At 45.4% G+C, this 278,210-nt stretch overlaps 6 protein-coding genes and 2 pseudogenes across 8 annotated transcripts; 5 read left to right on the forward strand and 3 right to left on the reverse strand.

The window, feature by feature from the left end:
- Positions 1 to 143: 143 nt before the first annotated feature.
- Positions 144 to 5,137, forward strand: LOC128406784 (DNA ligase 1-like). Its single transcript, XM_053374463.1, has 3 exons — positions 144 to 416; positions 707 to 2,610; positions 3,744 to 5,137. Exons 2-3 carry the CDS (start codon positions 1,599 to 1,601, stop codon positions 3,917 to 3,919), a joined length of 1,188 nt encoding a protein of 395 aa, XP_053230438.1. The 5' UTR covers positions 144 to 416; positions 707 to 1,598; the 3' UTR covers positions 3,920 to 5,137.
- A 42,863-nt stretch (positions 5,138 to 48,000) lies between these two features.
- On the forward strand, positions 48,001 to 50,241 carry LOC128406550 (uncharacterized protein K02A2.6-like; annotated as a pseudogene).
- Positions 50,242 to 117,279: 67,038 nt separating this feature from the next.
- LOC128406487 (uncharacterized) lies at positions 117,280 to 200,199 on the reverse strand. The gene is made up of 9 exons (XM_053373913.1): positions 199,998 to 200,199; positions 120,911 to 120,993; positions 120,056 to 120,096; positions 119,738 to 119,854; positions 119,417 to 119,496; positions 118,751 to 118,853; positions 118,256 to 118,339; positions 117,789 to 117,893; positions 117,280 to 117,473 (listed from the first exon to the last, which is right to left on the reverse strand). The coding sequence occupies exons 1-9, from the start codon at positions 200,000 to 200,002 to the stop codon at positions 117,321 to 117,323; spliced, it is 771 nt and encodes a 256-aa protein (XP_053229888.1). The 5' UTR covers positions 200,003 to 200,199; the 3' UTR covers positions 117,280 to 117,320.
- Positions 153,782 to 157,087, forward strand: LOC128406486 (uncharacterized). Its single transcript, XM_053373912.1, has 8 exons — positions 153,782 to 153,819; positions 154,027 to 154,143; positions 154,385 to 154,464; positions 154,949 to 155,051; positions 155,439 to 155,522; positions 155,895 to 155,999; positions 156,296 to 156,359; positions 156,757 to 157,087. The coding sequence occupies exons 1-8, from the start codon at positions 153,787 to 153,789 to the stop codon at positions 156,810 to 156,812; spliced, it is 642 nt and encodes a 213-aa protein (XP_053229887.1). The 5' UTR covers positions 153,782 to 153,786; the 3' UTR covers positions 156,813 to 157,087.
- Positions 200,200 to 200,337: 138 nt separating the features above from the next.
- LOC128406961 (uncharacterized protein K02A2.6-like) lies at positions 200,338 to 202,732 on the forward strand. The gene is made up of 3 exons (XM_053374859.1): positions 200,338 to 200,344; positions 200,416 to 201,220; positions 202,495 to 202,732. The coding sequence occupies exons 1-3, from the start codon at positions 200,338 to 200,340 to the stop codon at positions 202,730 to 202,732; spliced, it is 1,050 nt and encodes a 349-aa protein (XP_053230834.1).
- On the forward strand, positions 202,721 to 237,280 carry ZDHHC15 (zinc finger DHHC-type palmitoyltransferase 15). 2 transcript variants are annotated; one of them, XM_053373907.1, is made up of 12 exons: positions 202,722 to 202,905; positions 222,062 to 222,088; positions 222,412 to 222,506; positions 223,837 to 223,957; positions 225,241 to 225,310; positions 226,041 to 226,073; positions 227,144 to 227,264; positions 228,035 to 228,167; positions 228,817 to 228,943; positions 229,216 to 229,325; positions 233,137 to 233,220; positions 236,136 to 237,280. In XM_053373907.1, the coding sequence occupies exons 1-11, from the start codon at positions 202,788 to 202,790 to the stop codon at positions 233,178 to 233,180; spliced, it is 999 nt and encodes a 332-aa protein (XP_053229882.1). In that variant the 5' UTR covers positions 202,722 to 202,787; the 3' UTR covers positions 233,181 to 233,220; positions 236,136 to 237,280. The 2 variants fall into 2 exon arrangements, with proteins under 2 accessions (XP_053229884.1, XP_053229882.1); XM_053373909.1 differs by lacking the exon at positions 233,137 to 233,220 and having other exon boundaries at positions 202,721 to 202,905.
- Positions 237,281 to 246,671: 9,391 nt separating this feature from the next.
- UPRT (uracil phosphoribosyltransferase homolog) lies at positions 246,672 to 261,583 on the reverse strand. 2 transcript variants are annotated; one of them, XM_053373910.1, is made up of 7 exons: positions 261,091 to 261,583; positions 251,626 to 251,668; positions 250,460 to 250,529; positions 249,504 to 249,566; positions 248,820 to 248,981; positions 247,756 to 247,854; positions 246,672 to 247,118 (listed from the first exon to the last, which is right to left on the reverse strand). In XM_053373910.1, the coding sequence occupies exons 1-7, from the start codon at positions 261,468 to 261,470 to the stop codon at positions 247,012 to 247,014; spliced, it is 924 nt and encodes a 307-aa protein (XP_053229885.1). In that variant the 5' UTR covers positions 261,471 to 261,583; the 3' UTR covers positions 246,672 to 247,011. The 2 variants fall into 2 exon arrangements, with proteins under 2 accessions (XP_053229885.1, XP_053229886.1); XM_053373911.1 differs by lacking the exon at positions 261,091 to 261,583 and adding an exon at positions 260,790 to 260,869.
- Positions 261,584 to 264,636: 3,053 nt separating this feature from the next.
- LOC128406962 (uncharacterized protein K02A2.6-like) lies at positions 264,637 to 266,906 on the reverse strand (annotated as a pseudogene).
- Positions 266,907 to 278,210: the final 11,304 nt, after the last annotated feature.

Raw genomic sequence — 278,210 nt, forward strand, 5'->3', positions numbered from 1 at the left:
AATATTCGGGGTGCCCAGGTAAGGTTTGCCTCATATAATCTGTGCACGCACACCATTTGAAGGCAATCCCCATCACCTTGCGGGTGTGTGTGTGTGTGTGTCACGCTTAAATGTTTTATTGGGCAGACTGATGACCCCTTGGCCCCTAAGAGTTGCCTCCTATGGCAGTGATATGGCAGAATGAGTTGCCCTCAGAGGAGTGTGTCTGATGTATCTTGGTATGAGTCACTGCTCTGATCAGGTCTCCATTTAATTTTGAGAAACCTAGAACAGTGATTCATACAAAGACATGGGGGGGGCATCCCATAAGAATAAGCCATTCCTACTTTTTCCCTTTCTAAAACTGAATCTTTTTTGCAGGGCAACATTGGAACATGCCTCCTGTTTTAACCCAGACATCTGTTGAGCTCCTCAGGGTGAGAAAAATACTCAAAATAGTCTCCCATGATGTCAAATAGTTTCTTTAATAACATGAGGGCATTTACAGCTTTTCATAGTCTACATTATTAGGGTGTTCCCTTTATTTCCCTTTTACAAATATATTTGACCATAAATGTGCATTTATTGAAAAGAGGCACTTGACATCACCTGCAGCTTTGAAGTTTATTTGTTTTTGTAACTTTAATTTTTTGTTCCTTGCCATGATGAACAAGATCTCCCACCTCCCCCTGCCCTTTGATCACCCAACTTTTTTTTTCACTGGCAGAGCATGGGGCTCTAGATTTGAATACTGAGCCATTCTGCATTAAGGAACAGAAGACCCAATACACTGAAGAATTCTCTTCCATAAGTTCCACTAAAATTAAAAGGAGCCCCCAGAAGATCAATTGTTCACTTCTTTTCCAGCACCGTCCAAAAAGAAACAATAAGGCAAAGTGGAAAGTTATTATTTTTACAAGGTTAGCTTTTCTGCCCTTTGGAAAGTCCCGTTTATCCACCCTCCCACGCTCAACCTTGGTACTCAGGTGATGCAGCATCTAAGCTACCCAATGCCTCCGGTGTTGCCAGCTGTTGGATATCTGGTTCTAAGAGATGTTGACTTTGTCATTAAGGGAGGTGGTTGCTGAACCAATCAGACAATCTTCTTTGCAAATCAGCGACCTTGGCTAGTGGATTAAATGTCCTCAGCAGCATCTCAAAAATATTAGCTAGGTTGCTACAATTAGGCAATGGTGACTTCAAGGCTACTGGGTGGGCCTTTCCTCCATCCCTTTTCTAGCTGCTGGATAAGAGAGCAAAAGCCAGTGCGTGTGTGAGAGACAGACAGAGAGAAAGATAGAGAGAGCTGAGCTGGAAGCAAACCAAAGACAGAGACATACTTGCTTTATGCTCAGTCCAAAACTATAGGAGAAGCAGGATCTTTAGGGCTGTTAATGTTGTGAGCCATTCTATCCTATGCTCATGTTGTTTATATGTGTAAATAAAACCATATAGCCTAAAGACACCACGTTCTCTGCCGACCATCATTCCAAGGAAACTGAACTCCGGAAAAGTGCCTGGAACCCCTGGACTCGCTCACTGCTGGGAGATTGAGCTGGTGTGCAGCACTGGTGTTTTTCCTGCAGGAACAACTGTGAGTGAGTTGTGCCTGAGTCGAAATGGAGGGAGAAATAGCAACACTCCAGGATCAAATGAAGTTGCTATTCCAGCAGAAGCAGCAGCAAATGGAAGACCAGCAACAAATGCTGAGGCAGCTTAAAAGCAGTCTTGAAGAGAAAATGGATGCCTCTTATCAGGGTATCAAAGACTTCATGGATAAACAGCTGCAAGAGGTGAAAGGTGACCTAGAAGCCCAGGCAAAGGACTCCAGGAGGAGAATTGAGGAAGTAGATGACAGACTGGTCACCCTGGACTATAAGGCATTTAAGGCAATATCCAGAACCCAAAATGCTTTGGCTGACTTGGAAGTAGCCAACAGATATGAAAATGAAGATATTTATAAAGGATTACAGGCACTGGAAATGAAACTGCAAATTGTGAAGGAAGAGTGCCAACACACCCATGGAGCAAGTGACTTGGTGAGAAACCAGCAACCAGCAAGTGTGCGCAAGAAGACCACCCCTAAGGGGCAGGCAGGTATAGCTGATGAATTCAAGAAGCTCTCTCTGTATGATGGCAAGACTTCCTTGGAAGCTTATCTTTCAGAGTTTGAAACAATCTCCCAAGTAAATGGCTGGGATGAAAAACAAAGGGGGGAATTCCTAGCAGTCAGTCTTAGTGGGCCAGCTCAGGAAATCCTGCAGCATCTCCCATCAGAGAAAAGGCAGAGCTATCCTGATCTGGTGAAAGCCTTAAGTCGGCAATTTAGACCAGGGCATCGTGCTGAGCTAGCCAGGGCCCATTTCAGGAGTAACAGGAAGCAGAAACTAGTGATCCCTCCAGACTTTGTTGAGGACTTGAAGACTCTTGCAGAAATAGCATACCAGGAAGGCAAAAAGGAAACAGAGGATGCACTGGCAAAGGAAGGGCAGAGTGATATGGAGGGCAGCTGGAAGGTGCCGCGCCCAAAGAACCTGCAGGAAGCCATAGAATTCACCAAAGAGATAGAAACATTTCTTGCCGAGACCAGAAAAGGAAGAGGAGAAGCTTTCTTGCAGGAAGCCTTTGAGGGTAAGTACACATCCTTTTCTACTGCAAATGGGAATGTGGGACAGCCTGACTGTGCAGCTAATGTTTTAGATTGGTTAGAGGAGTTCCTAAACTTGGTTGAAAAATCCAGGTAATTGGCAATGGCAAAGGGTTGAGGGATAATGTGCCATTGAGGTGCTGGCACTGTAACAAAATTGGCCGCAAAAAGAGAACTGCTATCTTGCCAAGGGAAGTCATGCGAGAGGTTCACAAGTGCCAAAAGATGATGAATGAACCGGTGTTCGAAAATGGGGTGCCAGCAAGCCGAACGGGCAAAGCTTGGAGGGAATAAGGGAAGTCTCGCAGTGTGTGCCCAAATCTGGGTAATTAGACTGTAATAATAGTAGCCTGGAAATTAGCTGTGAGGTTGGTGGTGTGAAATGCACAGAGATATTTCATATGGAATCAAGCATCACTGTTCTTTAATCTGACATACCAGGCTTATTCAGAAAAGAAATGGCTCTTGTAAGAAGGGCTGCCTGGTCTCAGATAGAGACCACCAGTAGTAATATTAGTATATTAGTTATATAATATTATTATATTAGTATATAATATTAATAGTAATATTAATTAATATAAACAAATTAATACTATTAATTTAATTTCTTACCTTTCTACCCACCATAAAGTCCCAGGTGTGTTACTACAACTTAAAAATTTCAATATTAAAAACACTTAAAAAAAAATTGCAGTCACATGTATAGGGCAGCTCCTATATAGATGTAGATATGATGTTATCAATCAATTATAAAACTATTACAGACAACAGCAGCATTTCAGCAAATCTGCAGACTCTGAATAGCCTACATTTCATTCACCAAACGCCTGGGAGAAGAGAGAGGTTTAACCTGGTGCTAGAATCATATCAGATTTGGGGCATTCTGCATCTCCGGTGGAGAGAATCCCACAATCAAGATGTCATTATAGAAATGGCCTGATTCCAAGCCAACACCCAGCATGCTGGATTAGCAAATGCTACCTGATCACATAGCGGCATTTCCAGAGAAATCCATCTGGCCCAGTTTTCAAAGAACCAAACAGGCGACAGAGTTTCTTAGCCTCTGAAAGAGACTTTTACTTTTAATGAAATTTTGTTTGTTTGTTTGTTTCTGAAGGGATAGAAGAGGAAGATGAAGACGAATACGAAGATGAATACGAATACGAATACGAAGAGGAAGAGGAAGAGGAAGAGGAAGGAGAAGAAAAGCCAGATCCATACCTCCCCCCCTTCTCCACTGACAAGAAAGATCCACCAGAAGAGGAGGAGCTGGGGGCCTGTGCCAAGCCTTAGTTTGTTTCTCTTAGATGCTTTAATAATTTGCAATATAAGGGTTTGTCCACACTTCTGCTTATCCAGTGCTTTCTATTCACTGGCCCAAGAGGTTTTCCTTTTGCCCTGCTATTTCCACTGGGAAAACCCACTGTTTAACACTGAATTGGAACAAATGCCAGACCACAGAAAACCTAAAAGATGTTTGTTCCGATTTAGTGGTTTTCCTGGGGGGAAATGGTGGGATAAACAGAAGAAAACATGGGACAAGTGGAAGTGTGGATAAGCCTTGAGTGGTGGGGGGCGGGGGGCGGGTGCTGCACATTGGAAATGAAATTTCCACTCTGCTGTTTCAACTGATGACGTTTAATTTTGTCATTTGCTTTCTTTCTTTTATTTTATTTTTATTATCTGTCTTGTGGTGGTTGTTGCATATTGAGGCCCCATAACCAGCTTGTTCCCTAAGGTATGATTGCAATATTTCAAAAAGTGAAAATCCAGACACAAAAGTTGCTGAGCTTCTTTTTATTTCCCGGACATTTCAGCAATTTCCACCTGGATTCCCTCGCACTTGAGCCGGAAGCTGCACTTAGTGCAGAATGCTGCAACATGATTGCTGACAGGAGGCCCTGTCAACACAACAAGGAGGGTGGTGATAAAATAGCGAAATGCAGTGTAACCATTATACAGTTAGAAATCTAAACAACCATGAAAATAACAGGAGTGATCTTTTTCTTAATGAACATACATATATTTGAATCTTGATAGAAGAAGAATCCACCCATAAATCAACAGTTGGTAAACATTCGGACATAGTTCCAGTATACATCACATTTCCTCCCCCAGGGGGGCTTAATCACTGAGCTAACAAAATTAAATAAAACAAGATTCCACTCAACATCTATTTCCATATAAGGTAAATATAATGTGAAGAGAATGCATACATGCAGCAATACCTTGTGTAGTAAAATGTAGACAGTGAGCAATTATTAGTTTAGAACAAGGTTAAATCTATAAAGGTAAAAAATGACAAAATAACTCATCTATATGCCTTGTTAGCATATAACACTCAGTGCTCAGAGGTCTGCGCTGGTTGCCAATCTGCTACAGTGCCAAGATACACACATACAGGTTTGTATGCTGCCCTTCTACAGTTTAAAACCATGCTCAAGGCAGCTTACTACTTGAAAAAAAATGCATAATTAAAAGTATAACAAAATTAGTCATAAACAATGAAAAAATAAAAATAAACAACCAAATTGAAACAATTTCCACATAAAACAATTGAAACAATTTCCACATAAATAATAACATCTAAAATAAAATACAAAAAACATAAATAACAGCATTAACCACCCCAACAACCCCCTGCTAAACAATACCTGAGCGCAAGAGTCTGTTCAGCAGCCTCCCAGACAACGTGGGAAAAGGCTTGCAAAGCAGGGAGCAGGTCTTCTAGGACTCATAGCCATGCTGGTTCAAGGTGTTACTGTTAGTATACAAAGCCGTTAACTCAATCATTTAGTAACTCAGCACCTTTGATACCCAGCAGGTATTTGTTGTATTCTTTTTAACACCTGCTAAAAACATCCTTGTTTAGACAAGCCTATGTTGATGCTTAGAAATGCTGGTGTGAATTCATTTTAGTGTTGTAACTTTTTATTGTGTGTTTCTTGTGTGTGTTTCTTGTGAGTGTTTCTTGTGTGTGTTTGTTAATTGTGTGTGTGTTTATTGTGTGTTTAGTGTGTGTGCGTATTTATTGTGTGTTTTAATGTAATTTCCCCTTGATTCTATTGCTTTGTCTTTTTGTAAACTGCTTTGAAATTTTTGCAGCCAAGTAGTGTATTGAGTATTATGAAATAAATGTATCAAATAAGCTATCTCCTAGGGGCAGAGCTGGGAAGCAGGGCTCACTCCATCAGCTCCTCTCTGACAGGCCAGCTCCATCAGACCTCCTCTCCCCTAAACTGCCACCTGGGGGCAGCCTTTCCATCAGGCTGCCTCAGTGGGAGAGATAGAAAGCAGGAGGCTCGCTCTGTCAGCTTTGTTGGAGGTAGATTTAAGGGAGTGCTGCCATTTTGGTTGCACTGTGCGTGGAGCCAAGGGGGTGCCACAATTATGTTGTAGAATGGAAGGCAAGAGATGGAGGGGGCACCAAATTTTGGTGTCGCACAGGGCACCGCTGAAATTTGAGACCTCAGGGTCTGCCACTGCTGGAGGCCCATCTGTACCCGGGACCTCTTGGCACTCAGCTGTGCCAGATGGGCATTGTAGGAATAACTGTTTAGAAATCAGTGCTTGGATTTGATTATGATGTTCCTCTTACCTCCCTGTCACTTTTCTCTTGTGTGTCATGTTTTATTTTAGATTGTATACCTGTGGGTATTAAGTATCATGTTTTGATTGTATGTAAGCTGCTTTTAGAACTGCTTTGGCTCCAAATAAATAAAATAAAACAAGTTTTGGTCCGCCATTTTGCCTTTTTTTTTGGCAACACTGTTTCTCCTAGTATATTGTTTTCAATAACATATGCACTTTACAAATCCTTTGCCCCATTAAATGTATTTTTGCAGATATGATTTCGCTGAAAAACTGCTTCGCAAAATTCAGGGAAGTGCAAATTTCAAAGAATGGTTGTGTTTTGGTTTTTCGTCTTATGAACCGAATCAGATTTCTCCCCTATCCTTAGGAATGCGTGTGGATTGCTTAATTCCCCTCACTCACATCCCTCTCTTGATGTAAAAAGGACTCCTTTCACCCCCCCACCCCGCTTCATGAGTGAATAACGCAGGCATGTGAACATATACTGTATACAGTCTCTGCCAAGTCATCTTTGATCACCACAGCGCAGTCAGAATCTATTGCGAAGTCATAATGAGGATCATGGGACACGATTGGCCCAGTGGACCAGAGGCTTTTCTGGCAGATTTCAAGGCTAGGCCACACATTCCATGTGTCAGTGCTGGGGAGGGGAGAGCGAATGCTGCTGAAAAGGGGTTGACCCCCAGACAGTGTCAGTGGTTAACAACATACCATATTGAATTCTGAATTCTTATGATTTTCCTGTCTGCATAACTAGGCAGTTTTTCAATATGTTAGGAGGGATTTTTTAAAAAAAGATTTCCCTGAAGTATGGATTCCCATAACAAGGCTGCAATTTCTTCCCGTTTGGCAAACTTGCACCTGTTTTGCCTTTGGCAGTAAAGACAGGGTAATGAGGTAGACTAATGATGCAAGCTCTGGTTCAAAACCATCTCTCAGTAGGATGCCTTTCCTGTGTTTGTGCTCCCCCTTCAACCACCCTTCCCCCTACATACCCACCTTGGGCGAGGAGCTGGGTTGCTGCACTAAGATCTTTGACACGCTGACCCTTTTTTTTGGGGGGGTGAACATTCAGAGTCCTTATTTGTGGCACAGTGTCCTTTATGTAATGTCTCAATATGACATAATCCAAAATAAATTAGATGGTGAAACAGTATATCATCATCATTCATGTATCAATGGGGGATTCCCACACCTTAAGTACTGTATCTAAAACTCTTCACATAAATCTCGTTTCCCTTGCCTTGTTGTAACGTAGTTTGGTGAACAAGAGACCACATGAAAATAAGTTTATAAAATTATGCATGACAAGGAGAAAGTGTACAGTGGTACCTCGGGTTACATATGCTTCAGGTTACATACGCTTCAGGTTACAGACTCCGCTAACTCAGAAATATTACCTTGCGTTAAAAACTTTGCTTCAGGACAAGAACAGAAATCGTGCTCCGGCGGCGCGGCAGCAGCAGGAGGCCTCATTAGCTAAAGCGGTGCTTCAGGTTAAGAACAGTTTCAGGTTAAGAACAGACCTCCGGAACGGATTAAGTACTTAACCCGAGGTACCACTGTATAGAGAAAAGTCCCCCTTCTCCCCCTTCTTTCATAGCACCTCAACTTATGAACATCCAATGAAGATCAATGTTGGAAGATTCAGGACAGGCAAAATGAAGTACTTATTCATTCAGTCCATGGTTAAACTGTGGAACTCCCTCCCACAGGAGGCAGTGATGGTCACCAGCTTTGCTGGCTTTCAATGAGGATTGGACAAATTCATGAAGGAGGAGAAGGCTAAAAATGCATACCATAAAATAGAAATATGGTGAACATGTCCAAGTGGATGCCAGCAAGGTTAAATAGCAGTGTCAAGGAAGCTATAAAAGGCAAGAAGCCTTAAAAATAATAAAATGCAAGCCTTGCTAAAAGTATGTTTGATAAAAAGCAAGCCAAAGAGACTGGGGTGTGTGTGTGGATTTGGCAGACAAATTGCCAAAGGAATAAAAACAGCCAACCAACATTTCTGTATACAGTGGTACCTCGGGTTAAAAACTTAATTTGTTCCGGAAGTCCGTTCTTAACCTGAAACTGTTGCGTGTCGAGGTCCCCAACACCCCCCCCCATAAAACACAGTTGACACAAGATTTTAGTTTTAAGGTTTTTGGCATAATTTTGGCCACAACTTTATTAAAATTATAAGTGATGTGAGTGGTTGCTTAGGCATTGGCTGTGACTATCTGACCCCGCATGGGGACAGACTGACATTTGCACGCCCGCGAAGTCAGAAAGGGTAAACAATTTGGAGAGAGAGATGGGACTGGGAACCATGCCTCACTTATCCCCAAATGCTCCCAGGGGCTCTTGCATGGCCCTAGCCACTTGACAGGGGTTCGGACAAAAGCATGGCGAGCTCCTGGGTTCCTTTAACAGAAAACCCTTGCAGCAGCAGCATTAGAGGGGCAGGCACAGCCAATCCATACCCCTCCACCAACCAATTCCAAAACCAATGCCTAACCACAACCTTACAAGTTGTGACGATTTGCTACGCAGTAGGCAAAAACCAAATGGCACCAACCAATCAGCCAAATGGACAAAATTCCTACCGGGCCCCTGCCCCAAAGCAGACGACCCCATGACAGGCATAGTAAGGTCAAGCGAACAACCTGAAAATAGGGAGGGAGGGCATGTGATCCGATGCGCACAGCGAAAAGAGAAAGCTCAAAGCTGTGCACAGGGTATTTAAAAGCTATGGCTGTCAATCATGAAAAGGCAACATTTAAATCTCCCCAGCAACAGTAAGCTCAATAGTAATGGTGGCCAACTCCTTCCCTGCCCAGCAACAGTGGGTGTCTTGCTAGCCCCCACCGCAACACGTGCTCTCCATGAAGGAGAACATGCTTTCTTAACCTGAAACACCACTTTAGCTAATGGGGCCTCCCGCTGCTGCCACGCCACCAAAGCATGATTTCTGTTCTCATCCTGAAGCAAAGTTCTTAACCCGAGGTACTATTTCTGGGTTAGTGGAGTCTGTAACCTGAAGCGTCTGTAACCTGAGGTACCACTATATACAGTAGGAGGCAGAAACCAACTTATACAAATTCTTGTGGGAGAGCTGGGGAGCAGAGTTGACTCCATTAGCTCCATCAGACCACCCCTCCCCTTTTCCCAGGCATCAACTGGGAGCAGCCATTCCATTGGTCTGCCTCAGTGGGAGAGACAGGAAGAAGAAGGCTCCCTCCATCATCTTTGCTGGAGGCACAGTTCCATCCAGCACCTCCTGCCCAAGAACTATGCCAGCTGGTCAATATAGAAACAACAGTTTAGAAATTTGTGCCCAAATTTTTGTTTTTGTTTTCCTCTTCCCTCCCTGTACATATTCCTCGTGTGTGTGTGTGTTTAGATCATAAGTATATAGGTAGGGGACTGATTTTGTTTTGATTGTGTGCAGTGCTTTTTTCTGGGGGGAACACAGGGGTACGCATACCTCTAAACATTTTGTGAATCTTTATACTTTTGTCCATTTACTGTATTTATTTTCCCTGATTTGAACTATAAAATGGTGATTTTATTGAGTCAAAATGAGAGTAGCCCTAAACAGTTTTTTTTAAAAGAAAAAAAAGCACTGATTGTGTGTAAGCCTTTCTACAGAGCAGGGTACAAATGCTCTAAATAAACAAGCAAATTAAAAAATGCAGTATAGGCTCTCTGCCACTGTAAGCCATGACAACTAAATGGAGCCTCAATATTCAGGGGCAGTATACCTTTGGCTACCTAGTTTCTAGGGGCATTGAATGTTGGAGGGTCACCTTCTTCTGTGCCCAGCTTTTAGGCTTCCTTTTGGAGACAGGAAAATGCTGGGCTAACTGAGCCTTTGGTTTGATTAAGCAGGACCGTCCTTATGGGCTGGGCTATGTGATACTGTATTATGGGCTATGGTGTTTCATCTTCAAAACAAAGTATATTCATAATGAATATCAACAGCAATGCTTACCTGTTTCAACCTTTTCATTTTCCAAATTTGTAACTGTTTTGTATCTGGAGGCCCTAAGGTAAAGATTACCTTAACTCTTTATTCTACTTAAAAACAAACCCTAAACTTAAATGTGGTATTACTTTAACAAGAAAAAAAGTGGTTTATGAAAATCAGGAGCTTAACTTAACTAGATGGGGACTGTTTTACCGCAGGGAGAGCATACGGGTTTCATTTCCCTCATATTTACAGCAGTAATATTAAGTTATAGGGTGGCACAAACTCACGCAATGCCCAAAGGCAGCAGGATTTTTGAGCTGGTCTCTACAGCGAGAGAAATTCACACACTGAAACTCACAGTGGCATTAAATTTTTAATACATTTGATTCCTTTCTTTTTTTAAAAAAAGGAAAAAAAGACTGTAATCAGTAGAGTCTTGAAGCAATTAAAGCTTCCATGTTTCAAACATATAGCTGTTTAGGAAAAAGAAACCCAGTTCAGACATTAGGCTGTGTGGAGGTTGGAGGCTGGAGTGTACACACACAGCATGTGTCATGATGCTGGGTAGTTATGTGCACTTTATTCTCTCTAACCACATGGTCCCTCTCTGTTCCAAAAGATATGGGTAAATTGCACATACAGGACGAATCACACATTCTTTCATGTGTGTGATTGTCTAGCTCCATGTCAGCTCTCAGCTGGGGGAGTCCTAGACAGAGGAGGACCCAGGGCAAGGCTGGTCCAAGACGGGGTGAGCTCCCGTTGCTCGGTCCCTGCTCCTGCCAACCTAGCAGTTCGAAAGCACGTCAAAGTGCAGGTAGATAAATAGGTACCACTCCAGCGGGAAGGTAAATGGCGTTTCCGTGTGCTGCTCTGGTTCATCAGAAGCACCTTAGTCATGCTGGCCACATGACCTGGAAGCTGTACGCTGGCTCCCTCGGCCAATAAAGCGAGATGAGCACCACAACCCCAGAGTCAGCCACAACTGGACCTAATGGTCAGGAGTCCCTTTACCTTTACCTAGCACATGGCTGTATGAAGAAGCTCAGCCATTCCCCCCAGTGAACAAACTGGAACATTTGTTGGGGAGAGAGAGAAAGCATCCTGAGCTGGTGAGCTGAGTGGGCTTCATGCAGCAAGTAAGGCCCAGTGCACTAGCTCTGGTAGCCAAGGGATGCCCAATGCAGGTCTTACAGGAGCTGGTATGGCCCCATGAGATCTCACGAAAGCATCCTAGAGCAGCTTGCTGAGCAGAACTTGCCACCCACCCAGGAAAGCAGAGAGCCTTAAAGCTCTTTATGCACAAGGCAACCCCAAGCAGACCTGGCACAAAAGTAGACCTGGCACACACACAAAGCACAAAAAGTGGTTTTCAACTCTCAGCCTTGCTTGGATTTAACTTGTGGAACTTCAGTCAGCTGGCCTTCAACCACGTATGGTTGAAATTGCACAAGATAAATACATGCAAGATGTGATCATACTGTAATGCTAAGCCAAACCATGGCTTGGTGCCAGCAAGCATGAGGGTTCCTCGAGACAAGATCACAGCTGCTGCACCTTTCCCCGGGTCCTTCCGCTTCTGCTCTGCTATATGCTAAGCCATGGTGTTGTCAAAACCTGGGCTTGTGGTTTGTCTCTTCCAGGCAAACCAAGAGCTATAAACCCAGGAACAAATCTTGGCTATTGACTGCAGTTTGAGTGTAGCATTATCTGTGAACCAGCTTATAGTCAGGGCATTTAGAAAGTTATTGTTCCTTTTATGCCTCTGTGCCATGCTTGTCTTCCTGCCTGAGAATTCATGAAACTACACCTGCAGCAAGTGCAAGCTGGTAGCCTTGCTGGAAGAGAACATACAGCAACTCAAGACCCACTCATCCACAATTCAAGTTATCAGAGAAGATGAGGAATTTCTTGATGGAGCACAGTGGACTGTCTTGCAACATTAACACAGGTGGGAGGAAGATCACCCAATGCAGGAAACAAACCCCTGGAGGGACATGATAATAATAATAATAATAATAATTTATTATTTATACCCCGCCCATCTGGCTGAGTTTCCCCAGCCACTCTGGGCGGCTCCCAATCAGTGTTAAAAACAGTACAGCGTTACATATTAAAAACTTCCCTGAACAGGGCTGCCTTAAGATGTCTTCTGAATGTCAGGTAATTATTTATCTCTTTGATACACAGAAGCAGGACTGTCAAGAGCCATGCTACGTCACTGGAGCTGCAAAATCAATTCCTATTCTCTGGCCTAGAACTGGTGTCTCAATTCAGACACCAGTACTGGGTCAGAGGAGCAAGAGCAGCAGTTGCAGACCTCAGAACAGACCAAAGTAGTTGTAGAAGGTGCAGTGTACAGAACAATTCCTGAAACACCCCAGAGGAGGAAGAGACATATGGTGGTGGTAGGTGACTCTTTGTTGAGGGGGATAGAGGCAGCAAAGTGCGAAAGTAACAATATGTCCTGGGAGGTGTGCTATCTTCCAGGTGCAAAAATTCACGATGTGACAGAGAACTTGCCAAGTCTTATAAAGCCCACTGACCAATACCCCCTTCCTTCTGATTCATGATACTGCTAGACACACCCTTTGATGTATAGCAAGGGATTACAGTGGTACCTTGGTTGTCAAACTTAATCCGTTCTGGGAATCCATTTGACTCCCAAAACTGTTTGAAAACCAATGTGCAGCTTCCAATTGACTGCAGGAGCTTCCTGCACTCAAGTGGAAGCCATGTTGGACGCTCAGCGCTCTTCCTGTCATTGGTGACCTAAATTTTTGTTCTTTATAAAGGATAGCATTGGTAAATTCCTTTCTGCTTCACAGCTCGAGACAGGCATTGTCAAGTACAGTGGTACCTCGGGTTACAAACTCTTCGAGTTACAAATACTTTGGGTTACAAACTCCGCTAACCTGGAAGTAAGACCTTGGGTTGAGAACGTTGCCCCAGGATAGGAATGGAAATCGCGTGCTGGCGGTGCGGCAGCAGCAGGAGGCCCCATTAGTGAAAGTGCACCTCAGGTTAAGAATGGTTTTGGGTTAAGAATGGACCTCCAGAACGAATTAAGTTCGTAACCAGAGGTACCACTGTACAGCTTAAGCGCACTGGTAATATTGGGGAACACATCAATTAGGTGTGGCTCACCAATAAGTTGGAGAATTTTTGCATATTGCATTTAGATGGCGTGTTTCTTTCTTCTTTCCCAAGGTGCAATTATTATTTTAACTGATAACACTTGTTTACTAATTTGTGGTCAACATCATCTTTGTAATACAATATTTACTACTATTGTCGTCAATTTCAGAATTGTTCACCAATTCTGAGAGGAACCTGAATTTTATTGAAATCTGCTCATGCAATCCTCTTGCATAGCTGGATTATGAGGCTCAACAATTTAAGAAGGATATTGGCAAACTGGAATGTGCGCAGAGGAGGGTGGGTAAGGGTCTGGAAACATGGAGAAGAGGGATGATAGAAAAGCCATCTTAAAATATTTGGTGGGCTGTCACATGGACAGTAGAGCCAGCTTGATTTCTACTGCTCCAGAGGGTAGGACCCAAACCAGTGGCTTCAAGTTACAAGAACAGGAGATTCCTATTAAGCATTAGGAAGAACTTTCTGACAGTGGCACAGACTCCCTCAGAAGGTGGTGGACTCTCCTTTATTGGAGGTTTTGAAACAGAGCTTAGATGACCATCTGATGGAGTTCCTTAGCTGTGATTCTTGCATTGAGGGAGCTTGGACTAGATTACCCTTTGGATCCTTTTCAATTCTATAGTTCTATGATTCTAAGCCTTTGCAGAAAGGTAAAGGTAAAGGTACCCTTGACCATTAGGTCCAGTCGTGACTGACTCTGGGGTTGTGGCACTCATCTCGCTTTATTGGCTCAGGGAGCCGGCGTACAGCTTCCGGGTCATGTGGCCAGCAGGACTAAGCCGCAACTGGCGAACCAGAGCAGCGCACGGAAACGCCGTTTACCTTCCCACTGGAGCGGTACCTATTTATCTACTTGCACTTTGACGTGCTTTCGAACTGCTAGGTTGGCAGGAGCAGAGACCAAGCAATGGGAGCTCACCCCGTAGCAGGGATTCGAACTGCCAACCTTCTGATCAGCAAGTCCTAAGCTCTGTGGTTTAACCCACAGCACCACCCGCGTCCCTAAGCCTTTGCATAGTTCAATATTAAAAGGATTGGAAGAATGTTCTTTGACTTCCCCTCTTTCCCCACCTTTCCTTCCCCAATACCAGTTCATCTCTCAGCAGTTCGTTTCAATTATTTAGACATCCCCCCCAAACAACTTCTAATAATGTGGAGTTGTGACTGCAAGGCTGAATGCCACTGAGCCCTGTTGGTTTATTACACCTGTGTGACCGCTGTGCTTGACTTCATGCCACAAAGAGCCAAGTTCCTTTCCCGTAATTCCAAAATAGCTGTGAAACATACAAATTCCCAGGCTTGACCTCTTTGCACATTCCGTACAGTTTTGGCACTGGAATGTATTTGCCTCCAACCCCAGACGTACATTGCAATGTAACAGATCATGGGACAGGAAATCAATGCAAATGTGCTATGCACTAGCACATTTGGTTCCATTTCTTGGGGGACCATAAAGTGAAATTTAACATGTTAATCCGTGGGTTAATTTTTGTCTTCGGCTGGCAAACTGTAAATGCTTCCAGGCACAGCATGAAGAGTGCATTGCAGAATTCCCCAGGTTTGTTTTTTTATGCAAGAGGCACATTTCTTTTCTAGAATAATATCGGGGGCACACTTCACTCCAACACTCAGAAAAATACAAGGTTAATTTCTCTGTCTGCTGCTAGAGCAGTGGAAAACAATCTTCCTTGCAACTGAGGGATGGAATAGATAATATTCACAGTAGGGCCAAGTGGGTTTTTCCCCTCCATAGACCAACCAAGCTATGTATCATTCAGCAACCTGCTCAAACTTTTGCAGTCAGTCAGGGATGGGAATGTCCTTTACAGACAATGGAACTGCTTCAGGGATTTCCCTCTGCCTGTCAGCTGTAATTAGAGAGGTAAGCTAGCATCATACCTCATATAGAGAGGTATAGCATCATACCCTCCAACATTTCTCCAATGAAAAAAGGAACATCCTGTTCCACCTCAGGAAGCTTCTCCCACGTTTGATCTTGCCAAACAGAGAGACTGGATCTAGACACATCAAAGAAGCGATTCACTTAAACGCATTATGAACTTCGTAAAGGGAAGTTCCGCTGGCAAAAATGGAACTCAATAGCGCCATCTGGTGTCATAGTGCTTTAACACATATAAAGCCCTTTATCTTTACAAATGTAGCCAAGTCCATAGACATCATATACACATCCTACCTTGGTCACCTTGAGCCAATTACCTCCTCTCCACTGAACCTACCTCACAGGATTGTTGTAAAGAAAAAATGTGTGAGGGAAGGGATCGTGTACAACACCTTCCACAGATAAACAGAATGAAATTAAAATTTAGCTGTAAGCTGGCTTGAGTCCCTGTCAGGGAAAAAGGCGGGATAATGGAAACTCAGAATGCACAGGAACATATCGAAGAGTAAATTCTATTGAACTCAGCGGGGCTTACATCTGAGTAAAAATGATCTGGGTTGTAGTGTAAGGCTGCCCGTCTTTACCCAATTATCTGAGAGTAAGCTCCATTGAATGCTGTGGGACTTACTTATGAGTAGACAGCGTAAGGCTCTATTTACAATAAAGGAATCAACACTGTGTTTCCTAAGAAATGGCTGGCTGTTGAAGCAATGCAACTGAAGAATTTGCACTGGATTGGTGACCTTTTCCTTCAAAATCATAGGGAGGACTACATATGCCAGTATCATCATTTCCTTCATTTGGGGTTGGTATTTTATTTTCAGGATACACAGATCTCCGTTCTTGAACCTACACAAACAGGCACACAACTTTTAATTGTACTCCGAGATGGGGAGGGGAGGAAAAAGGAAAACTGGGACATTATGGGATCAGATCAGAAACTGGGGCAGCTTCTGTAGTTCTGGGACTGTCAGAGGGTATGTAGCATGAGGAACTAAGATGGGAAAATTGAGATTCAAATTCCTGATCAGATATGAAATGCACCTTAGGCAGTTGCTATATCTCAGCCTAAATTATCTCATAGGGTGGGTGTGAGGTTAAAATCCATGGATGGAGAGCTGTTTACATCTCCCCAACCAAGCTCCTTGGGAGGAAAGCAGGGATAGCGAAAGTTCATAGGTAGAGAATCTGCTTAAGAACATAAGAAGAGTCTGGCTGGATCAGACCAATATGGCCCATCTAGTCCAGGATCCTGGACTCACAGTTGCCAACCAGATGCCCCCGTGGGATACCTCAGGTGCCAAAATGTCTTGGGCCAGCCCTGCTTAAGGATAAAATGCAGTGGTGAGGAAAGTCATGACAGAAATGAAATTAAATATTGACTCTGCAGCCTGTAGCGGCTCAGGGGCACTTTCATTTATCCTGCCTTCATATATTCCAAAACAAACAAACCCACCACCACCACTGAATATAAGTGGAGCTCTGGCCCAAACTGAGGACTATGCATATGTCTAATTCTGCCACCCCCACCCTGCTCCTTCCATTGTGTTTTCCACTCAGTCCAAAACATGACAGCTTCGTACTCACAGATCTGTTTGAGACTCTCTGGCCTTTTCACTTGTTTTTAATCATGGGAAATAAATGAAAATCACATGTGAGCTGCTGCTTTGGTATTTGCAAAGGACAAAACTATGGCAGCAATTGCTTGCTTAGACACACAAAACCACCACAATTATATCTTTGTTTCTATTCTCTAAAACAACGTGTCCCCCCCCCTTTCTTTTTCTTCTGGAGAGACTAATGAGAGGTACTCACTTCTTTAGCTGTCTTCACTAACATTTTATCTTTCTCTCGGTCTCTCCCCCCACAGCCGATGCTTATACTGGCAAATATATTATTTTTCCCTTTGTTGAATCCCTTCTGTTAGGTTGCTATGGACATAGACTTTTGCTCCCCCTGCTTAATCTCAAATATGTGTCTGTTTTGAATTTGATATGACAATTTATTTATTTGCTTCCTGCCCTCTTTCTCATCCTTGTGTGTGTGTGTTTGTTGTGTTGTGTTGTGTTGTGTGTTTGTGTGTGTATGTGCATCACAGGAAGCATGAGCTCAGCTATTTTGCTGGCCTTGTTCTTTAATAGCATACCTGAATTCTTGGCAAAAAGGTCTCATTCGGGGAATGTTGAGCAGCTCCAGATTTTTTGGGGGGTAGCCAGAGGAAATATAAAATTAATTAGCAACATAATTTAGCCCTTTACCTGACTAGTAAAAAGGGCTTGAGTGTTTGTACTACTAAGAGGCTCTTGGCTGGGATCCCTTTCCCCCTACTTTAAGAGGGCTGGGAGGTCAAAAGTCATATTGCTTACAGTAGTGATTATATTAACACCTTTAAATTGACACGAGTAAGAAGATGCAAAGGGGGAAAAGGAACAGCCCTGGATGCCATCTCTGGGCAACAGCTTAATCAAAGGTTGGTGCAGAGATGGAGTGGGAAGGCAGAGAGTGGTTGATAGTGGGTGTGTCTTTTTCACTGCCTGCCACTAATCCCCCACCCCCTCACATCTGCCCGCCCCCCGTATATGCTTCTAGTTGTATAAATGTTAGTGTGATTTAAAGCATGGTCCCATATGCTGAAATGTTTTTCTCTAACAGATTTTTTTTTATTGTTTCAAAATATAGATAGTTATAACATCAGCCATGGAAGAAAAATTCATCAAAGTATATAGCTAGGTTTAAAATCATAAAACAAAAAAGCTCATTAAAGGTTTGGGTTCTTCCTAAGCATCAGCCCGAGGTGCTTAGCTCCTGCCACAAGTGGTTTGAGGAGCAAAGTTATTTTCTTCTTGGATGGCATGTGTGATCAAGGTATACGACGTGCCCTGGTATACGATGTGCCTTAGTGCAGGGGTAGGCAACCTAAGGCCCTTGGGCCGGATGCGGCCCAATCACCTTCTCAATCCGGCCCGCGGATGGTCCGGGAATCAGCATGTTTTTACATGAGTAGAATGTGTCCTTTTATTTAAAATGCATCTCTGGGTTATTTGTGGGGCATAGGAATTTGTTCATTATTTTTTCCAAAATATAGTCTGGCCCACCACATGGTCTGAGGGACGGTGGACCGGCCCACGGCTGGAAAAGGTTGCTGACCCCTGCCTTAGTGCTTTGAATTTGTGGGTTAATTTTTCCACCTGCGTAAAAACGTCATTGTGCCAATAAGATAAAATATTTGTTGTAGAGGTCTGGGTCAGCCCAAGACATTTTGCCTCCTGAGGTCAACCAGACAATGTTCACTACCAAGCATCATAGGAATTGTAGTTTGTTAAGGGTGCTGGGTTAGAGTATGGGTAGGGAATATCAGACTCAGGGACCAAGTGCAGCCCTCCGAGTCTTTTCGTTGGGGCTCAGGCCGCCCCTCTCCAGTCTTGCTTTGCACCCTCCCTGAGTGTTTTGGACTGACTGCAAATGTGCCTTTATATGGAGAAAAGGTAATGTTTTGGTGGGAGAATACTCATCTCACCCCCCTCTTCCTTTCCCTCTTTCCTCCCCCCACCCCACAAAAACACTCCTCCCCTTTCCATTCCGTTGAGTGGCCTTTGCACCATCGCTCATTGGTTGGAGACTGCAGCTGCTCTCTTGCAAAGCTAGGAGCCAGCCCATCACGAGGCAGCTGCACAAGTAGCACAACTCTGTGGGTTAGTGGTTTGATAGTAAAGGTAAAGGGACCCCTGACCATTAGGTCCAGTCGTGGCTGACTCTGGGGTTGCGGTGCTCATCTCGCTTTATTGGCCGAGGGAGCCGGCATACAGCTTCCGGGTCATGTGGCCAGCATGACTAAGCCGCTTCTGGCGAACCAGAGCAGCGCACAGAAACGCCGTTTACCTTCCTGCTGGAGCGGTACCTATTTATCTACTTGCACTTTGATGTGCTTTCGAACTGCTAGGTTGGCAGGAGCAGGGACCGAGCAACGGGAGCTTACCCCGTTGCAGGGATTCGATCCACCAACCTTCTGATCAGCAAGTTCTAGGATCTGTGGTTTAACCCACAGCGCCACCCGCGTCCCTAGTGGTTTGATAGAGGTGCAGAAAAGAAGAGAAAGGGAGGTGTCATGAAATGGGGGTGAGAAATGCTGTTGTGGAGCAATGGGGACAAAATTTTGTCCCCCTTGTTTCACCACATGGTTTCTCCCTGCCCACCATGGGCATAGCCAGGATTTTATGCTCGGGGGGGAAGGGCACCCACCTGTCATCATCCTCTGTTTGACTCTGTCAAATAGATTCAGAATGAAATGTCCCAACAACAGTTGTTTTAAGTTACTTTCTTTTGACCCGAAGTGCTCAGAAAAATCTGTGAAAATCTTCAGTAATTTTAAAACTAGGAAGTTAAATTAAGCCAGCAAACTACACTATACAGTCATACCTCGTGTCACGTCGGCTTCATGTTACGTTCTTTCAGGATACGTCCCGCGGCGACCCGGAAGTACCAGAAAGGGTTACTTCTGGGTTTCACTACTTGCGCATGCACAGAAGCGCAAAATGACGTCACACACATGCGCAGAAGTGGCGAATCGCAACCTGTGCGTGCACAGACTCGCCACTGCGGGTTGCGCTCTTTTCATGTTGTGAACAGCTCTCCGGAATGGATCCTGTTTGCAACCAGAGGTACCACTGTATTTAAATAGAACAGTGGTTGACAACAAACATTAGCTACAAACCCACACTGATCTGAATTGTGAACTTGAATAAACTGAACTATATCATTGACTGAGGCCTGAGAGGACTTTCTGTGGTATAAATAGCCTGTGGGAAACTTCCAGTCATTTCTAGACTGGCCCTGCAGGTGTGCGCTCTCAGGAGAAAATGGTGGGAAACTATGAGAAGCTTCCAGAACCAAGCTACCTGCAATGTGAATGGTGGGGTTGCCATATTTCATATTTCTGCCTTTCGGAAATTCACACGGGATGTCAATTCTGCTTTTGAAATTCCAGTGATATCTGGTAAAATTCGAACATATGGCAGCCGTAGCGACTGGTCAGTTCACAGAAGCCATGCCTAACACCTAGTCAGGTTGCCAGTTGCATCACTAGAATGTGCCACTCATCCAAGTGACTTCAGTGAGCATTTCAATTTCAAATATTCTGATTATTTCAACTTTTAGTTATTTTTATTTTTTAAACTTGATATTTTCTTCCACTTCGTTCCCCTTGCTTCGCTTTCTGCCACCCAAAGAGTGCTTCTTCATCAAGCTCTGGAAACACCAGTGGGCCATCAGGCATCTTTCTTACATGGCATTCCAATCGCTGAGCGGTGAGAAAACCATTCCAGACACCAGCCCAGGGTTCAGTTTCCTTGGAATTGAGGCCAGCAGAGACCACAGAGTCTTTAGATTTTATTCGCACATATATACAACCTGAGCATAAGATGGGGGAGAGGGAGGCTTACAGCATTAACACCTCAACAGATCTTGCTTTTCCCTTAGTCACAGCTTAGGATCCCGTTCAGAGCAAGCAGGCCCCTGTGTCTCCAACTTCTAGACTACTTCCAGCTCTCACACGCTGCTCAGACTCTTGCCCTCCTACCTAGCAGCTAGGTGAGGGGGATGGAGAAAGCCACTTCCGCCTAAGGAGGAGGTAGGGTTGCAGGCTTCACGGCCCCTCCATATGCGCGACAGGCAGAGCCAGCACCGCACAATTGGGGGGGATTCCTGGCCGTGTCATCCCCTGGCCAGCCAATTGGCTGGCTTGGGGGCGTGGCCTGCCCTATTTAAGGCAGGACACAGCCGGGGATCTCCCTCTTTGCCACCTGCCAGCTGCTCCTGTTTTTTACCACCCTCCCGCCCTGTAAGGTTTTCATTCCTTGACCTTGCTATGGACCTTGGTTGGTCGTCGTTGACGGGCCTGGTAGGCATTTTTCCACTTTGCAAATTGGCACCAGCCACTTGGTTTTCGCCTACCTCATAGCATATCATCACAACTTTCTGGGTATTGGCGGTTAGGCATTGGTATTGTTCTGTAGATGGAAGAGGGGAGGTAGCGCCATCGACTGCCCCACATATCGAAGGGTAGTTCATTAATGGATTCTGGGGGGACGTGGCCCTGTCCAAAGCCTAAGGAGATTAGGGCCCAAGGCACGCCCCCTAGCGCTGACCCCCGGGGGAGTTCCTAGTTGATGTGCATCAGCAGGACTCCCCCTACTGGTAGTTAACCCTTCCTGGACTTCAAGCAAATGGGCTGGAGTCGGATATAGTCGGTTAGGACCAATGCCTAAGCCAATAAACCAATAAAGTTGTGGACTTTTTTTAGCCCATTATTGTGTCATGTGTCATTATTTTCACCCGGGGGGGTCAGGAACTCACCTCACAAAAGGCCCACCCAATAGCCCAGAGGTCACCATCACTTAGTTCTTGCAACCCAACTCATTCTTTTGGGATACTGAGGAGGACCTTTAAGTGGCCTGCTTAATGTCATTATCTTACAAAGAAAATTTTCTGACCAGTTCAGCAACCTTCTTCTCTATTAGATTCTAACACTCACTGGGTACAGAACCCCAAGACTTGGGAGGACTCAGGAAGGTCCCAGACTAATCTCCCAAACACACAACAATACTTTTTCTAGAACTACTGCTGATATACATTGTGGAGCTGGAGCCTCATGAGTGAGTGGGTTGATCCATGCCCCTTGCTTTTTAAATAAAAATCTCATATAAAACCCAAGTTCTTCTCCAATGATTCTCTGAAAAAGTGCTTTGTGGAGCAACCTATGGGGATGCCCACATCTAAAAGGGGGTCACAAAGTGCATTGTGATATGGCATAACATTTGAATGGAGGCATCAACATGACCCACCTCATCCATTTCTTGCATTTGGTGTTGTAAGCTTTCTATTGTTCCCTCCACCGCCACCCACCCCCCAGTGGAAAATATGAAAGAACCGCTGCTTCTCTTGGTATGATGCAAGTAGCCCTATAAAACCATCAAGTATGAACAAGCCCTGTGACTCTGTGCAATAGTCATTCCAGCAGTTGGGTAATAAATTGAGGGTGCCATTAAAGTACTCTGAAGGGTCAAGTGTATTTCCCTAAATTGGAACGGAAGGGATGGCAATTAGCTCTGTTTCCTTGGCGTTCATGGCCTAGAGTGATGCATTGTTTCCTTTCTTTTTAGATATTTCCCCTAATTAATCACTGCTTCAGGAAGGAATAATTCTTTGTTATGCTTTCTTGGCTGCAGGAGAAGTTCGCTGCGGTCCGTCTGTGCATCCAAACAGCACGTTGTAGACTGTCCTCCAGGCAGACACACCCTCCCTCTTGGTTCCCATTTTCCTATGTTGCATGGTAACTGAATGATCAACTCTATTCCCCAACTGGTGGGATTTCAGATGTGAGTCTCCAGCCCTGAGCACTCCTTGTTCATCAAATCCTTCAGGGCCCACTTGTTGCTAGTGCACAGAGATAGGCGTATCTTCAGTTTTCCATGATTCTCACCACACAGCTGGGTGGACGGACATCCTGAAGGCATATTCACTAGAGAAACATCCAAAGCTTCCCTGATAGCTCAGCACATAATGTAACCCACACTCTCAAAGGCTCATTAAATTTCATCCTTGTCATTTCTACACATTTCTCGACATAATTTTGACTCTCTGTGCTGACCTCTGAATTGTTTCCGGTCTCTACCTATTTAGTACCATCGGCAATTTTTTTAAATAAAAAAGTTCATTACCTCTTATTTCACGTCATCATCATCATCATCATCAACAACAACAACAACATTATACTTATACCCCGCCCATCTGGTTGGGTTTCCCCAGCCACTCTGGGCGGCTCCCAACAGAACATTAAAAACACGATAAAACATCAAACTGTAAAAACCTCCTTAAACAGGGCCGCCTTCAGATGTCTTCTAAAAGTCATATAGTTGTTTATTTCCTTGACATCTGATGGGGGGAGCGTTCCACAGGGCGGGCGCCACTACCAAGAAGGCCCTCTGCCTGGTTCCCTGCAACCTCACTTCTCACAGTGAGGGAACCGCCAGAAGGCCCTCGGAGCTGGACCTTAGTGTCTGGGCTGAACAATGGGGGTGGAGACGCTCCTACAGGTACACTGGGCTGAGGTCGTTTAGGGCTTTAAAGGTCAGCACCAGCACTTTGAATTGAATTAGTTCAATACTTTGAATTAATGCACCGTGCCCCCGCCATCCCTTAGGCACTGAAGTTCCCCGCTTGCTTACAAGACAACATAATAAGTTTTAAGTCTACAATGCTAAAGTCATAATAATCTCAGTATACATTTTAAAATTAACATTTCTACCTGAGATTGTTTTAGAGGAAAACTAACTAAAGAAGGCTTGGCAATTCAGAGGCAGTGTATGAGATTCTAGTGAGAAAGAGCAAATAATGTGGATCTTTGTGGGAGTTCAGGTGATTATGATTTTGATAATTATCTCTATATGCAGCCCATCTGACTGGGTTGCCCCAGCCACTCTGGGCGACTTCCAACAAAATATAAAAGCACCATAAAACATTAACCATTAAAAGCTTCCCTGTACAAGGCTGCCTTCAGATGTCTTCTAAATGTTGTGTAGTTCTTCATCTCCTTGACATCTGATGGGAAGGCATTACACAAGGTGGGCACCACTACCAAGAAATCCCTCTGCCTGGTTCCCCATAACTTCACTTTCCACAATGAGGGAACTGCCAGAAGGCCTTCAGAGCTGGACCCCAGTATCCAGGCTGAACGATGGGGGTGGAGACGCTCCTTCAGGTATACAGGGCTTCAAAGGTCAGCACCAGCACTTTGAATTGTGCTTGAAAACATACTGGGAGCAAATTAGATGCTTTAGGTCCCAGCGGCCTCTCCCAGTCACCAGTCTAGCTGTCACATTCTAGATTAGTTGTAGTTTTTGAATCACCTTCAAATGTAGCTTCATGTAGAGGGCATTGCAGTAGTTCAAGTGGGAGATAACCAGTGCATGTACCAGTGTGCAGACAGGTGGAGTCTCAGCCCCTGTACCAGATGGAGCAGGTAGACAGCTGTCCTGGACACAGTATTAACCTTTGGCTCCATAGACAGCTGTTAGTCCAAAATGACCCCCAGGCTGAAGCCCAGGAGAGGGCCTTTTCGATGGCAGCCCCTAAGTTGTGGGACTCCCTCCCTATAGAGGTGCATCTGGTGCATTGTAAACAGTGCTATTTTATTTTATTTTTTTAGAAAAAGAGGTGCCAGACCTCACCATGAACACTTACCTTTTTCTCTTGGAGAGGGGCAGGAACTGAGTTCATGTGAGTTCTGCCTGAAAAAGCCCTGATTGTACAGTTTCTGGAGAATGCTGAAGACATAACTCTTTACCCTGGCATTTCACACTTGGGGTATATGTTTTTAGGACCTGCCTTATTTTTATGGTTGTAAGTTGTTTTAAATTGTTGTTAATATTGTGTTTTAATGCTGTAACTCCCCCATACCCTCCAACATTTGTCTGATGAAAATAGGGACATTCTATGCTACATAAGGAAGCTTCTTCTGCTACATCTGTCATCTTGAGCCAATTGCTACCTCTCCACCAAACCTACCTCACAGGATTGTTGTAAAGAGAAAATGTGTGAGGGAAGGGATCCAACACCTTCCACTGATAAAAGAATGAAATAAAATTTCAAAGATAGGCTGCCCAGTCTTTACCCAGTTACCTGGGCGTAAACTCCATGGAACTACCGTATTTTTCGCCCTATAGGACGCACCATCCCATAAGGCGCACCTAGTTTTTGGGGGGGCGATAAAGGGGGGAAAATTATTTTTCCCCCAGGTGCGGGGCTGGGGCGGGGGAAGCCCGAGCTTCCCCCGACCCCAGCCCCCAGAACAGGCAACTCTCTGCAAGCCCGGCGCCGGGCTCCCACGGCTTGCGGAGAGCTGCGCGAAGCTCGAAGCCTGGGCGTGCTGAGCTCAGCGCACCCAGGCTTCGGCATGCAGGCAATTCTCCACAAGCGGTGAGGGCCCAGCACCGAGCTCCCGTGCCTTGCGGAGAGCTGCGCGAAGCCTGGAGAGCGAGAGGGGTCGGTGCGCACTGACCCCTCTCGCTCTCCAGGCTTCAGCGAAAGCCTGCATTCGCCCCATAGGACGCACACACATTTCCCCTTCATTTTTATCCCTGGAAAATCACCCCAAAAGTCGGGGGTCATCTTATACGCCGGGTATACGCGTTGGGAAGGAGGAGAGGGAGCCGGTGAGCAGAGGTGCCCCTTCTGCCATCACAGGGGCAGAAGGGGATGTGGAAAGTCCATCCGAGCACAGCACTCACCTGCCCGCCAAACGCCTCGCCTCAGGCTGCTGCTGCTGTGACAGCAGAGGCAGCGGAGGGGTGCACGCTCTGCCCCTTCTGCCATCGCTCCTCCTCCCTCCCCACAGAAGGGGACGCGGAAAGCTCCTGGAGGTGCTCAAACTCTAAAACTCTAAAACTGAACAGCAAAAGTTGGGGGTCATCTTATACGCCCACTCGCCTAATACGCTGGAATTTACAGTCTTTTATTTTCAGGATAAACAGGACTCCATTCTTGCACCTACACACACTTAGACACACACACACACACACACACACACACACACCACTTGTAATTGTTCTCCGAGATATGGAAGGAGGGGAGGAAAAGGAAAACCAGGATATTCCAGGATCAAATCAGAAACTGGGGTGGCTTCTGTAATTCTGGGACTGTCCCTGGAAAATTGGGACATACCCACCCTATGTCCTTAATGTGAAGTGCAGGAAATGAAAAAATATAGCAGCAGCAGCAGCAACAACAACAAACTATCATACCCAGCACTTATGATATTTTATGCACACAGAAGAGAAGCCATGATGGATCAAAATGGATGACTAGGCCATGGCTGCGTTTCCTGTAGAAGCTGCTTGGAACTTTGTGTACATATTTGCTGCTTTTGATAAGGGTCACGGAGACCTTGGCGTTAAGATTAGAGTAGAAATGAAAGCAGCCATGGCGTCAAAACAAAAGTGAGAACATAACATGTTTTGGCAAACAAATGTTGGAAGTGTGTCAATGTTCCCTGTGTAGAGTATCGCTGGTACAGCAGGGGTCCCTAGTTGCTAATTTTTCTCCCTGCCAGATGGATTGTGGTTAATTCATAGTCCACATTATGTAGGTCTGGCCATATGATAGAAAATGAAAATGTGAACCCCCCCCCCCCATGTCCTGTTTCTGATTGATATAAAAATTTGTATAAAAAGGCATACTTAGTTTTTTCTAGGTGGTTCTTCTTCCTTGACTTTTTTTTGGGAGGAGTGGGGAGTGCTTGGGGTTTTTGTGGGGGGGGGGAGGGGAGTGGTAGGTTAGGCTGAGGGGCAGTGACTAGCCACCCATGGCCACCCAGTTCATTGTTGTGTGGTATTTGAACCCTCATTTCCCAGGTTTGAGTCTGAAGCTGTGACCACTACAGCACACTGGCTCCCACAACCAAAAGTGAAAAACCTCGCTACTCCTATATTGGTGTCCACTTCTTCAGTGATGAAGCTCTAAAGTAACAGCAGGGTAGCATCCGGGTGGCATCCGGGTAGCAGACCAGATTTTGACTTCCCACCAGGCAGCTTTAATACAGGGGTCAGCAAACTTACCACGCCTCGGGCCGGTGTCTCCAGCGTCGATCATGTGGCGGGCCAGAGGGCGGGGGAGCGTGTGCCCATACGCATGCGCACACGCTGTTTCTGGTGCACTTCCGGGTCGGAGGAGCACCAGAAATATCTTGTGCAAATGTGCATGGGCCTCCTCCGACCTGGATGTGCACCGGAAATAACGCTTGTGCATGTGCACAAGCTACTTCTGGTGCTCCTCCGACCCAGAAGTGGGCAGCCGTGCAGCACAGCACCGGTAAGAGCGGGTGGTGGCAGTGGGCGGCGGGGATTACTGCGGGCCAGATAAATGAGTCCCTCGGGCCTTATTCGGCCCGCGGGCCTTAGTTTGGGGAACCCTGGCTTTAATAGGAGAATGGCTCCACCCACTTGTCAATTAGCTGACATCAACATTCTTTCAAAGAAAAATGTTGTGAGCATACTTAGAGTACATTCCTGATTATTCCTTTCTTCCGTTGAAGGCACTGCTTGATCTTAAGACCTGCAAAAGGAGGTGTTTGGGTTGTTGTTGTTGTTGCTATTGCAGCCAGACTTGAATACAAAGGAGCAATCTTCTGTTTCAGGTGCAGCTTTAAATGTGGCTGCAAAGCAAGGCTGACCCTACTATGAGACAAAGGGAGGCAGTTGCTTCAGGTGGTAAATGATGAAGGGCAGTGAGTGAGCAGAGCTGTGTGTATCCATACCATGGCTGCCCTGCACCCACTAAGTCAGTCTCCTGCCTTCAGGTGCAATGATGTTGAAGCAGAAATCAACTTCCAGCCCAGTCAGTTTTTGTAGATGGGATGGGGGAGATGCCATTGTGTCCTTTGTCTCAGGCAGCATGATGTCTTGGGCCAGTACTGCTGCAAAGGAAGAATCAGAAGTGCATGTTAAGTATGTTCAGAAGCCCCGTTTGCAGCCAATACGGCAATTTTTGAATTTGACAGCTTTTCCTGTTGTTCTGCAATGTGATAGAAAAAGGCACCCTGCTTTAAAAGCACCTTTTGGCTACAGAGGAAGAATCAAGGACACACTCCAGGTCCATACCCAATTCTTCATTTAGCCATGTCTTCAACTTTTCTGTGCCTGACCATCATATATGATGTCACACATGATGTCAGGCTCAGGAAGAGTGGGCATGGGTTTCCCAAAGTTAGGCCAGATGTTCCTTATCCCTGCTAGAAAGTCAGTCTGACTCCAAAACTACATGTTAGATTTCTAAGCATCTGGCCACTTCTTCTCCACTGCAAAGCAGCATCAAGAGGAGGCAGTTTACAGGGTGAAAAATAGTAGGTTAGAGGAGGGAAGATTCCTGCTCACCATCCTCCATTGGAGTCTGAGTTTCAAGTTGTTGGGGTTTTTTTTAATCCTTTATTGCTGTTACTAACAAATCAAAATTGTCACAGTAGAGTATTACAGGACGTTGCCAACACTGGTGACTACATGCTTGAGCTGGTAGACAATCCTGTCTACCTGGGCTCCACCATAACCAGCAACATCTCCATTGACACTGAGCTGGACAAGCATATTGACCCTCTCCAAAAGGGTATGGGAGAATGTGATGCTAACGACCAATACCAAGATGAAGGTCTACCAGGCTTGTTTGCTGAGCATGCTGCTTTAAGGAAGTGAGTCATCAGCAACTTGTGCCCACCAGGAGCAACACCTGAATGCCTTCTATGTGTGCTGCATCAGGAATATTTTGGGAGTCACGTGGCAGGACAGAGTCTCAAACAAAGATGTACTCTTCCAAGCCCACATTCCTGGCATGTTCGCACTTCTTTCTCAGTGATGTCTACACTGGCTTGGTCATGTCTGCCAAGTGGAAGATGGCAAGACATCTTCTCTATGGGCCTGTTGGCAGACCAACTACTTATAAAGATGTCTGCAAACATGACACCCCACAGTGTGTGAATCCCTTGTGGACAACCACAGTACCTGGAGACAGAAAATCAGGTCATGTATCCACAGTCATGACCAGAGGAGAAATGCTAGAAGGGATGCAGAGGGAAGAAACATCATGATGCGTCTGTAATAGCAAACCTGGATGCCTTCATTTGCCCCAGCTGCAACAAAACATGTCTGCCCCATACTCTCCCGCATTCTGAAACTTCCATCGCCTTGGAAATACACACTTTGTGTGAATTTTTTTCAGCAATAGCCAAAATCCAGAAGTTCTTATACTACATAGACATATGTAAACTTTTCAAGGTTTTCCATTGCTGGGCTACTGAAATCCTAGCTGCGGCTGACATCCATGTCACAGGCTCATCACAGAAGTACACAAAATTATTCATGGCATGGAGAAACTCATGGACATCCTGAAGCCAACTGCTGGAAGATTCAGTACAGATAAAAGAAATAATTCCTTCATGCATTGCACAGTTAAACAGCAGAATTAATTCCCACAGGAGGCAGTAATGACCACTAACAGAGGATTAGACAAATTCATGGAGGATAAGGCTATCAATGGCTATTCACCCTGGTGACTGGTTTCTACCTAAAAAGTTAAAGGTGGTATCCTTTTGAAAACCAGTTGCAGGAGGAGAGAAGAATGCACTTGTGCTTGAGTCCTGCTTTGGGGCTTTCCACAGGCATCTGTGACAATAGGATGCTGGACTAGATGGGTCTCTGATGGGTCTGATTCAGCAGTCTATTCTTATGTTCTTAATAAAAGATAAGGCTATAAATGCCTATTGGTCATGAGAGCATTACCTTCAGTTTAAGAGGCAAAGTGTTTCTGAATATCAGCTGCTGGAGGATCAGGAGTAGGAGAAGCTGTTGTGTTCATGTCCAGCTTCTGGGATGGAAAGCCATCTGATTTACCACTGTGAAAACCAAATAGCCCTTTGGTCTGAACCAGTGCAACTCTTCGTATATTTTGCCTGGTTCCTTGAGGGGGGGGGGAGTCTGGGAACAGGGAAATGGTTGACCCCTTCTCTTCTCACCCAATGTTTCCCCCCTGCAAATCCTCCTCGCCTTTGCAGCAATATCTATATCTATCTATCTATCTATCTATCAATCATCTATCTATCTAATCTATCATCTATCTATCTATCATCTATCTCTATCTATCATCTATCTATCATCTATCTCTCTAACATCTATCTACGGTATCTATCTATCATCTATCTATCATCTATCTATCATCTATCTATCTATCTATCATCTATCTATCTAATCTATCTAATCTATCTATCTCTATCTATCATCTATCTATCTATCTATCTATCATCTATCATCTATCATCTATCTATCTATCTATCATCTATCATCTATCATCTATCATCTATCATCTATCATCTATCATCTATCATCTATCTATCTATCTATCATCTATCTATCTATCTATCTATCTATCATCTATCTATCATCTATCTATCATCTATCTATCTATCATTTATCTATCATCTATCATCTATCTATCTATCTATCTATCTATCTATCTATCTATCTAATCTATCTATCATCTATCTATTTATCTCTATCTATCTATCTATCTATCTATCTATCTATCTATCTGTCTATCATCTATCATCTATCTATCCATCTATATCATCTTTCTATCTAGGCCAAATATCTGGAGTTGATCAGTGATGTACAGTTCCAGCCTCGGTGGTGTCAGAAGAGCTGATGGAGGATCACAGTGTCTCACTTCAAAGCAAACACCTGACACTCTGCAGATGTTTTGGACTACATCGCTCATCAGCCCCAGCCAGCTGAATTAAAGCCTGTAGGTTGGAAATCCCAGTGACCAGCCTCACACCAACACATGTTTGACTGGCCAGATGTGCGATTCCTAAGGAGAGATGGTCTTTCAACTTTTCATTTTGTTACAGAACCTTGTAAGAGTTTGGCTTCCCCTTTGTTTTTTATTTGGTCTGAAGGAAATCAGACTTTCAAATACAAGCTTTTAGCCTGGGGGGGGGAGGGGGGGAGGGGACGGTTCCCTCCCTTGCCAAAGCAATGATGATGATTTTTTAATATTAAAAAAATGCTGACAGTTCCCCACTCCCACACTTATGCACAAAAGTAACTGGTTGTTTCAACTTGATCCGTGAAGAAAAGAAAGAGCCATTATTGTCATTGTAATCCAAATAAAGTGGGGAGGGAAAATACTTATGTGACCATCAAAGTTTCCTAGCATTAGATGAAGAGCAATTTGGGGCAAATTCTGGAGCAGAACATGAATGGCTGGGTGGTCCAGATTTATGTTCTGATATTCTGCTGTCTTTCTTTTTCATGAGTCAAATTGCTCCGTTTCCAACTCATTCAGTTTCTTTAATCTATAAAAGGGTGATAGGAACAATAAAATGAATGTGATAATTCTTACTTTGTCTAAATGATCTCAGCAGTAAACTTACAAGACACTTATTTTCCATGCAGCTCTAAATATAATTATCTCCAGCCCTTCAGATGCCATCTGTTGAGTTCAATGATTTAGGAAACATCCAGGGGGAAATCTCAATTAAAGTTTCTGTTCAAAGGAAAGGAAAGGGCAGATGCCAGGAGTGGTCAACATGGCCCCCTTTGGATGCTGTTGGATTTACAGTTTCCATCACTCCTGAGCTGCTGACTAGGGGTCATGTTGCCTGGGGCTGATTGGAGTTGGAGACAGGCAACATCTGGATGGCACCAGGTTGGCTATCCCTAGCAAATATTAAGGAAAATGAATTGGTACTACCTGCCTAGAGTGAGAATGGCAGATGTAGTTGCAGCAAGAACATATGTTAGACTGGGAAGAGCATCTACCCCATGGTACCTCCCAGGAGTCACACTAGTTAGGAAGCAGCCTGCACCCAAAAGACATAAAACTAAAGCACTCACAGTTGCTCACTATAGGAAGCAGGGATGGCCACCAACTTGGATGGCTTTAAAAGAGGACTGGGCAAATTCATGGTGGTAAAGGCTGTCCTTGGCTACTAGCCATGATGGCTATGCTTTGCCTCCTCAGTCAGAAGTAGTACATATTTTTTAATGTTTTAAAAGTGTTTTTACTTTGTTGTACTGTGAACGGTGGTTTTTATTTATATCTTTTTATTTTATTTTTGTTTGGGGTGGGACAAATATTGAGTTGGGGTGGGGATTAGTTTTATTTTAGTATAATTGTTTTTTGCTGTGTTTTTACTTCTACTATCTTGTTAGGCTATTGTATAGTTTGCATTTTGCTTTTTAAGGGGAAAGGGTCAGGGCTGCTTGGGAGTGGGCCTCAGCCAACAGAATGGCTAGGGCAGGTTCCACGGGGCAGAAGCACCGGGACACCTGATCTCAGTGATCACGGGCAGGAGGAGGAGCTACGCTAAGACCAGACCATGTCATTACAGAGGAGACAGGCTTAGTTGTTGTCTGAGGACTATCCCTGCCTCCGAGTCTGGTCCTGACCGGAAGGATACTGGAATCAGCAAGGGAGACATGATCATGACCACATGATCTCAAGGTGCTGCTGTGCAATGCCAGGTCAATGATTCACAAGACAGCTATCATCCACGACTTGATTGTGGATGGAGGACTTGACTTGGCATGTGTGACAGAGACTTGGTTGGATGAAGCAGATGGGCCTGTCCTTGCTGCTGCTTGTCCACCAGGTTTCTCTTACGCACAGCAACCCAGGTCATGTGGGTGGGGAGGGGGTTTGCAGTGATTTTTAGGAAGTCACTGGCTTGCATCAGGCATCCTACTGGGAAGACCCAGTTCTCTGAGTGCATGTTCTGGAAGTTGGGCAATAGGGGCAGTACAGGATTCATTTTGGTGTACCGACCTCACCACTGCACCAAGGATTCCCTGCCCAAACTGCTTCAGGTCGTGGCGGATGTTCTCCTGGAGACACCTAGTTTGGTTGTCCTAGGGGATTTTAACATCCATGCCGACACGACCTTACAAGAGGCTGCTTGGGACTTCGTGGAAAGAATGGCCTCCATGGGGCTGTCCCTGAATAAGTCTGGCCTAATTCATAGCCGCGGACATGCCTTGGACCTGGTGTTCACCTCTATGGATGTTGGTGATCTGACACTAAGTGAAATAAACTCGACAACCCTTCCCCTCTGCAGGGAGGTGGGACCGATTCGGATGGTCCGCCTCCGCCACTTAATGGATCCAAATGGTAGGGGATGTTTTATCCCATGTTGATGGTGTTTTAGCTGATTCCCTGGTGACCCATTGGGATACGGAGTTAACCAGGGCTATTGATTGTCTGGCTCTGAAGCATCCACTCCGATTGCATGGAGCCCAGACAGCCCCATGGTTTTCCCCGGAGCTGAGAGTGATGAAACAATCGCTGAGACTGCTAGAGCGCTGGTGGCGGAAAACTCATTCTGAATTGGCCCAGACATGGGTTAGAGCTCAATGTCGAGCCTACCAAGTGGTGATGGCGCCACCTCTATTGCATCTGCAGAAAACATCAGCAGGAGACTCTTTCAGGTGGTTCTTAATCTATCAGAACCACCTGCATCACCGGGGCCTGGTTGGGACCCCAAGATCTCCTGCAATGCTTTTGCAAAGGTTTTTTTTTGCAGATAAAGTTTCTCAGATTCAGAAGGAGGTAGACTCCACTATGGGAGCAGGGCCAGGGCGGGAGAGTTCCGGAGTCCTGTCTAGTCATGTTACATGGTATCAATTTCAATCTGTTACCCCTGAGGATCTGGACAGGCTGCTTGGATGAGTGAAACTAACCACCTGTCTCCTTGATCCTTGTCCATCCTGGCCGATAAAAGCAAGCCGGGAAGGGCTGGGCGATGGGCTCTGTGGGGTGGTGAATGCTTCTCTCTGTGAGGGAGCCTTCTTAGGCCCACTGAAAGAGGCAGTCATTAAACTGCTTCTTAAAAAAACATCTTTAGACCCGGGCAATATGGCCAACTATCGCCCAGTCTCAAATCTTGCATTCTTGGGCAAGGTCATTGAGCAGGTGGTTGCTGAACAACTCCAAGCATGCCTGGAGGATGCGGACCATTTGGATCCCTTCCAATCAGGATTCAGGCCTCACCACGGGACTGAAACTGCCTTGGTCACGCTGGTCAATGATGTCCAGTGGGCTCGGGACAAAGGTGAGAGCTGTTTCCGAGTTCTATTGGATCTGTCAGCAGCTTTTGATACCATCGACCATAACATCCTTCTGGACTGTCTAGAGGGGCTGGGAAGTGGGGGCACTGTTATACAGTGGTTCCGCTCCTTCCTCCTGGGCCGTGTTCAGAAAGTGGTGATGGGGGATGAGTGTTCAGACCCATGGGCTCTCACTTGTGGGGTGCCTCTGGGTTCTGTCCTCTCCCCCATGCTTTTCAGCATCTATATGCAGCCGCTAGGAGAGATCATCAGAGAGTTTGGGTTGGGTGTTCATCAATATGCGGATGATATCCAGCTCTACCTCTCTTTTAAATCAGAACCAGTGAAGGTGGTGAAGGTCCTGTGTGAGTGTCTGGAGGGATGGATGGTGGCTAACAGATTGAGGTTGAATCCTGATAAGACAGAAGTACTGTTTGGGGGGGACAGGTGGCGGGCAAGTGTGGAGGACTCCCTGGTCCTGAATGGGGTAACTGTGCCCTGAAGGACCAGGGGCGCAGCCTGGAAGTAATTTTGGATTCACAGCTGTCCATGGAGGCGCAGGTTTATTCTGTGTCCAGGGCAGCTGTGTACCAGCTCCATCTGGTACGCAGGCTGAGACCCTACCTGCCCGCAGACTGTCTTGCCAGAGTGGTGCATGCTCTAGTTATCTCCTGCTTGGACTACTGCAATGCACTCTACATGGGGCTACCTTTGAAGCTGACTCGGAAACTGCAATTGATCCAGAATGCGGCAGCTAGACTGGTGACTGGGAGAGGCTGCCGAGACCACCGGTCTTGAAAATATCTTCATTGGCTCCCAGTATGTTTCCGAGCACAATTCAAAGTGCTGGTGCTAACCTTAAAAGCCCTAAACGGCCTCTGTCCTGTATACCTGGAGGAGCATCTCCACCCCCATCATCCAGCCCGGACACTGAGGTCCAGCACCGAGGTCCTTCTGGCAGTTCCAACACTGCAAGAAGTGAGGTTACAGGGAACCAGGCAGAGGGCCTTCTCAGTGGTGGTGCCTGCCCTGTGGAACACCCTCCCCACAGATGTCAAGGCAATAAGCAACTATTTTACTTTTAAAAGACAACTGAAGGCGGCCCTGTTTGGGGAAGTTTTTAATGTTTGATGCTGTATTGTTTTTAATATTTGTTTGGAAGTTGCCCAGAGTGGCTGGGGAAACCCAGCCAGATAGGTGGGGTATGTATGTATGTATAAATAAATTAATATAATAATAATAATAATAATAATAATAATAATAATAATAATAATAAAGCATCCTCCTGATTACCAGCTGCTGGAAACCACAGGAGAGGAGAGTGCTCTCGTGCTTGAATCCTGTTTGTGGGCTTCCCATGGTGGCATCTGTTTGGCCACTGTGAGAACAGGATGCTGGGCTGGATGGGCCATTGGCCTGATCCAGCACAGCTCTTCTTGTGTTCTTACTAAAAACATGTGGTTACCAAATACATGCCTGGTAGCCTGTTTTGAGGGGTCACAGGAATTGTTCCCGCTTCTTAGTGAGAACCATTGTGTGGTACATTGGCCTTGGGACTTAGACCACATAGAATTGGCATCTGGTGCCCACTCAGCCATGAAACTCACCGGGTGATCTCCTGGAAGAAAGATGGGATATAGATGTAATGTAATACATAAAATGTTGTGAATGTCTGGAAACTCAGATATATGCCTATACTTACCAGAGTTCATCGACACCTAAGTGGAGGAGCATTTCTTTGTTTTTAGATACTTGTGAAATTCAGCTGAGTTTCACCTGCATTGAGATGTCCCAGCATTCCTTCTAAAATAGATTCCTAGGAGTTCCACCCTGTTCTCTTGAATGCTCTTCTGTCTCTTAGATGCCTGAGGAACGATTCTCTCTGTGCATGCTTTGAAGGGGTCCCTTCATTATTAATTAATTCCTGTGCCCAGAGGCTGTCCTGGCTTTGAAAACCAGGTTCTGGAAACTGAACCCTGGCTCAAGTTAAAATGCTGCCGCTCAGATTCCCAGAAGAGAGCTGCCACTCCCTGCATCACCAGCAACAACCACCTCCCCAACTTGGAATCTTCCAGACTGTGATTGGGTGGATGGTCTACCCTCAATGCTCCACCCCTCATGATAATGGAAACAACGTCTCCATCATTTCCCCCAGCTGCTTTCCTTACACACACCCTTTTAAAGCTTTAATATTTTACAATCCCAGAGTACATAAACTTTAACATAGCATTTCAGAAGTTAACATAATGAAGTATATGCAACCAATGGTCACATTTAGAAAGCAGGAGAGAACAGAAAAGGAGGTTTAGACCATCACGTTGTTACTGATAGCAACCCAGAAACTTTGCATCCCAGCTTAAGCGAATCACCATCATTTCTATAGTATAGCTCTTCAGGCACAAAATTCTTGCAATTGTTGCTTTGGTTAAGATGCTGAGATCTGTTGGTTTTATGGCTTGCACCCAATTAAACAAATCTTAAGTCATGAAGTTGTATGAAATTTAAGCTGATTAATTTATTTTAAAAATTAATTGATAGTTTTCCTATGGATTAAAACAATTGTTCTGAAGCAAAAAGAGTGATACATGTACAGTGGCACCTCGGGTTACGTACGCTTCAGGTTACATACGCTTCAGGTTACAGACTCCGCTAACCCAGAAATAGTGCTTCAGGTTAAGAACTTTGCTTCAGGACGAGAACAGAAATCGTGCTGCGGTGGCGCGGTGGCAGCCGGAGGCCCCATTAGCTAAAGTGGTGCTTCAGATTAAGAACAGTTTCAGGTTAAGAACGGACCTCCGGAACGAATTCAGTTCTTAACCCGAGGTACCACTGTATGTGCTGTCTTAGACACAGCAAGAAAGAAGGGGAAATATCCCTTTTAGGATGGTGCTTGTCATTTATTGATGGTGATGATGGTTCTGGTCCCCCCCCCCCAATACCAGTTGTCCCGTTAATAGGGAGCACTTCTAATTGATTAAATGTTTGTAACCCAAGTAATCTAGCAAGTTAACCAATCAATAGTGCAATCCTATGCATGTTTATTCATAAATAAGTCCCTTTGAATTTAATGAGACTCCCAGTTATGTGTACTGTATTTAGATTTGCAGCCTTGATTAACAGCCCTGGAGGAGGCTGCAACATTGTCCAGACTTTAAGCTCATCACCATTTCAGTAAATGGATAGTGGAACCAGGCTGGTTAGCCCCGCCCTCTGCAACAGTGCATCCTCTGGACCATTCCCCTTACACACTCAAACATGTGTCAGGGGCTCTCGCATGCATGCAATGGCAACCCTTTTCCCGGGTGCAATCGAACAGAGAGACGTTGGGGGCTTAGACCCAAGGGATGTCTGCTGGGGGGGGGGCATTTCTATTCATGCATTCAATGTTATTCAGTGTTCCCAGTGCATTGAACTCCAGGCAGCTAATGTGGGAGCTTCACCCAGGAAAGGGTGCGGCATAGTACTTTGCTCCTGCCCTCTTAAAGCTGTGCCAAAAGAAAACCTGCACAAACAAAAAACCCAAGTTTATTCCCTGTCACTCACCTAGTTTTACAATTTAGCCATTTAAAATGGTACAGGTTTGAAGCTGTGCTAGGAATAAAATACTACTGCTGCTACTGCAACTGATACTACCACTGCTAATCATCACCACCACTACCCTACGTTGACCTTAAGATAAAATCCTGTGCTGTTGAAGCCCCCAGATGGAGGGACCTGCATCTATTTTAAATGGCCACTGGATACAAAAGAATTAAAATCTGGTTGACACTGAACCATGATAGATTCTGTGTGTCTGTATATCTTATATGAGCTGGTACTGGACATGTTCTCTTCTCCAAATCTGAGATTGGCCCAAGCAGTGGGCAGAAGTAGCTCTGACAGCCTGACATTCCGTTCCACATGCAACTTGGCTTGCTCTGACGCTGGAATGCTAGGCTTGGCTGCGATGTAAACTTCGCTCCCCAGGTTTTGACTCTTTTATGCAAAATGCCCCATTTTCATATTTTTCTTGCAATCCATGTGTCTTCGAATATATATGTGCCAGCTTTCTGGCAGTCTTGGACGTATCTGGGCTATTTTGGGGTACGGTCTGAGACTCCTGTTTACAAGAAGAGGGTTAGGAAACTCTTTCTAGACTTTCTAGACTTGTGTAATAATCACGGGTGGCTATTTGGGGAGGGGGAGGGGGCTATGTGCGTATCACATGCCAGATTCCTAGCTAGTGTAGGAGTAGATTAGCCATTTGGGATTGCACGTCGAGTCTCCTGTTTTGAAAGCAGAGAGAAGCACATGTCTCCATTCCCAGATTTTTCTAGTAATTCTTTCCAGAGGGGTTGCTGTCATTCAGCCAAAACAGCAAAGGGTCTGGTGACACCTTAATGACTAACAAACTTCTTATGGTATAAGTTTTAGTTTGCTAATATTTAAGATGTTGGAGGGGGGCATTTTTTGTTATTCCAGTATTAATTCAGTATCTCTTGGGCTGGGTCTGTGTCGAATTTCAGGACTTCAGTTCACTGGAATGCATACAACTGTTGATATCCCACCAGGGAGAGAGGGATGTAGACTGGCATGCCTGTGTGCAGAAAAACAGAATATTTTTTAAATACTTGGTTGGCATCCTTCTGTCTCAGGAGACGATGGAGGGGTGCACCTTCTGGGGTGAAATCAAATTGTTGGAAGGTTACATCACCTGCTGTGGCTGTAGAGACTGAATCTGGGGATTGCATGTTTTGTTGCAGCTGGGGAAGATGAAGGCGTCCGGTTGTGCTGCTGCAGGTGCACGTTTCTGCTCATGCACCATGGCGTTTCTTCACTCTTTCCTCCTCCCAGTGGTCATTCCTCCTCTGGAGACTGCTGTGGATACACAATCTGACTGCCTGTCTCCAGGCACTGGGCTCATCTGCAAGGGATTCCCACATGGTGGCGTTAATGTTGCCAGCCTTCATGTCACATTTTCAGACATCTTTGTAATACAATAGGCCTGGTGCCTGAAGCCAGCTCATCATAGTGCACATCCTTAGGGATCCTGCCATCTTCCATTTGGTGGACATGACCAAGACAGTGTGGACGTCGCTGAGGCAGAAGTGTGAACATGCTGGGAGTGTGGGCTTGGGAGGGCATATCCTTGTTTGAGACTCTGTCCTACTATGTGATGCCTAAAGCAGCACATGTGGAAGGCATTGAGATGTCACTTCTTGTGGTTGTAAGTTGCCCATTACTCGCTTACATAAAGCAGTGTGCTCAGCACACAAGCCTGGTAGATCTTCATCTTGGTATTGGATGTTAACATCACATTCTCCCATACCCTTTTGAAGAGAGCCATTGCCATAGCTGCCTTGCCAGTACACTTTTCCAGCTCAGCGTTGATGGAGAGGTTGTTGGTTATGGTGCAGCCCAGGCAAACAAAATCATCTACCACCTCAAGCATGGAGTGCTGGCGATGTCCTGACCCAGGATATTGGTCTTTGTCATGCTGGTAGTGAGGTCAAACTTTCTGCAGGCTTGGCCAAAATGGTTGATAAGCCTCTGCAGAGCTTCCTCAGAGTGCACTGTCATAATCTACAAACATATCTCAGATAAAGTCCCACCACACATTTTTCTTGGCATGGACACATGCCAGATTGAACAGACTCCTGCCACTCCTCGAATGAAAGTACACACCGTCTTCAGTTGAGCTGAGCATGCCAAAGAGAGTTGGGGCAAGAAAATAGCCCTTTTCCACACTGCTGTTTATAGGGAAGGCGTCCAAGGATGAGTCGGCGTATTGGACGGTGCCACACATGTTCTCATGGAAGGCCACAATCATCTTGTGAAGCTTAGGTAGGCATCCTATCTCATTGAGCAGCATGAAGAGTCCTTTTCGGCTGATGAAGACAAAGGCCTTCATCTGGTTTATGAAAGCAATGTACAAGGGGCGCCTCTGCTCTCAGCATTTCTCCTGCAAATGGCGCAGTGAGAAAATCATGTTGACTGTTGACCTCTAAAATCTAAAGCAGTGTCTTTCCAGCGTTTCAGGCAGGAGGTATTTCCAGCCCTAGCTGCAATTCCTGGGTGCATTGTGTGTGCACTACCATCGAGTTATGTAGTCCTTCCCCAACCCAATAGCTCCTGAAACCTTTAATATATATTTTTAAAGCACCCATTATGGGAATTACTCAGCTATTACATGTAAGGGTGTTGCTCAAATGCAGGCAATCCCAATTTGTGTGGGGATTGTGTTCTGCATCACACACAATGGTGGAGCATGTATAAGCCCACCCCATTATACCCTGTTATGCCCCCTTTTCCTGCCACTTCCAGGTTTGCAGTGGTGCATGTGTGCACGGTTGTGCGTGCTTTGAATGTGCGCAAAATGGCTGTTTCCAGTAATTAAAGATGTAGTGGTCCGAGGTTTCATATTAGCCTAATCTACAGGTGGCTAACTTTTGGCTCTGCATATGATTCTGAACTACTCCCCTTAGCCCTGACCACTGAGCATGCTTGCTGCGACTGACTTGAGTTGGATTCCCCACCATTTAAACCTTTTCACCTTTCTAAGCAAGATCACCAGAGATAGCATGTTTGTGAAGACTGTCTATATAAATGCCTTGGTGTTAATGGCTCATTTCCCCCTCCTTCTGCACAGCAGGCTGGTTGGAAACAACCAGTCACACATTGGATGAAGCCCCATATTTATGTGCTAAATCCTTTCCCTTGATTCTTTTTCAGCTTTGAAGTGCTGTGTTGGGTCAAATTCCACACACAGTGTATAAAATCAAAACTCATTAAAATTGAAAAAGAACTTGCTTCAATATGTAAGAGATCAATTCCCAGCCCCACCCCTAATATTAAAATGATATCCAGTGAAGAGTTATGAACTGACTGGATGGAGAATTGGCTTCAGTGTGGCTTGGATGTTCTTCAGTGCTTCAGTCTGGACTGACGGTTATCAGCAATTCCTCCTCGAAAAAGAAACTGGGGGTGTATGTAACTGCAGTCACAAATGGTGGCATCAGATTCTTTTAATTTCTAAATACATTATGCAAATATGCAGAAAAGCAATAAAGCAATAGTAGCCCTAATATTATACCAGGAATATTTATTGACCAATAGATGAGGTGGGTTTGGGGGCTCAGTCTAGATGCTGCCCCAAGTACCTTGCAATTCTTCGGATCCTGTATTTGTGGGGGTTAAATGTATGAGAGAGCAAGCTTGCCAATCCAGTCCCTCTGTCTAAGCAATGACTTTGGCTAACTTCTTAAGCACCGCAGTTAGCATAACTAAATACAGTCGAACCTTGGAAGTCGAACGGAATCTGTTCCGGAAGCCCATTCAACTTCCAAAACATTCAGAAACCAAAGCACGGCTTGTGAATGGCTTCAGCCAAAACGTTCAAGAACTAAGCTGTTCGAAAACCAAGGTACGATCGTACCAGCAAAGAACAAATGCTTGGGCCTCCCCCTGCCCTACACTCACCTAGCTGCTAGGTAGGAGAACAGCAGCCAGCATGATGGTGGTGAGCTGAGCTGGAAGCAAGCTGGAAGCTGGATACACAGAGACCTGCTTGCTCTGTGCTGCATCCAAACTGTGACTTAGGGGGCTGGTGCTGTGAGCCCCTCCATCCTATGCTCAGGTTGTATATATGAGTACATAAAACCACACATCCTAAAGATACTGCAGTCTCCATTGACCTTCCTTCCAAGGAAACCGAACCCTGGAACCTACTGCTCACTGATTGGGGTGGCAGCCTGGATAGTTCAGTTGGTTAGAGCATGGTGCTGATAACATCAAGGTTGCAGGTTCAATCCCCATATAGGACATAGTCCTGCATTGCAGGGGTTGGATTAGATGATTCTCAGGGTCCCTTCCAACTCTATGATTCTATGATTCTATGTAATGTGGCTCCCCCCCCCCAGCCAGAACTCACAGGAACTCAGTGGGGCACCATTGCCATTATAAGAGAACAAATGAGGTGTTCATGGTGAGTTCCAGCACCTCTTTCTCGAGAAAAATAGCACTGCATGTAACAATATTCTTGATGGCCCACTGGTGTTTCCAGAGGTAGAGGAAGAAGATGAAGAAGTCACCTTTGTGAATTTGTGTAAGCCACCTTGAGTCTTGGTCTGGGGAAAAGATGGGATATAATTAAATATAAATCTACTACTACTACAATCATACCTCAGGCTGAAGTAGCTTCGGGATAAGTATTTTCGGGTTGCACGCTGCGGCGACCCAGAAGTAATGGAGCTCGTTACTTCCAGGTTCACAGCTCGCACATGCGCAGTCAAAATGATGTCACGCGCATGCGCAGAAGTGGTAAATTGCGACCCGTGCACACGCAGACGCACGGACGCGGGTTGCGTTCACTTCTGGATGTGAACGGGGCTCTGGAATGGATCCCGTTCACATCCAGAGGTACTACTGTACTACTAATACAGCTGGGAGGAGCCAAATGAAGCAGATACAAATGAAACCATATTGATTATCCATGAGACTTTGAATTGCTCTAGCCAAATATTGCTTATTATCTTCTGTTCTTCTCTTTGCTTTCCTCATCCAGATATGAGGTTGGAACTACAACCCAGGGCAAAGAGCAAATGAATATTTGAGTTGGAATAATATGGTCTGCTGGCTATTTCCACCCATTCCTTTCCAGATGCTGTAGCACTTGCGTAGCTCGTGTTGGATATTTTATGCTGTTCTTAGCATCATGAAACCATGCTGCTGGAATGCACTTGAGAGATATCTAATTCAGCCCACAGGCAGTAAGGCAAGATCTTCAATGAAATTCCCATGGCACTGAACAACACCTTCCCCCCCCCCCATGGTCCCAAGGTATAAACTACTTTCTGGAAACAACCACAAAGGCAGGAGTGGAGCAATTGTAATCTGGTGCCCCCAGCGCCCACTTTCCTGAGCTGCTCCAGAAAGATAATGTGGCCAAAGGTACCAAAAGCTATGGAGAGATGAAAGAGAACAAACTTTGTCACACTCCCTCCATCTCTCTCCTATGTCCTCAATATAGGCACCAACTCCTAGAGGCCCAGGTCTCTTCAGCCCCCCTCCATTAAAATATTTGAGGGGGCCAGGTTCCCCAACCCAGTTGTTGGGCATTGCTACCTTCCTCCCCCCCACCCCACATTTGTACTTCATTTCCCAGCAAGCCCTGTAAAAGAACTTGTAAGAGGGTTGCTGGGTGACAAGAGAGCTGGGATTGGCCAAAAACCTCCAACATAGTTTCTTACAACTCTTGTGATTAGAGCAGAGGCAGAGGCGTAGAGAATGCGAACCGCTTGCTCTGCGGGGAGGGTTCACAGAGCTCCTGGTTGCCTATAATTTTAAAAATTAAACTAGGACTCCATTCAATTAAATGCCTCCTACATTTGCAATTTCAACCACTTCAGACATACATTGACAAGAGTTTTGCCATTTACTTTCAACGCTCCTTTCTGCTGTCCTTTTTATCCTCCCCACCCTCCCTCCAACATCACTGTCCTTGTCTGCGCCCCCCTGCGCAATATTTTTTTCAAGATGGCAGCACTGGTCATCAACCAGGGCAACCAAGGTGGTTTCAGGCCTATGTTTCAGCCCTGAAACTAGACTGGAATGGGTCCAGATAACTGCTTTCCCCCCAAGTATGCCTGAAGATGGGCTGCCATCTTTCTCTTCTCCCCGCCCCCCATATTGATATTTAATGCAAATTTATAAAAGAAGAAGAAAAGACTCAAGTGGGAAAGAGGAGAGGGGAAGAAGGTGTATTTAGGCAACGTCCTGGTTTAGAATAGGCAGTGCTTTTTTTAGTGGATACTCAAGTGTATGGAGTACTGGCACCTCTTTTTTGTTGTTAAAAATTGTGGCACTTACTGTAACAACTTCATGGTGAGTACCGGCACCTATTTTTCTAAAAAGAAAGCACTGAGAGTCTTGATGAGGGAAAACTTTAGTTCAGTTAAGTTTGCAATTAAAAGTGCGACTAAATAATTCACACCATCTGGAACAATAACCAATGTGAAAAGCACCTATCTTTTGGAATCTGTGCTTTTCCAGATTTTGCAATGCGGTTCCCCAGCCAAGTAATGTATACAAAAATGCAAATGCCATGGTATTAAGTGTGCATGAAAATACATTAGTGAAAATAACATGCACAAATGCTTAATGATAGGGGGCGCTGCATGCAAAGAGAGTACAGTGGTACCTCGGGTTAAGTACTTAATTCGTTCTGGAGGTCCGTTCTTAACCTGAAACTGTTCTTAACCTGAAGCACCACTTTAGCTAATGGGGCCTCCCACTGCCACTGTGCGATTTCTGTTCTCATCCTGAAGCAAAGTTCTTAACCCGAGGTAATATTTCTGGGTTAGCGAAGTCTGTAACCTGAAGCATATGTAACCCAAGGTACCACTGTATACATGAGGCAAATAATTTAGGCAAATGCCTTAAAAAGTGTACACTGTGTTGTGGGGGTGGGGATGCACTAAGGGGCTGGTGAATTTTCATGAGGACTGATGTGGAAATGTGGAGGACAGGACTAAAGAATGGAAAAAATGTAGAGCAGTGAAAAAGCAAAATTGTTAGGTTTGCCCAACCCTGGTTCACTCCATTCATTTAAAGCACATAAATCCCACAAAGGAATCCTGGGACCTTTAGTTCCTCTTCAACAAGATCCAGTTTCTAGCATCCTTAAACTACAATTCCCAGCACCCTTGAACTACAGTTCCCAGGCTATTTTGGTATGGGTCTTCCCTCTATGCCGCAGTTGGTATAAAAAGTGACAGCAGGAAAGGCCTGTAGTCTATGAGCTTCCCAAAGGCCTCTGATTGGCCACTTCGGGAAAGAGACCTCAATTAGATGGTCTCTGGGTCTGATGCAGGAGAGTTCCTCTCATGTTCTTTAAAACAGCAGGACAAGATCAGTCTTAAACAGGGGTCAGCAATTTTTTTCAGCCACTGTCCCTCAGACCTTGTGGGGGGACAGACTATATTTTGAAGGGAAAAAATGAACAAATTCCTATGCCCCACAAATAACCCAGAGATGCATTTTAAATAAAAGGACACATTCTACCCATGTAAAAACACGTTGATCCCTGGACCGTCCGCGGGCTGGATTGAGAAGGCGATTGGGCCGCATCCAGCCCCCAGGCCTTAGGTTGTCTACCCATGGTCTTAAGGTCAGCAGCTAGGCACATTGCTGACTGCATTAAAAAAAACTTATCCGCTATCCTTTTTTTCCTTTATTTTAAATTTGTGAATCTATCACAGCAAAAGAGGGTAGGGGAAAATGTGTGAGAAAGAGCGGGAGGCTCTACAGAACGAGTCATAAAAATGTGGCATGCTGTGAGCTGTGAAAAATGAATCGGTTAAATATTAAAGGTTCCTGTGTGCCAGAAAACCCTTGCCCACAGAGGAGGTTGGCTACTGCATCTCTGCGTGATTCACTGCTGCAATCTCACCTCCAAGTGAGGTCAGGTCGTTCTGCCATGCCTCGTTGGGTTTGATTAGAAGTTTATTTTTCACCCTCAGAAAAGGCCTGCAGCCACATCTCTGCATAAATCACTGCACTAGGCTTGTTGCATCCTAATCAGCGTTGTGTGCAGAACTCATCTGAGAATGAATTGTTTTTTAAATCCTTTGCACTGTAAAAGGAAATCCTTCCAGGAGCAAAGACTGCCTCCAACCTTAATTTAGACTTTAAAGCACACATTGCAGTCAATTCTCATTGACTGACATAAAAAAGCAGGCCAAATGCATACAGCACTGTCCACCAACCTGACACCGTCCAGATGTTTTGGACTACAAAAGCTCCAGCCAGCATGACCATATGATGCTGGGGCTTATGGGAGTTGCAGTCCAAAATATCCAGAGAGGGCACAAGGTTGTCAAAGGCTAGCAAAGAGAATGCCAGGCCTCTTGTGGGCGAGAAGCAATTTGGCTGTGTTGGGAGAACCCAATGGGATGTCTGTGCCACCTTCCTACTCTGCTCATTCTGCTCATGAACTTCTCAGAAGAGGCTTCTAGCTGGCCACTATTGAGGAGAGTTTACTGGCCCAGATCAACCATGATCCTGCAAGGCAGTCTGTTTGTTCCAAAGCAGGGAGGCAAAACACGCAAGGCTAATGATGCCTGCTCCCTTCCATCTGGCCCTTGAGGAAAAAGAATCACCAGCAGCAGCACCTGTGCTATAGTGGCAAAACTTGTTTTTATCACCATGGATACAGAAAATTATTGGCTACTCCTTTTCCAAAATAATTAAAGTGGGGGGGGGGGTGAATCAAGGATCTTTTCTGCAGTTGCTGGGACACCCATGGACCATCGATGTTAGCTATTATCTGGCTCCATCAAGTGGAAAACAGTAATAAGATTAAAGTCAAGACATGGAAATTATGCTGTTTTCACAAGTCTCAAAACACTTGTAGTGACACCTTTGAGATTCTTTGATCCAGTTTCAAACATGAGGTTCTCCACCCGAAAAAAATATTGTTAGAACAGGAAGAAAATGAAGCGAGACCTGTTTTAACCTTGTTGAAGGCCTGGTTTTAACACAGAAGCAGCCTTGATCACAAAGGCCAGGACAACCATTGGGCAGAGAGAGGCAACTACTTCAGGTGGCAGTTGCTGTGGGGTGGCAGCAGCGCCACCTCCTTGGCTGTTCTCCTTCACTCGACAGCTGTAGTGGCCATGCCCCACACCCCTTAAACTGGCTAGTAGCCCTCAGGGCTGAGGGAATGCTGCTATCCAGTTGTCACTATTTAAGTTTGAGTCAGCACTCAGTCCAGTCACCTTCTGAACATGGAATCATAGAATTGTAGAGTTGGAAGGAACCATAAGAGTCATTTGGTCCAGCCCTCTGCAATGCAGGAATGGGAGACACCATCTCATCCTTTGCCTCAAGCAGCAAAATGTCTTGGGCCTGCTTTGTTAGTCATGCTGACTCTGTTAGTCATGCATCCTTTGTTGTGAGTGTGACAATGGAAGGGTGGCCCTGCTGATTCTCCTTGACATCCTTTGATCCCATTGACCACAATATTATGCTAGAGTGATTTAGTGGATTGGCACAGTGTTATGTACTGAGTTGAATAGGATCCAAACTGCAGCAGTCTGATTGGTCCTAGAACAATAGGATCCAAAAGGCAGCAGTCTGATTGGTCCTAGAACAATAGGATTCAGAATGCAGCAGTCTGATTGGTCCTAGAACAATGCAGCAGTATGATTGGTTGGCAGGAACTACCCAATCATGCCCCAGATAGAAGTGAATCCACAACCTGATTGGCTTACAGTAGAATTCCGGAATTAGCCAATCATGTGCAGCCCATTGTGTAAATAATGTATATAAAGCAGATACTTTGAGGGGACTTTCATTCATTCCTCCTCACCACTATGAGCTGAATAAAGAGCATGAAATCACTTCGCGACTCTGAGTATATTTCACTGGCGACGAAGGTGGGATCCCGCTGAGCTGACTGCCACACACAGCACCGCAGCACCGCCACCTGCCGCACCGCTGCCTCGCACCGTGTATCCAGGCTTCAGCTCCGGGACACAAGGAACTCAGAATGGCAACCGACAACAGCTTCTTGCCATTCAACCCAGCATCTGGAGACTGGGAAGCGTACGCCTCCCGTTTCACCTTCCTCCTAGAAGCCAAAGGGGTCACCGACGAAGAAGACGCCAAGAAGAGGGCGATATTCTTCAGCGTCTGCGGAGAGGAGACGTTTGAAATCGCCCGGGCTCTCCTTGCGCCTGAAGACGTCGCTACTGTTCCATACAAAACAATAATGGAACAGCTGAAGGGGCACTTTTCGCCGCAGCCCTCAGTGGTGGCTCGTCGAAATGCCTTCTACGCAAAGCGGCAAGCAGTGGCACAGACGATTGTGACGCACAGAGGAGCATTCAGGGTAAAGCGGCTGCAATTCGGTGTCAGCGTGGCACCAGGCATATTCCAGAACCTAATGGACTCTCTACTTAAAGGGATTCCTGGCGTCACCCCCTTCTTCGATGATGTGTTGATTGCCGGGCCCACACCAGAGGAGTTTGAGGACCGCCTCCGCACCGTTCTGCACCGTTTCCAGACGGCGGGTCTCAAGGTGAAGCGGGAAAAATGTCTACTAGGAGTGCCTCAGGTGGACTTTCTGGGATTTATGGTGGACGCAGAAGGGGTCCACCCGACTGGGGACAAGGTACGGGCCATTTGTGATGCCCCAGCGCCCAAGAACAAGACTGAACTTCAGGCCTTCTTGGGACTATTGAACTTTTACCATTCCTTCCTTCCCCACAAGGCGGCGGTAGCAGAGCCCCTACACAGACTCCTGGACAAGCGGGCCCCTTGGGTGTGGGGCCAGCGCCAGGAGGCCGCATTCCAGGCAGTCAAGGACTTGCTTGTCTCAAACTCGGTCTTGGCACACTTCGACGAGAGGCTGCCGGTGGTGCTAGCATGCGATGCCTCGCCCTATGGAATTGGCGCTGTCCTGGGACACCAACTCCCGGATGGAAGAGAGGTACCGGTGGCATACTTTTCCCAGACACTCAACGCAACCGAGCGGAACTACTCGCAAATCGACAAGGAGGGTCTGGCAATGGTGAAGGGAGTAAAAAAATTCCATGATTTCTTGTACGGGCGGCCCTTCACCGTGGTGACTGACCACAAGCCGTTGCTTGGCTTATTTGCCCCTGAAAAGCAGACCCCCCCAAGTGCTGTCTCCTCGCGTCCTCAGGTGGTCAATTTTCCTTGCCAGCCACCAGTATGCACTGATTCAGCGTCCGGGGAAGGCGATGGGCCATGCGGACGCCCTCAGCAGGCTACCACTACCGGAAACAGGCCCCGACCCAGCACCTGCACAAGAGGTTATGAGCCTGGAGCTGCTTCCCGACCGCCCCATTCAGGCACAAGAAGTTGCACACCATTCCAAGAAACATAGGGTCATCTCCCGGGTCCTGGACTGGGTGTGGAGGGGATGGCCCAGCAGCAGCCCCGGGCCAGAATTCGCCGGCTACACAACCCGCAAACATGAACTGTCGGCCCACAAGGGGTGCCTGTTATGGGGAAGCAGGGTCGTTGTTCCCCAGCCCCTCCGCAAAAGGGTCCTCACAGCCCTACACGAGACACACCCAGGGGTAGTAAGAATGAAGGCCCTTGCCAGGAGTTATGTGTGGTGGCCGGGGATCGACGGAGAGATAGAGGCCTGGGTCAAACACTGCCAGGCCTGCCAAGAATCCCGCCCAGATCCCCCAAGGGCCCCAGTCCAGTTCTGGGAGTCCGCCCGAGCACCATGGTCACGCCTGCATGTGGACTTCGCTGGCCCTTTTCAGGGGAAGACATTCTTCATAGTGGTGGACTCCTACACCAAATGGCTGGAAGTCGCACTGGTACCGTCCACTTCTACGTCCGCAGCCATCCGGGTACTACGCAGGCTGTTTGCAACCCACGGGCTCCCTGACACTCTCGTCTCAGACAACGGGACTGCATTTACGTCAGGAGAATTCCAAACCTTCACAGCACAGAACGCCATCCGCCACATCCGTTCGGCGCCATTCCATCCTGCCACCAATGGCCAAGCAGAACGCATGGTGCGGACCACCAAGGACACCCTTCGCCGCATGACGCAAGGGGATTGGGAGTACCGCCTTGCCACATTCCTTCTAGCACAGCACAGCACCCCCAGCTCAACGACTGGCCGGAGCCCCGCTGAACTACTAATGGGTCGGCGCCTTGCAATCAGATTGGACCGCCTTCACCCCGATAGAGCTCAGGATGAGGTAGTGGTGGGGGAAGGCAGGAACCCCCGGACCTTCGAGGCCCAGGACCCAGTGTACGCAAAGAATTTTGGGGCAGGCCCAGCATGGGTACCCGCCACAGTCACCAGGGTCACTGGCCCCGTGTCGTACGAGGTGCTAACAGATGGGGGGCAATGCTGGCGCCGCCACTGCGACCAGATACGGCGACGATTCCCGGGAGAAAACCAGGAGGAGGAAAGGTCAGAGGAGTCCCAAGGGAACAGAGGGGCAGTGAGGCCCATAGAGCACGAGGGGCCAGCAGGAGAGGCAGAATCAGTAAATACAGAGAGGACCTGCGAGGCCGAAAGGACACCGGAACCAGAACCACGACTGAGCGAGCCGGTTGCGCCAGACCAAATAGCCCCATCACAGCCAGCATCCTTGGAACATGAGCCAGAACCTGAACCCCGGACCAGGGAACACCCCAGGCCGCAACGCACACGTAGGCCGCCAGCGTACCTCGAGGACTATGAATGCGACCTCCCGGGCAGGACTGGAACTTAGAGGGGAGGGGTGTTATGTACTGAGTTGAATAGGATCCAAACTGCAGCAGTCTGATTGGTCCTAGAACAATAGGATCCAAAAGGCAGCAGTCTGATTGGTCCTAGAACAATAGGATTCAGAATGCAGCAGTCTGATTGGTCCTAGAACAATGCAGCAGTATGATTGGTTGGCAGGAACTATCCAATCATGCCCCAGATAGAAGTGAATCCACAACCTGATTGGCTTACAGTAGAATTCCGGAATTAGCCAATCATGTGCAGCCCATTGTGTAAATAATGTATATAAAGCAGATACTTTGAGGGGACTTTCATTCATTCCTCCTCACCACTATGAGCTGAATAAAGAGCATGAAATCACTTCGCGACTCTGAGTATATTTCACACAGATTACTGAAGCCAGGCTATCCTATTCTAGGAATGACCATAACTGTGGTGATTGGGTTGCCAGACCTCAAGGGTTGACCTGAAGTCTACAGGTATGCCTGGTCTCCTCCAGGTGGCAGGGTGAGAGCTTGAATCTCCAAGTGGGTGGTGAGTGAAAGAAGAGGAGGAGGAGGACTGTGAATGCAGCTCAGGTTCTCAGGTTTGGGTCCTGAAATCTCAAGGTCTGGGTCAAGCAAAGTGCGTCTATGAAGCCTGCTGGTGGTGTCTATTCACATAATCTGATTCCAGATTGTTGAGGCTTTTAATGTTAATATAACAAGGCTTTGAACATGTTTTAGTTGCTAAGCGGTTATATCAAAAGGAGTAGCAAGGCCTTCCTGGAAGAGGATGTTGTGGCTTCCTCATTGCTTCCACAAGGAGAGGAATGCACACAAACTCTGTTTTGAATAAGTGATAAAGATGCTAACTTCCTGAAGTACAGCTTTCAATTCTTGGAGCCTTTTCTTCTTCTTCTTTTCTAAAGCAGAGTTTTGATGGGGAAAAGTTGATATATTTTTGGCAAACCTTATAGGACTTTCTCCTCTACTCCAATCAGAAAAAAGCACCATCCCCAGGGTTTATAATTAAGCAATAATTAATCAGGCACACAAATACTTCAGGAACTGATGCAAGACTCCAATATCATCTGACATTCCTTTTAGCTGTCTCCAAAATATGCCCTAACCCTCTCCCCAATCTTGGAAAACAAGGATATGAAGCCCTGCCAGGCAAACTGAGGGAGGGTGGATCTATCTCTCTCTTTTTGTTTCTTGGTCCAAAAGAACAATGGTCATTAATTGGATGATTGTGGTTGTGATGGAGGACCAAGAGAAAGCTTGAGTGTGGCCCCAGGACTATTTTGTGGCCACCCAACTTCCCATAATTGCCTTGAATATTCAGGAGGAGCAGAGTAGAGCTCAAGAAACATTTGAACTCTAACTTGTGCATTCAGATTTTAGATGTCACTGAACTAGAAATATATTCTTGCCTTGAATATAGATAGGTGAAGATCACAAGGTCAGCCCTTGGGTCCGGTTCAGAAGCTGCAGCTGGTGCAGAATGTGGCAGTCAGATTGCTAATGGGGGGGCAGCTATGGACAACAGCATGTAACACAATTGTTAGGGCACCTGCATTGGCTGTCTAAGCCAGGTTCAAGGTCCTTGTATACAAAGCCATTAGCAATTTAGGTTCAGGGTACCTCAGGGGCCACCTAAACCATTACATCCCAGCTAGATCACAGAGCCAATAACTTGTACGTTTGGCTCAATATTGCTTATACATCTGTGACTGTTAGTGGCTATCCAGTGGCATAAGCAAACACCGCTCTTTAAGCAAAGATGCTTGCAATTGTATCAGGGGTCTTCAAAAGCTACCACTGAGCTACTGTTTCTCCAAAGTTCAGACTGCTTTATACATGTTTGAATTGGAAGGAGGGGGAGACATTGTTTACTGGTGGCTGGAAAATTACAGTGGACGATTGGGTTGGGAACGTGATCCATGTGGGATGCACGTTCCCAACCCGCAGCATTCACAACCTGTGTCTGTGCACGCAATTCGGCGCTTCTGTGCATGCACGACTGCTGAAACCTGGAAGTAACCTGTTCCAGTACTTCCAGGTTTTGGCGGTCCACAAACTGAAAAAACGCAACCTGAAGCAGCTGTAACCAGAGGTATTACTGTAGTGGGAAAAGAGTTGTGTAATATATATTTAAATTTGTTTTGCTTTCTTTTTCCAGAACAACAAATACTGAAACATCAAAAGGAATCTAGGATTTGGATTTGCAGCTATGACTTAGCAACATTTGGATTTGCTAAATCTTTAAAAACACCTATTTTAAAACACTTCTGAAAAGCTGCAACAGGTTTCTCGTCGAGACGTCAGCATGTCACAACTGAATACAGCTACTATGTACAATGTTTGTATTGTATATGCTCCTGCCCACTGTGAAATGTGTAAGCTCTTGAGCAATCAGATCTCCTTATCTTTCATATATTTCTGCCTAGGATGTCTGACTTGCAGATTTGGCAGGCGTAGCTTTCAACGTTTCAGTCTAAAGCTGAACCAAATGTTTCATTTCTAATCCCAGATCAATTCTAATGGAAAGATCTGTGTGCATGTCATAACTTACAGAGCGCACAGTACAACAGGAAGCCTGGACTGTATCCATTGCAATCGTATCACACAGCAGTGACTAAGTTAAGTCGAAACTTGACTCCATATTATTGGCATATCACTGGATAGAATGTCCATCCTGCCCAACATTCAGGAATGCTCAGATATGGAAGGTTTTTTTTTAATCCTGGCTCTTGAGATGAATCATTATTCCATCTATTGAATATTATTGGTATCAGACACACGGCTTCCAAGCCAAGTTCAGCTACTGCGGTTTTGTTTAGACTAGGAGTAGATGAGTGTCTACAGGAGCAGTCAGCCAACTTGAGGGGGGTGGGGAGGGCATTACTCCCTTTTCTCAGTCAGAACTCCTAAAGGACAGTTCTGCTCACTGCAAGGGACTTAGGACAAAACTTGTAGGAACAGGGACAGATTATGGGGGCTGAAGGCTCTTTGTTTTTCTTACAACAAAATGGACATACAGACAATGCTGTCTTCTGCCAGGCTGGCCCTACCATTAGGCAGACTGAAGCAACTGCCTCATGTGGGAGATGTGTGACTGCAGCAGCCCTCCCATCATTTCCACTGAGCTCCCTAAGTTAACCCACTGTGCACCTCCTAAACTCACCTGCAGCCCTCTGGGAGAGTGTGGGGTGCTGCTTCACAGCCCATCTATTCTGGAACCCTCTTTGCACAGTGACCAACTAGATGCATCTTTTGGGAAAACCACAAGCAGGATTTGAGTGCAAGAGCCCCCTCCCCTCCTGCATCTTCCAGCAACTGGTGGAAGATGCATTGCTGCCTACATCTTGTCACCTCTTACTTGCTTTTTTCTAATCTCACAAGTCCAAAACGCTGCAACCTTTCCTCACAGGAGAGTCTCCTCATCCCCTTGATTGTTTTGGTTGCTGTCTTCTGAACTTTTCAATCGATCTCTGATGCTTAGAAGGGAAGACATGCCTGCTGGGAGCCACCACATCAAGACCCATTGAACCTTCAGGAAATAATACTCCTTTAGCACCTCTCAGCGGCTTACATATTCATTGTTTGTATTGGTTGAACGCAGTGTTTGCCAACATGGTGCCCTCCAGGTGTTTTGCACTACTGCAGCTTCTGCTGAGCTGACAGGCTGGTCGGAGTTGGAATCCAAAACATCTTGGGGGCACCAGGTTGGCAAAGGTTCTCAAATGAATTGTATTCTTTAAGAGTAGCTGTTTTGTTTATTTTCTGTGACTGGAAGTATTAAATAAATATAGGAACTACATGTACATATGTATGCACATGCTTGTTAAGCTAAGTAATAAAACAGCAATTTGCTTAAAAGCAACAGATAAAAACGCACAACGTATGATATGTTTGGGATTTTGAAAAATGTTTTTGCCTTGTGCCTTCAGCCCATAGATGGAGCATGACTAACAAAAAAGCTTTCCCCCACCTTACTGATGTTAGCCTTACCTCTTATTGAAAAGGCTGGTGGAGTAGAACTTCCTCAGATGACCTTGAAAACCTTCTCCAGGAAGGCAATCAAGAAAACTTATTATGCACCTATTTGAATGTGAGAGTGACATGTGTTTCCATTTTCATTCCCTGGAGGAATGTATGACCCAGGTGTTCATGGAGAAGAGGGTTATTAATGCATATTAGCCATGATGGTTTTGCTCTGCCTCCAAGGTTGGAAGCAGCAAAGCTTCTGGAAAACAGTTGCTGGAAACCTCAGGAGAGGAGAGTGCTCTTGTGCTCAGGTGCTGCTTGAGGCTTTCCCTTTGGAGCATCTAGCTGACCACTGTGAGGACAGGATGTTGGAAAAGATAGGCCCCCTTTGGCCTGATCCAACAGGGCTCATCTTAGGTTCTTATGTATTAAAAGTGTGGTGGGGGAGCAGTTCTGCAATTCTTTTCCTCTTACATAAAAGGTGCAAGTTGTGGAGGAATGGTACAAATGTCATGCAGCGTTTTCTCCACAGGAGTGTCAGAGACCAGATCTGGAAGGGCCACCTGTTGTGGCTGCTAGCAGAAGCTGAGAAGGTTCATCAGCAGGTGTCAGGAGGAACTCCAGCCAGGCCAGAGCCGCTTACGCTCCTTTTTCAGTGGCTTCACTGGGTAGGATTCAGCTCAAATATCAAATTATAATCAAATCACTTTCCCACAAGTGGTCTCTCCTGCCAGAAGATTTTTATGTTACATGCAAAGTTTTCCACATAAAATATTGGAAACAAATGTTATTACAGGTTTTTTTCCCCCTTCAGAGTCCCCCCCCTTTTTTTACACAGGAAGGGGAGGGGGAATAAAAAGAGGCAAAGGCGGTAAAGGGATTTGTTTTCTACATGTATTTTGTCTCCATTAAATATCATCTTGGCCTCTAATAAAAGAGGCTTTACTTTTTGGAACATAGTAGATCACTTCATGTCCTATTAAATGTTTAAAACACAGACAGAATGGAATGGGTTTATGTTTAATGAGTGGCATTCAGTACTTTCCATTGTCGTTGACCAAAATGAAAGAAGCTTCAATCAAGAAAAGTCACGTGTTTAAAGCATCACTTTTATCACAGGAATAGACAATGTATTGCCCACCAGATGTTCTTGGACTCCAATTCCCATCAGCCCCAGCCAACATGGCCTATGGACAAGGATGATGGAAGTTGTAGTCCAAAACATCGGTTGTCACCATATTAGTGACCTCTGCTTCATTAGGAACAGGAACAAAGAGAGGATTGTGCTGATGACAAAAATTATAGCCTTTTGCAGAGTCTAGCTCGTCTAAGATGCTTTACAAAGCACCATACTAGAGCCTTCATCTAGGTACCAAACATAACAGCTGCAATGGTAGTTGTGACTTCCAAACATTTGTGACATGTGCCACCATGATGAATGCTTGTGTGTATTTGCTTCCTCCTGAACTGTGCTGTTCTTTCTGGGATGTGTCCAATGCTAGTCCTGCTGAGAGAGAGGAGGCACACATCAAAATTAATAGATACCATTAGCTTAGGCACATTAATCTCAATGAGTAGAAGTTGGTTATATACAGTGCTCCCCCCCCTAAAAAATGTTTAGGGGTACTCTCATTTTCTTACTCATATTGAAATACTGTCCCTCAATGAGGCTAAACTTAGATTCACAAAATGTTTAGGGGTATGTGTCCCCCTGCTTCCCCCAGAAAAAAGCATTGGTTATATACAACCCATTGTTCCTAGATCTTGTAGTTACGATACATGGCCAATGCAAGAATGGTGACTACATGACTTCAGAAAGAAAAGGGTAGAGGTTCTCAGCTTTCGCTATGTAGAACTCAGCAGGGAAAAGGGTGGCAAATGGTCAATGTTGTTCAGAGTTGTAGTCCAACAACAGCCGCAGGGTAGGTAGCCTGTTGGCAAACCCTGTATTATTTGCCAGCTAATGACATTTTGCTATGTGCATCACATTCAATGCTGACAAGTATGCATATGTGTCCATGCTTTCATTGCAAGATCCTGAGAAATGAAAACATCCAAAGAGGTTCTCAACATGCCTTCAGAGCAAATTTAAGACAATGAGGACAAATGCAGCAAACTTTACTTATAAATCCATTTGAGTAATGCACTAAAAAACTCACTAGCATGTCTGCACTGCAAGTGTAGTCCTATTTCACTGTCATGGCTTCACTCCAACATACCTCAGAACTACAGTTCCATGTAGTGCAGCGTTCCCCAACCTATTGCGCTCTCTAAGCATTCTGGCTAGGAATGATGGGAGTTGTAGTCCAAAACACATGGTCGGGGAATCCAGTTAGGGGAGACTAATGTAGAGGCTAGCTGGATGTTGCTGTCTGAGAGTTTCCAACACTCTCTTGAAGCTCCAGTTCCCACATTCCTGATAACAAACAAAGGCAACAGCGATAAAAATAATCTGAATTTTTTGATGGAGTAATATGGCCAAGAAACAACTGAACATAGCGCAATATTTAAGGACTAGTTAAATATTCATATAATTGCTGCACATGATTCCCAGTATGGATAGTATGTAAAGAATAAAATAAAAAAGTAGCTAAATATTTCTTGGGAACCCCCAGGCTACTCATTCTGTACTATTGTTTCCTGGCTTCCAATATACTATATCTGCAGTAATTAGATCTACACAGAGTAGCACACTATGTCAGAAGAATATCTTTGGCAGACACAGTATCTCTTGAAGATATCAGATATGCACAGCACTTAAAACCATTACAGTGTCTCTGCTGAGACATCAGACGTCTCCAGTTTCACCAAGTTGCCAAGAAATGCTATTAAAATTTGGCACTACAGAACCATGTCCTGCATTCATGACATTTTATTAACATAACAGGTCTCACACTGACCTACACTATTGATTTAATGCCAGCTGCTGGAGTGGAACTGACCCATGTCTGTATCAACTGAGATCAGAATTGGGCCTAGTGTATCTAACTTAATTTACAGGATTTTTGCACTTAAAGTTTCAGCTGTCTTTTTGAAGTAGTGTCACTGGAAGCTTTAAACGATTTGTAAATCGAAAAGAGCTTTTTCCAGATGAATTGCAGCTGATTGCTTGAGGCTCTTTTTCTTTCTCAGTAAAACAATAAAAAATGCAAACTTTTAAAAAGGTTCTTATTGGCAGAGAGGGCTCAGTCAGTGGGATCAAATTTTAACTGATAAAACTTATATCAGCAGGGCTGAAATTCAAGGGTAGAGATCTGTCTTTTTTTGAAGCCACTTTGGTCCTAAGAATGTCCCTGTTGTAAGACAATGAAAAAGAGGTATTGATGACAACACTTTCTTTTCCACCAGAGGGAGGTTTTGTTTATTAAACTGTCACTTCTCACACTCCTTTAACTTTCTCAAACATTAGATGATATTTTTATCATATGTGAATCATAGCTGTCAACTTTCCCTTTTTTTGTGTGAAATTCCCTTATTCCAGTGCCGTTTCCCGCTGCTTCCCGCTGCTATCCCAGATTGTTAGATATCCCGTAGACTGACCCCGGGACAGGTGAGGCTGCTGATCCCTTATTTTCAAATCTGAAAGTTGACAGCTATGATGTGAATTGATTTAAATTTCTTAAATGAAAGGCAGTAGAATAAGTAGCTTATTTAATTAACTGATAGCTTTAGTCCTTACAAAAACAGGCATTTTTTGATCTGAATTCATTTAAAATATTTTTTTTATTTAGTGTTCAAAATTATACAGGTAAAAAAGTACATTAGCAAATTTGAGTAACATATCCAAATCATCCCTCCCTTCCAAGTAGAATGGGGCAGCATTTTTAATAGCACCTGGGTGTTCAGAGGATGCCACACTGTGGGATTATCTGATGAGAAGGTAATGAAGGAGTACCAAGTTTCTACAATGTCATCTGCATCCTGTTCACTCATCAGGGCATTCAGGTGTTTAGCAAGCTTTTCCATTCATGCTATTGTTCATCCTTTTTGTTTCCACAGGGATAGATGCAGATTGTCCAGATCTGTACCCTTGAAAGTTGTTAATAATAATAATAATTTATTATTTGTACCCCGCCCAGAGTGGCTGGGTTTCCCCAGCCACTCTGGGCGGCTTCCATAGAAACCAAAAATACACTAAAATATCACAAAATACACTAAAATAAAACTTCCCTGAACAGGGCTGCCTTAAGATGTCTTCTGAATGTCAGGTAGTTATTTATCGCTTTGACATCTGATGGGAGGGTGTTCCACAGGGCGGGTGCCACTACCGAGAAGGCCCTCTGCCTGGTTCCCTGTAGCTTTGCTTCTCGCAATGAGGGAACTGCCAGAAGGCCCTCGGCGCTGGACCTCAGCGTCTGGGCAGAACGATGGGGGTAGAGACGCTCCTTCAGGTATACTGGGCTGAGGCCGTTTAGGGCTTTAAAGGTCAACACCAGCACTTTGAACTGTGCTCGGAAATGTACTGGGAGCCAATGTAGGTCTTTCAAGACCGGTGTTATGTGGTCTCGGCGGCTGCCCCAAGTCACCAGTCAAGCTGCCACATTCTGGATTAGTTGTAGTTTCCGAGTCACCTTCAAAGATAGTCCCACGTAGAGCGCATTGCAGTAGTCTAAGCGGGAGATAACTAGAGCATGCACCACTCTGGCAAGACAGTCCGCGGGCAGGTAGGGTCTCAGCCTGCGTACCAGATGGAGTTGGTAGACAGCTGGCCTGGATACAGAATTGACCTGCGCCTCCATGGACAGCTGTGAGTCCAAAATGACTCCCAGGCTGCGCACCTGGTCCTTCAGGGGCAGCGTTACCCTATTCATGACCAGGGAGTCCTCCACACCAGCCCGGCCCCTGTCCCCCAAAAACAGTACTTCTGTCTTGTCAGGATTCAACTTCAATCCATTAGCCACCATCCATCCTCCAACTGGCTCCAGACACTCACACAGGACCTTCACCGCCTTCACTGGTTCTGATTTGAAAGAGAGGTAGAGCTGGGTATCATCTGCATATTGATGGACACCCAGTCCAAACCCCCTGATGATCTCTCCCAGCGGCTTCATATAGATGTTAAAAAGCATGGGGGAGAGGACGGAACCCTGAGGCACCCCACAAGTGAGGGCCCAGGGGTCTGAACACTCATCCCCCACACCACTTTCTGAACACGGCCTAGGAAGAAGGAGCGAAACCACTGTATAACAGTGCCCCCAGCTCCCAGCCCTTCTAGAAGGATGTTATGGTCGGTTGTATCAAAGGCCGCTGAGAGATCCAGCAGAACTAGGAAACAACTCTCACCTTTGTCCCTAGCTCGGCGGAGATCATCAACCAGCGCGACCAAGGCAGTTTCAGTCCCATGATGAGGCCTGAATCCCGATTGGAAGGGATCCAAATGGTCCGCTTCCTCCAGGCGTGCCTGGAGTTGTTCAGCAACCACGCGCTCAATCACCTTGCCCAAGAATGGAAGATTTGAGACTGGGCGATAGTTGGCCATACTGGCCGGGTCTAAAGCTGGTTTTTTAGGAAGCCGTTTAATGACGCCTCTTTCAGCAGATCTGGGAATGTTCCCTCACAGAGGGAAGCATTCACCACCCCACAGAGCCCATCGCCCAGCCCTTCCCGGCTTGCTTTTATTAGCCAGGATGGGCAAGGATCAAGGAGACAGGTGGTTGGTTTCATACGTCTAAGCAGCCTGTCCACATCCTCAGGGGTAACGGATTGAAATTGATTCCATGCAACTTGACCAGACAGAGCTCTAGCACTCTCCCGCCCCAGCCCTGCTCCCACGGTGGTATCTAGCTCCTTCCGAATATGAGTGATTTTGTCTGCAAAAAAACTTTGCAAAATCGTTGCAGGAGATCTTGGGGTCTTTACAAGGCCCCGGTGGTAAAGGTGGTTCCGTTAAATTGCGAACCACCTGAAAGAGTCTCCTGCTACTATTTTCTGCAGATGCAATAGAGGCGGTGAAGAAAGTCTTCTTCGCCGTCGCTATCGCCACTTGGTAGGCTCGACGTTGAGCTCTAACCTGTGTCCGGTCAGATTCGGAGTGAGTTTTCTGCCACCGACGCTCTAGCCGTCTCAGCGATTGTTTCAGTGCCCTCAGCTCCGAAGAAAACCACGGGGCTGTCCGGGCTCCATGCAATCGGAGAGGGCGCTTCGGAGCCAGTCGATAGCCCTGGTTAACTCCGCATTCCAGCGGGCCACCAGGCAATCAGCTGAAAGGCCATCAACATGGAATAAAGCATCTCCTACCACTCTCTGGAAACCATTTGGATCCATTAAGTGGCGGAGGCGGACCATCCGAATTGGTCCCACCTCCCTGCAGAGAGGAAGGGTCACAAAGAAGTCCAGTTGCACCAGGAAGTGATCTGACCATGGCACTTCTTTTGTTTCACTTTTTCTTAGTGTCAGATCACCCACGTCCATAGAGGTGAACACCAGGTCCAAGGCATGTCTGTGACTATGAGTTGGGCCAAACTTATTCAGGGGCAGCCCCATGGAGGCCATGCTTTCCATGAAGTCCCGAGCAGCCCCTTGTAAGGTCGTGTCGGCATGGATGTTAAAATCCCCTAGGACAACCAAGCTAGGTGTCTCCAGGAGAACATCTGCCATGACCTGAAGCAGCTCGGACAGGGAATCCTTGGTGCAGCGGGGAGGTCGGTTACTTTCTAATCTAGGCCCAATACAGATTTTAAAAGGAGACACATCCCAGAGTGAATTTATGTGCAAGTATTCCAACGTCAAATGTTGGGTTAAAGAAGTATTTTGATGGCATTCAGTGTCCAAGTTCAATGTCAGTGTTGAAGGTGGGACAGTTATGTGACAAATGGAAATTTGGCTGCAGATAACAAAGACAAAGAACAGAGCTAGTTAGTAATAGCTGCAAATATTAGCCAGAATTCACATGTGCACACACAGGCAAACAGAGATTTTACAAAGATAAGTGGGTTTTTGTAAAGTGAAAAGCCTGTGCACTTGGCAAGAGAATAAGCTGCTCAGGGGTGGGTGGGGGGTAGGCATGGGGTTACTTTTCCTGTAGAACCACTTCTCAGCACTGCTATAAAAGTTGGGTGCCTCCCCTTCTCTCTGCCAAGTGTGACAAGAGCCAATGGGGTCCAGGCGCTCACCCAGGGTCTGTGTTCCTTTGGAGACTTGAGACATGGCAGAGACTGTCATAGCATTAAGGAATATGGTTTATTCACCTATTAACACAGCAGTGCAGCCAGCCTTCAGCCAACCTGCCCAGAATGGATCCCAGTCTCTCTTCCTACTGCTTCTTCCCAGAGAACCCCTTGCTACGAGGCTCCCTTTTCTTCAAACACCCTGTTTCCTTGCAACCTTCCAAACCCCAAGTCTCTGTTCACACCTCAGGGCAGGGGAGAGGGCAGTTCTCTTGCATTGCCAATGACCCTCAATAGCCTTGTATTGTTTCTTAATGGCCCTATCTTGCCCAGGTTGCTTTGCATAGGCTAGCCCAGGAATTCCTCTGCAATTTGTATTCCTCCTTTCACATCCCAAATCATCAAAATCCTACCATTTATTAATTTCTAGGGATTGGGGGGTCCCCCCAATCTATAACACCACTTTAAATATTCATTTGACCATGGAATATTCTTCTGCTGAAGTGAAAATATATTATTATTTCTAGTAGTATTAGTATTAGTTGTAGTAGTAGTAATAATAGCAAAGAGCTTTTTTAAAAGCGCTTGTACTGAAAGTTACAGACCAGAAATAATGCAGCTTGATCTCCAGCAATTAGCAAGTAATATTGAAGTTTGTTTTCATGCCACAGAGTTTAATTGCTCTAGAGCAAATAATAGTTTGTGGTATGGCTGTAGGGGAAGTTCAAAAGTTGGAAACTCTAGAAGTGAATGATTCATATGGAACTAATTACCTACAATCATTCAGTTAACTGCTTTTATTTACTGATGAATTCACTTAATCTATTGCTTGATTTCCCTGATCACTTATGACAGCCTTCCCCAACCTGGTGCACTCCAGATGTTTTAGACTGCAGTTCCCATCAGCAGATGCTTTACCACTGAGAGTCAGTCCTTCTTTTAAGTTTTATACACTGTGCTCTAATGTTTTGAGACCAACCTCCCCTCCAGATGGTGTCTTCCAGTCAGCAGGGCTGTCTGGGGCTGATGGGAGCTGTGGTCTGAAACATTTGGAGGGCACCAGTTTTAGGGAAGGGGGACTTATGAACAGAGGAGTAATACGGAATCAAAAGTCTGTTATTATTTCTACTGCAGGATTCCAGTCTCCAGCATCCCAGAGCTGCCCAACCAGCATGAAAGGGGAGCTTTCTAGCCATAGAGAAGCCTTCAGACTGGATCCAAACTGATTGAAAGGAGGTGAGTAAACCACAGAGGATTGGCAGCCAGGTTCACTCTGAAGATGGCCCACAGGAAGAACATTGAGGAAGGGGTGGTCTGTATGCTCCAAAGCTAATCATTTAGGGACACTGGAAACACCAGGTACATCATTTTCAATATAATGATGTGCAAGTTCTGTTACGTTCAATGGAACTCTTAGGAAACCTCACCATAAGTAACCACAAAATAAGATATTGGAGCACACCAAATCATTTGCCCACATATGTGCAAACAACAACAACAACAAACCAACAGTGGATCTAGCTGGATATTTGCATTGATTGTTGCAATGCAAATGTCTGCCCTGAATCTTTCAAGAATGAAATAATTATTATTATTGTATATTTATAAGATTATTGTATAATCTTGGAAGGTTGTATAATCTTAGTTTGCAACTACACTACTGCTTATGGACACAGAAGATCCACAAGACATGGGTCATGTTACTAACATTTTACCAACTGTTTACTAACATTCTTATGCTGCTGCCCCACTTTGCATTTAGAAGTGGATTTCCACAAGCCTTACCTTTAAAAATATGCTTGTAGTGAGGCACTGGGAAGAGGAAAGATGGGATGGCAGTTAAGTGGCTCCATGCTTCTGGACGAACCAGCCACACATTCATCAAGGGACCAGCTGGATCAGAACCAAATGGTAGCATCAAACACCAGCTTAGCTGTACCCTGCTAGAAACATTGGAAATGACAATATTTGGAGCAACCCAATCATTTTATGGAATACCAGTTGTACAACTGCAGAGTTGTTGTTGTTTTTTAAAACTTTTGTATACTACTTTGGTAGGTTTGTGAAGCAGTTTATAAATCTGCAAATAAATAATAATGACAATATAGGAACTAGGAAGCTGCCTGATTGAACCTGGGATCTTCTGCATGTGCTGAACTGGGCCATTCCTCAATATGTAGCTGGCGAATATATAACACACAGGAGACACAATTTTTATAAAAACATTTCTATGCAAATAATAATAATATGATAGCAGAGGCACCAGCTTTCAAAGAAAAATGGAGGGCTGGTGGTGCGTGGTGTGTGACGTCGTATGCGCTGTGTCCTGATATTGTGCACATGACCTCAGGACTTGGGAGAAGCAGGGGGCAGGGCCTACATGGCCGTGGCTCTTCCTCCTCCTGCCACCACCACTGGCATGGGGCTGTTTCCTGTCTCCTTCCCTTCTGTGGCAGAAGAAGGAAAAGGAGCCGGCTTGGGGCTTTGCTTGGCTCTGCGCTTGGGCTCCTCTGCCACTTTTGGACATTGTGGGGGCTTGGCCCGATCCCAAAAGTATTCAGGGGGCCCACAAGGGCCCAGTCCCTAGGCGATGGTGCCCCTGTATGAAATAGATTTATTGCAGCTGTAAGGTACCCAGGGGAGGTTTTGAACCAAGGGCTCTGTTGCCTTCCACGCTGCCTTATCATAGTAGGAAGAGCTGCTGGGTGGCTGTTGTTGCCCTCCAGCTGTACCACTGGTGAGCTTTTGAATACCAATTGCTAGAAACTGCAGGAGGGGAGAGCAGATCTTGTGCTTGGGTTCTGCCTGCATTTGGCCAGCCACTGGAGAAAATACTCTCCCCTCCTGCAGTTTCCAGCAGCTGAGACTCAGAAGCATTGCTGTGGAGGCAGAGTATAGCCATCATGGCTAGTAACCATTGTTAGCATTATCCTCCTCCATGAAATTGTCTAATCCTCTTCTAAAGCCATCCAAGCTTGTAGCCATCACTGCCTCCTGTGAGAAGGAGCTCCATAGTTCAACTATGTGCTGTGTGAAGAAGGACTTCCTCTTGTCTGTCCTGAATCTTTCAAGAATCTTCCAACTCCAGCCTCAACATGAGCTCATCTGCCTTTTAACCTTCTTCATTTTCTAGCTCACAATCCCTGCCTGAGTGGATGTTAACTGCACAAACAAGGCAGGTGATTGCATCCAAACTTGATCATAATCTAACCATATAACTGAATAATCTGTAAAATATGTTTGGTGGCTAATACTCAGCATCTGGTATAGCATCTCTCTTCTCCTGCCCGCCAAAAGACCTGTTGCAAATCAGTGAGATGGTTGCAGTAAATTAAAACATTGTTTAAGTTACCTATACTTCTGTGAGTTCTGTTACAATAACAGGGAAGCAGCCCAACCTGGGAGCTGAACCATCTGTTCTAAGGACTCTTAGTAGTGCACATATTTTTTTTAAGAATACTCCCCACCCCCAGCTCGAATAAATGTTTTTCTTCTTCTTAAATGTTTGCTAAAGCAAGTGTTTCTTCTTGCCCACCCTAAACCGTCTTTTGTTCGACTGGTTCTTTTCCAAGTATGACATTATCAACATCCATCTGGTTCATATTAGGCACAGACACTTTGCAAAGCTAAAACAACAAAACACAGAGAAAGGGTTAGTCAACCCCACAACATGATTAGCGTGTTTAGCAAAACCGCAAATCAAGATAGCACTGATGAGAGAAGCTGATAGCAAGAACCAAAGTGTTCCACCAGTAGTTAGAGTTAACAGTTCTGGGGAAACAGACATGGAGACCTCCAAGCTACTTTATCTCATTCCTAAAGAGTCGGCCAGGGTGCTAAGTAAAATCCCTTGGTTGCATGCTTCAGGCTCCCATTCACATCTTTTACAGAGTTTGCAACAGCACTTATTAAGTGAGTGCTGAAGCGTGGAGAAAAAGCACAGATCAGGAATTGTTGTAGCTGGCAAAAAAGGGTGGAGCTAAGCATAAGGGAAGAGACTGTGGGAACCACCTGTGGCACTAGCTATTCCACCTGCCATGCCCCACACTGCTGCCTGGGACCTTTAAAAGGAGGACTTGCTGTTTAAGTATTGTTCTTCCTCTCTCTTAGAGCAATCTCTTAACATTTTTGTTGTTTGTTGCCTTTTTGGCAGGAAAATGAATGTATTTTAATACTTTTGAAATGTTAAGATTTAATTTGATTTTTTATCGTATTGTATCTGCATTGGTATGTTTGCTTTTGCATTTGTGCTGTTTGTGCACTGCCTTGGGATGTCTTTTTTTGGGCAAAGGGCAGCATATACATAAATAATAACATAGTACATAGCATAAGCACTCCTTGCCACTGAAAGCACCTACGTCTTGGTGACGGAATCTAAAAGTGCTCCCAAGTCGTGCACCTGCTTCTTCATGCATGTGCCACTTTTGAAAATGATGCAAGATCAAGAATTCTGAACACTTCCCACAGAATGAACTGAGAAAACTGTTGGTGGGTTTCAGCCACAGCGCAAGCAGCACAGGTCCCCTTTACGCTGCCAGCGAAAGCACTGACGAGCTTTCAAAAGAGGCCAGATCCATGCGCTGGGAAAGAACTTTTATGGCCTGGAATCTCTGCTGCCTTTAGAAGGAAGAACAGGGTGATGAAGTGGGAATAAGTAGAACAGCTCTGTGTCCTGTTTTGCTCCCTAATGGATATAAAATGTGGGTATTTTAGATGAAAGCATGTTGCTTGGAAAAAGTTCAGCTCGGTTTCAAAAGCCAAAAAAAGGTTTGTGGAAGAGTGGAGGGTTTTTTGTGTTTTTGTTTTTAAACTTCTTAGGAAAAATATGTTTACATGTTGTTATTATTTTTGTACAGAATCTATTTAATTGCAATGAAAGCATCTTGTTGATCCATTTAAAGTGGACGAGACTGACATCTGAATGCTGATCTCCTGGTTAGCTACATTGAAGTTTATTGATCAGGACAGCATGGATACATCTTGCAGGGCAAAGTTATTGCAGGGATAGAAAAACACCTTCCCCCAATCCTTGTTTGAAAAACCAACTCTGAATTACTCTCAGAGAGTAATTAAAAAATGGAAAAGTGGTCAGTTTTCAAAGAGGTGTCTCCTAGATTGTAATGTCAACACATACGCCATTGATGGCACATGATTATGATGCTTCCACCTACTACTATCCTGAGTTCAATGTCCTGGTATTAATTTACAAGGTCCTTAGGCACAGGGAACCTCAAAGACTATCTGAGCTCTTATCTTAATCACTGAGATAATCTGCAAGCAGAGTGGAATAGAGTGTTTGCAGGCTTTTTTCAATGTGTTTCAATTATGCACAATTTCACCAATGCACACAGTGCATCAGAATGTAACCCCTGTGCACATGGGAGCTGCATGTATATATAACTTATCAAACACATTCACAAACCTTCACCTACCACAATAACAGTATACTTACTCATTTATAAGAATTCCAATAGCTATTACCAATAATTGGTTATCATGTGACATGTGACAACTCAGAATCGTTAAACACATGACAAGGGGGGGGGGCTCTTACTGTCAGAAAGCTCTTCCTCATGTTTAGTCAGAATCTCCTTTCTTGTAACTTGAATATATTTGTTTGGGTCCTACTTGGGTCCTGACAAGAACTGTTAGACAGTGGAATGGACTCCCTCAGGAAGAAGGTGGTGGACACTCCTTCACTAAAGGTTTTTAAGCTGAGATTCAATGGCCATTTGTCATGGATGCTTGTTGAGATTCCTGTTTTGCAGGGGGTTGGACTACATGACCCTCACAGTCCCTTCCAGTTCTATTATTCTATAATTTATGCAGCTCATAGTTACATTGTAGAACTCACTTCCACAGGAGGCAGTGGTGGCCACCAACCCAGATGGTTTTAAAAGAGAATGGCCAAATTCATCAAGGAGAGGGCTATCAATGACTACTAACCATGGTTGGAGGCAATAATGCAGTTGCTGGAAACCGTAAGAAGGGAGAGGAGAGACTCTGCTTGCAGGTTTCCCATAAGGTACATCTGGTTGGCCACAGGATGCTGGACCAACGTGGCCAGGGGCCCGATCCATAGGCTCTTAGAACATCTGTAGCAGAAGAAAACAAGCTTACTCCATCTTCCATGCAACAGCCCTTCAGATATTTGAAGACAGCTATCTTACCTCCTCTCAGTCTCCTCTTCTCCAGGCTAAATATACCCAACACCCTCAACTGTTTCCAATTTGTTAATATCTTTCTTAAATTGTGGTTCCCAGAACTGGACACAGGATTCCAGGTGTGGTCTGACCAAGTAGTACCCAAAGTGGGTGGGGGACAATGTTCCTAGTGGTATTACCTAGGACAGCTCTAAGAGGCAATGAGTGGGGAGGAGCATTAAAGCTGTAAATGACTGTCAGAATTTGAAAAGCTGGTATCACCAGATCAGGTTCATCAGGTTTGTGGAATTAATTAAACTAAGGAGTTTTAATTAGATTTTTGAATAAATGTGCAATTAATTGTTATGGTTTTGTATTTTATTGTGCTTTTATCTTTCTTAGAGGATTGTGCCAACCACTATTCTGAATAATGCAGGGGGAACTGGGGGTTACTTTCAGGAACCAAGTGGGTTTCATTCAGCCCAATTTCCCCACCACATCATATGCATGAGAAACATATCTACTAATGAGTTACATAGCTCCTAAAATACAGACTGGGACATCTACTCCCCTGAAGCTAGGAGGGCTGTGGAGCTGCAAACATGTTGTATTATCCTTGAGATTTTATCAGGAGCAGTATCTGAAATAACTTGCCTACCTCTACCCTCCCACTACACACAATTTAATCAAAATATATTTCAATGTGATTGAAGAGAGAAGCACTGAGTCAGTGGTACCATATCTGTCCATTGGGGACCTGGCCTGTCTCCATTACACTTCAAAACAGAGGGGAGTCTAAAAACTTGACGTATGAACCAGCAAGTGGCCCTTTCATGATGCTGCGGATTCTGTAATGGACCTGGATTTCATTACAACAATTCCAGGAGCATGAAAGGGGTCAGAGAAGGCCTGTTTCACATGCATGTCATTTTTTTCATTGCTTCACTTCCCATCTCTCTCTCTCTCCCCTCTCCCCCCCCCTCCGTTTTCTTGGAAGCCGCATGGCCATGAGTATCCCCACCCATCCCCCGGTAGCCAAAAGGGCAAAGCATCAACTTTCCCAACCAACACCCTCACATTCCTTGGTATGCAAGTATAAAAATACTTCAAAGACAGACAAATGGGGAAGAGAGAGAGAGAGGCAGAATAATTCTGGCATTCTTTCTCTGTAAACCACACTGGTGTATCTGTAACATCAATCGGGCTATTTGGTGGAATGTTATATTTCACAAATTTTCAAAATTCCTGACTTTATTTTTAAAGGAAGCTGTTATGGAAACTTTTTGCTGTTCTAAAGGCCAGCTACGTAGTGTGAGGCCGAACACCGTTCTCTGCTTTTCACACAGTTCTATAATTGTCACCATATTTGTTTCTAATTCATTGAAAGAAGAAAAATAAAAGGAGTAGAAAAAGAAGAACACTCTTATGTAGGGGAAAATGGGTTGATTTTTTTAAAAAAGATTTTTTTTGTGGAAGGTATTTTTCTCTCCTTAAATTTTCAGTTCAGCCTTTCTGACTTCATTGATCTTTCTGCCAGTCACTTTGCCACCTTTGTTTGAAGATGGGGTTTTATTTTATTTTTTAGTTTGGAGAAGAGGTAAGAGGTGAGATGATAGAAGTTTATAAAATTACACATAGAATGGAGAAAATGGATAGAGAATATATTTTCCCATCTTTCCTAACACTAGAACTCAGGGACATCCAATGATGCTGAATGTTGGAAGAGTCAGGACAGAGAAAAGTAATTACTGCTTCATGCAGCAGGTAGTGAAACTGTGAATCTTGCTCCTGCAGGAGGTAGTGATGGCCAACAACCTAAATGGCTTTAATCTGCAAGCACACCTTGGTCCTTCCCTGAGTTGGTGAGGCTCATCCAACAACAACGAGAACTTTCTGCAACTGGAAATCCAGCAGGTGCCTTCTGTGCCAGCTTCTATTTACTAAAAATATACTAGGTTATAAATACATATTTGTATTTAGATAATAATAACATTTATATAACTATACAGTGGTACCTCAGTTTTCGAACGTCTCCGTTGGCAAAAGTTTCCGTTTTCTAATGCCGATGCTTCAGTTTTTGAACACTTTTCAGAGGTTGAACATGCCACGCGGCTTCCATATTGAATTTTCCACATGGAGCTTTTGATTTTTGAACATTTCAGAACTTGAACGGTCTTCCAGATTGGATTACATTCGAAAACCAAGGTACCACTGTATACTGGATATGCATATGTAGAATTGTAGTTGTTTGCATAGTGACCTAATATACCTTTTATGTATCTTGCGGGTGCCCTGTGTTGTGCACTTGTGGCCACCACAGAACTTTGGGGGAACCTTGCCCCTTCATTTTTGTTGTTGTGGCCCCCCTTCCTCCCCCCCCACCTGGTGCTGGTGCCAGAGAGGTAGAGACCCTGATCATAATCTTAGTTGGCAACCAGGACCTGGTGCAAGATGTAAAGTGTTGTTGAACCAGCTTGGAACAGTGTCCATAGCACTATCAAATTCAGCTATTCGAAGCTCAGCTGGAGTGTATACCATGAATCAGAAAAGGTACAATGAAGGCCAAGAGGACTGGCTGCCAAGCAGAATCAAAGATGTAACTTCCAACATGCCATCTCCAAGGTCCACACCCATGCAAGTCACATGACCTATTGAGATCACCCCCCCAAAGGGTTTGGGGGGGCACAACAGTGCATTTTGGGGTGCTGTGGAAAATCACTGTACCGAAAAGGCACATTTTCAGGGCAGCGATCTTGCGCAGTGCCCCAAAACATGCATTTTTGGGCACCATGCCCACAAAAAGTGCAGCCTAAAATCGTACGAGATCACAGCAGCCATTTTGGACACTGTCCTCTTGCAAGAAAAAAATGGGATGTCCTGTTATGCAAATATGCTATTAGAGGCAAAAAAGCTTCCTTCAAAAAACTTGATTAAAAATGTCTAGATTAAATGAAGAGAAAACAGGGGACAAAAATATTGGCAAAAGAAGTGCAAGCGGGCAGCAAGGAATGCTAAAGAGAATTTGAGGGAGCATCATTAAAAAATTAAATCAAAGCCCCACAACAGCAAAAAATATTTTGCTATATCAGTAGTGGGAGGCTGGCTGAAGAGGCAGCTGAAACTTTTTATGATGAGGGAGTCAGAGGTGTGCTGAAGGAGGATGAGGTGGTTGCAGAAAAGCTGAATGAATTATTTGCATCTGTCCTCACCATGCCTGAAAAAACAGGGACTTATTATGCATATGTACTACTCAGTGGAAGAGGCCAGGTTGATCTCTCCCTTTTTCTAAGTTTTGAAATAGGGCTCTGGTTAGGATTGAGGCTGCAAACATGTGTGTGTGTGTGCATGTACGCGTGCATGTACACAAGTCCACATTAGGGAACAAGTAGGAGAGAGAATGTTCCAGGACACTTGCTCACCCCCAAAGTTCCTATTTGGCATGGAGGGAAACTACCTTAGGGGTCAAATTCAATCATGTGTTACAGCAACGAAACTGCAATTCCCAGAGGCCAGTGCAATAATGCAGAAACATTATGGACCTAGAAAGAACCCCCAGGGGGTGAAAAAAAATGAACTTTCCCTAGTGTTTGCCAATGCTTAGAAAGGCCAAGCCAAATACAAATTGAGCTGGGGAATGTGCCCATCACTAATTATTAGCAAGTGTACAAATTTGGGAAAATCTCTGGAGGACCATAAATTATAGATGTAACTAGTTTTAACACCCATAATCCTTGTGAGAGCTCTGCCCTAACACTTTACTAAGAAGCAGCAAAAGCACCACTGCTTTCCTTTGCTAATATTCCCAATATTGCTTCCATTGTCCTTTCTGGACCTTTCATGACTCTCAACAAGCCCCACAGTGGCTTGAACCTAAACAAACTTTATAATTTAACTTTGCCAGTTATCGCTGCCAGGGCGGAGCATTATAATATTTTCTCACACACATTGACACATTTAGCAGAGGGGTTGTATAAATTGCTTAACATGGACCAAAGTGGAAGAGTGGGTGGTGGCTTGCAATACACCCCTACCCACAAAACACTGATGCATTTAGAAACTTATTTCCCCTTGTCAGGTTCCTTGCAACAAGTGAACACAAAGCCCATCTCCACCTGCTTACTCTGCAGCAGCAAGGAGCATTTGCAGTCTAGGGAAGAATGGGAATGTCTCCTTCCATCCCATAAACCACCCTCTCCCCCTTATTTATTCATTACATCAGGCTGGACTTCACCCTCCATCCTTCCTTTGAAAATCTGCCAGGCTTCAAATGGCTCTCATTAACTTTTAAAACCTATGCTCTGTTTAAGAGGAGTTATTACTTTTTTCCTGGCAGTAGTTTAAATTACAAGGCTCACATGAAGGCACCAGAGCCTAATAGCTACTCAAGACAGGGTGGGAAAACAAATGCTCAACATGACACGTAAAATCAATTCATTGTGTGCAGGAGTGACAGTCTGTGCCCTTTTGGAGCCGAATGGAAAAAGTTGCTGTTGAAAGGAAGCACACCAAAGTTTCCAAAACAAGGCGAAAGGTGGTCAGTCTAGCCTTTGACTTTTTCCACCTCCACTCCTCTCTTCCGAACAAAAGCAGCCTCTCTTTACTAGCTGGAGCAGAGGATGCTATTACATGCTTCCGTTTAACCATGGCTGCTTCCCTGTTTCACAAAGGCATTTGCACTGTTCGTGCAGCACTGGCAGATCCCAAGTGCCCAAGACTCAATGTTTTCATTGGAATTCTGTCTGGCTTTTGCCCAGACCACTGGTTAGTCTGGTTGAATAGTGTCAACATCACAGAAAGGGCTGTAGCTCAGAGGTGGAGCAGCTGCTCTGCAAGCAGAAGTCCCTAGGTTCAATCCCCAACAGCATCTCCATGAAGGGTTGGGAAACACTCATACCTGAAACTCTGAGTTAAATGGACCAATGACCTGATTCAATATAAGGCAGTTTCCTACATTACTAAGGGTGGGGGCAGTTTTGATACTGAGGGCCTCATTTCCTGGTTGCCAACCATGCAAGGACCATGTGCCAGCAGTGGGCAGTGCCCCTTGCAATGCCTCCTCCCCTTAACAATAAGGCTTTTAAAAAGTGGTGTGTGATCTTAGAGGACATTTCCACCCACTGGTCAGCAGTTATCTGGGTCTTCTTTCTCCACCACCTTGTTGAAGATGGGGACAACACTTGCCATGCTTCCAGTCTGCAGGGACCTCACCTCCGAGAATTCTCAAAGATTATAGACAGAGACTCCAAGATTTACAACCTTTGGTACAGCTCATCAGGCCCTGGAGATCTGAATTCATTCAAAGTAGCTAGGTGTTCTCTTACCACCTCTTTTCCTATATTGGGCTTCAGCTCCCTCCTTGCATCATTTATTCTGCATGTTCCAATTTAACAGTTTCTTCTGTTTGTTTGGATTCAGCAGTAAACCACTGGTTTCCCCACGGAAAGCTGCAGGACAAAGAAAACCTTCTTGGACCTGTGCCCAGAAGTCATGGGAGAAGCCAAAGTATGGATGGGCCATAAATCAGGGTCAAGTTGAAGGGAAGAGGCACCAAATGACCAAGGGAGGGGCCCGTGTGAAGCCTTTTTTGATTCCAGGTTAGAGAGCCAGTCATTATTTAGATGTTTGTAGTTTGTTTTAAAGGAGTTTATGAGAGGAAAATAGTTGCAAAGAAAGGGCTTAATATCTATGACCGCATCTTGAAAGAAGGAGAAAAGGTGTTGTTGGCCAACGTCTGTTTCCCAGATCTCTTTGTTCCAGTGGAAGAATCTCTGCCTTCACCCAAATGCACCCATGGCAGGATTTTCCTTTCCCAAGTGCATATTACTGGTGTCAATTGGTTCTAGGCACAAACATCACAGAAATGGTATTCTTTTTAAGATCATGGCTAAGTTGAATATGAGAACAAGGTACACTGGGAGATGATTAATGGTAGTAATATACTCAAGGTGTGCTGGGAATTAGGTTGTTTCCATTACAGAATGTTAGGGAATGTTTTAAGACACTCTCCTTTAGCAGAAGTGAATTCTTTCTTTCCTTTTTTGGTCACACCAACAGGGCAGTAGGCACAAGCATTCTGTGAATGCTGCACCTCTTCAGGAATGTTCTAGAACTCTTTCCTAAAGGTTCTGCTGTCATGCTCCTGGATTCAGTGGCTGAGAGTGTGTCCCCCCCCCCCCCAGCTCCAGATGGTTTGCCACATATGACCCTTTTGGGTAATTTCCAGATTCGATTATTGCAGTGTGCTCTACATGGGGCTACCACTGAAGACAGATGTTCTTCAGTTGTTCAAAAATACAGCACCTAGATTGATAGTTAAAGTTTCATTGAGATCTCATATAACTGCTGTTTTCAAACGGCTGCATTTCTGGGTGCAAATCAAGGTTTGAAAATTAGCATTTAAATCCCTAAATGACTTGGTTCCCAAATACCTGAAAGCCTGTCTCCTTCCTTACTGATCCCCTCTGGTGCTGAGCATGGCGGTAGTCAGGGGGCAGCTGCCCCCACGTCAAGTAAATAAATAAAAATACTTAACTAAACATAGAAATTGTCGAAAGGTTTTGACAGATTTTTCTGAGTACTTGGGGTCAAATGAAAGTGATTTAAAACAACTGTTGTTGAGACATTTCATCCGAATCTGCTAGAGAGAGACAGAGGATGATGACAGGTGAGTGTCTGCCCCCCGAACATAAATCCTGGCAACACTCATGCTGCTGAAATCAGCAGAGAGGATCCTCTTGGTAATTCCTCCACCCACAGAGGCTCAGGGTGTTTGTGTGAAGGCCCAGGCGAGGGCCTTCTCTGTGGTAGCCCGCAAGTTGTGAAACTTCCAACAGAGGTACATCAGGCACCACTACCAAGAAGGCCCTCTGCTTGGTTCCCCATAACTTCACTTCTCACATTGAGGAAACTCTTGGAGCTGGATCTCCGTGTCCAGGCTGAATGATAGTGGTGGAGATGCTCCTTCAGATACACAGGGTTGAGGAAGGACAGAGAAGGAAGTACTGGAGGTGGTGTCACTTGGTATATCAAAGGCAGCATTTAGTCCAGCAAGCTTGAAATCCCCAAAATACTGGGATGTGCTACCAACCCCCTGACCAAAGTATTCAGGGAAATCTTGAGATGAAGAATGAAATTAAGGAAGCATCCAAAAGAGGAGATGTTGTAGTAATCGATGACTTCAATGACCCGCATATAGACTGGCTACATATGTGTTCCATTCATGACAAGGAGGTAAAACTTATGCATGCCCTGAATGCCTGTCACCTAGAACAATTGGTGTGGGGACCAACCAGAGGAGTGGTGGTGGCCCTGGACCTAATCCTGAGTGGTGCCCAAGACCAGGTGCAAGGTGTGGGTGTTGTTGGGAGCAGTTGGGAGTAGTGACCATAGTGCTATTCAATTAAATATACATGTAAACGGACAATTAGCAACAAAATCCAACATGGTCACATTTGATTTTAAAAGAGGAAACTTCCCCCAAATGAGGAGACTGATAAAAATGAAGATGAAAGGCAAAGAAGGTTAAAGCACTCTTAAACACTTGCTTAAAAACACAATATTAGAAATCAACTGAAATGTATACCACAGATCAGGAAACCCTGAGTACCATGAGGACACCATGGTTACCAAGCAGAGACAAAAGAGCTATTAGAGGCAAGAAGGCTTGATGATTTTTTTTTTAACAAGGGAAGTCTTGCATACCTTGCCCTAGAAAAACCGAGATACCCCATTTTTTCCCATGAGAGTATGGCAGTCATTTTAGATGCCTTGCTCTCTCGCAATTTCATGCTGGGATTTTGCCCCCGCCCCCCAAAAGGTGTTTTTTCAGGTCTGCAATCTTGCATGGCACCCCAAAACACGTGTTTTAGACATGCTTCATTTCACAACACAGTAATTTGGTTTTCCTAGCAAATCAGAAGTTAAACTAACTCCTTTCTAGCCCCGGGAAGAGTACGGGGAGCGTTTGCATGACACACCTACACACTGCAGCCGACACACTAACAGTTTGGAAAGCTCTGCTGTAGAGAGGAAGTTTGACCCTTGGATGGCAAATAAATGCTAAAGGAGGATAGCAAGATTGCAGAGAAGCTGAATGAATTCCACCTTCATGACAGAAGACATAGGGCAGATTCCAGCACCTGAATTAAGTTTTGCAGGAGGCAAGTCTGGGGAACTAAGACAGATGGTGATGACAAGAGCTGAAGTTCTAGGCCTAATGGAATAAATAAAAACAGACAAATTGCCAGGTCCAGATGGCACCCATCTAAGCATTCTAAAAAAACCTCAGATGTGAAATTGCTGATCTTCTAACAAAAATATGTAACTTGTCCTTCCAATCAGCCTCCATATTGGAGGACTGGAAAGGAACCAATGTGATGCCAATGTTTAAAAATTGATCGGGGAGGGGATCCTGGAAATTATGGGCCAGTTAGCCATCCCAGAAACTTGATGGGAAATATTGTTAAGATAAAATAACAAAGCACTCAGAAGAACAACCCCCAAGCAGAGCCAGCATGGCTTCTGAAAGGACAAGCTGTGTCTCATAAAACGATTAGAGTTCTTTGAGAGCGTCAACAAACATATCAATACAGGTGATCCAGTTGACATAGTAACTTGGACTTTCCAAAAGCTTTTGACAAAGTACCTCACCAAAGACTCCTACTTAGCAGTCAGGGAATAAGAGGAGAGGCCCTCTTATGGATCAGGAATTGGTTAAGTTGCAGGAAACAAAGAGTAGGAATAAATGGACAATTCTCTGAATCACAGAATCATAAAACAGGAATCACAGCATCATAAAAAGGTAAAGTTGGAAAGGACCCAAAGAATCAGCTAGTCTAGCCCCCACAATGCAGGAATTATAGCATCCATAACAGGTGGCCATCCAACCTCTGTTAAAAAACCTCCTGTGAAGGAGAGGCCTTCATCTTCCGAGGGAATCCATCTCACTGCCGCACAGCTCTTACCATAAGAAAGCTCATCCTGAATCTCCTTCTTTGCCATTTGAATCCATTGGTTCAGGTCCTCCGCTCTGGAGCAGGAGAAAACAAGCTTGCTCCATGTTCTATGTGACAGCCCTTCAGATATCTGAAGATGGCTATCATGTCTCCTCTTCTCCAGGCTCAACATACCCAACTCCCTCAACTGTGCCTAATAGTTTTGTTGCTTTGTTTCATTACTTATGCTGTCACTTGCCTTGTGCTCTTGGTTGGAGGAGGGGTGGGAAATAAAAACAGTGAATGAATAAATGAATGAATGAATGAAGGCTTTCTAAGGAATACACTATCAGCATTTCCCTTCCTAATTCTAATTAGATCTGAAGCGTATGGTTCACATTTTTAAAAAGTTCATATTGTCTCACCACAACATTTGGTGCTAAGCCTTTGGTCTTACTAGCCTGTTCTTAATTATAGCTATTCTCCCAGTTTGCCTAACAGGGATTTCCATGATATAAGAACGAACATCCACATTCTAGATCAGCATCTACGTGGAGCACAGGAACCCCATGCGGCGTACAGCCAGGAATACAAGCCACACACCAGGAATGTGGTGTGAGGACCTGGCAGCACCTCTGAAGATGGAGAGATTCAATGTAGAACAGCTGGAATCCAAGCACATTTAGCAGAATACATTGAAAATTATTCCATTTCATATTAATAAAATAGATAATAAGGAAAATAAGTGCCTACTGGTTGTCAGTTGCCCCAGCAGTTCTAAGTGAGAAAGGGGGTAGGGGACACAATGCAAGCATTTACTTTCCGTCTCTACAAGTAAAGGGACTTGGGATGGGGGGGGGGAGCTAAACTTTAAATAAAATTTCCCACGGGGTCAGACCCGCCCAGACATACCTGTCCATCTTGGTTTCCCTCTGTTCCTTGTTTTGCAAAAGGGAACTTCATTTCACCACATTTTCACATCACTGTTTGATTTATTTATTTTTTATTCACTGCCACTTTTCTTCTACTATACACGTCTTTGTATGCAATTGCTTACAAATATGTGTCTGGCTGGTAAGCTGTATGCAATTTAGCCTACTTATTATGCACATCTTTGCAAGAAATTTCCCTTGATCCAACTCTACAATTCTATGATAGAAAGGATTTCTGTATATTTTCATATATGTATGCAATTTTGTACCCATCTTTTGCACTGCAAAATTTGGAGAAGTGTGAATATTGGGGGTCAGCCGTGTTTTCGTTTGTATATTGTTTCAGGAAGTGTGGATTAGGTAGGTTCATGTTCAAATGAAAACCTAAACCAAATTTCACAGTCACCCCTAGTTTCATTGCTATAGCTTTATTTAATATTTCTTTATGAGAAATCTGTGCAGAAATACATTTTACTGACACACAAATCTAGATCTTAAAAACAGGTTCTAGAAACTTGTTAAGGAGTTATTTGCCTCTGCAAATGTTGGTTTTGTGTGGGTAGCTTTAATTTATTTATTTTTTGCATCATTTTCTGTGTCCTCTTCCTCTCTCTCTCCTCCCACTACAAAGCCCAGAATCCAAAATTAAAAGGCCAAGCACTTCCTCTGGTAGTACTGGCAACTTTCCACCAGTAGTTAAAATGGTTTATAGCCTGCATATGAATGGGACAAAACCCTTTAAAACAAATTAAGTATAAATAGCTCCACACTTTTATTCAAGCTTCCTCCCTTACGGAATTCTTCCTAAAGTAAGCAATAAAGCCATTAACTTTCTGTTGTTGTGGTTTTATTGCCGTCTTCTATTTATAGGTCTGACGAGCAACTGGTTCATGATTTCTACTTTTTGGAATTATATCACATGAAACTATATGCTAGGCATGAGCAAACACTTACCCGGTATTCAGCAAGAAGAGCTGTTAAGAGCCAGCTGCTGGTACAGTGGTTAGAGTCTTGGACTACAACCTAGGAGACCCAGGTTCAGATCCCCAATCAGCCATGAAGCTCACTTTGTGTGACTTTGGGGCTAGTCACTCACTCTCAGCCTAGCTTGCATCACAGGGTTGTTGTGAGGATAAAATGGGGAGGATGAGAACTATGTATTCCACCTTGACCTCCTTTGAGGAAAGGTGGGATATAAATGCAATAAATGAATCACTTTCTGTGCCCCATCCCCACCCCCAACCCCCACCAGCCCAACCAGAGACAGCTGCTTGGGTCCTTCCCACTTTTAGAGCATTAGACTCTCCATATGCACCATGCTCCTATTGCATCTGAAGTACAGGAACTGAATAAATTATAAAAATTATGGGAACCAAGACCCCTCTGCCATGAGATCACTTGTACACCAACTTGTTCCTATCTAGAAAGTGGTACTTTAGGAAAGTGCTTTGTTTACTAGTAGCATCTGTCTGGACTCCAACAGTAAGCAAACCACATTGTATTTTGTGAGAACCAGTCAGATGTAGCACTGGGGTAGCAAACATGGTGCCCTCCAGGCACTGTTAGACTACAATTCCCATGTGCCCCAGCCTGCATGGCCAATGGACAGAGCTGATGGGAGTTGTATTTCAGCAACATTTAGAAGGCGCCACATGGGCTATGCCTGATGGGTAGTAAGTAGAGTTCTGTGCTTGGAAATAGCTGGATAATTAGCTGTCTCTCAGCTCAGCCTTCCTTGCAGAGTTTAATGCAAGGATAAAAATCACGTTCAGCATCCTGAACCCCTCAGAGGGACAAAGGTGTGGTGGTCAAATAACTCTGGAATGCTTAAAAAGGACCAGAGCAAAGAATATTGCTCTTGATCTCTTGAGCCACCGAAAGCATGACTTCGGGATCCCCCTTGCCAAGAAAGGGAGTTGTGATGCCATAACATTTGGTGAAATGAGTCACCCAGCCATATGTTTGGCAAGCACTATGAGGAGTATAATTAAAATCATTCCAGTTAAGCAAAATTAAAAAGCCTAAATCCTTTTTTAACATACTTAGTAGTCATTTTAGGATTTGATTACCTCAAATGACAGAAAGACAATTAGACAGGACCGGGGCCTTGGAATGACAGCCATTTCAAAAGGAGAGCTGGAGCCAGGTGGCTCTATGTGCAGAAACAACTATCCTATTGTTGATGAGACAGCAAGCTTTAATTAAGCAATGAAATTGTGTCAGGTGGAACCTTCCGTCGGTAAGCCTGGTACATATAGGGGTGAAGCTCAAGAGCCGCTTGAGAAAGGCTTGGCAGAAACCACACGGCTTGAGGAGTTGCGATGATACCACTGCTAAGTGGAATTTATATCATCCATAAAGAGAGAGAGAAAATTAGCTGTTCAGACCAATGTTGTCATCACTTCTGCATTTGCAGTGCAGTGAAGACATGCCTACCACCTCTCTGCCAGACAGCGAAAGAAAGGTCTGTTTTCGCTTTGCATTCTGATGCCATGAGGGCATAATCATGTTTGGCTCCAGGGTAAGCTTAGCACAGACTCACCACAGTCCAACTCCTTTCTAGGGGAAAGATCACTAGGGCAGGACTCCCCTCAGCTGTCACCTAGGGGCAACCATTCCCTCAGGCTGCCTCAAGGGAAGAAACAGGAAGCAGAAGGCACAATCCATCACCTTTGATGGAGACCCAGCTCCATCTGCCCACTCCTGCCCCTCAACTGTACCAGTGGGCATTATAGGAACACCTGTTTAGAAATTAGTGCCTGAGTAGTAGTAGTAGTAGTAGCAGTAGCAGTAGTAGTAGTAGTAGTAGTAGTAGTAGTAGTTGTTTTCCTCTTCTCTCCCTGTTCCTTTCCCCTTGTGTGTTGTTGTTGTTAGATTGAAAGTCTGTGGGTAGAGACTGTATTGTTTTGATTGTATGTAAGCTGCTCCTGGTGCCTTTTTGACTGTGTGTGTGTGTAAAAATGCTCTAAATAAATAAACAACAAGTTCACATCTTAGTGGGCATCTGCAAGCCAATCAACACTTGCCTCAAAGCAGTGTCAGAAAATACCCATGGACAGGAGCATGCAAAGGTAAGTGAGGAACAAAGGAAGCCATCTTACATCAAGTGAGGCAAATGAGGCTCTCTAGGGTTTTGGCTGGGGGTTGAACATGGGACCTTTCCTTTCTACATATTTCAATATTTTATTTTATTTTACATATAGAAAGGAGAAAAATGACAAACTAAAGAGCCCCTCCCCACTCCTTTTACCCAACCTGAAAGTATATTTCAGATCTAAATAATAATAGTAATGTTTGTTTATGTAAGCACTGAAATGGAGAGAGTCCAAAAGTTGCTAATACAAAGGAGGATGTTAACACATTACAGAATGCAGCTGGTACAGTTTGTCTTACAGAGTCGTTGTTTGTTTGCTGGATAAATGGCTACCAGCCCGCCATGAAAGTGTCTCAGTTTTTTTGCCCTCTGGCCATGCAAATCTTTTGTGTCGGTTTTTCAGAAAGTGCTATCTCCCAAATTACATCACACCGCTTTTGCACATTTCCAATTTCTGATATTAATATTCTTACTGCCATTATTAAGTAACCAATCAAATGTTTGTTTGAACCTGGGACCTTTCTACTGAGTTAAAGCGTTGGTCCATCTAATCCAACGTTGATGCCCTTGGATTGGGGGTTTGTTTGTTAAAACATTTATTTATTTAGAACATTTATGTGCCTCCCTTCATCATATTTGGGGTCACTCTTTGGGGTGTGGCAGAGGCAAGGGCTCTGGGCAATCAGCTGCAGGTGACTTGCTTAGAGCTGGAAGGATGAAGCAGTTGTGGGATGGGGGTGGCGCAACTTAACCTGGCTTCCAAATGAAGCAGTATCCAATCTGTCTGTGGTGAGAGATTGGATACAACTCCAAAACACATGCCCAATGGGATTGGTGGGTGAAGTTATGGGTTTGGGGGAGTCAGTGATCCCGTTCTTGGTGTCCTGTATCCAGGGAGGGTTAGAATCTAACAAGAGGAATTTGCTGAACTGGTTGGACACATTTCTTTGTGAGGCAATGGCCTTAGCTGGCCACATAAATGTCCTCATCAGCATCCCGAAAAACTGAGCTGTGCTGTAAGAGCTATAACTAAGTGATAGTGTCCTCCAGGGTAATGGGTGGACCTTTCTCTCCCCCCCCCCATCTAGCTGCTAGGTAGGAGAGCAATAGTGTGGGTAAGCTCAGCTGGAAGCAGGCTGGGGACACAGGGATCTCCTTGCTCTGTGCTGGATCCAAAGCTGTGACTAATGGAGAAGCAGGATCTTTGGGAATCTTAATGCTGTGAGCCCCTCCTTCATAGGCTCAGGTTGTATATATGTGTAAACAAAACTATATATCCTAAAGATACCACAGTCTCTGCTGACCTTCATTCCAAGAAAACAGAACCCTGGATAAGCACCTGGAACCCCTGGGGTCTCTCACCACTCAGAGACTGGGGTGGTGTGCAATAGTATATTTGCTGGAACTGCTAGTGCTGCTTGCTTAGAAAATGCTGGGCATACAAGTCATTCTATCCCTGTGCCACATGCTCACACATCCACCCCCATTAAAATCAGTTTTGCAATTAGTTTCTGTGACTTTTGCTGCAGTGCTAATTGAGCAGAATAGAAACTGATGCTGAGGTCCTCCCCCCCCCGCAATGCATCATCGCTCCCTAGCCCCTTCAGTTATCCTGAAATTTTGCAGTTGCTTTCCTAGGAGCAGCTCTATGATGAGTGCCATTTTCACATGAAAATCACTGCCCACAAAACCACAGGGAAGGAAATGGATTCTGTTTAGTTCTTCCCTCAAGTTTGAAGGCACTTAGCAGAAAACAAACAAACAACACCTTGTTTGTCGTTCTAACCGATTTGGGGGCACCCCTGTGCTATTTTCATACAAATCAGCCACAAAACAATAGGTGAGTTAAAATGAATCATTTTTTAAAACCCTGTAAAGTATAGGCTGCCCCTGCAGGAAAAACCACAGCAGTTATGCTTCTGAAATTTGGTGGTGTTCATTATCTCAGGCATGATTACACTTGCGGATTTCATCCAAATGTGCCAATAATAATAATAATTGTAGGATATAAATGACTCTTTTAAAAAAAATCAAAGATGCACAGTTAAACACCCCTCCTCAACAGCTTTTTTGGGGGAGGGGATTCAGCAAAATTTATTAACTCATAAGGGGATAATATTCCTGCAAATTACATCCAGTTCTGTCAAAAAGAAAACAAGTTATAGCTTTTTTTAAAAGAAGAAGAAGAATTTTCCATAATAGTGCAATATAAGGCACAAGTTTCCCCAAATTTGGATTCAGATTCAGACTTGAGCTAAATCTGGCTTTCCCTCCCAAAAGTGCCAAATCCAGGGTCAAACTGAATTTTCTGTTCACACCCTAGCAGCTAGTAATAACAAAGGGTTGTTGTAGGTGGCGACTTTCAGCTGAACTGATTGACTGGAAGCCTAGGTGGGCTATGATAATTCCTTTCCTTAAATGCCCACAGAGCTGTGATCATTAAAAGAAAAGGGCAAGGATTGTTATGGGAAGCAATTATATAGAGTCATTTTTTCCAAAAGGTACAATGTACTTGAGTTCTCAGATTGTTACACTGTGAGATGATTAATAACACTTGGAAGCAGATGTCAGAAGCATTGTCGCACGGTGGAAATACGTTTCTTTTTTCCATTTTTTCCATTTTGCTCCATTGAGAATATATTAAAGGGGGAATTAAAAGCTCAAGATATGTTGAAATAACATTATGGTTGTGAGTGGCTGGAACTAACAAAGCCAGAAGACCTTATGTCAAAGCCTTGGTGGGTGTTTCTACAGTTAGCTGAGGACATAAGCTCAAACCTTACAGTTTCAAGGAGAAGATGCAACACACACACAAAGTATTTGTTGCTTTGATCTTTGTGAAATGTTTAGTACACCTGCACTCGGCACTGAGCTAATTCGCAGCCACTCTGGGCTTGTATATCGGGGTTTCTTTAATCTTAAGTGTTCAGTTCCCCTGAAAGCCCCACCGGAATCGTTCTGATAAATGTGTGTTTATATATAAATATATTTATGAAGGGATGTGGTATTCACACATACACGCACAAAAAGCCTATTAAAATATTTCTCCTACATCTGCTCTTAATAATTGTGAGGGCTATTTTTAAGAAAAGGGACATTAAAAATAAAATTAGTATTTTTTCCGTTTTCAAATATTTTGGGGAAATTTCCGGAGGAGTAGCCATGTTACTCTCTTGCAGCAAAAACAAGACATAGTCCCATGGCACCTTCAAGCTAATGTTGTTTTTTGTGTGTGGACTTTTCAAGCACACTTTGTTAGATGCATGAAATGAAATGCAAGGAAGGAGGTGAATGACAATGAGATGCAAAAGTTAAAGTTAGTGATAATTAGAGCTTCAGTGTGTGTTGAATAGACACATCTTCAGGGCCGTCTTAAGCATATCCGGTGCGGTGGTGCAAAGATCCCTGTGGCGCCCCCCCCCCCCCCGCTTTCCCAGAGTTGGCAACCTTTTTTAAGGGAGGGAATCCCAGAGTTGTTGACCTTTTTGGGGGAGGTGACACCATGCTTACACATTACAGTCGTACCTCGGGTTACATACACTTTAGGTTACATACGCTTCAGGTTACAGACACCGCTAACTCAGAAATAGTACCTCGGGTTAAGAACTTTGCTTCAGGATGAGAACAGAAATTGCATGGCAGCGGGAGGCCCCATTAGCTAAAGTGGTGCTTCAGGTTAAGAGCAGTTTCAGGTTAAGAACAGACCTCCGGAACGAATTAAGTACTTAACCAGAGGTATCACTGTATCTCTAACAAGCCCTTAGAACAAAATAAAATGAAAAGGCAGAAGGAAATCTAATGAAGTCCTCAATTCCAAAGCAAGACTCATTCAAGACTCAGCAGTTCTTCTAATTCATCCTCATGATTCAAATCACCACATATCAAAAAGTTAAAGCAATCACCAGTTTGCTGTTCTTTAAATAAATTAATAAAGACACAGAGAATGAAGTTCCTGGCCAATGAGATGGCCAGTTGCAGCGTAATTAAACGCCCTACGGCCATGTCCCCCTGGCAGCAGATTGGCTGGGGATGTCCCCAGCACTGATGACGCTGCCGGCAGTAACATGAGAGGGAAGTCAAGTGCCTCCTTTTACACCAGAAGGCTGTTGAGGCTCGGCTGACTGGCTGTAACTCTATACACCCGGTAAAAGGTGAACGGTCTTAGAGTGAAAAACAACTCCAGATAAGACACAAGGCAACTCTGCACATACAATAAAGAGAAAGAGCTTTGGCTGGATGAGGAATGGTGGAGTGAAGGGCAGCAGAAGATGGTTGAGGAGAGGATAAAACAGCCAATATGACATATTCCCCCCCCCCCCAGTATACCGTAGTTTGTGTTGTAAAGGAGAGCTCCCAGGACTCTGTGCTGTAATGCTTCACTGAATGAAGTCTGATCAGTTGGGAACTTGGTGTAAGCCTCCATATTGAACCCCCAAAGGGAATTCTTACCACCCCCCACACAAACACACTAGCTCCAAATCACAGTTTGTAATCTTGGCTAGCAGCAAAATTGCAAATGATTAGTTCTATGTACTACTCAACTGTAACAGTCAGCAGGACATTGCTCAACTGCCTTCCAAAAACCGAACGTCACTGCCAGTTCCTGAAAGGTTGTCAGGTTATTTCAGAGAAGAAGCCAGGACAAGAACATTGCTTAACAGAGGATCAGCTTTACTGTAAACATAAAAATACAAAATGAAAGCACAAAACACATAACAAAGCAAAAGCAAAACAACTCAATAATTGGACAATTTGAGTGTGACAGAATGAAATTACCGTACCCTGCTAGCACGAGTCAAGAAAGCATAGATTATTTTAGCCATGCAAGGCCCAGTATTGCTATACTAATATTTATTATAGCAATACTAGTCTAGAAATGATTCTGTGAAACAACAGCATGATTCTCTGCCTCGATTGGACACACCTATAGGTGCCACCAGTGCTTTTTTCCCCTATAAAAAAAGGTGTTGGCATTGTATACCAAGGAGGCAGAGGCACTGCTGCTGCAAGAAAGCAGGCAGGAGACAGGGAGGCAGGCACAGTACCCATATGCAAATCTTCCATCCCTCTTGAGGTGGCTGCCTCCAAAAGGGCTTGTGCTGGTGGTGCAACAGACTGCTGGAGCCCCAATACTTCCTGTTACATAGCCTGTTGCACAACCTGGAATCAGGAACCTCTGGTCCTCCAGTTGTTGCATACCCTCCAACATTTATCTGATGAAAATAGGGACATCCCATTCCATAATGATAATTTTACTATGTATACCCCACACTTCTTACTGGGTTTCCCTAGCCACTCTGGGCAGCTTCCAACATATATTAAAACATAATAAAACATTAAACATAAAAAAATTCCCTATAGAGGGCTGCCTTCAGATGGCTCGGGGGGTTGGATAACTCCAGACCCTCCAACATTTCTCCAGTGAAAATAGGGACATCCTAAGGAAAAGCGGGACATTCTGGCATCAAATCAGAAATCATGATGGTTTCTCTAAATCAGGAACGTCCCTGGAAAATAGGGACACTTGGAGGGTCTGTTGTTGCTGGGCTACAAATCCCATCATTCCTGACTATTGGGCATGCTTGCAGGGCTGATAGCAGTTGGGAGTCCAACAATATCTGGAAGTTCCCAAAGAGGAATTTCCTAGTGAAGTTGAATCCAGCTGTTTGTTGGGGTTTCCACTGTACAGAGCTCTCTTCAAGTTTGCAGAGATCCCTGAGCTGTGCTTTGAAGCCCCAACAATCAGCTGATAGTCGGGACTACAAAGTGCCTTTCAAAGGTTTTGCAGGCACAACCAGTCAGCTGATGGGCAGGGTCTACAATTCCCCTTTTTGGCCCACCTGATACTTTACCTGTCCCACCACTGACATCATATATGATGTAGCGCAGGTGGACATGGCTTGGCCCAAATGGTCTGGCAGGTCTAATTAGTACCTATAGACCAGAGGTTCCACACCTCAGCCAGTAAAGTGAGATGAGCGCCGCAACCCCAGAGTCGGTTACGAGTGGACTAATGGTCAGGGGTCCCTTTACCTTTTTACTATTGAATAAGACGTCCCTATTTTCATTGGAGAAATGTTGGAGGGTATGTAAATGTGATTCTGCAGGCCTCCTTTAACTTCTCATAGGGACTTTCCCTGGGCCACCCATCCTTCACAGACCACCCGCCTTTCCCTAGCAAAGAGCCAAGCTCAAGTGTATTGATATGTGATAATGCCTCCTGCTCACTTGTCTGAAGAGTGTGAAGAAAGGGGAGAGTGGCAGAATCAGCTACCCACTCATGTTTGCCTCTGGCCCTGCCCAACACTGGAATGTATCCCACAAGGTAATGTAAGCTGAAAGGGATTTGCCACACCTGCCTTTGTGGGCATCTCATGAATATCTGGTTGGCCATTGTGGATTTTGGGTGGTTCTTTGGCCTGACCCAGCTACAGGGCTATACTTAGCTTCATTAACCATTCCCACATAAGTCTTCCCAACTATCACAGACCAAAGTCCCCCATGATATTCTCACGAGCAAACTGGTAAAATGTGGGTTGAATGAAGTAACTGTAAGGTGGATTTGTAGCTGGTTGACTAACCGAACCCAAATAGTACTCATTAATTGTTCCTTGTCATCCTTGGGAAAAGTGACAAGTGTGGTGCCGCAGGGTTCTGTCCTGGGCCCGTTGTTGTTCAATGTCTTTATAAATGACTTGGATGAAGGGATTGAGGGGATGCTCATCAAATTTGCAGGTGACACCAAACTGGGAGGGGTAGCTAAGCTGTAGATTAGAAGACAGAATCAGAATTCAAAATGACCTGAACAGATTGGAGAACTGGGTGCAAGCGAACAAAATGAATTTCAGTAGGGACAAATGTAAGGTTCTGCACTTAGGCAGGAAGAACCAGACGCATAAATAGAGGAAGGGGAACACCTGGCTTACTAGCAGTACATGTAAAAAGGATCTAGGGGTCTTGGTAGATTACAAGCTTAACATGAGTCTACAGTGTGATGCAGCCACAACAAAAGCTAACACTGTTTTAGGCTGCATCAACAGAAGTATAGTGTTCAGATCAAGGGAAGTAATAGCACCACTCTTTTATGTCTTGGGACGCGGGTGGCGCTGTGGGTTAAACCACAGAGCCTAGGACTTGCCAATCAGAAGGTTGGCGGTTTGAATCCTTGTGACGGGGTGAGCTCCCGTTGCTCGCTCCCTGCTCTTGCCAACCTAGCAGTTCGAAAGCACGTCAGAGTGCAACTAGATACCGTATTTTTTGCACCATAACACTCACTTTTTTACTCCTAAAAAGTAAGGGGAAATGTCTGTGCGTGTTATGGAGGGAATGCCTACGGGTGGCATGCCTATGGATTTTCCTCCTCTAAAAACTACGTGCGTGTTATGGTCGGGTGCGTGTTATAGAGCGAAAAATACGGTAAATAGGTACCGCTCTGGCGGGAAGGTAAACGGTGTTTCCGTGCGCTGCTCTGGTTCACCAGAAGCGGCTTAGTCATGCTGGCCACAGCTGTACGCCGGCTCCCTCGGCCAATAAAGCGAGATGAGCGCCACATCCCCAGAGTCGGTCACGAGTGGACTAATGGTCAGGGGTCCCTTTACCTTTATTATGCCTTAGTCAGACCACACTTGGAATACTGTGTCTATGTGTAGAGGAAGACAAACAAGATGATCAAGGGTCTGGAAACTAAATCTTATGAGGAGCACTTCAAGGAGCTGGGTATGTTCAGCCTGGAAAAGAGGAGACTAAGAGGAGATATGATAGCCATCTTCAAATCTCTTAAGGGTTGTTACATGGAGGAGAGAGCATGCTTGTTTTCTCCTGATCCGGAGAGTAGAACCAATGGCTTCAAGTTGCAAGAAAGCAGATTCCAGCTAAACATTTGAAAAAATTTCTGACAGTAAAAGCTGACCTCCCACAAAAGGTGGTGGATTCTCCTTCCTTGGAGGTTTTTAAACAGCAGTTGTATGGCCATCTGTCATGGATGCTTTAACTGAGATTCCTGCATTGCAGGGGGTTGGACTAGATGACCCTTAGGTCCCTTCCAACTCTAAGATTCTATGATTCTATGATCTTTGGGAGGCCTGTTTATTTATTTAGATAGCCCCCTAACCTAGCAAGCTGAATGTTAGATCCCTTGGCCCCATTTTGCAAGTTCCACACTGTTTTTCCATAATATACTCTTTAGTTCAATTGAATTAGTTTCTCTTTTCTTCAACAACACTCAATTTAATAATTTTTTTTAAGGTCCATCAATATTTTGTTGTGGATCTCTGCAAAACAAATTTGCCTTTTGGCTCAGAACTCCTACAGGCATTCCAGGACATACATATTTATGGCTGAGTTATAAACCCCTGGAGAAGGGGGCCAAAGAATCGTAGCATCTGAAAGCAAAGTATGTAGCCAAGTTATGATCACCTCCAGGAACATACACCATCAAAGAATGGTGTATGAGAGGCCTCAACCAGGAGGCTGGAACTGAATGTTAGCAAGCTTTGACGATGACCTTAGAAGACCTCTGGGGCCATCACTCCATACCATGGAACATCTGGAGTTATACTTCTATACTGCATTGTGTTTGTTGCTGTGGAGGCTGTTATACTAAGCAGTTGAGTAAGCAGGATGGCATGGAATGTTCAGCAACACTCCAACTTCTCAGAGAACATGTCCATTATATTTGCAATCCCCTCTTCAGCTTCTGTGACAGAAGGAAACTTTATTCCCAGTTTAGCTGCCAATAAAGCCTCACACAGGCCCTGGGGATAGGAGTAGTTTTTCAGGAAAAGCTGATATGTCAATCACAGTGAATTATGAGGGGCTGGAAGCCTGGACGTATACTGTATTGACTTCACCTAACCAGTAAATAGGTTGATTGCAGGCCTGCAGTAGAAAATTAAATTGAGACAATCTATAATCTATTTTCATTAACACATTCCCCTGTAAGGCTTAAGCTTGGACCAGTAACAGAGGAAGCTGAAGACCTTTTAGCTTTAGAATAAGCAGTAAGAGACACGGAGGAAAGGAAGGGCTACCTCATTCAGCAGCTCCAGCCCACAGGTAAAACAGGTTCTAGGGGGGTGGATGCAGGAGCCTTTTCCCTGCCCATGTCAGGTTCACAGATTTTCATTCATAAATTTGTCCCATTCCAGTTCTGCATGAAAATCTGCATGTCAATACATATACTCTCACAAAAAAACATTCGTGTGTCAAGGGATTTATATTCCTTAAAAATGCATTTTAGGCATGCCAAATGCCACCCAACTGTCTTAAGGACTCCACTCCACATTTGTGTTGGGTTTACTCCTTAGGCTCTTCTTATCCTGAAGATGTCCCACAAGGCAGCGCATATGGATTGTTCCTCAGGGATTCATCCCAAAGCCTTTCCCATGAATGAGTACAGCTGCAAAGCAGTGGAGGTTTAGGATCAGAGTTTTCCTCCTAGTTGGGCTACCTTCCCAGGTTGATGTGCCCCATCTGCCCCTCATTTTCCTCTACAGCATGTGCAGAAACTGCCTTATTGACCACTGGACCCACTGTTGGTCTCGTCTGCTCAATCTGCTAGAGCCTGTCTTCACACGCAAAGCACATGATTCTCCCTCTCCTTTTTTTTTCTTTTATCATAACAGCAACCTTGTGTGCAGAGCTGTCTTTCCCATTGGGTTTACTGGCGCGTTGCGCCAGGGTGCCAACCTCTCAGGGGTACCCCAGCAAGTGGGGAAGCTGCGTGGCTTTGCCGGCGGCCTCCCCTTTCCCTCCTGCACACCCGCCAGCTGCGCCCTGTCAACCACATGGCTGGCAGGCATGCAGCTTGCCTCCCAAGCCTCCGCAGGAGGAGAGCGACCCTGCAGAGGCTTAAGATGGAAGCTGCACCCCGCCAACTATATGGCTGGTGGACATGCAGCTTCCTTCCCAAGCCCCTGCGGAGGAGAGCGATCCCCACAAAGGTTTGGGAAAAGGTTGACAGCTCTGGGAAAGAGGGGGTGGGGTGCTGGAGGGATATTTGCACCACGGCCCCGGATATGCTTAAGATGGCCCTGCTTGTGTGGTAGGCTGGGCTGAGCAAGACAGTGACTGGCCCAAGGCCACTCTCTGAACCTGGGAATTTGAACTCTAGTCTCTTTGGGCTCCTGCACTTCAAACACTGAAGTGCACTGTGCTGGCTATTGTTGCCAAGAGGCATGTAATTGTGCCCTTTCTCCATTCTTCTTGAATTTATCTCTAGCTTTCCCCCCAGCCTTTACACTTTTTAACTTTCACTTCTACATTCAGAAGCTACACTGCCTTCAACATTCTGGATCCCTACCAATTCTTCCTCTCTTCTTTTTGCCCAAAACTTAAAAGTGTGTTCAAACATCATGTGTTTGTCCCTCGATACCTCAAATATTTTCCACTTGTATTGCTAGTTTTCCAAGAAGTGGGCCAACATTATGAAAGAGGGAATGAATAATAAGCACTCCTTTTGGTAAAAGAGAGAGAGAGAGAGAGAGAGAGAGAGAGAGAGAGAGAGAAATTGTCTACTGTTAGAAAACAGTGTGCAAAATTGCCTGCTTTAAACTGCTTTATATCACTATACTGTATACCAGACTGAGTGCTCTCCAGATCTTTTGGACTACAACTCCCATCAGCCTGTGCTAACAAGGTCATGCTGGCAGGGGTTGATGGGAGTTGTAGTCCAAAATGTTAGTAGGATGTCAGGTTAGGGAAAGGTTGCTGTCAATTCTTCATGTTTATGATGCCTTGAAGGTAATTTCCCAATCAAATTCAAGGAGCCTGAATACAAATGGTTCACTTCGAATGGACATATCTGTCAACTTTGGTTACTTTCAGTTTCTTGTTTTCCCAGACTGAAGTTCAGTTTGTCATATTTCCACATCAGTTTGTGGATTTCTTTTAAGTCCTCATAAAAATTCATCAGTGCCAATTTCTCTCTCTCTCTCTCCATTGTAATATAATTTTGCCTAAGGAAACACATCTTTGCAATCATTATAACCCCCATTATAGTGGTTTTGTTGGCATCTTATTTTCACATTTTTATGCACACTGCCTTCTAACTTTTGCATTTTTGTACAAATCAGTTTGGTTGGAGAATTACACTGCAAAATTCTGAAGATGTGCAGCTTACAAAAGACAGTGGCATTTAGGTTTATTGTTTTTGGAAATGCAGATCAGGCAGGTTACTGGGACTGAGGCACTCTTAAGAGACCAACATCCAAATACCCAAAGAGCTTCCCCATTCCTCTCAATTATCATTTACAGGGCACCAACCTAAGCTTTCATGAGGGCACCAGAGTTCTGCCACCATTAACCATAGCAGTGACATGCAGATAAATTTTCCATAGGGGAACAGTTAGGGCCAGAGGCACCAGCTTGCGGCGACAATTGCGTGGGGCGACATCACAATGCCACAACCTTGTGCTTGTGAGCATCACACCTCCCTCCCTAAGCCAGGCAGAAGCTTCCCAGGCTTTGGGAAGGAGGCACCAGGCTTTAATACTTTAATACTCTAATTTACCAGGAACATTTAAGGGACTATCCTAGTCCCCCATGTCCACTGACCACACGCCACACATAGCCTTTTCAGGTTTAGCAAAAACTACCGAATTTACTCAAATCTAATGCTCACCTTTTTTGCCCAAATTATGTTGTGAAAGTTAAGGTGTGCATTATATTCAAAGGCGCATTTACATTCGCCAGCAAATACAGTGGTACCTTGGTTCCTGAACAGCTTAGTTGAAGAACAAATCGGGTCCTGAATGCCGCAAACCCGGAAGTAAGTGTTGGAAGTCGAACAGACTTCCAGAACACATTAAGTTTGGGAACCAAGGTACCACTGTACTTTTTGGGGGTTTCAAGGTTCTGAAAACTGAGATGTGCATTAGATTCAATGGCTCATTAGACTCAAGTAAATATGGTATTTGGGGACTAATAATTCAAAACACTGTCAATAGAGTTGTGGAAGTGCTCAGTTGAAAGGGGGGGAGCTTGGGTTTGGAGAGGAGGGGTTATTGGCTTGTTTTTGTTTATATTATGTATTTTGTGTTTTTATGTTGTATTTTTATGTTCTAATCACCCTGAGACCTGGGGGAATATGGTGGTGTAAATAATAATAATAATAATAATAATAATAATAGCAGCAGCAGCTGTATAGCTGGGCCATCAGCTGAAACTGATGGAAGGCACTCTGTGTCACTGAGACCACCTGAGCCTCAAACAACAGTAAAGGATCCAGAAGTATCCTCTAGCTATGTACCTGCCCCTTCAGAGCAGGTGCAGCATCTGGGGGCGATCAGGGGCACCCCCCAAAATTTTCAAGGAAGGGGCCAGGCCCCCTCAAAATTCCCCAGCGGCTGTGTGAGGAAAATTAACAGGGACACATTTTCTCTATCCCTCCTCAACAGAAGTCAACAGAAGTCAGTTTCTGTGCCAAACCCAGGCCTAAACCATGATTGAAATGGATCTAGAAAATCAGTTTCCTCCAAGAACCTTGCCCAAGAAGGGGAGAATGGCAACTGACTGGTAATTACTTAGATTTTCTGAATAAAGAGAGGGTTTCTTGAGGTATGGCTTTACCTATGGTTGCCATATTTAAAAAAGCAATAACCAGGACACCCCAAAAGTTGTTGAACTTTCTGAAGAAGAAGAAAAAGCCAAATAAACACGATTTTTCAAATGACTTGCCTAAGATCCAGGACAAAGTGCAACCTTTTGGAAATTCCCCCTCAACATCAATTCCACCTTTGAAATCCCAGTAATTTCTAGGAAAATCTGGATGTATGGCAGCCCTAGACTTTTACCACTGCCACCTCCTCTTGCAAAGACGCATTAATCGCCTCCCTGGCCCCGACAGCTGTCCACTCGCTGTTAGTTTTGGTTAACCAAAAGGGGCAAAGTTCCAGAGTACAAGCAGTCACCCTGACTGATCCAAGCACTTTGTCCATGCCCTTGAGCCCCGCCAACTGAAACACATCCACACAACATGACTACAGAGTGCTCTGGACTCCACTTGAGATTCATCTGCTGTAATAGAGAAGTCAAGATCCCAGTGGATGAAAGCAATTTTATTCTCAAAATGCTTTGCAAACAAGTCACAGTGAGCTGCTGTCGGTTCTCCCACCTTCTTCAATCCAGACTGTAAGAGGCCCCACACTACCTGGAAAAGCTCTGACAAATGGCGCAACGAGGATGCAATGGAGGCAGCAGAGTATGCCTTCTTTGCTGCCTTCACTTAGGTAGGTTCGATCATGAGCTCTCACAAGTGTTTGATTGCATTTGACCGCAGTTTTCCTCCACTCATATTTGAGCCATCTCCTAGCCTGTTTCCTCACCCTAATCTCTGGAGTATACCAGGGAGCCTAGTGGGCTTAACAAAGTGAGAGAGGGCAATCAGAGGCAATTGTGTCAATGGCACAATACATTCCAATTTATTCATACAGGGTAGATGCAGCCCTGAGGACAGGCTTCTCAGCAAGGTTGCTTCAACCTTACCTGCAGGTTCTGCTTCCCCTACTTGTCCTGACGTACTATCTAAGAGGAATATTTTTCCAGGAAATGAACACAAACTTTTAACATTCAGTCAACAAGCAAGCCTCCCTCCCTCCGTCTTTTTTTTCATTGTTATTCTTTGCAAATAGCGTGGTCAAGATGTTGCCTTGCTTGGAAAGGCCTTTTACAAGGGCTATAAGAGTTTGGGAAAGCTGTCAAACACACCAAGCAGCTGCTGAGCTTAGAGCCGTCCAGTCGGTGTGTGCTTTGGCATGGCCGGGGTGCACAGGAGCGAGCGGAGCAGGAGGGACGGTGCTTTGAAGTCTGCTTGGTGGCGGCGTTATATTATCCTTGGCTCACCGCAGGCTGGAAAATACACTGTAACAAGTTCTCATCATTGCTGAAGTGCACGGTCCTTTTTCCTGGGGCTCTGGAACGGTTGGTTTTAGCATTACATGCAACTACAAAACACCTCAGTCATGTTGTTGCATTATGTTCTTTTATTAAATTCTTCTGTGTCCAACCCCCACCACCACTACCACCACCGCCCCACACCTTCATGGTGTTGGGGTTCTCCTGTTACAGTATAAGCGCATCTTCATCCCCTCCAACAGTGAAAACAGGGACATACGTGGATGTTCAGTTCCAGGGGTTCTGTCTATACACAAAGATCGTATATACCCAAACCCTTGGAGCTGCCTCCACCAGCTAGTGATGACACTCAACTCTATTTCTCCTTTACCTCTGCAGGTGTGGCAGCTGATGTGCTGAACCATTGCCTTGCGTAAGTAATAGACTGAATGAGAGCCAACCAACTGAAACTCAATCCAGATAAGACTGAGGCACTGTTAGTGGGTGGTTCCCTAGACCAGATGGGTGGGAGGTCGACTGCTCTTGATTGGGGTTACACTTCCTCTGAAGGAGCAGGTTCATAGCTTAACAGCCCTCCTGGATCCTTTGCTGTTGCTCAAGGCTCAGGTAGCCTCAGTGGCCCAGAGTGCTTTCCATCAGCTTCGGCTGGTGACCCAGTCCTATCTGGACAGGGATAGCCCAACTACTGTTGTCTATGCTCTGGTAACCTCAAGGTTACTTTACTGCAATGCATTATATGTAGGGCTGTTTCTGAAGATGGTTCAGAAACTTCATCTAGTGCAGAATTCAGTGGCTAAGTTGCTCACCGGAGCAAGACGGTTTGAGCATATTACACCAATCCTGGTCTGACTGCACTGGCTACCAATTAGTTTCTGAGCCCAATTCAAAGTGCTGGTTTAGACCTATAAAGTCATAAACAGCTCAGGACCACAATACCTCATGACCGCCTCTTTCCATTTGAACCTACCGGACCCTGAGATCATCCTCTGAGGCCCTTCTTCATGTGCCTCTTCCATGAGATGTCCGTAAGGTGGCAACACGAGACCAGACCTTTTCTGCAGTGGCTCCCCGTCTGCAGAATGCTCTCCCCAGGGAAGTTTACCTGGCACCTTCATTATACAGCTTTAGGCGCCAGGCGAAAATGTTCCTTTTTAACCAGGCCTTTGGTTGATTTGTTTGACATCCTATGCCCTTTTAAAATGTGTTATTTTATGAGGGCGAGAGGGTTATTGGGCTGTTGTTTTTATTATATATTTTGTGGTTTTATATTTTGATTTTGTTCTGTGAGCTGCCCTGAGACCCCCAGGCATAGGGCAATATATAAATTCGAAGAAGAAGAAGAAGAAGAAGAAGAAGAAGAAGAAGAAGAAGAAGTGGTGGTAGAGAGAGAGATAAACCAGCACCATGTAGGCATTGTCCAGCAAGCAAGGTGGAAAGCTTAAAAGTTATTTTTGTGTCAGGTAGCTCAAGTTGACCCAGATTTGAAACATCTTCTAGGCTTGTTGCCTTGCTTTGGGTTACAAGGGCTGCTCAGCTCTGGGAATCTTGCAGGGCTTTAGGGTATGAGATCTTGCAGGAACTCAGGTGCATCCTGCTCCGCCCCCCAGGCATCAGCATCCCAGAGCTGGCACATTGAGCAGGCCCTGCCCCCCAAGTAAGTCATAGAACTTAAAAGCTCTTTACACACAGGGTAACCCAAACAGACCCAGTGCCAAAATGTATTTTAAGCTGTCTGCCTTGGTTGGATTTAACTTGTGCAATTTAAGCCAGCCTTCTTTGGTTGTATATGGTTGAAATCAAGAAAGTTACATGCGTGTAAGATGTGATCACATGCCATCCAACTTTTGGAGACTCAAAACGAGGATGTGCATCTTCTAAGACATGCTCCCGGGCAAGTCACGTGACCCGCGCATCACTGTCACCCTAGAAAAGTGCTTTTTCGGGGCGACATCACCTGCTGCCCTGAAGGGCTTTTTTCCAGACGAGCAAAGTGTGAGGTGCAAGAGAGCCCAGCACCCAAAATGGCTGCCACGACCTAATGTGAATAAACAGGATGTCTTGTTTTTCCCCAGGGCACTTGGCAGGTATGTGATCGTACTGTATTTAGGATGCTTTAGTTGATTTTCCTGCATTGCAGGGGGTTGGACTAGATGACTTTGGGGTCCTTTTCAAATATACAATTCTATGATTTTATGATTCTATGATTCATACACAAACACACACACACAGAGAGAGAGAGGGGGGGGGGGGAGAGAGATTTTATGAACTCTGCCTGCTTTTCCCTCCGCACTCCTATTCCCTTTTTAGATTGTAAGCTTGAAGGCAGGGGTTGTCTTAGTGATGATCTTCATAAATAGTAGCAAAAGAAATGTGTGGAGAATTCTTACATACTTTAGAAATGTAAATAATAATAATTTATTTGTACCCCGCCCTCCCCTGCCAGAGCTGGGCTCAGAGCGGCTAACATCATATAAATAATACAATATGCATAAAAACAAGCAATCAATCGATTAAAATGCATACCAAAACTAATTCAAATAAATTAAAGTTAAAGTAAAAACTGGACAAATGACAATCCTCAGGTTAAATGTAGAAATCTTAGAACCATAAAGTTGTAGAGCTGAATGTTACCCCAAAAACCATCTAATCACACCCCCTGCAATGCAGGAATCTCAACTAGATTATACATGAGAGATGACCAGCCAACCTCTGCTTAAAAACCTCCAAGGAAAGAGAGTCCGCCACCTTCCAAGGAAGTTTGTTCCACTGTCAAACAGCTCTTACCCTCAGAAAGTTCTTCCTGATGTTTAGTTGGAATCTCCTTTCTTGTAACTTGAATCCATTGGGTCAGTTTCTAACCCCTGGAGCAAGATATAATCATCAATAGGTTATACTTGAGTTTATGACTTACAAATCAGTTTCACTTTTAAAGTTGTCTGTCGCTCTGCCAGAAACCTTGGCTAACTAATCCTTTAGTGTCATAAAAACAACACTTTGCCTATCACTCTCTCCCTTGATCATACCAAAGATTAAAGAGGTTCTTAATTAGCATAATGTTAGGCAAATTCATCATTAAAAAATCCCTCTCTCTTAGCTGATTTACAAAATCTGAAGTCACCTCATGAAATCAACTTTGTCCTTGAAAACAAACATTCACCAGAAGTGAAAATATCAAATTCTACACAAGGCTTTGAATAATGTTTTGTTCCCCGTCCAGATTTTAGTTCTGCTAACACTTTGCAGAAAGTGGAACTTAATTGTTGGTCTGGAAGCCCCAGCTTATGCAGAATGTAGTGGCCAGACTGCTGATGGCGAAATCTGACAGACAACATGTGACTACATTGTTTAAACACCTGCGTTGGCTGCCCACCTGCTACTGAGCCAGGTTCAGGGGCCTTGTATTAACTGGTAAAACTTTGAGCAACTTAGATTGAGCATGACTCAGAGACCACCTGAACCCTTATATCCCAGCTCAGTCACTGAGATGCAGAAGCACTTTTGGTCCTTCCCCAAGTTAGTGGGGCTCATTTGGCAGCAATAAGAAGCCAAATCTTGAGCGCCATCCACCCACTCCTGTGGAACACTCTGCTATTAGAGGTTCAGCAGGTGCCTTCTGTCTTAACCTTTAAATGCCTGCTGAAAACTTTTGTTTATTCAGTTAGGCTTATGCAGGCAGTTAGTAAATCATATTGCTATAATACTTTTTAATGTGGTTTTTATGGTATGGTTTTATGTACATTTGTTGTAAACAGTTCTGTTTTTTAATGAATAAGAGAATATAAATTTGTTGATAAATAATAAATTTATTTTAAGGACAATCCAGGTGGGGCACACAGAGTCTGTGATGGAGGAACAGCCATGTACTAAACCAGACGTGTGAACCTCAGGCCACGAGCTCAGATGTGGCCTCCTAAGCCTCTCTTCTCTGACCCCTAGAACTCTCCCAATGCCGGACCCCTTCCTCAGCCATGCCCCCACTACCCAGGCCATGCCCCTCACTGACTCCTGCTTTACACCCTCCTCTTGGGCTTTTCCCTGGCTGAAACATTTCTTCTTCTTCTTCTTCTTCTTCTTCTTCTTCTTCTTCTTCTTCTTCTTCTTCTTCTGCGATCACTCATAGTTGAGTAAGATTGTCTTCCATGAACATGGTTTTAACATTGAGTCCATAAATGACTGTGGAGGCCAATTCTGGATCCACAGATCCTTCCACAGTGGGGACATTGGTTTCTGGCTGGGAGTTGATCACTGTGAGGGTTTGCCAAACGTGCCTTCCTCTTAGCGCGTTTCTCCCTTTCGTCCTGAGTTTGAGCGTCTTCAGAGCCTATGACACCTTTGTTAATGGCTGTTCTCCAACTGGAGCACTTGCAGGCCAGTGTTTCCCAGTTGTTGGTGTTTATGCTACTTTTTAAAGATTTTCCTTGAGAGAGTCTTTAAACCTATTTTGTTGACCACCAGCATTACGCTTTCCATTTTTAAGTTCAGAATAGAGTATATAGTTGCTTTGGAAGACAATAACCAGGCATCTATACAACACGACCAGTCCAACAAAGCTGATGTTGAAGAATCATTGCTTCAACACTGGTGATGTTTGCTTCTTCCAGTACACTGGCATTAGTTTGCCTGTCTTCCCAAGTGATGTGTAAAAAATTTCAGAGACATGGTTGATAGAATCTTTCGAGGTGTTGGAGATGATGTTTATAAGTGGTCCATGTTTCACAAACATACAGTAAGGTTGCTTCACACCCACATCTAGGGTTTACCCCTGGCTGAAACATTTACTTAAATGCTGATCATGGTTCTTAAATGGAGGATGGAGAAGATGATGTGTAGAAACTAGTCTGCTGTACCAAGGCATTTTTTTTTCTTTTGTTGCCCTGCCCACTTTTGCCTCTGGCTTCACCTGCTACTGGCAAGTGCCCCCCCCCAAAAAAAGCTTGTGCAGAAGAAAATGTGGCCATTAGACTGAAAACCATTGATAGTAGTGAATACACATCTGAATGAAAACCACTGCCTTCTTACTTCACTTCCCCTAACACATCCCTTTCTATCCCCCACCCCCACCACCACGCGAGCAATGCTGAAGAAGTTTTCCACCACCGTAAGAAGGCAGCCTCCAGTGAGAGGCCTTCTTCTCTGCCTTTGGACCTCCCTCTTCTCCAACAGATAATTAAAGGTGCAGCATGCTGGCATCCAATAACCCCCTCATCTGCAGAAGCTTTGGCTTGCTCCCTTATGGACCAATCAACACAGCCTTGTAAACATACCTGCGACAAAGTCTTTCAAGTGCCTTGAGTTCTGCAAGAAAAGTTGCTGACAGTGTTCTGTCACATTTCAACTTGTCTCCCAAGAATGTCCATTACCTACACAAGCCTGCTGTTGTGCTGCAGTCACTGGAAGAAGCCCTGCTATGTGTTCTTCCACCCACAGACTTGGAGAAGAGGGAGACTTGGGATCAGAGGACCTTCCTGGTGGTGGTCCCAGGACTGCAGAATGTGCTGCTCCAAGAGGTCCAGCACCTGCCTCACTGCCTCTATGACCATTGGGTCCCTTCCAACTCTATGATTCTGTGATTAGCCAAGTAATGAAAACAGTTTTGTTGAGGTATACATCCTCATTAGGACATTTTCTTGGATAACCCCTCATTTTCATTATTATTTTGATGGTTCTAAGTTATTAACTGGTAAGATGCTGCTGAAGCACTTTCATTTAATCACTTTATAATGAAGCATCTTGTACCTGCTGGATCAGGGACTGGATTGTGCTGGAAAGTGCAGACATTCTAGATTTAGAAGGACATGATAATATATTTGGATCGCATACATACCTATGGTCCATAAAGCATTTCAGAACCATATAATAAGAAAATCAATCTTTAGGATATGGGAAAAGTATCTTTTATTATTTTGATGGTTCTAAGTTATTAACTGGTAAGATGCTGCTGAATCACTTTTGTTTAAATTTTTTTTAAGTATGGTTTCATAGAATCATAGAATTGAAGATTTAGAAGGAAAACCAAAGGTCAACTAGTCTAACCTCCTGCAATACAGGAACCACAACTAAATGTTTTATGTAAAACATCTATATGTTTTCTTTGCATTGCTTGCCATTCTGAGGGACAAAGATGTCAGATATGAATTCAAAAATAGTGAATGGTCTAAGATCACCAAATGTAGGAAATTGAACCCAGGTTTCCTGACAGAAACCTAATGCGAGAGAGGGAGAGAAGGAAAACAGAACTATTCCATCAATGCCGCTGAGACACTAGTTGCCTTTGTGTCCCCTCATCTGTCCTATATCACTAATTCCATCAGGCTCCCTTAATGTTTCCTTTCCAGCTGCTTATTTGTATAAGTGTTATTTTAAAAACTGGCACCTGAGTTTCCTCTTTTCCTCCTCCCTCCCCACCCCCTTTTCCTTGGACACCATGTCTGTTAAATGATCCTCCACCTCTGTGGCTCTTGCTGCTTCTGTTCCCAACCAGAATGTCAGTTATGTTCACAGTGTGGCCTTTTTACTTTTGGTGCAGGGGGCTAGTGAGAATCTTTAATTGGCTGCATAGTTTCTCATGGACATGAGCCAGAGGGGTTTGGGCTCTAGAAACATGAGGCTCTCCAGGCCAATGGGTAGGCCTTTCTGCCACCCACCTCACCTCCAAGCCAACAAGAGCCAGAGTAGTGCAGGAGGCAGAGAGCACAGTCCCCAGATCAGAAATAAGTTACTCTAGTGTGTTCAGTGCTCACTCTGTTCTGATGACAGGGTCTGGATATGAGAATTAGGTATATACTGTCACCTGAACCGATCCCCTTCGTGGGAGAGCAGCCCCCATATAAAATGGAGGCCCATCACTCTTGAGCGTGTCCCCACAGGAAGGACATGTGCTTGAGCATTGCCGTCTGTGTACAGAACCCACATGGAAGTGCCACATTAAAGGCTTGAGTCCAGACTCATTTGTGGAAGGTACTACACTTGATCTTAGCCAAAAGGCCAAGAAGCTGTTTGTGGAAGGGACCCTGATGCAGCAGAGGCTCCCAGTGGGAGAGGCATGTGGGGAGAGGCGTGAGCTTCCACAATCCCTGCAGCCCCACCCACACCCTCCCCACACTGCCGCAAAGGGGCCCTGTTCTCCTACAACAAAGAGGTGCTGAATGCCAAGTACATATGTTCAGCACCAGGGCAGAGGAAGCAAACTCCATGCTATTTCTGTGATCATAATGGTACTGCGGTTTAAGAGAGTTTTTAATACGCAAAGCTGTGTGTGCTAGGACTGTTTTTCTCTTGGGATTGGCAGGTTTTTGGTCCCCGCCCTCCCATTTTGCTCCAGCAGGTCAGTGATGCAGAAGCAGCAGGAAGGGTGGTTGGGGGGGAGAGAAAGGAGAATTCTCTGCTTCACCACTGAAGTGATATACAGGGTTGTCTGAAGGAGGCTCCTGTAAAAAGACAAAGTCCGGTGTCTGAAGCAAATTCATCCACAGTCTGGAGAACCCACAGTCATTAGCACAACTTCTTTTTGAAAGAAGACCATTAGTAAGCAAGGATGACATTTGTTCTTCTTGGAAGCACTCTTAAACTTTCAAAAGCGGCTTCGCCAATATGGAGCCTTCCAGGTGGTTGAGGCTAAATGATGGGAATTGTAGTCGAAAACATCTGAAAGGCACCAGGTTGCAAAGGCCATTTCAGAGCAGCAGTGTGAGGTGGCATCTATTTATGACTTAGGATTTTTTTTTTGAAATTGTGTTTCAACCACTGGTTAACAGGAGTGATGAGCAAAGTTAGGACAGCCTTGCTTGCTTGCTTAATAGTATTCCTGAACTGCTTAGTATTTCAAAAAATTATCTCCTGGTGCACAACATGTACAATATAAAAAAGCTATGCCCCTTAAAACAGAAAAAAAACCAACAACCTTGTGTATTCCAAGAGCCTCTGATAACAAAACCTAAACAAATGTTACTGCACTGCAAGGAGGTCTAGGTTTGTCCTTCAGTTCTGCAACAGATAATCCACTCAGTGATTCTGCCTCAACCAAAATGAGCAAGGAGATGGAGTGCCTCCCCTGGGAAGAAAGGCTCCAGCATTTGGGACCTTTTAGTTTAGAGAAAAGGAGAGTGACAGGTGACATGATATAAGTTTATACTATTGTGCATGTCAGGACACAAGTGGCGCTGTGGGTTAAACCACAGAGCCTAGGACTTGCCGATCAGAAGGTCGGCGGTTCGAATCCCCGTGACGGGGTGAGCTCCTGTTGCTCGGTCCCAGCTGCTGCCAACCTAGCAGTTCGAAAGCACGTCAAAGTGCAAGTAGATAAATAGGTATCGCTCCGGCGGGAAGGTAAACGGCGTTTCCGTGCGCTGCTCTGGTTCACCAGAAGCGGCTTAGTCATGCTGGCCACATGACCCGGAAGCTGTACGCCGGCTCCCTCGGCCAATAAAGCGAGATGAGCGCTGCAACCCCAGAGTTGATCACGACTGGACCTAATGGTCAGGGGTCCCTTTACCTTTATTGTGCTTGTCTGGAGAAAGTGAAGAGAGAAAGGTTTCTCTCCACCAGGCCTGTGCTCGTGCCCATCCAATGAAGCTGAATGTGGGGAGACATGATGAAACACACAGTTAAACTATGGAACTCACTCCCACAGGAGGCACTGATGGCCACTAACCTAGATACCTTTAAAGGGGCATTACACAAATTCATGGAGCTCTTGATGACTCTTAGCCTTGATGGTTATGTTCTGCCTTCACAGCTGGAGGCAACGACGCTTCTGAATCCCAGTGGCTGGAAGCCACAGAAGGGAAAAGGGCTCTTGTACTCCCATCCTGCTTGGTGGCTTCCCATGGGGGCATCTGTTTGGCCACTGTGAGACCAGGATGCTAGGCAGGGGGGACATGTCGTGATCCAGCAGGCTCTTCTTATGTTCTCATGTGCTGCTGTCAAATACATGTAGTTATTTATTTCAGAAAAATTCTATACCGCTTAACTGTAGATCAGAGCAGTGATCTACAGTTGACTCCCCATGCTCTTGCAGAGTGGAGCATGGAAGGAATATTTTATTCTGCGTGGGTGCCTAAGGGCCCCGTTCCTGCCACTCACCCCCTGGCCCAGGGCAGGGCCTGGCAGGCCTCAAAGGACGGTTGCCGCAGCTGCTGTTGCTGCCCAGGAGGACTCAGAGCAGTGCAGAGTTCTTTTAAAAATGTTTTTAAAATTTATTTTTCCCTTTTAATTCTTTTTTGTGGGGGGTGGGTGGGATGGATGTTTAGTTGGGTTCAGGAATTTGTTTAATTTTGGTGTGTTTGCAATTTTCACTGTTTTTGGATTGTATTGTTTTATTGTGTTTTTGTGTGTGTTTTTTAAAGGTTTTATTTTGTTCTTAAGGGGAGGAGTCAGGGTTGCCTGGGAGTGGGTTCCAGCCAACAGAATGGGTGGGGCAGGTTCCACAGGGGGGGAAGCACTGGGACAACCGATCTCAGTGATCACGGGTAGGAGGAGGAGTTACGCTAAGAGCAGACCATGTCATTACGGAGGAGGCAGGTTTAGTCGTTGTTTGAGGGTCTGGCCCTGACTTGATGGATACTGGAATCAGCAAGGGATACCCACATGACCTGAAGGTGCTGCTGTGCAATGCCAGGTTGATGATTCATAAGACCACTGCCATCCATGACTTGATCATGGATGGAGGACTTGACCTGGCATGTGTAACAGAGACTTGGTTGGATGAAGCAGATGGGCCTGTTCTTGCCGCTGCTTGTCCACCAGGTTTCTCTTATGCACAGCAACCCAGGCCTTCTGGGCAGGGAGTGGGGGTTGCAGTGATTTTTAGGAAGTCATTAGTTTGCTCCAGGCGTCCTATTGGGAAGACCCAGTTCTCTGAGTGCATGTTCTGGAAGTTGGGCAATAGGGGCAGAACAGGATTCCTTTTGGTGTACCAAGGATTCCCAGCCAGAGCTGCTTCAGGTCGTGGCGGATGTTTTCCTGGAGAAACCTAGTTGGGTTGTCCTAGGAGATTTTAACATCCATGCTGACACGACCTTACAAGGGGCCGCTCAGGACTGCGTGGAAAGCATGGCCTCCATGGGGCTGTCCCTGAATATGTCTGGCCCAACCCATAGCCACGGACATGCCTTGGACCTGGTGTTCACCTCTATAGATGTTGGTGATATGACACTAAGTAAAAGCGAAACTAAAGAAGTGCCATGGTCAGATCACTTCCTGGTGCAACTGGACTTCTCCATGACCCTTCCCCTCTGCAGAGAGGTGGGACCAATTCGGATGGTCCGCCCCATCACTTAATGGATTCAAATGGTTTCCAGAGAGTGGTAGGGGATGCTTTATCCCATGTTGATGGCCTTTCAGCTGATTCCCTGGTGGCCCGCTGGAATGTGGAGTTAACCAGGGCTATCGACTATCTGGCTCCGAAGCGCCCTCTCTGATTGCATGGAGCCCAGACAGCCCCGTGGTTTTCCATGGATCTGAGGGCAATGAAACAATAGCTGAGACAACTAGAGCACCGGTGGCGGATAACTCATTCTGAAGCTGACCGGACACGGGTTAGAACTCAATGTCGAGCCTACCAAGTGGCGGTAGCAACGGCGAAGAAGACTTTCTTCAGTGCCTCTATTGCATCTGCAGAAAACAGCAGCAGGAGACTCTTTCAGGTGGTTTGCAATTTAGCGGAACCACCTGCTACATCGGGGCCCAGTACAGGCCACATGATCTCCTGCAATGATTTTGCAAAGTTTTTTGCTGATAAAGTCGCTCAGATTTGGGAAGAGGTAGACTCCACTGTGGGAGCAAGGCTGGGGTTGGAGAGTGCTAGAGTCCTGTCTAGTCAAGTTGAGTGGGATCAATTCCAATCTGTTACCTCCGAGGATGTGGACAGGCTGCTTGGACAAGTGAAACCAACCACCTGTCTCCTTGATTCTTGCCCACCCTGGCTTATAAAAGCTAGCCGGGAAGGGCTGGGTGATGGGCTTCGTGGGGTGGTGAATGCTTCTCTCTGTGAGGGAGCTTTCCCAGACCCACTGAAAGAGGCGGTTATCAAAACACTTCTTTAAAAAAAATTTTTAGATGCGGCCAATATGGCCAACTATCGCCCAGTCTCAAATCTTCCATTCTTGGGCAAGGTGATTGAGTGAGTGGTTGCTGTACAACTCCAGGCACGCCTGGAAGAAGCGGAACATTTTGATCCCTTCCAGGCCTCATCATGGGACTGAAACTGCCTTGGTCACACTGGTCAATGATCTCCAGTGGGCTAGGGACAAAGGTGAGAGCTGTTTCCTAGTTCTGCTGGATCTCTCAACGGCTTTTGACACCATCGACTATAACATCCTTCTGGACCATCTTGAGGGGCTGGGAGCTGGGGGCACTGTTATATGGTGGTTCTGCTCCTTCCTCCTGGGCCGTGTTCAGAAAGTGGTGGGGGGGGATGAGTGTTCAGACCCCTAGGCTCTCACTTGTGGGGTGCCTCAGGGTTCTGTCCTCTCCCCCATTCTTTTCAACATCTACATGCAGCCGCTGGGAGAGAACGTCAGGGGGTTTGGGCTGGGTGTTCATCAGTATGCGGATGACACCCAGCTCTACCTCTCTTTTAAATCAGAACCAGTGAAGGCGGTGAAGGTCCTTTGTGAGTGTCTGGAGGCGGTTGGAGGATGGATGGTGGCTAACGGATTGAGGTTGAATCCTGACAAGACAGAAGTACTGTTTTGGGGGGACAGGAGGCGGGCAGGTGTGGAGGACTCCCTGGTCCTAACTGTGCCCCTGAAGGACCAGGTGCACAGCCGGGGAGTCATTCTGGACTCACAGCTGTCCATGGAGGCGTAGGTCAATTTTGTGTCCAGGGCAGCTGTTTATCAGCTTCATCTGGTACGCAGGCTGCAACCCTACATGTAACCCTACCTGCAACCCTACCTGCCCGCAGTAGGCTGCAAAACTACCTGCCGGCAGTTTGTCTCGCTAGAGTGGTGCATGCTCTAGTCTCGCTTAGACTACTGTAATGCGCTCTATGTGGGGCTACCTTTGAAGGTGACCTGGAAACTACAACTAATTCAGAATGCAGCAGCTAGACTGGTGACTGGGAGCGGCCGCCGAGACCATATAACACTGGTCTTGAAAGACCTACACTGGCTCCCAGTACGTTTCCAAGCACAGTTCAAAGTATTGGTGCTGACCTTTAAAGCCCTAAATGGCCTTGGTCCAGTATACCTGAAGGAGCGTCTCCACCTCCATCGTTCTGCCCGTACACTGAGGTCCAGGGCCAAGGGCCTTCTGGCAGTTCCCTCGCTGTGAGAAGCCAAGTTACATTGAACCAGGCAGAGGACCTTCTCGATAGTGCCACCTGCCCTGTGGAACGCCCTCCCACCAGATGTTAAAGAGAAAAACAACTACCAGATTTTAGAAGACATCTGAAGGCAGCCCTGTTTAGGGAAGCTTTTAATGTTTAATAGACTGTTGTATTTTAATATTCTGTTGGAAGCCACCCACAGTGGCTGGGGAAACCCATCCAGATAATAAATAATAAATATGATGATGATGATGATGATAATGATGATAATGATGATGATGATGATGTCTGGAATCCCCCTTGCTCAGATTTCACACGCAGGGACATACATGGGGGTGGGGGTGGTAAGCCTGTTCAGCAACATTTGAATGAGAATCAATCCAAGCTTCCAAGCCTGTACACAAACTGTACTTTTTCAGCCTGCTTTGGAGAGTAGGACCTGGACCAAGGGATTCAAGTTACAAGAAAGCAGATTCTGACTGAACATTTGGAAGAACTGTCTGATGTTTTGACAGAGGAACAGACTCCCTGAGGAAGTGATAGACCACGGGTAGGCAAACTAAGGCCCGGGGGCCAGATCCAGCCCAATCGCCTTCTAAATCTGGCCCGTGGATGGTCCGGGAATCAGCGTGTCTTTACATGAGTAGAATGTGTGCTTTTATTTAAAATGCATCTCTGGGTTATTTGTGAGGCATAGGAATTCGTTCATTTTTTCCCCTTCAAAATATAGTCCGGCCCCCCACAAGCTCTGAGGGACAGTGGACTGGCCCCCTGCTAATAGACCCTCCTGGAGATTGGATGCTTTCTGCAAAGGATTCTGTAGCTGCGATTCCTGCATCGCACGGGGTGGACTAGATGAGTCTTGGGGCCCTTTCCAAGTCTACAGTTCAATGATTCTAGCATAATGCAGTTCTCCAATTCAAAACTTGATACAAAATGTACATACTAGCAGGAATTATGCACAAAATATGTATTAGTGGAAATAAGAAACAAAAATGAATTATATAGGCCAAAATTGCATATGAAAGAGCACATATTATGTTTAAAGTGCTTCAAAATTCACACACAGATTTTCAAGTGGACTTTAAACAAATAAATAAATGCAAATTGTGCAGAAACCTGGAGAAAAGAGAACAAAGGAAACAAAACCAAGAGAAACTGAAATTGACAGAGCCATCTATCCCTCACTCTCAGACACTCCAATCTGTCAATCCTTTCTGTGTCCGGGACAGGTGAGCTTTCCCGTGCAGCTTCCGGGAAACAAAAGCCTTTGGGTTCTGGGGGGAATATGGTTGCAAAGCTGAAACTTAAAGGAACTGACGGAAGGGCATCACCAGGAGTGAAGCCTGCATCTCAGACACACGTTTGTGATGTCAAAGTATTTTGAAATTGGATAGAAGATGTAGAAGCACTGACTTTTAACAGGTGGCAGCCAAAATGTGCTCTCTATAGCTGACATTTCCCCAGGAAAGCTGAACCACTTTGCCAGTCTGCAGGGCTGATTTTCCCACAGGAGAAATCCTGTGTTTGCAGAGCAGCCAAGGTGCCCTGAAGACCCCTTTCCTGTCTCTTCACCCACACGCTTTGCCTCATCATGTTGGAGCTCCTACGGCAGTGCAGGGCACCTGGTGTGGCAGTTTTCACAGCTTCGACATATTTGCTTACTTAATTCCCACAGAAAGGCCTTATAAATCTATGCCCTGAAAAACCCCTTTCCCCATGCCTCCCGGCCTGCTCTTTGTAAACATCTCTGCATTTGCCCGGGTTCCTTTTAAACTGTTTGAAGCAGATGAAAGAAACAGGCCAATTAATCAAGAGTAGCCATTTTCCTGGCCCAGCAGCCTCTTCCAGAGTTAAAACAAAGACCAACCATTGCTAGATCTTTTTGTTTCGGGGCCTCCCTGAATTTAAGGCTTTTTAACCCCTAAGGACTCCTGAAACATTTGCTTTCCAAAGGCCCATAGCCAAACTTGGCATGCCTCCGATGAAGTAATGCCATACCTGTCCATCTATCTGGCCTCTTGCTTTACAATATTTGGAGTGAAAATGCATGTCGTATAACTTTTTGTGACATTGTTTAGAAAGCGGCCATTTGTATGTGTCAAAATGAAGTGCAAATCACCCCTCCAGTCAGCAGAAATGTGGTTTTCTTCTCAATAGATATTTTGCAATGCGTGCTTGTTATGATTGCTACTCAGTTGCGCATCGTCCTGTTCCTCCGGAAGAAAGTGCAATGTAATGGAAAACATTGCGGGAGCCATTATGTGCAGATGACATCCAACCCATCATTTTGGCTCTCCCCATATATAGCAGTTGTATTTCCGTATCACAACTAGCGTGAATTAAGTCTGAGTTAACTTGAACATGTTGTTTTGCCTTTCTCTCAACAACTAAACTGGGCTGAGCTGTGATTAGTGCGGAAATTTGGCCTCTAGTGCAGACATCTCCAACAGTTGTGGTCCAAACTTGCTCAGCTGCTGAGAAAGAGGCAAGGTGCTGGTGCCTATTTTCTTTTTTTACTTCACAGTGTTGAGAGAGGGATCATACTGGCTTGGGGCCAATGGAGACATTGCATGATATGTGTAGGTGCCGCTGTAAATGTTGCATGTGTCTTTGAGACCTGACTTGGGGAAGTTCTACTGTGAGTTGTGGTAAAGGTAAAGGTACCCCTGCCCGTACGGGCCAGTAGTGTCCGACTCTAGGGTTGTGCGCCCATCTCACTTAAGAGGCCGGGGGCGAGCGCTGTCCGGAGACACTTCCGGGTCACGTGGCCAGCGTGATGAAGCTGCTCTGGCGAGCCAGCACCAGCGCAACACACAGAAACGCCGTTTACCTTCCCGCTATAAAGCGGTACCTAGTTATCTACTTGCACTTAAGGGTGCTTTCGAACTGCTAGGTGGGCAGGAGCTGGGACCGAAGACGGGAGCTCACCCCGCCGCGGGGATTCGAACTGCTGACCATACGATCGGCAAGCCCTAGGCACTGTGGTTTTACCCACAGCGCCACCCGCGTCCCTCCCGTGAGTTGTGGAGGGGGAGTTAAAAATGCCTCTGTGGTTATGAGCAACAGCCATGCAGGGTGCAGTGAATCAATGGGAACCCTAGAAGCCCCCGAAACATATTGTTGCACCTACCCAAATCTCTGAGCATTCCAGTTCAGTCTCCTTGGAATGAGCGTCAATGACGATCTTGAAGTCTTTAGGTTTTATTTACACAGAAATACAACCTGAGTGGGGCTCACAAGATTAAGACTCTAGCAGATATTGCCCCCACTTTTGGTTCCCAGAAAAGCCTAAGGCCACAGCCTTGGGGTCCATCACAAATCCAGACATGCCTCTGTCTCTCCTGCTTCCAGTATCGGCTGAAACTCAAACACAGCTCTCCACCCCTCGCCCATGGATCTCCATCTTAAGATGGCATGAGACCTGGCCAGGTGGCAACAGAGCACATTCTGAGAGCACAGAGGAGACGCCCAGAAAGTGTAGAACAATGCAGCTGCATGAGAACATGGATCATTCCTTCCTCCCTCCCTTCGTTTCTATCCTTTGTATCTCCCCATCTCTCTCACACACACACTTTGGGAAGTCATGTACCATACATAATTTCCTTGGCAGGGCTGTTGTACCTTCAGGGCCACGTAACAGGCCAGGCCTTCTCACCACTCCTCTCAAGAAAAACCCTTCACCTGCTATACTCCTGCCTGTTCTGCAGCTTTTCACAGCTGCATCTTTTCCCCCCAAGTCCAGAGAAGTACTGATGAGGAAGTCTGCACCTGCTGACTTTAAAAAGGGCAGACTCTTCCCATCAAAGCTTCGCAACGTGCCGTGCCACCTGCCCTCTTGACTGTTCTGCTTCCCCAACTCCTTTTTTTTTTTATAATATTTTTTATTACGTTTCTTTCCAAATTTTATACATTACAAACAAGGAGTTTGCAAGAAACCATTTTTTTTTTTTTAACAAAAATCCCAAATTGAACTTCCCCACCCCTTCCGATTCTGCGTTCTTTATATTAACAATGTCAGCAATTTGTTACCTTATGTCATACCTTATTGTAACTTTTACATGTTATGTATCTATATTCAATATATTATGTCAGAATTTTTATACCTTTAAAATAAACATAACATGTTCAATTTCATATTATCTCCTTTTCTCTTTTATCACTTAGTTTACTATTTACTTAATCATAATTGCTAAAGCGTATCATTTTCAAATCATGCACCATCTTAAGATTCATACAGTTTGTAATACTTTTGCAAGTAGTCTTTAAACTTTTTCCAGTCCACCTCAATTGTTTCTACATCCAAATCTCGGATTCTGCCGGTCAGTTCAGCTATCTCCATGTAGTCCATCAACTGCGTCTGCCATTCCTCCAGCGTGGGTAAATCTTGTGTCTTCCAGTTCTTTGCGATGAGTATTCTTGCTGCTGTACTAGCATACATAAACAAAGTTCTGTCCTTCTTTAACACTTTCTGGTCTACCATGCCCAACAGGAAGGCCTCTGGTTTCTTGGGAAAGGTATACCTAAATACCTTTTTCAACTCATTGTAAATCATTTCCCAGAAAGCCTTAACCTTTGGGCATGTCCACCAGAGGTGAAAGAAAGTCCCCTCTGCTTCCTTACACTTCCAACATTTATTGTCAGACAGGTGATGTATCTTAGCTAACTTGACTGGGGTCATGTACCACCGGTATATCATTTTCATAATGTTTTCCTTCAAGGCCGTACTGGCCGTAAATTTCATTCCGGTGTTCCATAACCTTTCCCAGTCTTCAAACATAATGTTGTGTCCAACATCCTGTGCCCATTTAATCATAGCAGATTTAACTGTCTCATCCTGTAAATTCCACATAAGCAGCAAGTTATACATTCTAGATAACAGCTTTGTCTTTGGTTCTAACAATTCTGTCTCTAGTTTCGACTTTTCCACCTGGAAACCAACTTTTTTGTCCATTTTGAAAACCTCTTGAATTTGAGCATAATGTAGCCAGTCTCGCACCTTATTTTTTAGTTTGTCCTGGCTCTGCAACTTCCAATTGTCTCCAATTTTTTCAGTCAATTCCCAATATTTCGGCCAATAGGCCTCCATATTGGGTCTTTTTCGGGCCTTGGCCTCCACTGGTGATAGCCACCTCGGAGTTTTACTCTCTAGTAAGTCTTTATATTTCATCCAGACTGCAAAAATTGCTTTTCTGACGATGTGGCTTTTAAACAATTTATGTGCTTTAACCTTGTCGTACCATAGGTATGCGTGCCATCCAAAAGCATTATTAAAACCTTCCAGATCTAGGACATCGGTGTTTTCCAACAAAAACCAATCTTTCAGCCAGCAGAAGGCTGCAGCTTCATAATACAACCTCAAGTCCGGCAGGGCAAACCCCCCTCTTTCTTTCGAATCTGTTAATATTTTAAACTTTATTCGGGGCTTTTTGCCCTGCCAGATAAATCTAGATATATCCTTCTGCCATTTTCCAAAGCAATCCACTCTGTCCACGATCTGTAAGGTTTGAAACAAAAATAACATTTTCGGCAACACATTCATTTTTATAGCTGCAATTCTTCCCAACAAGGAAAGTTTCAATCTTGACCAAATTTCTAAATCCTTTTTAACTTCCAACCAACATTTCTCATAATTATCCTTAAATAAATTCAAATTCTTGGAGGACAAATAGATCCCAAGGTATTTCACTTTTTTAACCACATTCAGTTCTGTTTCTCTCTGAAACCCCTCTGTTTCTGTAATTGTTAAATTTTTGGTCAGAACCTTAGTTTTTTGTTTATTCAACCTAAATCCCGCCACCCGACCAAATTCAGATATAAGTTCGAGAACTCTTTTTGTACTGGATTCTGGCTCCTGCAGTGTCAAAACTAGGTCATCTGCAAAAGCTTTCAGTTTATATTGTTTCACTCCGACCTCTATCCCTTGTACCAACCGGTCCTCTCTGATCATATTCAATAGCACCTCCAGGACTGAAATAAATAACAGAGGGGATAGAGGGCACCCTTGTCGTGTCCCTTTTTCAATTTTAAATTCCTCCGTCACCACATTGTTCACTATTAATTTAGCTTTTTGTTCTGAATAGATTGCATGTAATCCATTCTCAAACCCCCGTCCCACTCCCATCCCCTCCAAGTTCTTCTTCATAAACATCCAAGATATATTGTCAAATGCTTTCTCCGCATCAATAAAGATTAACACCGCCCTTGTGTTCCTGTTAGTCTGCAAAAGTTCTAAAATGTCAATGATGTTTCTAGTGTTCTCATATAAATGTCTGCCAGGGAGAAAGCCAGCTTGGTCTTTATGAATTACTTCATTTAAGACTTTTTTAAGTCTATTTGCCAAAATGTCTGCAAATATTTTGTAATCCACATTTAGGAGTGAGATGGGACGGTAGTTTTTAAGCTGAGTCTTTTCAGATTCTGACTTAGGTATCAATGTGATGAAGGCTTCTTTCCACGTTTCTGGTGCCCTCTTCCCATCCATAATCTGGTTACATACCTCCAACAAAGGTTGTATCAAATAGTCCTTCAGAACCTTGTAATATTTGGAGGTAAGTCCATCCGGGCCTGGAGATTTGCCTAGTTGCATATTCTGAATGGCACCTTCAATTTCCTGTGTGGTTATTATAGAGTTCAAGATTGATCTTTTATCTTGAGTTATTTTTGATAGTCCATTTATCTTTAAAAATTGATCTATCTCTGATTCTTTCTGGGGCCCCTGTGCATACAGTTCTTTGAAGTATCTGTGGAAGCACCTCCTAATTTCTTCTGGTTTCTGTACGGTCCTTCCATCAATCTCTAGATTTGTTATCGTGTTTAGCTTTTGTCTTTTTTTCAGCTGCCAAGCTAGCAGCTTTCCACATTTATTTGCTGATTCAAAAGATCTTTGCTTCATCTGTTTTATTTTCCATTCAATCTCCTGATTGATCAATTTTGAGTATTCTGCTTGGTGGAATTTAATTTCTCTCAGCACCTCCTTGGACTTTGGTTTGGTTCTCAGTTTTTTTTCTCCTTGGTGTATTTTCTCCAATATTTTGTCCTTCTTTCCGTTCCAGAGTTTTTTCTTGATTGAATTCTGTTGTATCAGAAACCCTCTCATAACAGCTTTACTTGCGTCCCAGATCGTTCTTTTTTCAACTGTAGTATTCAGATTTATCTCAAAATAGTCCTTTAATGTTTTTTGGGCCTTTTTCACAATCTCTTGATCTCTTAGTAGTGTGTCATTCATTCTCCATCTGAAGGAACCGGGTTGAGTTAATCTAAGTTCTATTTTCAAGGCGTTGTGGTCGGAGCATGTTTTTGGGCAGATTTCCACCTTTTTAGTCTTGGGTGCCAGCCCCCTGGAGGTCCAGATTTGGTCGATCCTTGACCAAGACAGGTGGGCCTCAGAGAAAAAAGTTCCTTCTTTACCTAGGGGGTTCTTTGTCCTCCATATGTCGATCAAATCCAGATTGTCAGTCAGTTCGAAAAAAGTTTTGGGCAGTCTGCCATCAGATGTTAAGTTTTGGTTGTAAGACTTATCCATATGTGTAGACACCACTCCATTCATATCTCCCATCATTATGATGTTAGCATAGTCCAGATAGTCCAGCAACGTCTCATGCAGCTTCTTGAAAAATTCTGATTTCCCGTCATTTGGGGCATAAATTCCTAATATCAAAGGCAAATAATGTCCAATTGTTCTTTCTTCAATATGTAAAATAACCTCCTTCTTTTCTCCGGGGAATTTCCGCCATTTATATTCCAACTGAGTAGCCGCAGAGACATCCTGAACTATTCTGCTACACCTAGAGCGGTGTATCTTCTTTCTCCTCTGGTTCCGAAGGTGCAGGTATTGCTCCACCTGGGTTGGGTATAGGCCAATTAGCTGCTGCTTCTTTTTGGAGGTCTTCTCCGTGGTCGTGCTGGAACTTTTGTAAGTCCTCTGGTGATCTTATTTTAACCTTCTTCTGTTTGTAAGTGAATGATAGCCCTTGTGGGAACTCCCACCTATAAGGAATTGTGTTGAGTCTCAGTAACTTAGCCAAATCTGAGTAGGTGGCTCTCAAGTCCAATAACTGTTTAGGAATATCTCGATAAATTTCCACCCTTTTCTCTTGTATCACAATTGAGTTTTTGAAGTGTAGGCCTAGTATTTTGTCTCTCTCCTCCCTTGATCTCAAAGCTATTAAGCAGTCTCTGGATCTATCTTTTCTTACTAATCTTCCCAACCGAAAAGCCGATACAATTTTAAAATCAATTTCTTCTTTTAAGTCCCAGAACTTTGTAAACTCTGTTGTCAAAAGTCCTTTCAAATCTTCTTGTTCAATTTCTGGGACTGCCCTTAGTCTAAGGTTGGTCTCGCGATTTTTCAATTCCACCAACGAGAGATAGGTTTGTTGGTCCCCTATCTGTTTATGAAGAGGCTTGACTTCCGTTTTAACTTCCTCGACTTCTTTTTTAGCTGATGTTGCAATTTGAACGGCTTCCCCTGCCAGTTTACGATTCTCTTCTGTTGCTCCTTTCAATTTTTCAATTGCTTGAGTATGTTGGGAAACCTGATCTGTCAATTTCTGAATCGAGGATGTTGCTTGGTCAATTTTTGTTGATTGGTTATCAATTTTTTGATTTATTGCTGACAGTTGTTCCAAAACTTGTTTCAGTACTGCCTCAGCTCCTCCTGCTGCCATATCTTCCTCTTCAGATTTTTCAGGCTTTTCGGTTTCTACTTTTTGTGTCGCAAGCACAGCTGGAACTGATAATCTACGTCCCTGAGTTAAAGTTGTTTGCAAAAGCTGTGCTTGCTTTTTTGCTTTCTCTTTCTCCTTAGCTTCCTTAGCTTTGGCTGCTCTTGTCTTTCCTGTGCCACTCATCAGTCAACGTTCAAGGTCAAGTGTTGTAATCCCATGGGAAAGGCAAGTCCAGAATTAAAAACAGTCTATTGAGAGAAGGTAAACAAAAAAAAACTTTCCCAGGCCTCTGTATTCCCAATGTCCTCTAGGGGGAGTGCCACCAAAGTTTTAGTAAGAAGAAGGTAACTTTCCACAATTAAAGTCTCTTTGTTCCAACTTTAAAAACAATTTTAAAAGCAAATTAGTTCCAGCACGCTAAAAAAAAAGTCCTGCAGAGCCCTTTTCAACATATAACAAAGTTCCAGCAAGGTGCCTGCAATTGTATTCACTTCAGCTAGATGAGCTCAAAAGTTACAAAAGTATCTGGAAGCTTGCAACAGTTCCGCAGTTTAAACAACTTTACCCGGCCACCCGGGAATTTGGGGTTAGAGTCTTCCCTTGCCCTTGGGGTGTCCGCTCCAGGTCAATTTTATGCTGTATTTATTCTTTAAAAGTGAAATTCAAATGTGCACGAAAGTCCCGATTTAAAGCTTCAAAGCTTCCCTGTTCACAGCGCTTTCCGCTCTTTAGACCGTCTGCTTTGATCTTGAAAGCAGTGTCGGAAGACGGACTTCCTCTTTCTCGTCTCCCGTTTTTAGCCAAATTTTCCGATTTAATTTGTAAAGTCTTAGGTCCTTACTCACGGGTTTGATGTTTCAGCCCGATGTTTCTTGGAAGAAAGGTCAGCGCTCATCCGTGACAGCCGCGCGGCTTCGCCTCCGCAGAAAGAGCGATGAACCCACAGCACCGCTCCCCCTCCTTCACTCCGGAGCCCCTTACGGGGTTCCTTTTGTGATTTCGGGGTCGCTCCAGGTGCCCGCCGGGTCCCACGGCCACGGACTCACTCTGCCCGTGGTTTATCTTGATGGGTTGCCGCTGCGCCGTCGCGAGCAACCCTTTTCTGCGGTGCCCCTCTTCAGAGCTCGAAGAGGTCCGCCATCACGGTTTTGCGCCGCCTCCGGAAGCCCTCTCTGCTTCCCCAACTCCTGTCCAGGTGGCATCACTGTGGAACAGTGTTCTGCTGCTCACACGGAGAGGAAAGACAATCTCTTATTCAAGTAGGCACACATGATGAAGATCAGGATACTCCATGCTTTCTTTTTTATAAAAAGTCAAAGCAGCAACTAGGGAGACAGCTTCAGTGGTGGGAGGGGGCTTTAACCTTTCCCTCCCAAACCTTTTACTTGATCCAAATCGCCCTCAGAAGTTGCCAGCAGTGTCTCTTTCCTCCCCCCACCCCAGAAAGAAACCTCTAAGCCACAGCACAGGGGTGCAAGTAAAGTGATGGAACAGAAATCACAAAGACAAATGTAAGCTCAGAATTGCTCAAAATTCAATTTTTATTTAAAGTGGGAAATACCCTCAGATAATGGCAAATGCCCTCAGATAATAGTAAGTGCCCTCAGATAATGGCAAATGCCTTCAGATAATGGCAAATGCCCTCGGATCATGACAAATGCCCTCAGATCATGGCAAATGCCCTCAGATCATGGCAAGTGCCCTCAGATAATGGTAAGTGCCCTCAGATAATGGCAAATGCCTTCAGATAATGGCAAATGCCCTCAGATAATGACAAATGTCCTCAGATCATGACAAATGCACTCAGATAATAGCAAATTCCCTCAGATAACACCAAATAATGATTCCTCCTTCATCACTGACCACACACATCACTCTGGTTTGGGAAGAGGATTCATGGGAAGTTGTGCATTGGTGGGAACACATCCACATGTTCAATCAGGACGTCCGCTAGATGGAAAAGAAGATAAGAGAAGTGAGTCTTCCTTACAACCAGGCCCAGACTCATCACTGGGCATCCTTAGGCAGCTAATGCCCCCTCCCATGCCCTGGCAAAGCCCAGTGGAGCTGCTACCCACCCCCAACATCACTACCCCCATTGCCAGACCATTGGGCATCCCCATAGCATCTGGGAACAGCTGTTCACTCTCCACCTTGCTTGGGGGCTTTGAGGCAGGGCTGGGATTCCAACCTGAGGCAGGTGTGTTACAGCAAAGAAGTGAGCCCTCCTCAGACCCCAGTTAGGCTGCCAAGGATGGCTTTGGGGTGGAGAGTGAGCCCTGTGGGTTTGTTCTGTGCTTGCAGAATGGACAACTTGCCTTCGTTGATGGTATTGAACAACTCGGACACCGCTGGCGTAAGAATTCCATTTATTGCTATCCCCTGTAGAGACAAAAAAAATTGCCTTAATCAGGTCCTTTATTTAACCCCAAAAGCAAATACAAGAGAACTCCAAAGCAGCTGCTGAACCCCACTCGGGTGGCTCCAAGAACCTCTGTGGGCTCTGCTACCTAGTAGGTGGAGGCCAAAGGGCAGCACCAAAGAAGAGGCAAAAAAAATCCACCTGAATAATCCTGGACACACTGGTAGATCATGTTCCCTCTCTGCTTGATACCAAGCTTGGATATCACTTTTCTTGAGACAGTCTTTTTTAAGCCGCTTTGAGAAACCTTTCTGGACCATAAAACAGATACTTACAGGCATGTTGTTGAATTTTAATGCATATGCCAGCAAATCACGGATGGTGCTGATAGCCAGCTGTCTTTCCTGCTCATCTTCTGCATTGAAGTAAAAGGTCAGCGGCTGTGGGAGGAAAAAGCACCATAGTATCAGGGGGCTGGTTTTGGCTAGAGAGGCAAGCTACCATCCCCACCAAGGAGTCCTCCCCACTATCTGAGGGAGATCCTTTGTTCAATGTTCCAGACAGCTCAAAAAGGCTTTCTCCCAAGTCACCAAGCCCCAAATTTGCTTTGGGGGCCCACTCTGGCTGCTGCACCCAGGTGGAGACTGAAGAAAGGGCCTTAACAAGGGTCTGAGTGGCCTGCCCTTCCCCAGCGTGTCAGGGGACACCCATGCTCTGAGTTTGTGATGATGCCTGATCAAGCTTTTATGCCAGCAGGCTCTGCTGAAATGAATCAATACCCTTGTCCCACCATCGCACTTACTTGCATGATGCATGACAGGGTTGCAAGGGTTGGGGACTCAGCCAGCAGGCGCCTGACCATTCGATGAAACTGCTTCCTAAGCTCCTGGCAGTGAAAACCATTTTCACAAAGATAGATTCACAGATTCATGGGAGGAGATGATGTGGAAAGATATGGGGGGGGGGATAGATAACAGATTTTTAGCACTGGATAATAAGGAGTGTGATACTGAAGCAAACTGACAGAGTAGAGACAAATGCCAGCTTCAAATGAGACTAAGTTTTCACTCACGGACAAATAATGAGGCAAAATTCACTTTCTGAATGGAGATGATGTTTAAAAAATCCTTGTGTGTAATAGCTGGAAACCAGTGAAACCAAAAACATTATTTGTGCAACTAAGCTTACTCTCTCACTAAAAAAAATAGTAAGAAATGGAAAGATGGTGCAAAATTTTCAGAAGATAAATTGAACCAATAGAAGTCAAGAATAATGATCAAAGCTACAAAGAATTTACCTCCTTTTCATCATCGCTCAGTCCATAAGTGTTAGCAATCGGACAGAGCATCCCACCGACAATGTTTGATTTCTTACTTGCCGTAAATGCAGGTTGCAGGAAGCTGTCATGAGGAAGCAAGAAATAAGATAAGACCAGTGGTTGGTTTCCAGGGGTGTTGGGAGCCCCACCCCCACTGATTTGGGACCTCTGGAGACTGTAAATTCAAAGTCTCCATGACCCACTGAGGAGCTAACCCCATCCTTGATTGACCCATCAAGTCCCAGCTTACTTCAAGGAAGAGATGAGATTTTTTTTTGGGGGGGGGGGATACATCTAGCCCTAGGAGCATAACAGCCACCAGCAATTTTTCTTTTATTTTTTAGAGATAGAAGCTTCCATTGCCACAACCTACCTACCCTGTAAACTTGTTGTCAAGCTCAATATGGCACTCTTGGCCCATTTATTCAGTCACTGCTTTTTCCCTGCATTTTGATTCTTCTCACTCAATCTAAATTGCCAGCCACTGGCTGCCCTTTCCTCAAGCAGGTCTCTCTCTCTCTCTCTCTCTCTCTCTCTCTCTCTCTCTCTCACACACACACACACACACACACACACACACACACACACCACTTCTAATTCCCAATCACTGTGAATAAATACACACACACAGTGCCAACAACATACGTCAGGCAGATGATGTTCTCCATTCCCATTTTCAATACTTTGGAGGGGACCGGAAACATGTACCATCTCTCCATGATGTCCTGAGAAGAGTTTAAAGAGCAGAAGAGCAAAGTTAGTTCCCCATGGAATTCAGGGGGGCTGCTCCAGCCCCAGACTCAGGGGTTCACTTCAATTGCAGTTGGAATGCCTGTCCCAAATGCCTGCAAATTCTTCTTCTTTACCAGACCCAGAAACTTGCTTTTCAGAGACCATTACCCAAACCTCACCCCCATCCCTTCCGCCCACCTCCCCACTGGATTTCTCATACTGAACCTCACTTACCATAATAGCCGCGCAGGTGGGTTCTTTATGATACACCACTCTATCGTTGCTCATATGATAGATGTACTCGCTTGAGTAGCGAATACAGAAGAGGAAAAAATAATCCTTGCCGAGATTCTAAAAGTGGAAAAAGTCAGGCTTTTAATCAGGAAAGGACTTCCCTAGGCTGTCCTCGCCCCACCCCTATGGGAAGTTCACCCTGCCCCTGGGCGCCCCGCCCCAGGCACCCAAGCGGCTTCCTCTGCTGCTGGGCAAGGTAACCTTCTGTGCCGAGGGGTCTTATACCTGGTCTATACTCCTGCTCCCACTGATACTAACCTGCAGAACTGGGTCAATGGCAGCCAAATCCATTTCTGCAACTGAAAGAGGAGAAAAGGATGTGAAGGAAGGTTCATCCATCTATTTACACCTCAAGCATCAATTTCTTACTAAACCTCTTGCCACCACTCTTAGGCCTCTTCAGAGGACCCCTTCAGATGACCCTCTCTGCTCCCCGTCTCCACCCCCCCGCTCTCTCACATCTCCCCTTCACTTTGGCCAAGCCCCCACCTCCTTCCCTCTCTCCTGCTTGTCTCTCTTTTCTTTCTTTAATGTGTTGTGGCTTTATTCTGCACTGTAAGGCTAGTGGTGTATAAAATGGCATGTGGAGTAGAGAGACTGGAGAGAGAGAGGCTTCTTGTCATGCCAGTGCCCAATGGGGTCATACAGTGACACTGGTGAGTGGAAGATTACAAGCAGACCAGAGAAAGGACTTTTCCACACATTGCTGAAGGATGGAACTCCCTGCCACTAGATAAGGGGATGGCTGCCATGTGGGACGGATTAGAGAAATTTGTGGCAAATAAGGTCATTGGCAGCTAAATATTTCCTCCAGGAAGAGAGGCAGCATGTCTTTCAATAGCACCAGTTGTTGGGGATCACGGTTCCTGTTGTGGACTTTGCCCTAAATATCTGGTTGGCCACTAGGGGAACAGACTGCTGGACTAGAAGGGCCACTAATTTGCTCTCGCATGGCTCTTACAAAGAAGCCTGAGCACCAGCCACCTTCTTATAAGACTCCTTGCTCTCATCCTGACCTCTCCACAAAACAAGACACCTCCCCAACAGCACCTTCACCTAACCTCCCTTCCTAGGCAGATCTACTACAACAACACATGCACCACTTTCACATATTTGTAGAAGAGATCCTTAAAGGGGTGACCTTAAAGGAGTGACCTCTGCAATCCCAAGACCGTAGGCTTTGCGGGTGGTTAAAGCTAGAAGAGATGGGGGAGAGGTGAGAATGAGACCCAGAGCCAGAAATATTGTGTCGAGAATTGTCCCCTGTGGAGACCACGAAACCACTGCAGAATAGCCCAAACAGAAAAAATGTGCAGCCTTCTCTGTTTCAAACTATTGAATGGCAGTTCAGTGAAATGGCCTCTAGCATTTCCAACACATCAGCATCTCTGGAGAGGGCCTGCTAAAGCCTCCACTCTCCACTGATTCAATGAAGGCACAATGATGGTCCCCCAAATCTTGGCCAAAGCCACATTCATCAACTGCCCATCAGGGTTCAATTTTGCTCAGTAGCCACACAATGAAACCGCTTGCACCATTACAGCTTGCACCATAAAAAATCCCCCAGCAAGGTTTGATTTTACTCAATAGCAACACAGTGAAACAGTTTCCACCATCACAGCTTGCACCAATTTTTTTTTAAAAAAAACAAACCATCCAGAAACAAACCACTCTATGGATATAAGAAACATAATCACCAATATAGAATATATAGAAATTGATACTGCACACACACAAACACACACACACACACACACACACACACAATTATTAGCTATTGAATGTTATTTGCACATGCACTCATAAGTAGCATTATCAAAGCAATGAGGGGCTGCAACAGCCTCCACTCTCCACTGATTCAATGAAGGCACAATGATAGCCCCCCAAATCTTGGCCAAAGCCACATTCATCAACTGCCCATCAAGGTTCAATTTTGCTCAGTAGCAACACAGTGAAACAGCTCAGCAGCAATACAGTGAAACTGCTTGTCCCCTGTGGAGACCATGAAACCACTGCAGACTAGCCCAAACAGAAAAAATGTGTAGCCTTCTCTGTTTCAAACTATTGAATAGCAGTTCAGTGAAATGGCCTCTAGCATTTCCAACACATCAGCATCTCTGGAGAGGGGCTGCTAAAGCCTCCACTCTCCACTGTTTCAGTGAAGGCACAGTGATGGTCCCCCAAATCTTGGCCAAAGCCACATTCATCAACTGCCCCTCAAGGTTCAATTTGCTCAGTAGCAACACAGTGAAACCGCTTGCACCATCACAGCTTTCACCATAACAAATAATCCCCCATCTAGGTTTAATTTTGCTCAATAGCAACACAGTGAAACAGTTTCCACCATCACAGCTTGCACCATTTTTTTTTAAAAAAACCCAAACCACCCAGAAACAAACCACTCTATGGATATAAGAAACATAATGACCAATATACAATTTTCATAGAAAATAATATATATAGAAATTGATACTGTACACACACACACACACACAATTATTAGCAATTGAATGTTATTTGCACATGCACTCATAAGTAGCATTGTCAAAGCAATGAACCAAAATTAATAATTAACTCCCATGTGCCCACCCCTGCACCCCTGCCACAAACCCATCTAACCGGGAAATAAATCTAAGTCCCTAGCATAGCACATGAATTAAAAAAAAACCATTGGTACCTATCTCAAGTCTGTGATCCAAACCTCGTAGCGAGCCAGACAAAGCAAGGCAGATATCAGCAAGCAAGCAAGGAATAAACCAGCCACATGACCACAACACTCACGCCCCCCAAAAGTAAAGGGACCAAGGGTTGGACCTTTCCATTGAAACTTCCAATCAGTTTCACTGTGTGGGCGGACCCACACAAAACGTAGATTATGAATTACCATAATCTATTGGGGTGGAGGGAGAACCATCTCCTATGTGGTGAACTTCAACATAAGATGAGCTCCCCCCTTTGTTTAGATGGAATGGCAGTGTTTACTGCCGCTCTAATCACGATGCCAAGGACACCAGGAGCCTTATCCAAAGCTGGAAATATATGTACAAAGTTCCAAGGAACTTCTGCAGAAGAGAAACTGGCATGGTCTAGTGTTGTCTATTTGGATTCAGTATGGCTCCTTTACTGTACACAGTACATTAGAAAATGCAAACCTCCAAGTTTAGGAGAAGGCCTGAAGCTCAGTGGTGGAGCAATTCCCAGTGGCATCTCCAGGAAGGGTAGGGGGGAAAAGACACTGTCTGAAGTCTTGGAGAGCTGCTGATATAATACAAATCTATGGTGTGACCACACATGCAGTACTGCTTTTAGTTCTGATCTCCTCAGCTTGAAAAAGAGATTGTAGAGTTCAAGAAGGTTCAGAAAAGGGCAACAAAAATGAAAAATAAGATGGAGCAACTCCCTTATGAAGAAAGTGTGAGAGATCCCGTTTCAGATAACCAACATACTTAACTCGATTCAATTCATGAAGCGGGTGAAACTATAGCGTAAACTGTTCTTCCAGGCTTAGCTAGATCACTTCCCCAAGCTTGAGAGGAAGGGCTATCAAGCTCTTTGTTATCCCACTTTCCATCATTTTGCACCATATGTCCCCTACCACTAAGGAGGTCTAAGCTGTATGCTCCAAGCTTAGACTGCATGGCTCAAGCAAGCCATCTTTGTGTTTTATACAAATAATTTAGAAACAATTTGGAAGCTAAGATATACTGCCTGTGTTTTGCGTGGTCAGACCCAGAAACCTCCCCCCTAAATAAATTCACACTTGACTGAAATTTTGGGTTTGGTTTTTGGCAGAATTTAGGCCACAGCGTTATTGATTACAGAAAGTGACTAGTTGCATAGGCCCTGGTTCGACTAGCTCCCTGCCGTGCAGGTAGCGCTGACCCAGGGTTCCAGCATAGGTCAGCCAAGGGTGAACACCTGGATAAGCGGAAAGCCAGTAACAGGCTATCTCCGCCACCCAAATGTCCCCCTGGACTCAGGCACAGGCACAACCCCCTCTCAGGGGTTGACCAAACCACCGAGTCCCTGGATTCCTTTAACGGAATACCCTTCACATAGGGATGGCAAGAGCGTTCTCCCATCCCTATCACCTGAATGAGAGCCTATCTGCAGCCTTACAAATTGTGATGATTTGCTACGCGGCAGGCGAAACCCAAATGGCAACAGCCAATCAGCCAAGTGGGGAAAATTCCTGCTGTGCTCCTGTCCCAACGACAGATGACAGACGACGGCATAGCAAGGTCAAGCACACAGTCCTAAATATAGGGAGAGGTGGGTGGGTGTTCCGAATGCACACACCGAAAGAAGAAGTTCTGGGTCACATGCATGGGCATAAATAAGTCCCTCGAACTGTTTGGACTGCCTCCCATTGGCCAGATTGCACCCAGCTTTGAGGGACCTACCAACTGGGTGTTGTGGCTGACCAATCATACCCACCCACAACACAGGGTGTCGGTTTCCAGGTCTCACCGCAATATGTGTCCTCTTAAAGGAGGACCCGATTTGAGCGCTCAGACCCAGAAACCTTCCCCCTAAATAAATTCACACAAGACACAAATTTTGGTTTGGTTTTTTGGCAGAATTTAGGCCACAACTTTATTGATTACAGCAAGTGAGTGGTTGCATAGGCTCTAATTTGACTAGCTCCCTGCCTTGCAGGTAGCACTGACCCAGGGTTCCAGCATAGGTCAGCCAAGGGTGAACACCTGGATAAGCGGAAAGCCGGACATGGGCTAACTCCGCCACCCAAATGCCCCCCTGGAATCCGGCATGGGCACAACCCCATCACAGGGGTTGACCAAACCATCAAGTCTCTGGATTCCTTTAACGGAATACCCTTCACATAGGGATGGCGAGAGCGTTCTCCCATCCCTATCACCTGAACCAGAGCCTATCCACCACACAAGCCCCGCGCTTGCCGGCAGCCTCTCAGACCTGTAACCAGTCCCTTAATCCCGCTGACACAGAGGTCAGCCATAAATCAATCACATAAACCAATCACAGACAGATGAACCCCATCAAGCCTGTAAAGGGACGCCTCACGAGAGGTAATGCCCTGGTGATGGATCACCATCTCACCCAAGGCCAGAATCTTCTTGGCCACTGCACTATGCACGCGCCTCCTGGCCATCTTGGTGGCAGCTGGGCATTGGCTACCACGCCACAACTGTCACTGCAACAGCTGCAACCAAAAGATTTTGAGTCCAGGAAGAGCTGCCTTCAACTCCTCCAAGTCCTCCTGCATGCGGGTCTGCAGGCTCAAGCTGAGAGCTTCCAGCAAATCATTCTTGCCCAGCTGCACCACCATCGCCACAGGCGTGCCTTCCACAGACACCTTGTTCTGCACCATTGGGAGAAGCTCATCCCAATGCATTCCTCATCTGGACACCCAGGAGACGCTCATGTGGTCGGGGAGCCCGAGACTGCGTCTGAATCCAGACTCCTCCCCCTCTTGCTGGCCCAGTGGACAATGCTATGCCCGACTATCCAGACGTGCAGGGTAGGTGGACCTAGGAATAAACAAAACAACATTAGCAACTGCATCTCAACACCACTTCTGAACATAACCTCGGTATGCTCCAGATTTCCAGTGGCCCAGATTCTGTTGACAGACAGGCCCCAATGCACAGCGGTGGTAGCTGCCCCATTACGGAAGAAATGAGGTGCAATTCACTGGCTGACAGGCTGCATGCTGCCAGCACCTTGTGCATTACTGCATCAAATTGATGCCTCCTTAACAGGGACCCATCCTCGTGGACCAGGAAGGGTCCATCCCCAGGCAGGCGAAGTGGCAAATATTTCTTGGCATCTTTAACTGGACAAGAGCCAAGCTCACCAGTGGCAGGAAGCCTCATCAAGGCACCTCTGCCCAACTGGTCCGTTTTGGAATTACGAATGGTTAGCACCAGCTCAGCATCGGACAGCTGAATATCTTGCAAAAGCAAGCCCTTGGGAGTCCTTCCCTGCACTGACTCCACCACCACTTCGCCCACACGCAGTGCACCGAAAAAGGCAATTGAGAATGCTGCCGAAAAGAGTATCGTCTCAAAATTAGACCAACAAATTGATCTCAGGGTGCAGCGCATAGCACACAAAATGCCAAATGTGACTGGCCTCCTACCTGGCGACTTAGGAGGCTGTAGCCTGGCCTATCCCTCAAGAACCTTTCGCACCACAAATTCTGCACATGGGTCTCTGGAATAAAGGGACTTACAGAAAAAGGTAATGGCAGAAGACTGAATTCGGATGGACTTCACAGCTCAACCCATAAAACGCTGGTGAGCCAAATATGCAACACCTGATGTGTGGATGGTGACTCTGTACTAAAGCTGGTCGTGAGCTGTGCTCTGAAAGCCAAAAAGTCCATCCAGGCCTTTTTATAAGACCTCAGAGTAGAAGGAGAAGCTGATGCTACTGCTCCCTGAAGGACTATCTGTTGCCAAGGTTCCAAAGGTAATCTGGGAAATATTCTCGAAGCTGCTGGGCCTCCAAAGCCAGGGATCTGAAGCGCTCCATCTAAAAATGGGATAGGGCATCCACAATGTCATTATTAGCACCAGGAATAAAGCAGGCAGAAAAAACAATACTAAGCTTGAGGCACTGTAGCACAAACGTGCGTAACAGGGCAGAGAGCCTGGAGCAGGATGACTGCTTTGCCAAAACGCTCACCACGGCCTGGTTATCGGACCAGAAACAGACCCACCAGTCCTTGAACTCCGTGGTCCAGATGTGCATTGCCACTACAGTTGGGAAAAACTCAAGAAAGGTTAAATCACAGGCTGTACCCTGCCAGTGCTCAGGCCACCTCTGAGTGCACCAACAGCCATGGAAATAGAGCCCAAAGCCCAATGAGCCAGCAGCGTCCGAATGGACCTGGAAATCGAAATTGAATTCCTTCAGGAATTCAAGCCACATCTCCAGGTCTGCCCTGACTTCGCTGGACAACCGGACCCAGTGATGGCATGAGCGCAGGCCAGCTGAAAGTCTCTTCAAAATTACTTCTTCATATAGTGGATGATGGAACTCAGTCACACAGGAGGGCCACCTTGGATGGCTTTAAAACAGGATTGAATGAATTCATGGAGAGTATGGCTACCAATGGCTACTATCCATGATGACTATGCTCTACCTCCATTCTAGCCCCTGTTCATGGCTGGCACCAGAGGCTGCCATCATCAAGCTCCTGACAAGGCCCCTCCTGTAGCAGGGGGTTGCAGAAAAGACCTCTGCTGTGCCTGTGGGTTGGGTGGGTGCCCTAATTCACAGTTAACTAGTCTTCAAAGATCCATATATCTGTTAAGTTCCCAGCCAGGAAATCTCCATTAATTGTTCTGTCTGCTAGGAGGAGATAGGATGTATGTACCCTTTACTTCCTCCCCTGAATGCCCATTTCCAAAGTGACACATGCCTATATGTAGGGCAGTGGCTGCCAACCTTTTATGGTCCATGGGCAATTTGGAATTTTGAAAAGGTGAAAAAGGCACCAGTCTAGGATTGCCATATTTTGAAAAAGCGGACACATTTGCCAACTTCTACTTTTAACTAAGGATCGCTTTGATGACTCTCATTTTAAATACCCCTCCTATATGTAGGCTATAGAAGCTGTGATATATTGCTAATAACAATGTTCTTAACTTTCAACAAGAAAATAATAATACATATTGCTCCCTCACTTGCCACATGAATGTATCTGGGCTCATGTTCACATCTTTGTACATATGGAATCTCATTAAAGGCAGGGGTATGTTAACTCTTGCCCTCCTAGATTCCTTCTCCAAGATCTTGTAGCTGAGCCAGCATCCTTTGAGTTCAGCCACAAGAGAAGGGATTTATACGGTATGTAGCTAGTTTAAGATGCTGCTCTATTGTGATTCTCTGCTGCAGACCAGCTTTGCCAGGTGCCTCAGGTATGAGTCTAATACACTAGATTTTTTTCCCTTGGGTTACTGCAGTGCTTTTTTTTCTGGGGGGACAAAGAGGTACCTAAACATTTTGTGAATCTAACAGGAGAAGAAACGAAACATTTTTAAAAAAAATTAGTTTCTTCTCTAGCACAGTAAACCCATCAGTTCCACTGTTACCCCCGATGGCAGTCTCATTTCCTGTCATGGTGTTTCCTGAGTCTCAGACGGAAGTGAACATTTAATGCAGGGGTTGTCAGCTTGGTCCCTACCATCCACTGGTGGGCATTTCAGGATTCTAGGTGGGTGGTAGGGGGTTCTATGACACAAGCTCAATCCTCCTTCCATCGAGCACTCAGGGCCGTCTTTAGCAGATGTGGTGCCAGGGTGCAAATATTTGCCCAGTGCCCCCAAATTACCACAGATAGTGTTGGGGTGGCCATAGCTGTGCACTGCCAGCCATCCGGGGATGTTCAACTCTCTCCCATGCTGCTGTGGAGGAGCGATCCCTGCAGAGGCTTGGGAGTGAATTTGCACGCCTCCCAAGCCTCCACAGGAGGAGAGCGATCCTCACAGTTGCGCCCCTCTCAAGCCCCCACGGGAGGAGAGCGCAGCTTCCTTCCCAAGCCTCCTCGGGAGGAGAGCGATTCCCACCACATCACTAAAGTCTGCCGATCTGCTCCATCTGACACACCCCCTTCACCGCATCGCAAGTCCAAGTCTTCACCCCGGTCCACCAAAGGAAGCTGTTTTGCCCTCACCAACTGCAGCTACGTGTCCGGATTCACGATTGGCCAAACCAAATCACCTACGTGTCGCAAGCTACACATCACCGTGCTCATCGAAGGAGCTCCGTGTGGCATGGAGATTGATACCGGGTCTGCCTTGTCCGTTGTATCCTGGAGCACCATCAAAAGACTCGTGCCCAAGCTGTCCAAGAGGCAACTCAACCCACACCGCATACATTTGAGAGACTACCAGGGAAACGACATCCCCGTGGTAGGCGTCGGCCGGTTCTGGGTCACTTTCAGGAATTTTTCAGGACTGCTCCGACTGGTGGTGGTCGAAGGCCTGCAGTCTAGCCTCCTAGGGCAAGACTAGTTTGATGCCCTCAGCCTGGAAGTCACCGGCATCAACTGCATCTCTGACGCGGAGATTGATGACCTAATCAAAGACTTTGCTGAGGTTTTCAACGGCACTTTGGGCCCAGTATACTGATACGCCCATCTCCTTTAGCCTTGATCGCCAAGTCACCCCCATCAAGCTAAAGCTACACCAGGTTACGTTCACTTTCAAAGCTAAGGTGGATGAACAACTTGACAAGCTGATTGCGCAAGGTGTTTTGGAGCCAATTGACCATGCCAGTTGGGAAACCCCCATTGTCATGTCTGTTAAGCCAGATGGGTCGGTGAGAATATGCGCAGACTACAAGTGCATGATCAACAAGGCGCTTCAGCAGCACATTTATCCAGTTCCCGTTGTCCACCACCTGCTGCATTCCCTGGGTGATGGCAAGGTCTTCGCTAAACTGGACCTTACACAAGCCTATCAACAACTGCCTGTCGACGACGCCACCGCTGAAGCTCAGACGATCGTCACCCAACGAGGGGCATTCTGGTGCCGCCGGCTGCAGTTTGGGGTGAGCGTGGCTCCTTGAATCTTTCAAAGCCTCATGGAGGGTCTCCTGAAGGGGCTTCCGGGCATGGTGCCATATTTCGATGAAGTGTTGGTATCCGCAGACTCAAATCAGCAGCTGTTCGAGCGCATCCGCGCTGTGCTGACCAGGTTCCAGGAGGCTGGGCTCAAGGTGAAAAAAGAAAAGTGCCAGATCGCCTTTCTGCAGGTGGAGTTCCTGGGCTACCTTATCGATGCCTCCAGTCTTCACCCGATGTCATCCAAGATCCGGGCCATTCAGCAGGCCCCGATTCCAAAAAGCAAGGTGGAGTTGCAGGCGTTCCTGGGCCTGCTGAACTTCTATAACACGTTCCCACCCCACAAAGCAACGCTAGCCGAGCCTCTACACGGCCTCCTCAGCACGAAGGTACCATGGTCCTGGGATCATCGGGAAATGGTGACCTTTAACACAGTCAAAGCCCTCCTCTCATCGGACAGTGTGCTGGTACAGTACAGTGAAGCCAGGCTGCTGGTCCTTGCCTGCCTCACCCTTTGGCATCGGCACAGTCTTCAGTCACCAGATAGTAGGGAAGCACCGCTCACCTACTTCTCCCAGACGCTGTCTCCGGCCAAAAGGAATTACAGCCGGCTCGACAAGGAAGCACTGGCACTTGTGGCTGGAGTAAAGAGGTTCCACAAATACCTCTATTGGAGAACCTTCAACCTCATCACTGACCACAAGCCGCTTCTGGACCTCCTCGCCAGTGATCGACCAACTCCACTGGTCCTCTCGCCACGCATGCTGTGATGGACTGTCTTTCTGGCAGCTTACACCTACCAGCTCGTCCATCGCCCTGGAAAAACAATGGGCCAAGCCAACGCTCTCAGTCGTTGCCCTCTTCCAGCGCTTGTGGAAGACCCGGCTCCTGCTTCATCGCTCCTCCCAGCAGCGCCAGTATCAGCTGCCGATGTAGCTTCCGCATCTGCCCAGGACCACACCATCAAACGGGTACTCAACTGGGGGTGGAGGGGGTGACCAGAGGGGTCTTTCGCAACAGAGTTCCAACTGTTTGCAACCAGACAGCACGAGCTCTCGTCTCATCGTGGCTGCCTACTGTGGGGAGACCGAGTCGTGGTTCCCCAAAGACTCCGTCAACATGTCCTCGAGGCTCTGCACATCGGCCACCCGGGGATCGTCAAAATGAAGGCGTTGGCTTGGTGTTACGTCTGGTGGCCTAACATGGACGAAGCCATCACTTCGTGGGTTGCCTCCTGTCAAGCATGCCAAGAGTCGAGACCTGCACTGCCGGCAGCTAAGGGCAACACCTGGGAGATGCCCAAGGCACCCTGGTTGAGGGTACACATCAATCTTGCTGGCCCCTTTCATGGTCGGACCTTCATGGTAGTGGTGGACGCCTATTCCAAATGGCTGGAGGTGGCCCTGATGCCCTCCACCACTACTGAAGCCATCATCTGGGTGCTGTGGGGTCTGTTTGCAATTCATGGGTGTCCTGATGTCCTCGTCTCAGAAACAGACCTCAGTTCACATCACACACCTTTGAAAGGTACGTCTTGGGGCTGGGTATCCACCATGCCCTAATGGCACCATGTCACCAGCAACAGGCAGGCAGAAAGAATGGTGTGCTCAGCAAAAGAGGCACTGGCACGCCTGGAACAGAGGGACTGGCATGAGCGGGTCACTTGTGCAGCACATCACCCCTCATGTAGCCACAGGGCGGAGCCCAGCCGAACTGCCCAGGGGCCACCACCTCCAGTCTCCACTTGACCGGCTGCACCCAAACTTTGGTGTGGCCAAGCCCACGGGCTGTACTAACGCGCCACGGTCCTTTATTCCAGGGGATCAGGTTTTTGCCCGGAACTTTGTGGGAGACATTCCTTGGGTGCCGGCCATGGTAGTGGGAGACACAGGGCCCCGTTCGTACCAGGTGGCACTCAAGAATGGACACTTGTGGTGCTGGCACATAGACCAGCTAAGGCGCAGGGTTGGGGATTTGGACACTACCGCTGTGCCCCCAACTGTGGCCCCAGCTCTGGAGCAGTCACTAATGGAAGGCGAGGCTTCACCTACATCTTCCTCACAAACTGAGGGCATGGAGCCGAGCCAAGCCATTTCAGTGGATCTGCCTGGCTCTCCAAAGACTCGGACCCCTGCCGTGCCTGACCGTCCACTGAGTCCGCTTATGGTGGTTCCTTCGTCAGCAGTGGAGCCAGGGAACTTGGGCTCAATGCCACATTTGGTCGCACCACAGTTGCAGCCAGAATCGGGCAGCCACCCGGACTCTGGTACTGGCCCTTGGAGGTCTGGCAGGGTTTCCAAGCACCCAGCTTATTTAAAAGACTATGTTCACTGGACAAACTGCACATGTAAAGCTGTATGGTGAATGGGGTCAATTAATATGCTTATGTGCATTACTGAAACCAATAAGGGTATTGCTGTATGTAATGGAAGCACTATGACTGTAACTACTGCCTTATCTCGGTGGGGAGTGGTATTGAAGTTCTCACCCTGGCCACCAGGAGTATAGTGTATGTAGTTTTCACTCAGGTCCACGTCAGTTACTTTAGGCGGGAAACCCTGGGCTGTTGTTACAATATTGACAGCCAGCTGCCTATAAAAGCAGGCCGGCTGAGCTGTTTGCTGTTCGGTTCAGTTCCAGCTTACAATAAAGAACCGCTTAGGGAAATCTCTGTGTCATCTGCTTTGTCAACTCACTACTTAATAGATGGGAAGCTAAAATGGGTCAAATGTGGAAAATCTATTCAATCATTTTATTACTAATAATGAAAAATATGAATGAAAATATAAGATGAATGATTCCAGGAATATTTTGCATGAATATACAATATGTGGTCACAAATAAGAATACAGTGGTACCTCAGGTTACAAACACTAACCTAGAAGTAGTACCTCAGCTTAAGAACTTTACCTCAGGATAAGAACAGAAATCGTGCGGCGGTGGCCCAGCGGCAGCAGGAGGCCCCATTAGCTAAAGCGGTACCTCAGGTTAAGAACAGTTTCAGGTTAAGAACGGACCTCCGGAATGAATTAAGTTCTTAACCCGAGGTACCACTGGACATGCTTAAAACTGGCTGGCAAGCATTGTAGTTGATACTGCTGTTGTTATTAATATTATTATTAATACTGCTGTCTTTATAGAATAGAAAATACAGTGGTACCTCGGATTACATACGCTTCAGGTTACATACGCTTCAGGTTACAGACTCTGCTAACCCAGAAATAGTGCTTCAGGTTAAGAAATTTGCTTCAGGATGAGAACAGAAATCGTGCTCCAGCGGCGCGGCAGCAGCAGGAGGCCCCATTAGCTAAAGTGGTGCTTCAGGTTAAGAACAGTTTCAGGTTAAGTACGGACCTCCGGAATGAATTACGGTAAGTACTTGAGGTACCACTGTAATAGAAATACAAGGAAAATACATTCTAAAAACGCTTGTCTGAGTAATACTATTATAGTCAAGGATCTTCACACAAGATGCGACATAAACTACAACAAAGCTTTGTTTGGAGTGAGGAACTTTAGAAGCCACAGAAGCAGGGGACATGGTTTGGGAAGTTGGAAAATAGCCTTGCACTCTGCAGAAAAATCTGCATCTCTCCCCCACCCCCCGGAACGTAATTGCAGAGGAAAGATAAGATATGACTGACTGACTTTGGTAAAACAGAATTGCAAAAAAAAAAAAAAAATCCAGCAACTTATCTTGCTTTTTTCCTTTCAAGAAAAAGAGATAAATCTAACAGGAACTCTGGACAAGGCCAAACTGAAAAAGCATATTTTCCCTAAAACCTGCCAATGAGAAAGAGACATACCCTCCAACATTTCTCTGATGAACGTAGGGGCATCCCTTTCCATAATGATAATTTTACTATTTATACCCCACCCATCTTACTGTGTAGCCCCAGCCACTCTAAAATAAAGGTAAAAAGGTAAAGGACCCCTGGATGGTTAAGCCCAGTCAAAGGTGACTATGGGGTTGTGGTGCTTTCCCTTTCAGGCCAAGGGAGCCGGTGTTTGCCAACAGACAGCTTTCTGGGTCATGAAGAAACTGCTTCTGGTGCAACGGAACACAGTGATGGAAGCCAAAGCACACGGAAACTCCGTTTACCTTCCTGCCGCAGTAGTACCTATTTATCTACTTGCACTGCATGCTTTCAAGCTGCTAAATTGGAAGGAGCTGGGACAGGGCAACGGGAGCTCACCCCGCCGTGTGGATTCGAACCGCCAACCTTCCAGTTTAGACCACAGCGCCACCCGCTCACTCAGCCACTCTATGCAGCTTCCAACATATATAAAAACATAATAAAATATTAAACATTTAAAAAACTTTCCTATACAGGATTGCCTTCAGACGGCTCGGGGGTCACATAACTCCATACCCTCCAACATTTCTCCACTGAAAATAGGGACATCCTGAGGAAAAGTGGGACATTCTGGGATCAAATCAGAAACTGGGACGGCTTTTCTAAATCAGAGACATCCCTGGAAATTAGGGACACTTGGAGAGTCTGAATAGATTGAAAATGACTTAGCTCTCCATAATGAATTTGCATGAATATGAGCGACTTTATCTGCAAAATCATTGCAGGAGATCTTGGGGTCTTTACAAGGCCCCACTGGTAAAGGTGGTTCTGTTAGATTGCGAACCACCTGAAAGAGTCTCCTGCTACTATTGTCTGCAGACGCAATAGAGGCTGTAAAGAAAGTCTTCTTCACTGTCGCTATTGCCACTTGGTAGGCTCAACGTTGAGGTCTAGCCTGTGTCCAGTCTGATTCAGAATGAGTTTTCTGCCACCGGCACTCTAGCCTTCTCAGCAATTGTTTCCTTGCCCTCAGCTCCAAAGAAAACCACGGGGCTGCCCAGGCTCCATGCAATCAGAGAGGGTGCTTCGGAACCAGACAGTTGATAGCACTGGTTAACTCCATATTCCAGTGGGCCACCAGGCAATCAGCTGAAAGGCCATCAACATGGGATAAAGCATCCCCTACCACTCTCTGGAAACCATTTGGATCCATTAAGTGGCGGGGGCGGACCATCCAAATTGATTTCACCTCCCTGCAGAGGGGATGGGTCACAAAGAAGTCCAGTTGCACCAGGAAGTGATCTGACCATGGCACTTCTTTAGTTTTGCTTTTACTTAGTGTCAGATCACCAACATCCATAGTGGTGAACACCAGGTCTAAGGCATGTCTGTGACTATGAGTTGGGCCAAACTTATTCAGGGATAGCCCCATGGAGGCCATGCTTTCCACGAAGTCCCAAGCAGCCCCTTGTAAGGTCGTGTCAGCATGAATGTTAAAATCCCCTAGGACAACCAAACTAGGTATCTCCAGGAGAATATCTGCCACAACCTGAAGCAGCTCGGGAAGGAAATCCTTGGTGCAGTGGGGAGATCGGTACACCAAAAGGAATCCTGTTCTGCCCCTATTGCCCAACTTCCAGAACATGCACTCAGAGAACTGGGTCTTCCCAGTAGGACGCCTAATGCAAGCTAGTGACTTCCTAAAAATCACTGCAACCCCCACTCCCTGCCCAGAAGGCCTGGGTTGCTGTGCGTAAGAGAAACCTGGTGGACAAGCAGCAGCTAGGGCAGGCCCATCTGCTTCATCCAACCAAGTCTCTGTTACACATGCCAGGTCAAGTCCTCCATCCACAATCAAGTCATGGATGGCAGTGGACTTATGAATCATTGACCTAGCATTGCACAGCAGCACCTTCAGGTCAATTGGGTTCCCCTTTTTGAGTGCAAATATAACATTGAATCACAATGATACAAAATACCATAGATTCCTGTGTATTAGGTGACTGGGCGTATAAGACGACCCCCCAAATTGCCATCGCCAATTTTGGGGGTCGTCTTATATGTTTCAGCAGCTTCGCTGGGCAGTAGAAGTGGGCGGCGGGCTCGGCGCCAGGAGGAAGCCGCCCTGCAAAGCCTGCTTAGCATCGCTGGGCGGCTTTCTCCCGGCGTGAAGCAGAGCGCGCCGCCTACTGCTGCGGCGGCGGCAGCTTCAGCAGCTTCCGAGGCAGCAGAGGGCAGTGGGCTCCATGCAGGGAGGAAGCCATACCCAATGTATAAGACGACCCCCGACTTTTTAACCTCTTTTCCGGGGTTTAAAAGTCGTCTTATACACCGGACAAGACAAGATTTCTTCTACTATATCTTCCTTTCTTTATCATATACACACAAAGCTTCTATTTTTAAACAGGAAATATTTTTGTAACCTAAGGTCTATTATACAAATCCATACAGATGTTCATATTGTTACAGTTCTGTTAAGCTGTATACAAATTATAAAGATTCCAAGTTTTTTTCTGTTCCTCCATGAGTCTATTATTTACTAAATTCGCGAGTTTTGCCATTACTGCATATTCTGATAGTTTCTCTTTCCATGCATCTATTTCAAGACATGTCAGATTTTCATATGTTAGCCAACACACTCTGACTGCTGTGGTCATATAACAAATAGTTCCACTGACGATTTCACAATACAGTAGCTGAAGGAGTCATTCCCAATGGCATAGTTTTGGGGTCCAATGCAAATTTTGGGGTTTTTTTTTTACATTTTTTCATTTCAAAATGAACTTTCCTCCAAAACTTTTTGGTCTTTTCACAGATCCACCATAAATGGAAGAAGGTTCCTTAAGGTTTATGACATTTCCAGCAATGTCCATTCATTTCATTATTCATCTTATGTATATCTTTCAAAGTTATATAACATTGAAAGAACACTTTTGTACAGTCATACCTCATGTTACGGCCGCTTCAGGTTACGTGTTTTCAGGTTGCGGACCGTGGGAAACCCAGAAGTACCGGAACGGGTTACTTTCAGGTTTTGCAGTTTGTGCATCCGCAGAAGCGCCAAATTGTGCCGGCACCTGTGCATACGCAGCGCTTCAGGATGCGAACGCTGTGGGTTGTGGACATGTGTCCATCACGGGTTACGTCCGCAACCCGAGGTTCCAGTGTACCAATTTTGTTTTAGGGCTTAACTTGCAGTGAATTTTATTCCTTTATTCATAATTGTTCTCATTGTTCCACTGTAAACTGCTCTTAAATTTTTTGCATCCATTTTGTCATATAAGTTTTTGTTTGTTGGGGCTCGGTGTCATATTTGAGTAATAGTTTATAAATTTTACCCAAAAGGTAGAACTCTGTTATGATGGACTCAAATTCTGTTTTTTCACTGATTTAACAGTTTGTCATACAGTCTTTCTTTTTTTAAAAAATAATAATAATAATTTTTATTAACAGGCCAATCACATCACATTATCCAAATCACATTAGTTCCAAATCATACAGCCAAATTTTAAATTTTGTTGAGGGTACCCATACATCAAGCTCCGCACGAGTTCAAAACTCCGGACAAGTCCAGGCATCACTTATATTACTGCTTTAATTAGACAGTTCTATCCAGTTCGATCCGGATAGTCCTTTATTACAGTCTTTCTTGAATCTGGATATTAGTTGACAGTATGTAAGCAGTGGGAGGCCCCATTAGCTAAAGTGGCGCTTCAGGTTAAGAACAGTTTCAGGTTAAGAGTGGACCACCAGAACAAATTAAGTTCTTAACCCGAGGTACCACTGTAATAATGTTCCAGTGGTGACATTAACAGTGCTGGTAAGGGCATTTTTGTGATTTTTGTAGTGCAACTCATGATTTTTGTGGTGCAGGCTGCACCCCTGGCTATAATGTGTAATTTGATGGTGAGTTTGGGGTAGCTCAATGCATAAAGCACAAGGATCCATGAGGATCCGTGCTTCAGAACCATGTTTTTGGGCCATGGTATGACCAGGAAGCTGTGGATCCTAGATTTTTGTGGTGCAGGCTGTGCCCCTGGATATGATGTATAATTTGACGGTGTGTTTGGAGTGGCCCATGCAAAAAGCGTGAGGATCCATGAGATCTGTGCTTCGAAACCATGTTTTTGGTCCATGAAGTGGCCAGGAAGCCATGGATCCTATATTTTTGTGGTGCAGGCTGTGCCCCTGGATATGCTGTATAATTTGATGGTGTGTTTGGGGTAGCCCATGCAAAAAGTGTGAGGATCCATGAGGATTCGTGCTTCAAAACCACGTTATTGGGCCATGGAGTGGCCGAGAAGCCGTGGATCCTAGATTTTTGCGGTGCAGGCTGTGCCCCTGGCTATGACGTGTTAATTGACGGTGAGATTGGGGTGGGCCAATGCAAAAAGCGTGAGGATCCGTGCTTCGGGGCCATGGAGTGGCCGGGAAGCCGTGGATCATAGTTTTTTGTGTTGCAGACTTTGCCCCTGGCTATGACGTGTGATTTGATGGTGTGTTTGGGGTGTCAGCATCGCCCTTGAGCCAGTGCCATCAACTGGACTCATCCACTTCAGCCCCGACTGGGCTAGGCGAGCTGGGTAGCACTTCCAGAGACCAGAACAGGTCAAAGTGCTGTGGACTCACAGCTTAGAGTTGTGAGCACCGGATTCACTTCCACAAGACAGTCGTCGCACAGCAAAGTATAGCAAAGTATAGCAGAGTATAAATGACTTGGAGAGCAGCTCTGTAGAATATCTTCTTTTATGAGGTCTAAACTAAAATGAATGCTGAACTGCACTGAGTGTCTGCAGCTGCTCTTAGCAGCGATCTTATCTATACACACGATCTCTAACACTCAGTCTCTCTCTCTCCGACACACTGACAGACTCTTTGATGTGGTGCTGGAGCAGAATAAGTAGAGAGCAGAAACCGCCCCCTCCTCTCTGGAGAATCAGCAGAGCACATCAGCAGATTCTTGGATATGGGAGGGGTGAAATCTCCTCATGGGGTGGCCCATGCAAAAATGTGAGTATCCATGAGGTTCCGTGCTTCAGAACCACATTTTTGGGCTATGAAGTGTCCAGGAAGCTGTGGATTCGAGTTTTTAGTGGTGCAGGCTGTGCCCATGGGCATGATATGTGATTTGACACTGACCTTGGGGTGGCCGAATGCAAGAAGCAGGAGGATCCATGCTTCAAAACCACATTTTTTGGTCATGTTGTCGCCAGGAAACCATGGATCCGAGGTTTTTTTGGTGCAGGCTGTGCCCCTGGCTATGATGTGTGATTTGACGATGAGTTTGTGGTGGCCCAATGCGAAAAGTGTATCCATGAGGATTCATGCTTCGAAACTACATTATTGGGCCATGGTATGACCAGGAAGCCGTGAATCCAAGGTTTTTGTGGTGCAGGCTGTGCACCTGGCTATGACTTCTGATTTGATGGTTAATTTGGGGTGGCCCAATGCAAAACGTGTGAGGATCGATGAGGATCTGTACTTTGAGGACCACGTTTTTGTGCCACGGTGTCGCCAGGAAGCTTTGGATCCATGATTTTTGTGGTGCATGCTGTGCCCATGGCCATGATGTTTGACCTGATGGTGACTTTGGGCTGATCTAGTGCAAAAATCATGAGGATCCGTGGGGATCTGTGTTTTTTAAGCATGTTTTTACGCCATTGTGGCCCCATGAAACAGTGGATGCATGGTTTTTTTGATGCTGCCTACAGACTAAGACATGGTCTACAGTATCATGGTGGTTTTATTTAATTTGAATGAAAAAATCATATGAATTCAGGAGGATCCATTTAAAATCAGCTGGATTCGCCTTTTACCTTTTTCCTTAGAAAAGCTTACATGTCAATTATGAGTTGCAAAAAGACAAAGAAAAAGAGATATTTTTTGTGACATGGTCCGATTTTATTAAGTATGTCAATGATGATTCACACAATTTAAATCCACACCCAGCATTTAAAAGAATATGGTTGATCCAGTAAAATACATCTGACTAACCTGTGAATTCTCCCTCCTGCCCTCCTTTTCTCTGTATACCAGTAACTGACTTCAATGTCTGCTGCTCTACTCTTGTCTTCTTAGGAACTGTACAATACGACCTTTATCAGGACCCTTCAGTTTCTCTGTATACAATAACTTTTTGCTTTATTTTTCTTTCCTTATTCCGTATAATTCTCAAAGTTCTATGCATGTAATATAATTATATAATTGATCATTCTTTTAAAAGGAAAAAAAATTATCTGTAGTTTTCTTGTGGGGGAAAGACCTGACCTGCTGTGCCTCCGGTTCTCTCTCCCCAGAGCCTATGCGCTCCGGAGAGGGTCCCTTCGTACACCGGAGGCACAGCTGAGCTTTGCTGAGGCTCTTTAACCTCCCAGCTAGCAACTGATGCGCGGGAAAACTGCAGCTCAGCTTTGCAAGCTACCATGCAGTTCTGGCTCACAGAAAGGTGGGAGGGGCACTCGTTAAGCTGCTCAGCTGAGGCATGGAGGGCTTCCCTCACCTCAGCTGAGCAACCTCAATAAGCCTCTGGCTAGCAAGGAGACCCCCAGCCCAAAGAGATCTTCTTTAGGCTCTGGGGTGGGTCTCCTGAAAGAGGAGCGTTCCGGCACCTTTTTCTCTAGAAAAAGAAGCACTGCACTTACATGGGAGTAACCTCTATTGAACTCAGTGGAATCTCTGAGTAACTTGCATAGGGTTGTGCTGTTAATTTTAAATCCAAGCTGCACAGTAAAGCCTTATTGTGCAGGCTCCGCCACCCTCTGCTGGTGTGCTTGCAATATTGCCTTTCATTTTAGTAGAAATAACACCCTCAAACGTTTGCAGATAATTAGTGGGGGAAGAGATGTTAAGGAATATAATGTTATAAGTAGGTTTGTTTTTTAAGGGGGGTGGAATTAATCCATAGTTTTGATTTCCATATTTGAGGTGTCATAGCCTCAATAGCTATAGTATAGCCTATTGTCCTACTTATAGCCTGCACTGGGCTACTACAATCAACCCATTGTCTAATGCAGTCATGTCCAGCTTTCAAGAGACTGAAATCTACTCCCACTATAAAAAAAACTGACAGTGATCTACCAAAGATCTTGAGCTTTTTTCCTTTCTTTTTTTTGAGTGCAGGGGGGCCCCGAGATCTACCGAGATCTACCATGGTCTCCCCATGATCTACCAGTAGACCATGATCTACCTGTTGGACAACCCCGGTCTAGCTTGATCACTGAGATTGTCTGCAGGAGTATCATTAGCAGTTTCCTTTGTTCATGAGGCTCATATAAAGAAACCGAACTTCTAGTGCCAACAACCCAGTCCTGTGGAACACTCTGCCACTAGAGATTCAGTAGGTGTCTTCAGCTAACACTTTTAAACACCTGCTGAAAAGTTTTATATTCTGCTAGGCTTATGCAGGCATTTAAGAATACATCTTTCCACAATAGTTCATTGATGCCTGATTTTATTTTTATGGCTTTTATTATATGGTTTCATGTATTATTGTAAACCACTTTGATATTTGCTTGTATATAAATATTTGCTTGTTTGAAGAATAATAATAATGACATAAAATAAAATGCTAATGCATTGTTTGCACAGATTTGGCACAGCCCACCCCCACCCCGATTTCAGGCTGAAGCCTCTCACAGGCCCATTTCTACCTGGATATGTCACCAAAGATTGAACCCTGGGACCTTCTACATGCAAAGCAGGGGTTCAGACACTGAGCAGAAATGTTTCTCTCAGCTATATGCATCTTCTGGTGTCCAGATCTCATGAAGTTTCTGAGAGGAAAGGGTTTCTGAATCTCAGCAGAGTGCATTTCAAATAACTAGAAGGCATTCCTTCCCTTTCCATGGATTTCCTCTGCCATATCAGCATCCACTGGTCTCTGCAGCTACCATGAAGTGTCTGAGCTGTGTGTGTGCTTCTCCTCCTCCTCCTCCTCCTCCTTTTGTAAATAATGTTTTTTATAAAAAATTTGGAGGGGAAAAAGTATCAAAAAACCTTGTTTTGTACATGCATAGAAGTGCATCTTTAAATTATACGAAATAAGGAAAGAAAAATAAAGTAAAAAGTTATTGAATACAGAGAAACTGAAGGGTATCAATAAAGGTCGCATTGTACAGTTCCTAAGAAGACAAAGGTAAAGGTAAAGGACCCCTGGATGATTACGTCCAGTCAAATGCGACTATGGGGTTGCAGTGCTCATCTTGCTTTCAGGCTGAGGGAGCCAGCATTTGTCCACAGACAGCTTTCCGGATCATGTGGCCACCATGACTAAGCTGCTTCTGGCACAATGGAACACCATAATGGAAACCAGAGTGCACGGAAACACTGTTTACCTTCCCACCGCAGCGGTATCTATTTATCTACTTGCACTGGCATGCTTTCGAACTGCTAAGTTGGCAGGAGCTGGGACAGAGCAACGGAAGCTCACCCTGTCATGGGGATTCGAACCACCAACCTTCTGATTGGCAAGCCCAAGAGGCTCAGTAGTTTAGACCACAGTGCCACCCGCATCCCTAAGAAGACAAGAGTAGAGCAACAGACATTAAAGTTAATTATTGGTATACAGAGAAAAGGAGGGGGAGGGAAGAAGGACCCACAGGTTAGATATATTTTACTGAATCAATCATATTCTTTTAAATGCTGGGTGTGGGTTTAAACTATGTGAATCATCATTGACATATTTAATAAAATTGTACCATATCACAAAGCCAAAAATCTATTTTGCTTTGTCCCCTTGCAGCTCTTAATTGACATTTAAAGGAAAGTTACCAGACGTCCCCGTTTCCTGGGGACAGTCCCTGGATTTGCAAATCAGTCCCCTGACAAAATCCATCTATGTAGGAAGTTGAAAAGTGTCCCTGGAATCATTGGGAAAAAATCTGGTAACCTTAGTTTAAACTTCTCTAATTTGTTATACCATTATAAAAGATTGGCATCTGCTGTTACCCATGCCTGGCAATAATGGCTCTGGCAGCTGTTTGGAAGAAGAAGAAGAAGAAGAAGAAGAAGAAGAGGAAGAAGAAGAAGAAGAAGAAGAAGAAGAAGAAGAAGAAGAAGAAGAAACAAATGCTTGAAGAATATACTGATTAGACCTCTTAACGTCTCCATTTCTATCATGTAAATCATGTAAGCCATGAACTCTAGCTTTTTGTTTATGTTTTTGACACCTGTTAGCCAATAGGCATGAGCCCTGACCTCTAACCCAAAGTATTTCTGCTTCACATCAAGGTTATTGACCATTGTGCAATTTATTTCTAATAGCACATCTTTTTATTCAAATACCTTATATACTGGTTATCTAGAAGATGCAGTTCATTTACATTTGTGGGTTTTTTTGCACAGATATATCCAGTTCCAACTTTGTTACTTCAGAGTCTGTTTTGCATTTTAGGTTATTATTTTCTATAATGCATGCGTGCCTAATAACATCTTTCATAGCCTTGCAAAAAAATATATATGTAGAGGTCTCTTTTAAATCATTTCCTGCAAAGTAAAAAGTTAGACTTAATGGTCAGGGGTCCCTTTAACATGCTTTCTGCTGAGCTGATTAGTGAGAAGGGTGGGGCTAAATGCCCACAATGGGAAAAGATCAGACTTTTCTTGAACATCAAAGCAGATTTCCAGAGGGCTGTGGTCGATTATTTTAATATTGAGAATAGAAGAAAAGGTTGCACTCAGTATTACTGAACTGGTTGCCTGGAAGAAATCAGAACAGGAAGTCGCATTATGGTAGTTTGAACGAAATGCAAAACTTTTATCTGATGGATTCATTTCACTACAGGCATCAGTTAAACCTTATTCAGTAAACATCTGAAAAAGCTGCATTTGCTTATAGAACTTCCTACAGCCTTCGTAGGGAAGCTTCCTGGGCGGAGAGTCCAAATCAGACAATATACCTGTAATACTACAAACATTTCAAATGAAGTCCACATTCCCCAGTGCCAGATTACAAAATAGGCAGAATAGGCACCAGCCTATGGACCCCATGCCTTTTAAGGGCCCAGTGACAACGGATCAAAGTAATACTGATTTGATCTTGAAAGAAAATTACAAAAACGTATTAGGAGATAATTCGCGATTCCCCCTCCCCAAGATTTTGAATGCCTAGGGGCCTCCCACAGGGTATAATCCAGCACTGCCATTTCCCCCCTCCCTTGAGCAAATGAGTAAAAGGATTAAAACACTGATTTATAAGATTTCTTTGTTGGAAGCCGCCCAGAGTAGCTGGGGAAGCCAGCTGGGTGGGAAATAAATAAATAAATAAATAAATAAATACTACTACTACTACTACTACTACTACTACTACTACTACTACTACTATTTTGTCCATTATTAGGGACATATATATATATCAAATATAGCTGATACAAAAGCACGACCCCTGAGATGGTTAAGTGTTTTCTGTACTTGAAAATTTAAATCTGAACTCAGAATTATAGCTGCCCCCCCAACTTTGCTCTTCCTGATGCAATGCACTGAGTGTCAAACCACTTATGTTTTAATAAAGATATTTGTTGATTTACTTTGTGTACTTTACGCTGGAAGAAAATATGGGGTTGCTTTTCTGTCACATATTTGCAATATCCTGATGCTCTTATCATATCCCCCTCACCTTTCACATTAAGAGTAATAAATTTTAATACTACCTTTAATACTGCTCTAATAAGAAATTTAGTTAGGCCTGGCATTAGTAACCCATGGTTGAAAATAATAATAATTAAAGGAATATAGAAAAAGAAGTGAAAGAGAAAAGAAGTGAAATCTGGATTCCAGAAAAAGGAATTCACAGGGCAATGTAACTGCTCATGCAGTAAGATTGCTGTTTTAGCAACCTCATTTTCAAGCCTCTCCCCTGTCACATCAGAGTGGAAAGGGAAGATGAAAACTACAAACATTGTTACAGGTGTAACCAATAGCAAGGTGTTCTTAAACATTGCTTAGTCGTAACATTTATAATAGCCACATAACATTTATAATTCAAGTAACATGTCAACCAAAAAAGGGGAACCAAGTGAAAACTGAATACAGTGGTGCCTCGCAAGACGAAATTAATTCGTTCCGCGAGTTTTTTCGTCTAGCGAATTTTTCGTCTTGCGAAGCACGAAATCCCATAGGAATGCATTGAAATTCAATTAATGCGTTCCTATGGTCAAAAAAAGTCCAAACAAAGCCAAATCTGGTACAACAAGAGTTTATTAAGTGCTCTTTAAAGTCACACATACTGTAAAGAGCATTTCAAAAATTGAAGGAACAATAATTTAAGTTTCTAAACATGACAGAAAAACATTTAAAAATCAACAAAGTGTACAGTACATTTTCTAAGACTCTGGGGGACAACTCAAAGAAGGTTCCTCTTCCACTCTTTGCTTCTTGCTGAAGAACCTGTCCATGGTCTGCTGCTTCATCCGCCTTTTCAGCACCTCCCTGAAAGGTGACATGACCCTCGTATCAAAAGTGTTCGCAAGGTCATGTACCACGTGCTTGTCAGGGTGGTGCCGCTGTGCAAAAGCCTGCACATCCTTCCACTTCAGGCAAATGTCCCTCAGTTCTTTGGAGGACAGCCATTCCTCAGTTGCTTCCTCCTCTTCCAGCGAGGCCTGCTCCTGCACAGCCTCTGCCTGCAGTTCGACCAGCTCCTGGGTGGTCAGCTCGTGGTCGTGCTCCTACACCAGCTCACTGACGTCCTCCTCTGTGACCTCCAGGCCCATGGTCCTCCCCAAGGAAACAATGTCCTGCACCACTGTTGACTCTGGTGCATCAGAGTCACTTGGTGCCACACAGTCCGGCCACAGGCTGCGCCAAGCGCTATTCAAATTTCTCTGGCTGATCCCATTCCAGGCTGTGGTGATCATCTTCAAGCAGGTGACGATGTCGAAGTGGTCCTTCCAGAATTCCCGCAGGGTGATGTTGGTGCAATCAGTCACCTCGAAGCATCGCCTGAAAAGCTCCTTGGTGTAGAGTTTTTTGAAATTGGCGATGAGCTGCTGATACATCGGCTGGAGCAGTGGCGTGGTGTTAGGCGGCAGGAACATGATGCTGATGAAGCTGAACTCCTCCAACAAGTCCAACTCAAGGCCTTTAGGATGAGCAGGAGCATTGTCCATCAGAAGCAAAGCCTTCAGCGGCAGGTCGTTGTCCAGCAGGTACTGTGTGACAGCAGGGCCAAAAGCAAGATTGACCTAGTCCACAAACAGCACACGTGTGACCCAAGCCTTACTGTTGGATCACCACATGACACTCAGCTGCTCCTTGTCGACCTTGTGTTTCTTGAAGGCCTGTGGGTTCTCCGAGTGGTACACCAGCAGGGGCTTGATCTTCAGGTTGTCGCCTGCGTTGGCACAGAAGAGCAGGGTCATGGGCTTGTGGCCAGGCAACTTGGCCTCCTCCTGTGTGATGAAAGTCCTTTTGGGCATCCTCTTCCAAAACAGCCCGGTCTCGTTGCAGTTGAAGACATGCTGTGGAACGTAGCCCTCTGTCTTCACAACCTCCAGGAACTCCGCTGCAAAGTCTTCAGCCGCAGGAACATCAGAACTGGCAGCCTCTCCATGCCTGACCACGCTGTGGATTCCAGATCTTGTCTTGAACCGGTCAAACCAACCTCTACTTGCCTTGAAGACTTCTGGCTTGCCTGAGGTTCCTGGCTGTTCCCGGACGAGGTCTGCGTGCAAGGCCTTAGCCTTCTCACAAATGACGGCCTCAGTCACTGTGTCCCCTGCACGCTGCTTCTCTTCTAACCAGATGAGCAGCAACTTCTCTACCTCCTCCAGAACAGCTGGACGGTTCTTCACGATCCTGGTGACTCCCTTGGCTGCATCAGTCGCAAAGATCTTCTCCCTCATCTTCAGGATGGTCCCGATGGTCGATGGATTCCTCCCGTACTCCCTGGCGAGGTCTGTCACACGCATTCCACCGTCGTGCTTCCGGATGATCTCCTTCTTCATTTCCAGCGTCACCTTCTCCTTCTTCCTCTCGCCGGCCTCTGCAGCAGCAGTCTTCTTGGGTCCCATGGCAGCACAGCTCCTACCTTCGCAAACTCAAAAAAAAAGAAAAAAAAAGAATCAGTGCTTCACATCCAAAAAATTCAAAAGCACCCAGCCACCCACCACACAGAAATTCAAACCCAGAACCAAGTCCTTGAATTCCAAACACCCAACCCAAAATCCAAAACCCCCCAAAAAAGTTTCAAAAGTTTAACTTACCAAATGGCTGCAAAAGAAGTTTTGGAAAAGCTTCAAAAATCACCAAAGTCTTCAAAAACCTCAACTATTCCCCCAGCCACCCACCACACAGAAATTGCAAACCCCTCCCCAACTGTTCCCCCAGCCCCTCCCCAACTGTTGCAAACCCCTCCCCAACTGTTCCCCCAGCCACCCACCACACAGAAATTCAAACCCAGATTTTTTTTAAAAAAAACAGCAGAGTGGCCCAATGGTCACAGAAAATCATAAAAATGCAGAAAAAAAACACACAAGCTTCCAGATTCTTGCAAACCCCTCCCCAACTGTTCCCCCAGCCACCCACCACACAGAAATTCAAACCCAGAAATTTTTTGAAAAAAACAGCAGAGTGGCCCAATGGTCACAAAAAAATCATAAAAATTCATAAAAATCAAAAAAAAAACACACAAGCTTCCAGATTCTTGCAAACCCCTTCCTAACACCAAGTCCTTGAATTCCAAATACCCCAACCCAAAATCCAAAAACCCCAAAAAAACTTTTAAAAGTTTAACTTACCAAATGGCTGCAAAAGAAGTTTTGGAAAAGCTTCAAAAATCAGCAAAGTCTTCAAAAACCTCAAAAATGGCTACCACACCGCGTGCTATGAGTTGCTCCTCGAAGTCAAGCCGCAACTGCACCTCTTCAAGCAATGCACCCTGGGTATTAACGGTTTTACGAAAAAGGAAACAAACTTGCAAGACGTTTTCGTCTTGCGAAGCAAGCCCATAGGGAAATTTGTCTTGCGAAGCACCTCAAAAAACGAAAAACTTTTTCGTCTTGCGAGTTTTTCGTCCTACGAGGCATTCGTCTTGCGGGGCACCACTGTATATCACATACAAAAAAGAAAACAGCTTAACTACATGTTAGAGGCATTAGGCTAGACTTGTCTTCACACAAAAAGTAGCAGGCATGTGATTCAGCAAAAGCAAGTTGGAGTGAGATTGAAGAGACTGATCTGTCTTTCATACTTCTGGCTGATTAACGTATTTACAATTGTTGTACAGTGGTACCTCGGGTTACAGATGCTTCAGGTTACAGACTCCATTAACCCAGAAATAGTACCTCGGGTTAAGAACTTTACCTCAGGATGAGAACAGAAATCACACAGCAGCAGCAGGAGGCCCCATTAGCTAAAGTGGTACCTCAGGTTAAGAACAGTTTCAGGTTAAGAACAGACCTCCTGAACGAATTAAGTTCTTAACCCGAGGTACCACTGTATAAGACAATGTCTTTTGCTTTCTTGCTTTCTTTATTTAAAGGCAAAAATTGGGGGTTGTCTTAAACATTAGGGCAGGTGAGTGATTGGTGGCAGCGACCTCCCCTCTAAGAAGCTCAACAATTTTGAGCAACCTCTGCAAAAAAAAGCTGAACAACTCAAGAAATGTTTATTTCTTAATTTGGGGTTCAAAAAAAGAGGGTTGTCTTACACACAGAAAAATATGGTAATTTGGTAGGGTTTGCAGTTTCTGTGATGGCAGCCAGGTGTTCCCTAATATCTGTGATCTGTCCCTCCGTTGGAACCAAATTCATTATGGAGAGCAATGTTGTTTTCTATCTCTTTCTCATTAATAGGTTTTAGGGAAGCTACCATGTTGTTTTCAGTTTGGTCTTGTAAAGGGTTCCTGCTGGATTTATCTCTTTTTCTTGTCCAGAAAAAAGGAAGATAAGTTGCTGGATTTCTTTGCAATTCTGCTTCAAGGACATTACCCAAAGTCAGTCAGGCATATCTTATCTTTCCTCTGAAATTACGTTCCGGGGGGTGGGGGAGAGATGCAGGTGTTTCTGCAGAGTTTAGGGCTATTTTCCAACTTCGTAGGCCATGTCGCCTGCTTCTGTGGCTTCTACAGTTCCTCACTGTGGCTTCTAAAGTTCCAAAGCTTTGTTGTAGTTTATGTTGCATATTGTGTGAAGCTTCTTGACTATATAATACTCTCTTGCATTAGTGCTGTCAAATTTCCAGCTCTGAGGATTTTCTCCTGATCTCTGTAGGCTTCTAAGGGTCCACCCCAAACATGAGTGGGTCCCCCCCCCCGCAAGTGTTTGGTGAGTTGTTGCAGGGTGGAGACCCTTCCAGAGGCATCATTGTTAACAGAACCTTTTCCTCCTGCCTGGTCCACAGCAGACCCTCCAGGTGTCCTGAATTAGAGAAGCCGTCCTGGTTTCTGATTTGATCCTAATCCTTAAAGGTACAGGGACCCCCGACCATTAGGTCCAGTCATGACCAACTCTGGGGTTAAGGCGCTCATCTCATTTTATTGGCCGAGGGAGCCGGCGTACAGCTTCCGGGTCATGTATGTCCCTATTCTCATTGGAAAAATGCTGGAGGGTATGTGATCCCTGAGCCGGCCTTTGCATGAAGCAGAGTGGAAGAATCTGCTGTGGATGCTGGATCTGGACCGCCTGGGAGGGGTGGCAGATCTGCCCGCTGCAGCTTGTTCATCGCTGCCTCCTCCATCCATCTGCTCTTCTCCACTGTGCAAGCCCTTTGCTCCCCATCTGACAGCCACCTCTCTTATTACTATGTCTTCAGAGCCTCCAGGTGTCCCTATTTTCCAGGGACAGCCCCAGATTTACAGAGGCCATCCAGGTTTCTGATTTGATCCGGGAATGTCCTGCTTTTCCTTGGGACGTCCCTATTTTCATGAGAGAAACGTTGGAGGATATGGAGGTTTGTGACCCCCAAGCCAAGCAGATAAGCAACCTTTAAAAGACATCTGAAGGCAGCGCTGAATAGGGACGTGTTTTAATGTTTTACAGTGGTACCTCTGGATGCGAACTAGATCTGTTCCAGAGGCCCATTCGCAACATGAAAAGAGCACAACCCGCAGCGGCGCATCTGCGCACGCCCGGGTCGCGATTTGCTGCTTCTGCGCATGCGCGTGACGTCATTTTGTGCTTCTGCACATGCACAAGTGGTGAAACCTGGAAGTAACCCTTTCTGGTACTTCCAGGTCGCCACGGGACGTAACCTGAAAGAACGTAACATGAAGCGGACGTAACATGAGATATGACTGTATTATGTTTTTATATATGTTGGAAGCTACCCAGATTGGCTGGGGTGTAAGTAATAAAACAAGAAAGAAAAACAAGAAAGAAAAGTGGGCAGCATCTAAGAAACTGGTGTGGCTGCAGAAGGAGTCATGCCAGACCAATCTGATTTCTTTTGTTGATGGAATTACAAACTTGGTGGATCAGGGAAATGCTGTGAACATAGTGTATCTTGACTTCAGTAAGGCTTTTGACAAAGTCCCCCATGATATTCTCACGAGGAAGCTGGTAAAATGTGCTTTGAACGAGGTAACTGTAAGGTGGATTTGTAGCTGGTTGACTGACTGAACCCAAAGAGTACTATTAATGGTTCCTCATCATTCTGGAAAATGAACCCGTTGTTGTTCAATGTCTTTATAAATGACTTTGATGAAGGAATTGAGGAGATACTCATCAAATTTGCAGAGGACGTCAAACTGGGAGGGGTAGCTAATTCAGCAGAGGCAGAATCAGAATTCAAAATGACCTTAACAGACTGGAGAACTAGGTACAAGCGAACAAAATGAATTTCAGTAGGGACAAATGTAAGGTTCTGCACTTAGGCAGGAAGAACCAGATGCATAAATAGAGGATGGGGGACACCTGGCTTACTAGCAGTACATGTGAAAAGGATCTAGGGGTTTTGGTGGGTCACAAGCTTAACATGAATCTACAGTGTGATGCAGCAGCAAAAAAAACCTAATGCTATTCTAGGCTGCATCAACAGAAGTATAGCGTTCAGATCAAGGGAAGTAATAGTACCACTATTCTGCCTTAATCAGACCACACATGGAATACTGTGTCCAATTCTGGGCACCACAATTTAAGACAGATGCTGGAATGTGCGCAGAGGAGGACAACCAAGATGATCAAGGGTCTGGAAACTAAGCCTTATGAGGAGCGCTTCAAGGAGCTGGGTATGTTCAGCCTGGAAAAGAAGAGACTGAGAGGAGATATGATAGCCATCTTCAAATCTCTTAAGGGTTATTACATGGAGGAGAGAGCATGCTTGTTTTCTCCTGATCCGGAGAGTAGAACCAATGACTTCAAGTTGCAAGAAAGCAGATTCCGACTAAACATCAGGAAGAACTTTCTGACAGTAACAGCTGTTCAGCAGTGAAACAGACTCCCTTGGGAGGTTGTGGACTCTCCTTCCTTGGAGGTTTTTAAACAGAGGTTGGATGACCATTTTCATGGATGGCTTAGCTGAGATTCCTGCATTTCATGGGGTTGGACTAGATGACCCTTGGGGTCCCTTCCAACTCTAAGATACTATGATTATTATTATCATGGAATAGGACGTCCCTATTTTCAGTGGGGAAATGTTGGAAGGTAGGTGTCTCCCTATCTCGGGGGAGAGGCAGTTGGGTGCACAAACCCCTCAGCCTCCCCTCCCCCACTGTGTGCCTGTGGCAACCATAGAAAAACACACTGATTCCCCCTTTTTTCCTAGGTTGAGTATAGTTTGGTGCACGAAAGTTAAAAAGAAGAAAAGAGAAGAAAAGTCACCTTTTCACTATTGAAATGTCCTTCCTTTTATATTCAGGATTTTTGTACTTGTGTTCTTATATAGAAAGACTCTTCTATACTGTGCATGTCTTGGGAGAAGGTTTATTGTTATTAGGATAAACGATGAAACAGGACTATAAAACTAGAAGCTGTACGGTTTTTTATTTCTTCCCCAGCCCTTCCTGGAGATGCCACAGGGAAGTGAACTTGGGACCTTCTGCATGCCAAGCATGCACAACTGATCTACAGGCCTTCTCCTAAACTTGGAAGGTTTGCTGTACTGTGCACTTTAAAGTAGCCATGATGAATCTAAAAAACACAGCACTGGGGCAAACTGGTGTTTCATCTGCAGATGTTCCTTGGAACTTAGTACACATATTTCTAGTTTTTGATAAGGCTGCTGGAGACCTTGGCTTCTTGATTAGAGGGGCAGTAAACGCTGCCATTCCATCTAAACAAATGAGTGAGCTCATTTTGTTTTGAAAAACAAGTTCAAAGCTGACTGGATGCATGTCAAAGCCCAGGAAATTGTAGATACGGTAGGACCGAAGTTTACTCCTCTGCTTTGCCTGGAAGGACACATGCCTCAGTCACGTCACTGATGTAGGTGGTTCTTTTGGGGGTGTGATTTTCTGGAGGTGTGGTTGGTTGGTTTCTTCCTTCCTTGCTTGCTATATCTGCTTCACTTTGTCTGGTGTGCTGTGAGGCTTGGATCATTGCCTTGAGGTAGGTAAGAATGGGTTGTTGGTTTTCCCCCATTTTTGTTAGGGACTTTAATTCATTTCCCAACTAGATGGGCTTGGGGAGGTGGGGTGGGGAGATGGGAATTATATTTACTTTAATTACTTTGATAGTGCTAGTCGTCTTTGACGGGACTTAACTGGCCAGGGGTCCTTTACCTCTACCTTTTACCTTGCCACTTTTGGTACAAGTCCAAATCATATTCAATTTAATTATATATGTATTACTAAACTTGTATAAATTTCTATAGGCTTAATTTTCTGTTTTCTGTGTAAATCCTATATTGGTCATGATATCATTTCATTTTCCATTTCCACTAAGTTTTGTATATTCTTAAAAAGAGTGATTTGTGTCTGCGTGTTTTTTTAATGGTACAAGCTGTGGTGGTGCAAACTGTTTCACTGTGTTGCTATTGAGTAAAATCAAACCTTGATGGGGGGTTTTCATGGTGCAAGCTGTAATGGTGCAAGCAAACCCGTATTGCTGCTGAGCTGTTTCACTGAGCTGTTTCACTGTGTTGCTACTGAGCAAAATTGAACCTTGATGGGCAGTTGATGAATGTGGCTTTGGCCAAGATTTGGGGGGCTATCATTGTGCCTTCATTGAATCAGTGGAGAGTAGAGGCTGTAGCAGCCCCTCATTGCTTTGATAATGCTACTTATGAGTGCATGTGCAAATAACATTCAATTGCTAATAATTGTGTGTGTGTGTGTGTGTGTGTGTGTGTGTGCAGTATCAATTTCTATATATTCTATATATTCATTATGTTTCTTATATCCATAGAGTGGTTTGTTTCCGGGTGGTTTGTTTTTTTAAAAAAAAATTGGTGCAAGCTGTGATGGTGGAAACTGTTTCACTGTGTAGCTATTGAGTAAAATCAAACCTTGCTGGGGGATTTTTTATGGTGCAAACTGTAATGGTGCAAGCAGTTTCATTGTGTGGCTACTGAGCAAAATTGAACCCTGATGGGCAGTTGATGAATGTGGCTTTGGCCAAGATTTGGGGGACCATCATTGTGCCTTCATTGAATCAGTGGAGAGTGGAGGCTTTAGCAGGCCCTCTCCAGAGATGCTGATGTGTTGGAAATGCTAGAGGCCATTTCACTGAACTGCCATTCAATAGTTTGAAACAGAGAAGGCTGCACATTTTTTCTGTTTGGGCTATTCTGCAGTGGTTTCGTGGTCTCCACAGGGGACAATTCTCGACACATTATTTCTGGCTCTGGGTCTCATTCTCACCTCTCCCCCATCTCTTCTAGCTTTAACCACCCGCAAAGCCTACGGTCTTGGGATTGCAGAGGTCACTCCTTTAAGGTCACCCCTTTAAGGATCTCTTCTACAAATATGTGAAAGTGGTGCATGTGTTGTTGTAGTAGATCTGCCTAGGAAGGGAGGTTAGGTGAAGGTGCTGTTGGGGAGGTGTCTTGTTTTGTGGAGAGGTCAGGATGAGAGCAAGGAGTCTTATAAGAAGGTGGCTGGTGCTCAGGCTTCTTTGTAAGAGCCATGCGAGAGCAAATTAGTGGCCCTTCTAGTCCAGCAGTCTGCTCCCCTAGTGGCCAACCAGATATTTAGGGCAAAGTCCACAACAGGAACCGTGATCCCCAACAACTGGTGCTATTGAAAGACATGCTGCCTCTCTTCCTGGGGGAAATATTTAGCTGCCAATGACCTTATTTGCCACAAATTTCTCTAATCCGTCCCACATGGCAGCCATCCCCTTATCTAGTGGCAGGGAGTTCCATCCTTCAGCAATTTGTGGAAAAGTCCTTTCTCTGGTCTGCTTGTAATCTTCCACTCACCCCATTGGACATGACAAGAAGCCTCTCTCTCTCCAGTCTCTCCACTCCACATGCCATTTTATACACCACCAGCCTTACAGTGCAGAATAAAGCCACAACACATTAAAGAAAGAAAAGAGAGACAAGCAGGAGAGAGGGAAGGAGGTGGGGGCTTGGCCAAAGTGAAGGGGAGATGTGAGAGAACGGGGGGGGGGTGTGGAGACGGGGAGCAGAGAGGGTCATCTGAAGGGGTCCTCTGAAGAGGCCTAAGAGTGGTGGCAAGAGGTTTAGTAAGAAATTGATGCTTGAGATGTAAATAGATGGATGAACCTTCCTTCATATCCTTTTCTCCTCTTTCAGTTGCAGAAATGCTGGAAGAGGCGATTGAAACCGCTCTCCAGGTTAGTATCTGTGGGAGCAGGTACAAGACCCCCCCCTCAGCACAGTCCCCCCCCTGCCTCCCCCCACCCACTAGCCCAGGAAAATGCCGGTTTTGATGTTTGTCTCCTGGGATCCAGGAGCAATCCCTCCCCCCCCCCATGGCTTTCACAGGTGTGAGGTTAAGAAAGTCCATTCCTGATTAAAAACATGACTTTTTCCACTTTCAGGATCTGGCCAGGGATTATTTTTTCCTCTTTTGTGTGCACTTCACATGTGATCAAACCCGTAATGTGGCTCCTAATGCCGTGGTGTATCAGAAAGATCCTGTGACCAAGGTCATTTTGGTAAGTGAGGTTCAGGATGAGAAATCCAGTGGGGAGGTGGGCGGAGGGGATGGGGGTGAGGTTTGGGTAATGGTCTGTGAAAAGCAAGTTTGTGGGTCTGGCAAAGAAGAAGAATTTGCAGGCATTTGGGACAGGCATTCCAACTGCAATTGAAGTCAACCCCTGAATCTGGGGCTGGAGCAGCCCCCCTGAATTCCATGGGGAACTAACTTTGCTCTTCTGCTCTTTGAACTCTTCTCAGGACATCATGGAGAGATGGTACATGTTTCCGGTCCCCTTCAAAGTATTGAAAAGGGGAATGAATGACGTCATCTGCCTCACGTATGTTGTTAGCATTGTTTGGGCAATTGGGAATTAGAAATGGCAAAGTGGGGTGTTTGTGAGCTGCTTGAGGAAAGGGCAGTCAGTAGCTGGCAATTTAGACTGAGGGAAGAATCAAAACACAGGGAAATAGCAGGGACTGAATAAATGGGCCAAGAGTGCCATCTTGAGCTTGACAACAAGCTGATAGGGTAGGCAGGATGGAGCAATGGAAGCTTCTGTCTCTAAAAAAGAAAAGAAAAATCATGGGTGGCTTTTATGCTTCCCTCCCCCAATCTCTCCCCTTCCTTAACGGAAGCTGGGACTTGATGGGTCAATAGGGAGCTGTCTGACATGGGATTAGTTTTTCAGTGGGTTGTGTAGCTTTTAAATGTACATGCTTGAGAGGTCCAAAATTAGAGGCTGTGGGGTTCCCAACAAGCCTGAAAATCATCCATAGGACTTTGGGAAATTCAATCTCATATTTTCTGCTTCATCGTGACAGCTTCGTGAGACCAGCATATGCGGTTGTTAAGAAAAGGGCCATCATCCGTGGGATGCTTCTTCCGATTGCTCACATTCCTGGACTGAGCAATCCTGACAGGGAGGTAAATTCTTTGTAGCTTTGATCATTAATCTTGACTTCTATTGGTTCAATTTATCTCCTGAAAAGTTTGCACATCATTTCATTTCTTACTAATTTTTCAGTGCGACCATAAGCTTAGCTACACAGATAATGCTTTTTGTTTCACTGGGTTTTTTTAACGTCATCTCCATTCAGAAAGTGAATTTTGCCTCATTATTTGTCCATGAGTGAAAACTCTTAGTCTCATTTGAAGCTGGCATTTGTCTCTATTCTGCCAGTTTGCTTTAGTATCATCCTTATCCGATGCTAAAAATCTGTTAACTATTCTCACACACCCCCACGTCTTTCCACATCATCTCCTCCTGTGAATCTGTGAATCCACCTCTGTGAAAATGGTTTTCACCACCAGGTTCTCAAGCAGCTGTTTCATGCAATTGTGAGGCGCCTGCTGACTGAAGACCCAACCGCTCAGTGCCTAAGAACCCTCTTGGAAGTAAGTGTGTTGGTTGGACGAGGGTATTGATTCATTTCAGCAGAGCCTGCTGGCATAAAAGCTTGATCAGGCAGCATCACAAACCCAGAACATGGGTGTCCCCTGACACGCTAGGGAAGGGCAGGCCACTCAGACAGGGGGCCACCCTTGTCAAGGCCCTTTCTTCAGTCTCCACCTGGGTGCAGCAGCCGGGGGGGGGGGCCAAAGCAAATTTGGGGCTCAGTGACTTGGGAGATAGCCTTTTTGAGCTGTCTGGAACATTGAACAAAGGATCTCCCTCAGATAGTGGGGGAGAGTCCTCAGTGGAACTGGTAGCTTGCCTCTGTAGCTCAAACCAGCCCCCTGATACTAAGGTGCTTTTTCTTCCCACAGACGCTGGCCCAGTTTTTCAATTCAGACGATGTGCTTGAAAGAGCGCTGGCTACCAGCAGTATCACCATCCTGCTGGCCAACGCTATGAAATACAATCATCTGACTGTAAGTATCTGTTTTATGGGCCAGAGAGGCTTCTCAAAGTGGCTTACAAAAGACTATCTCAGTGAAAGAGACATCCAAACCTGGTGTTGGGCAGAGAAGTAACATGGTCTCCCAGTGTGTCCAGGATTATTCAGGTGGTAGTTTTTTTGTGCACTTCTTTGGTGCTGCCCTTTGGCCTCCACCTACTAGGCAGCAGAGCCCACAGAGGTGGGCTTCCTTGGAGGCAAGGAAGTGGGGTTTAGTAGATACTTTGGGGTTTAAAAAGGACCTAATTCAGACTTTTCTTCATTCTACAGCCGGGGGTCATAATAAGGGTCCTCCCCGAGGAGCTCACTCCACTGTTCCTAAACATCAGCGAAGGCAAGTACTCCATTCTGCAAGCACAGAACAAACCCACAGGGCTCACTCTCCACCCCAAAGCCATCCTTGGCAGCCTAACTGGGGTCTGAGGAGGGCTCACTTCTTTGCTGTAACACACCTGCCTCAGGTTGAAATCCCAGCCCTGCCTCAAAGCCCCCAAGCAAGGTGGAGAGTGAACAGCTGTTCCCAGATGCCATGGGGATGCTGGATCCAGGTGGTGGAGGCCGGTGACCCCCAATGGTCTGGCAATGGGGGTGGTGATGTTGGGGGTGGGTAGCAGCCCCACTGGGCTTTGCCAGGGCATGGGAGGGGGCATTACCTGTCTAAGAATGCCTGGTGATGAGTCTGGGCCTGGTTGTAAGGAAGACTCACTTTTCTTATCTTCTTTTCCATCCAGCGGACATCCAGGCTGTGATTCAGGATGTGTTCCCACCACTGAATGAGGCGTACTGAATCCTCTTCCCAAACCAGATTGATGTGTGTGGTGAAGAAGGAATCATTGTCTGGTGTTATCTGAAGACATTTGCCATTATCTGAGGGTGTTTGTCATTATCTGAGGGTGTTTGTCATTATCTGAGGGCACTTACTATTATCTGAGGGCATTTGTCATGATCCGAGGGCATTTGCCATTATCTGAGGGCACTTACTATTATCTGAGGGCATTTGCCATTATCTGAGGGTATTTCCCACTTTAAATAAAAATTGAATTTTGAGCAATTCTGAGCTTACATTTGTCTTTGTGATTTCTGTTCCATCACTTTACTTGCACCCCTGTGCTGTGGCTTAGAGGTTTCTTTCTGGGGTGGGGTGAGGAAAGAGACACTGCTGGCAACTTCTGAGGGCGATTTAGATCAAGTAAAAGGTTTGGGAGGGAAGGGTCAACCCCCCGACCACCACTGAAGCTGCCTCCCTAGTTGCTGCTTTGACTTTTTATAAAAAAGAAAGCATGGAGTATCCTGATCTTCATCATGTGTACCTACTTGAATTGTCTTTCCTCTCCGTATGAGCAGCAGAACAGTGTTCCACAATGATGCCACCTGGACTGGAGTTGGGGGCTGAAGCAGAATGGTCAGGAGCCGCAGGAGGGCAGGTGGCACAGCACATTGCGAAGCTTTGATGGGAAGAGTCTGCCCTTTTTAAAGTCAGCAGGTGCAGACTTCCTCATCAGTACTTCTCTGGACTTGGGGGGAAAAGATGCAGCTGTGAAAAGCTGCATAACAGGCAGGAGTATAGCAGGTGAAGGGTTTTTCTTGAGAGGAGTGGTGAGAAGGCCTGGCCTGTTACGTGGCCCTGAAGGTACAACAGCCCTGCCAAGGAAATTATGTATGGTAACATGAGAAAGGGAGGGAGAGATCCAAGGATGTGTTCTGTTGTTGCCTCTGGGATTAGCTTCGCAGAGAAGGATTCCTGGCTGCGTCAGTGTTACCTTTGTGGCACCAACCGAAGGCTTACATTTCCCAGGCTTTTACGATGCCATATGCAACTTTTCAATCTATGGGTGGCAGGCATTGCACACCAGCAATGGCCAGCTTATTTATTTTTTGTGAGGAAACTAAGAGGACTCATAACAACTCTAAGAACTCTGAACAAACTACACTTCTCAGGATCCTTGTCATTCTGGAAGGGTAATGGAGGGGTCTCCTCACAACTCTCAGCACCTTTAACTACATTTCCCAGCATTCTTTGGGGGAAGCCATGGCTTTTTAAAAGTGTTATTGCAATGCTTTAATCAGGCATGGCCAAACCTGGCCCTCTAGCTGTTTGGGGGCTACAATTCCCATCACCCCTGACCACTGGTCCTGCTAGCTAGGGATGATGGGACTTGTAGTCCCAAAACAGCTGGAGGGCCACGTTTGGCCATGCCTGCTTTGAATGCATGGTACGAATTTTGCTCAAGATCAGCAGAAAGGTACCCAGCACACAGCACACATGTTGGGGCCAGGCACTAGAGATCTGGAGCTGGGGGTCTCCAATAGCACCTTCCTCTCTTTTGCTACTGGGGAACCTGCTGGAGGTACTGGCCTGCGTGCAACTTGGCTTTAACAGCACTACTGTGACATACCCTCCAACATCCTGATGATGCCAATTGGGACAGGACCTGGACCCTCAACACACTTGCAATGCCTCCCCACCACCTCTGGAGATGCATCCACCTCCCCTTCTCACTGGACAGCTTCCCTTCTCTTCTTTGGGGCTCACCACTTTCCACATCCAACAACCCCACTGGTGGGCCCTGGCTTACCTTCGCTCTCCGCCATGACTGCTTCACCTCTCCTCCCCAACAGTAGTCACTTGCCTCCTCCACCCTCACCCTGTCCACAACACATACACTTGAGGGTCTTAGGGACTCTTCCGCCTTCCACCCAAAATTCTGAGTGGGGGGCCATGTGATGTGGAGGAGGCGGAAGAGGAGGGGTGGTGCAGCACCAAAAACTGTGCAGCTTTTTTTGGCAGGAGCCAACTGGCGGGAGCCCCAAGGCTGCTCATCAATATGGGCAGATTGATCTTGCCACCTTGGTGCAGTTTTATTCTTGTTCAAAGCAAACACTAACTTTCTCATTCATGAGCAGGGATTGGGGAGAACTTATATTTCATTCACATTTAAAGCCAGATCTATCAAATTCTCACTCTTGGAGACAATATGAGAACCAAAACACAACCATCCTTCAAAACTCACATTTATCCAAATTGCATTATGCAGTTTTACAGCCAAATAATGCTTCCAAAAATGCACATATTGAGGGGTAATGTGCACAAAATGAATATATTAGTGAAAATGACATACAAAGACACATTATATTAAAAAAAACCTATTGCAGAACAGGCAAGTAAAGGCAGGAGGAGCAAACAAATCAATCGGTCAGTTGCCTGTGGTTGCATCTCAAGCAGGCCCTCCCCAAATGTTTCCAATTTCTTAATAGCACTGCGTCAAACCTTACAGCATTACTCAAGCATGCAGAAATTATTTCAAAGAGGAATTTAAGTACAGTGGTACCTCAGGCTAAGTACTTAATTCATTCCGGAGGTCTGTACTTAACCTGAAACTGTTCTTAACCTGAAGCACCACTTTAGCTAATAGGGCCTCCTGCTGCCGCCACGCTGCCAGAGCACGATTTCTGTTCTTATCCTGAAGCAAAGTTCTTAACCTGAAGCACTATTTCTGGGTTAGTGGAGTCTGTAACCTGAAGCTTATGTAACCTGAAGCGTATGTAACCCGAGGTACCACTGTATGTCATGAGACATTGAAAACTAGGTATAAAGCTATTTAAAACATTAATAAGGTTTCTGGTCTGGACAAATAAATCAAACATGTAGTTGGGCAGATGCCTCTTCCATCAGTGCTTGCCATTGTAGTCCAGTAAGTTCCAGGAAAACAAAGCCACAGTACATGCCACTGAAATCCCATCAGGTTATCCATGTAGTTTGGTTCCAGGTCCATAGCTGGGGAAGATTTTTTTATTTTTTTCTAATTATTTGTATTGTCTAGAAAAAGACAATTTTCTAGAAAAAGAGGTGCTGGAAGTCACCATGAGTTCTCTTAGAATGGCAATGGCACCCACCTGAGAGGTGCTGGCAAATGGTTTCTGCATAGTGTACCAGAGCGCCTCAGACCACTCTGACATGCTTTGCAAAGGCCAGGTATTTTTCAATCATATAAAACAATTTCAAACCCCTATACAAATGGTTCCTGAACAACCCTGGAGGTGTGTTGGGGAGGGTTTTTCTTTTGAAGGATCTTAGCCAGAACCTGTTGAATATAGCAGAGCATACGCAGACTGTCCAGAAGCAGTCGGTTGCAGGCAGGATGAAGCAGGAACAAGACGCTGCTACCAGTAACTTGGTTACTTATAGGTTTATTATTTACAGCAGACTCACAAGTTACTATATACAGGATACAGACATGGATCTTAACTTTCTCACTGAACAAACTCCAATAAACTCTCAAACCACACACTGACCAACCAACTAACCAACCAACCAACCAACCAACAAGGAAGGTCATGAGCCATCATGCCTATGTGGTGATCTCTACCTATAGCAGAGTTGTATCCAAGGTCCCATATCTCTAGGTAGAATAACTGTCTCTGCTCAGTATTCTTGGCCTTCGGCCAACTCCTTAATTGCTTCTGTGGTGAGCTGCATCAAATAGCACGTAGTCAAAAATCCCAACAGTGCTTGCCTTTGTAGTCCAGTGAGTTCCAGGAAAATAAAGCCACAGTACATGCCACTGAAATTCCATCAGGTTATCCATGTAATTTGGTTCCAGGTCCATAGTTGGGGAAGAATTTTTTTATTTTTTCTAATTATTTTTATTGTCTTGTATCGATACAACAAACCCAGTGCTATTTTTCTAGAAAAAGAGGTGCTGGAACGCACCATGAGTTCTCTTATAATGGCAATGGCACCCACCTGAGAGGTGCTGGCAAATGGTTTCTGAATAGTGTACCAGAGCGGCTCAGACCACTCTGACATGCTTTGCAAAGGCCAGGTATATTTTCAATCATATAAAACAATTTCAAACCCCTATACAAATGGTTCCTGAACAACCCTGGAGGTGTGTTGGGGAGGGTTTTTCTTTTGAAATATGCACACTAGCTGGGATGAGGAAAGTGTGCCGCTATGAGATGGAACCATCCGTGGCTTTCTTTTAAGCAGCACCTCCCTGGCTGTGAGTTTTGAGAAGGCAGAGCCCTGAGGGGAAAACATTGTCAGGCCTTGCTGCTTCCTCTGAAGGTTAGTGGATAGGAATGGCTCAGTGTTCCCATCCTGCCAATACTTGGGATGGAAGCGCTGCTGCTCTCCTAATTGAGAACATGCATGTTTGGAGGTTTGGGCTTTAGGGATTTCTGCAGAACCTGGAGAACAGAAGATATTGCAAAGGTGCTGGAATTCTCAGTAGGCAACATTAAGATCAGACTGGGTGTGTGTGTGTGTTTTGTTGGGGGGCGGACATCTGCGAACATTTATCCCCGAAGAGAACTGGATACAAACTTCTCACTTTCCCTCTCCTGGGGTTTCTGCGTTGTAGACATAAACTTCTTTAACAGCCATTCCTTCTCCCCAAGGGACCCCTGGGAACTGTATTTCTGTGATGGGGGCTGGGAAGGGTATCTGAAAATGAATTTCCACTTCCATCACCAAAGAATAAGGTTCAGGACAGTAGTTAGGGTGTGGGTGTGTGGCAGTGGGAGGTAATGACAATGTTGGATGGCCAACTGACCAGAAAAAACTGACCTGGCCAGCTGCTGTGTTTTTAATGGCATCTTGGCCAGTAGAAACCAGCCGTTTTTCAGGACGTCAGCATTTTCATCTGTTAATGTCTGCAGGTCAAGCAGCTGTTAAAAGCACAAGAACAGGGGCCAGACCGAAAAGACTGGCCATTCTGTTCGGAGGAAGCCACGTCAATTTATAGTGACATGAAAAGTAATACAGTTCCTAAAATGCACCTCAATGTACATGCAGTGGTGCCCCGCAAGACGAATGCCTCGTAAGACGAAAAACTCGCTAGACGAAAGAGTTTTTCGTTTTTCGATGTGCTTCGCAAGACGAATTTCCCTATGGGCTTGCTTCGCAAGACGAAAACGTCTTGCAAGTTTGTTTCCTTTTTCGTAAAACCGTTAATACCCAGGGTGCATTGCTTGAAGAGGTGCAGTTGCGACTTGACTTCGAGGAGCAACTCATAGCACGCGGTGTGGTAGCCTTTTTTGAGGTTTTTGAAGACTTTGCTGATTTTTGAAGCTTTTCCAAAACTTCTTTTGCAGCCATTTGGTAAGTTAAACTTTTAAAACTTTTTTGGGGGGTTTTGGATTTTGGGTTGGGGTATTTAGAATTCAAGGACTTGGTGTTGGGAAGGGGTTTGCAAGAATCTGGAAGCTTGTGTGGTTTTTTTCTGCATTTTTATGATTTTTTGTGACCATTGGGCCACTCTGCTGTTTTTTTAAAAAAAATTTCTGGGTTTGAATTTCTGTGTGGTGGGTGGCTGGGGGAACAGTTGAGGAGGGGTTTGCAAGAATCTGGGAGTTTGTGTGGGGTTGTTTTTTGGTTTTTTTGAATTTTTATGATTTTTTGTGACCATTGGGCCACTCTGCTGTTGTTTAAAAAAAATTCTGGATTTGGATTTCTGTGTGGTGGCTGGCTGGGGGAACAGTTGGGGAGGGGTTTGCAAGAATCTGGAAGCTTGTGTGGGTTTTTTTTTTTTTGAATTTTTATGATTTTCTGTGACCATTGGGCCATGTGTTTTTTTGAAAAAAATTTCTGGATTTGAATTTCTGTGTGGTGGCTGGCTGGGGGAACAGTTGGGGAGGGGTTTTCAAGAATCTGGAAGCCTGTGTGGGTTTTTTTTGAATTTTTATGATTTTTTGTGACCATTGGGCCATGGTTTTTTTTTAAAAAAATATTCTGGATTTGAATTTCTGTGTGGTGGCTGGCTGGGGGAACAGTTGGGGAGGGGTTTGCAAGAATCTGGGAGCTTGTGTGGTTTTTTCTGCATTTTTATGATTTTCTGTGACCATTGGGCCATGTTGGGTTTTTTTGAAAAAAATTTCTGGATTTGAATTTCTGTGTGGTGGCTGGCTGGGGGAACAGTTGGGGAGGGGTTTGCAAGAATCTGGAAGCTTGTGTGGGTTTTTTTGAATTTTTATGATTTTCTGTGACCATTGGGCCACTCTGCTGTTGTTTAAAAAAATTTCTGGATTTGGATTTCTGTGTGGTGGCTGGCTGGGGGAACAGTTGGGGAGGGGTTTGCAAGAATCTGGAAGCTTGTGTGGTTTTTTTTGAATTTTTATGATTTTCTGTGACCATTGGGCCACTCTGCTGTTGTTTAAAAAAAATTCTGGATTTGGATTTCTGTGTGGTGGCTGGCTGGGGGAACAGTTGGGGAGGGGTTTGCAAGAATCTGGAAGCTTGTGTGGTTTTTTTTTTTTTTTTGAATTTTTATGATTTTCTGTGACCATTGGGCCATTTTGTGTTTTTTTGAAAAAAAATTCTGGATTTGAATTTCTGTGTGGTGGCTGGCTGGGGGAACAGTTGGGGAGGGGTTTTCAAGAATCTGGAAGCTTGTGTAGGGTGTGTTTTTTTTGAATTTTTTTGATTTTCTGTGACCATTGGGCCATTTTTTAATTTTTTTTTGAAAAAAATTTCTGGATTTGAATTTCTGTGTGGTGGCTGGCTGGGGGAACAGTTGAGGAGGGGTTTGCAAGAATCTGGAAGCTTGTGTGGTTTTTTCTGCATTTTTATGATATTCTGTGACCATTGGGCCATGTTGTTGTTTTTTTGAAAAAAAATTATGGGTTTGAATTTCTGTGCGGTGGGTGGCTGGGGGAACAGTTGGGGAGGGGTTTGCAACAGTTGGGAAGGGGTTTGCAACAGTTGGGGAGGGGTTTGCAACAGTTGGGGAGGGGTTTGCAACAGTTGGGGAGGGGCTGGGGGAACAGTTGGGGAGGGGTTTGCAACAGTTGGGGAGGGGTTTGCAATTTCTGTGTGGTGGGTGGGTGCTGGGGGAACAGTTGAGGTTTTTGAAGACTTTGGTGATTTTTGAAGCTTTTCCAAAACTTTTTTTGCAGCTATTTGTTTTAAAAGACTTTGGTGATTTTTGAAGCTTTTCCAAAACTTCTTTTGCAGCCATTTGGTAAGTTAAACTTTTAAAACTTTTTTGGGGGGTTTTGGATTTTGGGTTGGGTGTTTGGAATTCAAGGACTTGGTTCTGGGTTTGAATTTCTGTGTGGTGGGTGGCTGGGTGCTTTTGAATTTTTTGGATGTGAAGCACTGATTTTTTTTATTTTTTATTTTTTTTGAGTTTGCGAAGGTAGGAGCTGTGCTGCCATGGGACCCAAGAAGACTGCTGCTGCAGAGGCCGGCGAGAGGAAGAAGGAGAAGGTGACGCTGGAAATGAAGAAGGAGATCATCCGGAAGCACGACAGTGGAATGCGTGTGACAGACCTCGCCAGGGAGTACGGGAGGAATCCATCGACCATCGGGACCATCCTGAAGATGAGGGAGAAGATCTTTGCGACTGATGCAGCCAAGGGAGTCACCAGGATCGTGAAGAACCGCCCAGCTGTTCTGGAGGAGGTCGAGAAGTTGTTGCTCATCTGGTTAGAAGAGAAGCAGCGTGCAGGGGACACAGTGACTGAGGCCGTCATTTGTGAGAAGGCCAAGGCCTTGCACGCAGACCTCGTCCGGGAACAGCCAGGAACCTCAGGCGAGCCAGAAGTCTTCAAGGCAAGTTTGACCGGTTCAAGGCAAGATCTGGAATCCACAGCGTGGTCAGGCATGGAGAGGCTGCCAGTTCTGATGTTCCTGTGGCTGAAGACTTTGCAGCGGAGTTCCTGGAGGTTGTGAAGACGGAGGGCTATGTTCCACAGCAGGTCTTCAACTGCAACGAGACCGGGCTGTTTTGGAAGAGGATGCCCAAAAGGACTTTCATCACACAGGAGGAGGCCAAGTTGCCTGGCCACAAGCCCATGAAGGACCGTCTGACCCTGCTCTTCTGTGCCAATGCAAGCGGTGACCTGAAGATCAAGCCCCTGCTGGTGTACCACTCGGAGAACCCACGGGCCTTCAAGAAACACAAGGTCGACAAGGAGCAGCTGAGTGTCATGTGGCGATCCAACAGTAAGGCTTGGGTCACATGTGTGCTGTTTGTGGACTAGGTCAATCTTGCTTTTGGCCCTGCTGTCAAACAGTACCTGCTGGACAACGACCTGCCGCTGAAGGCTTTGCTTCTGATGGACAATGCTCCTGCTCATCCTAAAGGCCTTGAGTTGGACTTGTTGGAGGAGTTCAGCTTCATCAGAATCATGTTCCTGCCGCCTAACACCACGCCACTGCTCCAGCCGATGTATCAGCAGCTCATCGCCAATTTCAAAAAACTCTACACCAAGGAGCTTTTCAGGCGATGCTTCGAGGTGACTGATTGCACCAACATCACCCTGCGGGAATTCTGGAAGGACCACTTCGACATCGTCACCTGCTTGAAGATGATCACCACAGCCTGGCACGGGATCAGCCAGAGAAATTTGAATTGCGCTTGGCGCAGCCTGTGGCCAGACTGTGTGGCACCAAGTGAATCTGATGCACCAGAGTCAACAGTGGTGCAGGACATTGTTGCCTTGGGGAGGACTATGGGCCTGGAGGTCACAGAGGAGGACGTCAGCGAGCTGGTGGAGGAGCACAACCACGAGATGACCACCCAGGAGCTGGTCGAACTGCAGGCAGAGGCTGTGCAGGAGCAGGCCTCGCTGGAAGAGGAGGAAGCAACTGAGGGACATTTGCCAGAAGTGGAAGGATGTGCAGGCTTTTGCACAGCGGCACCACCCTGACAAGCACGTGGTACATGACCTTGCAAACACTTTGTCGCCTTTCAGGGAGGTGCTGAAAAGGCGGATGAAGCAGCAGACCATGGACAGGTTCTTCAGCAAGAAGCAAAGAGTGGAAGAGGAACCTTCTTCGAGTTGTCCCCCAGAGTCTTAGAAAATGTACTGTACACTTTGTTGATTTTTAAATGTTTTTCTGTCATGTTTAGAAACTTAATTTATTGTTCCTTCAATTTTTGAAATGCTCTTTACAGTATGTGTGACTTTAAAGAGCAGTTAATAAACTCTTGTTGTACCAAATTTGGCTTTGTTTGGACTTTTTTTGATCATAGGAACGCATTAATTGATTTTCAATGCATTCCTATGGGATTTCGTGCTTCGCAAGACGAAAAATTCGCTAGATGAAAAAACTCGCAGAACGAATTAATTTCCGTCTTGCGAGGCACCACTGTAAATGTACCAACAGCAACCATTTTCAGGTTCTGCAGTCACTGCCTGGAGAGGTGACAGAATCCTGCTCCTCACAACCTGCTTCTCCATACCCCCCAGCATCCCATAAAGGAACACAGTAGTTGCACACAAGAAGGACATGGGGGCAATAGTCCTTTCCGGCTCTTCTTCCCCTGCAACTGTCATCCAGCTGCAGGGATGAAATCATGTCTGTTTTGGCTTCTCTCAGTTTCTCATTAATTCAAGTTCTGAATTTTGTTTTTAATAGTCCATGTGGAAACTCATCAGCATTTTAGTGTGAATTTCTTCCAATACCTGCTCCCATCAGCCCCAGCCAGCCTGACGGTTCTGCTGAAGGGAGTTGCAGTCCAAAGCATCAGGAGAACATCAGACTGGTGAAGGCTGATCTATAGACTGTTGCAGTTATTAATATTGCACAGTTTGAAGTGACTGGTTGCATAAAAAATGACTTCTTTTGAAATGAAGAATTGTCTACCATGGGTAGGCAAACTAAGACTCGGGGGCCGGATCCAGCCCAATTGCCCTCTAAATCCGGCCCATAGATGGTCTGGGAATCAGCGTGTTTTTACATGAGTAGAATGTGTGCTTTTATTTAAAATGCATCTCTGGGTTATTTGTGGGGCATAGGAATTTGTTCTTTTTTTCTTTTTCTTTTTCAAAATATAATCCGGCCCCCCACAAGGTCTGAGGGACAGTATACCGGCCCCCTGCTGAAAAAGTTTGCTGACCCCTGGTCTAGACCCATTAGATCGTTCAGAACTTCCTCAAAACAGAACAGAAACATCAGATGATACATGCAAACAGTTCCATAAGGCATATGTCAGTCCAAGGTACAGACTCAGCATCTTACAAAACATGAAAGATTTATAGCAGACCTAGCAGAAATCTGTCTCTCCTCACAGCCTACATTCCAGCCTACTTCCTGCCTTAAACTATGCAGCTCCAGGAAAGTCATTTAAATCCTTATTCTCAAAGATTCTAAGAACAGAGAACTCCAGCCACCACCCTTCCAAGATGGTGCAATTCAGTAGCTCTCATGAAATCTAGGGTTAAAACACCATGTCAAAGTGACCTGAGAACAGTTAAGTATCAACCCAAGAAGACAGCTCAGAGAGCCCCTTTTTTGCTCTTAATTTAGCTTCAAGGGAATCGTTCAGTTTAACCCTTCCTGGAATACACACAGGCATTCCCATTTCAGTGTAAATTAAAGGAATTATACTTTACATAGACAATAAGCAATTCAAATCAACGAACCAAAAGCAGGAGCACAAAACCCTCTATATTTCAATAGGGGCAAATGTAAAGATCTACAGGTGCACTATATAGGGTGAGGGACAATTGACCTGACAGCTGAACACATGGCTGTGATGAAAAAGGCAAATTCATTGCAGTGGGTTGGTCTAGGTGGCCCTTTGGATCCCCTCCAGCCCTGCAAGCATTCTTTTCCTTCAGAATTAGAAGCAAACAGCTCACTTTTGCATCCGGGGGGGGGTTATTTATAGAAAGTGTAACACTGAAAATGACCCACCCTCAGTTAAGACTTACTGAGTGTGTTTCCGTGTGTTCTAGGAAAGACCAGTTTAATGAGTCCTGCAGAGGCAGAAGCTAATCTCCCTTGGAGGTTGGAACTATGAGCCCACAGGAACTTCCATTAGATCAGCTTTGTGCCACTGGGTGCCCTCTAGATATTTTAGACCACAACTCTCACCCACCTTGACACTGGCTATGGATGCAGCAGCTGGTGGGAATTGGGTAAAGGTAAAGGGACCCCTGACCATTAGGTCCAGTCGTGACCGACTCTGGGGTTGTAGCACTCATCTCGCTTTATTGGCTGAGGGAGCCAGCGTACAGCTTCCGGGTCATGTGGCCAGCATGACTAAGCCGCTTCTGGTGAACCAGAGCAGCGCACGGAAACGCCGTTTACCTTCCCGCCGGAGTGGTACCTAGTTATCTACTAGCACTTCGACGTGCTTTCGAACTGCTAGGTTGGCAGGAGCAGGGACCGAGCAACGGAAGCTCACCCTATCGCAGGGATTCGCGGTGGGAATTGGAGTCCAGTCCAAAAAACCAAGTTGAAGATAATTATGTTAAATGAATGACCCTGTTTATCTTCCAGCCCTCTAGTTTACAGTGGCAAATGGTGTGGGACTTCCTGCATTATGCCATGCCAATAGAGTGGTACCTCCGGTTAAGTACTTAATTCGTTCCGGAGGTTCGTTCTTAACCTGAAACTGTTCTTAACCTGAAGCACCACTTTAGTTAATGGGGCCTCCTGCTGCTGCCACGCCACCAGAGCATGATTTCTGTTCTCATCCTGAAGCAAAGTTCTTAACCTGAAGCACTATTTCTGGGTTAGCGGAGTCTGTAACCTGAAGCGTATGTAACCGGAAGCGTATGTAGCCCGAGGTACCACTGTATTTTAAAAAATCAATTTAAATCTGCAGTTAGGATACGTCAGATGTCATATTCTACCCCATGTGGTTTTCTACTGCTATTTGTATGAATTGGGTGGCAATCTCCACACACACTCCCAACCTGTAACTGAGCTGGTTGGCAAAACAGGCTTAGCAACATCACAGCAATGTGCAGAGACTGAGATGACAGCAAGCAGCTGCTAGGCTCCCCGCTGCTCCTTCCATTGCTGCACGATGGAGCATGGCCATGGCTAGAACTCAGGGAGCTCAGTGTTCCAGTTTAGCTCAGTGTGGTGCAACAGTGAGAAGACCAGGGGTGAATCAAAGTGGCTGCGAGCCCCTTTCTTGGAGCCTGTACATTAGTATGGTCTTACTAAGCCAGGCAACTCTATGGTTTTAAAACACACACACACTTGTAAAAGCTTGCACCCCATTAAACAGGCTCATTTAGAGCTTTTTTAAAAAAGTAAATGAATACTATTGCACCTGTGCACACCACAATGCCTTGATAATTTCACCCACACTTTATTTTTGGAGACATCAAACCTGGCCTTTTCACACCCATGAGCTCAGTCTCAAAGTCCAGTGGCCTTTTCTTGTCCTGTGGTGGCATCAAAACTATTGGTGTGAATGGATGCCCTCCAGTGCCCACTTAACAGCTGCTGATCACTGCAAGACTACCTGTAGAACACTCCTGTTTGCAAAGTTAAATTGGGGCATTTTTGGTGCATGATTAGAACTCCTTAGGTATTCACTAGGGATGGGGAAGATATTTGATTCAGTTTGCATTTATAGGTGAATCTTCCTTAAATCACAGTGTGGTGTAGTGATTAAGAGCGGTAGTCTCATAATCTGGTGAGCCGGGTTCTTGTCTCCGCTCCTCCACATGCAGCTGCTGGGTGACCTTGGGCTAGTCACACTTCTTTGAAGTCTCTCAGCCCCACTTACCTCACAGAGTGTTTGTTGTGGGGGAGGAAGGGAAAGGAGAACGTTAGCTACTTTGAGACTCCTTAGCGTAGTGATAAAGCAGGATATCAAATCCAAACTCTTCTTCTTCTTCTTTACTAAATAATATGTGACCCCAAACACCACTAGACTTCCAATATTCATACTCCTCTGAATTTTGCGGTACAGTTCTCCAACCATGTAATTTCTACAAAAATGCATATATTAATGTAAGCTGTATGTAATATGCAGGTATCGGGGGGGGGGGGACAAACATGAAATATATTACAAGTGTGCTTTGCAAGAATGTGTATACATGCAAGTCCTGATTTCCAAACACAAGGCATTCCCAGCAAATAGTTCATTAGGTGAGCATTCACATAATGAGCTGGCAATTTCCATCATTTCCTATGGAAGCATTTATAATCTGTGATTTGTCTCATCTCCTCTCTCCTTAGTTTCTGCCTGATGTGGCTGCCAGCAACCAGCAAAAGACAAACAAGTAAGGAAGTGGACAAACTCCGGCTATTTGGATATCTGAAACAGCTGTTCGTGTAGCAAGGTTTGGGTATAACGCTTTGTGTTTGGATAACTGAGATTTCCGATAGCAGGACCTGCGTGCAATGGACATAATTGCACATGTGCATATTATGTGTAAATTAGGGGGGGAAATGGACTAAAAGTGTCTTGCCTATCCCACGTAAACATTTAACAAATGCAATGTAAGGTGACCTAAAAATGTGTTGAGGTTTGTGAGAAACTGCAGCTTTGAAGCGGACAATTAGTGAGTTGGCAAGAAGCCAAGTAAAGCAAGGCTACGTGAGAATGTCTGCTTGGAGATAGGGAAGCCTAGGAACAGGTGATGATTGGCTAAAAGTTTTCCCTTACAAGCAGCATGACACAGTAGTTTGGTGTCGGAGTTCAGAGGTTGGTGTGTAGAGTTTGAATAGAGTCTGTGTATATTGTAACTTGTACAAAAGCTGTGCTATATTCTGTATATAATAAAACCAAATACAAATCAAGTTACTGTTCAGCATGTTATGTTCCTGAGTCGTCATCCTGGACTACACGGACTAAGCTGCAGGTAGCAGAGAGTTTTGGTTGAGATCCATCAACAAAATGCTGACCCCATAGATTAAGGCATGACATCCTATGCATGTCTACTTAGAAGAAAGCCCCATTGAGCTCAGTGGGGCTTCCTTCTAAGTAAATCAGTACAGGACTGCAGCCTTCTTGTTGCAATGGCAGGGGTGGGCTATTCCACCTGACCCTTGGGGGACAGGATTCTGTGGGAGTTGGCTAACAAATGAAAAGAGAGACTGGATCCCAGTCTAAAGCACTGAGGTCTAACTTTGAACTTGCCATTCTCAAGAGAAGAGGTAAGGAAGCCTTTGGCTCGGAATCCTCTTTTGTGACTTATTTCCATCTCTAGTTCTCATGAAAACAATGCACACTGAGATTCCCCTGTGGGATTCATTTCTTTTGGTGATAATTTGAAACCATCTGCACTTGATTCCTCAAAATGCTGGACCTTCACCTTTGCTCAGCAGAGTTTAGAAAAAATCAAGGCAACAAATGTGAAATGCTCTAAATGACCCTATCTTTTCATTCTAGCACATTATTGTAAAATTTCCATGCCACTAGGTTTGGAGGAGAGCTAAAACCGCCAAGCGCAATTATATGAAGAGTGAAACTGGTGCATAGCTATCCTTGCAGGATAGTCCAAAAGTGGGGAAACTGGCTAGCTGCAACCAGTGTAATTGTTAAAATAGCCAAAGAGTCCTAGAAGAACAGAGGGGGCGTGGAAATGGCCTGATTTGCTTTTCTGATGAAGAAGGAAGTCACCAACATTCTGACTAGCAGTTAACAGGACAAAATTATTATTCTTCTCAACTCCACTGCCCTGTTCATGGACCATTAGGGAGGGGGGATTCTGGATGTAGAGTCACGAACAGGAGCAAAGTGTGGGAGAATGTATCACCAGTAGTGCTTGTTGGCTCCTATTTGCCCACCCCATTACCCCAGGCTCAAAAATGATTGGCCTCACTCTGATTATTTCACAAGGACCTCACATGCTGATGAAGCATATCCAGCGAAGCCAGATCAGAGTAAGAGCAAGGCTTGGTGCAGTGGTGGAGCATAATGTAAAACCGCCCAGCTGTTCTGTGTGCCAGAAGTGGTTTAGTGATGTTGGCCACATGACGTGGAAAAAGTTGTCTGTCAAATTTGACTGGACTTAACCTTCCAGGGGTCTCTTACGTTTACCTTTACACTGTGGTGAACCCATGTGCTAGATAGGCTGAGCAAAAGGAATTTCAGCTTTCCCATCTCATTCCCCCAAAGTGGTGGACTTACGAGTCACCCTGGAATAATTACTTCTTCCGTGCAGGCATTCAAGGAAAAATGGGGTTCTGTATTGCACGGGAAGCTCCTACGAGGAGAAGGAGGGTCCTCTACTTCAGATAGCCCCCCTTCAACTCACAGAGGCCAACAGGGAGGGAAGAGTCAGAAGATAAGCATGCTTATTGCAGGAGGTTGGACTAGATGACTCTTTGAGTCCCTTCCATTCTACAGTTCTATGATGCCTCGTGGTGCCTTCTCATGTGTTACACCCCCTGCATTTCTCTGGCACAGGCTGAGTAAGGCTATGGTGGGGCCATGAAGATGTCCTGAGATTCTCTGGCCATAGGACAATAGCTGGAACTGGGTTCACTCACTTGTCTTGCAAACAACAACAATGGGAGGCACTTTTTAAAAGTTAGGTGTATATTGTGTTTGAGCTGTTTTAGGGTGGGGTCACCTATGGGTCCTTTCCAAGCCATGATCTTGTATCTGTGAGGTTAGAATATGTAAGAAGAAGCTGCCTGAACCAGCTGAGCTGCTGCTTTTGTTCAGAAAATGGCCCTAGGTCCGTGGTTCTCAAAGGATGTGGTGCACCACACTGGTGTGGCAGGAGAGGGTGGCAAGTATGAAGGAAAGATTCAGGCACAATCAAAGTAACATTTAAACATGTCACTGTAGTATAGTATAGTATAGTATAGTATAGTATAGTATAGTATAGTATAGATTTTTTTTTCCTTTGCAGCATATGGCTAGATAGATATCTTTTCAAAATGAGAGCAAGAACATCAAGTGATACTGAGGACACTCCCAGTTGTGTCATCTACAGTGGTGATCAGGGGTTTTCAACTCTGAAAAATATGAAAGATCAGAGAAGACAAAGGCTTCTTTGTGTTGGTGAGGAGATGAGCATTTGTCTCTTTGTGTGTTTCTTTGTGGCTGATTAACTGCTCTCCCTGTGCAAAGGTCAGAGGGGGCAGGGTTTCTGTTGAGGCAGGGGATTAGCTGTGGGAGGAGCTTATCAGAGCTTGCAGGGCAGCGGCACGCGCCTAGCGATGCGCGCAGTTTGATCCATCTTTTAGATTTAGGGGAGCTTGTCTCAAACCTTTGTTGGGGGAGACCTAGGTTTTTTTCTTCACACTTTTTATGATGGAGGACCGCTGTAGCCACCCCCAACGACACGTTCTCAAGATGGAGGGTGAGGGAACAGCTGCAGTCGCCTGCGGTTCCTGCGCAATGTTTGCCATCTTGCCAAAGGTTGCAGGCAGCTTTACCTGCAGCAATTGCATGTTGATTGCCCTCTTAAAAGACAAAGTCCAGCAACTGGAGGAACGTGTAGCTACGCTCCAAAGAATTAGAGAGCTGGAGCTCTTCTTGGAAGCAACAGAGCACACCGTCTCCACCAAGGAGGAAACAGGGGACTCCCCTGAGAAGGAGGCTAGTTCACCAGCACAGGAGCCAGATATATGGAGAAACGTGACTCAAAGAAGTAGGAGGCCCAGGGTTCGCTCTGATTGTTTAGAAATACACAATCGCTTTGAGGTCCTCTCCCCTAGCGTGGAAGACGAAGAACAGACTCCATTTGAGGATCTCTCCCTCATTACAGTTGATCAGGTATATGAAGGCGAGCAGCAAAGTCAGTCCTCAGGAAATGTGCAGGCGACCTTGGAACGGACAGCTCACGGAAGAACCCCAACCAAACCTAAGAGGAGGCGTGTAGTGGTGATAGGGGATTCCCTACTGAGGGGAACAGAAGCAGTGATCTGTGGGCCTGACAAGATGTCTCGGGAAGTGTGCTGTCTCCCCGGGGCTAAGATCCAAGATGTAACTGAACGACTCCAAGGAATCATAAAACCCACTGACAAATACCCCTTCCTCTTGGTTCATGTGGGAACCAATGACACTGCAAGCAATAGCCTCCAGAAGATCAAAAGAGACTATGAGGCTCTGGGCAGGAAATTGAAGCAATTAAATGCACAAATTGTCATCTCATCTGTCCTCCCAGTTGAACGACGTGGCCCAGGGAGAGAGCGAAAAATAGTGGAAGTGAACAGCTGGCTTCGCAAATGGTGTAAACAGGAACGGTTTGGATTCTTAGATCACGGACTGCAGTTTCTTGAAGATGGACTTCTGGCAAGCGATGGGCTGCACCTCACAACAGTTGGGAGGAATGCTTTTGCCAAAAATCTCAGAAACCTCATCAGGAGGGCTTTAAACTGACTAATGTGGGGGAGGGAGACAGTGCTACTGAAGGTAGGAGTCTATCAATTGATGAAGATGATCATCTAAATGTCATAGACCAAATGGAGCAAACAGCACACAGACCTAGTGGTGGTGGTGGGGGAAATCCTTAAATAAGAGAAACGGGTGAATGATTAATGGACTTCAATGTCTGTACACTAATGCACAAAGCATGGGAAATAAACAAGATGAGCTTGAGCTCTTGGTACAGCAAACTACATATGACATAATAGGCATCACTGTAACCTGGTGGGATAAGTCCCACGATTGGAATGTAATAATGGAGGGATACAATCTATTTCAGAGAAACAGACCAGACAAGAAAGGAGGAGGAGAGGCGTTATATGTCAGGGATGTGTATACCTGTGAAGAGATCCAAGATTTAGAACCTCAAAGCCAAAGTAAGAGCATTTGGGTCAAAATTAAGGGAGAGAAGAATAACAGTGACCTCATTGTGGGAGTTTACTATAGATCCCCAAGCCAAACGGAGGACATAGATGATGCCTTCCTGGAACAGATGGCCAAGCATGCAAAAGGAAGGGAGATAGTAGTAATGGGGGACTTCAATTACCCGGATATTTGTTGGATGTCAAACTCAGCCAAGAGCATAAGGTCAAACAGATTCCTCACTGGCCTTGCAGACAACTTCATTGTCCAGAAAGTGGGAGAAGCAACAAGAGGAACAGCCATTTTAGATCTGGTCCTAACCAATGTTGATGACCTGGTTAGTGGAGTAGAAGTGGAAGGATCATTAGGCGCAAGTGATTATGCTCTTCTGAAGTTTACTATACAGCGGAAAGGAGCAGCCAAGCATACTAGGACTCAATTTCTTGACTTTAAGAAAGCCGACTTCATAAAACTTAGGGAAGTGCTGGGTGAGATCCCATGGACAGTAATACTAAAAGGAAAGGGAGTTCATGATGGCTGGGAGTTTGTTAAGAGGGAGATAGTAAAAGCACAACTTCAGGCAATACCAATGAGGCGGAAACATGGAAGATGCCTAAAGAAGCCAGGGTGGCTATCTAAAGAACTTTTAACTGAGTTAAGATTAAAAAAGGATGTGTACAAAAAATGGAAAAGGGGGGAAACCATCAAAGAGCTATTCAAACAAATAGCCAGCATGTGTAGACACAAAGTCAGAAAAGCTAAAGCACAGAATGAACTCAGGCTTGCTAGAGAGGTTAAAAGCAACAAAAAAGGCTTTTATGGGTATGTTCGTAGCAAAAGGAAGAACAAAGAAACAGTGGGGTCACTCAGAGGAGAAGATGGTGAAATGCAAACATGGGACACAGAAAGGGCTGAACGCCTCAATGCCTTCTTTGCCTCAGTCTTCTCCGATAAGGAAAACAATGCCCGACCTGAAGAATTTGGAGCAAATGATTCAGCAGAGGAAACACGGCCCAGAATAACTAAGGAGATAGCACAAGAATACTTGGCTAGTTTAGATGTATTCAAGTCTCCAGGGCCAGATGAACTGCATCCAAGAGTATTAAAAGAACTGGCAGATGTGATCTCAGAACCACTGGCAGTCATCTTTGAGAATTCCTGGAGAACAGGCGAAGTCCCGGTAGACTGGAGGAGGGCAAATGTTGTCCCTATTTTCAAAAAGGGGAAAAGAGAGGACCCAAATAATTACCGCCCAGTCTGACATCAATACCAGGGAAGATTCTGGAGCAGATAATTAAGCAAACAGTCTGTGAGCACCTAGAAAGGAATGCTGTGATCACCAATAGTCAGCATGGATTTCTGAAAAATAAGTCATGTCAGACTAACCTGATCTCGTTTTTTGACAGAATTACAAGCCTGGTAGATGAAGGGAACGCAGTGGATGTAGCCTACCTTGATTTCAGCAAGGCATTTGACAAGGTGCCCCATGATATTCTTGTAAAGAAGCTGGTAAAATGCGGTCTTGACTATGCTACCACTCAGTGGATTTGTAACTGGCTGACTGACCGAACCCAAAGGGTGCTCATCAATGGTTCCTCTTCATCCTGGAGAAGAGTGACTAGTGGGGTGCCACAGGGATCTGTCTTGGGCCCAGTCTTATTCAACATCTTTATCAACGACTTGGATGATGGACTCAAGGGCATCCTGATCAAATTTGCAGATGACACCAAACTGGGAGGGGTGGCTAACACCCCAGAGGACAGGATCACACTTCAAAACGACCTTGACAGATTGGAGAACTGGGCCAAAACAAACAAGATGAATTTTAACAGGGAGAAATGTAAAGTATTGCACTTGGGCAAAAAAAAATGAGAGGCACAAATACAAGATGGGTGACACCTGGCTTGAGAGCAGTACATGTGAAAAGGATCTAGGAGTCTTGGTTGACCACAAACTTGACATGAGCCAACAGTGTGGTGCGGCAGTTAAAAAAGCCAATGCAATTCTGGGCTGCATCAATAGGAGTATAGCTTCTAGATCAAGGGAAGTAATAGTGCCACTGTATTCTGCTCTGGTCAGACCTCACCTGGAGTTCTGTGTCCAGTTCTGGGCACCACAGTTCAAGAAGGACACTGACAAACTGGAACGTGTCCAGAGGAGGGCAACCAAAATGGTCAAAGGTCTGGAAATGATGCCTTATGAGGAACGGCTAAGGGAGCTGGGCATGTTTAGCCTGGAGAAGAGGAGGTTAAGGGGTGATATGATAGCCATGTTCAAATATATAAAAGGATGTCACATAGAGGAGGGAGAAAGGTTGTTTTCTGCTGCTCCAGAGAAGCGGACACGGAGCAATGGATCCAAACTACAAGAAAGAAGATTCCACCTAAACATTAGGAAGAACTTCCTGACAGTAAGAGCTGTTCGACAGTGGAATTTGCTGCCAAGGAGTGTGGTGGAGTCTCCTTCTTTGGAGGTCTTTAAGCAGAGGCTTGACAACTATATGTCAGGAGTGCTCTGATGGTGTTTCCTGCTTGGTAGGGGGTTGGACTCGATGGCCCTTGTGGTCTCTTCCAACTCTATGATTCTATGATTCTATGATTCAGATCTAATACAAATGAGATTACTTGGCAAAAGCCAGCGCACATTTCTCATGGAGTTTGCATATATACTTAAGGTCCATATGTAAGAGGCTCATTTATCATTCTATTTTGGGAATGATCCATGTTCTCATGCAGCTGCATTGTTCTACACTTTCTGGGTGTGTCGTCTCTGTGCTCTCAGAATCTGCTCTGTTGCCACCTGGCCAGGTCTCATGCCATACTAGGATCGAGATCTATGGGCGAGGGGTGGAGAGCTGTGTTTGAGTTTCAGCCGATACTGGAAGCAGGAGAGACAGAGGCATGTCTGGATTTGTGATGGACCCCAAGGCTGTGGCCTTAGGCTTTTCTGGGAACCAAAAGTGGGGGCAACATCTGCTAGAGTCTTAATCTTGTGAGCCCCACTCAGGTTGTATTTCTGTGTAAATAAAACCTAAAGACTTCAAGATCGTCATTGACGAGCATTCCAAGGAGACTGAACTGGAATGCTCAGAGATTTGGGTAGGTGCAACAATATGTTTCGGGGGCTTCTAGGGTTCCCATTGATTCACTGCACCCTGCGTGGCTGTTGCTCATAACCACAGAGGCATTTTTAACTCCCCCTTCACAACTCACAGTAGAACTTCCCCAAGTCAGGTCTCAAAGGCCTGCCTTTCTCTTGTGTGTAGAAGACACATGCAGCATTTACAGCAGCACCTACACATGTCATGCAATGGCCCCAATCCAGTATGATCCCTCTCTCAACACTGTGAAGTAAAAAAAGAAATTAGGCACCAGCACTTTGCCTCTTTCTCAGCAGCTGAGCAAGTTAGGAAGAAGAAGAAGAAGAAGAAGAAGAAGAAGAAGAAGAAGAAGAAGAAGAAGAAGAAGAAGAAGAAGAAGTAGTTGTTGTTTGGACTTGATATCCTGCCTTTCACTCCCCTTAAGAAGTCGTAAAGTGGCTAACTATCTCCTTTCCCTTCCTCCCCCACAACAGACACCCTGTGAGGTGAGTGGCTCTGAGAGACTTCAAAGAAGTGTGAGTAGACCAAGGTTACCCAGCAGCTGCCTGTGGAGGAGTGGAGACATGAACCCGGCTCTCCAGATTCCACCGCTCTTAACCACTATACCATGCTGGCACATTGGACTATAATTGGTCAAGATGTCTGCACTACAGACAGAGGCACTACAGAGAGGCCAACATTTCCGCACTAATTACAGCTCAACCCAGTTTAGCTGTTGAGAGAAAGGCAAAACGACATGTTCAAGTTAACTCAGACTTAATTCATGCTAGTTGTGATACGGAAATACAACTGCTATATATGGGGAGAGCCAAAATGATGGGTTGGATGCCATCTGCACATAATGGCTCCCGCAATGTTTTCCATTACATTGCACTTTCTTCCAGAGGAACAGGACGATGTGCAACTGAGTAGCAATCATAACAAGCACGCATTGCAAAATATCTATTGAGAAAGAAAACCACATTTCTGCTGACTGGAGGAGTGATTTGCACTTCATTTTGACACATACAAATGGCCGCTTTCTAAACAATGTCACAAAAAGTTATACGACATGCATTTTCACTCCAAATATTGTAAAGCAAGAGGCCAGATAGATGGACAGGTATGGCATTACTTCATCAGAGGCATGCCAAGTTTGGCTATGGGCCTTTGGACAGCAAATGTTTCAGGAGACCTTAGGGGTTAACAAGCCTTAAATTCAGGGAGGCCCCGAAACAAAAAGATCTAGCAATGGTTGGTCTTTGTTTTAACTCTGGAAGAGGCTGCTGGGACAGGAAAATGGCTACTCTTGATTAATTGGCCTGTCTCTTTCATCTGCTTCAAACAATTTAAAAGGAACCCGGGCAAATGCAGAGATGTTTACAAAGAGCAGGCCGGGAGGCATGGGGAAAGGGGTTTTTCAGGGCATAGATTTATAAGGCCTTTCTGTGGGAATTAAGTAAGCAAATATGTCAAAGCTGTGAAAACTGCCACACCAGGTGCCCTGCACTGCAGTAGGAGCTCCAACATGATGAGGCAAAGCGTGTGGGTGAAGAGACAGGAAAGGGGTCTTCAGGGCACCTTGGCTGCTCTGCAAACACAGGATTTCTCCTGTGGGAAAATCAGCCCTGCAGACTGGCAAAGTGGTTCAGCTTTCCTGGGGAAATGTCAGCTATGGAGAGCACATAATGGCTGCCACCTGTTAAAAGTCAGTGCTTCTACATCTTCTATCCAATTTCAAAATACTTTGACATCACAAACGTGTGTCTGAGATGCAGGCTTCACTCCTGGTGATGCCCTTCCGTCAGTTCCTTTAAGTTTCAACTTTGCAACCATATTCCCCCCAGAACCCAAAGGCTTTTGTTTCCCGGAAGCTGCACGGGAAAGCTCACCTGTCCCGGACACGGAAAGGATTGACAGATTGGAGTGTCCGAGAGTGAGGGATAGATGGCTCTGTCAATTTCAGTTTCTCTTGGTTTTGTTTCCTTTGTTCTGTTTTCTCCAGGTTTCTGCACAATTTGCATTTATTTATTTGTTTAAAGTCCACTTGAAAATCTGTGTGTGAATTTTGAAGCACTTTAAACATAATATGTGCTCTTTCTACCCATGGTATATCACTTCCTCATGGAGTCTGTTCCTCTGTCAAAACATCAGACAGCTCTTCCAAATGTACAGTCAGAATTTGCTTTCTTGTAACTTGAATCCCTTGGTCCAGGTCCTACCCTCCAAAGCAAGCTTGCTCCATATGAAAAATTGTGTACATGCTTGGAAGCTTGGATTGATTCTCATTCAAATGTTACTGGACAGGCTTACCCCCCCCCCCATGTATGTCCCTACGTGTGAAATCTCAGGCAATTATTCTGAGCAAGGGGGATTCCAGACATCATCATCATAATCATTTATTATTTATACCCCGCCCATATGGCTGGGTTTTCCCAGCCACTCTGGGCGGCTTCCAACAGAACACCAAAATACAATAACCTATTAAACATTAAAAGCTTCCCTAAACAGGGCTGCCTTCAGATGTCTTCTAAAAGTCTGGTAGTTGTTTTTCTCTTTGACATCTGGTGGGAGGGCATTCCACAGGGCGGGTGCCACTACTGAGAAGGCCCTCTGCCTGGTTCCCTGTAACTTGGCTTCTCGCAGTGAGGGAACAGCCAGAAGGCCCTTAGCACTGGACCTCAGTGTACGGGCAGAGCCCAGGGGTCTGAACACTCATCCCCCCTCCCACTTTCTGAACACAGCCCAGGAGGAAGGAGCGGAACCATTGTATAACAGTGGTACAGAAGGATGTTATGGTCCATGATGTGAAAAGCCGCTGAGAGATTGAGCAAAACTAGGAAACAGCTCTCACGTTTGTCCCAAGCCCACGGGAGATCATCAACCAGTGCGACCAAGGCAGTTTCAGTCCCATGATGAGGCCTGAATCCCGACTGGAAGGGATCCAAATGATCTGCTTCTTCCAGGCGTGCCTGGAATTGTTCAGCAACCACTCTCTCAATCACCTTGCCCAAGAATGGAAGATTTGAGACTGGGTGATAGTTGGCTATATTGGCCGGGTCTAAAGATGTTTTTTTAAGAAGTGGTTTGATAACCGCCTCTTTCAGCAGGTCTGGGAAAGCTCCCTCACAGAGAGAAGCATTCACCACCCCGCGAAGCCCATCGCCCAGCCCTTCCCAGCTAGCTTTTATAAGCCAGGATGGGCAAGGATCAATAAGGCAGATGGTTGGTTTCACTCGTCCAAGCAGCCTGTCCACATCCTCGGAGGTAACAGATTGGAATTGATCCCACTCAACTTGACTAGACAGGACTCTAGCACTCTCCCACCCCAGCCCTGCTTCCACTGTGGAGTCTACCTCTTCCCAAATCTGAGCGACTTTATCTGCAAAAAACTTTGCAAAATCATTGCAGGAGATTGCATTGCATGTGGCCTGTACTGGGCCCCGAAGTAGCAGGTGGTTCCTCTAAATTGTGACCCACCTTTAAAGTGTCTCTGCTGCTGTTTTCTGCAGATGCAATAGAGGCGGTGAAGAAAGCCTTCTTCGCCGTCGCTACCACCACTTGGTAGGCTCAACGTTGAGCTCTAACCTGTTTCCAGTCAGCTTCAGAATGAGTTATCTGCCACCGGCGCTCTAGCCATCTCAGCGATTGTTTCATTGCCCTCAGATCCATGGAAAACCATGGGGCTGTCCGGGCTCCATGAAATCGGAGAGGGCACTTTGGAGCCAAACAGTCAATAGCCCTGGTTAACTCCACATTCAAGCAGGCCACCAGGGAATCTGCTGAAAGGCCATCAACATGGGATAAAACATCCCCTACCACTCTCTGGAAACCATTTGGATCCATTAATTGGGGGGCGGACCATCCGAATCAGTCCTACCTCCCTGCAGAGGGGAAGGGTTGCGGGCAAGTCCAGTTGCACCAGGAAGTGATCTGACCATGGCACTTCTTTTGTTTCACTTTTTCTTAGTGTCAGATCATCCACGTCCATAGAGGTGAACACCAGGTCCAAGGCATGTCCATGACTATGAGTTGGGCCAAACTTATTCAGGGGCAGCCCCATGGAGGCCATGCTTTCCATGAAGTCCCGAGCGGCCCCTTGTAAGGTCGTGTCGGCATGGATGTTAAAATCCCCTAGGACAACCCAACTAGGTTTCTCCAGGAGAACATCCGCCACGACCTGAAGCAGCTCGCACAGGGAATCCTTGGTACACCAAAAGGAATCCTGTACTGCCCCTATTGCCCAACTTCCAGAACATGCACTCAGAGAACTGGGTCTTCCCAATAGGACGCCTGGTGCAAACTAATGACTTCCTAAAAATCACTGCAACCCCCACTCCCTGCCCAGAAGGCCTGGGTTGCTGTGCGTAAGAGAAACCTGGTGGACAAGTAGCAGCAAGAATAGGCCCATCTGCTTCATCCAACCAAGTCTCTGTTACACATGCCAGGTCAAGTCCTCCATCCATGATCAAGTCATGGATGGCAGTGGTCTTATGAATCATCAACCTGGCATTGCACAGCAGCACCTTCAGGTCATGTGGGTATCCCTTGCTGATTCCAGTATCCATCAAGTCAGGACCAGACCCTCAAACAACGACTAAACCTGCCTCCTCCGTAATGACATGGTCTGCTCTTAGCGTAACTCCTCCTCCTAACCCGTGATCACTGAGATCGGTTGTCCCAGTGCTTCCCCCCCTGTGGAACCTGCCCCACCCATTCTGTTGGCTGGAACCCACTCCCAGGCAGCCCTGACTCCTCCCCTTAAGAACAAAAGAAAACCTTTTTTTAAAAAAACACAAAACACAATAAAACAATACAATCCAAAAACAGTGAAAATTACAAACACACCAAAATTAAACAAATTCCTGAACCCAACTAAACATCCATCCCACCCACCCCCCACAAAAAAGAATTAAAAGGGAAAAATAAATTTTAAAAACATTTTTAAAAGAACTCCGCACTGCTCTGAGTCCTCCTGGGCAGCAACAGCAGCTGCGGCAACCAACCTTTGAGGCCTGTCAGGCCCTGCCCTGGGCCAGGGGGTGAGTGGCAGGAACGGGGCCCTTAGGCACCCACGCAGAATAAAATATTCCTTCCATGCTCCACTCTGCAAGAGCATGGGGAGTCAACTGTAGATCACTGCTCTGATCTACAGTTAAGCAGTATAGAATTTTTCTGAAATAAATAACTACCATATTTTTCGCCCCATAGGACGCACCGCCCTATAGGACGCACCTAGTTTTTTGGGGGGGAATAAAGAAAAAAAATTATTTCCCCCCCAGGCACGGGGCTGGCGCGGGGGAAGCCCGAGCTTCCCCCGACACCAGCCCCAAGAACAGCCTGCTATCTGCAAGCCTAGGGAGCCACGCTGGCTCTTCAGCGTGCCCGAGGCTTCAGAATGCAGGCAGCTCTGCACAACCTTTGGGAGCCCAGCGCGGCTTCCCGCCGGGCTCCAGAGGGTTGCGCAGAGCTGTGCGGAGCCCGGGAGTGCAGGCAGCTCTGCGCAACCCTCCCGAGCCTGGCGTGGCTTCATGCCAGGCTCCGGAGGGTTGCGCAAAGCTTCCTGAAGCCTGGAGAGCAAGAGGGGTCGGTGCGCATCTATAGGACGCACTTCAGCGAAAGGCTGTATTCGCCCCATAGGATGCACACACATTTCCCCTTCATTTTTGGAGGGGGGAAAGTGCGTCCTATAGGACGAAAAATACGGTACATGTATTTGACAGCAGCACATGAGAACATAAGAAGAGCCTGCTGGATCACGACATTTCCTCCCTGCCTAGCATCCTGGTCTCACAGTGGCCGAACAGATGTCCCCATGGGAAGCCACCAAGCAGGATGGGAGTACAAGAGCCCTTTTCCCTTCTGCGGCTTCCAGCCACTGGGATTCAGAAGCATCGTAGCCTCCAGGTGTGAAGGCAGAACATAACCATCAAGGCTAAGAGTCATCAATAGCTCCATGAATTTGTGTAATGCCCTTTTAAAAGTATCTAGGTTAGTGGCCATCGCTGCCTCCTGTGGGAGTGAGTTCCATAGTTTAACTGTGTGTTTCATCATGTCTCCCCACATTCAGCTTCATTGGGTGTACACAAGCACAGACGTGGTAGAGAGAAACCTTTCTCTCTTCACTTTCTCCAGACATGCACAATAAAGGTAAAGGGACCCCTGACCATTAGGTCTAGTCGTGATCAACTCTGGGGTTGCAGCGCTCATCTCGCTTTATTGGCCGAGGGAGCCGGCGTACAGCTTCCGGGTCATGTGGCCAGCATGACTAAGCCGCTTCTGGTGAACCAGAGCAGCGCACGGAAACGCCGTTTACCTTCCCGCCGGAGCGATACCTATTTATCTACTTGCACTTTGATGTGCTTTCGAACTGCTAGGTTGGCAGGAGCTGGGACCGAGCAACAGGAGCTCACCCCGTCATGGGGATTCGAACCGCCGACCTTCTGATCGGCAAGTCCTAGGCTCTGTGGTTTAACCCACAGCACCACTCGTGTCCTGACATGCACAATAGTATAAACTTATATCATGTCACCTGTCACTCTCCTTTTCTCTAAACTAAAAGGTCCCAAATGCTGGAGCCTTTCTTCCCAGGGGAGGCACTCCATTTCCTTGCTCATTTTGCTTGAGGCAGAATCACTGAGTGGATTATCTGTTGCAGAACTGAAGGACAAACCTAGACCTCCTTGCCCCGTAGTAACGTTTGTACAGCTTTTGTTATCAGGGCTAGTGCCTCAGAGCGTCAGAGGCTCTTGGGAAACACAAAGTTGGGTTTTTTTCTGTTTTAAGGGGTATAGCTTTTTTATATTGTACATGTTGTGCACCAGGAGATAATTTTTTGAAATACTAAGCAGTCCAGGAATACTATTAAGCAAGCAAGCAAGGCTGTCCTAACTTTGCTCATCACTCCTGTTAACCAGTGGTTGAAACACAATTTCAAAAAAAATTCATAAGTCATAAATAGATGCCACCTCACACTGCTGTTCTGAAATGGCCTTTGCAACCTGGTGCCTTTCAGATGTTTTCAACTACAATTCCCATCATTTAGCCTCAACCACTTGGAAGGCTCCATATTGGCGAAGCCGCTTTTGAAAGTTTAAGAGTGCTTCCAAGAAGAACAAATGTCATCCTTGCTTACTAATGGTCTTCTTTCAAAAAGAAGTTGTGCTAATGACTGTGGGTTCTCCAGACTGTGGATGAATTTGTTTCAGACCCCGGACTTTGTCTTTTTACAGGAGCCTCCTTCTGACAACCCTGTATATCACTTCAGTGGTGAAGCAGAGAATTCTCCTTTCTCTCCCCCCCAACCACCCTTCCTGCTGCTTTTGCATCACTGACCTGCTGGAGCAAAATGGGAGGGCGGGGACCAAAAACCTGCCAATCCCAAGAGAAAAACAGTCCTAGCACACACAGCTTTGAGTATTAAAAACTCTCTTAAACCACAGTACCATTATGATCACAGAAATAGCATGGAGTTTGCTTCCTCTGCCCTGGTGCTGAACATATGTACTTGGCATTCAGCACCTCTTTGTTGTAGGAGAACAGGGCCCCTTTGCGGCAGTGTGGGGAGGGTGTTGGTGGGGCTGCAGGGATTGTGGAAGGTCATGCCTCTCCCCACATGCCTCTCCCACTGGCAGCCTCTGCTGCATCAGGGTCCCTTCCACAAACAGCTTCTTGGCCTTTTGGCTAAGATCAAGTGTAGTACCTTCCACAAATGAGTCTGGACTCAAGCCTTTAATGTGGCACTTCCATGTGGGTTCTGTACACAGATGGCAATGCTCAAGCACATGTCCTTCCTGTAGGGACACGCTCAAGAGTGATAGGCCTCCATTTTATATGGGGGCTGCTCTCCCACGAAGGGGATCGGTTCAGGTGACAGTATATACCATATTTTTTGCTCTTTAGGACGCACTTTTTCCCCTCCAAAACTTGAGGGGAAATGTGTGTGTGTCCTATGGAGCGAATACAGGCTCCTTGGCTTCAGCAATAGCAACGCAAAGCCTCCGAAGCGCAGAGGGAGCGCTCCCTCCGTGCTCTGGAGGCTTCACGTTGCTTTCGCTGAAGCCTGGAGAGCGAGAGGCGCACCGACCCCTCTCGCTCTCCAGGCTTCAGGGATAGCCACGTGCAGCCCCTCCGGCAGGGAGAGGCTGCACAGGGCTATGGCTTCTTTAGCCCTGCACAGCCTCTCCCGGCATGGAGAGCTTGCGCAGGGCTAAAGAGGAAGCCAAAACAGCGAGCGGGATGCCATAGCCGCGCGTAACCCCTCCGGCAGGGAGAGGCTGCACCCCGGGAGAGGTTGCGCGGGGCTAAAGAGGAAGCCAAAACAGCCAGCAGGATGGATCCTGCTCGCTGCCTTGGCTTGTGCCATAGCCACGCGCAACCCCTCCGGCAGGGAGAGGTTGGGCAGCCTGTACGCTGCTCTTTAGGGCTGGGGGGGGGAATAAGATTTTTTTTCTTGATTCCCCCCCCCCAAAAAAAACTAGGTGCGCCCTATTGTCCGGTGCACCCTATGGAGCGAAAAATACGGTAATTCGCATATCCAGACCCTGTCTTCAGAACAGAGTGAGCACTGAAAAGACTAAAGTAACTTACAGTGGTGCCCCGCAAGACGAATGCCTCGCAAAACGAAAAACGCGCAAGACGAAAGGGTTTTTCAGTTTTTGCGTTGCTTTGCTAGACGATTTTCCCTATGGGCTTGCTTCGCAAGACGAAACATCTTGCGAGTTCTTGCGAGTTTGTTTCCTTTTTCTTAAAGCCGCTAAGCCGTTAATAGCTGCTAAGCCGCAAATAGCCGTGCTTCGCAAGACGAAAAAACCGCAAGACGAAGAGACTCGCGGAACGGATTAATTTCGTCTTGCGAGGCACCACTGTATTTCTGATCTGGGGGCTGTGCTCTCTGCCTCCTGCACTACTCTGGCTCTTGTTGACTTGGAGGTGAGGCGGGTGGCAGAAAGGCCTACCCATTAGCCTGGAGAGCACCATCACCTAACTCTTGCAAGTGGAAGGAATTCAGGATGTCATCCAGACTGACCCCACAAACCCACAACATCATGCATAGGTGCCGTGGTGACATGTGGCCTGTTTAGGTCTGCCTCCATCACCTGCCACTCTCTGGCTGGTCATTTGGGGGCTCCCAGGTCTGTGGTCCAGCCTAGCTGCAGCCTTGTCCAAACAGATGTGTCTTTTCACCCCCTTGAAAGGCCAGGTGGAGGGAACTAATGCTCTTGAGAAGCATACGGCAAAACCACTGCAGAAGACTACGACATCAAGCAGTCCAAGGGGGATTTGGCTATTGCGTTACAAGATCCATCTCTTGTTTTGCCTTCCCCCCTTTTCACTTCTGTCAAAGATCTACCCAGTTCCTGCTTGCTCCCTCTCAACTCAAATAAATCGTTGCCCTTTGCAAAATCCAAGCTGCTTGGGGATGCTTTGGCTAGAATGTCTGCAGTTTGATATACAACTTTCAAGATAGGCTTCCGTGAATAGGACATTACAAGAAGCTGACCAGACAAAAACGAGTCATCCTGATATGTTAGTTTGGCCTTGACATTCTTGGTTCAGATCTGAGCGAGCTGCAGCAATGAGGCGAACATGCTGTTCTTCTTCTGGAGCCTCATGTTTCTGGGGCCCAAACTCCTCTGGCTCATGTCCATGAGAAACTATGCAGCCAATTAAAGATTCTCACTAGCCCCCTGCACCAAAAGTAAAAAGGCCACACTGTGAACATAATTGACATTCTGGTTGGGAACAGAAGCAGCAAGAGCCACAGAGGTGGAGGATCATTTAACAGACATGGTGTCCAAGGAAAAGGGGGTGGGGAGGGAGGAGGAAAAGAGGAAACTCAGGTGCCAGTTTTTAAAATAACACTTATACAAATAAGCAGCTGGAAAAGAAACATTAAGGGAGCCTGATGGAACTAGTGCTATAGGACAGATGAGGGGACACAAAGGCAACTAGTGCCTCAGCGGAATTGATGGAATAGTCCTGCTTTCCTTTTCTCCAAGTACAGTGGTACCTCGGGTTAAGTACTTAATTTGTTCCGGAGGTCCGTACTTAACCTGAAACTGTTCTTAACCTGAAGCGCCACTTTAGCTAATGGGGCCTCCTGCTGCCACCGCGCCGCCAGAGCACGATTTCTGTTCTCATCCTGAAGCAAAGTTCTTAACCTGAAGCACTATTTCTGGGTTAGCAGAGTCTGTAACCTGAAGCGTATGTAACCTGAAGCGTATGTAACCCGAGGTACCACTGTATTACATTTCAGCAGTACCCAAGAAGTTGCTGTGGGCCACACAGCAAATGGGTGGGCTTTTTCCTCACTTTTCTCACCTGGTTGCTAGGTAGGAGTTGTTGTGGTTTTCGTTACACTCTATCACCTCACCCTAACGTCCCAGGTGGGGTTACAATAATTAAATCAAAACATTAATTTTAAAGCACAGTATTAGATAATATCAAAAACATTTTAAAACAATATGGTAGGTTGGTTGGCATCTGCCTGTTTCAAGAGACAATGGAGTGCCCCTCTGGGGGTGAAGTCAAGCCGCTGTATTAGCAGCACCAAAGTGACCTCCCCTGTATGCAAGCCATGGCAGTGTGTATGGAGGTCCTGGGTTGCCCATATGACAAGACCTCCCTCTCAGCCTCACTGATCTGCCCCAAAGGAAAGCAGAGCAACACATTTGGAACCACCTTGGCTGCAGAGGTTGGCAGAAGTAGGCCTGCAAGGTGCCATCCAACCATCTTAGGCACTTCACTCCAGATTTGTGTAGGGTTTATTCCTAAGCCATTATTTCTCCCAAATATATCCTGCAAGGCAGCAGAGGTTTAGGATCAAAGTTTTCCTTCCCCTAGATGGACATCCTTCCCAGATTGTTGAGTCCAATCTACCTCACACTTCCCTCTACAGCATGTGCAGGAACCGCCTTCTTGACCATTGGACCCACTATTATTCATGTCCGCTCAATCCACTATAGCCTATTTTCCCATGCAGGGGAAGTCCCTAACTCACCAAGGGTTTGAGACCCATCAGTTACCCTTACCTGGTTTAACTGACCACTTGAAGCCATTTCCCAGGGTGTGGCTGCTGTTGAATACTGACAGCTTCTAGGAGCTACAGGTGAGAGCTGAGTGCAGGGTGGGGACCAAAGGTGGACAAACTACCCCAGAAGGAGCACAATGTGTCCCCCACCAGAGGTACTACCCTCCCCTAACATCCCATATACCCAATTTACATTCACATAAATAAGTGGTTCCTAGAAATACACACCCCAGGTGTCAAAAGCCTAGAGAGCATTCGCCAGAATCTGAATAATGATAGTGACAGGTACTCTATGTGGAAAAGGAGTTCCACAACTCAATGGCTACCACAGAGAAGGCCACTCCCAAGTTTCTGTGGGTGGAGGAACTACCAAGTGGGCTCCCTCTGGCAATCTCAGCACCCAAGAAGGTCTGTAGGGGAAGAGGCAGTCTTTGAGATATTTGATCTGCCTGATCCGTTGCTTTTTACATGACTTAAATCTTCTGTAGTCCACAAACGTAAGTCCTAATTCTGGGGGCTAGCATGTGATAATTTCATACTCTCACTCACTGGATCATCACTTTGTTGTTGTGAGTGGGCTCCCTTTCCATGGAGGCGCAGGTTACAGCAACAGCCAAGGCAACATTTTTCCACCTTCGCCGCATCAAGCAATTGGTCCCTTACCTTTCCCACCCTGACCTGGCCACAGTGATCCATGCGACGGTCACCTCCAGGCTTGACTACTGTAATTTGCTCTACTCAGGGCTGCCCTTGAAGCTGTCCCAGAAACTCCAGTGGGTGCAGAATGCTGCAGCGAGGCTCAACACGGGGTCTCTGCCATGGGAGCTTATTCACCCAGTGCTTTTCCAGCTGCACTGGCTCCCGGTGGAGTACAGGGTCAGGTTTAAGGTGCTGGTTTTGACCTTTAAGGCCCTTCACGGCCTAGGACCCTCGTACCTACGAGACCGCCTCTCCCAGTATGCCCCACGGAGGACCTCAAGGTCCATAAATAGCAACATCCTAGTGGTCCCGGGCCCTAAGGAAGTTAGATTAGCCTCAATCAGAGCCAGGGCCTTTTCAACAGTGGCTCCGGCCTGGTGGAACGCTCTGTCTCATGAGACCAGGGCCCTGCTGGATCTGATTTCTTTCTGCAGGGTCTGTAAGACAGAGTTGTTCCGCCTGGCCTTTGGCTTAGAATCAATTTGATCCCCCCCCCCTTTCTTTTTTCCTTTCTCCTCCTGAGATGAGGCTGCATTTTAACATTTTAATGTTGTATTTTAATCTTGTTTTTTAAGTTGTATTTCAATCAACTTGTTTTTATTATTGGTTGTTAGCTGCCCTGAGCCCAGTCTTGGCTGGGGAGGGCAGGGTATAAATAAAATTTATTATTTATTATTATTATTATGACCCTTGTGAGTGAAGCTGTCAGGAGTCTTGTACTCCCAGCAGGGTCACCCAAGGCAGTAACGTCAATGGGAACTAGCTGGACAAAGAATGATCCAAGAAGTCCTCAACAGCAGAACAGGCAGAAGATAACAAGTGGCATGTTACAATGGCTGTGAAGGCGGATGAAGGTTGCAGCAGATAAGAATCTACCATTCGTTGTGATACTCATGCCATCAGAATAGAGCCTTACTGCAAAGACTGTATCATGGTCAGCACACACTGATCTACAAAGATAAAACAAATTCACACACATGGCAAATCCAAACCCAAAAAAGTCCCATGGCTATCTGCAAATGGTAATGGCGGCAGGACAGTGAAATCTAGAAGCCTCTAGTCATGAACCTGCACATGGGCTGTGGATACAGATTCATTTGCTATGATTCAAGGAATGGGGCAGTTGAGCAGCTTGACAGCTGTATCCATGACTGAGCAGCCCTATTTAGGATCCACTCTGCTCACCCCAAAAAGAGGGAGGGGCAAGAAAAGAATCCCTAAACATAGTCTGCCTCTGTTTTTCCCTAACTGGATTACCGCACCCAGTGGGGTCACCACCCAGTAGTCGTAAAAGACATTTGAACTTTGGAACATGAAATATACAGACTTTGTTGGATAACACAGATAATGGGTATCCCAAATGCAGAACCGCCATCATTGCAAGAGAGCTGTGACGTTTTAACGTGGATATTGCAGTGTTTCAAGAAACTCAAAGAGCAGGAGAAGGACAACTGAAGGAAGTAGACCTTCTGAATAGGTCTACTGGGACAAGAACGTTTAATACACACTATCAAAAATGATCTTGTGAAGCTCTTGTCAGAAGTCCCTACCAGCATTAATGAGCGACTTTCAACCCTTTGAATAAAACTTACCAAAACCCAATGGGCTACTATTCTCAGCACTTATGCACCAACACTGGATGCCAATGAAGACATTAAAGAAATTTTTTACTCTCAGCTGGATGCCATCCTAACAGAGACGCCTAAGGAGGATAAAATTATCCGCCTGAGTGATTTAAATGCAAGAATTAGGCGAGATTTCAATCTGTGGCTGGGACTATTGGGAAAGAAGGAGATGGCAACAGCAACCAGAACGGAATCTTACTTTTGACTACATGTGTAGCACACAACCTTGTTATTACCAACACACTCTTTCGACAAAAAAAAATATTTAAACATCATGGAGGCACCCTTGGTCAAACCACTGGCACCTCTTAGACTATGTAATTGTCCCAGCTGAAGACTGCCATGATGTGCTCCTTACCAGAGCTATGACGAGTTCTGACTGCTGGACAGATCACCAATTAATACACTCCATGGTGGCTATCAAAATTATACCTCAACGCAGCCTTCAAGGAAGGAAACCAAGGCGCAAAATGAACACTCAAGCCCTTCAAGATCCCATTAAGTGAGATTACTTCCAAATGGCTTTTAAGGACCACCTGCTTTCGGAGTTCCCTGATAACATTGAGGAACACTGGACCAAGCTAAAAACATCCATTATTGCAGCCTGTGAACAAACTATTGGATACCAAACCAAGAAACACCAGGACTGGTTTGATGAGTATGAAAGTGAGGTTGAACGCATTATTGACAAGAAAAGGAAGGCCTTTCAGATCTGGCAAAGAGATAGAAACTGCGCAACTAAGAAAAAACCTATACCAATGCTAAGGCTGAGGTTCACAGAGGAACCAGAAAACTAAATTACACCTGGTGGATAAAAAAAGCTCAAGAGATCCAGCACTTAGCCGACACTCATGATGCACAAAGTTTCTTTAAAGCCACAAAGACTATCTATGTGCCAATAAATCATGGCATGTGCCCCCTAACCTCAACGGACAGTACCACACTTCTAAAAGATAAAAAGCTATTGCACTGCTCTGGAAAGAACATTACCAGCATCTCCTTACCTGCAACTCACTCGTAGCTGCTGAGGTCCTTTCACAATTTGTGCAAAAACAAATTAGAGATGAGCTTGCAGAATCTGCAAATCTGGGAGAGTTGTGTGCAGCTACTAACTAACCAAATGAAAAACAACGAAGCCAGCGGACCTGATGGGATACCTGCCAAAGTCTTCAAAGTGGGAGGAATTGAACTTACACAACTTCACAAGCTCATCAAAAAACTCTGAGAGAGAGAGGAGATCCAAGCAGACTTTAGGAATGCCAAAATTACCGATCTCTGTTAACAAGGTGATAGAACGGATTGCAGAAGCTATTGAGGCATCTAATTATTAGCTGCAGCTAGCAAAATTCTTGCAAGGATCTTAGCACTGTCTCCTAACAATATCCAAGGCTGCCCTTCCTGAATCCCAAAATGGTTTTCGACCTTCTAGGGGGACAGTGGACATGATTTTCACCTCTCGACAGCTTCAAGAAAAATGCAAAGAGCAAAACCAGCCCCTGTACTGTATATGGCGTTTATTGACCTAAGGCCTTTGACACTGTAAATTGTAATGCCCTGTGGACTGTCCTTCTGAAAATGGGCTGCCCAGATAAATTTGTGAACATCATTCGACTCCTCTGTGATAATATGACAGCAACAATCGCAGTTAACAATGGCTCTCAAAGTGGAAGAGTAGGATCAGGTGTTAAATAGGGTTGTGTTACTGCCCCAACTCTATTTTTTATTCTCATTGCCATGATCCTATACTTTGTCGAAGGGAAACTCCTCACTGGAGTAGAAATCATATATTGAACACATGGAAAGCTCTTTAATCTGAATAGGCTGAAACCACAGTAAGGTTACCATAACTTCTGTCATAGAGCTTCAGTATGCTGATGAAAACGTAGTGTGTGCGCGCTCAGAGGATGACCTCCAAACCATACTAAATATCTTTGCAGAAGCTTACAAAAAGCTTGGCCCATTGCTCAACATCCAAAAAACCAAAGTGCTTCACCAAAAAGCAAAAAAACAGCCCCTTTGCAGCGCCACAAATCCAACTCAATGGTGTAATGTTGGAAAGTGTCAGTTACTTCTCCTACCTAAGCAGTTGTCTTTCCACAAGGGCAGACATTGATGCTGAAATCCAGCATTGACTGAGCTCTGAGAGTGCAGCTTTCTCTCGATTGAAGTGCAGAGTGTTTGAGGACCAGAACTTTCACAGGGAAACCAAAATGCTTGTTTACAAAGCTAATGAATTACCCTTCTCCTACCTAAGCAGTTGTCTTTCCACAAGGGCAGACATTGATGCTGAAATCCAGCATTGACTGAGCTCTGAGAGTGCAGCTTTCTCTCGATTGAAGTGCAGAGTGTTTGAGGACCAGAACTTTCACAGGGAAACCAAAATGCTTGTTTACAAAGCTAATGAATTACCAACCTTATTGTATGCTTGTGAAACATGGACCACTTATAAACGCCATCTCCAACTCCTTAAAAGATTCCATCAACGGTGTCTCTGAAAATTTTTACACATCACTTGGGAAGGCAGGCAAACTAATGCCATTGTACTGGAAGAAGCAAAGACCACCAGTGTTGAAGCAATGATTCTTCAACATCAACCCTGTTGGACTGGTCATGTTGTTCAGATGCCTGATCATCATCTTCCAAAGCAACTACTCTATTCCGAACTTTAAAATGGAAAGCGTAATGCTGGTGGTCAACCAAAGAGGTTTAAAGACTTTCTCAAGGCAAATCTTAAAAAATGTAAACATTGACAACTGGGAAACACTGGCCTGTGAGCGCTCCAGTTGGAGAACAGCCTTTGCCAAAGGTGTCATGGACTTTGAAGATGCTCGAACTCAGGACAAAAGAGAGAAATGTGCTAGGAGGAAGGAACGCTTGGCAAACCCTCACAGTGATCAGCTACCACCCAGAAACTTATGTCACCACTGTGAAAGGACGTGTGGATCCAGAATTGGCCTCCACAGTCACTTGCAGACTCACTGTTAAAACTGTGTTTATGGAAAAGAATCTTACTCGGCTATGAGTGATCACCAAAGAAGAATTACATACTCTAGAGAAGACAATGAGAGCTTAGGTAGCAATCATGTGTATACTTACCTGGGAGTAACCTCTACTGAACATAATGGGATTTCTGAATAGACTTGTACAGGGGTGTGGTGCTAATTTTAAATCAAGGATCCTTATTTTGCAGGCTCTGCCGCCCTCTTATGGCGCGCTTGCAATATTGCCTTTGTTTCATTTTCCTAGCAAAAATCACCTCTCCCTCAATAATTGCTGTAGACCAACTATCCAGCAGAGGCAGATTTATGCATCCCCGCCCCCCCTTTTTTACATAGCAAGCACTTTTATGTGGGAACTAGCCTTTCCTTTGTGTAGATTTTAACATTTATGCAGCTGCATGCAAGTGAGAAAGAAAATCCCTTGAACTTCTGTCTGGCCCAGAGACTTAGTCTCAGGAACAAAGGTGACGACTGCAGTAATTTCTAAAATGGAACATTTTTAGAGCAGGTTTGGAAACACTATCACTACATTTAGCCCAAATGTATTGTTATGAGCTTTTTGGGAGGTGGGAAACAATCAGTCAGAATGGCATCCTGGGTCCCTTCGAATTCTTGGGACCTGTATCTGTCCGCTCATAATGTTTTTCTTACTACCATATTCTTCCATGTATAACATGCCCCCATGTATAAGACAACCCCTATTTTTCAAACCCCAAATTAAGAAATCAATATTTTGGGGGAGGGGAGGGGAGATCGCCCTGAGTTATGAGGGTTTTTTGGGAGGGGGGAGGTCACCCTTCAGTTGTTGAGGAGGTCACTGCCACCAATCGCTCAAACACCTGCCCGCTCGCTGCCAATTGCCCGTCTGCCTTGCCTCTGCAAATTGCCTGCACACCCACCTGCCTTGCCAAAGCTGCCAATGCACGCCCACACGCCTCGCTGTAGCTGCAAATTGCCTGCCTGCTCACCACAATCACAGCCAATCGCCCGCCCACTACCCCCCCATGCATTCACTATCCATGTATAAGACGACCCCCAATTTTTGCCTCTTTTTATAGTGAAAACCATTGTCTTATACATGGGAAAATACCGTATGTGAAAAACATATTCTATGTATTGAAAATATTTATGTGTCATCACACTAAATAGGACCTTCATACCTACGGGACCGCCTCTCCTGGTATTCCCCACGGAGAGCCTCAAGGTCCATAAATAGCAACACCCTATAGGTCCCAGGCCCTAAGGAAGTTAGATTGGCCTCAACCAGAGCCAGGGCCTTTTCACCTCTGGCTCCGGCCTGGTGGAATGCTCTGCCTCATGAGACCAGGGCCCTGCAGGATCTGATTTCTTTCCGCAGGGCCTGTAAGACAGAGTTGTTCCGCCTGGCCTTTGGCTTGGAGCCAATTTGATTCCCTCCCCCTCTTCCTTTTTTCTTTTTCCTTTCTCCTCCTACGATTAGGCTACATTTTAATATTTTAATGTTTCAATATTTTAATGTTGTATTTTAATTTTGTTTTTAAGTTGTATTCATTCAACTTGTTTTTATTATTGCTTTTTAGCCGCCCTGAGCCCGGCCTTGGCTGGGGAGGGCCGGGTATAAATAAAAATAATAATTATTATTATTATTATTATTATTATTATTATTATTATTATTAAATCTCTCTTGGGCATAGACAGGTGGCGCTGCAAACTGCAGCATGACGGCAGCTTTCAGAGAAATGCCAGGTAACTGCAGCAAGTTCTGAGGTGAGTGGCAGTGGCAGCAGGCAAGCCACAGAGGAAGAATTATGGCAGGCCAAGGAAGCTTCTCAGAACCTGAGGTCATGGCAGGCCTACCCATGAGGCAAGGTGAGGCAACCAGCTCAGGCAGAAGGATTCACAAGGGTAGCAGGGCCTTTGGCCTCCAGGGAATCCATCACCCACTGCTGTTGCCACTGAAAGCTGCTCTTTGAAAGCCATTTCCTCTTTGACAGCCCTCCTACCCCGTGTCACCTCTGTGGTGGCCCCTTGGCAAGTAGGAGATGCTGATGGTCTCCTCCCACCCCTAGGGAGGAAATGGCAGGAGCTGCCCTCTGGGGTCTCCTGGGCTTGACACCCACCCAGAGTGATTCAGAGCAAGCTATTTTTCTGGCTTCCGTCACAGTGTCCCATTCTGCCAGAAGCAGTTTAGTCCTGCTGGTCATATGACCCGGAAGCTGTCTGTGGACAAATGCCACCTCCCTCAGCCAGAAGCAAGATGAGTGCCACAACCCCATAGTCACCTTTGACTGGACTTAACCATCCAGGGGTCCTTTACCTTTTACCTTACTTTCCTTCCCACAATGGCCTTCAATTCCCACTTCAACCATCTTGAATCTTGATTTTATTTCCCTCCTTGTTCCCAATGTAGATCTGCCCACTGGTGGAGGAAGAGGAGTGCGGGGGGAGCGCACCGCCTCTGGCAGTGCGAACCCGGTGGGGTGCCATCGTGGCTGCACCCCTGCCCATGCTGGGTGCCATGCCCCCACAGGTGTCACGCCATGCTCCGAGGATGCACGCCATGCCCCCAGGACGCATGCCACGCCACACTCACGCCTGCTCTCCACCCCCTGGTGCCAGAGTGTGAAGCTCTGCCACTGGATCTGCCTTCCACTTTTTTTCTGGGTGGCGGGAATCACTTTGTGGTTTGCCCCAGGTGCCAAAATACCTTGGGCAAGCCCTGCCTGAGCTGTTGCATAATTGCTATTGCTGTCTATTGGGTTTAACACATTTTATGTTACATGGAGCGTTCTAACCAATTGTATAAGCGTTGGTAGACAAACATTCTAATGGCAAGTAAGCGCATGCACTTTCAACTGTCAACAACGGTCAGTTAATACTCAGCTTTATTATTGTGTTGTCCAGTCAGTTTGGTTCTTGTGTTCCTATGAGTGAGCTGTTGTCACTGACAAATGTTGAATAAACATAGTTGAGGAACTTATACTGCCTTGGGCTTCTGACTTTTTCCAAACATTTAACATTGGCAACAAAGGTGGGATTGATGAGCTCCTGCCGGCTGCCAGAGGCCCAAGACCACACCACAGCACCGCCACCTGCCGCCTCGCACTAAGCGCAACCTCACCGCCACGCTGGACTCAGCAAATAGTCCCAGAAAAGAGACCGCACCTGCCACGTCTTCACAACCACCCACAATCGCACAAGCGACTGCTCCAGGTCTGAGGATGGCCACCAGTCATAGTCAGCCGCCACCAGGCTTCGCTTAATTATTATTTATTATTATTATTATTTATTTATTTATACCCCGCCCATCTGGCTGAGTTTCCCCAGCCACGCTGGGCGGCTCCCAATCGAGTGTTAAAAACAATACAGCATTAAATATTAAAAACTTCCCTAAGCAGGGCTGCCTTCAGATGTCTTTTAAAGATAGGATAGCTGCTTATTTCCTTCACATCTGAAGGGAGAGTGTTCCACAGGGTGGCTGCCACTACCAAGAAGGCCCACTGGATTTCAGTGTCTGGGCTGAACGATGGGGGTGGAGACGCTCGTTCAGGTATACAGGACCGAGGCCGTTTAGGGCTTTAAAGGTCAGCACCAATACTTTGAATTGTGCTCGGAAACGTACTGCGAGCCAATGCAGATCTCTCAGGACCAGTGTTATGTGGCCCCAGCAGCCACTCCCAGTCACCAGTCTAGCTGCCACATTCTGGATTAATTGCAGTTTCCGAGTCACCTTCAAAGGTAGCCCCACGTAGAGCGTATTGCAGTAATCCAAGTGGGAGATAACTAGAGCATGCACCACTCTGGCAAGACAGTCTGCGGGCAGCTGGAGTCTTAGCCTACGTACCAGGTGGAGCTGGTAGACAGCCGCCCTGGACACAGAATTAACCTGCGCCTCCATGGACAGCTGTGAGTCCAAAATGACTCCCAGGCTGCGCACTTGGTCCTTCAGGGACACAGTTACCCCATTCAGGACCAGGGAATTCCCCACACCCGCCCGCCCCTGTCTCCCAAAACAGTACTTCTGTCTTGTCAGGATTCAACCTCAATCTGTTAGCCACCATCCATCCTCCAACCGCCTCCAGACACTCACACAGGACCTTCACCGCCATCACTGGTTCTGATTTGAAAGAGGTAGAGCTGGGTATCATCCGCATACTGATGAAGACCCAGCTCAAACCCCCAATGATCTCTCCCAGCGGCTGCATGTAGATGTTGAAAAGCACAGGGGAGAGGACAGAACCCTGAGGCACCCACAAGTGAGAGCCCAGGGGTCTGAACACTCATCCCCCATCACCACTTTCTGGACACAGCCCAGGAGAAAGGAGCGGAACCACCATATAACAGTGCCCCCAGCTCCCAGCCCCTCAAGATGGTCCAGAAGGATGTTATGGCCAATGGTGTCAAAAGCCGCTGGGAGATCCAGCAGAACTAGGAAACAGCTCTCACCTTTGTCCCTAGCCCACTGGAGATCATTGACCAGTGTGACCAAGGCAGTTTCAGTCCCATGATGAGGCCTGGAAGGGATCCAAATGGTCCGCTTCTTCCAGTCGTGCCTGGAGTTGTACAGCAACCACTCGCTCAATCACCTTGCCCAAGAATGGTAGATTTGAGACTGGGCAATAGTTGGCCATATTGGCCGGATCTAAAGATGTTTTTTTAAGCAGCGGTTTAATGACTGCCTCTTTCAGCGGGTCTGGGAAGGCTCCCTCACAGAGGGAAGCATTCACCACCCCGCAGAGCCCATCACCCAGCCCTTCCCGGCTCGCTTTTATCAGCCAGGATGGGCAAGGATCAAGGAGACAGGTGGTCGGTTTCACTTGTCCAAGCAGCCTGTCCACATCCTCGGAGGTAACAGATTGGAATTGATCCCATGTAACAAAACTAGACACTCTAGCACTCTCCCGCCCCGGCCCTGCTTCCACGGTGGAGTCTACCTCCTTCTGAATCTGAGCGACTTTATCTGCAAAAAACTTTGCAAAAGCTTCGCAAAAGAACCACCTGCATCCCAACCAGGCCCTGGTGATGCAGGTGGTTCCGATAGATTGCGAACCACCTGAAAGTGTCTCCTGCTGCTGTTTTCTGCAGATGCAATAGAAGGCCCTCTTCGCCGTCGCCATTGCCACTTGGCAGGCTCGACGTTGAGCTCCAGCCCGTGTCCGGTCTTATTCAGAATGTGTTTTCTGCCACTGGCGCTCTAGCCGTCTCAACGATTATTTCATCGCCCCCAGCTCCAGGGAAAACCACGGGGCTGTCTGGGCTCCATGCAATTGGAGAGGGCACTTCGGAGCCAGACAGTCAATAACCCTGGTTAACTCCGCATTCCAGCGGGCCACCAGGGAATCACCTGAAAGGCCATCAACTTGGGATAAAACATCCCCTACCACTCTCTGGTAGCCAATTGGATCCATTAAGTGGGGGGGGGGGCGGACCATCCGAATCGGTCCCACCTCCCTGCAGAGGGGAAGGGTCGCGGAGAAGTCCAGTTGTACTAGGAAGTGATCTGACCATGGCACTTCTTTTGTTTTGCTTTTAGTTAGTGTCAGATCACCAACATCCGTAGAGGTAAACACCAGGTCTAAGGCATGTCCGCGGCTATGAGTTGGGCCAAACTTATTCAGGGACAGCCCCATGGAGGCCATGCTTTCCACAAAGTCCCGAGCCATCCTGCAGAATGGCCGCAGTGGCTCCACCAAATAAGGAGCTACGTCCGACTACAAGGCTTCACTAGGGAGGCAGACAAGGCGGATGTGCTACTGATAGTGCTGGGAAGTTCTGCCATCACTCTACTGGAAGGTCTGATGGCACCCGGGGACATAAAGGCATGCACTTTCCATGAGCTGACAAAGGCTATGACAAGACACCTCACGCCTCAGCCAACTAAGAACCACCGCCACTACGACTTTGCGCATAGAGAGCAACAAGCACAAGAGTCAGTGAGTGAATACATCACAGCGCTCTGGGCGATTGCATTGAATTGCCAATTCAATGACATCGAGGGACTTCTCGAAAGGTTCGTCAGACAGCCATCTCTGACAATATCACGATGATGGAAGCAATGAATATGGCCACAGCCTTTGAGAAGGATAATGCCCACGAGGCGGCCCACAACTCACCACATCCAGCGAGACCGGTCGTCTTCCGTAGATTCCCACAATGAGGATGTCCACCAAGCTTTGGACTGATCCGACCGACACCACTGCTCCCAAGCTACGAGAGCATCGTTGAACCAGCGATCATCTGACGCACCGTGAGGAACCTGCGCCAGCTGCGGAGAAAACCAAGAGCATCGGACATGCAGATCCTGCGGCTGAAAGACTTACCGGACCAGCCCTTGCATGTGAAGGACATTGCCAACAGCAAAGGATAGGCTGTTATCCTGCGTCTTGGACTGGGTGGGGAGGGGGTGGCCCAGGAAGCTGGGTCCAGAATTTTCATGCTACACAGCCCGCAAGGATGAGCTGTCTACTCACCAAGGATGTGTGTTATAGGGTAGCCATGTCATAGTCCGTCCGTCCCGTTAAGGAAAAAAAGTCTTAGAAGGGCTGCACGTGTCTCACCCGGGGATCATTCCGATGAAGGCATTGGCCCGTAGCTATGTGTGGTGGCCAGGCATAGATTCAGAAATAGAGGGCTGGGTGAAACGTTGCGAGCCCTGCCAGGTCTCCTGGCCGGATCCACCCAAGGCACCAGTACAGTCCTGGGAGTCCACACAGTCCCCATGGTCTCAGGTGCACGTGGATTTCACGGGGCCCTTTCAGGGCCAACACTTCCTAATAGTAGTCGACTCTCAGTCCAAGGGGCTCGAGGTGGTGCCGACCTCAACCATGTCCGCTAGAGCGACTATAAACACGTTCAGGAAGCTATTTGTGACACATGGCTTGCCAGACATACTGGTGAGTAATAATGGGACCACTTTTACTTCAGCGGAATTCAAAGAATTTGTAACCAATGATGGAATCCACATTCATTCTGCTCCTTTTCACCCGGCCACTAACAGCCAAGCTGAACGCATGGTCCATACTACAAAAGATGCGCTTAGGCGCATGGTGCATGGAGACTGGACTCTCCGGTTAGCGGAGTTCTTATTGGCCCAACACATCCCCCGAAGCACAGTGACTGGCTGGAGCCTGGAGGAGTTGCTTATGGGGAGGAGGCTCACTACCCTCCTTGATCGTATACACCCCGACCGGGCTCTTGAGCAACAGCCATCCACTGTGGTGCAGGGGGCTCCAAGAAGGTTCTCCCCGGGGACACTGTGTACCTCCGAAACTATGGGTCTGGACAGGATTGGCTCCCTGGTATCATTGCCCGCTGTACAGATCCAGTTTCCAACAAGGTAGGGTTGGAGGGGGGACTGGTTTGGAAGAGACACCTCGACCAGATCAGAGCCAGGGCACCTCTGAATACAGAACTTCAAGTGGAACCAGAGCACAGAGAAATGGGTACTTCAGGAGATTCTGTGCCCAGGCCAGGGTGGGAACCAGACGGGTTGCCGGTGACTGAGTTACCCCAGCAGGGCAACTTCAGGCCGGAATCCTCAGTGGCTCCATCGGCAGTGACCCCTTCGGAGCCGGCCTCGCTGACTGCCCCACTCAGACCGCGGGTACCGGAGGAGCCTCCTGGGTCACCCACTCGGGCACAGGAACTGCGACGGTCCCAGCGGGAGCGGAAAAGGCCGCACACCTTGATGACTATGTTTGTGCCTTTTGTTAGGAAGTTGGGGGGAGGAGTGTTATATATTGGGTTTAACACATTTTATGTTACAAGGGGTGTTCTAACCAATCGTAGAAATGTTGGTAGATGAACATTCTAACAGCAAGTAAGCGCATGCTCTTTCAACTGTCAACGGTCAGTTCATGCTTCGCATTAGTATTGCGTTGTCCAGTCAGTTCGGTTCTTGTTTTCCTATGAGTGAGCTGTTGTCACTCCCAATTGTTGAATAAATGTAGTTGAGGAACTTATACTGCCTTGGGTTTCTGACTTTTTCTGAACATTTAACAGCTATCACGTGCTGTTATCTCCTAACCTCAGGCAAGGCGTGATGCCTCTCTGCCCCCTTTCCCAGTATGTTCAACCAGTATAGCAAGTATACTTTCACTGGATGAAGTCTGGAGAGGCTTGCCTGTCTTCTCATGCCTGGTGTTGTAAGGTAAAGGTAAAGGTAATCTCGCTTTCAGGCTGAGGGAGACGGCATTTGTCCACAAACAGCTTTTCGGGTCATGTAAGCAGAGTTCGTCCAATGGGTCACTGGAGCGCCAAGTGGTTTGCTGTTCCTGAAAAAGTCCTCACTAGATGGCGCTGCAGAACAGCTGGATGAAAAGTGCTGCAAGCCCAGCCTTCCCCGCCCCGCCTTACCGCTGACTCTGCCACCAAAGAGATAGAGAAATTAGAATGCCACAAGCAGCACTCCGCTTCAGGTTTCCATTTCACCTCCAATTTAGGTGGGGGAACTGATCGACCCTATGTCCTATGTCCTTTGCGTTGGTGCCCCCCCAGGCTTGGCTCCAGGCTGAGGATGCCAAGGGCCCGTATGGGCTTATTTGGCTGCAGCGGCAGCATTAAATGACCTAATTATTAATTAATACAACAATCCCATTGACCTCTCGGCAGCTTTAATACCGACGAGGGCTCCAAAGCCTCGCGAGGCCAGCCTACATGCTCGAGGCAGCCCCGCGAATGGCGCCTGGTGAGCAAAAGGCGCCTTCGACGGGGAACCCCGAAGTGTGGCTCCAAAGTGTCGCCTCCTCCCTCTCAGGGTCCCGCCCCACCCAGGCGCTGGAGTCGAGTTCCGAGCGGGCTCCTTGCCCGCCCCGCCCCGCGCCCCGCCCCTGCCTTCCAGCCTCGCTAAATGGACCGCCGATGTGCCGCCGCCGCCTCGCCAGGCCGGGCCGGGCGGGGAGAAGATGGCACTGTCCAGGGGCCTGCGGTGCTGCCAGCGGGTCTTCGGCTGGGTTCCCGTCGCCATCATCACCCTGGTGGTGCTCTGGTCCTACTACGCCTACGTCTTCGAGCTCTGCTTGGGTGAGGCTGGGCGTGGAGCGCAAGGGGCACGGATTCTCACTGGGTGTCAAGCCCCACTGGAAACAGGCGGGCTTCCTCATGAGTTGTAACCGGGAGGGAAAGGCAAGGGGAGGACGCGCAGATCCCGAGTGCACGTTGCCCCCCCCCGCCCGCAGAAAGGCAGGTGGGCTTCCTCGTGGGTAAACGCCTTGCCTGGGAGTGAGACCCTCTGAACGCACCGGGGTTTCCCTCTGAGCAAAGGCAGGAAGGGTGCTGCGCGGATCCTGGGCGCACTTTGTCTCCCAGGGAGTAAGCCTCCTAGGGCACAGGTGGGCTTCCTCCCGGGTAAATGCGACGCCGTCAGCTCCGCATCTCCTTCTGAAGCGGTGGCTGAAAACCTCCCTGCGTACCCTTGCTGGGGTGCAGGCAAGAGCCCACTGCGCGTAATCGAGGGAGTTTGCGAGGTGAGGCGACCCCCTCAGACAGGAGGGTCCGCCTGGGGCAGCAGATCCCTTTGTCGGTCTCTCCCCCACCCCCGCGCCACCTCCCATGTTCCTGTTGTGGGTTTTCCCCGACCCCCTTCTTCCCTGATGGGGAAAGAGAAACCACAATTTTGGGGTCCTCAGGTGCCGAAATGTCTTGGGCTGGCCCTGAGTCCTTATACTGTACAGTACTGCACAGCAAGCCCTAACAGAGGTTTCGTAGTTCAGCGTTGCCCCCTCAAGATACTGAGAGGGTTGTGAGCTCTCAGCAGGAGCGAGGTTGGGACAAGGGACTTCCTGGTTCTCAAGTCTTCGGTGGGAAGAATTCAAACCCAATGCTTCTCTTTCTCTAGCCTGACCTCTTCCTTTCCTGTTTTTGTTGCAATCCTGCCACCCTCTTGATTGTGTTGCACAAAACCTGAGGTAGTTGTAGCAGGGGAGATAGAGCCTGGTGTGAGGCAGGAGAACAAAGCTGCCTAGCTCTGCTACAGAAGCTGTGGTGTTTCTATATAAAAATAAAGTGGACTTTCTATAGAAATGATAATCATGATTTTTTTAAAAAAAGAAACATTACCTTGGTTTGTAACTGGCCAAACCATCAGTTTCTGTTAATGGTCAACATGCTTATTTATCACTGATCCAAAACAGATCAAACATATTTACTATCAAGTTAGAATACTGCAGATTCAGCTTGCATTCTGTTGACTTGGTTTTTATCATCCCTTCAGTTTATGTTTTAGTAATTGATTTGTGAATGAAATGGTTGGCATTATAATTATTATAATATAATGGGGATAATAATAAATCAGATTTGGAAATGGTTTGTCATTGGGAATGGGGTTAGCGGGGAGGGGAAACGAGCCTGCTTAGAGGGAGGCTTGTGTTGGAATTGGGTGAAAGCAAAGCTAGTGATTTGATGCTAAATGGAGGAGAAATAACAGGTAAGCTTCAAGGCCAAGAATTTGACTCCAGGTCTCCCTGGGCAAAGTCCAGCACAGTGGCTATGCTGTACCACTCTGATAACATGCCTGCCTGCCGCACCAGTTTAAAGTACAGAGCTAGTAGTTTGCAAGAATCCAAGGTGAGAGAAGGGAGAAGATATTGATGCTCATTCCCTCTCCTACCAACATGAACTAGCCGGCCTTTGGTCTAATACAGCAGGGATTTTCTTACATTATTAGGGTGGAAAGTATGATGTTTGGGAGGGTTGGTGCTCTTTTTGTGGTGAGGAAGGGAAGGAAAATTTATATATTTCCTTCCAAGATTATGCAAGATTAGGAAGTAGCATACAGAAATGATATGCACTCAGGAATGCACTGTAATGCAAAGCCTTCCTCAGGACTTTCTTGGTTGTGGTCATTTCCCTGTGGAAGAGCCTTCACAGAGAAGCCCACCAATGCCTCTTATTACAGTGGTACTTCGGGTTACGTACTTAATTCGTTCTGGAGGTCTGTTCTTAACCTGAAACTGTTCTTAACCTGAATCACCACTTTAGCTAATGGGGCCTCCCGCTGCTGCCGCGCCGCCACTGCATGATTTCTGTTCTCATCCTGAAGCAAAGTTCTTAACCTGAAGCACTATTTCTGGGTTAGTGGAGTCTGTAACCTGAAGCATATGTAACCTGAAGCGTATGTAACCTGAGGTACCACTGTATAGGTCTTTTGGTTGACATTTGGGTAAATTGCCATGATTGCTGTACTGATTTTACTGACTCTCATTATGGTTTTATCACATTTTTGTCAGCCAGACAGGGGAGACATCAGATACATTTCAAAATAAATAAAACACATGCCTTTTAAAGCAGGAGTAGTTTCACATGACCAGTCAAGGCAGCTGCTTAAGGCCCAAACTACTGCCAGTCACCTGTAGTTCTTTCCTGCGCCCGCCCTTTTCCAAAAGCATTCAGGCCAGGTGCTGTCTTGAGCAAGGAGATGTGAGAGGCTGCTTTCGCTTCTGGAGATCATGCTGCTTGGTATTGCCCCCTCCCCAGCACACATGTTTACTTGTAGAAGAAACTTCCTTGTTTTCCCCAGTCTAGTCCTCACAGCTCTCCACAGCTGCATATGTTATTTTGTTGTTTATGTTGCTTTTCTGAGGAAGATAAAATGTGAGTAAATATACGTGCAACTGAGCATCAGATATAGGTTGAGCCTCCATCTTATTGAATCAGCTCACATTACCTCCACTTGTGAATTCTTGTTTAAGAATAAACAGATCAGCATTTTTAGCACAGATTGTCCTTTAGCCTGTGTCAATGCATTCACAAAATCAGTATATACATCACTGAGGACTTCTCCATGATGAAGCTGGCACATGCAGAGGGGAAATTCACATTTCCCGCCCCCCCCCCCCCGGAGCTAATAAAGCAGGCGGAAGTAAAAATTTAAATCCTGATAGCTGATTTATCAACAACAGTACTGTCCTGGTCTTTGATCTGCCTTGCTGGTAATACTGCCCACTGAAGTGTCTTCTTGGATCCTTTTCTGAAGTGGGTGAGAAATAGGCGTGGCACATACCTTTCCAGAGCATTGTTGACTTGGTGAAGGTATGTGGATTTTGCAGGGGGTGGGGGAGTTGTGTGTGTGTCAAACATCTCAAAGTGAGATGTTCCAGGTGCTTACCCAGGTTCTGTTTCCTTGGAATGAAGGTCAGCAAAGACTGTGGTGTCTTTCAGATATATTTATTTACAGATGTATACAACCTGACTATAGGACAGAGGGCCTCACAGGATTAACACCCCAATAGATCTTGCTTCTCCACTAGTTGCAATCGCAGACCCGTGTGTCTGTGTCTCCTTCCAGCTCTGCCCTCAATATAATACAGTGGTACCTTGGGATGCGAACGGGATCTGTTCCGGAGCCCCATCCTGAATAGAATGTACGACGCAACTGTGTGGGTTGCGTTTCGTCGCTCCCGCGCATGCGCGTGATGTCATTTTGACCGTCTGCTCATGCGTGAGCGGCAAAACCTGGAAGTAACTCGCTCCATTACTTCCAGGTCGCCACGGAGCACAACCCGAAAATACTTATCCTGAAGTGTATTTATCCCGAGGTATGACTGTATTCTAGCTATTGTTCTCCTATCTAACAGGAGGGGGCGTGGAGGAAAGGCCCCGCCCATTACATTATTGTCTTACAGAGAAACTTGTCTGGCCAACCTCCTCCATTAGATTATAACCCTCACTGGTTATTGTCCCCCACGAATTGGAAGGGACTCAGTGCATCATCCAAACTGAGCTCCCCAAACCTACAACATAATTAAGAAGAGGCAAGCACACCAGTAGGTAATTATGGAAATGTGCAGAAATCCTTCCTCTCCCCTATTTTCTGAGCCTCTAGCAGAGTCTGCTTAGACATTGTCAAGATTTTCTCCACAGCTGTAAGAGCTAGCAGTCTTCTTCAACAGAGCATAGGGTTTTCTGAGCTGGGGTTCATGCATAGATTTGGAACCATTTGGTCTGCTGTGAATCAAGACTTGGGCCGGTTAACCCTTGCTGGAATTAGTGATTACCGAGGATGTATAGCTGCAGCCCAAATCACCTGCTTGGCTTGTGAATAAAAAAAATGTGTGTGCTGTGATATTGTGCTGCTGTGAGTGTCTCCAACCCACCTCAGCTTCAGTTCTTAGGCTGTCATTTGCAAGGCTGAGAAACTAGAAGCACAGTACAGTGGTACCTCGGGTTAAGAACTTAATTCATTCTGGAGGTCCATTCTTAACCTGAAACTGTTCTTAACCTGAAGCACCACTTTAGCTAATGGGGCCTCCCGCCGCTGCCGCACGATTTCTGTTCTCATCCTGAAGCAAAGTTCTTAACCTGAGGTACTATTTCTGGGTTAGCGGAGTCTGTAACCTGATGCAGCTGTAACCTGAAGCGTCTGTAATCCGAGATACCACTGTAATGACTGTTGATGGGAAGGGGAGGGAAGGCACATGGTGGCAGCTTTTGGCAGCAGCCATACATCCTATTTGTTTCATTTGTGGTGTTGTGGAAATTGAGGGCTGCCTATAGGATAGCTTCCTTCAACCTGGTGCCCTCTAGATCAGGGATGTCAAACTCAAATTCATCGGGGGCCGCATCAGCAGTTTGGTCACCCTCAAAGGGCTGGTTGTATCTGTAGGACTATGTGTCCACTCTTTATTATCATAAATTATTGTCACTGCATTCAATTATTACTGTTTTTTGTAATAATGTAAGTAATAACTAGCTCTGAAAGCAGAAACATAGTCAGAATAATGGCAAGTAGATATTCAAATGTACAATTATTGTACAATTTATTGAAAAATGATTTTTGGTAACAGATAGTAATTTTTTTTTTAAAAAAACATACAAATATTGCCAAACACTGTTTATTACACATATGGCAAACACAAGGCATTAATTTTTTTTAAAACTTTTCTGACTAGATGGCTGACATCGTTTTCCTGAGGTCAGTCCATCGATGTCTGGCATTAGGTCTTGTGCTGTAGCAATCCGCAAAACAGCATGGAGGTTATCATCAGTGATGCGTGATCTGAGCTTTGTTTTGTTTCTTTAGCCACAAGATAGCTGGCTTTCACTGCTGCATCATTTTTTGCTGTCATTTTTGCAAAAATTTTCCGTTGAGAATGCAGGCTACCTTTTAATTCTTGGACCTTTTGTTGCTTTTCCTGGTGGCTAAGGTTAGCAAATTTGGCTCCATATTTGGTTTCAAAGTGCCGGCGTAAATTGTATTCCTTCATCACTGCCACTGCCTCATAGCAAATAAGACATACCGGCTTGTCTCCATTAATCACAAACATGTATTCACTTTCCCATCTCTCCTGAAATTGCCTTCCCTCTGCATCAACTTTTCTTTTCTTGGACATTTTTGAGTTATTTGATTGTAGTTTATGGTCCCTATACCACTGTAAAGTGACACGGAAGAGGTCAGTATATCCAAAGTTTACCGCTCAGACTTTTAAGCAGAATAATAAGCAGACCCCCCCTTAATAAGCAGACCCCCTCCCCCCCCACATACATCATATGTACTTACAGTACAGGAGAGAAGGGTTCAGGCAGCCGTTGGATCTGTCACATCACAGGATGGCATGCGCTCAATATAAAAACAAATGGAGGTTTCCTGAATGCATGTAAAGTGGAGGTTTCCTGTGTAGAACAGCCGGCGCCGCTAGAGGGCAGACGTTCTCTGGCTTGTAGGCTGCCGCGCATGCACTGAAGAGGCGGCTTTCTTGTGTCAAAAAAAAAAAAGCGAGAATAAAAGGTGAAGGCTGGCGGCCGGCGGCAGCTACACGGGCCACATGACGAGGTCTGGCGAGCCGGATTCGGCCCGCGGGCCTTGTGTTTGACACCCATGGCCTAGATGTTTTGGATTACAACTTCCATAAACTGCATCCAGGATAGTGGAGGTCACCAAATTGGTGAAGGCTTTCACAGGAGTGTCTTTCGTCAAGAAAATCAGTAGGGCTCAACAAGTACATAGCATGGTGTACTTGTTGACCTCTGTTGATGGAATCTTATTTGTTTCAGTTGTTCATGCAGTGCATAGTTAAACTCTAATGTGTGTGTATGTGCGCAGCTACATGTCTGTTACTTTTGAGTGGATTTGATACCATGGATGGTGTAACGTAGAACCTAATGTCACAATTACCATGTGATAATCTTTAAGATACCTCAGGACTCCCTGATTTTTTAAAAACATAAATGATTAAAATTTACAGTGAGACCTGCTTGGCACTGACATTATTGTTTCTGCTGCAGCGTTAAAATGTTTCTGTGCACTCAGGCATTTTACAGTATGTGATGGGCTGTTTTTCTGATCCTTAGCTCTTGTTGTGTTTGGTTAATTGCATATTCTGCCAGTTTTGATCTTGTAATTTTTGAGAGATGGGGTTGTTTTTAGTAAAATATGCATTCATTCATTCATTCATTGGCTTTAAGCTTTGTATATTGTATATATTTTGTATTTCTGTGAGTTGCCTTGGGTTGTTTTGAGAAAGGATCATGACAATAATACATTTGTGGAATTTGTCTCACCGAAGCAGAAGATCAGATGCTTTGTATTCTGGATGTGCCATCTACTTCTGTGCTATAGAGAGGCATTCTTCATTGTGAGATGGAGATATGGAAGTTACAGATAATTCACTCCTAGCAATGCTTTGTTGTTTTGCTTCAGTTACTTAACACCTCCAGTAGAGCTACACCTTCAACAATGTTTGTAGCTAGGATGCCATTGAAATTCAGATCCACATTAGTAAATTGCTGCTTACATTCTGCAGCCACCCCTTCCATCTGGGTACCTTGCAGTTTGTAACTCTATCAAAGCAGGTCACTTTCAACTCCCTGTCGCATCTCATCAGGAAGGGCTCCCATCCCCCATAGTCACACCTGTCTCACTCACTCTGCTTGCAGCTACTTCATTTCATTAAATCAGTAGTTAGAATAATAGATTCATAGAATTGTAGAGTTGTAAGGGACACTGGGGGGCATCTAGTCCAACCCCCTGCAATGCAGGAATCTCAACTAGATCATACATGAGAGATGGCCATCCAACCTCTGCTTAAAAACCTCAAAGAATAGAGAGTCCACCACCACCTCTCCTGGGAACCAGTTCCACAGCAAACAGCTCTTACTTTCAGAAAGTTCCTCCTGGTGTTTAGTCAGAATCTCCTTTCTTGTAACTTGAAGCCATTGGTTCAGGTCCTACCCACTGGAGCAAGAAAAAACAAGCTTGTGACAGCCCTTTATATATTTGAAGTTGGCTATTCTATCTTCTTCATTCTCTTTTCCAGGCTAAACATACCCATTTCCCTCAAATGTTCCTCATAAGGCTTCATTTCCAGACCCTTGATAATCCAGGTCACCCTGCTCTGCACACATTCCATCTTGCCAATATCCTTCTTAAATGATGGTGCCCAGAACTGGACCCAGGACTCCAGGTGTGGTCTGACCAAGTCATAAGAGAGTGGTACTGTTTTCTTGATCAGGACACTATACTTCTGTTGATGCAGCCTAAAATAGCATTAGCTTTTTTTGCTGCTGCATCACACTGTTGACTCATAGAATCACAGAATCATAGAATCGTAGAGTTGGAAGGGACCCAGAGGATCATCTAGTCCAACCCCCTGCAATGCAGGAATATGCAGCTGTCCCATACATTAAGCTTGTGGTCTACTAAGACCCCAAGAAGCTTTTCACATATACTACTGGCAAGCCAGGTGTCACCCATTTTATATTTGTGCAACTGCTTCTTCCTGCCTATGTGTAGAACCTGACATAAGTTCCTATTTAAATTCATAATGTTATTTTGGACCCAGTTCTCTAATCTGTTACGGTCATATGGAATCCTGATTCTGTGTTCTGCATCGTTATCTACCCCTCCCAGTTTGGTATCACCTGCAGATTTGAATAGCGTTCTCTCAATACCTTCATCCAAGTCATTTATAAATATGTTGAACAACAATGGGCCCAGGACAGAACCCAGCAGCACCCCACTTGTCGCTTTTTTCCCAGGATGAGAAGGAACCACTAGTGAGCACTCTTTGGGTTTGGTCAGTTAACCAGCTACAAATCCACCTATGTTATCTCGTTCAGTTCACAGTTTGTCAGTTCCAAGTTTTATGGAAGAATATCATGGGGGACTTTTTTTAAAGCCTTACAGAAATCAGGATACACTATGTTCACAGCATTCCCCTGATCCACCAAGTTTGTAACTCTGTCAAAAGAAAAAAGAGATAAGATTGGTCTGGCATAACTTGTTGATAAGAAACCCATGCTTGAGCTTAGTAATCACAGCATCTTTTTCTAAATGCTCACAGACCAATTGTTTAATTATCTATACTAGGAGCTTTCCTGGTATCAATCTTAAGCTGATCGGTTGATCATTTCCTGGGTCATCTTGTTTCCTTTTTTGAAGATGTAGACAATATCTGCCCACTTCCAATTGCAGGGACCTCACTTTTTCTCCATGAATTCTCAAAAATTATAGACAGAGGCTCTGAGATTACATCTGCAGACTCCTTTAGACCCTTAGGTGCAGCTCATAAGGTTCTGCTGCTCCATCTGTTACTGGCATTGCTACTGGAGCATATTGTCAAACAGCTGACCTTGCTGCTCCAGTAGCTGCTGCTGGTGGTGCCGGAGCATCAACCTGAACTGCTGCAAGAATGTTGCTGTTCCTCCATTTCCACTTAGACACACCTTGCTCACGGAACCTCTTCTAGGAAACATGAACCCCACTATTGACACCAGTGTTGCATACCACCCCAATCTCTAAGTGGTGCAAGATTTCAGGGGTTCCAAGCACTTACCCAGAATTCATGTTTCCTTTTGGAAATAAGACACAGTGGATTCTGGTGTCTTTATGATATGTGGTTTATTTATACATACATACAACTTGAGCCTACAATGGAAGAGTTTGCAGCATTAACACCCCAAGAAGATACTTCTTCTCCCATAGCCACAGCCTTGGGATTCCAACAGAAATCAGACTTGGCACTCTCTCTCTCTGCCTTTCCAGCCTGCAGCTTTTGCATCCAGCTTCTAGCTCACATCACTCAACTCTCAACTGTGGCCTTTTGTCTTTCTAACTGATAGGCAGTTGAAGGTGGGAGGCCCACCCATTTGTTCTCTGGCACAGAGCCACTTCCTTTGTTCCTTTAATGACCCATGCTTAGTGGGTCTCACATGCAGCCTACTTCCTCCCCTCTAAAAAAACATAAATGAATCTAAGTAGAAGATGAGAACGTGAAATTTCCTGTGGAGAAGGACACATGCAACTGATTAAAACAAGGATTTGGTTATTTTCTCCTTGCAGATGGGAGCAGAATACAGCTTCTTCTATAGTACAGGGTTGATTATTCAGCCAGTGAGGTGAGGTTATTCAGAGAGTTCATTTGTACTGTAAGTAAGTAAATCCTGAGTAGCTGCACCCAGTGTGAAAAGCAAACAGGCTGCATGCAGAGGCCTGCCAGGTGTTTAAAGACACATCTTAAAACATACACATCTGTACAATGTAAAGTATTTATAGCAATTGATTCCTCTGCTTCCCACATCCCCAGTTTTTGTACAATTTAGTTTGCTCTAAATGTCACACATTTCTCTAGATTAGGGTAAATTATTTTAATTAAATTGCCTGAATTGACTGAACGGACCAGGATGATCTTGGCTCTTCTCCTGCCGCAGCAGCGTGTGATCAGTTTCAGACATGTCAACAGTGTAGGGTCCTCTCTGACTCATCCCCCTTTGTCTTCCGCTCCCTAGTAGACAGACAGGAGCTGGAAATCAATGTGGCATCGATGCTCTCTATTCCAGGGGGAATATAGCATCACATTAATATTGCAACCCCTGCTGGAGAATTTGGATAAAAATCCAGGCTCCAGAGGGGCTTTGTTCGAGCGGCCAGCTTGCGGATGCTGCCACAGCATGAGAATGAGAGCGGGCGGATGTGTTGCCGGCTGGAGTATTATGCCATGTCAGGAAGGAGGGGAAAGAACAAGCATTCTCACTCAAGCCGACTTTTGGGGTTGATGGCGCCAAGTGAGGTCCTGCTGGGAAAGTCAGCATGAGGCTCAGGAAGACTCTAATCAGCCCTCTAGTAAAGCAGGAGCTGCCTCAGCTGCCCAGATTTCTCAAAGGAAGGACAAAGCTTTCCTACAGCACACCCTGAGAGTGGCCAGAATTTATTTATTTTTTAAAGATATTTATTGAGATTTCCCACCTTAATACATTAAAAAATCAAAAAACAAAAAAGTTAAAAACACATAAAGTTTACAATCCGTATTTTCAATAACATATTTCCCTGACTTCCCCACACCTCCCCTTCTTATATTCCAATTCAAATTGTTAGTTCAACAAGTTCTTATCCCCAATTTTTGACCTTTTTATATTTAATTCATTTTAGAAAAACCAATTTTAACTTATAAACATCAATATTTGTACATCAGTGCTCATTCTTAAAACTTTTTTCTAAAGTCGACCCAAATTCCCTTCCACGAATTCCCCAATTTTCATACTAATAACAAAACAAAACAAAAAAACAGATTATAATTGTACACCCTTTGGATTCCCAACCCCCCCCCTTTCCCGGTTTCGATCCCCAACAAATGTCCATCAGTCTTAGTCTACTATCAGCCTGGAGACCTCACGTCCGAGGCTCTTAATTCTCTCTCAATTCCTCTCTGCCGCTTTTTTTGGTAGTCCTTAGTATTAAACACCAGATCTCGGAGAAGCTCTGTTCCAATAGGGTCCATGTTTCTTCCAGCCAGACCTCCATACTTAAAAGTGGAGCCCGAATCTTGTTTCTTACTCCTTTTAAGTCTAAATGTCCCGAAAGCTCCAACTTCCACCTTAATCAAATTTGTAATCCATAGGTCTTCAGATCTCCACATAAGGAGATCTCTCCATTCTTCAATCTCCAATTCAGACCAGATTTTCATCATCCAGTACTTATTTTCCTTTGTAACCATCATGTCAGGCCTCTGGCTCTCCTTTGTCATCTGCAACATTACATCTCCTCCTTCCTTTTCCTCAGAAACAACATATATCTCTTTCTCCACACTCTCAAATCTCTCAAGTTTCTCTTCTTGTCCAGCTGCATGGACTTCCTGAGTCAAATCCTTATCAAATTCAATGAATTTGTTTACTGTTAAGTCCAGAGTTGCAACATTGGTAGCCAAAACATCAATTTGGCCTTGTAACTTTCCCAAGAGAAGAAAAACTCTGTCCAATTTAGCTTGAATTGTAATGTCCCAAAACCCCCTCTAGAGGGATTTTGGTTACTTAATCTTCCTTCCAGTTCAAATCCAAAAATCAAGTTAGTTTGTATCAGTTCTTCCTTGTTTTCAACAAAATATAACCAAATTGTAACAAATATATCCAGCCGAGACAGCAGAAACAAAGTTCTCTTTTTCCTTCTTGACAGCTAATTTGACAGCTGTCAAACTCTTCTATATCTCCTCAACAGGCTCTCTCGCGGATCACTCCCGGGTCCGGGGGGGTGGCACTTCAGCTTTCAAAATTAGCTCTTATCCTCCAGTAAAATTACTTATACTGCCAAATCGTGAAATTAATGTCTTTTACCCAATAAAGAAGAAGAAGTTCTCTCAACCTTAGTTAACTAGTCCTTGCTTTAAATTATTTACAAGACGGGGAGACGGACTTCCTGTTTGCGCCTTCCCCGATCGTGCCTAATTCAAAAAAAATTTTCCTTTGCAAATCCAATTTCCATACTACTCACGGGTTGTTGCTTTTAAAGTCCAATTGTTCACAAGAAGAAGTCAGCGCTCTCCGACCATGGCATGCGGCTTCACTCCACAGGAGAAGCAGTCGACTCTCAGCACCGCGCCGCTCGCCCCGTCCCCCGTTCCGAAGCCTTTAAAAAGGCTCCTTCGCGGGTCGGGGGGGTGCAAATGGTGCCCGCCGAGTCACCAGGTTCACAGGCTTCAGCGCCTGTGATTTCTGAGGGTCCCCGCGTCGCCGCAGCGGCAAGACCCAAATCCTGCGGAGCCGATTCCCTTCGGAGGGAATCCGCCATTAGTCGATGGCGCTAACCCGGAAGTCCGAGAGTGGCCAGAATTAAAACAGCTTGGAAACATAGTTCTGCATCTGTTCTTGTTTTTTGTTTTTTAAGAAAAAAGAAAAACGAGGAAACAGTGTGAACTAAAACAGGTTTTGGATTGTAGGAACACAGCACTTCCTCCTCACACCCATTTTATAGCAGGGCTCAGGCTTACGCAGATATAATTCAGGTTTGCCTAGAGACAGGAACATCCATTTAATCTAGCTGCCAGCAATGTTTATACAGAGATAATGTAAAAGAGTGATGTTTTCCATATGGAGCAAGAGACATGTGGAAGTACCTGAGCATAAGGACATCAGAAGAGCCCTCCTGGATCAGACCAAAGGCCCATCTAATCCAGGATGCTGTTCTTGTGGTAGCCAATCAGGTTACCTGAGAATCCTGTAAGAGGGACCTTAGCACAAGTCTCTCCACTTTCAGTTCCCAGGAACTGATATTACCTCCAATACTAAAGACATTACACGGCCTATTACCTCCAATACTAAAGACATTACACGGCCCTCACAACTATCAGCCACTGATAGCCTCATTCCCCATGAACCTGTCCAACCCACTCTTAAAGTCATCTATGTTGCTGTCCATCACTATGCCCTGTGACAGTGAGTTCCACAGTTTAAGTATACACTATGTGAAGAAGTCCTTCCTTTTAGTCTCTCTTTAATCTTCCCAAATTCAGCTTTGTTGAATGACCATTTATTCTAGTGTAATGCAAGAAGGACAAAAGCTTTTTCCTCTCTACTTTCTCCATACCATGCACCATTTCCTGTGCCCTCCCCTCCCCACCATTAGTTGCCTTTTCTGAACTGAGCCGCCAGATCCCTCTCCTCCAGCAGCTCAACAGGGTGCAAAAAAGCCCTCTCTGCCAGGAACCCCACTTGACAACATAAGCTTGAAAAGCCATCAGGAATGGCATTTTAAAATGACATATAACCTGCTTGACTTCCTGCCTGACCCTTGCAGCATCTTTTATTGAATCCTGCCATCTTTCATTAAGAGCTTCTGAGAAGTGTAACTCTGACCAACAGGGCCTAGAATTATTTCAGGGAAAGAATGAATGTGCTTTAAAGGTAAAGTTCGTACGCAGTACTGTTTACTGTGCTTCAGTTATGAAAGCAACCCTAGGAGCAAAAGATGTGTGCAGCTATAACCTGAAAAGAAGGATGTGCACACTTCCAGTTGTGATTGCTGCTGTGTAAAGAGTGCATTGAGATCTCCTTCAGACATGTATATGCATATATTCTAACATGGCATGAGAACATCCTTGAAGCACAGTATAACATCCATGCCAGATTCTGTGATAGTTCCAAATTCTTTATCTGTGTGTCTATGTAATCACAGAAAAGTACCTCCCTTGCTAATAGCAAAGTCTTAAGAGTATAAGTTTAAAACTAGAAGTCATGGACATCCAGTGAAGCTGAAGGTTTGGTGATTCAGGACAGATAAAATGAAGAACTTCTTCACACAACACACAGTTAAACTATAGAACTCGCTCTCACAAGAGGCAGTTTCCCACAGGCATTTGAGTGGTCACTGTGAGACTGGACTGGGCTAGATGGGCTATTGGCTTGATCCTGTAGGCTTTTTTTATGCTCTTAAGTTGACCTGTGGTGGATGAATATTGCCTTCCTCAGTTGTGGAAGGAAGACAAAACCAGCAGTTGTGTGTATGGCTCTGAGGGCAGGAATACATGTCTGGGATTGTATGTGGGGTCCTCATTCCCTGGTGAGTGGTTATAGTGGTAGCGGGAGTATGTGATTTGAATGGGAGGAGACACACATACGGACAGGTGGCTCAGCAAAGAATCTCATGACACCTAAAAGAATTATGGTAGCATAAGAGTTAGTGAGCTTTAGTCCACCTCATCATATGCATGAAGTATTATCCTGAATTGCAGTTATGTATTTTTGCATGAATCCAGATTTCCAAGTGGTGAGAGACTCATGGGATTCCAGCACTAACCCAGACACTGGTTTCCTTGGAATGAGTCAATGGAGATGGTGATGTCTTTAGAATACAGTGATCCCTCGGGTTGAATGTGCTTCGGAATGAGCGCGTTCAAGTTGCACTCCGCAGCAACCCGGAAGTAATGGAGCGCGTTACTTCCAGGTTTCACCACTTGCGCATGCGCAGACGCTCAAAATGGCGTCATGTGCAGAAGCGGCGAAAAGCGACGCGCGCAGACATGCCATCACTGGTTACGTTTGCTTCTAGATGCGAACGGGGCTCCAGAATGGATCCCGTTCACATCTAGAGGTACCACTGTATATGGTTTTATTTACCCATACATGCCACCTGCACATAGGATGGAAGGGCTCACAGCATTAACAGCCCAACAGATCTTGCTTCCCCATTCTGGTCCCAGGAAGTTTCTCAAGCTCATAATTTGGATCCAGCACAAAGCAGATATGTCTCTCTGTGTCCAGCTTGTTAGAATCAGCCAGATCTTACCCTCAAAACCTCTTGTTCTTCCACTTTACAAAGTGATGCTGCTTCCAACTATGTATGGGGGGTTAGCCTCATTTGTCTCTGTGACAATGTGGCAGCCTCTTCCTAATGTAAATGCCAATACATAACTGGCTGAAAGGTTTGGCTAGTTTCTGCTCATACAGTGGTACCTTGGTTTTTGAACATCTTGGAAGTCAAACGTTTCAGTTTCCAACACCAAAAACCCGAAAGTAAATGCTTCTGTTTTCAAATGTGCCTTGGAAGTCGAACGGCTTCTGCTGAGCTTTATTTCAATTTTCTCCATTGACTTTGCAGCCAGCCATTTGCACCTCGGTTTTTGAATGTTTCAGAAGTCGAACGGTCTTCGGAATGGATTACGTTCGAAAACTGAGGTACCACTGTAGAGTCTGCCATCACCTACACAGCATCACAGGTTTTGAAGGAACCAATGGGTATCAGCCATACTGACCCCCCCCCCCAAACTATAACAATATATATATATACATGTGGGGGTGGAATTAGAAGGAAATGAAGTCAGAAAGAAGTGAAAAGCAAAAAAGCCACATATGGTGATCACTACACAAGAAAACAGTCATCAAAAGCATACATATTCTCACACATATATTCTGGCATTTGTAAACCAATTTGAGAGCAACCATTTCACCCTCTTTCCCAATTAACATATGTAGCATGATAAAAAAAATCAATTCACAAATGATAGGTGTAGGTAAGGGCAGTGCTTCTTTAAAAAGAAAAAAAAAAGGTGCCAGAACTCACCATGAAGTTGTTACAGTAAGTGCCACTCTTTAAACATGGGGGGGGGGCGGGGGAGATGTTGGTACTCTGTACCCTTGAGTACCCCCGGAAAAAGCACTGTAAAGGGTTTAATCCACATCCTTATTTGCAACCCTCCAATTCAGAAAGAAGTGAGAACCATCACTGGTTCACCTGTCACAGTAAATCCCCCCTCAGTTCAAGCATTATTTTTGCAAGAATGGGATTATAAAGGCAGGTTTTACTGGAGTGTTTTTTTGTGGTACAGCACCTGAAACTTGATAAACTGGATGGGGTGCAATTTCACCGTTCTACCTAAGCTTCCTTTCCTGACGTACTTACTTGGAAATAAGTACTCTTGAAACAAATCAAATGTGCTTGTGTTAACAGCTGCTGTTGTCTTTGCTTTCACCTCTATGTGGAACAATATCATCTAGATAAATATGAGTGTGATTTGGTTGGGTGGTGAATCTTTCCATCACCAGCAAGTTTTTGAGAGTAGTATTGGCAACCATTTGGTCATTTTGTTGTTGTTTTTTTATTTTGAGTTTATGTGATATTTGTATGCTGTTTTGCCAACAGCAACATTGAGTGCAAAATAATAAAGCATTAAAATGAGCAAATAACATTTTCATTAGTATAATCAGCAATCACAATAGCATATAAGTAAAGTAAAAATAAACAATTCAGTAAGCAATTAATGGTTGTATTGACACCAATACCAACTCACAAAATTCAGAAGAATTAATCAGAAGATGTTGCTGAGCAGCAGCCCCCTCCCAGTTGATAGATAGATAGATAAACTTTATTCGCATTAGCCAACGGCCATAGCAACATAAAACAAGCAATATATACAAATAAAATATATACAAATAAAAAAAGACAGCAATGGGTAAAAAGGGCAATCAAGTCACCAAGATTATCGTTCAGATAGTGGCCCTTAATCTCATTGCACCCTCGCCCCTCCCAGTTGGCAGCATCCTCAAGAACATAAAAGAGCCTGCTAGATCCGGCCATTGGCCCATCTAGTCTAGCATCCTGTTCTTACAGTGGCCAACCAGATGCCTGTAGGAAACCAGCAAGCAGAACATGAGTACAAGAGAACTCTCCCCTCCTGTAATTTTCAGCAACTGGCATTCAGAAGCATTACTGACTCCAACTGTGGAGGCAGTACATAGCCATCGTGACTGGTAGCCATTGATAGCCTTGTCCTCCATGAATTTGTCTAATCCTCTGTTAAATCCATCCAAGTTTATGACCATCACTGACTCCTGTGTGCACAAGTTCCATAGTTTAACTATGCACCAGGGAGGAACTTCTTCACTCTCAGTCCCAGGCAGAAGGTTTTTCCATAAGTCTAACCACAGGCCTGGTGGAGCCCTAGATGGAGCACATACAATCCCTTGCAAACAGAAGCACTACATTAGGCTACATTAGGCTGTTCCATAGTTTAAGCCATAGTGGCAGCAGAGCTGCTCTCACAGCTCTGTCCGATTCATTTGAACCTTATTGATTAAAATTGGGAGCGTGGGGATCAAGATTAAGGGCTTAGGGGTGAGATCTTTTGACCTTGGTGAATGTGGTCTGGTGTTAAAGTGGAACTGATGTTAAAAATGAATAGTAGATCATGTTCATCTACTATCACATACCCTTTCATCCTTCCGCGGATATTTATTAGCTCATCATTCACACAGTCAGGCAGGAACTGACTTCTTTCAAAACATAATTTCTATTTAGTGGTGAGAAATAGGACTGGACTGTAGTCGCTGCATTTGGAAATAGCCAAAGATTAATTCCTATTTTGTTCATTTGAGGAAACATGGCATCACGATAAGGTCAACTTTATTACCATTCAGCTAGCAAATGTCAACACTACTTCATGTAAGTTTATCTCAGGGGGGAGGCAGTTTTTTGAGAAGTCATGGGGGCTTTGGGGATAATCATAAATGGAGGGTTCAAGCTGGGTAATCCTCAGTGAATTACAACCCTTGGATTTAACAGTATTTTAATTTCCAGAAGGGTAACAGTGTTTGTCTCTTGCAGCAAAAATAAACTAGAATCTTGTGGTGCCTTATAGATTAACAAGTGCATTAGGACATAAATGCATTAGGACATCATGGGCATAAGCTTTCAGCCACATTCAGCCTGAGCCTATTATATGTATATATGTGTGTATATATTATTTATTAGCTAACCTTCACCCCAAAGTCCCAGGGCGGGTTACAACATTAAAACACAATATTAAAATCAGTTTAAAACAACTTACAATCACAAAATAAGGTGGTGCCTAAAAAGATGCCTCTTGAGTGTCAAATGCCCAGAATAAAGGGTAAATAAAGAAGAATATATTCAGAAGAAATTAAGCAAAGGAGATCGGTTCAAACACTGTGAGGCATGCAAAGATTTCTTGATTGTTGTTGTTTAGTCGTGTCCGACTCTTCGTGACCCCATGGACCAGAGCACGCCAGGCACTCCTGTCTTCCACTGCCTCTCGCAGTTTGGTCAGACTCATGTTTGTTGCTTCGAGAACACTGTCCAACCATCTCGTCCTCTGTCATCCTCTTCTCCTTGTGCCCTCAATCTTTCCCAACATAAGGGTCTTTTCCAGGGAGTCTTCTCTTCTCATGAGGTGGCCAAAGTACTGGAGCCTCAGCTTCAGGATCTGTCCTTCCAGTGAGCACTCAGGGCTAATTTCCTTAAGAATTGATGCGTTTGATCTTCTTGCAGTCCATGGGACTCTCAAGAGTCTCCTCCAGCACCATAATTCAAAAGCATCAATTCTTCGGCAATCAGCCTTCTTTATGGTCCAGCTCTCACTTCCATACATCACTACTGGGAAAACCACGGCTTTAACTATACGGACCTTTGTTGGCAGGATTTCTTGATTAGATACCTACTATTTAAGAGCGGAAAGGCTAGACATATAAAATATAATTTAGCATCCTAAGCAGCACAGGACTTCTCATTCATGGAGAATAATTATAATCCCCATTATGTATGGGATTTCTAAAAGGTGCATGAAATGTTAGGAACTACCTCAGGATGTTTTGCATATTGTGTAAAACACGTCTTTCTCTTCTCTTTTTTTTTTTTTTACGTTACGTTATGTTAATGTTAGTTATTGTGGTACAGGTTTGCATGAATGCCACTATGTACATTCCCTTGTTATAATTGTTCTCTCTGTTTTATATGCATTATAAAATGAAATACAGTGGTACCTCGGGTTACTATTTCTGGGTTAGCGGAGTCTTTAACCTGAAGCATATGTAACCCAAGGTACCACTGTAATGAAAAGCTTTACAGAGAATAGAATAAAACAAAGTCTATTCCCTGCACTAGAGGTGATATTTATTTATTTATTTATTTATTTATAATTTTCATTTATGACAAATAAACATTTCAAACAGAATCATCTTTACATATCATATTTTGACTTCCCTCCCCCTCTTTCTGTGGTTCTTTATATTTATTTTCCTGCATATCCCAATATAAATCTATGTTGTATTTTATTTCCATCCATTTCATGTATGTTTTCAGTGCTGCACATTTTTACATTAATCCTGCTAATGTCTTAATTTGTTTATGATGAGTTTGTAAATATTCAATAAATGATTTCCATTCCCCCTTCAAGACTTTGTTATCTTGATTTCTTATTCTTCCAGTAAGTTTCACCATTTCTGAATATTCCGTTAGTTTCTGTAGCCATTCTTCTTTTGATGGGACATCTTCCTCCTTCCATCTTTGGGCAAATACCATTCTTACAGCAGTGGTTGCATACATAAATAAATATTTATATTGTTTAGGTAACTCCAATCCTATAATTCCTAAAAGAAAAGCTTCTGGTTTTTTTAAAACAAAAGTTACCTTAAACATCTTTTTCATTTCATTGTATATCATTTCCGTCTTCCTCTTCTCTTTCAGTGACTGTGACCAGTTCCATAGAAAAAGGTATGTGGCTGTTTATGCATTTTCAGTTGAGGGGTGAAGGAAGCTTCATGCAGCGTTAAGCCATGTTGTTTAACACCATCATGTGTACTTTGGCCTTTAGCGTCCTTTGTCATTTGCACAGGCCAATTTCTCCACTAGGAATATCTTGCTTTCTTGTAGAACAGATAAATATTTCCCTGTCAATCACCTAAGAGAGTTCATGCCTTTTCATTTATTCATCTCCCTGAAGACTAGACTGTCTTGGAAGCCAAGCATTAAAACAAAGAGGATGGGGGGAATCAGTGCCCCTCTATGTCTTCCTGATTGCTCTTTTTCTCCTTTAGTGGCCTACCTCACCATATTCCATGTGATCTTCCTGTTCTTCATATGGACGTATTGGAAGTCTATATTTACTCTTCCACAGCAACCGGACAAAAAGGTAAAAAAAAGCTGGGATGCTCTGGAGCAGCAAAGGAAACAGTTGAATCAAGAGTTAGTTCTGCTGCCTTAAGAATGTCTAGCCAAACTCAGGCAACACCCCTGGCCAGAGCCACCTGCTGCCCCCACAGTAGCCTGAGAGCAAACAGATCAACTGTGGGTGGGGGTGTGACAGTGGGGGGAGAGAGGGAGAGAGATGCAGCATGATACGAATTGTAATCATCCCAATGTGATTTGGTCAAATGACTCTTTGTCAGGGGCTGTCTGTAGTAACTTACGTTACTATCACATAACTAACTACAGTGGTACCTCTGGATGCGAAAGGTATCCGTTCCGGAGCCACATTCGCATCCAGAGCAGAATGCGCATGCGTGAGTGGCGAAACCCAGAAGTAACACGTTCCGTTACTTCCGGGTCGCCGCGGAGCACAACCCGAAAACGCTCAACCTGAAGCAACTTCAACCTGAGGTATGACTGTATATTATAGTAGCATGCCTCCATAAAGTTAGTTATAGTTGTGTTATTATAACAAGTTGGTTGAAACCTGTGTGGACTCCATGGTGACCATGTAAGCGTGCTAGGTACAGGGCATACCCTTGGTTTAGTCTTTGTCCTTAGTGGAGAGAGGGGTGGCCATAACCCTGTTGTCACAGTCTGACTACTTCCTGGCAAAGTTTAGACTTCTGACAACAGCCAAACCATTAGTGGTTGGGGACGACTCTGGATGGTCTGTCTCCAAAGACTAATGGAGCCAGATAGGTTCCTGGCTGTTCTGGGCGATTTCCCTGTGGACAGAGCCAGTGACCCTGTCAAGGCCTTGGTCTGTCAATACCATCACTCCAGTGCTGCAAGGCCTGCACTGCATGGCGGAAAACTTGCTCCAAAGATGACCAAACTCTTACTCGTTCATACAACTCTGCCTGAGAACCGGTGCTGAAAGTAGTGGAGAAGAACTACTTTGCTGCTGGCATCACCTTCTCAGTGAACTGTCCAGCAGTTATTTCAGGTGGCCCCAAGGCTAACTGTACCAGAAGTGCTGAATGACACCACACACACACACACACACACACACACACACACACCACCTCCAAAGCACTTGGTAGCATGCTGTGAGTGTGTTGCACTGCATTTTGGCGATAAAGTCACTCAACTCTGTAGCGCTTTAGATGTAGCAATTGTGCAAGCCCAGTCAAGGTGTTCAATTCAGCACCTTCCCATATTTTATGCAATCTGTTTTGGGGCTTTGTCTCTTGTTTACCACTTAGAAATGCAAGTGACTAAGTGGTATATAAATGTCTTAAATAAATAAAATCCTCTTCTTCTTCTTCCAGTTCCACATGTCTTATGCTGACAAGGAGCGCTATGAGAACGAAGAGAGACCAGAGGGACAGAGGCAGATCCTTGCTGAAATGGCACGGAAATTGCCCGTGTACACAAGAGCAGGGAATGGAGGTCAGCTGCACAGACAGCCTTTGAAATGTCCACCTCATCACTCTAAGCGGCACACACCAGCAACCCGCCTCATGAAACATGTCCTTGCCCTTTTGACTTTAAGAACCTTAATGCGGAGGGAATCATATTAGTTTAAAAGGATTTCCTTTTAACTTTCTCTGTTAGTCTTTGTAGTAGAGAGGAAATCCCTTAAAGATGTTCTTGATTTGTAAGAAAGTGGCTCAATGCTTTGTGACCATATGCTGCTTCAGTCTCCAGCTGCTGTATACATTCAGAGATCTAACTGGATTTCAGACCTGAATTGTGCTCTTAAAACATCAGTAGTCCAGTGATAGAGTATGCACTTCACTTCTTTCAGGAAGGTCCCATGGTTTTGTTTATATATATATATATATTTATATCCCAACTTTTTCCTCCAAGGAGCACAATGTGGCATACACATTTGTCCCCCTCTCTATTTTATCGTCACATGTGAGGTAGGCTGAGACGTCGTTACTAGCCTAAGGTGCACCCGGTGAGCTTCATGACCGAGTGGGGATTCGAACCACCACTGGTCACAAGTAGACAATGGATCCATATTATGATCATTTAAGAAGCAGCTTGATTCCATTGATAGTCACCCCCAGATGTTTTGGACTATAACTCCAATCAACGCCAGCCAGTATGGCCATGCTGACTGGGGCCGATGGGAGTTGTATTCTAAAACTTCTGGAGGGCACCAGGTTGACAAGTGCTCCTGTTAAACTTGAAAAAATTAATTGGATCCGGCACAGTGTGGGACATCACGGCCATATACATGGCTAATTTTAGCCTTCTCACATCAGAATTTTATACTTCTCTGTTCCTAGAAGCTAACAAGAACTGCCAGCTCAGAACTGGTTGCTTTTAATAGTAGGACTTTGATTTGCAGTAAGTGAAAAGAAGTCATTCATGAAGTCCAGTTCAACCAGGGGGTCTAAAGCCAAATGTGGTTTACATTTGTGAAACATGCAAAGCCCCATCACAAACATATTTTGTATCTAATGTTTGCTCTTTACTAAAGTGTTTAAATCTTTCAAGCTACTGTTAATGCCTTGAATGTCTTCATATTCATGCTTCCAATTTCATAGGACTGTTAATAACAAATAGCATTTATTTTATGCATTTCAAAGCATCAATCAAGCTTGTAAAATCAGGCAGTATTATCAGAGGAAATGGTCTTGCTTAAAGCTGCCTATTGAGAGTGAGATTTGCTCACTCCCATTATGGCTAATGAAGGCGTTATGGGGTGTGCTTCTTTGCAGCGATTCGATTCTGTGATAGATGCCAGCTCATCAAACCTGACCGCTGCCATCACTGTTCGGTTTGTGCCATGTAAGTTTACCAGAATGATTTACATCACTATAACTCCACTCGTGAAGAAGAAAGCTAGCTCTTGATGCTTCAAGGAGAAAGATAGGGCAGTCATGGGCTTGTCTACATTTGGGCATCATTTTACTATTAATCCACTTTCCTCCCATTCGACCAGAGTAGTCCACACTCACACATCTTTGAATTTGTGTATGAGGAAGAACTTCAGTCTTTTCTGTTGATACCAGCAAGTGTTCCCTTTTGTGTTTGTCCCCACCTTCTAATTTGTTGAGTCTATTTTGCCAGTTAAGTACTGACAGAGCATGCATATCCCTGCACCCACACCTTTGTTTTTGAATGAATGAGTGAATCTTTATTTGCATCAGCCATTGGCCATAGCAATAAAACAACAATATGATATACAAAAAATGAAAATAAAAAGTCATTTACAGTATATAAAATAAATCTTGATCTTTCAAGAGAAAGGACACTGTGGCAGTGACTGGGTGGCCCAGAATGGATGATGAAAGAGGGGTGATAACCTCACTCCTCAAGTCTTTATAAAGAGTTTGTTTTTTGTTTAAACCCTGCCCCCCAGGAAGTGCACAAAACCACACACAGTCAGGCAGTTATAAATTCTCAGTATACAGTTTTTAATTTAAAAATATAAAATGAAAAAACCAAAGATAGTATTATTTCTGTTCTTTTGGTGTTTCCCTTCATGGTGTCCTGATCTTTTTTTTCCTTTTTACAGGTGTGTATTAAAAATGGATCATCATTGCCCATGGTGAGTGGCACCCCTTGAATTCTATCTTTCTCATGTCCTCCAGATGTTTTGGACTACAACTCTCTTCAGCCACAGTCAGCATGGATGCTGGGGCTAATGGTTGTTGTAGTTCTAAACATCTGTGATGCACCAGGTTACAGGTGGCTACTGTAGAAAAGCCTTTGGCAATAGCTGGGATCCTTTGAGGACAGATGTTCTAATGACTAGCAAAGACGAAGTGTTACCTGTGTGTCTTAGTGCTTCAAATGACCAACTGTTATTATCTGAATACATAAATGCCATAGACTCCGGTACCAAGTATAGTGGGATATGACAGCCAGTGGGGAAAAGTATTTGAAATTACTATTCAGTGGAAATTCATGTCTCCTGTGCACCAGGATAAAAGGTTTCCCAGTGTTATTAACTATGGGAAATTGCTAACCCAGTTTTTGGGTTTTTTTAATAGGAAAGCAGGATCTTTTGGTTGAACACTCCCCAGTCTGGAGCACATTTTAAACCAAATTTGAATTGAGTATCTGTGGCACCCTGGGAATGAAAAAATCAAGTTGTGTTGTGTCTTAGGACTTTCAGCCTTAATAAATAGATGGCTTGTGTTTTCTGTAGAAAAAATGAAGTTGGAATATGAAAGTAAATGAGACTGAGATTATGCCCAAGTGCTGACGTGGAACTTACTTCCCCAGAAGGCAGTGATGACCACCAACTTGGATGGCTTTAAAAGAGGATGAGACAAATTCATGGAGGAGGCTATGCTCTGGCTCCACAGCTGAAGGCAGCAGTGTTTCCAAAATACCAGTTGCTGGAGGGCAGAGTGCTCTTGTGCTCTGGTCCTGCTTGTGGGTTTCCTTTGGGGCACCTGGTTGTCCACTATGAGAATGGCATGCGGAACTGGAAGGGCCAATCGCCTCACCCAGCAGATTCTTCTTATGTTCCTTCTTATAGCAGGTCATAACGTTGATGGCACTCTGCAGTGATGCTCCATCAAGGAAATAAGAGTGCTTTTAACTGCTTTCACTTTGCTCCCAGCCCCATTATGCTTAACGTGGCTTTTTCCCCCCTCCTTTGCTCTCTAGGGTAAACAACTGCATTGGATTTTCTAACTACAAATTCTTCCTGCTATTTTTAGCATATTCTCTTTTGTACTGCTTGTACATAGCTGCAACAGTCTTCAAGTATTTCATCAAGTATTGGACCGTAAGTTTTTGAACCTGACTGCTTTCTATGTATTGGTTTTTTTAAGACACTCTGGGTTCTAATATTAAAGCAGTGACCACAGCTCAGCTGGAAACACGCGTTTGTTTCCATTCAAAAGGATCCATGTTCCATCCTTAGCATCTCCAGGTGGTAAAACCACTTTCTGAAAGCCCTGGAGAGAGCCTCTTCCTTTAGAGCAAGCGACACTGTGTTCAGTGGTCTGACTCCAATATATGAAGCCCAAATCAAGTGGTCTTCTAATTAGGCACAAGTAAGATCTGCTAGCCGACAAAAGATTTACTGGTCTTTTCACATAAAGGGTGGCTTATGGATGTAAGTCATATCCTGGACCTGGTAATTTTGTTTTTCTTTCTTAAATTCTTTTTTACGTTCATTGGAGAATAACTGAGAATATATCTCATTGCAATAACAGGCTGTCTTCGTTATCTTGAGTCAGACCACTGGTGCATCTAGCTCAGCTCTATCTGGCAGCAGCTGATGTGCGCTGTATGTGTGTGTAGCACTTTGTGGCCATTTTTGGGTTGATTATTTTTGTGGTGATCAGGCTGAGGTTGTTGGGGCTGGTAGGGGTTCTAATTGCTTTGAATTTAGTGCCTGGTCAATTTTAGTCTTGTTCTTTGCTGTTTGTTTCATAAGAATAATAAGAATAGTATTATCATCATCTCTCCATGGCTCTTCCACAGCCGGAACTGCAAGATTGGTAGGAAAGATGTGTGAATCTGCTCACTTTCCTTTGCTTTCCTTTGCAGGAGGAGCTGACCAATGGGCGTGCCAAGTTCCATATTCTTTTCCTCCTTTTTGTGGCAATCATGTTTTTTGTTAGCCTCCTCTTCCTCTTTGGCTACCATTGCTGGCTTGTCAGCCAAAACAGGTCTACGTTGGGTAAGCTATTTATTGCACCTGCTCTGCAGAGTTCTTTGGTTAGGAGCAGAGGGTGTTGGCAAACCTTGTTGTTGTTGCTATTTTTAAACAATAGCAAGTCAGAAACTGTTGCTGAACTACTACAGATCATCCAGAAATCTATCAGTAGATCCCAGTCTATCTTCTGTTCACCTCTTTATTAGTGGACCTTTGTGACAGTGAAAACCCAGTCTTTGTTTTTTATTTTATTTTATTAAGTGTAATCCTGCTCTTCATGATTTTTTTTAACTCAAGGCTACTGGAGTGGCTTGCAGATCACTACAGATGTGACAGAACCTGCCTCCAGGCTTTACTGTCTAAAAATGCATGACACAAAAGGAAAATGATGTGAGTTGGAAGAGGAAATAAGAAAACTTATGTACAAGTTCTTTGGTACAAGTTATTCTGCTGAGAAACTGTGGTGGAATGGTTCAAGGGGTGGATAATCCCAAAGTTGCTCGTCTCTATAATCTGTCACTCAAGGGGACACACCTGGTGCGTCTGAGTATGCAGAAACCACTACTATTTTTCAGTGGCCACTTTTCACTTCCAAAACGATAGGCATTCAGCTATCAAGTTCAGTATAGGAGAGTATGGTAATAAACAAATCACATTTTATTTTTGTCTGCAGAGGCCTTTTCAGCTCCTGTGTTTCCTACTGGCCCTGATAAAAACGGATTTAATCTTGGCATTAAAAAAAATCTTCAACAAGTGTTTGGAGAGAAAAAAAGACTTTGGTTCCTCCCTGTGATATCCAGGTAAGCAGACAGGAAGCTGCTGTCAGCCTAAGAGTAGTAGAGTGCAAGATCTCTACAGTAAACTACAGAACTAGACAGGAGAGGCTGTCAGACTTTCCTTTGGTGCAGGGGACAGCAGCAGCCTAGATCACGTCTGTGTTTTGTGAATAGTTTTGTAGTTAAAAGTAGAAACAGAATCTGCTTTCTCCTTCTCCTCCTCCCCTCTCTCCCTTCCTCCTTCTTCTGGATGGAGCCCGGGTGCCTTTACCTATTTGTTGCCTTTGTCTCCACAGTCAAGGCGATGGACATTTTTTCCCAACAAGAACTCTGAGTGAAGCAAGGAATCCACTGCTAGCAAGTGAAGAGCAATGGGAGGAAGATGGGTTGGACGATGATAACCTCGGTGAGGATGGGAAATGCATCTGGAACTTACTGTTTTGGGGAAAGTCACTGTGTTGCAACAGTAAGGTCTTGTGGCACGTTAAAGACTGACACAAATATTGCAGCAGGAGTCTCTATTTCATAAGGTGCAAAAACTGGACCGTGAAAAGGATGGATGTAGATATCCATGTATAAAGTAGGGTAGGGTGGTATGGTGGCCTCTGATGCAAAGTGGGATTTTGAAAATGAGTAAGATTTGCTTCAAACAGAAACCACTCATCATCATTGTTATTTATCACTATTGCTTTTTCAATTTTTATGCCACTTTTTTAACATCAATGAGCCCAAAGGGACCCACAGCACAATAGCAGAAGTACATAGCAAAAGAGCATTCATACAGTACAAAAATTAATACCATTTCATTTCAAAACATAATATGGCAATACAAATAATTCATGTTGAAAATCTGAACATTATACCATTTTTAATTAATTATAAAATAGGCAATACAGTTCATTAAAGCATGTATCAATTGATCAGATATAATAAGCTTTCCAATGCAGTCATGTATCAACAAATAATAAAACTAGCAGCTGGTTCCTCAGACCTGCCAAGTGCAGGAAATAGTAATCAGACATTCTAGAGTCTGCAACAGCAGCAGGTGACCACTCATAATACTCTGATGCAGTTCTTAAAGGCTCCATCAGCAACAGAGACATGGGGATGGAGGGTTGATGTTCAGTCTCTATCCCTGCACTCTAGATGTTCCTGCTGCTTCTGAATGAGGTTTGGTTACTATGGCTAACCATCCCATTTATTGCTCCTGGAATCAAGAGCAACTATGAGTCACACCCTCTGACCTCATTGGCTGCAACAGCAGCTGAGAGGAACTAGCCAGGCATATGAATTTAGAGCAGCCAAACAACAGGAGCCACTTCCATGAGCTGCAGAGAATCCCAGCTGACAAAGTGTCAGAGAGAGCTAAGCAGCTGAGCAAATCTAACAGCAGGGCAACGAGGCCAGAGCACACTCCTTTGCCCCTCCTTTCTATGACCTAAACAAACCCTGCGCTTCCAATAAACAACTCTGTAAACTACAAAATTTATGCAGTGCGTAGTTAAACTATGGCACCCACTATAGGCACCAACTTGGGGGGCTTAAAAAGGGATTAGACAAATTTATGGAGATAAAGGCTGTAAGTGGCCACAAGCCATGGTGGCAATGTTCTGCCTCTGTAGTCAGAGGCTGTGTGCTTCTGAGTACCAGTTGCTGGAAACCGCAGGAGTGGACAGAGTGCTTTTGCTCTCCAGTCCTGTGTGAGTGCTTTCCACAGGCATCTGTTCAGCTATTGGACTAGATGGGCCATTGGCCTGATCCAGCAGGCTCTTCTTAATTTATGTTCTCCCCACATCCTTAAAAGCAGCTGTCTGGGAAGATTTGGGCAATCTAATTCTCACCACTGAGGGCCCTGATTTCCTGTTTCTCCATTTAAGCAGGAGAAGCAGTTGGAGAGAGCCAGGTGGTTTCTCTCTGTCTCCTGGTAAACCTCCTTGCCCACTGTCAGACTTGCAGAGAGAACAGCATTGTGTTGGTCTTGTGGGGAGGAGCCATGCCTGGCCCTATTTGACCCTGATCCCTTTTTGTCCACATGCCACCCTCTTAGGAAGCTTCCCCACTTAGAGCTGCTGCAGCTACGCTGGGGCTTGCATTGCTTTCAGACAGGCAGGCTAAGGAACAACTCAAAGACAGGCTCACAAGCTGAGGCTCATGCCCTGTTTGCAGTATCACTAGCCTTCTGCGCAGACTGAGAGGTTGCCCCAGATTCCTTCATCATTTTGCAGAAAGTCTTGGAGTTCCCTTTGAATTCAGACAGGATGTTCCCATTCAAGGCAGCAAAGGCCTGCAGCAGACCTTGAGTGTCAAACCTTCAAAACCTTGCCAAATATTTTGCATGTGCCTAACACAGTAAGTAATAAGCTGCTGTCAATTATTCTGGTACCGATTTAATTTGTTACTACTGAATTGTACAAATCTGGTCACATAGCTAGGGAAGGCCTGTGACTTTCTCCTTTGCTGCAGATTGAACCAATGGACTCTCAGAAGAAGTGCACATAAGAATAGATAAATAGGCTCACCCCAGCAAGGCTTCTCCTTTAGGCAAAAACAGTTAATCTAAAGAGTATCTGAATGCTCCCACCCTTGTTCCTCTACTAGCATATCCAGCAAAGCCAATCAGTGGAGCTGCAGAACTGGTCAAGTTGTCTTCCCAAATCTCAGTGTCCTGGAAGCACTTGAAAGGGATTGTGGTAAAACTCCCCCCTCCCTTTCTGGCATGGCACTCCTTCAACTCCATGTTTGTCGGCTTTCACATTGACATTATTCTGTGCTAGAAAATGCTCTGAAGGATGCTTCATTGCAAAATTTAATAATCTCATCTTCTCTGAGACTCGCACTTCGAACTCCAGTGCTGCTGGAGAAATGTACTCTCCTAGGATCTTGGAAGAATTGTTGAAGTGGCTGCGTTCAGCATTGTCTCTCATGAGTGACTAAGATTGTCATTAGTGCACCTGGATTGGGGCAACATCTTCTCCTGATGCTACACCACTTAGATTGCAGGAAAGGGAACTCATTACATGCTGTGCATGTGTGTGAGAGAGAGCGGGGGATGGGGCGAGGATGTTGCTAGATTGTGGTGCAGTGCACACACGCCTATTCAGTAGAAAGTCTCACTCAGTTTCATGGGGCTTAGTCCCACGGTGAGAGGATGTGAAATTACAGCTTTATTAACTTTATTATTTATTTAAAAGTGTTATAGTCCACATTTATGAGTAAAACTCACTCAAAGCATATTGCACAGTGACAGTAACGGAGGGGGGGGGAATCTGACAATAATTTAGTAGAATATAATGCAAAACCTCCTATAAAGCTCACATCTTTAATAAAACCAGCAATTATAAATACACATCAAGTCCAAAGATAAAAGTTGCTGTCATGCTGCTGATAAACAATCCATGATTTGGCTTAACATAATGTCTTAACCTGGGTTTGTGGTTTGTTTTCCCCAAACTAACCATGTACAGTGAGCCAATAACAAACTTTGGTTTCTCCTCCTCTGAACATCCTTTAGTGCCACAATTTCTTCTATTTGGACAGTAACTTCTAGGCAGAAAACCCAATTGATGTTTACTCCCGATTTAATGGTAAATAGTGGGTTTCCCCGGGGAAAACGGTGGGACAAAAAGAACACCTCTTGGGCCTGCGGCTACAATTCCTAAAGCAAGCAGAAGTGTGGATGAGTCCATGGTTTGTTTGGAGAGAAACCAACCAGGAGCCCAGGTTCAGATGTAATGCTAGGCCAAACCATGAGTTTATACAGGCAACATACCAGCAGCAGGAGGGAGGGAGGGAGCAAAGTGCCAAGAATTTCAGTATACTACAGGTTCACTTTCAACCAAAGTTTATTTTAAACTATGGTTTAATGTGATGTTTGAACCAGGGCAATGTCTGCCTTCTCCCACATTTCATTTTAAGTCTCTGCAACTGAATCCATGGTTCCAACATCAGCCATTTTCGTACAATATTGTGCCTTATTGTGGATTTTGTAGCTTCCCGACTCTGCTTTCATAAGTGTGGTAGTCATGGAAACCCATTCTTGGGTAGAGTAGTGCCAATAAACAAAGTGGTCTTAGACTGGAAATCAGGAGGGTAACCCCAGACTTGAATGACAGCATGCAATTACTTTTCACCGTAGTGGTGTTTTGCAACATTCAGATTTCTGACGCTGTGTTTATTAATGCTTTATTTGGTGCAAATGTTTTTGTTTTACCAACTAGATTACAACCAAGGTTCTTCAATTTCTGTGGAAATGGAGACGTAAGATTTTTGAAAGGCTGTTGATACAAAACTCACACTCCCAGGTAATCATCCTATCCTCAGGTTAACCCCCACCCCACCCATAGTACCAGCTCCTTTGATCAGTATTTATTTCATGCATGTGCATTTGACCTGGATCTGTTGGGGGGGTGGTTTGCAAAGTTTGAGGTCCTCAGTCTGCCACTAACAGACCCAGAACCCTCCTCTTAGGATAGGCTAGACATGAAAATAAGTTTTGATAAGAGTTTTGGTGGTTCAGATAAAGCTTGGTCAGTCAAAGTGATTTGTTAGCACAGAAGGCCTTATAGCCAGTGGTTTCTTCTGCTCTTAGGAAGGCTGTTTTACATCTTTTCATTTGAGCAAGGTGGCTAATTCTCAGTTTTGGGGGCCTGATCTGTCCCTCCAAGCAATTTTTCCTTCCCTCCCAAGACCCCACCAATTTTGGCAGTGGCAAAAAGGGGAAGGGGGAAAGTAAAATGGGCACAGGACTGTGGTGGCAGTGTCCTGCACAGTGATGGGGGTGGGGATGTAAATCACCTCCTTCGTGGACATCAGATTGATCTTGGACCAGTCAAGGAGAAGGGTCTGTGTGTGCACATGAGAGCCTGTGCATGCCAGAGTAGATTCTTTTGACCGCAACCATTGCTAGCATGTGGCTCTACTAGAGGGTTGGGGAAGGGCCAGAAAAAATGTTACTTACCCCTGCACTGGAGCATTCTATAAAAAATTTGCAGTGACATCCAGAGCTTGAGCCACATCTTGTGATGCATGAGAATTGCCACAGAACTTGTTGCAGTACTGTGTGAACTCCTGCATAAGTGTATGCGGGACCAGCTAGTGCTGGTGTTCTGGATCCACCCTGAGGAATAATTTCCTATATTTTTTCATCAGTTTATATGCTGGTCTGGAATAATAGAGTTAGGTTACAGACTAAAAGGGAAGTAATAGTGCCACTGTATTCTGCTCTGGTCAGACCTCACCTGGAGTACTGTGTCCAGTTCTGGGCACCACAGTTCAAGAAGGACATTGACAAACTGGAACGTGTCCAGAGGAGGGCAACCAAAATGGTCAAAGGCCTGGAAACGATGCCTTATGAGGAACGGCTAAGGGAGCTGGGCATGTTTAGCCTGGAGAAGAGGAGGCTAAGGGGTGATATGATAGCCATGTTCAAATATATAAAAGGATGTCACATAGAGGAGGGAGAAAGGTTGTTTTCTGCTGCTCCAGAGAAGCGGACACGGAGCAATGGATCCAAACTACAAGAAAGAAGATTCCACCTAAACATTAGGAAGAACTTCCTGACAGTAAGAGCTGTTCGACAGTGGAATTTGCTGCCAAGGAGTGTGGTGGAGTCTCCTTCTTTGGAGGTCTTTAAGCAGAGGCTTGACAACCATATGTCAGGAGTGCTCTGATGGTGTTTCCTGCTTGGCAGGGGGTTGGACTCGATGGCCCTTGTGGTCTCTTCCAACTCTATGATTCTATGATTCTATGATTCTATGATTCTAAAAGTATGTATGTGAGCTTGAAGGAAACAAACCATCCAGCCTGGCAGCAATGAATGCTTAATGGCTATTGTTGATTGATTAGCCTGCTCTTGAGCAAGAACAACCCATGCTGACCAAATCATCTTTAAATGCCCCAAAGTTAAAAAGCTTATTTCTAACCCCTTAATCCTGATTGATCCTTTCAGTAGGAACTGTCCAACTTTCAGTGCCTTTCCAGATAAACCAGTGGATTTCTCAACCCATAACCAGGACAGTTGTGTTCTTGGAAGTTATGGGGTAATGGTCTATTTTAGGAAACTGTGCCTCCAGTTGAAAGCATTCATTGACTCAACAGAAAATTAAGATCTCATTTGGAAAACCTTCCAGCAAACTAAGCTAGAAATTTTTTGCTTTAGAACTGGAGAAACTGAACAGTTGAGGATGTGTTACTTGTGAACGTCCTTTGGATGGTTTTATATAATAACTTCACTGTAACGTATATAAGAACACAGAGAAATTCTAGTCAATGTTGGGGTTTTTTGTTTGCTTTTGTGGGCAGAGGAAATACAACCTCTGATTTTCAGCATCATTTGCAGGAATGGCCTTTCTATGATTCACTTCAGGAGGAGCCTTTCCCAGCATGCCACAAGGATTCAGTGTTCCTGTCATCAGGCTGTGGCAACCTAAAAGCAGCACTAGATAATAAAGAGAAAGTGTGGCTTATACCAAAGCCAGTAACTGAATGTCTGCTTGCCCCCTCTCCCTCCAGTATCATATAATAATTCTCAATGCATGATGGGATGCAGTTGCATCAAGGTCCCCCATCCCTGCCAGCAGAACTCAATGACGTAGGGAAGAGTTCAGGAAACAGATTGTGTCAGATGTTTGCTCAATGCTGTGGGTTGGGCACAGGAAGAAATGTGCCTCTTTTGACAGTAGCCAGATATTCCCTATGTCTTGTCTGTCTCTGTCCTAAAAGGAAAGCCATTTCACAAAGTCCTGCATGCTAAGGGGGCACCTTGTTCCTGCCATATTCCTCTCCCCAACTAATTGTTTGGCTCTGCAGTACCAATCATAGAATTGTAGAGTTGGAAGGGATCACGAGGGTCATCTAGCCCAACCCCCTGCAGTGCTGGAATCTTTTTCGCAATGTGGGTCTCAGACTCATGACCCTGGGAATAAGAGTCTCATGCTGTACTGACTATGTGCAATGAATCTTTCCTCCCAATGTAGCTTAGCAGCTTTTGAGAAGCAATTTTCATTTGGGCTGTAATGGGGAAGAAAAGGGTTAAACTCCTCTCCCTGCCTGTCATGTTACTGATAATCCATCCCTCATAGGCACAGCTACTATTTGCTTTTTTTAATGCAAAGGTGCATCTGATGTCACCTAGTTTAGAGGTTAAGAGGAGAGAGAAAATGCTTTCAACCAGACACATCCTTATGCCTTTCTCTCTCCCCCCACCCCCTTCCCCCAGTGAATTTCAGCTTCCTTCTATGATGGACATTCATGGGGAACAAAAGGAAAGGAAGCACTTGGATTACCTGCAGAAGGGCCATCGTCTGATGCCAATCCTGGCTGTCTGAAATGGTTCTTCAGGATACTGGTGTGGTGATGGCTCCAAGGGTTCCTACTGATTATTGACTCGAGCAAGGGCAGCTTTGGTGGATTAAGGCCATTCAAGACCTTTTACTTTTTTATTTCTTACCCAGAATAAGTGAGAACTCTTTGTGCAAATGCTTTTCCAAATGCCTTAATGGCAGTTATCTAAGACCCTGGATTTCACAATATTTTTCATTTTGCCAACTTACAAGAATGGCTCTGTAACAAGGAGTAGGTGGCTGGTCAACTGGACTACTTGTACAAGTGCTTTCAAGCAGGAATCATGGTTGCCAAATCAGGTCTTATTGTTAGAAACCCTGGCAAGTATGCACTGCACGTTTAAGGCTGTACGTCTCCTCTCCCTGCCCACAATACCTCCTCTTACTTTTTGAAATCCTTTTCTTTGATTCTGTTAAGAATGTTGGCCCTTTTGGTCTAAGAAACACACCCTTTTTGGTGTGGTGTAAAAAAAAAAGCCTTCAAGCACAATCCCTGTTGCAGATGCATACAATTTTAAAGGGACGTTTTCTTTTCTAAAATATTGGGCAGGATCCTGACACGGAACACCTCCCTTTGACCTGTGGCCCAGTACTCCTTGAAGTGGTCAGCCTGTGCCTGAACTGCACCACTTCGGACTGTAGGGGGGGTACCCAACTCTGGTTCCCTCCAGATCTTTTGGACCATGACTCCCATCAGTCGCACCTAGCATTGGCCAATGAGTGTTGTGGTCCAAAACATCTGGAGGATTCCAGGTTGGTGAAGGCTTCTAAGTCTCTCTCCACATAGAAAAGTGCCATGCTGGGGATCAGTTGTCTAGACTTCTTTATGTTAGAGGGAAACATTTTGCACAGAGAACCCTTCAATCATGTGAGGCTCCAGCAGGCACCACTCAGGCACAAACCAATATTGCTTATTTTTCAATACTTAGTAGAAAGAAGGGGAGTGGGGAATGATTATTTTTCAGTGAGCAAATGGGACTGAGACTCTTTGTTGAAAAAATAAAACCAAGATTTTTTTTTTCATAACGTTTGACAGATGTGCTATTAGATGTGCTGGATTGAGCTGACTGTCTTCCTTTTCTAATTATATCTGATATAAGAACCATTTTTAGTCTGAAGGTCCAGCCAACACAAGACATTTTCCTGAGACTTTGTTGCTGCATAAGTGGTGAAAATACAAGCATTGTTTGGCCGGGGGGGGGGGTGGACTGTGTGGTAGACGCAGGATATCATGGTATACACGTTGAACTGGAGTCTCAAGCATGTGTACCACAGAGGAGTTTGCACAGCTCTCTCCCTCAAGAGCAAGGCATCTTTTTTACACATCCTTGCTAAGAAGCTGGGAAAAGAAATACTTCACCATTTCTTGTGTTGTCTCAGTATTTCTTCCATTGTTCTTCCTTTTTCAATGGTCATGTTTACGGGATCTCACATTCCCCACTGCTCCAGAAGGTTAATGTGCAATTCCTCAACCTTGCCCCAAAAAGTGAAGACCAACACAGAAGATGACGTATACCTCAATCCCACTGAAATAATTTAAGCTTGTGTGCTTAAACCTTAATTGATTTCAACAGCTGTGCTTTTCACACAGCTCATAGTTAACCTACGCAATTCACCACCATAAGGCGTAGCAACTGTAATTTAGACAAATGCATGGACAATAAGGCAAGCAGTAGCTACTGGTCATGATGGCAGTGTGCCACCTCCAGTATCAACGTCATCATGCCTCTGAATGCCAGGTGCTGGGAATCACAAGTGGGACAAGTACAGTTGTGCTTCTGTCCTGCTTGTAGGTTTTGCATAGGTACCTGATTGGCCATTGGGACAACAGGATGCTAGACTCGATGGGCCCTTTGGTCTGATCCAGCAGGGCTTTCTTATGGGCTCCCTTGGGGATGAAGGGCAGGGTATAAATACACATAAATAATATCCTTGTGTGTGGTTGGGGATAGACTGAATCACAACCCACATCCTGCATTGTAAGTTCACTGCCAAAAGCCAGGTCTGAATAGGGATAGGTGAGGATGTCACTTCCAGCTGGCCAAAAGCCTGGGCCCATCTTTCTCTTTTGTGTTCACAGCTATAGAATGCTTTGGTTTCTTGCCAGGGCTGGCAATACAGGGCCAGGGCACTAATGCTGCACTTACTACCTTCTCTTGGCAGACACTATCATACTGTTGTTCTAATTGTCATTTCTATTACTGTGCCAGATCCCTAGGGGCTGTTCAGCTGTTCAGCTTGTAATAGCACAAATGGAATAAATGTAAATTATACTGCTAAACATTTTTTTTGGAGGGGGGAAGCTGTGCTTAATTTCATAATTTGCCTAAATAAAACTTCCCATTATGAAGTAACCCAAAATAACCTAAGTTTATCTCTGAAAACACCTTAGCAACCTGTTTTTATTGCAATCAGGCTTCTTAAATGAACAATTTTTATTCTAAACAATCATCAGTTTAGAAGGGCTCTGGTCCAGAGAACTTTATAGAGGAAAAATATACTCTAATGCACAATCCAGAAATGCCTGGTGCCCACCAAACATTTTAGACTATAACCCCCATCTACCCCTTTCAGGCACAGCAGTTATCATCCAAAACATCTGGAAGACACCAAGTTGGGAAAGGCTGCAGCATAAATTTTGTGCACTCATGAACACCAGGGATCTGATACCCAATTTACTAACAATGCAATATCTGTGTAATACTGCCAACATTATGCCTACAGATATAAACCCAAGTATAGAAAACTATTTAAAAATGTTTATGTAGCTTGTGTCCCTTGTCTTCTTAACCTTTTTTTCAAGGATCTGCGTTGAAGAGCATCTATACATGCTGAGTAAACAAAGAAACTTGCAAAATATTCCATCAGTTGTTATCACCTGTTCTAAGGAGCAGGTCATTGATGATTCTCTGAATGGCAGATGACAGGATGTTCTGCATGCCAAAACACCCTCCTGGTATATTCAAATATGAACATATTATTGCATACTGTTGCTGCTTTAAGCAGGGGAGTTGTGGGCCGGGGGCTGAAGCCCCAGGCCTGTGTGGTAGGCCTCTTAATTGCTGGCGCTTTTTAAACTTAATTTTATTTTTACTTTTCTTACAAGGCAGCTGAGCACACTGCAAAGTACACTGCTGGTGCCCCTTGAGTTCTTTTAGTAACTAGCATCACTCCTGACTTTCAAGCAGTCATCTATTTATTGCATTTCATTCAGGTTTTCCTACATTTTCACTGCAAACTGAGACCGATGTTAGCCCTAAGGACTAAGCAAATGTCCTGAAAAGGAGTGGGGGGGCAGCATTTCCTTTCTTGCTGTAGTTCTGTACTTTTGAACAAAGCAGGAAACACAAGAATGTTGTGCAGGGTGTAGAGGAAAATCCATTCCATTGTTGCTCCTTGAAGAGGCTGACATTGTGGGTTCTCCCTAGAGCGATGCTGTTTCTTTGTTGGGCTTGCTTGACACAGGGGACTTGTGGCTTACAGCTATCCTGTATAAATACTTCCAGTCTCTGAGGGAGTAAACATATGCTTTTGGATATTTTATGCATATCTGCGACAAATGCAAAATGTCTCAATGGCTGCTTGAATAATTTGATATCCAATTAAATGATGTGCTGTGCTAATAATGTCTAGATACATGATCAACTATCAGATAGCTTCTGTAGTTGCAGTCACTCAGGATGCAAGTCATTTAAACTACCCTAAAGCATTAAGTATTTTCATGGAAATGTTAAGCACTCCTTATGTTTTCACTAATTTAAACAAAACAGAATAATCCAACCCTTCTTTTACCACCACCCCTTAATGTATTAATTCATTATTAGTATTAGGCCAAAATTCTTTTTGGCCTCTGTGTACTGCAAAAAGTTGAGCTAGCATTATGTTGGAGATGCAAGATCTGTTCTTTGCCTTGTGTACATATATATATATATATCTGAGCGCAGTGTGGACGCAATGAGTAGGCTGTGTATGTGCTATTGTTCCATATCATAACATTCCAGTTTGAAGAACCTTCTGTATGACTGCTTGAACCATGAAGGATATGAGATGCAGTGTGGACACAGCCCAGAATTATTCTGGGCGTGAAACTGCAAACATGAAAAGGGAAGATTGAACAGGTGTGCAACATCCACTCAACTATCTTCCATAAAAAATGTTACACATACTTAACATTCCAGGTATTTCTCTGGTTAGCAAGCTTAAGGCATCACACTGGTGTCTACAAAAGTGGGATAGTAAATACTATTTAAAGAATATGGACTTTGCAAAACTTGGGACTTTTTGCAAGAACTGCTATGCTACAGTGGTTTATTTTGTAAATTAGGACACTACTGAGTCCTTGCTGTTAAATATTTATGGAGCAAAGAACAGTAACTTTGGGAGAGAACACGGGCTGATCAATAGTGTACTGTCTGATGATGTAACAGATATTTATTGCCCAGAATCATAAGGCATTGTCAGATGTGGCATAATCTGAAAGCATAATTTTGGTGCACATTACAATACCAGGAACACTAATTTTTTGTATAGAATACAGTCTTTTGAAATTACTTGTATTGATTTTATTTAGGTACAGTACCTTGTTGGGGAAGACATTTTTGGGAGAAAATGCTGATGGGGGAATGGTGTACTTCATCAGCAAAATGGTTGTGCTTACCAATAACAAAGTTTTACTTACATAAGAGCATACTGTCAATCACTATGCTTCCCTTAAGTGACTTGTTAACTTTTTAGGATTCACTCTGCATTTAATTTTATGGATTTCTAAAACACTAGATTCTAGTTTAATCCAAAGAATTGAAGTGGGTGACAACAGGCTTCATATTAAGGGGCTGGAAAGGAGCAGGGTCCTACATGCCCATTTAATACTGCATTCATTTATCCAGAAAAAAACAAACAGAAGACCTGCAATGAGTATTCTTCCAACCAAGAGAGATCCTCAGCAGTTTGCATGTACATGTACCTGATGTTAATCAACTGGAGAGCTCAGTATACCTGCAAAATATCTTGCTGTGCCTGCCACAGTTCAAGTAACCAAGGCATTTGTGCTACCATGTTTTGTACTGTTTTACCTTTGAAGTGGCAGCTTACTGCTTGGTCCTTTTCCTGACCAGGTGTCTTGCCTTTTTCACAGAATTTTTTTGGTACCACTTTTCTGGTAACCACTGAATCAAGCTTCATTCTAACTATCTGTATTGGTCATATTGCAATTGCTTTTGTGTTCCAGTTTACTATACTTCCATATGTGTAATTAAGGCCTAATTATTTCATTGATTGTATTTTCAAAAAGGTACCATTTCACCATCTTGTTTTACAGTAGGGAGCATAAGAAATGGACTTCTGTTAGGTTTCACAGAATAGAACTGTTTCCCCTCCAAACCTCCATGTAATCATCTTTGTACAAATTCCAAATTCAGCTTTTTGATTATTGCAGGTTTTATTTTGTTGACCCTTTTGAATGTTTTGACTTCATTATCTCAGGTTTGTTCATTAAAAAATGTGTATGTTCATGCTTGTTGCAGCCTTAAGCATGGAAATGTTTTACAATAAAACATATTTTATAGAATGAAGTTTAAAGACTTTATTTCAAATATTTTAAAATTCTATTAAGAAGTCTGTATCTACTGCATTCAAACTCCACCAAGAAGAGTTGCAAGAATGGTACCATTTATGTATCAGTGCTTTTTTGTAGACTTCAGCTTGGTCTTTTCCAGTTATCTCAAGGCACTTTCAACTCCTATAATTTTGTCTAAGGGCACTATGGAAGCCCAGCATTCTGAAACAGTTACCCTTTTGAGTACTGAGATAGAAAGAGTATCCAGTTAAAATTTACAAGTGTCAATGAATAATTGGACAGTTTAACATTTACACATGCAAAAAATGTTTTAAATAACCTCCAGCTTGCTTATTCTACCACCAATCATCAAGACACGTTGCCCTTAAATAACACCAAGTGCAAAGACCATTTCACATGGACTGGCTCAGCCAGACACAACCAAGTATCCTTTTGAAACATGGTGCTTGGCTTTATGAAGCTATGGGTTTTCCCCATCTTGGAAATGGAGTAGTTGTGACAGTACTGATTAGTCACCACTGAGCATAACCACTATCTAGCAACTGAAGACTAATTGTTAGGGATATAAGAGTTATTGCCAATAGAAATATTCTTAATTCATATACGGATCAATCCTTAGGACCAGCCCTCAGGCAGAAATAGCACAGTAAAAGTATAAAAGGCTTGCAGTCTACACTACTAATGAAAGCAGGGGTGCAGCATTTCAGTTTCCCTATGAGCTTGAAAATATACAGGAATGATGTACAACAGCTGTGCTCACCAACCTGGTGCCCTCTTTATGTCGTGAATTCCCATCAGCCCCCAGCCCACCATGGCCACAGGCCAGGAGCAAAGGGAGTTGGGAGTCCACAACTAATAGGGGGCACCACCACTGTAATAATAATAATAATAATAATATAATAATAATAATAATAATAATAATAATAATAATAATAATAATAATAATAAAATAATAATAATAATAAATAATAAATATTTATACCCTGCCCATCTGCTGGGTTTCCCCAGCCACTATCTTGAGTGAATATATCAATACTACTGATCTCTTTAAATGAAGAACATTTGCTTTGGGGTAGCAAACCTTGATTGTTGATATATAAGAAATCCTGGTCCCGTCCCGTCCCCACCAACTCACCAGGGAGTGAAGAGGGACAGTAGCCTTCCCCTGCTCCCAATGGTGAGGAGCATTTAATATGCTGTACTGATCATGGGCATGGAAAAGGTGGTGCTTTGGCTTCCTGGGGAAGGACCCTGTGAGTGGACCCAAGTGAAGACGTCCCTTTTCAGGTTTGCTCTCAGAGTTTAAAAAGGGAGGCCCACAACCCTTTACCCTCAGGCTGCTCGATCACCGGATCCATGCCCTAGCCGAGGCCTAGGCCTAACCTATTCGCTGTAAACCATTATGATTGTTCTGCATTCCTTTTCTTGTGATACAAAATAAAATAAATAATAATAATAATTTATTATTTATACCTCGCTCATCTGGCTGGGTTTCCCCAGCCACTCTGGGTGGCTTCCAACAAAATATTAAAATACAGTGGTCTGTTAAACATTAAAAGCTTCCCTAAACAGGGCTGCCTTCAGATGTCTTCTAAACGTCTGGTAGTTGTTCTTCTCTTTGACATTTGGTGGGAGGGCGTTCCCCACCAGCGAGAAGGCCCTCTGCCTGGTTCCCTGTAACTTGGCTTCTCGCAATGAGGGAACTGCCAGAAGGCCCTTGGCACTGGATCACAGTGTCCGAGCAGAACAATGGAGGTGGAGACGCTCCTTCAGGTATACTGGACCAAGGCCGTTTAGGGCTTTAAAGGTCAGCACCAACACTTTGAATTGTGTTCAGAAACGTACTGGGAGCCAATGTAGATCTTTCAAGACTGGTGTTATGTGGTCTTGGTGGCTGCTCCCAGTCACCAGTCTAGCTGCCACATTCTGGATTAATTGCAGTTTCCGGGTCACCTTCAAAGGTAGCCCCACGTAGAGCGCATTGCTGTAGTCCAAGCGAGAGATAACTAGAGCATGCACCATTCGGGCGAGACAGTCCGTGGGCAGATAGGGTCTCAGCCTGCGTACCAGATGAAGCTGGTAGGCAGGTGCCCTGGGCACAAAATGGACCTGCGCCTCCATGGACAGCTGTGAGTCCAGAATGAATCCCAGGCTGTACACCGGGTCAGGGGCACAGTTACCCCATTCAGGACCAGGGAGTCCCCCACACCTGCCCACCTCCTGTCCCCCCAAAACAGTACTTCTGTCTTGTCAGGATTCAACCTCAATCTGTTAGCCACCATCCATCCTCCAACCGCCTCCAGACACTCACACAGGACCTTCACCGCCATCACTGGTTCTGATTTGAAAGAGGTAGAGCTGGGTGTCATCCGCATACTGATGAAGACCCAGCTCAAACCCCCAATGATCTCTCCCAGCGGCTGCATGTAGATGTTGAAAAGCACGGGGGAGAGGACAGAACCCTGAGGCACCCACAAGTGAGAGCCCAGGGGTCTGAACACTCATCCTCCAACACCACTTTCTGAACACGGCCCAGGAGGAAAGAACAGAACCACTGTATAACAGTGCCCCCAGCTCCCAGCCCCTCTAGACGGTCCAGAAGGATGTTATGGTCGATGGTGTCAAAAGCCGCTGAGAGATCCAGCAGAACTAGGAAACAGCTCTCACCTTTGTCCCTAGCCCGCAGGAGATCATCAACCAGTGCGACCAAGGCTGTTTCAGACCCATGATGAGGCCTGAATCCCGACTTGAAGTGATCCCAATGGTCCGCTTCTTCCAGGCGTGGCTGGAGTTGTTCAGCAACCACTCGCTCAATCACCTTGCCCAAGAATGGAAGATTTGAGACTGGGCAATAGTTGGCCATATTGGCTGGGTCTAGAGATGTTTTTTTAAGAAGCGATTTAATGACTGCCTCTTTCAGCAGGGAAGGCTCCCTCACAGAGAGAAGCATTCACCACCCCGCGAAACCCATTGCCCAGCCCTTCCTGGCTAGCTTTTATAAGCCAGGATGGGCAAGGATCAAGGAGACAGGTGGTTGGTTTCACTCATCCAAGCAGCCTGTCCACATCCTTGGAGGTAACAGATTGGAATTGATCCCGTGCAACTTGACTAGACAGGACTCTAGCACTCTCCCACCCCGGCCCTGCTCCCACGGTGGAGTCTACCTCTTTCCAAATCTGAGCAATTTTATCTGCAAAAAACTTTGCAAAATCATTGTGGACTTATGCACTGTATCACTGGAAAACAGCACACCCTTTTCTACTCTTTGTATCTTTTCAAAGCATAAAGACTACATTGTTCAAGAGGCTCCATTAAAAAACATTCTAAAGTATTTTGGTCAATGGAAGACTTTACAGGACTGACTTGTTTGTTTACAATGCAGGAGTTTAACAGAGCAGTGCAAAGGTTTGGGCTTCGAGATACACTAAGGAAGATTTCTTTGGGAGCACAAATTCTGCGCAGCCTTGGGAAGGAGCATTTTACCTTTGTTTTTTTTTTAACAAAGCTAGACTGGCCTTCCAAACACAAAGAAAGGCAAAGGTGGGAAATTCCATACATCCAGGACAGTTTCTCCACTGTCATTTATAGCAGGCCAAAACAAGAAAGTATTCAAGGATTAGACATAAGGCCCTAAATCATGTATTTGTTTTGAACAAGTAGATAAAGAGGTACCACTGTGACGGGAAAGTAAATTGCGTTTCCATGCGCTCTGGCACTCGTCACAGTGTTCGGTATGTCAGAAGCGGTTTAGTCATGCTGGCCACATGATGCAGAAAAGCAGTCTGCGGACAAAACGCCATCTCCCTTAGCCTAAAAGCAGAGATGAGTGCCATACTCTATAGTTCAATTCGACTGGACTTAACTGTCCAGGGCTCCTTTACCTTTTGCATAATTTGTTCTATATTATTTTTATTTTATTTATTATTAATTATTATTATTATTATTATTATTATTATTATTATTATTATTATTATTACATTTTGTCTATTGCCCCCCTCCCTGATTTTGCAAGTCATGGTGATGGATAATTAGCTCAGCTTCCAGCCATTGACAATCTTATTCAATCACCTCTTCAGCTTTAATGTTTTCAGCTGTTTTAAAGCTTTCAGTCATGAGGGCTTGAATTTTGTTCTTTTAAAAGCAAAGATCCTCAGGCCCCAATCACATGATTAAGAGATCCTCATTATGAATACAATGACAATGTAAAAAGAAGACACAGCTGATTTTTCTTGAAATCTAAATCTTAAATAGTTTTGGGGTGCCAGCAGATTAGAAAAAATGTCACTATTGAGAATCAATTAGTGCCATAATAGAATAAAATTATAATGCTTTTACATTTTACTGAAGCGATGAGTAACCTGTGGCATTCCAGATGTGACACAGACTACAATTCTATCATCACTGGCCACTGCCCTTGCTAGTTGGATTTAATGGGGGTTGGAGTCCAACAATTCATTCAGGATCCATTCCCCACCCCCCACTTTACAGGCTGTAACTGGAAGAAGCTGCTTTGGATACAGAGCAGTTATCTTCCTTTTCAAATGTGCTGTTTGCAAGAGAACTCTGTGCAAAGCCACCCACATAAGCTGCTCTGCACATACTACACAATCCTTCCAATGGCTTGTGCAAGCCTGAGCTGGCAAATATGAGCAGTGTATTATATTGCACGCATCACTCTCTGGACTGTGACTGGTTTCTGTTAACCACATCTTCGTAACAAGCTCATAAGTGCAATACGGTTTAATAATATTACCTGGAGCCGTTGTCTGCAAAGCATCAAGACTTCCGAAAAATTCTAACTGTGCTTATAAGCACTGAAAAATTAAATAGGCTATGGTGTCTTCACAGTTAATTTATTTTGCAATTACAAGCAGCCACTTAAATTGGCTACAAAAGAATAAATAAAGGAACCATGAGTGCAGCAATCTGGATATGCGCATCATTGGAAGACTGTTGCAGCGCAATGTGCTTCATTGCTGCCCTCAACTCAAGTGGACACAAGATAAAGTATTTTCCCTTTTAAATTAAAAAAAAACCCTGGCCCAGGTTATTTTCACCTTTGGCAAAAGAAAAATAGGCTGTTAAATACACGCAGCAATACCTCTGCTTCAAATTATAAAATGTAGAAAAATGGTATAATATCATACAGTAACAAAACACACACTGGTTAAAGCACTTCAGTCTGTTCCAAAATACTTCTGTCCAAAATGCGTTGGGGCAACAGGATGAACTTCTGTCGTTAGAATTGTGATATCTGGGAATTCCTGGATTATTGATTTGGCACCTTTAAAAAAAGAAAAGTTGGGGAAGTCAAACATTTCGGTAAACTACATTTGCAACTCTGCAACAAGGGCTCTCATCTAATTACGGAGCTTGATTCTCTTCTCTCTCCTCCTCCTTTGCCCCCCTTTAGAATTAACCCATCTAACATACAAACTTCATCAAATGTCTTATTAAATTACATGCTCACAATGGCAATTGCTGCTGGCATAAACTCCTTTCAATGATCCATTTTCCTCCCAAATGTTTTGTACATAGCTGCATTCTTTGGCCAAGTGTCATTAATTGCAATGATCCTGGATGCTGACATGAGTGGGTCAATGGCAAATCCCAGTAAAGTGGACTGGGGCCACATGTGTACTGAGAGGAAGGAATCTGTCCCCAGTCCCCTTGTAACAAAGTATTCCTTGGCAGGCAACTGACATGAAAAGCGTGGGGAGCAGGGATCTTATTGGCACATGTGGTGGAGCTGTACCATAAATTCTGGAAACAACCAATTACAGAAATCAGCACACATATAGGTAAACATGTTATTGTCTATTTTTGATAAAGATAATGTGTATCCTGTACCAGAGAAAGTCAACAGGACTAGCTCATAACATTCAGTTTGGCTGTTTGTCTGCCCTGTTGCTTTAACTTACCATGAGGTGTAGAGAATAGACTCAGCAGGATTATGACATTTGGCTGGACTCCATGTTCTATAAGAACCTTTACAGCCTCAATCACAGTGTTGCCAGTACCTGACAATATTTGGGGGGGGGGGCGGGAGAGAGGATGAGAAAGAGGAATTACTCTAGTATATTTTCAAGTTATGTTACTATCAAAATCAAACTATTTCACCATTAATCTGCATGGTCTATAGTTATGAATTGTGACATTCCAAACAAAAACAATAAGCTAAAACAATAAGCTCAGTGCATCTAAAGTTCCTTCTCCAATGGCTAGCATTGCTCAATGTACTCTTTCAAGGAGTAAATAGGGTCAGTTTCGAAATGGGTGGCAGCCATTTGCTTAAATCTCAATTCTAAACACTTAACTCTGAACTAAATTATCTAGTCAATTTCTAGCAAGTGCATTTGGCATTGGGGTTTGAGACTATTATGGCGTCTATATCTGATTTTAATGCATTTTTATAAAAGTTTGAAATTTAAAAATTGGTTAAACAGAATCAAACAGCTCAGATCTGAGAAATAAATATCTGATCCTATTTAATTAACATTTAGGAATGAGCAAAAGCTTCAATGCTTCAAGCTGAACAGTTACAGTCTACTAGTTGCACCCAGCATCAACATCCTCATTACTTGTTTGTACTTAAGTGACTCAAGCAACAAGTTGCATCTTTAGATGCATATTTTCAACACGTGCAGCCTATAGACCAGGCATAGGCAAACTCAGCCCTCCAGATGTTTTGGGACTACAGTTCCCATCATCCCTGACCACTGGTCCTGTTAGCTAGGGATGATGGGAGTTGTAGTCCCAAAACATCTGGAGGGCCAAGTTTGCCTATGCCTGCTATAGACACTGCTGTGCCAGCTAATGTGCTGTAGTTCAACTAATGTAAATTCTGGAAAAACTTGAAAAATCCAGTGTTGTATGGCCCCAAACCAAATCCTTAATTCTAACCAATGATAGATTTGCCTTCCAAGAGAGCTCTCTAGTCAAATGGTCAATATTTGTGGGGTGGGGAATCCTTTAAGGCACTCACTTAGTATTGGGTACATGAGGAGAACTTTTCTCCTGAAAATATCTGGTGGAAACTTTGCATAGTACACTTTGGCTCTCTGAGTGTCTTCATCGCTCTGGATCAGGATCTTTCCTATTCGGATTGATCTACAACAGTCACGCAAACCCTGTTCCATAGCCTCTCCTTCATGGGGGAAAAAAAACAAGAAACAGTTACAAATCAAGCAATGGCCAGCCTGTTTCACTAATCTACCTGCCTTTTTGTTTTCGCAATGGCTTCTATATGCAATTTTCATTCTGCAACATACAGTAGCTCCCCATATAACAGAAGACAGCTGATGCCATTCAATAAAAGCTGGTGTGAGAGGCAAGCACTATCAGCAAGGAAAGATGCAACTTACATTCATGTGAAAAATTATGAATACACACTTCCATCATCCATTTTCCATGAGGATGCAAGCCAAAAGTGGCTGTGTCAAAACTTGCTCTTAGAAAGGACATATGGGATTAACCCTTTGCTTGGAAAGCATAGTCATTTTTGTCACTGTTCCTCTTACAGCCCTCTATGTTGCTTTCCTAAGTATAATTTAGTAACTTACGTAGTAGTCATACATCTATTTCCAATATGGTGCCACTTTTGCTAGAAACAGCAACACTGCACTGATAATAAAAAGACTGAACACACACAAAATGTTAAATGACTTACCACTTCTCATTATGCTGACTCCACAATTTCCTTTTTCAAATTTCACCCCTTCATACTTGTACCCTGTTGAAAGGTCACACAGAATCTGGATTAAAGATGTTGTTTTCCTTTTACTCACACTGAATATCCTATTTCAAGATGGACAGTGGAAGTTGCATTAACCACTTACAATTCTAAGGCACATTTTACACACCTCGGTGATTTCACAAAGATGTCTATCCCTCAAAGTTCCACAGACAGTACAAGATAAAATAAAAGTTTATTTCTTTATCCTACTCTTCATCCCAAAAAGGCTCACAGAGCATCTTAATCAACACACACACACACACACACACACGACAGTCCTTGAACCCCCCAACTTCCCTCTATTCCTTCCCTTGGTTCTTTTGTATTATCTTCATTCATGAATGTCAGCAGGGTACAAATCCTTCTAATGATTAGGTGGGATGGACAGGAGAAGTCAAAAGTAGCTGGTCTCTGAGATGAGCCAACAAGAATGGCCCTACATCCCTTCTACATCCAGCCAGACACTCATACATTGCATCTAAACCAAGACCTATTCTCAGACCCATGCAGAGTTTGTCTGAGGCCTGGGGAGGGAATCTTGTTAGAACAAAGTAATAAACTCAAACAGGCCACTGATGCCCCCTCCCCACTCAGTGGACTTAGCCTGGGGCAGGTATATGCAGATGCCCCCCTCCTCTGCAGGGGCCTTCCTAGTCTAGCAAACAGATTTTAAAAATTGTTTTTCTCCCAGTCATGAAAAGGCCTGGCCTTTGCCAAATTATCTCAAAAAAATCATTTTACAAAGTGATCAAATTTTAAATATCCTCTTATTTGCAGAATGCCCACTCTATAGCTAACTTTATTGGTAGGTCAAACCACACTGCCCATTTTACTTTACACCATATCCTTATTCTCCACACCAGCTAGGCTGGGCATACTTTCCCCATTACCTGTTGGAGTGGTTACTGTGCATTCTGTGTATGGCAACTGATTCAACCCCTCTTCAACCACAAGCCTGATCTGTAAGAGAGAAAGAATTCAAATGGGGGAGGGAGCAAGACAAAGTGGAAGAAAAACGAGAAAACATTGTCACAGCAAGGCTTCAGTTTCAACTAAATGCTAACACACCATTAGTGCGAGGGCACAATGGACTTTGATCCACCATCTGCACCACCTACAGATCATTTTAACTATTTTTTTTGGTATAATGTATGTACAACATTTACACACTGGAAAGCATGGGAAAAAGAGCACAAGACTTCAAAGCTACACTCGTGTAAAAACTCCCAGTTTGAACTCCCCTTGCCTAGATATTTTCAAACTGTAATATCATCTTATTCTTTCTTTATCCGATGGTTAAGTAACCTTTTCCAGGTTGAGGGCCACATTAAAATGGTCACAAGCTGTTGTGGGCCACATTCCAGTAGCAATCAGCAAGTCCCTCCACCCCCACAACTCTATGTAGGAAAAATGTTGCATGTGAAGTGGCCCTAGGTGTAGGTATACAAGAAAATGTAACAAAATAAGGATTTTCCTTGGTTATATATATATTTAATGTATTCTTCCATAGTTGAGGGGAAACAATTTGTAAGTGGAAGAACTTCATGTCTGTTACTGTGTAAGTGGGTATTTCCATGAACAAGCCAGCATTAAAGAATGGCAGGAGATTCTCTGTGTAGTAGATACTGCCCATTATTTAAAATGGGGTCATGTTAAGTAAACATCCTGAAAATGTCATGTAGCCAGGACACCAGAGTGTTTCTTAACAGCTAAAAGCTAAATGGTTTTATCTGTTTGGTGCAAGAAACTCTGCAAAGAAACTAATAATGTCACTGTAGAAAGCAAGCCTGAGTTATTGTTTCTAGATCACAATTTAGTTCAGCATATTAATAGCCTAATCCTACACATATTTATTGGAAGTCTGTTGGCATAAAAGTAGATATGCTTAGGATTAAACATAAATGCTGATATGAAAACTATTACTGACAGATCGTTGGTTTTCAAATAAGCAGCAGGTTCAAAGAAAATTGATCTCTTTTCCAGTAATAGTTATTCATTCCAGCAGAATACTCCTGTTAATACACCAATCTACACAACAGGCCTTCAACTAACTTACCAATCGATCAGCAGAAAATACGAAGTCCCCTCTGCTGGATGTCCTGGAGGAAAAGAACAGAATTTTTAGTATGATTATCCAACAAGCTACTATTGTTAAATATCCCAGAAAATATGCACACAATTAAAAATATGTGCTGAAATGCATCTATCACTTTCCCTCATAATATAAACTAAAGGCTTGACCTTTAGATTAACTTATTTGAAGTGAAGTCATTAAGGTCTTTGAACATTAGTCATTACAGGTGGATTCAAAGTGTTTTCTAAGAAGGTTTATAAGCAGAGATATTATGCATGAAGACAAAGAGTTATGCATGTGAATCTCATTTTCCTCATTGTTTTATTTAGCCTGACAATCTAAATCTAGAAAGTGAAGTAGCAGTCCATGGGGTCCTAAATGTATGGTCTCCCTATAGTCCACTAAAAAACAGAATTCATTAAAAACACTAGGAAAAAGATTCTGCCATCTCATGGTGTTCGAAACTCCCATTGCACATTTTGCGACAGGGAGTTTCATTACTGTGAACAGCTTCTGAGCTCTGGGCGTAGTACTGCGCCTAAGATTTCATTCAGATTAAAACTGCAGAGTGGAAGGAAAGGAGGACCTTTCTCTGCCTCCCCACTTCCAGCTACTTTCTGAAGACTGGAGAAGAGACCCCCTTAAGAATATTAGGGGGTAGGCAAGGGAAGGACTAGACAATATGAAAAATTAACACAATATTTTAGCTGCAGTTCATTAATTTTCAATTTGTATTCTTTTTATTTTAAAAAGCGCCTAGACATTCCGTTGTTGTGCCCATAACCTAGGTTTAAGGTGCCATTTAGCTCCTAGTTTTCATATCTCAGTTTCTAACACTGATCTCATGACAACGGTCACAGACGTTACTTATACACAGTGCTTTTTTTCTAAAAAAAATGTTTAGGGGTACTCTCATTTTCCTACTCATATTGAAATACTGCCCCTCAATGAGGCCAAACTTAGATTCACAAAATGTTTAGGGGTATGCGTAGCCCGGCATTCCCCCCAGAAAAAAGCAATGCTTATACACCTCTCCCACATTTAGAAGCTTTCATTTTCTCTTGTCATGCTGCTGTTGTATTCAATAATGGGAATCATAGTTTAATGTTAGGATTAGTCTACTCAAGTCAACTCCATGGTTGGGTTGGGTTTAAAACTAATAGTACTTAGTGTTAACCACTATCCCCAGTTAAAAAACAGCAAGCTATATTTAAGGGAAAGCAACATGAAAGCCTTTCAAACTTATCCCAGCTATTTGGGAGAAGGAGAGGGAAGGGTGGCAAAAGCATGTAAGGATACTAGGTTCATTTGTGGTGCACTGAACCAAAGTTTAGCACCGAGGATTTCAACCTTTCTGGGTCCATAGCTCCTTTGATCAACTACATTCTTTCTGCAGCACCCCTGTGGGGCTCAGGAGCCCAGTTATGTCACCGCTTGCCTGCAGAGCGGACAGCCTGTCACCCTTTTTCAAACACCCTCCCTTGTGGAGTATTCCCTCAGCCTCCTCTTCTCTCTTCTTGGGAGTCCTCTGGACAGCCACTGCTGCCCCTCTGCCCCAAAGAGAGGGGCCTCATTGCACTGTCCCACAGGGGCCTGGGAATTCTCTATCCATTCCAAAGGGCAAGGGCTGGTGAAATGGGTGGCTGGGCTCCCTCGCCTGCTTGCTTGCTTGCTTGCTTACTCCAAGGCTGCCTCAGCTCCTGACAACCAGCACCCACTGACCAGCCCCAGAAGCACCATTTATCTGTGGAGCTTGTAGCCAGGGTTGGTGCAACAAATAGCTATGCAAGCCTTTGGGAGGCAGAGATGTGAGAGGCCATCATAGGATGAAGGGAAGGGAAGAGGGACAGAGGCCAGTGTTGCCCGCAGCACCCTAGACCATCATTCAAGGCACCCAGGATGCCATGGCACACTGGTTGAAAACCACTGGTTTAGCATGATATTCATACTCAGACCCCATCTGCACTATACATTTAAGGCAGAATCATACCACTTTAAACAGCCAAGGCTTCCCCTAAAGACTCCTTCAAAGTATAGTTTGTTGTGGGTGAACTAGCTGAACTCAACCAGCTACACTCTTTGTGGGTGCAGGCTATCACAAGTACATAACTCAATGCTTCAAAGCTTGCACTTCCTACCCATATTCTACCAGGCCGGAATCAAAGTTATTCATTAAATTACAAGGCTCTTAACAACTTGGGTGCAGGTTATCTTAAGAACTGCCTGGCTTTTATATGCTTAATCACTGAGGTCTTCATGGAGTCACTGTTAGTGCTCCCCTACCTCACCAATGGCTCAAATGCACAACTTGTATCCACAAGGAGCCTTATGTTCAATATTGGGGCTGAACTCCATGAAACTCCTTCACAGATGAGATAAGACAGATGACATCCATTTTGAACTTCTGGCATCTAATTAAGTCCTTATTTCAGTAGGCATTTTAAGCATTCTGTTGTTGTGGGTAATTTTAATTGATTTTTATTATAACGTTTTAATCATATTGTAAACCACTAAAATAAGCAATCAAAAGGAAAATATTGCAACCTAAAATGGTCACATTCTGATATTCTGATCAGAATTAAGTATCAGCAGTTAAGACTGCTGTTAATTGGAACATGCAGATGAAGTCAAAATCCTTTCTAGAAGCTATAAGCTCATGTGTGACAATATTATAGGGTCAAGTTAGTTCCATAATAAACTTGATCCCCCATTCAAAAAAAAGAGTGGCTTTTGTTGCTTATTTAGGATCAGCGTATAAGCAGTTAAAACCATCTGCAGCCATATACAAAATGCCAGCAGTTAAATTTACCTCCCATTAACTTTGGATTTTGTCAGAATAGAAACACACTGCTCAGAGCTGCTTCTATGGAAACCTGTTCTCAAGCCCAACTGCCTGCAAATCCTTTTTTCATTGTAAACTGCAGCACTGCCAATTTTAGCCCTGAAATCAGGCAATATAATCTGCGCTGGGAATGAAAGTTTTATGAAACTAAATCCCATTCCCCATTAAACCCAGCATACATATATAAACACGAGACATGTACAAATATTCAATGAAACAAGCCACTGAAGTATACAATATTTGTATCCCTTGTCCTATCACCGTGATCAACAGGGGCAGCCCATCCCATTTCACCACCTGAGACAAAACGGGAAGGTGTCAACCTCTCCCCACTGACAGTTCAACCAAAACCTTGCTTTCTAGGGTTGTGAGGCTGTGGCAGCAATTTCCAGGTTTCAGTGAGATCTCGCAAGAGGTCCACAAGGTCTTGCCAAAACCTAGAAGTCACTGCCACTGCCACTTCTCTGGCTGCAGCAGCAAAGGTGGTGCACCTCTATGGGAGAAGTGGTGGTACTGGCCATAGTAGCTTCCGGCAAGATCTCATTACTTTAAATTGAACCTGAAAACAGACTTGTATAATGTGATCAAACAGCCCATCTCAGTTTGGGACCATCTGAAATTTCAGACAGTTTTTGAAAGCACTCCCACATATAACTCATTGTAATAGTCTTAAACAGGAGGTTACCTGAGCATAAGCAGCTGTGGCTAGACTATTTCCATCCAATTAAGAAGACAGCTTGCATGGAGTCCGTTGTCTTTCTATTTCTAAGAGGAAGCATTCCTGTCTTACCTAGAATTTATCCAAGTGTCATCACAGACAATCTTCTGCACTACCTTCAACTGAACACATTTCTATGTGGTTGGCTTACACATTCAGCTGCCAACCATCAAGTGTACAGTAGTCTAGTGGAGTTAAATTTAGACACTGGGTAAGCTACACAAGATGGTCGTGTTAGGGTTCATTTATTTTGTGCCTTGTTCCTCCCTGCCAGAACTCTACTTACTGCCCTGCATCTTTAACAGTACCAAAATAGAAAGAAATCAAGTAGATATGCATGTGTAAACAGCTGTATGTCTTGGCTACCTTTAACAATCATAGGGGATTGCCAATTGCCTTGTATTCCATAATCAAGCAAAAGATGTCTTCCTTCAAAAGTGATGCCTTTATAGGATTAGGCATTCTGTTTCTACAGCATCCAGGCAGAGGCCTCTTTAAAACCATGCCCTAGGGATTGCTCCCAGCAGCTGGTACTCAGGGGGCATACTAGCCCTGGACATCAAGGTCCCATTTTTCATGACAGTCAAAAGCTCTCTTCAGGTGCTCTGTATGTGTATTAAGTAAATATGCAAGAGGGGCTATGGGAATCAGCACATTCCCCTTCCCCCACATCACCCTCCACAAGTTGAACGGCAGTCACCTGAAGTAAAACACCTTCCTATATTCAGAAGCTCCCCGTATGTTTTAGAAGCCTGGAAAAATAAGGTTCTAAAATGTGCAGAGAGCCACCACAAACTCAGACAATGATCAGCTCAGGAGGTAACCCTCCAATTTGTGGAGGGAAAAGAACATGGAGCAGGGCTATTGCACTTGTCCCTACAAGTCCCCTTCATTTAGGACACCTGCAGAGAGCCGTTTCCTCTAATATTTTGTAAAGTCATCTAGTGATGGGGGGTGTAAAAAATTTTGTTTTATAGGTTCATTAGTAGCAATGAAATGGTGCACACAATATTAAGCAAGCTTGACAGTTTCAAAAGTTTCTTTGTTTAGTAAATACAAGTAAAATTAATATGCTACATTACTTTCTAGGGCCTCTGGTTTTTTCTAATGCAAATTAACTTAATTTGTATAAGGCATTTTTTCCTGAGAATTTTCCAAATTAAAATGTTTGCATAACCCACATCATTGAGGGCATCCAACCTACTATTCATTACAACTCATTATGGTTGTGGATTCCATATCCTAATTATGCTTTTCTTGTCTGTCTTGAATCCACTGCCAGAGTACCTAAGATGGACAGACATTTCTCTGCTTCATCATTCTATTTTTCCCTTGCTTTTCTCTGTTTCATTCCAAAGATGTCTTATACAAGAAGCCTGGATTATTGGCTAATCACCATTTTCTCTTGCCACTTAGTGGCAAGGAATGATGAATATTCCTCCAATTACAAATACATTACACTGGAATTGACAAAGTATATGTGCATATCCCAAAAAATCTTGATGCACAAGGAATTTCAATAAAACACAGAAATGAGGATTTTGACATGGAAAAACTGACACTGCCAAAGGCACAGTGGCAACACTGGGTGCGTCTATAATAAATGTGTGATGTCAGACAATGTAAGCGACATTTCTTCTTGCCCGCTGGAGCACACAGCTAATCATGATGCTATCTACAGCTAGCTGACTTTTTACATTGTGCTGTACATGTTAATACATTCATTCAAAATCATGAAATAGCTACTGCAAGAGCTTTACAGATAAAATAGCTGCAGCTACAATTCAGGAAAGCATATAATATACTATAAAGCTAGTAGCTTTGAGAAAAGCATCATTCTTTGTTTTAAGACAATTGTAAAGTGGTACCTCGTGTTACATACACTTCAGGTTACAGATGCTTCAGGTTACAAACTCCGCTAACCCAGAAATATTACCTCGGGTTAAGAACTTTGCTTCAGGATAAGAACAGAAATCGTGCTCCGGCGGCGCGGCGGCAGCAGGAGGACCCATTTGCTAAAGTGGTGCTTCAGGTTAAGAACAGTTTCAGGTTAAGAACGGACCTCCGGAACGAATTAAGTATTTAACCCAAGGTACCACTGTAGTATGATTCTTGCCCAAATCATCCTAACACTTACCTGGTCAGCAAGATCATTTATGTAGTGGAGAACAGGCACTCCCATGATACAGGCACTTCTTAAAGAGACCGGTATGCACATAAAGCTGATTTTCATGATACCTCCTTTTTTTGAGGAGGAGAAAGCAGCTCACTAAACTGGTTAAATAGAAAAGCATCCATATGCAGTTTGAAAGAAAAAACTTTTTCATTGTTGTCTCTTAACTCTGTGTGTGCACAACCACGGGGCCCCTCCAAGCTGGTGTTATTTTGCAGGCAGTGTGTTCAAAATTAGCCATGCACAAGGCGCATTTTGCCCCTGGCTATTGGCCACTTGCAACCAAGTGAAGATGCATGGGTGCCAGGATGGAGGTGCATGCCTGGGGATAATTGGATCTTGATTGTTTTCACACATTAATACCACTTCCTGTAGGAATAGGCCAATATATATGTGGACTGTCCCTGGATAAAGTGACTTCTCTCAAAGTTCTTAACCTAGCACAAGGTTGTCATTTGAACTAGCCAAATATTTAAGTGATAATCAATCACAGTCAGTCCATCACTTGAAAAATAAGTCTTTAGAGTTGTCTTGCCCCAAACTGGCAGCTAGACATTCTGTTTTGGTGACTGCAACCTTGGTTAAAGGAGCCATTTGGCACCTAATTTATATATCTTAGTTTCTAACACTGATTGCAGGTGTACTTTGCAACATGTTCTTGAGTTTCTTCTTTAATAGTTGTTCTGTGATGATTCCCCAGTATTGCATTATTGCTCTCCAGAGCAACTATAGTACAACAAAAATAGCATTTGTGGTATAAAAAGTTACAGGATTTCAGCAGGACGTTACAGCTATGCACTGGTTGGAAATGAAAGGGTATGACTGCCACAAAACTTTTGCAGGAATAAATATTTTTTTTGCCTGTGGGGTCATACACTGATAGCATCAAGAGAACAAATCATCACAATTACATCATCTAGAGGGGTCCATACTCATCAACTGTAAAAAGTGAAACAAAATGCTCACACCTAAGCTGTATGCTAAAGACTAAATATCAATACCAAACATGCATTCAAATAACCAATAGTCGGCTGTCATTTTCCTAGCCTGGCTGCATGTTTGAGAAGTTTAACTATACAGTACAATCCAAGAAGGACATTTCAGGCAATTTTTCTACTTATACAGCTTTCATCTGAATTCTGGATTCAGCTGATTTACTCCACATTTAGCACGTAAAGGCAGCCCATGGATGACACCAATTTCCCTAAATAAACTTTAGGCTTGCTCCAAGGCTGCAATCCTAAATTCACCTTGGAATTAGAGTTAGACCCACTCAACTTAGTGAAATTTACTCCTGAATGAACAAGTATAGATTCAAAACGCATGCATATCAGCACTAGATAACATTAATGTACAGTTAATAAAATTAGTATTTATTGCCTGGTAATGCTGTTTCATGTTTTTTTCATAGGTTAAATATTAATGTGTTGGGTTTTATATGTTGGAAGCACCTAGTAAGGACAAAGCTGGCCTAGAAACCTCACATTACTGAGATAACTAGATGTGGGACCACTGTCCAACCAAATCATCATGTGATACTTTTTGAAGAAACTGCAATGTGTGTAGCTGCAAGATGCAACAGTGCCTTCTCTATGAATGACCAGCGAAGTGATTAGCTATAGTGCTTATTAGCATTGGGACCCAACCACCATCCTACTCACTAAAATCTTTCACCTACCAGCCAGCAGTGCAGGATCTGAAAGGCACCTACTGCATGCCAAAACTTGTCCCTAAGAGTTTAGCAGAGTTCATGGTATATGCTAGGCCTATTTTCACTTAATGTTAATCCCAGAGGTTGGCTAACTAGACAAGATACATTGACACTGCACCTCTTTGCTTCTTCCTAGAAAGCAAAAAAAAAAAAAGTTTCTAATACTAGTCAACCACAGTCAGTAATCAAGTACAAGCAGAGCAAACTGCCATCATGTCAGTTTGCATGACAAAACCAGATCTGGCAGGAAGCAAAGAACAGTGAAGCAGCAGGCATGGACATCCAGCTCTCCATTCATTGAAGGTGGCTGCAGCTTGAATTATAGGCAAAACTCCAGTACTATGACTTGCTCTTTTGCAATGTCCTCCAAAAAGTAAGGGAAAATATTGCTTTGCATTTACCCAACCCTGAGGTTATGTGATCTCAAAACTATCACCTGCCATACACTCAAGCCTCAGTCATAAGGACACACCATGCCAGCTACCTGGTAAGCTATCCTTTGAAAAGATTCCTCCCATTCCAGCAATTTTGGATGGCCAATTCAAGCATATTTAATAGGTCATATTTATGTAGCAAGTAGCATGTTTCTAGTACAATAAGCCCAAAACTTCCACATATTTAGTTTGAGTGTATTCAGCTTTACATGCTTGGCAAATTACCGGTAATTAAAAAGTGGGTGGAAAAGGGAATGGGTGTTTTGGGGGGAAAGACTTTGGCAAACCCACCTGCCCTTGAACTCAGTGTGTACAGTTGTAGCTCGGGATGCGAACAGGATCCGTTCCGGAGCCCCGTTCACATCCTGAACAGAACGTAAGATGCGCATGCGTGTCTGCGCGTGTTGCATTTCACCGCTTTCATGCATGTGCGTGACATCATTTTGACCGTCTGCACATGTGCGAGCGGCGAAACCCGGAAGAAACGCACTCCGTTACTTCCAGGTCACCATGGAGCGCAACCCAAAAATACTTATCCTGAAGCGTATTTATCCTGAGGTATGACTGTATCGACTATATGCAATTTTGGCTTTAGGGGTAATCCCCAGAAAATAACCTGTGTAAATTGCAAGCTTATTGCATTCAAAGCACACCACATGCATTGTTCCAACCATATTTATTTTTTTTAAGGGCCCTGTAAGGTAGGCCAGTATGACTATTCCCATGATGATGGGTGGGGCTGAGGTCAAGAGAACAGTGCTTTATAATGCCCCACCTAGTAAGTTAATGATGGAAACACTCTTTTATTCGCTGAGCTTTGCCCTAAGCTATCTCAGACACGGAAAACCAACCTGGGAAAAGTCCCTTCTGCTTTGTTTATTCCTCACCACCATCTACTCCCCCTCCTTCCTGCAAAGCATAACGCGGGACGCATCATTTCTTATTTAAAGAGAGCTCGCCCACAGCTTCGCTCAGCACCATCACATTCATTGTGCCCAAATCCAGCAAGAGAGAAGAGACCGCCCCCCGAACATCACTGCATAATATACATTTATATACGTACAGAAAGGCTGGCTCCCCTGCTCATAAGGCTGAACTTCAAACAACAAATGAGCATGCACCGTTAACTCCTCTTGCATCTAATGCGGTAGACCGCAAAAGCTTAGACCGCAATAAATTCAGTGGAGTTTCCAGCCTCCGTAGACGACACATCCTGACCTGGACCTGGACCCTAAACCTAGATAGTCATAACATACATTACTGTGTACATTTGGGCGGGAAAAGGGAGGGTTTCCCCCCGAAAAACACACAAGTGAGAGCCACTTGAGCACATCCTGGCCCTGCGGGTGCCACAAACGGCAGGTTGGGCAGACTCTACGCCCCAGCTCTTGTCAGGAGGCTACGAGGCGACGGAGCTCCGTCTGGTCAGGGAACGAAAGGGGCTCTCGCGCTGACAGATGTCCACCACGCCGCCCCCAACCACGCGCGCACAGGCGACATTCTGCACATGCTCAGAGGGAGACCAGCCTGGCGCCAAGAATAGGAGCTGCCGACGCGTGCCCGCCTTACCTGTCCCGGATGATGGTCTGTAGCTCCCGGATCTGGTCGTTCATGGGCAGGAGCTTGAGCCGAGGGGCGGCGGCGGCCGGCAGGTCGAGGGTCGGCGACGGGGCCGTGTCAGGGCCGCCCCCGTTGCTGCCAGAGCAGCTGCAGCCGCCGCCGCCGCTCCCGCTGCAGCAGCTGCTGCTATCCGGGCTAGGGCTATCGCCGCCAGGGCCGGGCTCGGAGAAGCGGAGCTGCCGGGAAACTACGCCGCTGCCGACGCCGCTCCCCGTTACCGCCTGCTCAGAGCAGTCCTGGTCCCGGTCTGTCGCCCCAGCCTGCTGCTGCTGCTGCCGGGGCGCATCTGCCGAGCCTACCCTCTGGTTGTGGCAAGGCATCGTCTCCATGCGCGGCCGGAAAGGCGCCCAGTGGTGCCCCGATGGTGCCCCACCGGTACGCCACGCGCTCGCCCCGCGCTTGGGGCTTTACCTCAGCCGCAGCGCCCGCCCAGCCGGTCAAGCTCCGCCTCCTCGAAGGTCTTGCGCGCGGCAAGCCGCCCAGCCGGGCGCGGCTATTGGCTGCTGACCTTGCCACTCTTAGCTTAGGAACAATGGGAGGGCACCTTCGGTCGAGGTAGCCCCGCCCCCCACTCCTGACTGGGGGGAAAGCTCTTCTTTTACCTCAGAGAGAAGAGGCCGCATTCACGCCATACGTTCAAAGAGGCGTCATGCCACTTTAAACGACTTCCCTCAAGGGTTTCTGGGAAGTGTAGTTCATTCAGAGTGCAGAAAGGTCTAGTGACACATTCTGAAGCGGCGTGATAACAGTCCCCTCCCCTCCCAAGAATCCTGGGAGGTGTAGTTTGTTAAACCTGCTGAGAGAACTTAGAAGATACCCCCCCTCACTTCCCCACTTCCCTCTCAAAACGACAGTTCCCAGAAGGATTTAACAATCCCTCCTGAGTGTCTTCTCACAGGGAATTGCAACTCCAAGATGAGAAAGGGAGTGGAGTTCGTAACAGCACCCCTACAGCTCCCAGAATTCTTTGGGGGAAGCCGTGACTGTTTTACGTGGTATTAGGGCACTGTGAATGTATGGTGTGCATGTGACCAGAGAGAGATCCTCTTGTCTTTCATCATGGGCCTTTCTTATTTGGGTCACGCACCTGCTCCACAGACATCAACTGGTTTAGTGACAGGAATGGGAGTCAGGAGCAGGTCAGCAATAACCCACATGGCTAGCAGCGGCACCACCTTGTGCCAAAGGCTGAGGGGGCCCAATGTTGCACTATGCGGCCACAAGGTTGGGTGCTGTGGCAAGACCCCTTTTGCTGTGCACTGGAGCACCCTGTGGTCAGTAGAAAGCGGGGCACCATGCAGTGCCCCCCAGCAGAGCGTTCCATGCTCAGGAAAAGGCCAGGGGCCATACCATGCCCCTTGCTGGAGCACCCCGTTCCACGCACACCCCGGAGAATCCCATGGTTGGGAGGTCAAGCACTGCATCACACTCCAGAACACACTGTGCCACTCCCCCAAAATATTGAGGGGGCCCAAAACAGCTCAGCGCTCCTGGTTGCTAAGACTAAAGGTCCCCACCTTCCTACAGCTCTCTAAGTCTCCTCTCCCCCAGTTTTTTTCCAAGTACTCTGAGGCTCCTTCGTGTTGCATGTCTTTGTTCTGCCTGTTCATGCCTCTTTGGGTTCTGGGAGACCAGCAGGGAGGAGAGCTGGTTGCTGCAGAAGAGGGAGAAAGGCTGGCTTCCTCACCAGCCTGACACACTTCTGCTTCTTGGGCTCCCTCATTCCACTCTCCTGTTTCATTCAGCTTCTGCCTCTGATTCTGGACTTCTCTCAGCCGCAGACTCTTCCTGCTCAATAAACCCTGTTACCTCCTCAGCTTCGGACACCATCTCTTCCCAATCTGCTCCCTCTGATCACTCATCATCATCCCACTACCAATCCCCAAGCTCTGAGCCAGTCTAGGACATTTAGTAAAGGTAAAGGGACCCCTGACAGTTAGGTCTAGTCGCAGACGACTCTGGGGTGGCGGCACTCATCTTGCTTTACTGGCCAAGGGAGCCAGCGTACAGCTTCCTGGTCATGTGGTCAGCATGACTAAGCCACTTCTGGCGAAACCAGAGCAGCACACGGAAACACTGTTTACCTTCCCACAGAAGTGGTACCTATTTATCTACTTGCACTGGCATGCTTTCAAACTGCTAGGTTAGCAGGAGCTGGGACTGAGCAACGGGAGCTCACCCCGTCACGGGGATTCGAACCGCTGACCTTCTGATTGCCAAGCCCTAGGCTAAGTAGTTTAGACCACAGCGCCACCTGCATCCCTAGGACATTTAGTTGCTGTTCCTTTTTACTCCTCCTTCTAAGGGAGGCCTGATCCTGTGTATGGAAATGCTTCAGCAGCTTTCTTCAAACTGGTGCCCTCCAGATGTTTTGGACTATGACTCCTATCAGCTCCAGCAAGTTTGACAATGCTGGCTGGTGCTGGTGGGAGTTGTAGTCCACATCTGGAGGCCACTAGAGTTTGGCAACAGGCAGCTTTAAATACTCCAGACTGCTGCCAGCAACCTTTAAATTATTAGCTGTGAGACTATGTCACTTTTTAAAATGTTTTTTAAATCTTATTTTAAATTATTTTGTTGCTTTGTTGTTTTTCACCCTAGAGTCCTTTGGGGCAGAGGGGGGAACAATGGGATAGAAAGGTTAACATAAATGGTGATGGTGATTATGTTTTGGGCTGCAGTTCCCAACAGCCCCAGCCAGCACAGCTGAAAGATACTCAGAGTCGAGAGTGGATTTCATGCTCTTTATTCAGCTCATAGTGGTGAGGAGGGAATGAAAGTCCCCTCAAATTATCTGCTTTATATACATTATTTACACAATGGGCTGCACGTGATTGACTAATTCCAGAATTCTCCTGTAGGCCAATCAGGTTGTGGATTCACTTCTATCTGGAGCTGGATTGGGTGGCTCCTGCCGACCAATCATACTGCTGCATTGTTCTAGGACCAATCAGACTGCTGCATTCTGAATCCTATTCAACTCAGTACATAACACCCCTCCCCTCTAAGTTCCATCCTGCCCAGGACGTCGCATTCATAGTCCTCAAGGTAAGCCGGCGGCTTACGTGTGTGTTGCGGCCTGGGGTGTTCCCTGGTCCGGGGTTCAGGTTCTGGCTCGTGTTCCAAGGATGCTGGGTGTGATGGGGCCGTTTGGTCTGGTGCAACCAGCTCGCTCAGTCGTGGTTCTGGTTCCGGTGTCCTTTCGGCCTCGCGGGTCCTCTCTGTATTTACTGATTCTGCCTCTCCTGCTGGCCCCTCCTGTTCTGTGGGTCTCACTGCCCCACTGTTCCCTTGGGACTCCTCTGACCTGTCCTCCTCCTGGTTTTCTCCCGGGTATCGTCGCAATATCTGGTCGCAGTGGTGGCGCCAGCATTGCCCCCCATCCGTTAGCACCTCGTACGACACGGGGCCAGTGACCCTGGTGACTTTGGTGGGTACCCATGCTGGGCCTGCCCCAAAGTTCTTTGAGTACACTGGGTCCTGGGCCACGAAGGTTCAGGGGTTCCTGCCTTCCCCCACCACTATCTCATCCTGAGCTCTATCAGGGTGAAGGCGGCCCAATCTGATTGCAAGGCGCCGACCCATTAGTACTTCAGCGGGGCTCCGGCCAGTCATTGAGCTGGGGGTGCTGTGCTGTGCTAGAAGGAATGTGGCAAGGCCCAATCCCCTTGCGTCATGCGGCGGAGGGTGTCCTTGGTGGTCCGCACCATGCGTTCTGCTTGGCCATTGGCAGGGTGGAATGGCACCGAACGGATGTGCCGGATGGCGTTCTGCTCTGTGAAGGTTTGGAATTCTCCTGACGTAAATGTCCCGTTGTCTGAGACGAGAGTGTCAGGGAGCCCGTGGGTTGCAAACAGCCTGTGTAGTACCTGGATGGCTGCGGACATGGAAGTGGACGGTACCAGTGCGACTTCCAGCCATTTGGTGTATGAGTCCACCACTATGAAGAATGTTTTCCCCTGAAAAGGGCCAGTGAAGTCCACATGCAGGCGTGACCATGGTGCTTGGGCGGACTCCCAGGACTGGACTGGGGCCCTTGGGGGATCTGGGCGGGATTCTTGGCAGGCCTGGCAGTGTTTGACCCAGGCCTCTATCTCTCCGTCGATCCCCGGCCACCACACATAACTCCTGGCAAGGGCCTTCATTCTCACTACCCCTGGGTGTGTCTCGTGTAGGGCTGTGAGGACCCTTTTGTGGAGGGGCTGGGGAACAACGACCCTGCTTCCACATAACAGGCACCCCTTGTGGGCCGACAGTTCATGTTTGCGGGTTGTGTAGCCGGCGAATTCTGGCCCGGGGCTGCTGCTGGGCCACCCCCTCCACACCCAGTCCAGGACCCTATCTTTCTTGGAATGGTGTGCAACTTCTTCTGACTGAATGGGGCGGTCAGGAAGCAGCTCCAGGCTCATAACCTCTTGTGCAGGTGCTGGGTCGGGGCCTGTTTCCGGTAGTGGTAGCCTGCTGAGTGCGTCCACATGGCCCATCGCCTTCCCAGGGCAGTAAATCAGTGCATACTGGTAGCTGGCAAGGGAAATTGACCACCTGAGGACGCGAGGAGACAGCACTTGGGGGGTCTGCTTTTCGGGGGCAAACAAGCCAAGCAACGGCTTGTGGTCAGTCATCACGGTAAAGGGCCGCCCGTACAAGAAATCATGGAATTTTTTTACTCCCTTCATGATTGCCAGACCCTCCTTGTCGATTTGCGAGTAGTTCCGCTCAGTTGTGTTGAGTGTCTGGGAAAAGTATGCCACCGGTACCTCTCTTCCATCCAGGAGTTGGTGTCCCAGGACAACGCCGATGCCATAGGGCGAGGCGTCGCATGCTAGCACCACTGGCAGCCTCTTGTCAAAGTGTGCCAAGACCGAGTTTGAGACAAGCAAGTCCGTGACTGCCTGGAATGTGGCCTCCTGGCACTGGCCCCACACCCAAGGGGCCCGCTTGTCCAGGAGTCTGTGTAGGGCCTCCGCTACCGCCGCCTTGTGGGGAAGGAAGGAATGGTAAGAGTTCAATAGTCCCAAGAAGGCCTGAAGTTCAGTCTTGCTCTTGGGTGCTGGGGCATCACAAATGGCCCGTACCTTGTCCCCAGTTGGGTGGACCCCTTCTGCATCCACCATAAATCCCAGAAAGTCCACCTGAGGCACTCCTAGTAGACATTTTTCCCGCTTCACCTTGAGACCCACCATCTGGAAACGGTGCAGAACAGTGCGGAGGCGGTCCTCAAACTCCTCTGGTGTGGGCCCAGCAATCAACACATCATCGAAGAAGGGGGTGACGCCAGGAATCCCTTTAAGGAGTGAGTCCATTAGATTCTGGAATATGCCTGGTGCCACACTGACACCGAATTGCAGCCGCTTTACCCTGAACGCTCCTCTGTGCGTCACAATCGTCTGTGCCTCTGCTGTGGCCTCATCTACTGGCAGCTGTTGATATGCTTGGGCCAAGTCCAGCTTGCCAAAAATTTTTGACCCAGCCAGGGTGGCAAGGACATGGCTGACCACTGGCACTGGGTGTGAGTGGGCCGTGAGGGCCTTCTTTATGGTACATTTGTAGTCTGCGCAGATGCTTACCGAACCATTAGGCTTGATGGGTGTGACAATTGGGGTTTCCCAGGGGGCATTAGGCACCTGCTCCAGCACTCCTTGCTCCACGAGCCGGTCCAATTCCTCATCTATACGAGGTTTCAGGGTGAACTGGACCCGGCGGGCCTTGAGCCTAACAGGTCGTACTGTGGGGTCAAGCTGTAGGGCAATGGGGGGGGGCCCGTATACTGTCCCAATTTCCCATCGAAAACCCCTGGAAATTCCTTGCATATGGCGTCCATGTCCACTTGTAAGCTAGCGTGGTTCACCCCGGTGACGGCTAGCCCCAGTGGTCCAAACTATGCCAATCCCAGTAAGCTAATGTAGGGGCCCTTGACCACAAGCAAGTCCAGTTGCAGCGTCCGCACTCGATATTGCACCCTGAAGGTCCCCATCCCCATTGTGGGGACCTTATGTTTCTGGAAGTCCTGGAGGGTGAATGGGGCCGGCCTGAGTTTGGGACCCCCACTAGGACACAGTTTCCTTAAGGTCCCTGCTGAGATTATGAATAGAGTTGAACCCGTGTCAAGCTCCATGCGGCATGGGACCCCCTCTATCTGTACCTCTACATAAATTTTCTCTACGTTGGGGTGGGGCAACTGGTATACCTGGAAGTCTGTGAGCTCCGTCAAGTTGCCTTGGTGCGTTGGGCCCTGGGGCTCTTTGATCGGTCATCTGATGCCTGACGTCGGGTGGGCTGAGCCCGACACACCCGAGCGATGTGTCCCAATTTTCCGCACTGCCTGCACTCTGCGTTGCAGAAATGGCAGGTCCTCCTCTCCTCTCGTGACTCTCCCCGCAGCTTGCGCAGTTCCCTCCTTCTCATCGAGGCAGCCGTGGTCTGTGCGCTGCTAGAGTGCACTGCTGTACTCAGTGCACCTCCTCCCTGTCAGATCCTGAGTCGTCGGTGAGGTCTTCGTGGTGGACCCTTGGTTGGGGCGCCAGGCTCGGCCGTGCCTCTTGCGTCGACCTCTTGGTAGCTTCTGTTGCCAGCGCCTCCTCCAGGGCGACCTGGAACGTTAGGTCCTTCTTAGCGTAGAGGCGTCGTTGCAGCTTCTCATCCTTCAGGCCACCGATGAGGCGGTCACGAAGCATGTTCTCCAATTCTGAGAAGTTGCAGAACCGGGCGGCTTGGCGGAGAGAGGTCACAAACCCAGTTATGGTTTCCCCAGGGGCTTGCCGCTTTGCGTAGAAGGCATTTCTACGAGCCACCACTGAGGGCTACGGCGAAAAGTGCCCCTTCCGCCATTCCATTATTGTTTTGTATGGAACAGTAGCGACGTCTTCAGGCGCAAGGAGAGCCCGGGCGATTTCAAACGTCTCCTCTCCGCAGACGCTGAAGAATATCGCCCTCTTCTTGGCATCTTCTTCGTCGGTGACCCCTTTGGCTTCTAGGAGGAAGGTGAAAAGGTTAAGCTTTCTGAGTTCCTTGGGTCCCGGAGCTGAAGCCTGGATACACGGTGCGAGGCAGCGGTGTGGCAGGTGGCGGTGCTGCGTGTGGCAGTCAGCTCAGCAGGATCCCACCTTCGTCGCCAGTGAAATATACTCAGAGTCGAGAGTGGATTTCATGCTCTTTATTCAGCTTATAGTGGTGAGGAGGGAATGAAAGTCCCTACATTATTTACACAATGGGCTGCACGTAATTGGCTAATTCCGGAATTCTCCTATAGGCCAATCAGGTTGTGGATTCACTTCTATCTGGAGCTGGATTGGGTGGCTCCTGCCGACCAATCATACTGCTGCATTGTTCTAGGACCAATCAGACTGCTGCATTCTGAATCCTATTGTTCTAGGACCAATCAGACTGCTGCAGTTTGGATCCTATTCAACTCAGTACATAACAACAGCTATATATGATAGTAGGGCTGATGGAAATGTGGTCGTGCTGGCTGTGGCTGATAGAAGCCCAAACATCTGGAGGGCACCAGGTTATGGAAGGCTGCACTTAAGAATCCGTCTCCTCCCAGGTGCCTTCGAGACATTGTTCAACTACAACTGGGCTGATGGGGGTTGGAGTCTACTAGCGTCTGGAGAGTGGCAGGTTTAGGGGAGGCAGCTTTGAGAGTTCCTTCAGAACCCTTAGCATGCTACACCTCCCATACCCTCCAACATTTCTCCAATTAAAATAGGGATGTCCTATTCCATAATGATAATTTTACTATTTATACCCCACACATCTTTCTGGGTTGCCCCAGCACTCCGGGCAGCTTCCAACATATATAAAAACACAAGAAAACATTAAACATTAAAAAAAACCTCCCTATACAGGATTGTCTTCAGACAGCTGGTGGGCTGGATAACTTCATACCCTCAAGCATTTCTCCAATAGAAATAGGGACATCCTAAGGAAAAGCGGGACATTCCAGGATCAAATCAGAAACCAGGACAGCTTCACTAAATCTCTGGTAAATAGGGACACTTGGAGGGCCTGCACCTCCTACTGGGGAAGCCATGACAATTAAGAGTGGTGAAATGGCAATATACCTTTCTGGTGTATATACTGATAGTATTCATAAAGGATGACTATCTAAGGCACTAGTCATTAAAATAAATAAATATTAAACTAGAACATACACTTCAACGTGTACACACAAAGTAGAAACTGGGCTTTATTTACATTCCTTGGGGAAAAATTCTTGTTAAGTGTTGGAGGGTGGTAACATTTTTTAATGGATTTGTTATATTTATAAATATCAGGATATTGTATTCTCACATAAAAGTAAGAGTTTACAAAGGATTCCAAATGACTACTAGTCATGATGGTTATATGCTACCTCCGGTATCAGAGGCAGCATGCCTGTTGCTGGGGATCACAAGCAGGAGAATGATGATGTGATATCTCCATGTGCTACTTGAGGGTTTCCCATAACCCACAATGGGAAATCAGGCACCGGACAAGACAAGTCTTTTGGTTGATCCAGCAGGCATCATCTTATGCTTATGACCACTGCATAGGGAATGTCTACACTGATGGCTTAAAATAGGATTAGATAAATATATGGATAAGGCTATCAATAGCCATTGGTCATGATGGCTATATATTACCTCCATGCTCTGAGGTGGATTGCTTAGAAGGAAGGCAGTGCTGTTGAGTTCATGTCTTCTTGTGGCCTTCCCAGAGGCATCTGGTTGGCCATTCTGGGAAATAATACACTGACTGGATCAGTTAAGTCCTTTGAACCAGCAGGGATTTTATGTTATACTGTGCATTACCAGTCAAGGGCCCAGCTTCACAAGATGTTATTTGTCCATGGAGGTGCTGCTTGTAGTAAACTACCCTTTGGGGCAGGGTGGGGTAAGCAGCCAGGTTGGTAGCATGTTCTGAATTGCAGCTTTGCAGTTCCTCTCTCCAGAATAAGAGAGTAAAGGTTAAGCTCACTTCTTTAAACACATAACCAACGTCTTGTGCAATTTGGCCCTGGGAAATATACTACTAAGAAGAGAGCAAACACAATTATGGCTCTCAAATTCATTCTGACCACTTTAGAACCAGGGCTGTTTTCATAATGTAAAGCCTATGCTGGCTAGAGCATACATTTGACTGTGTTAACAGAATTTACATGGAGTGCAAACGGTGGAAGAGAGGGTCAAAGACACATGAAAGCAGTACAGGCATATCTCAGAGATATTGTGTTCAGTTCGACCACAAGAAAGCAAATAGCACAATAAAGTAAGTCACACAATTTGTTTTGGTTTCCTAGTGCATATAAGTGTTATGCTTATAGTCTATTAAGCCACATCCCCTTGGCCGCAGAGGCAGGAGGGGGGAAACCTGGCTCCAGCCCTAGCCAGCTCCACTCCTTTGGGCAGAAGAGGGGTAGCGGTGGAGGGTGGGCTTTCAAGCAGCTGGGCTGCCTGCAGCGGCACCCACATCCTCATAAGCAGCAATATCTGCAAAGCACAATAAAATGACATACGCCTGTAATTAGGCTTATAGTCCTATGGATGTTTTCTTGGCAGCAACAGCCATTGTTTCTTTGTCACTCCACAGGGGGATGGAATATTGGGAACTTGCTTCTATAGAGCATGCATAGGCAAACTCGGCCCTCCAGATGTTTTGGGACAACAACTCCCATCATCCCTGACTACTGGTCCTGTTAGCTAGGGATGGTGGGAGTTGTAGTCCCAAAACATCTGGAGGGCCAAGACTGCCTATGCCCAAAATATTATGTTGGAAGACTGGGAAAGGTTATGGAAAATTGACTTAAAATTTACAGATTGTTCTTTACTGAAAGAAAACTACATGAAAATGATGTATAGGTGGTACATAACACCAGTACAATTAGGGAAAATGTATAAAACGGGCTCAAACCTATGTTGGAAATGCAAGGAAAAAGAAGGGACTTTTTATCATATGTGGTGGGATTGTAGTAAAGTTAAAATATTTTGGGAAATGATATACAATGAGTTAAAGAAAATGTTTCATTTAACATTTGTGAAGAAACCTGAAGCTTTTCTGTTAGGGATTGTGGGAAAAGACCTGCCAAATAAATTTAAAAATATTTATATGTATGTGACAACGGTGGCAAGAGTCTTAATAGCACAAGGATGGAAGAATGAAGAAATCCCGACGAAAGAACTGTGGCAAGAAAAACTGATGGACTATGCGGAATTGGCAAAACTGACATACAAACTACGTGACAAGGATAACTGCGACTTTAAAGATGAATGGGAACTTTTTACAAAATATTTGAAGAAACAACAAAATGAACTGGACTCTTTGGCAGGTTTTGAATAAACATTCACAAATCTTTATTGGTAATATATAGACAAACTGAGGATTTTTACAATTTTATAGCATGCAGATAAAAATATGTGTTGAGAAACCAGAGAAAGGAGCTGAGAGAAGTCGGGGGGTGAGGTGGGAGGGTGGGTTTCTGTCTGGGGGGGAGGGGGGAAATGGGGGGGACAATGTGGATTATGTATCTTTGTTAAAATTATTATGTTGAAATTCCTAATAAAAAAATATTCTTTTTTCAAAAGACTGCCTATGCCTGCTATAGAGGTATGTGATTGAGAGGCAACTGGCCTTGCCTCCCCACCTACAGCAATCACACAAGAATTTCTGCCTAGATACCTCCTGGTCTGCCCATTGGGGCTGAATGTGCCCTTTCACTGCCTAGCTTTCCATAATCTTCTGTCATAGTACCTCTCTTTCCAAGGCTGGGTTTTACCAGGAGGACTCCCCTGAGTGAGTGCCTGAGGGCCCTGCTCTTGCCACTTACCATCTGGCCTGGGGCGGGGCCTGGGGCCTCATAAGGACTGCGTGGTGCTTGCTGCCTGCTGCCCAGGAGGACTCCCCTGAGTGAGTGTCTGAGGGCCCTGCTCCTTCCTGCCACTTACCATCTGGCCCGGGGGCGGGGCCTGGGGCCTCATAAGGACTGCGTGGTGCTTGCTGCCTGCTGCCCAGGAGGACTCCCCTGAGTGAGTGCCTGAGGGCCCTGCTCTTGCCACTTACCATCTGGCCTGGGGCGGGGCCTGGGGCCTCATAAGGACTGCGTGGTGCTTGCTGCCTGCTGCCCAGGAGGACTCCCCTGAGTGAGTGCCTGAGGGCCCTGCTCTTGCCACTTACCATCTGGCCTGGGGCGGGGCCTGGGGCCTCATAAGGACTGCGTGGTGCTTGCTGCCTGCTGCCCAGGAGGACTCCCCTGTGTGAGTGCCTGAGGGCCCTGCTCCTTCCTGCCACTTACCACCTGGCCCAGGGCGGGGCCTGGGGCCTCATAAGGACTGCGTGCTGCTTGCTGCCTGCTGCCCAGGAGGACTCCCCTGTGTGAGTGCCTGAGGGCCCTGCTCCTTCCTGCCACTTACCATCTGGCCCGGGGGCGGGGCCTGGGGCCTCATAAGGACTGCGTGGCGCTTGCTGCCTGCTGCCCAGGAGGACTCCCCTGTGTGAGTGCCTGAGGGCCCTGCTCCTTCCTGCCACTTACCATCTGGCCCAGGGCGGGGCCTGGGGCCTCATAAGGACTGCGTGCTGCTTGCTGCCTGCTGCCCAGGAGGACTCCCCTGTGTGAGTGCCTGAGGGCCCTGCTCCTTCCTGCCACTTACCATCTGGCCCGGGGGCGGGGCCTGGGGCCTCATAAGGACTGCGTGGCGCTTGCTGCCTGCTGCCCAGGAGGACTCCCCTGTGTGAGTGCCTGAGGGCCCTGCTCCTTCCTGCCACTTACCACCTGGCCCAGGGCGGGGCCTGGGGCCTCATAAGGACTGCGTGGTGCTTGCTGCCTGCTGCCCAGGAGGACTCCCCTGAGTGAGTGCCTGAGGGCCCTGCTCCTTCCTGCCACTTACCACCTGGCCCAGGGCGGGGCCTGACAGGCCTCACCAGGACAGTTGTTACTGCCAGGGGGGCATAGAGTGTTTTTAGAGTGGTTTTAAAATGTTTTTAAAATTTTTCTTTTGGATTTTTTGTATGTGGCGGGTGGGGGTGGGATGGATGTTTGGTTGGGCTTGGGGAATTTTTTTATTTTTATTTTGATGTTTTTGTAATTTTTACATTATTATTTTTTTGTTTGTATTGTTTTATTGGTTTTGTTTGTTTGTTTAAGGTGTTATTTTGTTTTTAGGGGGAGGGGTCAGGGCTGCCGGGGAGTGGGCCGCAGCCCACAAAATGGCTGGGGCATGTTCCACAGGGGGGGATGCACTGGGGCAACCGATCTCAGTGATCACGGGTAGGAGGAGGAGTTACGCTAAGACTAGACCACGTCATTACAGAGGGGGCAGGTTTAGTCGTTGTCTGAGGACTATTCCTGCCTCCGGGTCTGGTCCTGACCGGATGGATACTAGAATCAGCAAGGGATACCCACATGACCTGAAGGTGCTGCTGTGCAATGCCAGGTCAATGATTCATAAGACCACTGCCATCCATGACTTGATCATGGATGGAGGACTTGACCTGGCATGTGTAACAGAGACTTGGTTGGATGAAGCAGATGGGCCTGTCCTTGCCGCTGCTTGTCCACCAGGTTTCTCTTACGCACAGCAACCCAGGTCATGTGGGCGGGGAGGGGGGGTTGCAGTGATTTTTAGGAAGTCATTAGTTTGCACCAGGCGTCCTATTGGGAAGACCCAGTTTTCCGAGTGCATGTTCTGGAAGTTGGGCAATAGGGGCAGTACAGGATTCCTTTTGGTGTACCGACCTCCCCGCTGCACCAAGGATTCCCTGCCCGAGCTGCTTCAGGTCGTGGCGGATGTTCTCCCGGAGACACCTAGCTTGGTCGTCCTAGGGGATTTTAACATCCATGCCGACACGACCTTACAAGGGGCCGCTCGGGACTTCGTGGAAAGCATGGCCTCCATGGGGCTGTCCCTGAATAAGTCTGGCCCAACCCATAGCCGCGGACATGCCTTGGACCTGGTGTTTACCTCTATGGATGTTGGTGATCTGACACTAAGTAAAAGCGAAACGAAAGAAGTGCCATGGTCAGATTACTTCCTGGTGCAACTGGACTTCTCTGCGACCCATCCCCTCTGCAGGGAGGTGGGACCAATTCGGATGGTCCGCCCCCGCCACTTAATGGATCCAAATGGTTTCCAGAGAGTGGTAGGGGATGCTTTATCCCATGTTGATGGCCTTTCAGCTGATTCCCTGGTGGCCCGCTGGAATGCGGAGTTAACCAGGGCTATTGACTGTTTGGCTCCGAAGCGCCCTCTCCGATTGCATGGAGCCCGGACAGCCCCGTGGTTTTCCACGGATCTGAGGGCAATGAAACAATCGTTGAGACGGCTAGAGCGCCGGTGGCGGATAACTCATTCCAAATCTGACCGGACACAGGTTAGAGCTCAACGTCGAGCCTACCAAGTGGCGATAGCGACGGCGAAGAAGAATTTCTTCACCGCCTCTATTGCATCTGCAGAAAACAGCAGCAGGAGACTTTTTCAGGTGGTTCACAATTTAGCAGAACCACCTGCAACATCGGGGCCCAGTATGGGCCACATGTTCTCCTGCAATGATTTTGCAAAGTTTTTTGCAGATAAAATCGCTCAGATTCGGGAAGAAGTAGACTCCACCGTGGGAGCAGGGCCGGGGCGGGAGAGTGCTAGAGTTCTGTCTAGTCAAGTTGAGTGGGATCAATTCCAATCTGTTACCTCCGAGGATGTGGACAGGCTGCTTGGACGAGTGAGACCAACCACCTGTCTCCTGGATCCTTGCCCATCCTGGCTTATAAAAGCTAGCCGGGAAGGACTGGGCGATGGGCTTCGTGGGGTGGTGAATGCTTCCCTCCGTGAGGGAGCCTTCCCAGACCCGCTGAAAGAGGCGGTTATTAAACCGCTTCTTAAAAAACCATCTTTAGATGCGGCCACGATGGCCAACTATCGCCCAGTCTCAAATCTTCCATTCTTGGGCAAGGTGATTGAGCGAGCGGTTGCCGAACAACTCCAGGCACGCCTGGAAGAAGCGGACCATTTGGATCCCTTCCAGTCGGGATTCAGGCCTCATCATGGGACTGAAACTGCCTTGGTCGCACTGGTTGATGATCTCCGGCGGGCTAGAGACAAAGGTGAGAGCTGTTTCCTAGTTCTGCTGGATCTCTCAGCGGCGTTTGATACCATCGACCATAACATCCTTCTGGACCGTCTTGAGGGGCTGGGAGCTGGGGGCACTGTCATACAGTGGTTCCGCTCCTTCCTCCTGGGCCGTGTTCAGAAAGTGGTGGGGGGGGATGAGTGTTCAGACCCCTGGGCTCTCACTTGTGGGGTGCCTCAGGGTTCTGTCCTCTCCCCCATGCTTTTCAACATTTACATGCAGCCGCTGGGAGAGATCATCAGGAGGTTTGGGCTGGGTGTTCATCAGTATGCGGATGATACCCAGCTCTACCTCTCTTTTAAATCAGAACCAGTGAGGGCGGTGAAGGTCCTGTGTGAGTGTCTGGAGGCGGTTGGAGGATGGATGGCGGCTAACAGATTGAGGTTGAATCCTGACAAGACAGAAGTACTGTTTTTGGGGGACAGGAGGCGGGCAGGTGTGGAGGATTCCCTGGTCCTGAATGGGGTAACTGTGCCCCTGAAGGACCAGGTGCGCAGCCTGGGAGTCATTTTGGACTCACAGCTGTCCATGGAGGCACAGGTCAAATCTGTGTCCAGGGCAGCTGTTTACCAGCTCCATCTGGTACGTAGGCTGAGACCCTATCTGCCTGCGGACTGTCTCGCCAGAGTGGTGCATGCTCTGGTTATCTCCCGCTTGGATTACTGCAATGCGCTCTACGTGGGGCTACCTTTGAAGGTGACTCGGAAACTACAACTAATCCAGAATGCAGCAGCTAGACTGGTGACTGGGGGCGGCTGCCGAGACCATATAACACCGGTCTTGAAAGACCTACATTGGCTCCCAGTACGTTTCCGAGCACAATTCAAAGTGTTGGTGCTGACCTTTAAAGCCCTAAACGGCCTCGGTCCAGTATACCTGAAGGAGCGTCTCCACCCCCATCATTCTGCCCGGACGCTGAGGTCTAGCGCCGAGGGCCTTCTGGCGGTTCCCTCATTGCGAGAAGCAAAGCTACAGGGAACCAGGCAGAGGGCCTTCTCGGTAGTGGCGCCCGCCCTGTGGAATGCCCTTCCAGCAGATGTCAAAGAGATAAACAACTACCTGACATTCAGAAGACATCTTAAGGCAGCCCTGTTCAGGGAAGTTTTTAACGTGTGATATTTTACTGTATTTTTGGTTTTTATGGAAGCCGCCCAGAGTGGCTGGGGAGGCCCAGCCAGATGGGCGGGGTATAAATAATAAATTATTATTATTATTACCAGGAGAGGGATATCTCTGCAGCTCTTCACTTCATTGGAGTGACCACTTGCCAATTAAAGGTTTTAACAGTAACAACCAAATATCCTAGCAGTGTAGAATGCAGAAGTCTTGTGCTCTCTTGACTGGAAGGTTCTCAGATAGATGTTTTCTTGGCTTTTTAGGAGGCGAGGTTCCAGGCCTTTCTTCACAGTCATTAATGGAGAATTGGTTTTATTATTTTTCTTCTGCTTTTTATTGTTGTTTTCACTGCTGTTTATTCTATTTTTCTGCTTTAAAATATTTTATTGCTTTAATTTTAATTGTTTAGTACTAATTTTATTAGTCAGTTAAGTAGCTTTAGCTGGAAGGAAGAGAAATCTTTAAAAAGTAAATAATTAAACAAAGAAGCAAAGAACAATCTTCTTTTTGTAGAAACTGCAATGGGCCTCCTAGTGACTTTTTCATTTGAAACACTCTTAGCCGATAGGACTAAGTCAGGGGTTGGCAAAAAAATTTAGCCGTGGGCCGATCCACTGTCCCTCAGACCTTGTGGTGGGCCGGAGAAGTGGCACAGGGTGTGTGTGTGGAGCTGGAAGAAGAGGCGAGGGGGGCCAGCCACTGCACTTACCTTCCCAGGGGCACGCTCCGTAGTGCATTTCACCTCAGTGGACTTGAACAGTTCTTCAGGCGCGGAATAAGTGGCCTTGAAACGATTGTGACTTACTTACAAGTAAGTGCGTCTTTAGGGCTCTTAGTGTCTGTGCATCCAACAGCAAGGCAAGGTGCGGCTACTCACCAAGATGTGGCTTCTCCTGGCAGCACAGGTGGAAGCTGGCGGGGAACGGAAAGCGGACTTCCAGAGGTGGCGAGGCGGGAGGAGCCGGAGCCAGCGGTGAGCGCTGCCTTGCCTCCTTGTGACGGGAGGAAGAGGCCGAGCGGCGGCAGCTCTGCCAATCAGACGCTGCGCCTGGTTTACCTCAGCGTGGTGCAGGGACGTCTCTGCCAATCAAACGCCACTGAGGTAAACCAGGTGCAGCCTTTGATTGGCAGAGACGTCCCCGCACTGCGTTGAGGTAAACCAGGCGCGGTGATTGAATGGCAGAGCCGCCGCCGCTCGACCTCTTCCGCCGCCATCGCTGGGAGTCTCGGCTTCGTGGTGGGTTCCGGCTTCGTGGTGTGGGCCGGATTTACAAACTAGACGGGCCTGATCTAGCCCGCAGACCTTAGTTTGCCGACCCCTGGACTAAGTGAATGGATATCTTATTTTTGTTATAGTTATTTATATCCCCCTTTACCCCAGACCAGAAATCAAGGTGGCTTATACAAATTAAAACAGCACAGATAAAATACAGAAAGCTAAAAACATATAAGACACAATTTCCAATATTACTTTTTAACTATTGACTAAAAATGTATTTTGTGATGAAGTTATTATTGTTTAGTAAGGCAAATACTCCTTATATGCCAAAATTGCTTGTACAATAATGGATTTGTAAAATGTACGGTGGTACCTCAGGTTAAGAACTTAATTCATTCTGGAGGTCTGTTCTTAACCCGAAACTGTTCTTAACCTGAAGCACCACTTTAGCTAATGGGGCCTCCTGCTGCCGCCGCGCCCCCGCTGCATGATTTCTGTTCTCATCGTGAAGCAAAGTTCTTAACCCAAGGTAATATTTCTGGGTTAGCGGAGTCTGTAACCTGAAGCGTATGTAACCTGAAGCGTAGGTAACCCGAGGTACCACTGTAGTTTGCTTTGTAAATCATTTGATTAATTT

This window comes from Podarcis raffonei, chromosome Z, assembly GCF_027172205.1.
Source record: "Podarcis raffonei isolate rPodRaf1 chromosome Z, rPodRaf1.pri, whole genome shotgun sequence".
Classification (NCBI taxonomy): domain Eukaryota; kingdom Metazoa; phylum Chordata; class Lepidosauria; order Squamata; family Lacertidae; genus Podarcis; species Podarcis raffonei.

Coding starts and splice junctions, on each gene's coding strand:
- LOC128406784 (XM_053374463.1), top strand. CDS start 1,599: ATGGAGGGAGAAATAGCAACACTCCAGGATCAAATGAAGTTGCTATTC. Junction 2,611..3,743: donor CTTGCAGGAAGCCTTTGAGG/GTAAGTACACAT, acceptor TTGTTTCTGAAG/GGATAGAAGAGGAAGATGAA.
- LOC128406486 (XM_053373912.1), top strand. CDS start 153,787: ATGCTGGAAGAGGCGATTGAAACCGCTCTCCAG. Junction 154,465..154,948: donor AATGACGTCATCTGCCTCAC/GTATGTTGTTAG, acceptor TCATCGTGACAG/CTTCGTGAGACCAGCATATG. Junction 155,052..155,438: donor TGAGCAATCCTGACAGGGAG/GTAAATTCTTTG, acceptor TTTCACCACCAG/GTTCTCAAGCAGCTGTTTCA.
- LOC128406487 (XM_053373913.1), bottom strand. Junction 118,854..119,416: donor GAGAACATCATCTGCCTGAC/GTATGTTGTTGG, acceptor TCCTCATGACAG/CTTCCTGCAACCTGCATTTA. Junction 118,340..118,750: donor TGAGCGATGATGAAAAGGAG/GTAAATTCTTTG, acceptor TTTCACTGCCAG/GAGCTTAGGAAGCAGTTTCA.
- LOC128406961 (XM_053374859.1), top strand. Junction 201,221..202,494: donor CAGATCCAGTTTCCAACAAG/GTAGGGTTGGAG, acceptor ACCTCTCGGCAG/CTTTAATACCGACGAGGGCT.
- ZDHHC15 (XM_053373907.1), top strand. CDS start 202,788: ATGGCACTGTCCAGGGGCCTGCGGTGCTGCCAGCGGGTCTTCGGCTGG. Junction 223,958..225,240: donor CACAAGAGCAGGGAATGGAG/GTCAGCTGCACA, acceptor GCTTCTTTGCAG/CGATTCGATTCTGTGATAGA. Junction 227,265..228,034: donor ATTTCATCAAGTATTGGACC/GTAAGTTTTTGA, acceptor TTTCCTTTGCAG/GAGGAGCTGACCAATGGGCG.
- UPRT (XM_053373910.1), bottom strand. CDS start 261,470: ATGGAGACGATGCCTTGCCACAACCAGAGGGTAGGCTCGGCAGATGCG. Junction 250,530..251,625: donor TATTTTCTGCTGATCGATTG/GTAAGTTAGTTG, acceptor TCTCTCTTACAG/ATCAGGCTTGTGGTTGAAGA. Junction 247,855..248,819: donor CCTCATGTACCCAATACTAA/GTGAGTGCCTTA, acceptor AAATATTGTCAG/GTACTGGCAACACTGTGATT.